Source organism: Pinus tabuliformis, chromosome 6 (assembly GCF_031772625.1).
Source record: "Pinus tabuliformis cultivar Carrire ecotype Pingquan chromosome 6, CPIR1, whole genome shotgun sequence".
NCBI classification, from domain to species: Eukaryota; Viridiplantae; Streptophyta; class Pinopsida; order Pinales; family Pinaceae; genus Pinus; species Pinus tabuliformis.
This window is the reverse complement of record NC_142292.1, coordinates 276,468,828-276,734,512: the sequence shown is the minus strand read 5'-3', so window position 1 is coordinate 276,734,512 and position 265,685 is coordinate 276,468,828. Positions and strand designations below refer to the sequence as shown.

The window sequence follows — 265,685 nt, the reverse complement described above, 5'->3', positions numbered from 1 at the left end:
GAATAAAACCTCCTGGTGTAAGGAGTGATAGACATGTTGTTTTGTGCTTCACCTGAGAACAAAGAATGGAGGATTGTTTAATCATTTGGTATATGATGCTCTTATGGGATGACATAGGGAATCCCATGAAAGAGTAGTCAAGGAGGACCAATATTCTTTTGGGGACTGGGGAGTCCAAGAAAAGAATAGTCCTTATGGAGCATATCTTGAGAGAACTCGGGTGGGGTATGTTTTGAGAGAGACAATGATGAGTATGTCTATAAATCATTGGTCTCGCCAGCATTGTGCTCTAATCTTATGGAGAGACAGCATTGTTAGTCAAGGCCTTGCTATATAAATGTTGGTTGGTATGAGATATATAAATGTTGGTTGGTATGATGCTATACAAATGAGTTACAAATCTAAATTCTTCTTATGAACGATTCTTCAGATTGAGAAAGTCCAAGGTACCATTATGAATACCTCCCTAGTTAAGAGGGGGTGTTAAAAGGTGTAACTAGGTTAGGTCTTCATAATGACATGTAAATATGATTTTATGTAAAGGGATGTAAATAATAAAATATGAAATTATTATATTCACTTGCTTCATGGGTTTCGTGAGCAAGGGATTTTGTTTTTGAGTCAAGACTCTCATTGAGAGTCTTTAGGTTTTATTTTTCATCTAGTCATAAAATATAAGGGTCATTGTCATGTAAATGAAGTCATCTTACACTTTGTAAAAGGTCATGTTGTCTATGTAAGGTATCCTCAGAAGAACTTGTCACCTAACCTCTTCAATTCGGCCTACAAATGTTGAAGAAGCTGCGAGAACAAGTCGGCCTACATCCATCTATCAAGTTGGCCTAAAGACCCAGTGAAGAGGAGTATAAATAGAGGAACTCAGCCTCCATTCTTTCATGCCATGAGATAACTCCTCAAAACAAATCATGATATTCATTCAGGTTGGTCATTATTATATACATGAGGGAGGGACTGTTCATTTCATCTCCCGGTGACTCTTCGTCTTTTCTATTATTAATTACAGTTATTCACCCAAACCCTATGATTAGGTGTCAACATTCCCCCCCTTAATCTAAAGGGATGTTGGTGAGTCCAAGCATCGTTCTGAATCTTTCAAGCTTTTCTCTTCCAAGCGCTTTGGTGAAGATGTCTGCAATTTTCTCATTTGTGGAACAATGGCGGAGATGGATTGTTTTGGCCTCAACATGATGTCGAATCAGATGATATTTAGTATTGATGTGCTTCGTTCGATCATGGAACTTTGGGTTCTTGGCCAACTTTATTTCCGAGGTATTTTCAATCATGAGTGGAGTCGATTGTACTTGTTTTACCTGCAAATCTTCAAGAATTTTCTTGAGCCACACAATTTCTTTTGTTGCCTCAACTGCTGCCACATATTTTACCTCTATTGTGGAATCTGCTAGAACTGATTGTTTGCGTGATCTCTAGGAGACAACTCCTGATCCAAGACCCATAGCATAACCTGAATTAGATACCCTAGTTTCTTTGTCTCCATATATCAGAATCAAATTTTTTTAGGAGTAAAATTTTGCAGCAAAAGTATTTTTTTTTTCCACAGTACACAGATTTTACAATGCATTCAATCATATCTATTGTGGGAATAGTTTTCACTGGCAAGGATAACTATCTTGAGTGGTCCCGAAAAATAAAACTCACCCTCATTTTCAATGAGTTGTGGAAAGGAGTGTGTGTTGGAGATGGAGACAAAGACCCAGAACAACCTACCTCAAACAAGGAGTTTTCCATTTGGGAAAATAAGAACAGCAAGGCCTATGCATTGATTGCAGCATCAGTAAGTGAAGAGGCGAGTTGCCATATTTCACCATTTTCAAATGCTTTCGAAGCCTTACAAAAACTGAAGGAACTCTATGACTCACACTCTGCATTTGAAGTTGTTCAACTCATGATTAAACTCTTCACTCTTGAATTACAAAATAATGATCCTCTTGCTCTTGCATCCGAAGTAAAATCTATAATGCATGATATCAAAGCCACTAAGGTTGAATTGGATATTCCTCTGATCACTTTTCTCAAGGCACTTTATCCTACTTACTCCAATTATCTTGAGTCATTGCAAGCAAATGGAAATCTCAAAGATATTACCTTTGACTCTCTTGTGAAAAAATTTGTTGAAAGAGAGAAAGCTTTTGGAAAGAAGACAACCCCTGAATCTTCTGAAGAGGTTGTGTGCCTTGCTCATAAAGAAAAGAATCTTGCCCAAGATTCTTCCAGAGGAAGAGGTGGTCAAAGAGGAAGAGGAAGATATTTCAGAGGCAGGGGGGCAGACACTCTCAAGGAGAAAAGTCAGATTTTCACTGCATATGCTGCAAAAGAAATGGATCACATGATGCCTCCACATGCAAGTTACCTTGGGACAAAATTGAGCAGCAAAGAAACCAACCCAAAGGTAAAAATAATGACACAGACAAAGGTAAAGCACCTGAATCCGCTCATTATATTGTGGCACAATGTAATATTGGAGTAAATGAAGACTTATTTAATGGTTCACTTGCTTCTTCGAAAAATGATTGGTTGCTTGATTCAGGAGCAACTTGCCACAGGACTCATAGAAAAGATTTTTTTGAAGAATTTACTGATTGATGGAGCAGTATACTTTGCAAACCAATCAAAACTCAAGTCATCAGGGCTTGGCACAATCAAGCTTAAATTTCCTGGTCTTCCAGACTTTCTTCTGCATCATGTTCTATATCTCCCACAGCTGAGGAGAAACTTGTTGTCCTTGGTCCACATCCACCAGCAAGGTCACTCCATTCATATGTTTGATGGCAAGCTTGAGGTGAGAAAAGCATCTGACCACTCACTTGTCATGACAGGGATAGAAGAAGAAAGGCTTCTCAAGCTGCAGGGTACCTCTGCTCGTGCACAACATTTCTCATACAATTCTCATTATGAAGAAGGTACACTTCCATCAAGTTTATTATGGCATGCTAGATTTGGACATTTGAACTATGACAACCTCCGCTTGTTGAAGAAAAATGGTGTTATTGGTTTGCCTACAATTCCTAGGAAGCTTAAGAAATGTGATGCTTGCATTTTAGGAAAGCATAGCAAACAGTCCTTTCATGATTCACACTCAAGAGCACATAGAAAACTTGAACTCATTCATTCAGATTTATGTGGTCCAATGCATGTTCCTTCTACAAATGGAAATAAATATATGATGACATTTATTGATGACTACACTAGAATGTGTTGAGTTTATTTATTAAAGAACAAATCTGATGCTTTTCAAACATTCAAGAACTTTCATACATGGATTGAAAATGATGCACAATCTCATATTGGCTCTATTCGCACTGATAATGGAAAAAAATACACTTCAAATGAATTTGAAAACTATCTTCGCCAACATGGGATCAAACATCAAACAACTGTGCCTTATAATCCCCAACAGAATGGTGTAGCTGAAAGAATGAATAGGACAATCTTAAATATGGTACGCTCCATGTTGTTCTTCAAAAATGTAAAAATGATGTTTTGGGCTGATGCAGTTCTATGTGTTGTATATATAAAGAATAGATTTCCATCGAATGCTATTAGAAACAAGACTCCCTATGAAATGTGGTATGGGCACATTCCTTCGGTAAAGCATCTTAGGGTCTTTGGTTCCACCTGTTATGCCTTGATACCAAAGGTACATAGAAACAAACTTGGTACAAGAAGTCGTAAGTGTATCTTCCTGGGGTATTCAAACACCTCCAAATCATACTGTCTCTATGATGAAGTCAATAAAAAGTTTGTTGTATCTAGAGATGTAATCTTTCTTGAATCATCCAAAACTGACAATGTTGTTGAGTGGCAACTTGATCACTTGGATAGATTCACAAATGCAAAATCATTTTATGAATTTGATAATCAGATTCCACATCTTGAAGGGGGGATTCCTATACTAGATCAACCTGTGGAATCTTCTTCTGAAACACTCTCTTCCCCGCATGAAACTACAACAATGGATAAGTGATGTGATTGATAGAATTGGGAGACTCAATCTTGATTCAATCCCAACTCAATCAACGGAGCAGCCTGGACCAGCTGAGAAAGGTCCCCCAAAGTGGCTGACAAAGACACTTGAAAGTGTTCATCCTGATGAGGTTGGAAAGACAGGAATTAGAAATTCAAACCGGCGAAATGGAGGTGATGTAGATGACTCTGATTCACCTGTTGATATGGATGTTTCTTATGATTGTGAATTGAATTTGTCTACAGATTTTGAACTAACTTCCTTCAAAGAAGCTGCTTCTCATGATGAATGGAAGGAAGCGATGCAAAAGGAGTATGATGACCTGATAAAGAATGTCACTTGGAAGCTGGTTGATCCTCCATTAGGAACCAAACCAATTGGCTGCAAGTGGGTCTACAAGAACAAGTATAAAGCTGATGGCTCACTTCATAAGCACAAAGCCAGGCTTGTCGCAAAAGGTTTTGCACAAAAGGAAGGGGTTGATTATGAGGAGACTTCTTCCCCCACAGCAAAATGGGTTACCATCTGGACACTCTTTGCCCTAGCAGCTCAGAACGGTTGGAAAGTCCATCAAATGGATGTAAAAACTGCTTTCTTGAATGGAGATCTAAAAGAGAATGTTTTTATATCTCAGCCTGAAGGATTTGCTGTGAAAGGACATGAAAATAAAGTATGCAAACTTGTGAAATCCTTGTATGGCCTCAAACAAGCACTGGGAGCTTGGTATGAAAAACTAACTGAGCATCTTCTGAAACTCAATTTCAAACATTATGATCTTGATGATGCAACTTTGTTTGTCAAGAAGGTTGGCAAAACAATTGTATATCTTGTGGTATATGTAGATGATCTTTTTATGACAGGGAACAATGAAAGCTACATTGCATCCATAAAGAAGGAATTGAGGAAAGGTTTTGAAACGACTGATTTGGGCAATGTTCATTACTATCTTGGTATTGAAGTAACTCAACATCCGAAGTCCATATTCTTTTCTCAAAAGAAGTACATTGGAGATCTATTGAACAAGTTTGGCATGACAAAATGCAATCCTCTTACTACTCCAATGGAACAAAACTTAAAGCTCACATCCATTGAAGGAAAAGAACTTGAGGATGCAACAAAGTATAGATAGCTTGTAGGAAGTCTCAGCTACCTAACCACTACCAGACCAGAAGTTTCATTTGTTGTTGGAATCCTCTCCAAGTTTATGCAAAAGCCTTGTGAGGGACATTGGTCTGCTGCAAAAAGAGTTCTAAGGTACTTGAAGGGAGCTCAAGACTTTGGAATCAAGTATACACAGGTGGGCGACTTCAGCTTGATTGGATACTCTGATTCAGACTTCGATGGAGACAAAGAAACTGGGGTATCTACTTCAGGTTATGCTATGAGTCTTGGATCAGGTTAATGCCATACACCGCAATATCATTCAACGTAATAGCATTCACCATTCACCACATACAATCTTCTAGAATTATTTGACACAATATAGACACAACATTCAATTTATCAAATGAATCCCTTCAAGAATTCCAATGTAACATAGTAGGAGTTTCCAGAAAAAATCAATGCTAAGAGTAGAGAAAAGCAGAATTTGTAGTCTTCAAATCCATGTTCACATTACCAAAAGTTGTCAGTCGACATATACAGGAAGCTAACACACAGTCCATGCTCACCACGCTTCAGCTGCTTCACGTCAAGTTCACCACGACCTTTCACATTTGAAAATATGTAACCTGTAGTAGAGTCGTTTCGTCTTCAACACAACGTGCACGGTCTACATCCCAGTAACCATACCACACTTATGCAGCAGAGTCTTAGTCCACGCTCACTGCACCATGGTTATGCAGCATTCATGGTCTTCCATAGAACTGCGTTCAACATTTAACGTAGTATTCAACGAGTTCAGTCTACCATAATCAACATTGCTCCAACGTAGAGGATTCAAATGAATGCAGAAGGTTCACGGTTTCAACATTCATAGTCATTGTATTGCATCGCACTAGAGCTCAAGCCACACATACTTCAAAAAAAATTGTAACGCACTGAGGGTAGACAATGGATGTAGTGCAAACATTTTGGACATAGGGACAATATTACAGAGATTTTACAAAGATTTGACAGAGATGACAGTCTACAAAAATGCAAAACAGAGGTAGGAAGGAGTTACATGACAGAGGAAAACTAAAAAATAGGGTTGGCTCTGATACCATGTCAGGCCAGGAGGTAACTCCTCAAAACAAATCATGATATTCATTCAGGTTGGTCATTATTATATACATGAGGGAGAGACTGTTCATTTCATCTCTTGGTGACTCTTCATCTTTTCTATTATTAATTACAGTTGTTCACCCAATCCCTATGATTAGGTGTCAACACATTCTAAGCATTAAGTTCGAACTCAATCCAGCGAAGAGAAGTGTAGAAGGAAGCGCGAAAAGGAGGCAGTGAAAAAGGGTTTTCTCTAAAGCTAAAAGGACACTCTTTAGGGTAATGAAGAAATAATCCTCTGGGGAAAACGAAACAAAATATTCTAGGATAGTGAAATAGGATCTTCTGGGAAAACAAAGAGATATCTTTTGGGGCAACAAAATCTTCTGGGGCAATGAATAAGTATCCTTTGGGGCGGCGAATAAGTATCTTTTGGGGCAATGAAGAAGGGATCCTTTGGGAGGTAGTGAATAAGACACTTCTAGGATAACGAAGGAAGAAATATTTTGGTATAGAGAAGTAGAGACCGAATTTCTCTAGAAGACCTGGAGACCAAAATTCTCTAAGGTAGTTGTGAAAGTGCAGTATAAGAAATAGAGACTGAGTTTCTCTAGAAGAAGCAGAGAAGGAGCAAGAGAAGGAAGAACTAGGAAGATCAGGTTGGTGATAAGGTTCTTGAAGAGGATACTAGAGTCAAGGGTCAGTGTCATGGTCTTGGTCTAGAGAAGAAGAATTTTGATCGGGTTTTCCTCTCAAGAGGTGAGAGGTTTTGGCCCTGGCTGAAGAAGCCTATATACTGTGTCACTTGTCATTATTTATTTTTATAATTGTCTTGATGAAAAAAACACACTAATAAGCTAACAAAGTGAAAGATCATAAGTAAAGAAGAACAAACATATCACAAGCAATTATCAAGCAGAGAAATTGCTAACATTAAAAGCCATAGATTTCTCAACATGGAATCAAAGCTAAGGTGTTAAAGACAAGAAGGGGTAGTCAAATAAAGTTGACACACAAAATCAATCTTCAAAGAAGGAATAAAAGCAAGTCAAAGGTTATCAACAAGTCCAAGATCTACATCATCGAAACCCTAGATCAAAGAAGGAAGCAAGAAGAAAGATTGGAAGCACTTTAGATCATCAAAGGATCATAAATAAAGGTCTCTCTCATCAATCACTTAAGAAGAAGGCCCGTGACTATATCCAATAATAACAAGCAGCAATCTGACAAGTCCATGACTATATCCGATAATATCAAAATGTCTTTTTGCAAGGAAACCAATAAACTGGGTGGGGCTGTAAGCTTCCTTGGAAGGGTTGACCTCAATCTTATTGAGAATGAGGTCATGGTTCACATTAAGGGATCAATAACCCAACCTCCAAAATAAGCTACTCAAGCTCATGCTAAATACATGAAGGGAGAAGTGAGAGCCCAAAGGATTCTTATAGAATCTATAAAAGATTCTAATCCCATATATATCAAAACTAGAAACTGCAAAAGCTATATATGACAAATTGGTAGAGTTGTTTTTTGTAAGTATCACAGGAGAAGTAACCTTTTTAAAGAAAGAACACCACAAACTAAAGATATCCAAGGAAGATGGAATAGCCTCATACTTCATGAGGATATCAGAAATTCGAGATCAACTACAACAACTAGGAGAAGTTGTGTCTGATAGAGAGATGACCACAGTAGTACTAAATGCACTATCGTAAGAATGGGGTAACGACACTTCAAGATTATATGGGAAGAAAGAGACTACTCCATTTCAAGATTTATGGTCACTATGTAAGATCGAAGAAACCATAATAAATGAAAAGATTGGTGTCGAACCAAGCGAACAAAATCAAACATATGCTACAATGACAAGGAGAAAGGGAAAATTTGGAACGTTTGGTCCTTCAAAGAAAGGGAAGAAAATGGATAAGATAAGATGCTTCGAGTGTAATGAACTTGGAAACTACAAAAGAGATTTTCCTAATTGTGGTAAGAATAGGAGGAATAGAGAAGGAGCACACATTACTGAAGAAGTGAAAGAGCCTGAGTCCAAGAAGCCTAAGAATGAAGAAGTAAAAGATATCTACTATTACTGAGATGATATTATTCTCAAGAAGGTACTTTTCACTTGTAAATTATGGTCTTGATGCAATTTAAATTAGATAGGATTCAGCTCATTCGAAAAAATAACATAGAAACATTAAAAAGTAAGGGCCTATGACATGGAAAGAAAGTATGTCTAGTACAAATCCTACTGATTAGGAAGCTCTTAGGAAACCTCATGAGTATTTATAAGAAGCAAAAGTCATCATCGACTGAGATCATCATAAAAGAAAACATCTGCCAGGTGAGGATATAAAACATCCTCAAGTTTCTCATTAAAATATTCACCGATAAAGAAAGGAAGCAAAAGGTTTTCATTGGGAATTCCAACTTGTGCGATTCAAGGAATAATGGTATGATGACACAATAGGGAAGCAAGTCTGAAGGATAAAGTCCTTTCGAATGAAGCTACTACAAGAAGTCTGGATGACTGAAAGAAAGATGAGGTATGTATGCTCACATAGATTATGGTAAAAATTCATGTCATATGGTTGAAGATATTATGGATCACTATTTCCATCCTGGGAAATATGATCAAGAAAAGAAAGGATCTCCTCCTCCGAAGAATTGCAGAATAGCATAAGTCACACTAGATGAAATCAACATAATATATGCAACATAAGGAAGCTGACTACAATCAAGGAACTCTGATTGGAAGCTCCTGGGAATGAAGTGTGTGAGAAAAAGAAAGGAAGAGATCGTGATAATAGATTATAGAAGGCATTCAAAATCTGAAGTCCAAGAATATTTGACTAGAATATCTCTCGGAAGGATATGAAGACTCTGATAGAAGTTGGAAAAAAATAGATACCCTTGACACTGGATATCTGGGAGATGTAGGATGTCGATACTTACAGGAAGATTTCATGGTGAAAGATCATCACAAAGGTAACTCTAATTTGAAGTGTTCATTGATTATTTTTTAACTAGCATTTAGATTGGTTTATGTAAAACTATCGAAGGGAAGATCTGTAAAAGACTTCCAAGCAGACCATATAGAAGGATGTAATGTCCTTCCGAGAATTATGGCATGAAAGCAGAATTACATGAAGCAAAGCCAGATGGAAAATAGGATAGATCATTTTCTGATGAGTTGAAGACATGACTGACTCGTGAACAAAAGTGATGAATGATATGTGCCCTATATAGAAGTTCCCAAAAGGTTGAAGACTCCTTAAAATAAATTCATGACATTGAAGAAAGGAGCTCTTCATATAGTTGATTGTTGATATAGGTCTGTGGTCAAGAGAGAGCATGAGAAGAAGTTTCTTACTTGGAAGAAACTCAGAAATTCCTAAGCCGGAAGCTTAGGTACATTCCTCTGTGATAGGAATGAGTACATTCCTTTAATGAAATAAAGCCTCCTGGTATAAGAAGGAGTGATAGACACGTTGTTTTGTGCTTCACCTGAGAACACAGAATGGAGGATTGTGTAATCATTTGGCATTTGATACTCTTGTGGGATGAGATAGGGAATCCCATGAAAGAGTAGTCGTGGAGGACCGATATTCTTTTGGGGACTGGGGAGTCCAAGAAAAGAATAGTGCTTATGGAGCATATCTTGAGAGAACCCAGGTGGGGTATGTTCTGAGAGAGACGATGATGAGTATGTTTATAGATCATTGGTCTCGCCAGCATTGTGCTATGATCTGATGGAGAGATAGAGTTGTTAGTCAAGGCCTTGCTATATAAATGCTGGTTGGTATGATGTTATACAAATGAGTTACAAATCCGAATTCTTCTTATGAGAGATTCTTTAGATTGAGAAAGTTCAAGGTACCATTAGGAATACCTACTAGTTAAGAGGGAACGTTGAAACATGTAACTAGGTTCGGTCTTCATAATGACATGAAGTTATGATTTTATGTAAAGAGATGTAAATAAGAAAAATGAAATTATTATATTGACTTGCTTCATGGGTTTCATGAGCAAGGGATTTTGTTTTTGAGTCAAGACTCCCATTGAGAGCCTTAGGTTTTATTTGTCATCTAGTCATAAAATATAAGGGTCATTGTCATGTAAATGAAGTCATGTTACACTTTGTAAAAGGTCATGTTGTCTATGTAAGGTAACCTCCAAATAACTTGTCACCTAACCTCTTCAAGTCGGCCTACAAACGTTGAAGAAGCTGACAGAACAAGTCGGCATACATCCAACTGTCAAGTTGGCCTAAAGACCCAGTGAAAAGGAGTATAAATAGAGGAAGTCGGCCTCCATTCTAAGCATCAAGTTCGAAATCAATCCAACGAAGAGAAGCGTAGAAAGAAGTGCGAAAAGGAGGCAGTGAAAAAGGGTTTTATCTAAAGCTAAAAGGACACTCTTCTAGGGTAATGAAGAAATAATCTTCTAGGGAAAACGAAGCAAAATATTCTGGGACAATGAAGTAGGATCTTTTAGGGCAGTGAAGAGATATCTTCTAGGGCAGCAATCTTTTGGGGAGCGAAGAAGTATCTTCTGGGGCAGTGAAGAAGGGATCTTATAGGAGGCAATGAATAGGACTCTTTTGGGATAGCGAAGGAAGAAATCTTTTGGGACAAAGAAGTAGAGACCGAGTTTCTCTAGAAGACCTAGAGACCAAGATTCTCTAGGGTAGTTGTGAAAGTGTAGTATAAGAAATAGAGACCAAGTTTCTCTAGAAGAAGAAGAGAAGGAGCAAGAGAAGGAAGAACTAGGAAGACCAGGTTGGTGACAAGGTTCTTGAAGAGGATACTAGAGTCAAGGGTCAATGTCATGGTCTTGGTACTTATCAATTGAATATCTAGAGAAGAAGAATTTTGATCAGGTTTTCCTCTCAAGAGGTGAGAGGTTTTGGCCCTGGATGAAGAAGCCTATATACTATGTCACTTGTCGTTATTTATTTTGATAATTGTCTTGATAAAAATAACACACTAATAAGCTAACAAAGTGAAAGATCATAAGTAAAGAAAAACAAACATATCACAAGCAATTATCAAGCAGAAAAATTTATAACATTAAAAGCCCTAGATTTCTCAACACCATATCCTCAAAGAGTATCGGAATCTTAGATGCTTACCAAATCCTCCATTCTTTCTTCATAACATGAAGATGAGAATGATGTGTCTATCTCTCCCTCTCAACTAGGGAGGATCTACTCATTCATTTAAAATGAATATACCCAAGCTCCCTCTTAACTAGGGACTTATTATCAACAATAATTATTTTCTCTTCGATGGAGATCATCATACCGTCAGTTACTTGTAGGGCTCCTTCTTTCTGGATCATCATGTCATGAATGAACTTCAACTTCATGGAGCCATCTCCTTCTAAAACTTCTTCGTAGAGCTTCATCCATCTTCTCCATCACTTTCCTTTAACGAACCATAGTGTTGAACCAATAGTCATGTCATCTTTCTCTTCATCAAAAAGTGATCTTCTAGTCATCATCTGCCTATCCTTCATATAGCTACCTCTTCTAAGTCATGATTCTTTTAGGATATTTCATGCAATCTCATGAGTACTAGTTGTAGGTGACTTTCTAACAACCCTCTTTCGGTAGCCCTGTTACAACCCAACCAGATGTTTTCTCATAACTAAAAAATGAAAATGAAATCAAAATTATCTCTTTATGATGGCTTTTCTTCATGACATCAACTTCTAGCAACATCAACATCATGCACATGTATGAATCCATCTCCAAGACATTCATTACCAAGGTTCTCATTTTCTAGCATACACATCAAGGTGTTCACACCTTCTTCATGGAGATGTCAAAACTAATCCTTCTAGTTATCAGATGTTGATCACTTATATTATCTTACGTGACTATAGATACATCCTTCACGAACTCTTCTTTCATTTTCTTTACATACTGTTTCCCTAGGATCCTTCATACATAGTTCCTTCATCATAGGAACCATAATTTCCAACCAACTCATTTTCTTCATGAGGTCATATCATGTTGATTTCATCTTGTTAATATGTAGAAGAGTTCAAGGCACATTGTATTTATACCTTCATGTATCATTCATAAGGAAGAGTCCCTTCTTCTTCAACCATGCTCATGAGATAGAGCATTCAACCATTCTATCTGCAACTATATGATGCCATGACTTTATCTACCAAATATATATATACCTCTTCCTTCTTTTGGTCATCTAGACTTCCTTTGGGCAACGTTCTTTCCTTGCTTGATGATGAAAACACTTCAACCAACTTGACATGTTTTACATCTTTGTCACCATACCATCATCTTTCTAAACTGTGGATCCCACACTGTGGAAAGTAGACTATCCATGTGACACTTGTTTTTTCTAAGTAGAGGTGAACCTTTTAACAAAGATTCCAATGGATGATCTTGATGATCCTCATTCTGTAAATTCTTCTTTCCAATGATGATGAAGTGAGACAAACTTGTATCTTCCTATTTTGCTAGATGACTTTCTCCAACCATATAAACCACTTACTTCGGTTGTCCTTCTATGCTTCCAATGAAGATGCCATGAGCTACTTCCTTTATATCGTGATGACTGCTTCAACCATATAGATTCCTACTTCAACCTAAGTCATCATGTTCAGCGAACAAAATGCTTCAGGTTCAAAGTTCACCTAACTTAAACGCATATCGAATAAATTCATTTTGGTTCGCCAAACATAAACCCGAACCCGATTCCGAAAGCGAACATAAAAAAAAAATCACTTTAAATTCGAATAAATTCGGCTTATGTTCAGGTTATGTTGTCGGTTGATAATCAAAAGAAATTAAAAATTGAAACCCTATGCACTCGATGGCACTTGCAATGTCACATTCCGACTGTCAACACTTGTCACCTGTGTCCACACTCCACTGAGCACCCTCAACTACTGCCGCCTGTAAATTGAAAAGCCATCAAAATAAATGTCAAAGGAGCATTTTACGAAGTCAATTTGACAGCACTTAATATGATATGAGAGGGTTGTCATCACTTCACCACTTCTCTATGACAGGTTACAACTCTTCGCTGTTGTAATTTCTAATAATGGACAACTACTATCTCCTAGCGTCCTGAACCCTGAGTCAACAATGACATATACCATTTTGGGCTTATTTCTTCACAATATGTGGATGTATAAGTAGACAAATCATTTATGTGTGTCTTTAAACAATGGATATAGTGGGGTTTGTTTGAACCAAAGTCACCCCTTTGTAGCGAAAATGGTTGAAGTAAAGATTTATAATTTCATAACAACATATTATTGAATTTAATTTCTGACTGGAACTATTGAAATTGCAAAACGATTCATGTCATCATGTTTTATGGAATTATATAATAGAATCTTCGGCAGAGAGAAAAGAAGCATGAAAGTAATGCATTTTTTTAATAAAAAACCATATGTTAATTAAAGGTAGGAAAGCTTATTTTGATTTAATTTCTAAACAACGCTTACAATGAATATTCATAATTATTATCTAACAAGAGGCATATTTTCACTCCTTTCGTACATATATTAAATTTATTTATATTTATAATTAATTTTAATTAATAAATCTATTTTTATAAAGTGCACATGTCCTCATTCTGATTTGGGATGCAAAAAGGCCACCCAAAGCATTTCTTCTTGTATTATTTTCATATTGAAAAACAAATATATGCTCAACCTTTCTTTATTTATTGAATAAACATTTAGTTGAATAGCACAAGTGTGAGATGTGTTTAAACTTATATAATTTTTTTAGTATTTCGAAATTAATGCTGAATTTTATTGTCAAAATTTTAAGTGTCGAACTTTATTCGAACTTCAAAGTCACCGAATTCGAACACGAACATGAACGTAGTGACTTAGATTTCAATTATCCTTCCATGTCTATATGATGATGTCATCTCAATTTTTGCTATAATGCATCCTATCATACGTGTGATGTTTTCCATCATGATTGTTATCTTCTACAAACTGAAAGGAACTAAGTATATAATGTTATCTTAGTCATAGTAGAGGTCTTTTACTTCCTGCTTCTTTGACTTATTTTCAGGTTCTTCTATTTCTTTGGTGACATGGGCTTCATTCCTTTCTTTTCTCTTCTTGTAGTCCTTCTTGAGTTTAGGACAATTCCTCTTGAAGTTCCCATATTCATTACATCCATAACATTGAATCTTTGACATGTCAATCTTCTTTGAAATCCTTTTTGAGACTTCTCTTTCTTCTTTGCCATAGCTGGAAATGCTTGAGTTTGTTCACTTGATCCAACGTCGTTCTTCACCTTTAATCTAGTTTCTTCAATCTTGCATAATGACCACAGATCGTTGAATGGAGTGGTTTCCTTCTTTCCATAGATACTTGATACAAAGTTGCCCCATTCAATAGATAGTGCATTGAGCATAATCGTGGTCATTTCACGATCAGACATTAGTTCTCCTAGTTCTTGTAGTTGATCACTTATTTGAGATACCCTCATAAGGTATGAGGCTACCACTTCTTCCTTTGATACCTTCATCTTGTATAGTTCGGTTCTCAACAATATAATTTCTCCTGCAGTGCTTACAGAGAATAATTCTACCAACTTTTCATAGATCTATTTCATTGTCTTCAACTTCGCTACATAAGGGATGAGAGAATCCTTGATTGACTCAATGAGGATCCTTTGAGCCCTTATCTCTCCTTTCATGTACTTTGATAGAGTTTGAGATTTCTCTTGTGATGGTTTGGAGATTGATCTCATGACATATTCACTAACTTCATTTTCTATGAGGATCAAATCTATTCTCTTCTTCCATTCAAGGTAACTCGATGACCCAACCAATTTGTTGTTCCTGCAGAAAGAAGTCCATTAGAGAAATTTTGAGGTCTAAAATGAGTCTCCTAAGGAATATTATAAAATAATAGTGGAAATAATAAAATAATATTAGATTACACCATCAAATTTTAGAGGGCAAAAAGAAAAAACTACTATTTCAACTCGTATTTTCAACTTATCTCCCTATGGTTTTACTCAAATTTCAAGCAAGACCGCTCGTTGGATGTGGAATTTAATTAGTCATCCAAGGAGTACCCATGTTGCATACATTTGATGGACCCTTCGACACTAAAAATGAGAAAAACATGAAAACACATTATTGCAATCACGTTTTTGTGTATTTCTCATTTTTCGTGTAGGAGGGTCCATCGAAAGAATGCAACATGGGTAATCCTTGGATGAGGAATTAAATTTTGCATCCAATGGCTGCTCCTACTCAAAATTTGAGTAAAACCACAGGGAGATAAGTTGTAAATATGAGTTGAAAAAAGTAGTTTTTTATTTTTATTTTTTTAATATTTTTTATTTTTTTACTCCAAAAATGGTGAATCATCCCCCATGTTTGACATCATCTTGAATCCTATTGGTTCTTATAAAATTGATTTTCATTGTACATTTTTGTTTTTAGACCTTAAATTTTCTCTAATGATCGTAGCTTGAGACATAAAATGTAGAATACTTACTTGTCAAGTGAAGATCCTCCTCTGATGATGATATCTTCCACTTGATGCCTTCTTGATGATGTTGACTTTTCCTTTGACAATGGAAGATGCCTCCTTGATGATGATGACTTGATGATCTTCTTCAAGGATGATTGAGATGTAATCCTTTCTTCAATGAGAGGGATATCACTTCGATTTGATAATGACGTGCTCTTCTTGCTTCATTTGATTGATGATTGTAGAATGTGTAAGCTTCCAAGAATGCTTCAAATGAAGATTCCTTTGAGTGGAGGTAGGGTTTTTGAGGTCTTCTTCTTCTTCCAAGAGTCACGCCCTTCAAGATGATGTGTAGATGATATGATCCTTGTGATGGATATTCCTCCTTGATGATCTCCCTATGCTCGTCCATTGTGTATCCTTCTTGAATTGGATGATCTACAAGTTTCCTTTCCTTGTTGTTGTCACCTTAGCTCTGATACCATGTTGAGAAATCAAAGGGGCAGCTAAATTAGGTGATTTCTCTTACTTTGATAATTTCTTGTGATGTTCTTTTACTTAACTTGATGTACATGTTATTAGCTTGTTCTTTCACTTGATTATTATTGTGTTCTTATCATCAAACAACTACCAAAATATGAAGATCAATGAGACAAGAGGACACAAACCTCTCCTCTTGAGAGGAAAACCCACAAGAATTATTCTCTTCTTATAGAATCTTCAATTGACGAATTCCAATACCTATGACCCAAGACAAAGATCCCTCCAAGACCAAGTCAACCTCTCATTTGATGATCCTTCTCTTCAACAAAGTCAACGTCAATCAAACTTGCTCCAATGCTTCAGATTTCGACCATTCTTTAGAATTTCGTCTTGTTGCTTCAGGACTGCAATTTTCAGCCTCTACTACGGAAAACCTTGCTGGAACGTGTGAGAAAATAATGGTGAATGTTGCCTCCTTTCTCCTTCGCTTGGTTAGCCTTCTCTTCCTTGACAACTTGGCTTGCAAACTTGATCTATTTGACACCTGCATTCAACTCCTTTGATCACTATAATTTGTGTCCTTGCTGCAACAAAATTATCGCCAATTCCTTCGCAGAAGTGGGATATTGCCGCACTAAAAATTAGAATTTTAGACTTTGATCTCTCTTCCTCCTGATATCGTCGCCTTCACTCTCTTTCTTCGTCCCTTTCTTATTCTTTCACGAGCTACTTGGATGTGTCACAAATGAGGTCGAGTACCTCTTATCTATATATATATATATATATATATATATATATATATATATATCTGCTTCCCATGGTGGTCGAATGGCCCTAATGAGGAAAACTTCATTGCTTTGTAGGTTGACTTGACTTTTGTAGGTTGACTAGGTCTTGTAGGGTCTTTATGACACTTTTATGACTCAAATAAATTCTCTTGACATAATACAAGATTTCCAATGGGGTCTTTTATATATGACAATGACTCAATTGAATTCTTGACTCAATGAAAAACCTTAGACCCACTCAATGGGTGTTTGACCTAAAAATAAATTGACCTTGAGCATGAAACCCATTCTACAAAAATAATAATAATAAATTTTCTTTCTTTTTACAATATACAAAAATCAAGAGTACATTTCATATTTATGAAGATTGAACCTAGTTACCTATTTCAACATAAGCCAGGGCAAAGCCCCTCCAAGGGGAAAACCCAGAAAAATTATCTTCTTATAGAATCAGTTCAAAATGAGATAACCAAGACCCATGACCATAGACAGACTGCAACCCTTTAGATGCCATGTCAAACCCTCCACGTCAAACCCTCCTCCTACATAGAAAATCCATCAATAGCAAGAGACCAGCAACAAATCTTCAACAAGAGGTGTGATGAGGTAGAATTTCCACAAATCTGAGTTCAAGAAAGCATTTCTTCAATTTCAAAATTCAACCCTCTTCTTCTTCTACGAAATGTCAAAACAGATCATACAAAATTGTGTATCCAAATGAGCTCAACTCACCCTCTATTTATATTGTCCAGAGGGGTTCAAATAGACATGTCCTTTGGGGCAAGGCCGACTTGGCATCCTGAGGAGTTTTTGACTCAAATTACAACTTTAAAATTTCCTTTTCTCGACTATAAATAAGCCTTTGACTTTGACCAATACAAATAACAATGAGCATGAAGAACATGCTTTAATAAAATAATAATTTTTGACTTGAGCATGAAACCCATGCTTGAAAAAAATAAAATTTATCTCTTCTTTCTTTTAATATAAAATATATAATGACAAATAATGATGAAGACCAAACCTAGCTACATTTTCCAACACTCCCTCTTAAGTAGGGAGTTATTCATAATTCCACAACCAGTACAAGGATACCTCTCAAATTGAAATATTCTCATAAGAAGAGTCGGATTGATAAGCCATCTTTAAGCATCATCATCAGAACCAACATTGTCAAATTGCAATATGGCAAGGCCTTGACTTTGACAAGCTCTAACTCTCCACAAGATTAGAGCACAATGTTGGGAGCCATCCATATGAACACCACCAAAGCCTCTTAAAGCGCATACCCCATCTAAATGTTCAACATGAATGTCTTTTCATAACTATTCTTATCTTGGATTCTCAATCCTCAAAGAATATCCGTTCTAAATTCAGGGTTTTGTGATCCATATTATGAATGTTGAGAGATCTTTTGGTAAAAATCACATAAAGAAACTATAAGTTGATGAGTTTCGCACCATCTAGTGTGGTTCATCTTCATGACAAGATGAACCAGATTATGGCATTAGATTATGTAGATGAAGAGAGATGTTTTCTAGCCATTAGAATATACCAACTAGTTTTGAATAAAGAATTATCATTAATTAATAAACAATTTCTTAATTAAAATGAAGTAATAGATGGAAATTAGTTGTAAATAAATAATTAAATTAATTTTATTATTATTTTAATCTAAACAAATGTGAGTAAATAATGAGGTCAAACTTAATTATTCTAAACAATAAAACTGAAAAATAGTAATAAGAAAATGGAAAAAATAAAAATAAAATAAATAAATAAACAAAATAAAAATAATAAGGTCAAATTTAACTATTCTAAACAATAAAACTAAAAATAGTAATAAGAAAATGAAAAAATAAAATAAATAAAATATAAATCAAAATAATAAATTAACTCAATTTTATTATTTAAATCCACACAAAAAAATGAATAGTAAATAAATAAGAAATAAAGGAATACCAAAAGTTTGGATTTAAATAAATAAATAAATATTATAAAAACTTAGGAATACAAAGTAGGGATCCAACACCTTCTAATACTCCAACCATCCTCTCTATTCAAATTGATAGGCCTCCTATCAATTTCCAATACCTCCCTAAACTTATGGTGATGAAAATGATCAATCCTTGCAATGACCCTTGCCTCTTCAATACAGATGTGATGGTTTGTCTTTTCTGCATGTTCTGCTAAAGCGGAGGAGCGAGACCTTCCATGTTTGATGTCAGTTGTGTGCTCAAGAATCCTCTGATTAATATCAGTCCTCTTCAACCACTCTTATCTTGGATACCCTATCCAATCCTCAAAGAGTGTCGATCCACGAGACTACTTCCTACCTTGGATTCTCATTCCTCAAGGAGTATCAGTCCTAGATGCTTATTCAATCCTCCATTCTCCCTCTCAATGCCATACACTAGATGTACAATGGTTAGTCTTGGCCTAGTGCATGACACAGAGAATACGATGTCCATCATCACTCCCTCTCAACTAGGGAGGAGATCCTTACTCCTCAAACATGAAGGAGATTTATTACTCCCTCTCAATCAGGGAGACATCATCACAATCCTTGATCTCATAATTCATCAATACAACAACTACTAGTCATTCTTGTGGAGATCTTAGTGGTAGTTGTAAGGGCTCATATCTCGCAATACATCATTATTGAGCTTCGACCTTCTTTCACATTTCATCTTCATGACAGGGTTTCTTCGTTCCTAATAGCATCACATCATATCAAATTTCGACCTCTCTAGATCTCGTCAATCATCATACAACTTTATCATCAACTGGTTCATTTGTCTTCTTCAAGGAGCCGATCTTCCTCGCAACTGCTAGCACGTCTTCTTCCTTCATAATAAGGTTCTGCCTCACAAGTCATATCAACTTTCCAATATCAATTCTACTCTCATGGTTATCCAAGCCATCAATAGTCCTATCCACGCAATCCATGTGTTCTGTGATCAAATCACGTAGTTGTGTTTACATCAATATCATGCAACAAAATATCTCCATTGTTATCTTTCTAACCTCTGCATATACTTTTCCAGGGAGCCAAATCATTTCTCAAAATCATCAAGATTGGAGTTACCAAATCACAATGGTTTCAAGTGTGAGATTCTTCATGTCAAATTTTGCTACTTGCTCACTCTGAAGTCAACATTCTTTTGCATGTTCTATCTTCATATTGCAAAAGGCCAAAGAGCCTCAAGGTATTCCTCTCATAATGTACTACACAAAATCATGATAATAATACAAACATAAATACATGAGGAAATTTGTCTCAAGATAGTGCATCTATCTTAGACACTTTGGTTGAGCAAAGATCTCAACAACACACTAATCTAGGAGCCTAACTAATTGGAGAGAATCTCTCAACCAACTAGGCCTAAACTGACTCCTAACTATGAGAAACAAACCCAATCTAGAAAAATAGGAATAAATCCTAACTTTCATGATTTTAATTAATTTAATTATTTTGAACTTAGAATTGTTTTCATCACATGAGAGTGAGCCTAACACACAATGTAAAGATTATGTGAATCATTTGAATCTACATGACTTGTATAATGCAATGTCAATGAACCAAATGTGAGCCACTCAGAGTATAGCAATTGTAATCATAAGTGCAAGCTTTAGAGCTAGTCATTGTATCGAGCCTCAATTTTCACCAAGGAAATTAGAATTATATGCAATTCTAGTCTTTCAACTTTAGAGAGGTATCATAAATTTGAACCATTGTTTATAGCAAATTCAAGCTATTGTTCAGATGAGCCATAGGTCATAAATACAATCTTTGTTCATGCTAATATCGTTACTATATACTAGGATCTCTGTCAAGTTCTTATTTTGTCACTTTTCGGGTTACTCAGAATGCGATCTTTAATTTAGTCAACAAAAGCCATAAGACGTGTAATCTTCAATACGAGTCACTGTGTGCAGATTCCAGAGAGTGTTACTGAGAATGATGCTATAGATGCCACTGATGGAGTAATATCAAAGTCATAGCGACAATATAACAAACCATAGATAGCCAAACGAGCCACAATGGAATATGGTTAAGCCACTTTGATGTGATTTGAGCGAGTCATAACAAAGTACACAGATGTGAGACATGAACGAACCATTTTGAAATAAAACAAGCCTCTACACCACATAAATGATAAATACAATCCATTGTAAAATATGAAATCGAGCCACTGCAACGATTCCACATTGATCTGAGTTACTTCGCAATAGATATCAATCTTCTCATTATTACTGAGATTAGGGTCATGGAAGTTAGGTTTTTCACATCATTTATATGCCCAGAATTTGTTCAATCCACAATGACATAAGCTCCAAAAGCCATAGGAAAAGCCACAAAGAGAGAAATACAATGGATCACACTTTAAATGCAAAGAGAGTGTGATCTTCAGGCCTCCTTCGTCAAACCTTGTTCGGATCCCATGTTGAGAAATCAAGAGGCTTGCAAATTAAATTAGATTTCTCTTTCTTTGATAATTAATTGTGAAATTTGTTGGCTTCTTATTAATCTTTATTATGTTTCTTTCATCAAACAATTATCAAAATATGATCATGAAGATCACAAGAGAACAATGAACACAAGATATAAGCTCCAAGCCAGGGAAAACCACTTCAAGGGGAAAACCCAACAAAATTCTCCTTATATAGAATTAGTTCAAAATGAGATAACCAAGACCCATGACCATAGACAGACTCCAACCCTCTAGATGCCAAGTCAAACCCTCATTCTCCACAACAAATCCATCAATAGCAAGAGACCAACGACAAATCTTCAACAAGAGGTGTGATGAGGCAGAACTTCCACAAATCTGACTTCAAGAAATCCCTTCTTCAATTTCAGACTTCGGCCCTCTTCTTCTTCTGCGAAATGTCAAAACAAATCATACGAAATTGTGTATCTAAATGAGCTCTACTTGCCCTCTATTTATATTGTCCAAAGGGGTTCAAATAGGCATGTCCTTTGGGGCAGGGCCGACTTGGCATCTTGAGTGGTTTTTGACTCAAATTACAACTTTAAAAAATATTTTTCCTGGCTTAAATAAGCCTTTCACTTTGACCAATACAAATAATAATGAGCATGAAGAACATGCTTTAATAAAATAATATTTTTTTACTTGAGCACAAAACCCATGTTTGAAAAAACAAAAAACAATTGTCTTCTTTTTCTTTTTATTTTTTTACATAAAATATATAATGACAAATAATTATGAAGACCAAACCTAGTTACATTTTCCAACATTTCAGATCTGTTATATGTTTGATAAGATTGCCCTAGAGAGCTGAAACTTATTGGCACACTTTGGTGTCTTATCTTCTGAATTGCCTAGTGAATTTTGGGGGTTAAGATTAGAAATATTTTCCACAAATGTTGTTGTTTTATCATATTTCATTACAGCCCTAAAACTGAAAATTCACGGGATTAAGATCTGGGAAACCTCTAGTTCAGAGGTGAAATTGCTGTTTTGAATTTATTGCCCTACTTCCAAAAAATTCTACTGTTGCAGTATTATATTAGGCCAATAATATGTATACTGTATCTTATATTTCATCTTCTATTTCAGTCAATCTAATATCCTACATTTCTTTATTCTCTTAAAAGGTAGGTTCAGGAATTATTAACCATTAAATCATCCTTTCCACCTAAATGCAAAAGTTCAAATAAACCTCTCCGTTTAAAGATCTCTCTATTTAACCATCCCCAACTTTAGAGATAGTGAAAACATAGTCAGAACTCTATCCAGCATTACAAATGTGATAGAATCCACTTATAAAGAATAATAAGATTACATTACCATAGAAAATCTATGCTTTTCAGATATATCGCCTTGCTTTTCTCTTCAAAGACCAAACGAAAGATAGTGTCCATCCTTGAAACACAAATCCAGGGATTCCAATTTATTGTCAAGAAAAATAATTGTTGCTGTTTAATATCAGCCCTGATTGATGGCAAAATTTTCAACTCACTTCTGATCTGAGTAAACAGCATCAACATCTTCCAGCTCAAGTAACTTGGCAATGAGCTCCTGGTTTAAGTCCATGGCTTCATCATCAGGCTGTTATCATATGAACAACGGGCAAAATTCAATTATATCATCCCACAAACAAAGCAGAAGTTGTCATAATTTGACCATAAATAAATTATTGAAAGCAAATGAAAGGTTTTTTCTTGGAAGAGTTATGATGCAAACGACTCACATGTTTACCCTTACACTTTGACCAGATTTAGCAATCAAGACTGACTGCTAGCTATGTCAGTAAAATGAAAAAGAATGGAACATCATAAAATAGTATATAAAAGACCAGAGCAATTTATAAAACTGGCATGTACATACAAGTCCAGCAGTACAACCAAGGTGGGTGGAGGCTATGATTCTAGAATCAACAAGTTTTAAACGGTCATCCAGTGCGCAGCAAAGGGAGATTTAGTTAATAGTTACTGCATCCAATGTCATTATTGGGTAGAAAGAGTAATCCCGCAATCTACTAAGCATCCCCTATGTTTGGTCTCTTCTTCCATGAATTAATATCCATATACTCGAATAGTTCAACCTTAGTCAGACCCTTCTAATGTGAAAAAACCCCAAGATAAGGTTACATGAATCTTTTAACAATGCACAATACATTTCCTATATCTGAACAATTTAGAATTTATTTATATTATCAATTCCATGATTTGTAACTTTAAAAACTTTATTGCATGAACACTTGGCCCACATTAGGACCTACTTTTGTATCATGATAACACAAACACAAAGAAAACCAAGATTGCCAATGCATTGATTAACGAAAAAACGAAAGCTTTATTATAAAGGGTTATAAGCTAGACCAGCCAATCCACTTTATGAATATGGCGTAGACCAAGAGACTCACTGAAGAGAAATAAAGCATAAAATAACCTAGAGTCAAAGTGATTTTTTTGAGGCCTATGTCTAATCTCTAAAGTCAAAGTTATTTTTTTGAGGCCTATGTCTAATCTCTAATTGACCATTAGAATCTTTCCTTTAGTTTAACACTCTCCCTTAATGGCCAATCTATTAACTACATCAAACTTATCACAAATTTTGACAATTTTCAGGACCCAAAGACTTGGTGAAAATGTTTGCAGTTTAGTCCTCTACAAGATAGTAGTACAACTCAATACATCCATCCTATACAAGTTATCTAACAAAGAAGAAATCTATCTCAACATGCTTGGTATGCTCATGGAAGACATGATTATTGGTTAGTTTGAGAACCCCCTGAATGTCACAAAATAGGTTGTGGACTCCATCTATTGCATCCTTTTGAGAGCATCCTTCTAAGCCAAACTACCTCAAACACTCCTTTCACTATTCCTCAATATTCTACCTTTGTCCATGAAAAGGATTTTGCATGTTGTTTCTTAATGGTCTATGTCACTAAACCTATGCCAAGGCTAAATACATATCCAAAAGTTGATTTTCTATCATCCGCACTGTTGTAATATTTAACTACGTTCGGCTTCATAATGTCTTATGTACTTGATTTTATGTATTTGACGCAAAGAGAGAAAATTTATTATCGTTATTTTGGCATGGGTTTCATGGTCAAAGTCAATTTGTTCTAGGTCAAAGCACCCATTGTGTACTTCTAGGGTTTGTCATAGATTCAAAGAGTCAAAAGAGTCATTTTCATATGTATTAGACCCCATTAGGCATCTTGTATCAAGTCAAAATAATTTATTTGTCATAAATTGTGTCAAAATCCCTCCAAGACCAAGTCGGCCTACAAGAGAACAAGTCGCCCTCATGAAGGATAATTCGTACCCCTTGGAAGCCTATATATAAATGCTTTTGACCTCATTTGAAGATATATCCAAGACATTCGATCAAGCAAGAGAAGAAGTTCGATCTTAAGGCGAAAGAAGTATAAAAGGCAAGCAAAGTTCAAAAGGACAAGTCGAAGTTTTGAAGGTTGTTTTTGGGCTACAATCTCTCACATGTGCGAAGGAATTAGGGCATCATTTGTTGCAGCAAGATCGAATTGTAGTCATCTCAAGGAGTTGAAGTTTCTTGTCAAGAGGATAAATTTTTGAAGGTCGAATTTCTAAGGAGAAAGAAGCACCCTAAGCAAAGGAAGAAGGAAACCTATTTTACCATCTTTTCCCACACGTGTCAATTAGGTTTTCTGTAGTACAGCCAAAAATTGCAGTCAAAGTATGCAGGTCCGAACTTGTGACCAGAAGAGTGTTGAAAAGTGTAACTAGGTTCGGTCTTCATAATGACATGTGTAATTGTGATTTTATGTAATTGATGTAAAGAAGAAAAATAAAATTATTATTGTAATACTTGTCTCATGGGTTTCATGAGCAAGGAATTTTATTTTTAGTTATGGCTCCCATTGTGAGCCCCTAGGATTGGTCATAAAGTCAAATTGAGTCAATGTCATGTATGAAGGACCCTTCTTGGGTATGTTACATATTTGTTTGAGTCAATGTGAGTCTAAAATTGTAAAGGAAACCCCTCCAAGATCAAGGATACAAACCACAAGTCAAGTCAGCCTAGAAACTTCATCAAGTCGGCCTGCCAAGAGATGTCAGCCTATTTTGGAAGCCCAACAAAGCCTATATAAAGAGAACTCGACCTCTCCCAAAGGACATGTGGAAGACAACACAATTGTTTGATCTAAGGAAAAGTTGTCTCATTCTATAGCGAAGGAACAACAAGGATAGGAAGGACGAAAAGAAAAAATGTTTGGGTTTGTTTTCCATACGTTTGATCTGCAACTAGGGCACACTTCTCGGTTGTCAAGAGGCAAAGGTTACAGTCAATATAGAAGGTTGAATTTCGGTGGAGAAGGAGTAATCTTGGAGGCCAAGAGGTTGAAGTAAAGGTATCTCATCAAGCAAAGAAGAAAGGAAGGCATTCTCCCCATTATTTTGACTACACGGATTATCTAGGGTTTCTGCAGTGCATACAAGAGGTTGCAGGTCCGAAAAGAAGGTCGAAGGAGAAGCCATCATCATTGGAAGGCTTGTAAAGGAGGTTCGCCAGATTGATTTGATCTTGGAGGGGTTGTGGTCAAGGGTCTTGGTATTCGTCAATTGAAGTCTCTATAAGAAGAAGAATTCGTTTGGGTTTTCCTCCCAAGTCAGAGAGGTTTTGAACCTAGTTGATAGCCTACATTGTGTGTCTCTTGACTCATTGTTTATGCTTTGGTAGCTATTTGATGAAGAACACTATAATAATCTAACAAAAGAGAAGATCATAATCTAATGAAGTAAAAATAATTCACAAACATTTATCAATAATAGAGAAATCACCCAAAATCTTGATGCCCTAGATTTCTCAACAAACAGAGGTTGCAACAGTTTTGGAGAAGCTTGACTTGGGTTGACTTTTTGAAAGAGAAATTCATCTACAGGGAAGTTGACTTAACCTTGGAGGGGTCTATGTATTGGGTCTAAAAGGTCTTGGAATTCGTCATTTGAAGATTCCATAAGAAGAGAAGAATTCTTGTGGGTTTTCCTCTCTAAAAGAGGTTTTGGCCCTGGCTAGCAGCCTATATTCTGTGTCTATTTGTGTTATTGATCTTCATAGTTTAGTAGTTGTTGGATGACAAGAACAATATAATAATAAATCAAGAGAAGAAGAAACTAATTATAAATACTACAAGTTGAAGTAAAAGAACATCACAAGCAGTTATCAAAAGAAAGAGAAATCACCCTAATATAGCTGCCCTAGATTTATTAACATGGTATCAAAGCAAGGTGACAAGAAGAGGTAGCTTGAAGATCACTCAATTGAAGAAGGATACATAAGGGCCAAATACAAGAAAAGCGTTAAGGAGGACTCGTCAACACACATCACAAAGACTCTATCAAGGAAGAATTCTTGGAAGAAGAAGAAGACCTCAAGGACCCTACCTCCACTCAAAGAAAGGACTCTACACATTTGAAGCATTTTGGGAAGTCTCTCACATTCTACATCCAAAGGAAGAAAGAAGAGCACTTCATCATCAAAATCAAAGTGATCTCCCTCACATTGAAGAAAGGATCACATCTCAAGCATCTTTGAAGAAGAACTTCTCCCGAAGAAGTAGCATTGCCATTCTGAAGAAGGAAGAACATCCCTCTTATAAAGCTCTCAAGAAGATCACCAAGGAAGCATCTAGTGGAAGACATCATCTTCAAGGAAGTATCTTCATTTAACAAGTAAGTACGTAATATTTCATGTCTCAATCTATAAACTGAATGACTTATTTCTGCAAGGAGAACAATAAACTTGTTGGGACATCAAACTAATTTGCAAGGAAGAAGATAATAGATTTAATTCTCATAGAAATTGAAGTTATTGAATATCTCAAGGGCTCAATCTACAAACCTCCACAAGAGCAATCTCAAGCACTATCAAAGTATATGAAAGGAGAAATAAGGGCTTAAAGAATCCTCATTGAATCGATCAAGGATTCCCTCATTCACTATGTAGCAAATTCGAAGACATCGAAAGAGACCTATGATAACGTAGTGGAATTGCTCTCTTTAAGTACAGTAGGAGAAATAATATCTTTAAGAACCAAATTATTCAAGATGAAAGTATTAAGTGAAGAATGGGTAGCCTCATATCTCATGAAGGTATCTCAAATAAGAGATCAACCACAAGAGCTAGGAGAAACAATGTCAAACCCATAGATGACCACTCTTGTAGTAAATGCATTACCAAATGAATGGGGCAACTTTGTATCAAGCATCTATGGAAAGAAGGAAACCACTACATTCAGTGATCTATGGTCATTATGTAAGATTGAAGAAATTAGATTAAGGGCAAAGAATGGAGTTGGATCAAATGAGCAAACACAAGCATATGCATCCATGACAAGGAGGAAAGGGAAGTTTGGAAAATTTGAGCCTCGAAAGAAATTTCAAAAGAAAATTGACATTTCTAAGATTCAGTGCTATGAATGTAATGTATATGGGCACTTCAAAAGGAATTGTCCTAAACACAAGAAAGGGAACAAGAAAATGAAAGAAAGAAGTGAAGCCCATGTGAGCGAAGAAGTAGAAGAGCCAAAAGAGAAGAAGTCAAAGAAGGAAGAAGGGAAAGAACTCTACTATTGAAGGTCTCACATACATTTAGATCATTTTCAAAAGAGAGCAAGTCATGGTAGGGAGCATCACAGTCATAATAGCAGATGACATCATAGAAACATGAAAGAATAGTCGAAGTAGCAATTTGTATGAATGAAGCAAGTCATCTAGCAAGATAGAATGAGAAGACTAGCATCACACCTCATCATCATTAAGAAGGATTTGCAAAATAAGGATCATCAAGATCCTCCTTCAAGATCTTTTTTAAAAGATTCACCTCTACTTAGAAGAAGTAAGTGTCACATTACACCTAGTGTGGAATCCACAATTTATAAGGAAACAAGTATGGTACAAGAGAAGTGCAGCGTGACAATTTAGTTGAAGCATTTTCATCTTCAAGCAAGGAAAGGGAAGTTGTTGAAGGAAGCCTAGATGATCACATGAAGGAAGAGGTATGCATATATTTGTTAACTTTGATAGATGGATAAAGCCATGTCATCACTTAATTGCAGATAGAATGGTTAGAATGCTCTATCTCATGAGCATGATTGAAGAAGAAGGGACTCTTCCTTATGAATGATACATGAAGGCATAAAACTCTTCTACATGATGACATGATAGAATCAACATTACATGACCTCATGAAGAATATGAGGTGGTTGGCAACAATTGTTCCTATGATGAAGGAACTATGTATTGAGATCCCGAGGAAGCAATATATGATGAAGAAAGAAGAGTTTGTAAAGATGCACCTATAGCCACTTGAGATAAGATGAGTAATCAACATCTGATAACAATTAGAAGGATTAGCTATGACATCTCCATGGAGAAGGTATGAAGACCTAATATGTATGATGAAGAAGGAGAACCTTGATAGTAAATGTCTTGGAAATGGATTTGTACAATACGCAGGATGTTGATGTTGCGAAAGCAGAAGTCATGACGAAGGCCATCATAAAGAGGTAATTAAATTTTTAGTTCACTTTTTTATTTTTGAAAGCAAGCATATGGTGGGTTGGATCAGGCTACCGAAAGAAGGTTGTAGAAGTTCACCTACAACTAGTACACATAATATTGGATGGATAACTTTGGAAGGAACATGACTTGGAAGAGGTAGCAATATGAAGGATAGCCAAATGATGACGAAGAAGGTCACCTCCAGATGAAAAGAAGATGGCATGACTAGCATTAATTGGTTCAACACTATGTTTCGTTGAAGGGAAGTGATGTAGAAGATGGCCAAAGCCCTATAAAGAAGTTATGAAGAAGACGGCTCCATGATGAAGAAGTTGAAGTTCATTCATGACATGATGAAGTAGAAAGGAGGAGCCCTACAAGCAACTAATAGTACCATGATCTCCACCAAAGAGCAGATAGTTGTTGTTGGATACAAGTCCCTAGTTAAGAGGGGGCTTGGGTATATTCCTTTTATAAGAATGAGTAGATCCTCCCTAATTGAGAGGGAGAGATAGACACATCATTCTTGTCTTCATCGTGAAGAAAGAATGGAGGATCAGGTGAGCATCTGAGACTGATACCGATACTCTTGGAGGATGAGGTAGGGCATCCAATATGCAAGAGTAGTCGAAGAGGAGATTCCATGAGGATGTGTAAATCCAAGACGGGAATGGTCCTAAAAGGACATACCTTGTGAACATCTGGATTGGGTATGTGCCTTGAGAGACAATGATGAAGGCATCTATAAGTCATTGTCTCCCCAAAATTGTGCTCTAATCTAGTGGAGAGATAGAGTTGTTAGTGAAGGCCTTGCTATATGACAATGTTGGTTGATATGATGAAATGCACTGATATAAGCTGAATAGATAGCTTATGAGATGGCTTACCAATCTGACTCTTCTTATGAGAATTCTTCAGTATGAGAATGTCCATGTACCATGTATGTATTATGAATACCTCCCTAGTTAAGAGGGAGTGTTGAAATATGTAACTAGGTTTGGTCTTCATAATGTCTTATGTACTATTGATTTTATGTATTTGACATAAAGAGAGAAAAATTATTATTGTTATTCTAGCATGGGTTTCATGCTCAAAGTCAATCTTTTCTAGGTCAAAGCTCCCATTGTGTGCTTCTAGGATTTGTAATAGAGTCAAAGAGTCAAAAGAGTCATTGTCATATGTATTAGACCCCATTGGGCATCTTGCATCAAGTCAAAATAATCTATTTGAGTCATAAATTGTGTCAAAATCCCTCCAAGACCAAGTTGGCCTAGAAGAGAACAAATCGGCCTCATGAAGGCTAATTCATACCCTTGGAAGCCTATATATAAGTGCATTCAACCTCATTTGAAGATATATCCAAGACATTCGATCAAGCAAGAGAAGAAGTTCGATCTTAAGGGGAAAGAAGTCTAAAGGGCAAGTGACGTTCAAAAGGAGAAGTTGAAGTTTTGAAGACTGTTTTTGGGCTACAACCTCTCACACATGCAAAGGAATTAGGGCATCATTTGTTGCAGCAAGATCGAATTGTAGTCATTTCAAGGAGCTGAAGTTTGTTGTCAAGAGGATCAATTTTTGAAGGCCGAAATTCTAAGGAGAAAGAATAACCCCGAGCAAAGGAAGGAAACCTATTTTATCATCTCTTCCCACACGTGCGAAATAAGGTTTTCTGCAATATGACAGAAAATTTCAGTCAAAGGTTCCAAACTTGTGATCAGAAGAGAAGTTGCAACAATTTTGGAGAAGCTTGACTTGGGTTGATTTTGTGAAAGAGAACTTCATCTACAGGAAAGTTGACTTGTTCTTGGAGGGATCTTTCTCTTGGGTCTAAAAGGTCTTGGAATTCGTCATCTGAAGATTCTATAAGAAGAGAAGAATTCTTGTGGGTTTTCCTCTCTAAAAGAGGTTTTTGGCCCTAGCTAGCAGCCTATATCCTGTGTCCATTTGTGTTATGGATCTTCATAGTTTGGTAAATGTTTGATGATAAGAACACTATAATAATCAAGAGAAGAAGAAGCTAACTATAAATACTACAAGTTGAAGTAAAAGAACATCACAAACAGTTATCAAAAGAAAAAGAATTCACCCTAATCTAGTTGCCCTAGATTTCTTAACACACACAACCTACCCAATCTGAATTTGTATACCCACACAAACTAGAGTCTTTGCTTCTATTATATAGAATAGCAAATTCAAGTGTCCCTTTCACATATCTCAGCACTTTCTTTGCTAGATCAAATGCTCCACCTTTGGTGTTGTCATGAATCTAGAAATGAATCTCACGCAAAACTCAAATCAAGCCTATGGCTCCCCACTAGTTTCCTATAGATTGACTTAGATTTGGTCTTGGCTAAAAGATTCAATGCTTTCTCCGTATGTGTAGATGAGATTTTGCAATCTGTCATTCTGAACCTATCAAGCAAACTCCTAGCATATTTTGTTTTTGAGAAACAAATGCTACCACTTATTAGCCAGACTTCTACACCTAGAAAGTAAAGTAGGAGGCCCTATATCAATCATGTCAAAATATTTACTCATATCACCACCAATTTTCATCTTAACTTGGCACTTAACACTTTATTAACCTAGGAGATTATGAATCATCATATAAAAGCACAGCTAGGTTCCTAACACAATCAGCAAAAGAAAATTACACCAATCTCAATCATAAGAGACAAAGATATTATGTGCAATCAACAATTCTTCATTAATAACTCAAAGCCTACTTGGGCTCTTGTCCTGGGATAATGGCCCAACTGAAGAAAATTACAATTACAACATACCCTAGATCTAAACCAGCTGATCAACCCATAGATCTTCCCTTAATCTCCTTGGCTGATCTAGATCTTCTATGCTACACTTTTGCACTTTCTCAGATCCATCCCAATAGAATGGAAGTCCTCCACTCACCATTGAGATGCCTCTCTCAATGTCTTTTCTTGTTGTATGGTGTGTCTTTCTCCTTTCCTTAGCCTCACTTTTCTAACTTTACATTGAGCTAAATCCCTAACCCTAATCTCCAAAGTGATTGACGACTAAGATTAGATCTTGCCTCATTTGAGATCAATAGCTGAGATTAAAACATAAACACTAAAGTAAATACTGTAGGAATTTACAGGGTAAGTTCCTCGGATAGAACACCAAAGTACATTGCTCACAAACATATCACGGATCCATACACCAGTATTCTTGACGTGGTTAAAACCCTCAAAGAGGGAAACAGTCCATGGCCTGAGCCAACGCGGCCACTTCAGGCAATTTATTAATGTAAAAGAAAGAAAATTTACATAAGCTTCTCTCATGAATGGTCACCTTACAAATGACCCTCCATGCTCTTTAAATAGAGATCATGGACCAATTGGGTGTTAAGCCACGGATCAAGTGTCGGTAATACCAAGGAGAGAATGAACCGTTGGATCACTTCATGTCTAGAACATATCGTGACCGTCGGATTGTAAGTTACAAAAGTACATAGTAAAGAAACACACTTTACCTAACTCTACACTAGACCAAGTTATACTTAACTATTTCCTATGTGTCAGAATATCCTAACATCCCCCCTTAAGAACAACTTGGGATAGGATTGAAGGATGTACAAATATGATACAATAGGAGAAGGAAGGAGACATTAGAGCTTATCCCCCCTTAGTGACAACTTCCTAAACTCCAACCATAAATCGAAGTTTAGTAAACTTCACCTCTGTGAGAGCCTTTGTAAAGATGTCTGCAACTTGATCATCAGTTGAACAATATTGCACTTCAAGAACATGGTCATGAATGAGCTTTCTGATGAAGTGCATGTGTAGTTCAATGTGTTTGCTGCACTGATGTTGGATTAGATCTTTACATAGTTGAATGTCACTTTGATTATCGCACCAAAGTGTAGTTGGATGCTGCTATTGAAGGCCAAACTCTTACAAGATCTGACGAAGCCACAGTGCTTCCTTACTAGCTTCTATGGTGCCATGATACTCTGCCTCCGCTGAAGAAAGAGAAATGGCACTTTGTTTCTTGCAAGCCCATGTAATAGGTCCAGAACCAAGAGTGAATACATAACCTGCAGTAGACTTCCGATCATCAGGGTCATTAGCCCAATCGGAATCAGTGAAACCAACCAATAAAGGAGATGCTTCTGCACTATAATGAATCCCAAACGGAACTGTACCTCGAACATAACGAAGTATTCTTTTAGTTGCTTTCCAATGACTTTCATGTGGGTTTTGCATAAACCGAGCAATAAGGCCAACAACAAAGGAAAGGTCAGGAAGAGTATGGGTCATATATAGAAGTTTTCCTACAAGCTGACGGTATAAGGTAGCATCAACTTTAGGGGAAGTACAAGTGACTGAAAGTTTGGCTCCAGACTGAAAGGGAGAAGGGGTTGGCTTACAAAGTTCCATGTGAAAGTGGCGTAGAAGATCACAGACATACTTGGACTGGGAAAGGGAAATACCTTCCTTGGATTGCAAGACTTGAGGACCAAGAAAATAATGCAAGTGTCCTAAGTCTGTCATTTCAAACTGCTTTTCAAGGCTGGACTTCATATGGTTTATAAGGTTGGGATCACTACCAGCAAGGATAAGATCATCAACATAAAGAACAAGAATGATAAGAGACTTACCCACTTTCTTGGTGTAGACAGTATTGTCAGAATGACACCTAGAAAAGGCAGTATCTAAAAGAAAGCTATCCATTTTGGCATATCAAGCCTGAGGGTCTTGCTTGAGACCATAAAGGGATTTCTTAAGCCGACATACAAGGCTGGAGTCTGTTTGTATAAAGCCAGGAGGTTGTTCAATATAGATTTCTTCATGCAAGTCCCCATGTAAGAAGGCAGATTTAATATCCATCTAATCGACTCCCCATTTGAAAGAGGCAGCAAGGGAAAGAACAAGGCGGATAGAGTTCATTTTGGCAAGAGGGAGAAGGTTTCAATATAGTCAATGCCTTCAACTTGTGAAAAACACTTAGCAACAAGACGAGCATTATGTTTATCAACTTTTCCATCTGGTCCAAACTTGGTTCTGTAAACCCATTTGCATCCAACAAGTTTTCGTCCCTTTGGAAGAGGAACAAGATTCCATGTATCATTTGCCAATAATGAACGATATTCTTCGTTCATAGTTGTGTCCCAATCTGGATGGCCTGAAGCTTCTGCAAAGGTGTCAGGATCATAATTCGCTGAAGCTTGAGCCAGTAAAGAAGAGGCTCTATCAAACTAGGAACATGTGTGAGGCTGATATGTAGGATCCCCTGCAAGAGCACCTACTGCATCCCGAGTAGCGCGGACCCATTTTGGAAGCTGAGGAGCTGAAGGAAGATCCTGAGAAGGTGGGGGAGGATTGTCATCCTCGTTGTCATCATCTGAAGAAGAAATATTTTCAGAAGTAGAAGGGATAGAGAGAGGTGGCACATCCGCCGAACTAGGCTCGTAGGCCGATATATTTTCAGCAAACTTTACATCTCTTCTAATGATAACATTTTTGGATTTAGGTGGAAGAAGTCTATATCCTTTGACATCTTCAGAATATCCAACAAAAATACATTTTTCACTCTTAGGTTCTAAGGCTTTATGTTTCTCATCTGAAATATGGGCCCATGCTTCACTTCCAAAAACACGAAAGCGACTTACATCTGGTTTAATTGATCTCCATGCTTCTTATGGAGTGATATTCTTTAAAACCATAGTAGGAGTGCGATTTACTATGTAATTTGTATAGTTAATTGCTTCTGCCCAAAAATTAAGACTAAGTCCTTTAGATTGAAGCATACAATTAACCAGTTCCTTTAAGGTGCGATTCTTCCTTTCAACTACACCATTTTGTTGTGGAGGATATGGAACAGTATGTTGCATTTGAATTCCATGCTCAATGCAAAAGTTGATGAATTTGTTGCTAACATATTCTCTGTCATTATCAGATCTTAGCTTAAGAATTTGATGTTCAGATTGTTTCTCAACAAAGGCCTTAAAGGCCAAGAACATTTTAAATACTTCACTCTTGAGTTTTAAGAAGTATACCCAAGTGCGTCTGGAGAAATCATCAATGAAGGTTAAGAAATACTTGTAGCTAGAGAATGAAACGACTGGAAGTGGACCACATAAATCACTATGCACAAGTTGTAAAGGGGTTGAGGCATGCCAAGAGGCACGTTTTTCAAAACTATCCCAATGATGTTTTTGAGTACACATCTGAAACAAACACCATCTCTGCAAGATACGATAGGAAGACCTGTTACCATATTTTCTTTACATAGATTTTGAAGGGAGCGATAGTTTAAGTGACCAAATCGCTCATGCCAAAGTTTGCTCACTTCATCATTATGAGAAATAAATATCAAGGGAAGAGTTGATGACCCAAAGTTGCTAAACTTATACAACCTTGTAGAATCATCAGCAATTCCAGTAGCTAAAATATGTCTAGGATCTGTTAGGTCCTTAATTACAACACTTTGAGGTGAAAATTCAACGGTTTTACCTTCCCTTGAATGAGTTATCTGATATACACATAGAAGGTTGCAGGATAAGGTTGGAACACATAATACATCATTAAATTGACCATCGTCTAGATGAATAATTCCAATCCCTACGACACTAAGAGATCTATCATCACCAACATATATATTTTTGGTGTTACAATCATTTAAAGAAGAAAACATGGCTTTGTTGTTGGCCATGTGATAAGAAGCTCCAGAATCAATGAGCCACTCATGAGAATGAGAAGAAGAAGATACATTGAGTGCATAACCAGACCGAGATGCTTGACAACCACATGCAGAAAGTGTTATTACTGAAGATGATGTTGAAGTTGAGGAGTGCTCCAAATGGATGTTATGCTTCTTCATTGTTGCTTCCAAGGCTTCCATCTTCTTAAAGCATTTGGATTCTAAGTGGCCATCTCGATTACAAAAGTTGCAATGTCTATGAGTCTTCTTACCTTTGTTTTTATTTGTCTTATCATTTTGTTGAATTGATTTTTCATTTTCAGACTAAAAGTTCTTAGGACCATTCTTTTTAGGATGTTGCTTCTTAGGATTCTTTGAACTTGGTTGATGTTGGGCGGCTAAGGATTTCTTAGAAGAGTTTCCAAGATTAAGAAGACCAAGATGTAGGAGTTTTTCTTGTTCTCTTATTAAAGAATCACAAGAGGCATCAAAAGAGGGGGACTTGTAGTCTTGTCCTTGAGAAATAAAGGCTTCTCTAGTAGAATGGAAGGTGGAAACAAACACATAGTAGGTTGGTCTCAACTCAGTAAGAATGGAATAGATAAGGCTACCATCTTCTTTCTTAACCTTAACACGTTCCAAGAAAAGTCCAAGGGTCTTGAACTTGGACAAAAAATCTTCAATGGAAGAAAAATTATTGGGGTCCAAGTAAGCAACTCAATTTTGAGTTGATGGGCTCTAATTTCATTTTCAATTCCAAAAACTTTATTGAGTTGTTTCATTGCTTCATCAAGGGTATCAAGTTCTACGATATAGAATCTAAGTTCTGGAGAAATAAACATCCCTATCAACCCACGTGCTTGATCTTGCCTATTTTCCCATTTGGCTTGCTTATCTTCATCTTTAGGTTTAGACTCTTGGCCTGAGGCTATTCTATAAAGACCTTTACTTCTAAGTAAATCCTCCATGTAGGACACCCATTGGAAGTAGTTGGTGCTGTTAAGAATAACTTGGCATGGACTTTCCATTTTAACAAAAAGTGAAGCTGCAGAAGCTGAAACTAAGTGTTCCAATGGAAAGATCTCGAAAAATTAGGTCGATTCCAAAAAACGGCTTCCGAATGAAGAAATTATGGCTTTTTGAAGAAAAGTTGTTGAAGATGCTGACGAAGTACGTGAATGTGCGGAAGTGAATGATAATGTTATATTTAAAAAAAAAATCCCCCCTTTCCAAACTTAATCTAATTAGCTCACTTTTAAAAAAAAATTATGTGACCCACTTTTATAAATAAGTGAAAGTCACTTTTATAATGGTACTTTATGAGCTACCCACTAAATTGTTTGTTAAATAAAAGATAAAGGGACTTTAGAATTATAAGTGACTCACTTTTTATAATGGGTGAGAACACTTTTACATAAAGTAACTTTAAAACATAAGTTACATGTGCTTTTTGAAAAAGTAACTCAACAAAAAGAAAGACTTGAACCCAAGACCTCTATTCTCATAAAGTAACTTTGGACCAAATGAGCTAGTTTAAAAGATTAGTAATTTTTGGAAAAGAGGAAGGGTTTTTTTTCTTAGTCACTGAAGCTTTGGAGTGCGTGCTTACTTGAGAAAACCCTTTTTGCCTACAAAACAAAAAACCACACAACCCAAAACAGACATGCAAAAAAACCAAACCTTACGGCTTGAAGTTAGATTTCGCCGGAAACTAAATATTTTCCTCAATGTTTCTGATTTTCCGAGATCACACTAAGGCACAGTGAAAAGAGCATACGCATGAAAAAAATCCTTCCTTTTTGTTTCTGATTTGCCCAGATCGCACAGAGTTGTGGGGCAAAGAGCATACGCAGAAATGAAAGGTATGGATCCGGTAATAAAAAACAAAGAGATAAATAAACCGAAATAAACAGAGAGATAAATAATTAAAACTGCAAATAAAGATTGTATACCTCCAGATCTTAAAAATGACGTAGCTTGGGCTATCGAAAACCTTTTCGCATGAAACGAAAGGGGTTCCTCACTGGAACAGATGCTCCTAACACAACAGAGCAATCCTCTCGGCCCGAAAGTGGTCCGAAACAGTAGATGTATGAAACAACAATCGGATGCAGTTGTATGGGCTTCGAATTTGGATCACCAATGGATGCAGCCCTCAAATAGATCTGATACCATGTAAGAATTTATAGGGTAAGTTCCTCAGATAGAACACCAAAGGACACCGCTCACAAACAGATCACGGATCAATACACTAGTATTCTTGATGTGGTTAAAACCCTCAAAGAGGGAAACAATGCACGGCCTGAGCCAACACAGCCACCTTAGGCAATTTATTAATGTAAAAGAAAGAAAATCTACATAAGCTTCTCTCATGAACGATCACCTTACAAATGAACATCCATGCTCTTTAAATAGAGATCATGGAGCAATCGAGTGTTAAGCCATGGATCAAGTGTCGGTAATACCAAGGAGAGAATGAACTGCCAAATCACTTCATGTCTAGAACATGTCGTGACCATCAAATTGTAAGTTACAAAAGTACATAGTAAAGAAACACACTTTACCTAACTCTACACTAGACCAAGTTATACTTAACTATTTCCTATGTGTCGGAATATCCTAACAAATACTTTACTTTTCCTAAGTTTATTTATCTCAATAACCAACATAATCAATTGTTTTCTTTTCCTAAGTTAGACTAAGGTTGAGTTACATTAATAACTTACACATAATTGAGCAAGCGCCCTAAGGAGAATTTGGGTGACTTTTGCATGCCCAAACACTTATGCTTGTGCACAAGTACCTACCCAAGATACGAACATCAACACTCTCTCTTGGCAAGGGAGGTACTTCCACCCCCTGGAATTGGCTCTGATCCTGGAACTGCATCCGTTGCGATGGCTACTCCCACTGAACTAGAAGCCTTACTTGCCACCTAGTTTGGAAACATCCTCAAAGACCTACTCCCTTTGGCCTTGTTCCTCAAAGCCTCTTGCTACTTGACATCCTATAAGTTCATCTCATACCAAGAGACTTTATTGATAGACATGGGGGGATTTGTTGACCACTCCTTCCCACTCGAACCTGAAGGCTGATACCCTTTGAACTATTCAATCCTCAAAGCTTCCCACTCCTTGTTCTTTGTCATTGTTCTGCTTCTTGCCGCTGCTTGAATAGGTTCGCCCTTTAGCCTATATAGGTTGCTCTCTCTAACTCCAACAACATGGCCCTTGTCAGAGTCAGATCTCATGGGTCTAATCAATGCATGTCCATCCTGGAACGCTACACAAAACCCCTTCTTCTCTATCATAGAGACTAAGAGAAAACTCCACCTAAGTTCTAGCACCCATACCACATCCTTTACTTCCAACTTGCCTCCTAAATAAAGTTAGAATATCACTATTCCAACCTCCTTCACTATATGTTTGGCATCAAAACCAAAATCCACATGCAATTATGAGTCCCATCATTTAGGCTGTCAAATAGGTTTCGTGCTCTAGTCATATGTCGTGTGGCTCCACTATCCAATAGTCACGCACCAACTAGTAAGGGTCCCAAGCAAATGTAGGAAACAAGTGTGAACTCATTTTCAAACAGACTGGCAAACTATTCCAGCTAAGCTTCTACCGACGCAACTACAGTGGAATGTGTACCCTTTCTGCCTTTCTTCCTCTGCAGACATTATGAAGCATAGTGTCCCATCTTATGATAGGAAAAACACTTGACCTTATTCAAGTCCTTCTTCAATTGTGAGGCAGACTCCTCATTCCTGCCACTCGAAACTTTTACTTTGTTCCTCATTGCCCAACTGGTGAGAACGATATTCTCATCATCACACTTGTGTTGGCCTGTTGATAGAGATTTCTCCTGAATCTCTTCTTGGATGAAATCATCCCACAATCTATCCCAATCAGGAAGTTTCTCTTGTGCCATGATGCCCTTGATGAAAGGAGCCCATGGCTTGGTGAAGCCATTCAGGGTTGTACTTACCATTTCTCCATCTGTCACTTTCTCCCCAACTATGGCCAACTCATCACGAACTTGTTTGATCTTGGTGAGATAAGTAGTCACTGTATTTGATTTGGTCATCTTGGTGTTCCTAAACTTTTCTCTCAACACCATCTTCCTATTGGAATTATTGATCTGGTATAACTTTGTCAGCCTCCCACATCTCCCTTGTTGTATTCTTCTCAAATAGGTGAGGAATCACATGATTCTCCACCACATACAAGATAATTCTTCTGGCTTTCACATACTTTTGATTGTGGGTGGCCAAATCAGTTGCATCTATAAGCGAGGTGAGTTTGGTGTTAACAAAATCCCAGATGCCATTCTCCATGAGAATAAGTGAAACTCTCCCCTTTCAAGGAATGAATTTATAGGCACCCTCCAACCTATCCTCAAACCTCAATTCAGTTGCAGCCATCTTTCCAACCTCCAAATCAAATACTCAACAGAAAGGTTCTTCCTAGTGCTTTAGGCACCCAAATATGTTGTCACACCCCTAATTCTTATGTTATACCTCTCTCCCCCTAAGGGTTGACCTCCGCCAATCACGCTAGTTGAAGCAACAAAACTGTAGATTGTTGACTTTAAATGTTAAAATACACAAAAGGTATTTTGTAATAATAATAATTTATTATATAAGCCCCAAGGGATAGCTCAATTGGTCGAATTCCTGTTGCTAAGTACCTTTCCAATCGGGAGGTCATGGGGTCAAATCTCCTCGACGCCCTTAAGGTTAGGCCCGACCAGATAAGACGACCGGTAGATCCCTTCGGGTGGATCTACCCGGATTATTACCCGTGGATGTAGCGGCCACTCAGTGACCGTGAACCACAATTGAAAAAAAATAAAAATTATTATATATAAAAATGTAGAAGTGATGTTGAATGTTACAATGAGACCCTGCTTATATACCTAGGCAAGTGGCCTTTCATGACCGGGCATGTCCTTTTCACTTAACTTAATGACTACTTAATCCTTATTTTGATTATTTAATATTTACATTTATTTTTATTTATTTGTTTGTTATGAATTATATTCATAACATTGTCTTCCTCTTCGAAAATCTTTGTCCTCAAAGTTTATTCGCTACTAATTCCTTCCTTGTCCCATGTTTTTCCGGTATGTGTATGTCATTGATACTATTGTCTTGGAATCAAGGTTTTTGATTTCTCTTTCCAATTATTTTTAATTAAATAATATATATATATATAGATATTAATTATTTTTTTATTTTTTCATTTTTTTAAATTTAAATAATTAAATTTGTTTGTATTAATTATAATGGGGGTGATTATAATTGTTTGGTATTATAAATATGACACAATTGGTGTGTTAATGTAGCCCTTCTATCTCAAATTGTCTATTCTCGACTGAGCCACTAAAGACACCCCATTGACTTTAATCGTAACTGTTGACCGAAGAGACAAACCCCTCGTCACACCTGCTGGTAGAGACTTTACCGCAAGGGAAACAACAACATGGTTTTGTGCTGGTGTGGATGCGATCGTACTCAGGGCACAACAACTGGACAAGAGGTACTATGACGGAAGGTAGGTGTCATTGTTGGGCAACATTGCGTGGAATACCCCGGAGTCTCGCTTGAGCACAAACTTATGGGCTTGCAATAGTTTGGTGTAATTGTCGAATTTCTTAGACTCCTCACGTGCATTTATAACACAGTCAAGAACCTCTTGGGCATCGGTTTGTACATCCAAGTTCAAGTAATCTGCAAAAAAAAATCAGATTTGGGGTTATTGACAGTGGCGCCTCACTTTCCACATTAGCCTCACTTAGTGGTCTCATGATCCTGCCTTCCAACAGACACATGGGGCATTCTGATTTATTATCAGATTTACTACATGTAGATAAATGTTTCCTCTGCAAACAATAATTTGCAAATGGAGTGTAAGTGAGACATTTCAAGACGTTGTTAACATAGCACGACATTGATGCATTTAATAGGCCTAGTAGTTGCTTCTTTCCATGATTTCTCAAGAGGGCCCTGATTCCTCTGTTCCAACTCAACTCCATTTTTTCCGGAAGAGGCAACCTTATCTGCACTGATCGAAATTTCGAGATGCGTCAACTAGATGTGGTACTCGCCGAATATGGAATTCTTTCGTAATGAATACCTTTCTCATGATCAACTCTAGGTATCCTTTGCTAAAAACTTTTGCCAACAACTCATAGAAAGATGAATTGAAAAAGTGACATTTTAAGAACTTCTTGGGGTTATTGAGTTCCCTTTCCCTCCACAATTGGTAGTCTACATCCACTAGATCACTAGTAAGTTGGAGGTCAGGTCCGAGACATTTCAAAAATCTTCTAGTAATATCAATGTTGGTGTGTTTTACTAGCACCTTATTCTTGTATTCCCTGTTGACAACCAATTTAACTATAAATTCTTCCTCATCAATTAGTGGATCAAGTTTACCAAATTCATTTAAGGCAACATGTTGCACAACTTCAAATGTTTCAAGGTCATCTTCATCATTATCATAATCCAAAATTGACATAACCTCTTTCTGATTTTCCGCAGAATGTGGTGATTCTTCATCAAAAGTATTTTCTTCTTTTTCTTCTTCCACATTTTCCTCTTCATCATCATCAATGTCTTCTTCAGCATCTTCCTCATTGTTATGATATTGTTCATCTTCTTGTTTCTCAAGATAGTCCTCATCCGCATCATCTTCATTTGGATCATTATCTTGATCTATATCATTCTCATCCATATCAAGACCAGCTTTATCGGAATCATCATCTTAATCATTTTCTGCAACATCTTCATCTTCAACATTATAATCATCTAATGCTTCACCTTGTTTCGCTTCACCATTGCTATCATCTTCCTTATTATCAATTTCCTTTACATGTGCTTTGACTTCTGCATATGATTTTTCCCATTGTTGAAGCTTTTCCTAAATTTTACTAAACTGCTCAATGAGTTCAAGGTGTAAACGTAATGGCATATTGTGCAGCAAACAACGTTCAAAGACTCGCATGGTTATATTGTGCGGCGGATAATGTTCAAAGTCTCGCATGGCTCTGATACCACTGAAGCAACAAAACTGTAGATTGTTGAATTTAAATGTTAAAATACACAAAAGGTATTTTGTAATAATAATTTATTATATATAAAAATGTACAAGTGATGTTGAATGTTACAATGAGGCCTTGCTTATATACCTAGGCAGGTGGCCTTTCATGACTGGGCATGTCCTTTTCACTTAACTTAATGACTACTTAACATAATCCTTATTTTGATTATTTAATAAGTGATGTTGAATGTTACAATGAGGCTCGGCTTATATACCTAGGCAGGTGGCCTTTCATGACTAGGCATGTCCTTTTCACTTAACTTAATGACTACTTAACATAATCTGTATTTTGATTATTTAATATTTACATTTATTTTTATTTATTTATTTGTTATGAATTATATTCATAACACTAGTACTATCAGTTGCCCTATGATGTGACGTACTATTATTTCTATGGCACTGTAAACTTTTCAATTAGATGTTGCAAGCTACACAACCATGTCGACATCACCTATGTGTTGACAATCATGTGGTTGTCCTTGCTAACGATCTAGACTATCCACCGCCCATCTACCTGCACCCAACCCTGCGTGACATCGCTTATGGTTGTGGCCTTCCTTGCTTGCACCACTATCTATGGTGACTCGGTTGTCACTTCTGTTGTGTTCTTTGCACACACCTGTGGCAAGTCTCCACTTATACAATTTTGCTAGCGGTTACAACCGGTGGTGGAATACTTCCTCTTGCCCTATGGCCTGAGGTTGTCTGGTGGTTGCATTGTTGTTTATCCACATTCCAACTAGTCTGTCACCTTGTGCTCACAACCCTACTCTTATAATTGTTTTCTTTGTGGGTCAGTTCCCCCACACCCTTACGCATTTCTTCCCACGCAACTATTGTGACCCTCATGTGTATCTATTATTTACCAAACCTGTGGCATGTGTTGTCATCACAGTCTAACCTCTACTCTGATCTGAGACTTGTGCCCAAACTTCCCCCAAGTAGCTACACGCTTTGGTTGCAGCCCGATGGCTTCACATATGTTTCATGCTAGAATGCCTCGACCTACGCTCAGTCCATCAACTCTTGGAAGTCAGTGTTCTTTGTCGGCTAGATTTGGTCGACCGTCTTCATGTTGTTGCGTAATAGGGCCTTTGTGACTTGTGCATTCAACTATAGAACTTGACAAGTTTGTTGTAGACCCTATTGCCAACCACCCAAAATCCTCTTTTTCTTTCAATTATTTTTACTTTAACTTAACCCAACAACTACGTCATACATTGTATGGACTCCATACAACCTTCTTGGCCTTAAAAAACTTGTACTCCTCAAATGATCACAGTTGTACCTAGAAACAATGATCCCTATATGAACCTAGCTTCCTACTATTGGAAAATGTTACTAGGTTCGGTCTTCATTATTGTACTTGAGTCAACTGTAATATATTTGTCAAAAGAAAGTGAAAAGATTTTTTATAATTGATTTGATTTGACTTATTAAAGCATGGGTTTCATGCTTGGGTCAAAGTCATTTAACTGCCAACTCCTTGGATTTCCCAACACCTACATTATTAATAGATCAATTCCTAGAGTTTTTTCCTTTGATACGATGTTAATTTTCCATTGAACCTAGCATTCAACACTTTATTAACCTAGAAAATTACAGATCTACTAAATAAAAACACAACTAGGTTCTTAACACAATTAGCGGAAGCAAAATTACACCAATCTCAATTACAAGTGATACAAATAGAATTTTCCCAATCAACAATTATTCATTAATAACTCAAAATCTATTGGAAATACTACGAGGGGGATGAATAAGTTTTTCACTTCAATTAGTTAATTTTTTTAATCTTCAAAGTATTAATTAGCATTGGCATCAGATCAAAACATAAATCAACAACACCATTCAACAATGCACAGTATCAAAGACAGTAGACACAAGATTTTAGGTGGAAACCCTTACAGGAGAAAAACCACATAATGCTTCTTAATATAGGTCTCTAATGTTTACATCAATAGGAAGCTCCAACTTCCAAGATTTTCAGCATCAACTGAAGGAGGCTCCAACCCCCTGGTTTAGAGGGTCCAATGTAAAGGAAGTTCCAATTCCTAGATTTACCAGCGCCAATTGGAAGGACACTCCAATGCCCTAATTTATTAGCTCCAACGCCCGGATTTACCAACTCCAACTAGAAGGACCCTCCAACTCCCTGTGCAAGCTCTGATCTGCCCTAGCACCACCATGTTGGCCTGAAGTGTTCTCAGGCTTTGACCTCAAGGAGACTCCATTCTCTATCTTGCACTACCCTGCCACCATGTTCAGTGAGCAGACCATGTTTCACAATTTTCAAACTAGATCCACCTGTATTTGGAAAAAATACAGAAATACAAAATTCTCTACAAATACAAACTATGTTGAACAACCAAGATTTCTCAAGATATCAACACTGTCAAACCCAAGCAACATAAACTCACTCTTCCTCTGCTCAACTAGCAACTAGCTCTGCTTAACACGATACTTGCTTAGTGCTCAATAATACAAACAAACCCTAACAATCAAAACAACTATACATAGCCTCTGCATTCTTGATTTTGGGTAGCATCGGATGTGATCTAGCTCTGACATTTTGTGGAGAGGCTAGAATACATAAGATCTCCAAGACCCAGAATCGTTTGGAGAAATTCCACCCAGTTTGTGAGTTATTAAAATAATTAATATTTTAATGGGGTTCCTAAGTCTAAACTTAGGAAAATAAAAATATTAGTGAGTATTAATAAAAATATGGGTGAGAAGCTTCTAAGAGACGAGGATCAAGTCTGTTTTAATCTTAGCTGTTGATTAGGGACTTAATCTCGACCGTTGATTCATCAACAGGAAAAGTATAAGCGGAGGCTTGAGGGTCAGTTGGAGATACACCAAAGTGTCCAAAGAAGTTCGATTTTTCTGGAGCGTGGTTTGCTGAGAAAATCGAACTAGTGATCTGAGTTGTAGCGGAGGAGTAGGTATAGTTGGGGTTGGAGGATCTTCTCCGGAACCCAAAATACACAGCAGAGAGAGGCAAAGATAAGCCTTAGGAGGCAGCGCAGACCAGGGAGGCTGACACTGGGCCAGGAGGGCCCACGCATTGCTTGACGCAGTGCCAGCACAAGGGAAGAACTGCCCTCTTGCAAAAGTCTGAATTCAGTCGCAATAAGAATGGTGGGGCACCCTACCTACCTGGGACAACCTAAGGATCCCAGGTGGCCTACCGTAAAAGATCAGGGGCCCCATGGTGTGCGTAGTTTCCCTGCTGGCACATCCGTAGGGCCTTCGTACCTCAGGTGAGGAGCGGAGCCGCTCTAAAATAGTACGCCCCCCACCCAATAAGTCTTTAGGATTCTTGTTAATAAAAATGTTACTTTGAGATGTCCAATAATCCTTCATCGGGCTTTCAAACTGGATTATAGTCACTATAAACCATACCTTTTCAGAGCGTTTCTCTCTTATCTCTAATTCACCCCGGTATCTCTACATGCTTTAATTGCATCAGCAGCTCGTAGACCTTGCCTTCTTGGTTACACCTCGTGTGAAGTTAGGTGGGTGGGTCAATAGAGAATGTTTGGTGCACCCACAAAAAGTATGTCCTGTGCATTGTGGTAGGTGAGCGACATACTTTCCCAGTACGGCAAGAGCTCTTAATAGGAGAGCTCGAAAAAGAATGCATCTGAACAAGGCTTACTCCGTTGAGGGGCTTTTAAGCCGTGAGAGTCGTTTAGACAGACTCCAATGGTTGCCTAAAGCGAAGGTGAATCGGAGCTCTTCCATCTGAGATTTCCTAAGCGCTGCTCACTCGATGGGAAGCCTTTACCTGGTTTACGGATCAGATGGATGTAGGGGCAAGGAGGTTGATGAATAGTATGCGAACTGTAGGCCCCAGGGGAGTGGTGCCAAGGAGACACACTGTGCCAGCCAATAGGGCAACACCAGCGAAAGGAGCCTGGAGATGGATGGCACGGTGAGGTCAGACCAAGTGGGCTTGCTTTAGGCGAGACACAAAGGCCAATAGAAAACCTAAGGAGGCCTTATGGTCGAGCCATTACCTGGCTCCCAGTGGGTCCTATTATGTACCTGGTACTTCTGCTGATCCTATGTGTTCTGAAGCCATCCCTTATCTTCTAATCGTGTAGCCAGGGTCCATAGTGGGAGTGGACCCAGTTAGGAAATCTCAGATGGAAGAGCTCCGATTCACCTTCGCTTTAGGCAACCATTGGAGTCTGTCTAAACGACTCTCACGGCTTAAAAGCCCCTCAACGGAGTAAGCCTTGTTCAGATGCATTCTTTTTCGAGCTCTCCTATTAAGAGCTCTTGCCGTACTGGGAAAGTATGTCGCTCACCTACCACAATGCACAGGACATACTTTCTTACCAAGGGTGCACCAAACATTCTCTATTGACCCACCCAGTGCGCTAGTGAGCCTGGTGTAACGACCTTGTTATCAGGCTTGTAAAAATAGAAATAAGGTGGAACTTTACCTTCAAGGAGGAGAGGAGGAGGAAAATCCTCTGACATTGCCTTGGCAGGATATGCCTAAGCAACCATAATCTCTTTTACCTCCATCCATGAATGTAGATTGGCCATATTCTCCAATCTACATTCATTCGCGGTGGGAACCTAAAGGATCCGTGCTCTGGCTCCTATTAGAGTGCCAAATACATTATATATGTGGCCACCTGAACAATGCATGGTGGTACCGCATGCATTGTTCATCTGTCCAAGCTAGTTGTTCTCATCCGGGAAGTACAAGCAAGGAGTTCTGGGAAGAATTGACCGAAGCCAGTATCATCCGGCCAACCTTGTTCCGGTAATCTATCCTTGCCTTGGGATAATCTATAGGAAGGAAAGGGAGAATCTGGTTGAGTCGTTTCGTTCTTCGTTCGGTATATTAGTCCCGAAGCGAAGGGCGTTGAGGTGGTATTCGTTTCGTTTAAGAAGTCCCGAAGGGCGTTGAGGTGGTTGGTCTTTATATAAGCTCCCTAAAAGGGCCATATCTATCTATTTATATAAGATATACCACCATACCTCCTCTGAAGCAAGGATACTGGACCCCCCCCATCCAGTACCCTTGCTTCAGAGCCCATTACTAAGGGTTTTGGGATTTGGCCTTTTCCTGGCTCTCTACCTGGTGGGGCATGAGAGCCAGGAAAGCATAAGAAGTTCACTTCCTTCCCATTCCATTATTTTTCATAGATTTTTTAAGGTGCGAAGCCGCCAGAGGAGAAAAAGGAGGGGCCGGGGGGCAAGGAAAATAAGAAAGCAACTCGACGGAGGAAGCAAGAAAGGCAGTCAACCTAAGAAAATAAAAGCAGGTTTTAGATACTAAAGATACTCTAGTCCGAGACTTGAAACTAGCAACCATTAGAGGCTTACCTACTTTCTAAGAAGGACAGACAGGAGGGCATTGCTTACCTGGAATGGAAGACTGAAGCGCTAAGAGCTTTCTTGTTGCCTTGCCTGCGTTAGGAGAGGAGTGAAAGCGAAGGTGAATCGGAGCTCTTCCATCTGAGATTTCCTAAGCGCTGCTCACTCGATGGGAAGCCTTTACCTGGTTTACGGATCAGATGGATGTAGGGGCAAGGAGGTTGATGAATAGTATGCGAACTGTAGGCCCCAGGGGAGTGGTGCCAAGGAGACACACTGTGCCAGCCAATAGGGCAACACCAGCGAAAGGAGCCTGGAGATGGATGGCACGGTGAGGTCAGACCAAGTGGGCTTGCTTTAGGCGAGACACAAAGGCCAATAGAAAACCTAAGGAGGCCTTATGGTCGAGCCATTACCTGGCTCCCAGTGGGTCCTATTATGTACCTGGTACTTCTGCTGATGGTGGCCTTTACAGGTTGCTTGCTGATCCTGTGGCACTTGTACATTCCAGCGGGAAGCTGTATGTGCCTTCTAGTATTGAGGAGGCATATGTAGAGGATGCATGGCGAGATGTTATGGAGACATTTGTGGAATCATTGATTGATTCCAGACTTGCAGCTGATGGGTGTGTTGTATAGTACAGGGACAGGGTGATTAGATTCTCTCGAGCATAGGGAGTTGACCATTATGTTACTCTTACTTCAAGATTCTCTCAGATAGAGGGAGTTGACTTTGCTGAGGATGTGAGATCCTCTAGTTCACAGGTATCTCCTTCAGTGATTGAAGGAAGTGAGGAGGTTGCTGTTCCAGAGTCAGATTCAGAGGGAGGCACCTGGCTCACATACCGTAAAAGATCAGGGGCCCCATGGTGGTACCCCATGCATTGTCCTCTCCTAACTCAGCAACAACATCTCACAATGCACAGGACATTACTAAGATAGAGCCATGAGAGTCAGATACCTAGGCACATGGAGGGGATGCTATATACAATATTGCATCTCTACGACCGGAGGGGCTCATACGAGGTTACGAGTGTGAGGTTGAAACTTTTCCATTTGAATGTGTAATCTATGCAATCAGCAGAATCTGAAAATGAAAAAGTGAAAGCCTTGTCCATACAGTTAGTTCTAATTAGTTGTAGTTCTTCGGCAGTTTCTCTTGTTCTCATGGTTACTACTGACGAGGTCTAAAGAAGGGACACCTTGACTTAAGTCCCCTTTCAAGCCAACATACCCAATATAGAGGTGTAGTATCCCACCATTTCCTTGCACGAAAGACACACTGAAATCGCGGCAAGGACTCCTGGCTGGTAACACTACCTACTATTTCCTGGGAATAATCGGGGAAAGGTAGAGCGGTGGCTTCAGTAAGGCCTTGTTCCCAGTCGAGTAGCCCATGTGAGTATCCCAGCGTAGGTAGACCCTTACTATATTGCACAGATATAGTAAGGCTCCCTAGTTTTTCCATCTGTGAAAACTAAGGAGGCCTTATGGTCGAGCACCCTAAAGGGACGGAGTCACTCACTATTCATATGGTGAGGGTCCTCTCCTCTCCTTATCAGTCGAGCCCCCTCTCCTCTCCTCTCCCTTGGGGTCGAGTACCTAAAGGTCCTCTCCTTAACAGTCGAGCCTGCTTACGCATCCTTATCAGTCGAGCCCCCTAAAGGGACGGAGTCACTCACTATTCATATGGTGAGGGTCCTCTCCCTTATGGTCGAGCCTGCTTACGCATCCTTATTAGTCGAGTGTGCTAACGCACCCTAAAGGGTCCTCTCCCTATGGTCGAGCGCCTCCGGTCCTTAACAGTCGAGCCTGCTTACGCATCCTTATCAGTCGAGCCCCCTAAAGGGTCCTCTCCTTAACAGTCGAGCCTGCTTACGCATCCTTGACAGTCGAGCCCCTCCGGTCCTCACCATCGGAATAGTGAGTGGCTCCGCCCCTAAGTAATATGGGGCCCTAGATGCGGCCTTACGGCTGTTTCAGTTTTGGCTAATCGCTTTCACGCAAGTCACTATCACCGTTCTTATATATGTCATTACGCTATCTCCTCCTCACCACTAGTCCCTGATTGGAACTTACCCTCACCATATGAATAGTGAGTGACTCCGTTTCAAGGGCAGGTGCAAAAGTAGATCCAGCAATTGACTAAGTTGATTGAGTTGACCGAATGAAAGCACCACCTATACTAGTAGCATACTAGTAGCTAAGATAGAGGCGGAGGCTACGAAGAAAGCAGGGGTAGATACAACAAATACAAAGGTAGGCATATCGTAGGACAAGGGCTACGGTACCTAAAGTAGGAGCAGCATTACCAGCAACATAGCCTGTTGTTTCATATCCTCTAGCAGCAGCAGCAATACTGCTCTCCCAGGTAGGTCAACCGTTGTCCTAGGTGGGAACGGTTGACCCTTAGGTTGTCTCTCATGGCTCTCATGCCCCACAAAGGCCAATAGAATTCTATTTCAAGGACTAAAAAGCATTACTTACTCCAAATATGGGGCCTTGAATAGAGGGATCTACTTGACCCAATAAGTCAATTAGGGATTTCTCGCTCATCCATCATATGGGTGAGGGACGAGATACTTGACTTTAGCAGTGAAGTGAAGGTCCCGGAGGGGCTTGCGCTTCCTAGTGCAAGGATAGCAGATCAAATATTGGTATTTTTCAACATCAATAGTGGGATTGCCCAAGTACCCCATTTGAAACCCAGTTCCAGTTTCCAAGGATACTGGGCTCTTATATATGTTAACAGATGACAGTGAGGTTGCGCTCGCATAAAGAATGGATAGGAGGGCATGCTTCTTTGGCATCGGTTGGTAATACTTGCATGATGGGCAAATAAGTAACTAAAGGGCCCTGCCGGACCTCTCCTTAACAGTCGAGTGTGCTTACGCACCCTTTGGTCGAGCGCAACCTCACTGTCATCTGTTAACATATATAAGATCAATGGTATACAGCCCCCTTTCAATCTCCTTTAGGGATAGAGATTGAAAGGGGGCTGTATACCATTGATCTTATATATGTTAACAGATGACAGTGAGGTTGCGCTCGACCAAAGGGTGCGTAAGCAACCCTTGATCATAGGGCAACGGTTGTGCGTAGGACAACCTAAGGGTCGGGGAGCAGTAGGATCAGCCGAGAAGCCTGACGTCAGAGCTCCAAGAGGCAGAGGACGTAGTGCAGAGCTGACACAAAGTCTCAGAGTGCTCCACGCAGGCCCATGCAGCGACTGCGAAGGGGCAGTGCAGTTGTAGCCAGGGATAGTCAGTCCAGTTGCCAGATCGGAGAGATTTTGCCGGGTGAAGTGAGGTAATCTCACTTAGGTTTCTGCCAGTATATTTTATCTTTGTAACTGGATAGCCGAGAGGGCATCCAGAGTTGTATTTAGAACTACTGCTTAATAATAGAAAACCCTCAAAGCTGTTGCACCGGTTTTCCTGCATTGGGTTTTTCCGGGGACGTTTGTCCAAAAACAACGGTGTCCCTTGTGTGTTTGTCTCATATCTATTTCAGTTTATGATTTGTATGTCAGTGTAGTCTACAGTAGTGTTTTCCATCAGTGTTTAAATAATTAAATAATTTTTTGAATGTAAAAACAAGTAGGAGATGATAAACCAGTGATTGCAGTAGGATTTCTGATGTATAGATTCAGAAATTTTCATATGCATTTTGTACTCAACCATATACTAGCACCAGCAGCTATACATACATCAACATGGCCTCCATATGGAAGACTAGCACAAGTTACTCTCTCTATTCTCCAAATTGTTGCTTAACAATGACACTGTCAAACCCTCCAGACTCCTATTACTGAGTACCTGAAGATGTTGATGCCTCTGCTCCTGTAGATGCAACTTCTTGCAGAAGGTCTGCTACTATGGCCAAGTATCATATGAATCTTGAATTCAAGCAACTTCTGACACAGTCCATGGATTAGTAACAAGGTCTATTGTACTTAATGAAAATCTTCATCAGACAGAAGTAGAAGACACTATGAAGGAACAAATTATGGCTGGATATATGTTTGCTAGTTTAAAATCAAAACACGCCTGCTACAGTCTGCATTAAGACTCAATGAAGAATTCTCAAGGTGTCTCAGAGATTACAGTGCCAAATAAGAAGTGCAACACAACTTTGCCATGATTCACTTGCACAGTTTAAAAGGAGACTTTCTGAATTTGTACAGTATGCAATGGTTCTTGGACCAGCCACAAGAGATGCTAAAGGGCCGAAACTTGCACAGTACCCCAACAATAAATGGCTCAGCTTAGGGCTTACAAGACTGCTTCAGATCTTCATGAAATGTCTCTATCTACAAAACTGCTACTAATGTTGCCTTGGTGATTGGGCCAAAATTCCACCTCAACATTTCCCAGGAATATGATGAGAATCCTCACAAAATTTCTCTCAGATTAGGGCTTCAATACTCAGACAATTTCTCAGAAATGAGCTCTAAAGGCTACTCACAAAGGTTCTATCCACAGAGATTATGCTAGAGATATATTTTGAAAACATTACAATAAATAGACCACTGACCACTGCTCAAAATAGGGCTCAAGTTTCAGACGTTTTTCCCACACACTTGCATCAGAAATCCAATGTTGGTTGCCTCAGAAAAACTCGCACAGGTGCCTAGAGAACAGTCTGCAAGATGGTTTGTTTAAGTCACAGATAGGCTCAGAGATATAAAACTTCTGCTCCGGACCTTGAATAGACACAAATGTGACCTCTACAGAGAAGAAAATAAGGAGACGAAACCCATAAAGTAACCTCAGTACAAGCTAAAATAACTCCTAATTTCTGTCTTTAGACAGGCCAAGAATCGCCTCAGGAACCACAGATATTTTAATGAGAAGAGGCTCAAAATAAATGCCTGGAACAGACTCAAAACTTGACAAGACCAGCATAGACTTTTGGCTTCCTTAAGTCTCAGACTTGCCTCAGAAGAATAGGCTGAATAGCCTTAGAAAGACCACTATTCCTCAGCGAATAACCAATCCCAAAAAAAAAGAAACATCCCTAACCAATTCTCCAAACTTCGACCACTCTTGAGATTTTCCGTTGCTCCACAGGGCCACAGAAGGATCATTGAATTAGATTGCTTTAGATCAGCGCATAAGTACACCCCATAGAGGGCCAAAGTGCCCTATATATATATATAGATATATATATATATATTAGCAAGGAGGCCTTTGAGAGGGAGGTCGACCTGTCTTTTGGACGGAGGATTTGAAATTCAAATTTTGAATTTTATTATGGAACCAAAAACCCCACACGATTTTAGGACCAACTTTAATTTGTTTTTAATACTTTTGCCCTTAATGAATTTCTTTTGACCTCAAAATATTTAATTAAATCATTCAATAAAAAGTCCTTCTCGACCTCATGATTTGAGCAATTTTCTAGCCAATGATGAGCTGCCAGATCATCTCATTTTGGGGACTTTGTCCACAAGAAGGGGGCTTCAATCTTTGATCGAGCATATCTCCTAAACCGAGATGAACTACGAGGCATGCCATATATCGTTGAATCAGCATGACGCGGAGAAACAAATGATGATGGTATCCCAAATGGTGTGAGGCCTAGTTGAGACTTCATATCGGGGAGACCCCCTATATGTTGGTGGCTTCCAGCACCATCAACAGAATCCTCAGAAAATTGCTCTTGGAATAGGGCTTCAATACTCAAACAATTTCTCAGAAATGGGGTCTAAAGGCTACTCACAAAGGTTCTATCCACAAAGATTATGCTAGAGATATATTTTGAAAACATTACAATAAATAAGCAATTAACCACTGCTGAAAATAGGGCTCAAGTTTCAGACGTTTTTCCCACACTTGTATCAGAAATCCAACGTTGGTTGCCTCAAAAGAACCCGCACAGGTGCCTACAGAAGAATCCTCAATATGGGTAGTTTAAGTCATGGATAGGCTCAAAGATACAAAATTTCTGCTCTAGACCTTGAATAGACACAAATGTGACCTCTACAGAGAAGAAAACAGGGAGACTTAGCAACCCCATAAAAAATATTAATTATTTTAATATCTCTTCATCTGAGTGGAATTTCTCCAAATGATTCTGGGTCCTGGAGATCTCATGTGCCTTAGCCTCTCCACCAATTTTCATGGCTAGAGCACATTCAATGCTACCAAAAATCAACACTCCCTCTTAGCGAGGAATGTGCTCTAATAATGCTTCAGCATAGAAACATCACACTGATCTTCCGCATCGGTACCTGTGGTGATGCTTGGCCTACTACCTCACATCACCTGCACTGTTGCTTCCTATACTATTGCCCATGACACTGCCATTGCCACTGCTACATCTGTACTACAGCTCCCTCTCAACATGCTTCCCATAGCACTGCCACTGCTAACTGTTGCACTGCAACTCAGTTACCAATAAGTAAGTAACTGACTTCACCCAAATACTGACATCCTAGTCAGTCTGGAAGCCTTGTGATACTGAAGCCATCTCTGCTGCTACCTTGTGCTCCCTCTGCTACCACTGCACTGCTGCAACCTTTATTGTGCCTCTCGCACTACTGTAACCTCCACTGCACTTCTATAGGCTTCTGCGCTCTAGCACTGCCTTGTCGCTCCATCACACCTTGCTCCACTCGACACCTGTCATCATGCTACTGTCTTTAAGGGCTCCCGTAGCCGGATGTGATCCAAGAGTTTGGGTACCTAGGGATCCTGCCCGTCGCATGTAGTCCTCTCGACTACAACTCTATGTCTCCCCACCTCTTCTCTAGAGGCGAATGAGCACTCATGGCACAATCGTCATCAGTCTCGACAACCTTCTCCGTCTTTGCTAGAGATGCCTTTACGTCAGAAGCTTCTCCCTTGCCTTTCTTCTTGGGGCACTGAGATGCATAATGTCCCAGCTCCCCACAATTGAAGCACTTGACCTTGGAGATGTCCTTCTTCTTCCTCTTCTAAACCCCTTGTTGTCCAGTAGATGCTAGAGCCGCATCCTCCTCTTTCTTGACTCGAACTCCCTTATTGCTACTCTCAGCCTTGGTCAACCTCCTGATCTCTTCCTGTCGAAGAGTTGCCCACATCTCCTCCCAACTGGGGAGATTCGCTCTGCCCAAAATGCTCTGGACAAATGTCTCCCAGTCCTCGGAGACTGCATTCAGAGCAGTCTTGACCATAAACTCTGAATCTGGTGTAGACCCCGCAGAAGTAAGCTGGTCGCGAATTCCTTGCAACCTAAGAAGGAAGTGATCTATCTCCTCTCCTTTCTGCATCTGATATGACCTCAGCTGGTTTTCCAATAACATTCTCCGCTGCACGGAAGAGCCCTGGTATAAGGTGGTCAGGGTCTCCCACATCTCCCTTGATGTTGACTTCTCAGCAATATGTGGTATTACATGATCCTTGACCCTGTCTAGTATCATGCATTTCGCCTTCGCAATGGGCTCCTCATACTTCTCATTTGCATCAGGGTCAACTGGGACAGCAACTGTTTTCAAGGCATAGTCCTTGATGCGATGTTTATCCAGGATTGCCAGGATCATTGCCTTCCAGATGACAAAATTGGAAGCCCCATCCAATCTATCCTAATCCCTCAATCCGTTTACTGTCGTCCTTGCTCTTCTCCGCTAGACTCCCTCTGAGTCCTGATTTCCCTCCTAGAAATCCTCCTGCCAAATGTCGAATCACTCCTCTCCAATCCCCCTTTACTGCTGTAACTCGGATATGGATCTCTTGGCTAGAAATCCGTCGAGGTAGTGCTTCCCTCTACCTTGGTTTTGTCTCCTTAGACATTGTTCTGTACAAAACCAACGTCCCACCAGCTCCTCAAATCACAATCTGCACAGCTCCCTTAGCCCCGGCAACTGAAGAATCTGAGCCCTTCAGGCTCTGCGCAATCACGGTGTAGGTTGAATCTGCTCCTCCCGACTAACTGCATCAATCCTTCCTGGCTGAGAAGGATGGTGTGGCTCTGCAAGAACCTTTCCTACCCCTCTCTGCCTCTGTGTTGACCCTTCTCCTCGCTCAGAATGCTGACGCAGGCTCTGCGTGAGTCTCTGCGTCACCCTCTTTGCACTATGTCACTCCTCTTGCCTCTTCAGCTCTGGAGCAACGCTATCTCTCAGGACAGCTACTTCTCTGCTACAAATCCTCATATTTCTTCGACCGGTGTCTTCAGTCCTCCTTGAGCTACAATCGCTCTGATACCATGCGAAAATTTCTAAATCTAACACATCAGAGACCCCTACTGCAATATCTAGTTTACTATCTCCTACTTGTTCTTTACATTAACAAGTTATTTAGTAATATAAACATCGAAGTAAACACAATTGCAGCCTTCACATATATATACATCAACAACTGAAATAAACTGGGACAACACAAGTGACACTGTTATTTTTGGACAATCGTCCCTGGAAAAACCTAATTCGGGAAAACCGGTGCAGCATATATGAGGGTTTTATTATTAAACAAATTTCTGAATACAACTAGGGTGCTAGAAATGGCTCACCTTTCAGAGAATATCCTCAGCAGTAGAACATTTATCTGGAGACAGATATTCCGGCAAATTAACAACCGGACGAACAACCCCATAGTGACTTTGATTGTTCCTTGTGCTGGACAGCGAAAGATGCTCCAAGCACTCCTCTAGCACTGCATCAACCTCTCTAGAACTGCATCACCCTCTCCCGGATAATTTGCTCTTAGTTTGCCCCACAAAACCTCCTCATCGCAACCTCTTCAGCCCAGCGTCAGCCTCTACAGCCCTTTGCAATGTCTGTGTTGTTGATTTCATGTAGCATCGGATGTGCTCTAGCCACGAAATTTGGTGGAGTGGTTGGGGCACATGAGATCTCTAATACCCAAAAAGGGATTGGGCAGATTCTAAACAGTTCAGGAGATATTAAAATAATTAATATTTTTAATGGAGTCTCTAAGTCTAAACTTAGGGAAAATAAAATATTAATGTTGATTAATATGAAACTGTATTAGAATGATCCAAAAGACATGGATCAAGCCAGATCTAATCTTAGCCGTTGATTAGGGACATAATCTCGGTCATTGATATGTCAATAGAAAAAGTATAAGAAGAGGCTTGAGGGTCACTTGGAGAACACACCAGAGTGATCAGTCATTCTATTCTCTAGAGCGGGGTTTGCTAAGAGAGATAGAATTAGTGATCCAGAGATGCAGCTAAGGGGCATTTGAGTACAGAGAGAGACAGGCAGAGATAGTGTCAGGAGAGCAGTGCAGTAGCCGGGGGGAGTGATGCAAAGCGAGCCAGGGCTCACGCAGGGCCACACAGAGGCAGTCGGGAGCTGCACAGAGCCTCAGAGAGGCCAGCGTTGCTGATGCAGAGGGCCAAAGGGCTAACGCAGAGCCTCCTGAGTCCTAAGGCTGACACAGACCCATCCCCGGAGACGCAGGGCTAGCGTTGGGCAGAGAGGGGTTGACGCAGTCCAGAGAGAGGCTAACGCTAGGGTTTTTGCGGCAGATTTGTGCTGAGTAGCTGTCGGAAGGTTTATCCGGGGTTTCAGCCAGGAGATTTGTCAGAAACTGAGAGGTATTACTGCCAAGGAAATTCTCTGTTGGGTAGGCCAATTTCGACACCCAGATTGTACTCTGATATTGCTTAATAAGAAAACCCTCAGATAGTTGCACCGGTTTTCCCACATTGGGTTTTTCCGGGGACATTAGTCCAAAAATAATGGTGTCATATGGTGTGAATTTTTTTGTTTCCTTTAGTTGTTGATCTGTAATATGTTGAGCATGCACTAGTGTTTATTTTCAGTATTTACATTGTAAATAACTTGTTAAGTCAAATAACAAGTAGTTAGGAATAAATCAGATAAAGTGCATGGAGGGTTTCTAACTAAGTAAACTTAGAAACTCCAACATGGTATCAGAGCATGATTGCAGATCACAAGAGGACTAAGGACATCAGCCGAGCAGAGTGATAGCAGCAAAAAACAGTTGTCCCGAGGTGACAGACGTTGTTTCTAACAGAGTAGCAACAAGGGAAGGGTGACACAGTGCCTGCGTCATCAAAATTGAGTCGGGAAGAGGCAGCACAGAGGCTAAGGAAGGCAGAGGGAGCCTCACGCAGAGCCACGCAATAGTTGGGAGGGCTGATGCAATAGCATGGGAACTCTCACCTTCAGGTTGTTGGGGATTAGAAGGCTGTGGAAATATTGCAGAGTGGAGCTGGTGAGGTACTGTAGTCAGAACAGTACCTGACAGAGAAAGGCCAAGAGGAGTTGCTACCAAGGGTTTCTAGCCGAGGAACCCAGATCAGTGGTGCGGTTGCACAAGACGATCAAAGTAGGGGGCATCTCGACAGCGGCAGAAGGATTTCCAAGAGGGAAATCAGGACTCAAAGGGAGTCCAGAAGAGAACTTCCAGACGGGAAGTAGAGACTCAGAGGAGTCGAACAGAGAACTTCCAGGAGGGAAGTAGAGGAGCATCATGGCACTACACAGAGTAAGAGACTAGGATAGACTGGACGAAGCATCGAACTTCACAGTCTGGAAGGCCAGAATCTTATCCGTACTTGACAGAAATTGTGTCAAGAACTTCGTCTTGAAGGTAATAGCTATCCCAGTCAACCCCAATGATAACAAGAAGTACGAGGAGGCAATGGCGAGGGCCAAGAGCATCATCCTTGACAGGATCAAGGATCATGTAGTACCACACATAGCCGAGAAGGAAACGGCATTTGAGATGTGGGAGGCTCTCAAGAAATTGTACCAGCATACTTCTGAGAATCAGTTGAGGTCATATCAGATGAAGGGAGAACTGATTGACACCTTCCTCAGAGAACTGAATGAGATCTGAGATTAGTTGACTGCTATAGAAACGACACCATATCAGGAGTTGATGGTGAGGACAGCCCTGAATGCTGTCTCAGAAGACTGGGAAGTATTTGTCCAGAGTATACTAGGCAGAGGGACTCTCCCACGTTGGGACGAGATGTGGGCAGCTCTTCGCCAGGAAGAGATCAAGCGGCAGTCAAAGACAAGTAGCAGCAGCAAGGGGATCAAAGTCAAGCAGGAGGAAAAAAAGTTGTCGTAGCATCTAAGGGAAAGCAGGAAAAGCGGAAGAAGAAGGATCTCTCCAAGATCAAGTGCTTCCACTATGGGGAGCTAGGTCATTATGCAACCCAGTGTCCAAGGAAGAAGAGTAAGGGAGAGTCTTCTGAGAATAAGGCAGCGCCAGCACGGGCAGAGAAGGAAGTTTTGACAGACGATGATTGTGCCATGAGTGCACATGCACCACTTGAGTGGAAGTGGGAAGACATCCAGCTATAGTCAAGCAGACTACAGGCGATGAGGGGCAGGATCCTCGAGGTACCCAGCCTCTTGGATTTGACCTTGCTACGGGAGCCCCGAAGAGGAGTAGTAGGACTGGCCGAGTTGGGTAGAGATGGATGCGGATGGAGCAGTAGAGAGAGCTACAATGCAGGAGTCCCGAGACAGCGCAAGGCTAGCAGGTTGCAGCAATGCGAGAGGCACGGGAGTGTTGCACCAGTGCAGGATGGCACAAAGAGGTGTGCAACGGTGCGAGATGCGGAGAGTTGTTGCAACAACGCAGAGGTCAGAGAGGGAGCACTTGTCAGCGACAAAGGGAGCTTCAACATCGGAGGGTCTCTAGCCCCATAGAGAGGTCAGAGTTGGGAGACCAGTTACTTACTTCTCAGTAACTGAGTTGCAGTGCAGCAGTGGGCAGCACGATGCAACATGATGAGAGGAGGTGCAGTGCAGATGCAGTGCTGGGAGAAAGGACCAGCAGCAGCACGGATGCAGAGGGAGCTATCGTACGGATGCAGCAGTGTCAGTGGCAGAACCATGGGCAGCAGTATAGGATATAGTAGTGCAGATGATGGTGGGCAGCAGGCCTAGCATCAGCACAGGGACCGATGTCAGATGATCAGAGTAATAATCAGTGAGGAGTATTGCTAGAGCACAGTGCTCGTTAAGAGGGAGTGTTGATTTGGGGTAGCATCCAATGTGCTCTAGCAATGAAATTTGGTGGAGAGGTTGGGGCACAAGAGATCTCCAATACCTAGAAAGGGTTTGGGCAGATTCTAAACAGTTCAGGAGATATTAAAATAATTAATATTTTTAATGGAGTCCCTAAGCCTAAACTTAGGGAAAATAAAATATTAATGTGGATTAATATGAAACTGTGTTAGAATGGTCCCAAAGAGATGGATCAAGCCATATCTAATCTTAGTCGTTGATTAGGGACTTAATCTCGGCCGTTGATATGTCAACAGGAAAAGTATAAGAGGAGGCTTGAGGGTCACTTGGAGAACACACCAGAGTGATCAGTGATTCTATTCTCTAGAGCGGGGTTTGCTAAGAGAGATAGAATTAGTGATCGGGAGATGCAGCTGAGGGGCATTTGAGTACAGAGAGACAGAGAGGCAGAGATAGTGTTGGGAGAGCAGCGTAGTAGCCGGGGAGAGTGACGCAGAGCCAGCCAAGGCTCACGCAGGGCCACGCAGAGGCAACCGGGAGCTGCGCAGAGCCTTAGAGAGGCCAGTGTTGCTGACGCAAAGGGCCAGAGCGCTGACGCAGGGCCTCCTAAGGCAAATGCAAACCCATCCGAGGTGACGCAGGACCAACGGTGGGCAGAGAGGGGCTGACGCAGTCTAGAGAGAGGTTGACGCTAGGGTTTCTGGGGCAAATTTGTGCTGAGTAGTTGCCAGAAGGTTTATCCGGGGTTTCAGCCAGGAGATTTGTTAGAAACTGAGAGGTATTACTGCCAAGGAAATTCTCTATTGGGTAGGCCAGTTTCGACAACCAGATTGTACTCTAATATTGCTTAATAAGAAAACCCTCAGATAGTTGCACCGGTTTTCCCACATTGGGTTTTTTCGGGGACATTAGTCTAAAAATAATGGTGTCATATGGTGTGATTGTTTATGTTTCCTTTAGTTGCTGATCTGTAATATGTTGAGCATGCACTAGTGTTTATTTTCAGTATTTACATTGTAAATAACTTGTTAAGTAAAATAACAAGTAGGTAGGAATAAATCAGATAAAGTGCATGGAGGGTTTCTAACTAAGTTTACTTAGAAACTTCAAAATGTGTCAGCGTCTACATCCTTTGTGTCTGCCTCTGCGACTTCTGTGTCCTCCGCGCTGGCCTCCTTAGTCTTTGCATCAACCCTCCTAGGCTATGTGCTGCATCTTCCGGCACTTTGTTGCCTCCCTAATATGTATTCTTCAGCCTTGGTTCGAAATCCCTTGTTGAACTGCCCCTCACTGCAACTGATCTCTAACTCGATTTCCTTATTGGTGTATCTCCAACTGACCCTCAAACGTCCTCTTATACTATTCCTATTGACGATTCAACAGTCGAGATTAAGTCCCTAATCAACGGCTAAGATTAGATCTGGCTTGATCCTCGTCTCTTAGAAGTTTCTCACCCATTTTTTATTAATACACATTAACATTTTAATTTTCCTAAGTTTAGACTTAGGAACCCCATTAAAAATATTAATTATTTTAATACCTCTTCATCCGAGTGGAATTCCTCCAAATGATTTCTGGGTCTTGGAGATCTCATGTGCCTTAGCCTCTCCACCAATTTTCATGGCTAGAGCACATACGATGCTACCAAAAATCAACATTCTCCATAGTTGCATTTTTCATGATCTCTTCCCTTCATAGTTACTTCAACTTTGTCAACCACCTCATATTTCATATGAGGGCATATTATGTTGATTTCTTGTAATGTGTGAACCATGTCTTCATGCATCCTTTCATAGGAGGAGATCCTTTCTTTTGGTCATGCTCTTGAGCCAGAGCACTCATTCATGATATTTGCAACCATATGACATGACTCTATTTTATCGAGTACATGCATACATACCTCATCCCTTTCTTTTTGTCATCTATACATCCTTCGATAGCTTCATTGATTGAAGGAACTTCAATCCCTTGACCTGCTTCACTTCTTTTGACATCATACCATCATCCCATGAATCCCATACAAGTTGGAATTCCCGGCGAGACACTTGCTTCTTCCAGTGGGTGAACCTTCCAATGAAGATTCCAACAAAGGATCTTGATCATCCTCATCTTGCAAAAGTTCCTTTTGAATGATGTATGATGAGCTCTACGTGACTTTTTTATCTTATAAGTGCTGCTTATGCTTCTAATGAGGTTACCAAGAGCTACATCCTTCTATAGGTGACAGCCATAGACTTTTATTTCAACTATGCTTCTTTATGATGATGTCACGAGCTCATGCTTTCAATCTTATGCTTCTATGATGCCATCTCCTAACATGATGCATCCTATCATGCTTCTAATGATTCCTACCATGATAGTTATACTTTAAAACAGAAAACTTGAAAAGAACTAGGTGAGGAAGACTATCTCAATCATAGTAGAGTTCTTTTACTTCCTCCTTCTTGGATTTCTTATTTTCGGCTTCTTCCACGTCTTCAGTGATATAGGCTTCTTCCCTTCCTCTTTTGTTGTTGTCCTTATTGAGTTTAGGACAATCTCTCTTGTAGTGCTCATATTCTTGACATCCGTAACATCGAACCTTTGCCATATTCTTCTTTCTTTTCTAAGGACCAAATTTTCCAAACTTCCCTTTTCTTTTTGCCATTGCAGCATATGCTTGTGTTTGTTCAGTTGATCCTACATCAGATTTTTCCTTCAACCTAGTTTCTTCAGTTTTACATAGTGACCATAGATCATTGAAAGGAGTAGCTTCATTCTTCCCATAAATACTTGATGTGAAGTTGCCCCATTCTATAGGCAGTGCATTGAGCACCATGGTAGTCATCTCTTTGTCAGACATTATCTCTCTCAATTCTTGTAGTTGATCTCTTATTTCAGATATCCTTATAAAGTATGAGGTTATTCCTTCATCTTTTGATATCTTCATCTTGTAGAGTTCTTGCCTTAATGAGATTACTTCTCCTGCAGTGCTTACAAAGAACAATTCTACAAGTTTTTCATATATTTATTTTGATGTTTCTAATTTTGATACATAGGGAATGAGGGGATCCTTGATGGATTCTATGAGAATCTTTTGGGCCCTCACTTCCCCTTTCATATACCTTGCAAGTGCTTCAACATCTTCCTTTGGAGGTTTAGTGATTGAGCCTGTAGCATGTTCCATGACCTCATTTTCTATGAGATTTAGATCTGTCTTTTTCTTCCATGCAAGAAAGTTTGAAGCAACACCCAGTTTGTTGCTTTCTTTGCAGAAAGACATTTTGACAGATTCAAATGCAGACATAAATATACTTACTACTGAAGATACTCCTTCAACCTACTGCCTTCTCGAATTTGATGATGATATAGATAATAGAAAACTTCTTGATGAAGATGGTTTTCTTCAAAAGTGATCCTTGACTTCAAAGAGAGGGAGATCACCTTGAGTCCTTCAATGATGCCAGCAGCTCATTTCTTCTCGCTTCCCTTGGATGAGTATACTTCAAGATGAATTGATTTGATGATTTCTTCAATTCAAGTAGAGTTAGGACCTTTTGAGGTCTCCTTTGTGATGATGATTTGAGCGAGGATCCCAAGAATGCTTTAACTGTGGACTTCTTCTTTGATCGATCTAGGGTTTTGATACTTCCTTCAAGATGATGAAGTAGCCTTTGTCTTCAAATTGCCTTGGAGATCAGAGGATCTTCTTGATTCTTTGGTGCCCTTGATATCCTTATCGAACCTTGATCTTTGAGAACTTTAGTGTCCCTTATTGAGTTGCCCTTCCTGAATTGTTACCTTAGCTCTGATCCCATGTTGAGAAATCTAGGGTAGAGAGATGAGATGATTTCTCTAGCAATGATAACTGCTTGTGAAGACTTTTTACTTTTCTTAATTAGGTTCTTCTTGACTTGATTATTATTATGTGTTCTTCTTTCATCAAACAGCTACCAAATCATAAAGAACAATGAGACAAAGGACACAAGATGTAGGCTATCAGCCAGGGCCAAAACCTCTCCAATCTTGAGAGGAAAACCCAAACGAATTCTTCTTCTTATAGAATCTTCAATTGATGAATTCCAAGACCTAGACCCTTGACCAACAACTCCTCCAAGACCAAGTCAATGCTTCCTCTAGATGATCTTCTTCTCCAGGTCAATGCTAGTCAAACCTGTGTCACAGCTTCAGATTTCGATCCTAACTCAGAATTTCGGCTAGCTATTGCAGACTTGCAATTTTTGGCTCCTTCTACAGAAACCCTAGATCACACGTGTGGCTGAAATATGGTTTGATTTGCCTCTTTCTGACTTCTCTTGGCCTCTCTCCTCTTTGTAATGTTCCAAATTGAAATTTGCAGCTAATAATAGACAGATGAACTAGGTTATAGCAAATAAAATCACAATCAAGCATGCACCATCAAAAAAACCAAGAAATTGGGCAAATAAGTTGAGCCATTTGTTAAACACACATGGGCAACAACAAATAGGAAAGATAAAACATGAGAATACATTTTTATTAACAAGTGATATACATTTATAGTACATATTGTGACCGTTGGGTTTCACATCCCAAAGTCTCTTGGACTTATTTTTGTCTATTCAGCTTCCACACTAACCCATTGAGGATTAGGTGTCCAACATTCCCCCCCTAATCCGAAGGGTTATGTATGAGTCCAAGAAGAGAGTTGTAATACAAAATGTGCAAAAATGCATGGCAGCACTAGGCTGAATGTGCTCTCTGAAATGTTGGTATAAAGGGCGGTGGTTTAAGGATGACCACCAACACTGGAATGCTTAGTGCAATTCCCGGAACTCTTCCAAAACTAGCAAGAAGCTGAAGTCTTATGTTAGAGGAAGTGATCCTATTGTTTTGAAGAGGGAAACCTTCAACCATGAAAGGGAGGCCTCACCCCGCATAAAAAGGAGAACTTCAACCTAAAAGGGAAGTCTCAACCTGTGATGGTTTAAGGATGACCAACAACTCTGGAATGCTTAATGCAATTGCTGGAACTCTTCCAAAACTGACGAGAAGATGAAGTCTTCTGCTAGAGGAAGTGTTCTCAATTTTGTTCTTGGAATTCTTCCGAAGCTGGCAAGAAGTTGAAGTCTTCTGCTAGAGGAAGTGTCCCAGATTACCAACTAAAGACATGCTCAAGGGCATCTTTGTCTCTGGCTACAACTCTGAAACTGGTGTGGCAGGTTGTGGCTCAGGCTCGCTTGATGTGACTTTGAAGCTTGTAGATGACCATCATTTCCCCCCCTGTCAAATACAAGGTGAGACGATGGAGAAAACTCAATTGCAAGACTATTCAATACTCTGGAACAAGTTCTGACATGTGATTGGAATATCTTCTTCGTTGTTGATGTCCATTGCCAAGAAGCGATCCATCCTAGATGAATCTTTGTTCTTGCAGGGGACTTGTTTCTGAAGCATCTGTGTGAAGAATGACTGGTTTTATGACAGTGCTTACATGGATGAAGATCAAAACAGTGATCTTTCAAATGGCCAACTCGATCACAGTGTTGGCATTTCACAATCTGTTGTTGTTGTTGTTGCTATGGAAGAGGGGCAGAATCTGGAACAGCGAACGGTTAACTGTCATGAATGAATCCAGCACTTTGAAATTGGATTGGTTTGGAGTAGTCTGGAATATGAAAGGACACGTCCTTGTCATATCCAAGACCAGTTCTGTGCTTGTTATGGACAAGCTCTTCCCAAGGTCTGATGACCGACTTGAGAAGTGCAAACTGAATTTCTGGATCTGCATGTACAATTGCTCCTGAGAGAGGCCCAATGACCTGATCAATTTTTGGTAGTTGATGGGAGTGTGTCTTAAACAACGAATTGTCCTGAATGGAGACAAGTTAAGAATCATGACTATACTTCTGTAACTCCTCTTGTTGTAGCTGTGATTCAAGCTGCAAAAAATCAATCTTTTCATGTACATCTTGTAAACAACAATGAATATCCGTGAGAAAATCCTTGCTGATTTTGACTGTATTATCCATAGTAGAGAGTATTAGATTGTCCAATAACTCTAAGATTGCACTAATTGGAGCCATTTTTTAGCAAGTCAATCTCAAAAAAATAGTAAAACAATGAGGAAAAGATGGACACCAATTGCTCTTTTATATAAACTTATGGAAACAACTTCAAATAAATCTTGGCAGCTTGCAATAGATTCAACGCACAAAGAATGGTGATACCCGGAAAACAAACTCCTCATGCAAAAATAAATTTTCTCCAATTCACCTTCCAACAAGCGAACAAGAAATTTAGGCCTTAAAAAGATATGTTCTTTGAGTGCCTTCCGTCTTCAAAATGTCAAAGCACCAAGGGATGCACCAGAATTAGCTCCAATACATTTTAACGCACAAAGCCAATCAATGAACTCACTTCAATAGTCGTAATAATATTCACAACTCGATCAACCTTAGTAGAACTTGATGAGCACTTCCTTTCACCAAACCATTCACCAAGGACGAAGAAAATCTTGTCCTCAATTGAAACCGAACTTTTTAAGATTGTGCCATCAATGAACTGATTGAATATTGTAGTAATGCTCTAACAGATGATCTACCATCGCATGAATTCCTTTTTGTTTCACACTAGGGTAATTCTTGCACAATTTTGATCGGAAGATTCATCAAGTTATATGGCTAAACCTTTAGACTTTCAGGGTAAATATCCCCATGTTCACTTTATTGCCACTTTTCCATCAGTTCAAAAAGTTGTGCCTAATTTTACAAGTAGTTTCCAGCAATTCATAGAGTTTTGACCAAAATTTCAGCCAACTTACTCAATTTCACAGCATCATCGAGGGCATCCAAAATGCTTTTGAAAAACCTAATAGTGTCCTGTTTCAACCATGATTATCCCTACATTTCAAATAATTTGACAGAAGTTACCACCAGAAAAATAATTCCACAAATTTCCCGGCTATCCGACGTACCAGCTGACAAAATATCCCCCAATCCCCTATGACCGTCGTTACCACCCGCCAATTCTAGAGGTTTTTATCAATTTCATAGACATTTTAAAGAACTATGGCAGAAATCTCTATCAAGCGTCCTGATTCTAACGAATTTGGCAAATCAGCAAAGTTTTGATAGAATCTACAATATAACGTCACGCTTAAGTCTGAACTCCAAACTGTTCCAAATTTATGAGCAACTAAACGCATTTATTTATTCAGATATTTCTTCAACTAATTTTCTCAGAGGTCTAACGAGCTTTTCCCTCTATTTATAAAATCGCAACCAAGAAACATGTTCCAAGTGACAATACTTTGCCCGCTTGTTAATTTGCCGATGAATCCTAGACCGAACGACACGATTTCACTGTCATCTGCCTCAGCTTTACGAAAAAATTACCAGAACCTGATTTCGTCATCATTTCCAAAGCTTCTAAAGGAGACTTGGAATATCTTGCAGATAAGGGTTTCGGGCATCAAACCTGGCACTTGGAATCTTGCGGAACGCTAGAGCGCCAAGATTTTTTCCTCTGCCGCTTCACTTTCCAGTTGCAGCGACCCGTGCGTCTCCATGAAATCCTGCAGGCAAGATGGGAAATTTATGCTCAAACCCATCGAAGTCGCCTCTCACAAATACTTGCAGGTGAATCGCCAAGATGGACGCTTGCAGCTGCATTTCTTCCTTTACGAATCCAGCAAACCAGCCTCGTAGCAACATGACGCCGATTCTATGCCAGAAAACTGCAAAGGTGCCGTCGCTTTCCCTAAGGAGACCAAGGCCATTACAGTGTCCAATATCTCGAGCTTAAGACATCATATTCTGAAATTGTCATGCAAGAATCCGTCAAAGAAACAAGTCGTTCCAGTTAATTTGAAGCCAGGAAGTCCAATCAAGGACGACGATCTGAGTCTTTTCAAGTGACTCCGACTGCTGCCAAAGATCAGTTGTTCGAATACCAGAACTATGTTAACACTCAAATGTTCAAATCAACGGACAGCGTTCAATCAATGGAGAGGCCAAGGTATAGATGGAGAGGTTGTTCGATGGATGGGGAAGCGATCAATTAAATATACGCTGCGTTCTAGTTTCTAATGGAGCAGTGGTAGAACAGTCACGCAGTCAGGATTATGAGATGGCTTTAATGGAGCAGTGGAGCATTTGAATCGCATTTCACAGAAGTTTGAGTTTAGCTTGAACAATATTGAATCTCTGGTTCGTATCCGGCAGGTCAGACCAGAGAATATAAAACGTCTATGACACTGACGCAGTGAGACAGCATTTGCAGCAGGTCTCTTGACAGAGGGCGCAGACAATATCAAAAACGTATATGACACTGCCTGGGGCAAGCAATCATAAGGTGCAACGACAGGTGAATGATTAATAGCAAGATTTAGTGGGGCAGAGAGCCCAATTTAGGTCCTGCGTTCTAACAATTGCAGATTTCAGAGAGTCTAGATAACGCTGAGGTTTAGAAACAAACTCACAAAAAATGACCACAAAAATTAGTGGCTCAAATTGGAGCAGGACCAGCAATCGCCCGCTCTGATACCATGTTAAACACACATGGGCAGCAAGAGAATCTGAAGGATAAAACATGAGAATATATTTTTATTAACAAGTGATATACATTTATAATACATATTGTGACCGTTGGGTTTCCAATCCCAAGGTCTCTTGAACTTCTTTTTGTCTATTCAGCTTCCACGCTAACCCATTGAGGATTAGGTGTCCAAATTATGAGTTGTAAGGAGTACATGTAGCAAGGAACAAGTGAACCTAGGCTTGCATAAGCAAGCTGGATCATCCCCAAGTGGAGGAGATGTCCCTAAGAGCTAGGAACCTCGGCCCAATATCCTTCTGCGCAAACCGAGAAATTGGCAACTGCTGTTGCACTAGGAACGCCAAGAATGACCCTTTATGATGCCTAGAATCACCTGAAAATGCAATTGTAGCTTCTCCCAAAAATACTCATCCAAACCCAGAAAGGAATCTGCCCCAAACCAACCATCGCAAAACCCACAAAATGGTGCAATTACCCGCTGAATAATAAAACGCACTGCTAGAAAAAAAGAGGATTTATGGCCTGAATACTGCCCGGAAAAATCTGCAAATTTAACCCCGGACTCCTCTCAACAAACCCACAAAAACCCAGAAAGGGTTTGGTTTGGTTCTGACCCCTAAAATTCAACCCCAAATACCACGTCCTCCTCCAACAGCTAGGAAATACGGCCTACCTGCAAACTCCCAGAAAAATCCCTCCAATCACTCCCAAAATGCTGAGTTATACTGCCCCAAGGTTCTCCTTATTTCTCCCGGCAAATTCCAGCTCCAAAACTCATCCCACAAACTCCCACGTGTGCCCAGTGAGTAACTTCTGTGCTGGCCCTAGATGCTCCAAATCGTGCTTCCTTCAAGCAGCAATCTCCTGCTCCCAAACTCCTCCAAAAGGTTGATATCCCACTGAAGCTCCTATGCCAAAATTCTCCTAGCAATTGCTACCCAGAAGACCACCGAAATGACCCAAGCATATCCTCTCCTGCGTCCTCCTGGAATACGCACTAGCTGAGTGAGTGGTTGAATGTTTGGCTCTGAATCCCTCCAGCTCCTCTCCAAAGTGGTACGATTTGACCTCCCTAGGGTGGCACTCGAAGTCCACCGAAAGAAGGGTGAGTTCTCCCCTTGGAGAACTCTGTGCTAAGCAACACTCGTGACCCAGCTAAACAGCTTGAGCAACAAAGGAAAATAGATGAATGAACAAAAGGCCCCAATAGCTTCTATGCTTCTTCTATTTATAATTTCTTCTTGCCTCCTCATGTGGGTCCCTCCATCCAATAATTCGACCTCCTTCCCTTAGCAATTTGATTTTCCTAAGGGGTTTGAATTCCCCTTTTGGGTGGCCCCCACATCCCACTACCAATTTAATCTTTCCTTTTTCTCTAATCTCTCCAAAAATTAAGTGGCGACTCCCTCCAATCACTTTTCCTAAGTTTACATGCTAAAATATTTCCCAACACCCAATTGCAAAAATAGAAATTCATCTTAGCCAAATTAATTTAATTGGGAAAATTACACTCTTCTTGACTATTTGGCTTGTCAAATTGACCTTCCTTGATCCAAACTTCGGCTTCTTTTGAGAGATAGTAATTTCGGCTTCTATTGCAGTAGAATGATGCCCTAATCTTTGCACGTGTGAATGAGATTTAGCCCAAAACATATCAAAAATTATCTTGCTCTTCTTCCTCTCTCCTTCGCTAGGTATTAGGCTTCTCTTCTTCTTTAGATCAAACTTCTTCAATGCTTGAGTGAGGTCGAGTTCCTCTTTATATAGTCCTTCTTGAGCCCTCAAATAGGTCGACTTCACCTTCTAGAGAGGTTGACTGCTCCTTAGTAGGCCGACTTGATCCTTTGCATTTGACAAGGTCTTGGAGGGGTATTTGACTTTTTTTTTTACTCAAATAATTTTTCTTACAATATGTAACATGCCCAAGAAGGGTTATTCATACATGACAATGACTCTTTTGACTTTATAGACTCAATGACAAATCCTAGAAGCTCTCAATGGGAGCTTGACCTAAAATAAATTTCCCTTGAGCATGAAACCCATGCCTCAAGAACAATAATAATAAATTTATTTTTCTCTTTTCATTGAATACATAAAATCAACATTACATATGCCATTATGAAGACCGAACCTAGTTACATATTTCAACATTTTGTGCATTATTTTATTAGAAGGGCAGCATTAAGCTAAATTAGGCAATTCAAACCCCTTAGAGGATTGTATAAATATAAGAGAGGTGTTCTCTCTCATTCATCATCACTTGGATTTGGCATATATATTTCTAAATATTTCAGACATGCAATTTGTGGAATGATTTGGATGACTAAATGCATTTTGATGTGTGGAATATTTTCGATATCTCTCTTTGAGCTTCTATTTGGCAAGTTTATGGATGGATATACTATTTTTGTCATGTAAGTGCACTTTTCATGCGAATTTAATAATGTTTCATCTCTAATGTGTGGAATGCTATGTCATAATTTTACTTGTGCCCTAAAAATCAATGTGAATTTATGAAACACTTGTAATCTTGGATCGTTGCATATGTTATTCATCTTGGCAAGAAGAACAATTTTTCCTAGAGGTAGGTTGTGCACCTTTTACCTTGAAACTCCATCAAATCTTGCATATCAAAGTATAAAATTCTAAAGCTGCTATCAAGTTGCATCCACAGAGAGCGTAGTTGCTTCTTTAAGCCTCCTTGAAAAGCGAAGTTCCTAAATCTTGATCATTTCGACTCCAATCTTCCCAAAAGCTAGGCACTAATCCTAGATCCTTGGAGATCACATTAACTTAACGAAATATCATTCTTTCACCTCTTTTCTTCGTCCTCTAAGGATAAGGAGATTTTCTAGGACTTGGTACGAAATTTTAGGGAGGAGGAATTCTAGGATTTTGTCCAGACAAGTTTCTTCATTTATGTCTCCTCTAGGCATCCTGCAGTTAGGAACGAATTCCAACAGCGAAATTTCAAGTAAATTGATGCCCTAGCTATCACACCAAGAGGGAACCCTTGAAGCTACTTCGAGTTGGGGATTTCTTGAACGTTTTCTCTTTGTAGTTCATCACTCAAAACCTTTCCTCTTAACTATAGGTGATCATCGGATGAGGCTTTACCACGGTATATCTCTCAACCCTTGGTCTCTTGTAGTATTTCTCTCAAGGCGTTTTTCCTAGAAAGTCACCCTAGCTTCTCCCAAAGCTCACACTTTAATTGAATCTTTCCATTGAATGAGCCATCCTTGCCTCACTTTGAATCCTAGTATAAAGTTTATACTATAAACACATCAATCACAAGTGATAGATTTTAGAAGTTCTGATCTTAGCCATTCATCATTATTGAATATTCCTAAGCCCGAGGCCATTCTTCATAGGTCTTTATTGGGGAGCCTTTCAGCTTTTCTTTAAGCACTTGAACCATTAACAGAGCCTCTCCATCGAATGGGCCTTTGAAATCACGTTATACCTTTCCATTGATCCTATCATTCAAGTGATTTCCTAGTCCTTGTCCTGTTGTTTCCATTTGGTCTAGTAGTTGTCCCTTAGGGCCCTTACTAGATTGAGCGGTAACAGGTTCAACCCAAAATTTTTATCAAGAACATAATGAGCTCGGGCTTTGTTCCACAGATTCATAGCTCGGACTGTCCCTATAGTCCTAGATCAGAGAAGGGAAACATACAAACCTTATTCCATAGATGGTTAAGAAAACGTTTTCGCTGAAATTTTCACAGAGAAAAGAAGCTTGGGTTTCTTGGGTCTCAACATAGAGTAAAAACTCGAATGCCTGCGATAAAGGAAAGAGTAATGCTCAAATCTCCTCTCCATAGCTCGGAGTACTCAAAAAGTTCGGATGAATAAAGGAAAGTTGGATGCCTCCTCAGACTTCACATAGTTCCATAGTTCATACTTGTCATTTCATAGTGTAATGCACCTTAGATTTCGCACTCTTTCTACAGGGATAAAATACCTAAACTCCGCAAGGTTTCCATAGAAAAATAGGTACCCTAGGTCCGCCATTTTCCACATAAACTAGATGACCTAGGTTTGCAAGAGGATAGTTGATTTACCCTTCTATTCGGCCTTGATCGAAAAGATAATTTTGCTCAGAGGTAACTCAAACATCACCACAGAGACAGATCTTAACCACCATAATTCGAATCATGCTTCAATTTTAGAATTTCTTTTGAACAAACCCCAGTCCAAAGAGCTCGGATGACAGACCTTCTGAAGCTCGAACTCCAGACCTGAAACTTCGAAGGACGCTTGGCTAGGAGAAAACCTCTGATCTCGGCCTAATCACAAGCCTGTAGTGTACCCAAACTCGAACCAGTGACTATGAATCATAAAATGGAAGGGTCAGAGTATCCCTATAGGACTCGACCTAGAGGCAAGCTTCAGATGGCAAGAAAAACTTAGACAAAGTTGACTCTCAATCCAAAAGCAGCTCTGTGAATCCTAGTTCGAACAAGGAGTAGCAAACCTTGGACTTGATCCATAGTCGCCCTTTTAAACGAAGCCAGCTTTAGCCCTTGTAATCATCCTCGTAGAGCTTCGCATAAGAGGATCCACAAAGTTCACATAAAGATATCACAGAGCTTGCATAACACAGATTTTTGATCCTTAGTAACTCGCATATCCATAGAGTAATGTGCCTCGGGGACTTCGGCCATAATATAAAGCCATAGGAATTTGAGCCCGAGATTTCGCATAAGCCTTGGATGATAATTCAAGGTGTCTTCTTCCCAAAACTCTCTTCAAATGCCTCTGATACCATGTTGATATTTCTAGGGAAAACAAGCTAGAATAATTTTCTTCAACAGATAACTACTTCCAATGATCAATTAGCATTAATTACATATCTAAAATCCAATATCATTAAGCAGTTATACAAAAGAAAATTTCAACCAATAAACATGAAAATGTAGTAGAAAAATAACTATGAGATCAGTGTTGAAAACATCAGCATCGGCAAAATATCGGCAAGGGTCCTGAAAACATCTTTTCGGCAAAATTGGCGAAAATATCGGCAAAATATCATAAATATCATTTTTGGGATTCAACTGCGTTAAGTAAGTCATTCAAACGTATGACCATTTCCATGAGAGGTAGTCGTAACTGACTAATTTCTCATGATTTTTGAATAGTTCACTTAGCACTCATTGCATCGGGTGATGCTCACAGGGGTGAAGAAGTGGGACTCATGAGAAATTAGTCAGTTACGACTACCTCTCATGGAAATGGTCATACGTTTGAATGACTTACTTAACGCAGTTGAATCCCAAAAATGATATCTAATATAATGCACTGCGTAAATCCCCCATACTTAAATTCAAAAAGAGTCAAGGGATCTCTACTTGAATGGTTCATGAGTCCCACTTCTTCACCCCTGTGAGCATCACCCGATGCAATGAGTGCTAAGTGAACTATTCAAAAATCATGAGAAATTAGTCAGTTACGACTACCTCTCATGGAAATGGTCATACGTTTGAATGACTTACTTAACGCAGTTGAATCCCAAAAATGATATCTAATATAATGCACTGCGTAAATCCCCCATACTTAAATTCAAAAAGAGTCAAGGGATCTCTACTTGAATGGTTCATGAGTCCCACTTCTTCACCCCTGTGAGCATCACCCGATGCAATGAGTGCTAAGTGAACTATTCAAAAATCATGAGAAATTAGTCAGTTACGACCACCTCTCATGGAAATGGTCATACGTTTGAATGACTTACTTAACGCAGTTGAATCCCAAAAATGATATCTAATATAATGCACTGCGTAAATCCCCCATACTTAAATTCAAAAAGAGTCAAGGGATCTCTACTTGAATGGTTCATGAGTCCCACTTCTTCACCCCTGTGAGCATCACCCGATGCAATGAGTGCTAAGTGAACTATTCAAAAATCATGAGAAATTAGTCAGTTACGACTACCTCTCATGGAAATGGTCATACGTTTGAATGACTTACTTAACGCAGTTGAATCCCAAAAATGATATCTAATATAATGCACTGCGTAAATCCCCCATACTTAAATTCAAAAAGAGTCAAGGGATCTCTACTTGAATGGTTCATGAGGCACAATACTTGCTAAGGTTTTGCAAATGGGGTAGCAAGCTAAGTGGGCTTGATTGTGGGGAAAAACTCCACAGTCAAGCGCGCTTGAGCCAGAGGAGTTCTGGGATGGGTGACCTCCTGGGAAGTCCTGGTTACCGGGTGCAAGCCCCGGAAGTGATGATTGATGCTATGTGATTCGTTCTCCACATTTCACTAGTTTCAATCCCACTTCTTCACCCCTGTGAGCATCACCCGATGCAATGAGTGCTAAGTGAACTATTCAAAAATCATGAGAAATTAGTCAGTTACGACTACCTCTCATGGAAATGGTCATACGTTTGAATGACTTACTTAACGCAGTTGAATCCCAAAAATGATATCTAATATAATGCACTGCGTAAATCCCCCATACTTAAATTCAAAAAGAGTCAAGGGATCTCTACTTGAATGGTTCATGAGGCACAATACTTGCTAAGGTTTTGCAAATGGGGTAGCAAGCTAAGTGGGCTTGATTGTGGGGAAAAACTCCACAGTTAAGCGCGCTTGAGCCAGAGGAGTTCTGGGATGGGTGACCTCCTGGGAAGTCCTGGTTACCGGGTGCAAGCCCCGGAAGTGATGATTGATGCTATGTGATTCGTTCTCCACATTTCACTAGTTTCAATCCCACTCCTTCACCCCTGTGAGCATCACCCGATGCAATGAGTGCTAAGTGAACTATTCAAAAATCATGAGAAATTAGTCAGTTACGACTACCTCTCATGGAAATGGTCATACGTTTGAATGACTTACTTAACGCAGTTGAATCCCAAAAATGATATCTAATATAATGCACTGCGTAAATCCCCCATACTAAAAAAAAAAATATCATAAAATATCGACAAACATTAAAAAAGCATAATATATTCAATTTTTTCGGATTTTTAAACATATAAAGCAATAACAACACGAAGTAAACACATTGGCACATAAATATGAAGAAAGCACTGATATATAAGATGTAGTGGATGAAACGTAAAAATGATACATCAAAGGCGATGTAGATACCAAATCCTATTGATCCCTGATAATTGTCCAATCAAGGACTCAAATGTGGAGAACCAATACAAAATAACATCACATATATAAAAGTATCTCATCATCATGAGTTATATGTAGCAAAACAAATAAAACTAGCAGCTAGCTATCTGAAATCAGTGCCCTATCCCCCTTTTATGGGAAAACATGACAGGTTGTTTGTCAGGCCTACCCCTAGCAGTAGAAGGCCCTGACCCTGCACCTAATGTCAAATAATGGTTGTTGGGATTGGAGTTGCGTTCTCCTATATCTATAGAAAATGGTATTGATGTTGATGCTCCCACAGTCTCCTCCTCCTCCTCCTCCTCTTCCTCCTGCTCCCCTCCCGAATCCTCCTCTTGCTACACCTATACTAATGGTTCCTCGTCTAACCATGTACGTGACTCCTCCAAGATGGGCACCTCAGACTCCACACTCCACTAAGATAATACATCAATATTGTCTAAGGAAATGGCATATGGATCCATTGGTTTCTCTATTTGCTTTACTCGAAGTCAGCGATTGTAATGCACATACACTAAATCATTGAGGCATAAGAACTCCCACCTGTAAGAGTGTAAAAAAAACTAATGAGTCTTGATTCTTGACACTTGAGGGTCATAAATTAAAATTTCAATAAAACTAATGAGTCTTGACTCTTGACACTTGAGGGTCATTAATTAAAATTACAATAAAACTAATGAGTCTTGACTCTTGACACTTGAGGGTCATTAATTAAAATTACAATAAATGTAATTGCTCAACTAAAGGTTGAAGCTCAAAGTTATACTTGTTGCGCTTTTTTGAGTGTATTTTCTCAAATACACTCCAATTGCGCTCAAACCCTAAAGAGCTACAGGTTTGACTCAGGTTTCTTATGGCCAATTTCTACAAATTTGGTGCCCTTGCACCATAGCTTCGCCACCAAATATCTACAACAAAATAAAGAAAAAACTTAAAACATAATTGAATTTAAAAAATCTAGAATTATAAATAAGTAAATTTCTAATGAGTGATGACTTGTCACTTGCGTGGCATGAAGAGGGTCTTTTCCCAAATAGCATCATCAAAGCCAAATAGGCCAACACAATCCCGATAAAACTGTATATCGCGATTGATTTTGCTACGAAGCTCAAGACCAGGTACCATCCTATGAATACAAGAATGGAGCCCTTCCATCACCTCACCATCAAAATCAAAGTCGCATTCGTATAAAAATGTGAGGTTGAGGAAGAGTGTTGCTGCATGAATGGGTCGATGAAACATCCTTGTCCACCGACTATCAATTGCATCCCATAACATTATCTGTCTACTAAGCCCAGCAAAACTGCATAAAAACACGAATGGACTCCTTGGCCCTATCCATGGCCTCATACAAATAAGCCATTAAAGGCTTCTCTGCATACCAATCTCAGAACCTTTACTATAGGTTCACTAACTGAGCACACTTCTTCTACTCCTTGCCAAAATGTGTCAGTGTACACCATTTTTGCAATGGCTCTCCCATCTTGTCTCCTATTGTATCTACAATCACGCCACTCATCAGAAACAAACATTTGCTTCAACTCAAACTGGCATTGAAGAAAAGACTGAAGAGTAATAAAGTTGGTGGCAAAACGTGTGATTGCAAGATGCTGCAACTCCTTGTTTCTAGTGTATCTCCTCATGAGGCTAAGAACAAAAGCATGGTTATATATAAACTTGGGGATGCTCCTAGCCATATCAATCACCTCCTTGATGAAGGAGAGTTTCCCCATATCCTCAAGTAGCAAATCGATACAATGTGTTGCACATGGAGTCAAAAATAATGTGTGATGCCTCTCCATAAGTATCCTGCTAGCAGCCATATAATTAGCTTCATTATTTGTTAAGACTTGCACCACATTTTGCACACCAATCTCTCGGATGAACCCATCTAACAACTCACGTATCAATGTTGCATATTTTATATGCATTGACGTATCCACTCGTTTAATAAACATGGTACCTTTGGGACAATGTACCAAGAAATTTAGAAGGGGTACCCTTCTTATCTATGCAACCATCAGACATCACTATGCATCCAAACACCTCCCATGTATGTTTCAACTCCGCCAATAGAGAGTTGACGTCCTACTTTTCTGCTTGAAGGATTGGCCCACGCAACTCCTCATATGTAGCACTTTTGTACCCTGGGCACACAATAGAAATAGCATCACATATTGGCTGCCAAAATGGATTGTTTTTGGTGATGTTGAGAGGTAAGTTGCTTCAGAAAAGACACCTCCCCATAACTCTATCTGCTTCTTGCTTCTCTTTTTTTTAACAACTGGTTTTATGGAAGGTTGTGCTCCATGTCCAGTTCGTGGAACAAAAAAGGATGACCTGCCACTCCCAGTAACATTAGCACTAGCAGGTGACACTGTGGAGCCCCTCCCACTACCCTCAGCCTCAAAATCAGAAAAGGATATCCCGAAAGATATACCTGCACATTCAGCGCTATTTCTTTATACCTCTTCTTTATTTTTGTCTTTTTCATCAATTACTTCCAGAGCATTTTGTATAAGCTTCACACTAGATTCCGTAAAAAGCCCAACATCATGTCCAGGGAGTCTAGCCAAATGCTATTTCAATCGCATAACCCCTCCTGTCATCTTGTCCCCACACAATTTGCATGTTACATATGTCTGATTTGTCCCACCATCAGGTTCCCCATACTCCCAAAATGGGTCCAAGGGCTTTGGCATATTTGTAGAGGATTAATTAAAACCTAGGGCACCAAAAAAACAAAAAATTGGCATTAAAGCCCCATACAAAAAAAAATAACATCCACCTCATTTAAAAAATAAATAAATAAATAAAATACTACATTATTTGCAATGAAAAATGGCAATAAGATAAGAAAGTTAAAAAAAAATGAAGATTACTGTCCAAATATGGAGAAAACCCTTGCATTAGCTCATGGGCATGAAAATCATAGCAAATGGGAAAAAACGAAAGAAGAAAAATGTTGGTAGGCAAAGAGGCAAGCAAGCATAACCCTAAATCTATGAAAAAAATGATTAGCATAGGGGTTTTTAAGAACATACCTATTACTAGAAGAAATGAAGTTTGACTCACTGTTCCTGAATTTGATCCACAAAAAAAAATTGGTTGGTGATGATAATGGTTGTTTGATCCTCAATCCCTCCTTGAAAACCACCACAAAGCTCTTCCCCTTCCTTCTCCAAGACTAACAAAGCAAAATGAGCAAATAAAAGTCAAAATTTTGGCTTTGTAGTCGTAGCCCAGCTTGCCCAGCGATAAATTCGATTGTTGCGTGATATTTTTCCAATATTTCGGAAATATCACAATATTTTCAAAGTGGAAAATATCATGATATTTACTCGACGATATCTTGTTTTGTCGAAAATATCGCGATATTTTCGAATATTGATGATATTATTAACACTGCATGAGAAAATGAGACAAGAGCAAGGTTACTTGGGAGCGGGAGCAGAAGCGGGGAGCGGAAGAGGGAGCAGGGAGCGACATTTTCAAAAGCTCTCGGGTTTGGAGTGAATCAGGAGCTAATTTTTATATATTTTGATGCATGTATGTCAACAAAAGCATGTAGAATGATGAATTAGATATAGAAAAGCATAGAAGCATGGATTAAACCATATAACATCAATCATCTAGAAGTTATAATCTTCTCAACCACGTCCACAAGTTACAAGTTCTCATTTATATAACATGTATGGGTGCACATAACAAAAATAGCATCGAGTACAATCCATCTTTGAACCGAAAATACATCAACAAATAGGCTCTAGAATCTAGATGGCCTCTAGTATCCAAAAACATCATGCTACAACAAATAGCTACATATCATCAAAATCATTGCCTATCTTTGGATCTTTGTCATTAATATCACCCTCTAAGCAATTAACATAAGATAGAAAAAATGTAGCATGTCAAGTCAAGATTTTGTTTGAGTGATGGGTACATTTTAGTGATAGAGGAGTTCGACAACCAATGTCACTAACATCAAGGTACATAGAGGGCTTGGTGTTCTTGATTAAATACAAGTCCCACACCCTAGTACATGACAAAATCCAACGGAAACATTGCAATCCCCCCAATCCTGAAATCCTAAAAAATTGACAAGTCTGTTGGATTTTGAGTGAGATCTAAATTCTACTTTCTCCATATAAAATCCAATGAGGTCAGAACCACTCTCAAACATCCTGAGTCATTTCATGGTAATTTTAAAAATTTAAGTAAAAGAATGAAAATGAAAGATAAAGGAGAATGTCACTTTTACTTTAAGAATTTAACATTACCATAAATTGCATATCAATACTAGGGACATAAGCTTCAATATTAGGCTGCCCTACTAAAAAACTATTGTTTCTTTGAAAAAAAATTGTGTTTGGAACATCTTTGTAACAAAAAATTGTTAAAAAACCAAGGAGTGAATTTTTTTTTTGCGGGAGCGTGCTCCCAGGTTGCTCCCAATTCGCTCCCACTCGAAGCGTGCTCTGGGAGCGATTCAAAGGGGGAGGGATCCGCTCCCCCGCAACCCTGGAAAAGAGACAGAAATTATCCCTGAGGCCAAGGAAAAACCCACAAGGGGAAAACCCATAAATCTTTCCTTATGAGAGAGAGAGAGAGAGTTCAAAGTTCATCAACACATCCAAAAACAAGACATCAAAATAACATCTAACCAAAAACAAGAGTTGCCAAGCCTTTCCTCCTTTCTTCTAAAATTTCGGCCCCCCTTTCTTCTTCTTCCTTCAATGTAACAGAGATAATCAAGTCACACGTTGATGTGCCAAATGAGAAGGAGAGGTCTCTTATTTATAGTCTTCCAAAGGGGTCAAAAGGGTGCCTCCAAGGGGCCCAGCTGACTTGAGCAATTTAGGAGGTATAATATAAATTTCTATTTCTTCACATGATGAAAATACCGACCATGGCTACTATATTTCCAACAGATTTGAAATTGAAATTTTGAATTTTATTATGGAGCCCAAAAACCCACACGATTTTAGGACCAACTTTAATTTATTTTTGAATACTTCTGTACTTAATAAAAAAAATTTTGATCTCAAAATATTTAATTAAATCCTTCAATAAAAAGTCCTTCTTGACCTCATGATTTGAGCAATTTTTTAGCCAATGATGAGCTGCCACATCATCTCATTTTGCGGACTTTGTCCACAAGAAGGGGTCTTCAATCTTTGATCGAGCATATCTCTGAAACCGAGATGAACCACAAGGCATGCCATATACCGTTGGAATCAATACGACAAGGAGAAACAAATGATGATGGTCTTGTGATCAATATCATTGTCCTCTGCATCTTTTTTCCTCAACAAGTACAGGGCTTCTTGTCATTGGGAGGTTCCAATCAATGCAAACTTAGATGAATATTATGAGAGTTCAAGGACCGACATTGACATCGATGACAATACAATTCAACAGAACCTACTTAGGCTCTCATCCTAGGATAATGGCCCAACTGAAGAAAATTACAGCCCCAGATCTCCCCTTGATCTCCTTGGCTGATTTGGATCTCTTATGTTGCACTTCTACACTTCCTCAAACCTGCACACTAGAATGGAAGTCCTTATCCACTCACCACTGAGACTCTTGATATGGCTTTGAGACTCCTAGGCTCTAATACCGTATCATGATAACACAGACATAAAGAAAATCAAGATTGTGTTGATTAAAATGAAAGCGAAAGCTTTCTTATAAAAGGTTACAAGCTATTCCAACCAATCCACCTCATGAATGTGGGATAGATTGAGAAACACACTAAGGTGAAATAAAGCATAAAAATAACCTAAAGTCAAAGTGACTTTATAATGCCTATGTTTAACATCTACATGCCCATTACAATCTGACCTTTTACCATTTGGTAACGCCTACTTCTAGTCACTTTAATCTACACGTATCTAAGCTGTCAGAAATCTACAAATAAGTATGCACTTCCAGATGACATGAGGTAGTTGAAGGTGGACATGTATGGATTCTACAAACCTAATTAGGGGCATCATTAAAGTAAGAAAAGGGCATAAAAGGACCTAACATCACAAATTCCAGTGTCATTTAAGTTAACCTTCCAAGGTGTGATTTTTCTCCAAGACTATTTCACTTCCTTTAGAATGTGAAAGCCCACTACTCAAGAAAACCAGCCTTTGTTTGTTTTATCTAGGGGGACAATAATCCTAACATATAGTGTTAATTTTTTCTTGAAACTAGGCAAGGTCATATTTGATTATTCGATGCGAGAATATGCACCCATCATCAGACTACTTGTTCATGAGGCTAAGTTAGCAGATAAAGTTGAAACATAAAAATGGGGTTCAATAAAGCAACTCTGAATTTCCAGAAACAAAGAGCTTAATTGCTTGACACCATTAAGCACTGCATTCCAACAGAACATCTACTGATATTACCAAACAAGCAATATCTGTGGAAATAAAACTGTCTCATCTCTAATTTGACAAGTTAGTTTTTTGCTCATATGGAAAAGTCTTCACTCTAGTTTATAAAATTTTGAAGTAGACCGTAGACGTAAAATCTGGACAAAAAGGTTGAAGCAATAATAAAACTGGATCAAAAAACGGTAAACAGAAAAATACCTCGACAGTTGTAATGGGTAAATATTCAAACCCACCATCTGTTTCAAAAGGAATTCCTTCCTCACGGAACTTGGACATCACATGGCTGTAGTTTTCTGTTGTAGTAACCACCTTGAAGTATCTGTCATAATATGAAGATATGAGCATCTCTGAAGCTCACTTCAAAATCAAAAACAGGTTAACTGATTAAATGATACTTTAAAGTTTAAACCAAGGATAAAATACGCTACGCACTGTAACTACAACGTATATGATAAAAACAACCCTACAAAATGAGAAAAATAAATTTGCCATAGATACTCCTAAGATATATGCAGCCTATGTTGAAGGCAGCTTAACCATATTAATTGTCGCTTTTAAATCAATCAAAACCTGTTAGGAACAAAATAGCAATTCACAGCTATACTAGTAAGGAAGCAATGCTTTCCTAAACAAATTCCCACAATCGTTTTCCTCCTTTGCCCCATTGATTTTCTCATTAATTTGAAATTTTAATCTACTATCAATGACATTGGTCATACAATCTAACATTTCTCTAAGAGTGGATAAAAGTATGTTGAAATCATCTAAAAATCTAGGAAAAGCATCACTGCTCCTAGATAGCAACAAATTCACTGAGTTTACTCCCTGGAAGTAAGATGGTTCAACACTTCATCTTTGGACAGTCCACATACTATGGGATTGAAGACAGATATTACTGCTTATGAACTAAGCTGCACAATGGGGTATTACCCCCTTGAAAATGCATGGTTCATGTTACTATTCAAACTAGCACTTGAGATCCAAAGTCCGAGATCAGTGCTAGACAATGGGCAACTAAAGAAGGATGCCAATGTCACCACAAAAACCTTCATCTTGCCTTAGACTGGCTCTCCTTTAGTAAAAGGGGTGTGCAGCTAGAATAGGATTACTGAGACATAGACAACAAAGGCTAAATGTGATATGTTGTCTGAGTAAAACGTATGTTGTGACAGAGGAAAGTAATGTGATGGAGGATTGAGACTAGAGTTTATCCAGATTGGGCAAATGAAGTCAAAAAGGGATTCAAAAGGGTCAAAATCAAGTGAATGGGGCTAGTGAAATGTGTCACCTTTGCATGCAAAATCTCACCCATGGATTATTGTTGGAAATCAAGGTTTGTAAGCCCTTACAAAGGTGCTGTAGTCATGCACATGCTAGCAAATAAACAGTGATTTCATTCAAGAAACTCTTCCATGAATTACAAATCAAAATACTTACTGTTGATCCCTACTGGTCAACTACCCATGCAGTGCACCCCGTTTTTCTTGACAGAAAGAAGCAGCACCTGATCAGCATGTCCGTGCCATCCTGCCATCATCAGCAGCTTGATCTTTTTGATTTTAAACCCAGTCTGCATGTATTAAATGTAAATAATCTTAGCAGACATGAGTCATGTATGTAATTTGCCTAGGTGGACCTAACTTTCTGATGATAATCTACGTCCCGGAAGGTTTTTTGTCTCACCGATCCACGGATCGGCAGAGTTTTCCTTCAAACCTGACCCCAAAGCCGGGATTGATTTTGTCATTAGAACTTTAGGAGAATCCTAGTGTGTTGATCTGCTAGATTATCGTTGTGTCGCAGAACTGGGTGTTTTTGTGAGGGTCTGTATTAAATGGGTTTGTCCCTTAAGATGTATTTTTGTAAAAGTCATGATGTAATGTGTCCTGAGGGTCGAGAAATGTTTTAAATCCCCTCATGAGTCCTAAGTTCTAGGTCCTAGGTGATGTTTCCGAAGGCTTAGTTCAGTGATCCATGTTAAAATGAATTAAAAAATTAAAAAATGAATAAAAATAATAAAATAATAAAAAATTAATAAATGAAGCAAAAACCCTAACTAATAAAATAATAATATTTTAAGTGAATAAATCGACGGATGAGATCAAGAGATGTCTTGATCCTCATCAACGGTCGAGATCATTTCTACATGGATCACTCGAACTAGCCGTTAGGATCATTTCCTTTATATAGGGTCTTAGGGGGTCATTTCAAGGCATCTGATCTGTGAGTCTGTACTGAGAAAGCTCTCTTGTAATCTGATTTTCTGGTTAATAAAAAGACTTTGGGGTCCAAATCGTGCTGGTGTTACTCTCTGGGATTGCTGAAAACCTTTCTGAAGGAAATTGTGGGCGTTTGGGGAAGTTCTAGGCTGAACCAGCTGACTCCCACAGGCTTTTCTGTGCAGAGCCCAGCTGATCGTTCCCTGGGTTAATCATTCAAAGTTTCTTTTCTGTTTTACATTGAGAGATTCTTTTTATGTTCACAGTGAAGTTCAAAATTTCTGATATATTGAAAATATTTCTGCTCTTATTGTTAAATCTGGCTGTGTAGGGGCCGAAATCTGTACATTAATTAACTGTTCTAGGGTTTTTAGTTTCTTTCTGGCATACTTCATTAGGGTTTTGTATTTTTGTGTTTTCAGATACAGGGTTTTCATCAAGAGAAATTTTGAGTCAGCTGTAGAAGAGCATTTCTGGAACCAGATCGTCAATATTTACATGAGATCAAAAAACGGTGGAAAGCCCTCAGCAATCGAAGCCGTAGCATGCATCATTCCGAAACCGAAAGCATACGCTATGGTTTTTCTGGGCAAATCGCTTCATCAGCTGAGGTTTATCGTTCCAGTTACTGCGTGAACAGATCCTTTGAAAACGACTGTGCAAGAAAAACGTCGATGTGTTTGGCATGAAATAGTATTGAAGAATCCAGTTGTGAATTTGGAGGCATAGGTTAAATCAGAAGCACGTGCTGGGGTTTTCTGAGCCGCCATCAATCATTCCACGCTTCTAAAACTCATCATAAGCCGCATATGAACCTGCAAAAGCACACAAAACCCTCAGAAAAATCAAATGCGTATTGGAGTTCTGTGGTTATTTACGTCGGCAGCCAGGTAAAGAGCCCGTGGTCCTTAACTCGCTTTCGTTTTCTGCTGACGGATATCGTAATGATCAGCAAACGCGTGTTGATAAAATGGTAATGCGTTTTCTGTTTTCCGACGGCTAGGTTTCCTTGGCTCCCTTTCCGATCAGCTGCATCGTTTTCCTTTTCTGTCTGCGTGAGTTTAATGTGCAGACCAGTGAACTCAAATATTTTGGTTTACGCTGTGGTTATTTGATATATATGCATAGGATATATGTTTACGTTTTTATATTTTTTGTTTTTTTCGGATTTGGCTTGGTTAGTCATAGTTAGCGTAGATTTATTTGTATTAGATTTTAATTTATTTTTAGTTTAGTTAAAGTTTTGTATAGTTTTGATTTATGATTTACAATAGATTTTAATATTTAGGTTTATGTTTGTATAGTTAATTGTTTAGATTTAGTTTTACTTTAGTTTATTTCTGTAGATTATAAATTTTGTTTTATTTTTTAATTAATGTTTATGTATATACCTTTAGGATTTAGATTTTAGATTTAGGCTTTCATATGAATGTTTAGTTTAGCTTTAATTAGATTTTAATTTTTGTTTTAGTTTTTTTGATTTTTGAATAAAAAAAAAAAAAATGAAAAAATATATTTTTAGTTTTATTTTTAATGATTAGAATTTAGTTTTTAGAAATTTTATTTTTATTTTTTTTTAGATTTTTTAATTTCCATAATATCGAAAATCACCAAAAAAAAAAAAAAAAAATTGAAAAAATATTAAAATTTTGGAAAATTATTTTTGCTAGATTTCAGTTGCTTTCACGTTATATCTTTATTGCTGAGATCTAAAGTTTTCAAGCCGAGATGCGAAATTGATATCTGGTTGATGGTTTATGATTCTCGTGGTGATTTAAAGCATTCATCTTTTCAAATTTTTAGCTGCTGGATATCGTTTTTTTTCTCATTCTAAGAGCATTGTGTTTTTAGCTGATGATAGATGATTACTGGTTCATGGTCCATCTTTTTATATCATCTAACAAGTAATTGTTTTAATAACAATCTCTTAAGGCACTGGTCTGTTAAATTAATCAAATCCATCGAGTGCTTTTATTATCGTATCTCGTGTCTCCCAACCAACTGGTCGACAGTTGGTCTCATCACCTCACAGGGTCTACCCCCCTTAGCCGCGGGAGACAGGCTTAAACGGAGGGATCGGGGATCAGAGTGACAGCCCCCGGTCCGAGCGTTGTCGTGCCAATTCGCGCGACAACATTTTCTGGCGCCGTTGCCGGGGACAGAGTTTTTCTGTTCCTGGAGTTTCATCGACATTCATCTTCTCATCTTCTCATCTCTCATTTGAGCTGGCAGATTCAATATTTTGGCATCTTTTCATCACATATCAACAGCATCTCTTCGGTGTGTTTCTTGTTTGGGTGGCGACTCCATTTTTTATTTTTTCCCAGACAAGAAGCCTCCCGCATATCTGTTTGTTGGTTACTTCTTGGATCTTAGAATCAGTTTTATTGTTCAAGTGGCGACTCCACTTCTTTCATCTTTTGATTTTCTTGAGCAAGGAGCTAGTTCTATCATCCATCTGATCCCTTATTGTTCATCATGGATTATTCATTTAAACCATGTCATTTTACTGATAATCTCCATGATCTTCCGAAAGAGGCCATTGGTAAATTACTTAAGTTCTCGGGTGATGATTCGGTCGCTGTTAAAAGGCATTTAAACATGTTTACTTGTGTAATGATCTTATACTGTAGATTTCCTCAATATAATAATGAAGATTTCAAGATGCGTCTATTTGTCCGTTCTTTAGAGGGTGATGCCTTGAATTGGTTTAATAACTTTCCTAATGATTTTTTCACTTCTTTACAAGACATTCTCAATGCTTTTAAAGATAGATATGATAGTCCAAACAGCTTGCCTTCTACTTCTAAAATTGTTGAACAGAAAGAAAGTAATTCAGCTGTTGAAGAAAGATTTCAAGGTCAGAATGTGTCATCCACCGGAAATATTGCAGATCATCATAGTGAAAAATCAGGGATAAATGACAATGAAAAGGAGGAGCAAAAGCAAATAATACAAGATTTAAAGATGCTGGTGAAAAATCTGGAAAGCAACCAAACTAATCTTATCAATGATGTTAAAACTTTACACACCCATCTGGAAAAATGTAATAAGGAGATTGAGGACACGCAAAATCAGCATGCTAAGGAAATTGAGGCCATGAAAACTAAACATGAAACGGAAATTGGAAACATGCAAGCGAATCATGAAGAAGAAATAAATTCCATGCAGCATTGCTTGATGAACATAAAGGAAGAAAATGTTAAAGTAATAAAAGACATGGAAGAACATCATGCCAGACAAATTAGTGCTATAAAGGTTGAACACTCTAGACAGATGGATGCCATTAGAATACAGGTTCAAAAATTTCAGCAATTGGAAAATGAAAGAAAACAGATAACATCAATAGATCAGGAGCCTTCTAATTTGTTGCAACAAGATCCATCTTATTATGAGGAGGTTATTAGTTCAGTTGAAAGATGGTTGATCGAGGATGGACTTAAGAATGATAAAGATCAGATGCAGGCTAAAGAGAGACATATCACGCGTACTTCATCTAATAGTTTCGAGACAGAAAGTTCCAGCTCATCAGTAATTCATCCTGCCAGAAAGAAAAAGCGCAAGAGGAAGAAAACGAGAAGAAGATTTGACGCATCAGACGGCCGCGAGCAGCTTGATTTTCGGATAGGAAAGAGTCCTACCATATGCAAAATGGGACATGGCACATCCGACAAGCAGCCGACAGATTTGCCTGAAAGCAGGCAAATGCTCAGTATACACTATATTGAAAACATATGATGCCGTAGGGCATCCTTTGTATCGTATTTCTAACCATACTCCTTGTTTTTTCCGCATTTTCATTTCTGTTTTAGATAGTTAATAAATGAAGAGCTTTAATCTTTATTGTGCTTAACGTATATGCTGATTTTTGGATGGACGCTACTTATTTTTGTGTTGTATGGATGCAGATTCTGGATTCTCACATTCCTGCAAGCAGCAACGTGTCCCCAAGTAGAGCCAGATGTTGATCCCTACTGGTCAACTACCCATGCAGTGCACCCCGTTTTTCTTGACAGAAAGAAGCAGCACCTGATCAGCATGTCCGTGCCATCCTGCCATCATCAGCAGCTTGATCTTTTTGATTTTAAACCCAGTCTGCATGTATTAAATGTAAATAATCTTAGCAGACATGAGTCATGTATGTAATTTGCCTAGGTGGACCTAACTTTCTGATGATAATCTACGTCCCGGAAGGTTTTTTGTCTCACCGATCCACGGATCGGCAGAGTTTTCCTTCAAACCTGACCCCAAAGCCGGGATTGATTTTGTCATTAGAACTTTAGGAGAATCCTAGTGTGTTGATCTGCTAGATTATCGTTGTGTCGCAGAACTGGGTGTTTTTGTGAGGGTCTGTATTAAATGGGTTTGTCCCTTAAGATGTATTTTTGTAAAAGTCATGATGTAATGTGTCCTGAGGGTCGAGAAATGTTTTAAATCCCCTCATGAGTCCTAAGTTCTAGGTCCTAGGTGATGTTTCCGAAGGCTTAGTTCAGTGATCCATGTTAAAATGAATTAAAAAATTAAAAAATGAATAAAAATAATAAAATAATAAAAAATTAATAAATGAAGCAAAAACCCTAACTAATAAAATAATAATATTTTAAGTGAATAAATCGACGGATGAGATCAAGAGATGTCTTGATCCTCATCAACGGTCGAGATCATTTCTACATGGATCACTCGAACTAGCCGTTAGGATCATTTCCTTTATATAGGGTCTTAGGGGGTCATTTCAAGGCATCTGATCTGTGAGTCTGTACTGAGAAAGCTCTCTTGTAATCTGATTTTCTGGTTAATAAAAAGACTTTGGGGTCCAAATCATGCTGGTGTTACTCTCTGGGATTGCTGAAAACCTTTCTGAAGGAAATTGTGGGCGTTTGGGGAAGTTCTAGGCTGAACCAGCCGACTCCCACAGGCTTTTCTGTGCAGAGCCCAGCTGATCGTTCCCTGGGTTAATCATTCAAAGTTTCTTTTCTGTTTTACATTGAGAGATTCTTTTTCTGTTCACAGTGAAGTTCAAAATTTCTGATATATTGAAAATATTTCTGCTCTTATTGTTAAATCTGGCTGTGTAGGGGCTGAAATCTGTACATTAATTAACTGTTCTAGGGTTTTTAGTTTCTTTCTGGCATACTTCATTAGGGTTTTGTATTTTTGTGTTTTCAGATACAGGGTTTTCATCAAGAGCAATTTTGATTCAGCTGTAGAAGAGCATTTCTGGAACCAGATCGTCAATATTTACATGAGATCAAAAAACGGTGGAAAGCCCTCAGCAATCGAAGCCGTAGCATGCATCATTCCGAAACCGAAAGCATACGCTGTGGTTTTTCTGGGCAAATCGCTTCATCAGCTGAGGTTTATCGTTCCAGTTACTGCGTGAACAGATCCTTTGAAAACGACTGTGCAAGAAAAACGTCGATGTGTTTGGCATGAAATAGTATTGAAGAATCCAGTTGTGAATTTGGAGGCATAGGTTAAATCAGAAGCACGTGCTGGGGTTTTCTGAGCCGCCATCAATCATTCCACGCATCTGAAACTCATCATAAGCCGCATATGAACCTGCAAAAGCACACAAAACCCTCATAAAAATCAAATGCGTATTGGAGTTCTGTGGTTATTTACGTCGGCAGCCAGGTAAAGAGCCCGTGGTCCTTAACTCGCTTTCGTTTTCTGCTGACGGATATCGTAATGATCAGCAAACGCGTGTTGATAAAATGGTAATGCGTTTTCTGTTTTCCGACGGCTAGGTTTCCTTGGCTCCCTTTCCGATCAGCTGCGTCGTTTTCCTTTTCTGTCTGCGTGAGTTTAATGTGCAGACCAGTGAACTCAAATATTTTGGTTTACGCTGTGGTTATTTGATATATATGCATAGGATATATGTTTACGTTTTTATATTTTTTGTTTTTTTCGGATTTGGCTTGGTTAGTCATAGTTAGCGTAGATTTATTTGTATTAGATTTTAATTTATTTTTAGTTTAGTTAAAGTTTTGTATAGTTTTGATTTATGATTTACAATAGATTTTAATATTTAGGTTTATGTTTGTATAGTTAATTGTTTAGATTTAGTTTTACTTTAGTTTATTTCTGTAGATTATAAATTTTGTTTTATTTTTTAATTAATGTTTATGTATATACCTTTAGGATTTAGATTTTAGATTTAGGCTTTCATATGAATGTTTAGTTTAGCTTTAATTAGATTTTAATTTTTGTTTTAGTTTTTTTGATTTTTGAATAAAAAAATAAAAAATGAAAAAATATATTTTTAGTTTTATTTTTAATGATTAGAATTTAGTTTTTAGAAATTTTATTTTTTTTTTTTTTTAGATCTTTTAATTTCCATAATATCGAAAATCACCAAAAAAAAAAATATATATATATATATATTTGAAAAAATATTAAAATTTTGGAAAATTATTTTTGCCAGATTTCAGTTGCTTTCACGTTATATCTTTATTGCTGAGATCTAAAGTTTTCAAGCCGAGATGCGAAATTGATATCTGGTTAATGGTTTATGATTCTCGTGGTGATTTAAAGCATTCATCTTTTCAAATTTTTAGCTGCTGGATATCGTTTTTTTTGTCATTCTAAGAGCATTGTGTTTTTAGCTGATGATAGATGATTACTGGTTCATGGTCCATCTTTTTATATCATCTAACAAGTAATTGTTTTAATAACAATCTCTTAAGGCACTGGTCTGTTAAATTAATCAAATCCATCGAGTGCTTTTATTATCGTATCTCGTGTCTCCCAACCAACTGGTCGACAGTTGGTCTCATCACCTCACAGGGTCTACCCCCCTTAGCCGCGGGAGACAGGCTTAAACGGAGGGATCGGGGATCAGAGTGACAGCCCCCGGTCCGAGCGTTGTCGTGCCAATTCGCGCGACAACACTTACAATCTGGAAATGAAAACAGCAAGAAGCAAAAAGACAACCTTGTTTAAGCCTTCTTCCTTAACAGCTGGCTTTCCAACTTAAAGTCCATATTGCAGCAGAATCATTAGATGTTTCCAGCAAATAAAGTTAGCAATATGAAATTTGAATGAATGGAAATCGAACCCACACATGTATAGAAACCCTTAACTTTCCAATAACCCTCAAAATATATTCAATCAAGCTTAAAAGAGGAGTTCTCCCACAAATCCAACCATGACTACAAATGGAGAGAGATACTCTTTAAATAGGGTCTTAGCTCCTCATTTTACAATAAAATATTAATCATTTTCCTAGATCCACTAATCTCTACAAGAATAATAATGGTATAAAACAATAAGCTTGAAGTCTTCTAGATCCATACTTTTCTCCAAAAGAAACAATACAATAACAATATCTCATAAATGACTCATATGACAAGTCAACAAATGCATAAAATAAATGATGGCTTTGCCATATGTCTCCTCATCAAGCTAGATGTCTCTCTCATATGATCAAGGTAATATATCCCAAAATACGTATCCAATCAATGCATGAAAGAGTGTGCAATAAGGCCTCCAAGAACAGGACACCCTTTTTCATCTATGGTTTAAAAGCCTTCGGATATGTAAGACAAACCCAAAAGAGTGAATTCTTCAAGGGTGTCCTCGTAAATGTGTAATAAACTCGTCCTCCAAGGTGTAACAACCCTCAAAACATGTACACATGCATATATCCATGAAATAAGGAACTAATCTAGCATAAATCCATGTTGCAAGTCATCATAGCATTCCACTAGATCCATGAAGAAAGGGGCTAGCCTTTCAAACAAGCAATATGAAGTAAGGGGATGGCCCCATCAAGCAAACAATGCCTCAACATGTGTGCACGTAAGAGGAGAACTCCACTCAGAATAGTCCAACTCCTCGACACATGCTAGATCACCAAAATAAGCTCTATATCCCAAAAGTTGTTGGAATATGAGTAGCCATGGTCGGCATTTTCATTGTATGAAGAAATAGAAAATTTGTATTTGTATTATGCCTCCTCACTTGACATATTGACTTGTGTCTTGATTATCTTTGTTCAAGCAAAAGAAAAAGAGGTAAGGAGCATTGAAATTTCAAAAGGATCGAGGAGAGGCTTGGAAGTTTTTGTTTCTAGTCAGATGTTAGCTTAATGTCTTGTTTTTGGATGTATTGATGAACTTTGAACTCTCTCTCTCATAAGGAAATCTTTCTAGGTTTCCCCTTTGTTGATTTTGCCCTAGCCTGAAGCCTAATTTCTAGGTCCCTTGTCTCATTGTCTCATAGTTATTTTTCTACTGCTCTTTCATGATTATTGGTTGAAATTTTCATCTATAGAACTGGTTAATGATATTAGATGTTATATATGTAATTGATGCTAACTAATCATTAGAAGTAGTTATCTATTGAAGAAAATTGTTCTAGCTTGTTTGCCCTAGAAAGATCAACATGTTATCAAAGTTGGATTGAAGAGCAATATTGTAAGCTCTGGAAAGTCGAGTTAGCAAAGAAAGAAGGCCGTGTTGACTAAGGTTTGTTCATGGCATACGTCCTATGACAAATCTGACATGATCAAAGTGAAAAACAAAGTGCTAAGAATATGATACAAGGCTGAATTGTCTCAAAAGGCAGCAAGGGTAATTTCAGAGGGTTTCTCTATGCACCGAGTCCAGTGGTGGTTCATGTGAGCTACCTATTCTCTTAATATTGCCCTCACTCAAGAAGACCTGGAAAGATGAGAAACAAAACGAAGTCACCTATTCTCTTGCGGCCAGTGGCATCTAATCATGATCTGAAAATGGGGCACTTAGGCTTCTTGTCTAACTTACAAGAACCTCTCTCACTTCCAAAGCTTTAAATACTTCCAAAGCTTTAAATATTCCCAAGTCTTATTGATTAACCAATGCGGAAATAATAAGTGCTTGATATTAAGGTGTACGTTGGTATTTGTTTTAAACTGTTCAGGTGTTGTAAATTAATGTGTTGAAACTAATATATAAATACATACAACAGTAAATAATGCAGCAGTAAAACAAGCACATAAGACAGCAATTTAATTTGGAGTTCACCCAAAACTCTTGGGCTACGTCTCCTTGAGCTCTAGTCAACTTGACTAGGCTCTCTAGGATTATGGCAGGTCCTTTTACAAGCTCTTGGCTCAACTCCACTGTTTTACACAGGAACAATGGGCTCAAAACACCATCTCTCCCTGGCTCTTGAAGCTCTCGGCTCTCACTCTAGCTCTTGGCTCTGGCTCTTGGCTCTAGCTCTTGGCTCTGGCTCTGGCTTTGGCTCTTCATCTCTGGCTTCTTTGGCTCTCTGCAATTTACAGCTCTCTGGCTTTTCACTTGAACTCCAAGTGACTCCCTTGGCTGCTCTGCGCTTCAGCTTTTGCTTTCTGCGTTGCTTGTTTTCGTTCCCTCTGCTCAATTGAGCTCTCTCTGCTCTCAATTGCCCTAGCTTCCTGCTTTGGCTTAGCTTTTTCGCGCTCCTATCTCAGCGCTGCTTATTATTTTCTTTTTCTGTCATTCTGTGGCTTTTAGCCAATCAGTGTTGTCTGTTCATTTTCCCTCTCAGGCTCTCTGGCTCCTGGTCGCTGCCCCTTCATCTTCCTTCTGGAGCATTTAACAATCATTGCTAACGTCCCAAGGTATGATGGCCACCTGTTTTGCAACGAAAAAGGCCACTGGCGCATCAAAATCCCAAAGATATCATTTCTCTGCTTACATAGGAAAATACACAGAAAGCCTGTAAAAATCCGCCCAAACGCGTCTATCGGACTTCAAAAATTATGAACTCCGCCTTATTTTCCATCGGGTTCGCCTGAAATCGCTATTGCAAGTCGCAATGCCCATGTTTCATGGTTTCCCCTTTGTATTTTAAAAATACATTAAACATTGCAAAATCCCGTCAAAATGGCTTTAGCCGGATTTGAAAGATTATATGTTTTCATTCGCAAACCCTTTCGGGTCCGTTTTCATCGCATCGCATATATCGCGTGTACCCGGGTCGACGCGATCCGCCGACGCCGATATCGACGATCGCGGTATTGCTTGGCCCAGGGTCCCGCCTTTGCCTCGTGGCATCGTCGATTGCAATCTGTCGATTTCGGCGATCACGGTATCGCTCGACGCAGGGTCCCGCCTCAAGCCCCATGCCACCGTCAATGTCGATCTGCCGATTTCGGCAATCGCACCATCGCATCAGCGCGGGACATTTGCCTTGGGTATACACTGCCTACCTCTGATCCAACCCGTCGATCTGATCATCGGAGGTCGCTGATCGGGGGTGCCTTCCGCCCAACCTTAAGTCCTCCTCTTTGCCTCATGCAATGCGATTTTCCCTTATAAGGGTTTTTTTGCCATTTTTAGGGGTTTTTGCCTCTTTTTTTCAAAGAAACTAGGCATCTTCTGCATGTGATAACTTCTGCATCCTAAGTCCCTTTTAGCCCATTCAAGTTGCAGTAGATTCAGAAGGAAAATATCTTTGCAATGGGGCTATTTCCAGGAACTCCCTTGGACTTTCATTTTTCCTCTATGAGGACCACTAGACTTAGGAGTCTATCCAAAATGAATTTTGGATCACGCCTTCCCACTAAAAGAACTTTTGGTCTCCAAAAGACTGATATACTGATCTGAACAGTAAATGAGAGTGACTCACCATCTTCTTCCAACCTCCCTACACTTGCCTTGCATAGTGCCTCTAAACCAAAGTTTCTGACCATTTCCCTTCTGGACGGGTTGGTCTTCCTGGGAAGAGTTGCCTTCTTCTTTGCCTTTCTGCAGAACTCCTGCTTAGATGATCACAAAAGGTAGTTTGAACTTCTCTGCCTTGATCATTGATCCAAGGTGGCTCAAACAAATGTGAAGTACACCTGCTCCATAAAACTTTCATTTGTACCTGTTTGAAAAGCTGCCAACAACAACAGGTATACAGACAACAACTGGATGGACTAAATGTTGAAATTTGGTACCGGAGGACAGGTGGTTCCCTAAGGCTTTGATCTTTGGCCTAGGGAAAAGTGTCCAAAAGAATTTAATTTTTCTCCTAAAGTAACTTTATAATTTTTATAAAGTTAAATCTAATTTGAAAGTGACTTTAAGTGATAAAGTTACTAAGTCTAATTTTAAAGTGACTTTATAAAGTCAATGAAAAATTAGAAAGGAAAAGTGACTTTGGAAATAAATGACTAAGTGGGTCTTTATTAAAGTGGGGTGAATTAAAAAATAGAAAGTGAGATTTAAATGAGCATTTAATCTCAGCCATTGATCTAAATCTATTTCAGCCATTGGATTTAGGGATCACCCAAAAGTCATTTAGGGTTGGGTTAAGGGAGGAAAAGGAGGAAAAGATCATTCATTCTTTCATGAGCAGATTGGGAGAAGGAGAGCAAGAGAGCAAGGGAGATTTCTGGACAAGGAGGAGAAAGAGGCAGCAGTTTGGCACACACACCAAGGCAGCATTTCAGCAAATCTGAACAGCATAAAGAACAAGCAGAAAAAGGCAGATTTAGTGAGCAAAACAGTGAAAAAATTATTTTTCAGCACGAATATCGAGGAGGCGATTTTCTGCACTTTTCCCGAGGGCTGTCCGTACAAGTCCGTACAGTCCGTACAGTCCGTACATCCGTACGGTCCGTACAGCTCTTCCAGCAGTTTTCAGATTGTCGTTTGGGCTGAAAACAGATAAGTTTTGCTTGCTGGAAAAATTTCTGTTTTGCTGATATTTTTGCTGAAAATATTTTCTCTGTAAAAGGCATTTTCCAGAAATAAAGAAGAGCTCTCAAACTGGTTTTCCCCAAGAGTTGTAGGGGGTTTTTCCAGGGTCAAGTTGACCAAAAATCACTGAGTTTAAATGTGTTTTTATGGCTGTTTTAATTGCTGATTTTTTATTTCTGCAATTTCCAGCACTCTGAAAAATTTCCAGAATTTGTGTTTTCAGCAATATTTATTTTTTCAGTCTGTTAAATGTATGGCTATGGGAATGGGCATTTAACTATATGGGAGAAATAAGGTGAAACTGAAAACCGGGGTGGGAAACAGAAAATTTTACATGGTATCGGAGCTTGAGCGCTGAAGGGCAGTTTGGGACAGCAAAAGGAAAAAAAATACAGCTGCTGATTTTTTCACTCAGAAAATTCCAGCAAGCTGATTTTTCATAAACAGCAGTTTTATCTTTACCACAGCAGTGCTATTTTTCAGTTTTAGGACAGCAAGATGTCATTGGGATTGAGGGTGGAGGATAGGTTGGATGGGCATACAAATTACAGCGTTTGGAAGGAGAGAATGCAGAGTATCTTTGAGGAGGCAGAAGTCTGGGATATCATGGTGCATACAGCACAGCACCCTGTTGTTGTGCCTACTGATGTTACTCAGTTGGCAGCTTATAATAGAAAGAACAACAAGGGTAAGAGGCTGATTCTAGACGGAATCAAAGACCATTGCATTCCTCATGTGAGAGGAAAGAGCAATGCCCATGAGATGTGGACAGCATTGTCCAATCTCTACCAGAGTACCAATGAGAACCGGAAGATGGTCCTGAAGGAGAAGCTGAAGAACATTAAGATGGGGAATGATAGTGCAGCTGGATATCTCACAAAGATTACCAATGTGAGAGATGAGTTGGCAGCGATTGGAGAGGCCATTCCATCCACTGAGTTGGTGCGTATTGCAGTGAATGGCCTCCCCCGTTCATGGTTGAACTTTGCTGATGGGGTTTGTGCACGTGAGACCCTTCCCACATGGGAGAGGTTTTGGGATGATTGTATACAGACAGAGATCAGGAAAGGACAGCTTGGGGCAGCCAAGCCAGTTGAGCAGGATGAGGACGTAGCACTGGTGGCAGGAGGCAAGAAAGGCAAAGGGAAGAAGCAGGCTTCCACAAGCGGTGGTGGAGGCAAAGGCAAAGGTAAAGGTAAACAGGGTAACTCACAAAAGGACTATTCCAAAGTGAAGTGTTGGAATTGTCAGAAGATGGGACACTATGCAGTTGTGTGTCCGGAGAAGAAGAAGAAGAAGGGGAAGACCCAGGATGTGGCAGCGTCAGCTGAGATTGAGGACTTTGCAGGTCGTTTTGACCGGGAGTTTGCGTTCACTACATGTGAGTCCTCTAGTGCAGGATCACCTGCCACACAGGTTCAGAGGGAGCATGCTTTTCCCTCGATTAGCGGAGCATCTACAGGTATCTGGTATGTGGACAGTGGGGCTTCACGTCACATGACAGGAGTCCGGGAGTACTTCTCAGAGCTTTCAGAGAGTGGCACTGATATTGAGGTAGTACTCGGTGATGACAGAGTTGTTAGAGCAGTCGGGGTGGGGACAGTGACATTTCAGAGGGAGTCCAAACCTCCCTTGAAGGTGTCAGAGGTTCTTTATGTGCCAGGGATGAGGAAGAACCTCATATCCGTCTCAGCGTTGGAGGACAGAGGATATGAGGTACTGTTCAGGGAAGGACAGGTGTTGATGTATCCCAGGGGCTCTCCAGCTGATTCAGCTAGAGTGATAGGTGTACGCCATGCAAAGGTGTACAAGTTTGCATTCCAGCCCCCTTTGGCATTGAGCTGTAGTACCGACAGCAGAGCTAGCAGTTCTGAGCTATGTGAGATTTGGCACCGCAGGATGGGGCACATGTCTCATGGAGCCTTGAGGACATTGCGGGAGATCACTACAGGTGTGCCAGATTTCAGTACTGATCACCATGATACTTGCAGAGGTTGTGCGATGGGCAAGTTTGCCAAATCCCCTTTTCCCAGCAATGACAGCAGAGCGACGGGGATACTTGATTTGATTCATTCCGATGTGAGCGGTCGGATGTCTCATGTTTCCTTGAGTGGATATGAGTACTATGTCTTATTCATTGATGATCACTCCAGGAGGACCTGGATTTATTTCTTGAAGACCAAGAGTGAGGTCTTCAAGCGGTTTCAGGAGTTCAGAGCTCTTGTGGAGACTCAGACAGGTCGAAAGATCAAGTCCCTGAGGTCGGACAATGGAGGAGAGTACACCCTTGGAGAGTTTGTTGACTATTGTGCAGAGGCAGGCATTAGGAGGGAGTTCACTGTTCCTTACAACCCCCAGCAGAACGGGGTTGCGGAGAGGAAGAACAGATCCATCATAGGGGCTGCCAAAGCCATGTTATATGATCAGGGGTTGCCATTGTTCTTGTGGGCAGAGGCCTGCAACACAGCTGTTTACTTGCAGAACAGGAGTCCGCATCGTGCCTTGGGGCACATGACTCCGGAGGAGGCTTTCTTTGGGAAGAAGCCTGATCTTGGTCATCTTCATATCCTTGGATGCATTACATACTCCTATATACCCAAGGAGGAGAGGACCAAACTAGAGCCCACCGCAGAGAAGGGTATCTTTGTGGGCTACAGTGAGACCTCAAAGGCCTTTCGGATTTACATTCCTGCACAGAGGAAAGTTGTTGTCAGACGGGATGTGAAGTTCGAGGAGGACAGGGCCTTTAGGAGGTCACGGGAGTTAGAGTATCTGGATCAGCCAGACCCTCAGCAGCAGTTGAGTCAGTCGCAGGGATCCAGTGGGCAGGGATCAGGAGGATCCGGAGGTACATCTATGAGGATGTCAGGTCCATCAGTGAGCAGTGGCTCGCCGAGCCAGAGGGGTGGTGCTCCGGGCAGCATACAGAGCAGTTCACAGAGCAGTTCACTAGGGAGTCCACTGATGGACAGTTCACACGGTACCTCAGCTTCTACAGGTTCAGGTGCAGGCAGGAGGACAGCAGACAGACAGTCAGGAGTTCAGGCTACTGATGGGGATGAGGAGGAGGAGTTTCATTCTCCTATGGGAGAAGCATGCTCAGGGAAGAGGAAGCCCAAGTGGCTTCAGGACACCTTGAGAGATGCCACATCTGTTGCTGAGCCGAAGAGGCCGGTCAGAGAGAGTAGACCACCTGAGAGATTTTGTAGCTATATGGCGATGGTTACCAGCATCCTTGACTCTGAGCCTTCTAGCTATGAGGAGGCAGCTAGCCAGCAGGTCTGGAGAGAGGCCATGCAGGAGGAGTATTCTTCTATCATGAAGAATGATGTTTGGGAGGTGGTGCCGAGGCCTGAGGGCAAATCCGTGGTTACTTCCAGATGGCTTTACAAGGTAAAGCATGCTGCAGATGGCAGCATTGAGAAATTCAAAGCAAGGTTTGTGGCTAGAGGGTTCTCACAGGTAGAGGGAGTTGATTATGAGGAGACCTTCGCTCCCGTGGCTCGATATACTTCGATCCGCTCCATTATATCGATAGCAGCAGAGATGGGTTGGAAGATCCACCAGATGGATGTGAAGACCGCATTTCTCAATGGCTTCATACAGGAGGAGGTGTACATTGAGCAGCCACAGGGCTTTGAGGTGCATGGGAAGGAGTCCCATGTGTGCAGATTGAAGAAGGCCCTTTATGGCCTGAAGCAAGCTCCCAGAGCTTGGTACTCCAGGATAGATGCATACTTGCAGGGGATGGGTTTCACAAAGAGTGAGGCAGATCCGAACCTTTACTTTATTGTGATTGGTGAGGAGCCTCTCATTCTGGTGCTGTATGTGGATGACTTGATCATTACAGGTGCAGAGAGACTCATAGAGCACTGCAAGAGAGATCTTGCAGCGGAGTTTGAGATGAAGGACATCGGCTTGATGCATTACTTTTTGGGTTTGGAGGTGTGGCAGGAGGAGGGGCATTTCTTCCTGGGGCAGGGGAAGTATATTGTGGACATCCTTAGCAGATTCCACATGGAGGATTGTAGACCCATGTCGACACCGATGATCACCAACTGGAAGAAGCTTCATGCTTCGGATTCCGAGTTGGTGGATCCCACATTGTACAGGCAGCTGATTGGTTCCTTGATGTATTTGGTCAACACCAGACCAGATATCTGTTTTGCAGTCAACACGATGAGTCAGTTTATGTGTGAGCCTAGGAAGGTTCACTGGGTGGCTGCAAAACACATTTTGCGGTACTTGCAGGGGACAGTGGATTATGGTCTGGACTACAGGCAGGGAGATGGAGTGAGATTGGCAGGATACACTGATTCTGATTGGGCAGGTTGTGCTTCTGATAGGAAGAGCACTTCAGGGTGTTGTTTTGGGTTGGGTTCAGCAGTAGTGTCATGGTTCAGCCGGAAGCAGCAGTCAGTAGCACTGAGTTCAGCGGAAGCAGAGTATATGGCAGCCAGTCTAGCTAGTTGTGAGGCCATCTGGCTTCGCAAGATGTTGTTTGGCTTATTTGGTCAGCCGTTGAGACCTTCAGTGATTTACTGTGATAATCAGAGTTGCATTAAACTCACGGAGAATCCAGTATTTCATGACAGGTCAAAGCATATCGGGATCAGATATCATTTCATCAGAGACCATGTTCAGAAGGGAGCTGTAAAGCTTGAGTATATTTCCACTGATGAGCAGGTTGCAGATATTCTTACCAAAGCCTTACCACGGGGCAAGCATGTCTACTTCAGAGACAAGATGGGTGTGGTGAGGAACACCTTCCTCGGTAAGAGGGAGTGTTGAAATTTGGTACCAGAGGACAGGTGGTTCCCTAAGGCTTTGATCTTTGGCCTAGGGAAAAGTGTCCAAAAGAATTTAATTTTTCTCCTAAAGTAACTTTATAATTTTTATAAAGTTAAATCTAATTTGAAAGTGACTTTAAGTGATAAAGTTACTAAGTCTAATTTTAAAGTGACTTTATAAAGTCAATGAAAAATTAGAAAGGAAAAGTGACTTTGGAAATAAATGACTAAGTGGGTCTTTATTAAAGTGGGGTGAATTAAAAAATAGAAAGTGAGATTTAAATGAGCATTTAATCTCAGCCATTGATCTAAATCTATTTCAACCATTGGATTTAGGGATCACCCAAAAGTCATTTAGGGTTGGGTTAAGGGAGGAAAAGGAGGAAAAGATCATTCATTCTTTCATGAGCAGATTGGGAGAAGGAGAGCAAGAGAGCAAGGGAGATTTCTGGACAAGGAGGAGAAAGAGGCAGCAGTTTGGCACACACACCAAGGCAGCATTTCAGCAAATCTGAACAGCATAAAGAACAAGCAGAAAAAGGCAGATTTAGTGAGCAAAACAGTGAAAAAATTATTTTTCAGCACGAATATCGAGGAGGCGATTTTCTGCACTTTTCCCGAGGGCTGTCCGTACAAGTCCGTACGGTCGTCCGTACAGTCCGTACAGTCCGTACGGTCCGTACATCCGTACGTCCGTACAGTCCGTACAGCTCTTCCAGCAGTTTTCAGATTGTCGTTTGGGCTGAAAACAGATAAGTTTTGCTTGCTGGAAAAATTTCTGTTTTGCTGATATTTTTGCTGAAAATATTTTCTCTGTAAAAGGCATTTTCCAGAAATAAAGAAGAGCTCTCAAACTGGTTTTCCCCAAGAGTTGTAGGGGGTTTTTCCAGGGTCAAGTTGACCAAAAATCACTGAGTTTAAATGTGTTTTTATGGCTGTTTTAATTGCTGATTTTTTATTTCTGCAATTTCCAGCACTCTGAAAAATTTCCAGAATTTGTGTTTTCAGCAATATTTATTTTTTCAGTCTGTTAAATGTATGGCTATGGGAATGGGCATTTAACTATATGGGAGAAATAAGGTGAAACTGAAAACCGGGGTGGGAAACAGAAAATTTTACACTAAACTCCTGCTTCAACAAAAGAAACAGATTTCACATCTTATGAACACCTCCTGTCTTACCTCTGCATACAAATGATGGACTAGAAAACAAGCCCTCAAAACATGCCTTTAAAACGAATGACCCTTCAAGTCAAGCATGTAGGAAAAGACCATTAGGACTCTTTTCAAAAGATGAAACATTTCATCACTATTCTCCATCTTGGAGACCAAGTCAACTTTTCCCAAGTCAACATTACATGTATGTTTAAAACAATCAGCCCTTCAAGTTAATTACACATACATGTTCAAATACAAGGAAAACATCAACATCCCTGTGTTCATGCACATCATACTTATGCATGCATTTTGTCCTTCAACTTTCACTTAAGCACATTGTACTTTTGAAGCTAAAATGAAATATAATGTTGCAGCAACAAAGTGAGTCTCCCACTCAATCTTTTCCATTCACCATCTTGGTAGAAACCTGCAACTTGCATCTCATCAACAAGAAATGCAAATAGATGCATCAATAGACATGCAATCCTTAATTGGAAAAGAACTCTAACCATTTCTTACCAATCCATTTCAAAGGACTTGCCTTTGTCTGCACATCAGCATCAACATGTGAATCATTTTGAAACACGTTACTTATGGAAACTTCTTTTCAATTTCTGCCATCTTCTCTTTCCACTTTCTTCAGCTTTTGTGGAAGCATTGTTGGATTCAGAGTCCAACACCTTTCAGCAAGATGCCCTTGCTTATGGAAGTAAGTGCAACACATGTGCATCCTCTTGACAGCATGATTTGCTTTGTCCAATGGACCTTTGGCTCTTTGCTTCTTTTCCTTCAAAAGTTTCATGTATGTGGCCATTCTCTTCCAACATCTAGAAACATGATGGTTATCCAAACCACAAAAGGAACATGCAACTCTTTTCCCATGCTTATGTGGAAATTTACCATGCTTTACAAAATCAAAAGGAATATGATTAGAACCAGATTTATACCTGCCTCTTTCACCTTTATTTCCTTCATGAGGAGGTGAAGCAAATGAAGAAGTGGCTCCCTTTGGAACACCATCAATCTCTTCAAGGCTGTTAGAGTTTCCACAACTCTCTGGTTCAAGTGTGTGCTTTTGAACACCTGCGTCCCGCAAGTGATGTTTCAAGCTATTGCATTCCTCTTGAACACAATCCTCACACTCTGCAATGCAACCCCTTCTTGGAGCTGTTTCAATGGCCTTCATGGCAGCTTTGGAACTCTCTCCATAAGACTGTCCATAGCCAAGACCCAAATACTTAGGCCTTTCCTCAACCATTATTGGTTCAACAATACCTTGTGCATGTTTTCCCAAGCCCTTTCCTTCATAGCCCATCTTGGACATTAGCTTGGAACTTATGCCTCTAGTATGTTTTTCAAAAGAACCAATATAAGCATTCTTAGAAGAATTTGAAGACAAACTGGAATGGTTTACCTCTTCTTCAAGTTGATACTTGACCAAGGCTTCTTGGGCAGCAAAGAGTTGTGACTCCAACTCATGCATCCTCTTCAGGTTCATATTTGCAATATGAAGTTGCCTCTCCATTTCCTACAGTCTGTCAAAAAGCAACTGCTTATCTTCCTTCATGGAATTCAACTGCTTTCTAAGTATGCTGCTCTTTCTCCCATCCTCATACATTTCTCTCACCTTGTTCATCATGATAGACAAGTCTTGCTTCAAGTCCCCATCAAAGAGTCTTGTGATGAAGAGGGAAGAATTCGAGGATACACTTGAGGAAGTTGTCATTATGCCAATGAACAAAGAACTTCAAACAAGATTAATAAAGAGCTTATTTCAGCAACCTTTTGCAACAAACCTCTTGTGCTCCAAGGATTGCCTTGAGGTCCTTTGGGATAGAAGAATGCCTTCAACCCTTCTTCCTATTTGTCCTTTCTGGACTAAGCTATCAATAGTTTTCCTTTATCCCCTGCAAACTCAGACAATAGTCAGTGTGCAAAGCAAGCATACAGTCAGCGTCTTGTTGTTCAAACACCTTTCAGACAAGCAGTCTTTGCTTTGTCAATCAAGCATTCTGATATAATCTTCTTAAAGGTGTGGTTAACCAAACTTAAGCTCTAATACCACCTGAACTGAAAATGAGGCACTTAGGCTTCTTGTCTAACTTACAAGAACCTCGCCCACTTCCAAAGCTTTAAATATTCCCAAGTCTTATTGATTAACCAATGCGGAATTAATAAGTGCTTGATATTAAGGTGTATGTTGGTATTTGTTTTAAACTATTCAGGTGTTGTAAATTAATGTGTTGAAACTGATATATAAATACATACAACAGTAAATAATGCAACAGTAAAACAAGCACATAAAACAGCAATATAATTTGGAGTTCACCCAAAACTCTTGAGCTACGTCTCCTTGAGCTCTAGTCAACTTGACTAGGCTCTCTGGGATTATGGCAAGTCCTTTTACAAGCTCTTGGCTCAACTCCACTGTTTTACACAAGAACAATGGGCTCAGAACACCATCTCTCCCTGGCTCTTGAAGCTCTCGGCTCTTACTCTGGCTCTCACTTTGGCTCTTGGCTCTGCCTCTTGGTTCTGCCTTTTGGCTCTGCCTCTTCGACTCTGGCTTCTTTGGCTCTCTGCAATTTACAACTCTCTAGCTTTTCACTTGAACTCCAAGTGACTCCGTTGGCTGCTCTGCACTTCAGCTTTCGCTTTCTGCGCTACTTGTTTTCGTTCCCTCTGCTCAATTGAGCTCTCTCCGCTCTCAATTGCCCTAACTTCCTGCTTTGGCTTAGCTTTTCCGCGCTCCTGTCTCAGCACTGCTTGTTATTTTCTTTTTCTGTCATTCTATGGCTTTTAGCCAATCGGCGCTGTCTGTTTATTTTCCCTTTCGGGCTCTCTGGCTCTCGGTCGCTACCCCTTCATCTTCCTTCTAGAGCGTTTAACAATCATTGCTAACGTCCCAAGGTATGATGGCCACCTGTTTTGCAACGGAAAAGGCCACTGGCACGTCAAAATCCCAAAGATATCATTTCTCTGCTTACACAAGAAAATACACAGAAACCCTGTAAAAATCCGCCCAAACGCATCTATCAGACTTCAAAAATTATGAACTCCGCCTTATTTTCCATCAGGTCCGCCTGAAATCGCTATCACAAGTCGCAATGCCCATGTTTCATGGTTTCCCCTTTGTATTTTAAAAATACATTAAACATTGCAAAATCCCGTCAAAATGGCTTTAGCCGGATTTGAAAGATTATATGTTTTCATTCGCAAACCCTTTCGGGTCCGTTTTCATCGCATCGCATATATCGCGTGGACCCGGGGTAAGTCATATGGCGTGGCCTATGCCGACGCGATCCACCGATGCCGATATCGGCGATCACAATATCGCTTGGCCCGGGGTCCCACCTCTGCCTCGTGGCATCGCCGATTTCGGCGATCGCGGTATTGCTCGGTGCGGGGTCCCGCCTCAAGCCCCATGCCACCGCCGATGTCAATCTGCCGATTTTGGCGATCGCACCATCGCATCGGCCTGGGACCTTTGCCTTGGGTATACACTGCCTGCCTCTGATCCAACCCGTCGATCCGATCATTGGAGGTCGCTGATCGGGGGTGCCTTCCGCCCGACCTTAAGTCCTCCTCTTTGCCTCATGCGATGCGATTTTCCCTTATAAGGGTTTTTTTGCCATTTTTAAGGGTTTTTGCCTCTTTTTTTCAAAGAAATTGGGCATCTTCTGCATGCAATAACTTCTGCACCTTAAGTCCCTTTTAGCCCATTCAAGTTGCAGTAGATTCAGAAGGAAAAGATCTCTACAATGGGGCTATTTCCAGGGACTCCATTCGACTTTCATTTTTCCTCTACGAGGACCACTAGACTTAGGAGTCTATCCAAAATCCATTTTGGATCAAATCACTGTGGAAATTTGCAAACCTAGAAAGTCCTATGAGGTACCTAATTCTCTGTGGAAACCATGCGAACCTAAAACATGAAGTTTGAGGCCATGCGAATTATCTTTGTGGTTAAAGCCAAGTCTATGTGACATCCGAGCTTCTTCTATGATTTGTGATTTGTGCACTGTGGATATGCGAGGTTCTGATATATATATATATATATATATATATATATATATATATATATATATGAAGTCTGAACTCATCTTTGTGGCACCTCTTATGCAAGTCCTGTGGCATCATTTAAGCAAATTTCATAATCCGAGTTCTATGTTGGAGTATGATAATCTGAGTTCTTTGATGATCTAAACAATATTTGTTACTCTTGCTCTAACATATCTATCTATTTGATCTCTAAAGCCATGGAGTAGTAATGCATATTTGAAGTTTGAAAGGTTCATATAAGGCAAAGGTTGATCTAAGGCTAAACGCTAATTAGAGGACACCTGAGGCAGTGCATTGCTTGATCAATGGCTTAAATTGCACTATTCTGGAATGATTGGTTGATCATATTTTTGTTATGGTTTTAGTTCTGGATCGAATTTGAGATTCAATCCTTGCAGTGTAATCCGTCATTCTTTTATTTCTAATCGAGGGTGGAACTACGTTTGTTGGCATACAATTCTAATTAAATATTTTATGAAGTTTTATCATAGCGGAACTTATGTTTAACAATGGTTCGGATATAAAAAGGGTGCATTGAAAATTTACCATGAGATATTTTGTAAACAAGTCAAACTAGTAATCCAAACCCTACTTCTGGCGTAAGGTGATCATTGTAGACATGGGGCAACGTAAGCAGAGATATAAAGCGCATACGGATTATAGTCAGTGAATTGATACGTTGGCGGGTTGGTACGTCGAACTGGTCAATAGTAAACAAACCTTGTCATTCGTTGGACATTGAATTGAAGAGATAATAGATCGTTGGCTAATTGGAAAAACCCTTGACTTGGTCTCAATTGATTCAGTCCAGTTGTAGCATGGATCGACCGTCAATTTAGAGGGTCTGTGAATTAAAGTTTGTACCATATTTTTGTTAGGAAACCCAAAGTCTTCTTTGTGACAAGATCTAAACCACCTCTATTAAGAGGTTCGAATCATCTCAGTTATGACACCGAATCACTTTTGTAGTAACATCCTAGTTATGCATCATTATGACAACGAAAGCCCGAGACTCTGTAAAGAAAGTCTCATGTTATATATTATCATTATCTTGTTTGCACCGACAATTCTAAGCTGACTAGGTCATTTTTGTTGATCAAGATAAAATTTAAAGGCTTGAAACCAAAGTATCATATTCAGTCCAACAAAAGCTATAAATTCCAAGATTATCAATACAAGTGATGAATGGCTCAATATCGTCAAGTTGCAAGTTTGTTGAACATGGTCTGGAAGTTTTTTTTAAAGGGTCTATTATGTCTCTTCAAGCCTAAATGACCAAAGGAGTAAAATCTTACATGAATATTTAAGACCAGTATGATATTACTAGAAGAAATCTTATGTTGAGAAAAAAAAATTGAGACATCAAAAAGAAATTGAATCTCCTATTCAAAATCCTGAAGGTTGATCACAATATGAGTAGAATACATTTTCTAATATCTTGTTGATGAGATTGCATCAACTAGCGTTTGGAAGAATGGATGTCTAAAGAATATTTTTGGATTTGTAAAACCTGCCAAGGGAGCCCTAAGGTTTGTGGGCTAAACCCTAGGACTGATCTTTCATTATTTAAAATCAAGAATGATTTTGGAAAAGAATGCAAGGATGAGTAAAACCATAGATTAAGCTTGAAGAAATTTTAGGGTTTAGAGTCAAAACCCTAATTGCAAACCCTATCTAGACAAATAGGGTTGTAAATGAAAGCCTAGGTCATATGAATTAATTGCTTCTGCTTGAAAGAAGAAATCCTAGCTCCTAGAAGATTGATCTTGATGATGAGGTTGATTTGTAAGTTGGATGCAAGAAGGCTAAAGATTAAGTGGGCGCTGACGTTCTCAAAAGATAAGTATCTTGTATTTCTTTTTATTTTTAATCATTAATGATGTTGTTTTTCTTCTTGTCCTTGTAGATCTCATTTGGTTGTATTCGTTCTTCCATGGCCTCCTAGTACGGATTGCAAGTACATGATGAAGCTTGTCAAGGTTGTGGTATAGATGAAAAGATTGGAAGAAGAAAGCTTGGGACAAAAAGACTTGGATTGGATGAAGGCCTGGACTCAGAGGGCACAAACAAGATCAGTGTGATTGAAGCATGTTTTGATCTATGATGAAAAGAAGTCAATTGTGACTTCCAAGATGAAGTTGGTCAGATGTTTGGAAGAATGGTGTTGATCCAAATCTGTTGAAGATGAGCCTGTGATTTTTTTGCTATGTATTGATGATATGTTTCTGACAAGGGCTGAGCACTTCTCCGTCCAGTGTAAGAGGGAGTTGATTAAAGAAGTGTAAGATTAAAAGTGTGGCACGAGCATGGTAAAATCCTTGCTGAGGTTGTGGCATAATGGAGCGTGAGTCCATGGACACTTACTTGAGGAAAATTTGAAGAGGTTGCGAGACTCTATTGTTGATTTGATGAATCCCTCTTATTTGTTGGTTGAACAAAGAAAGAGCACTGCTAGGTGCTCTGTTGGTCTGAATGACATGAATATTTTTGTTGCACATGTAGTTGATTTGTGAAGCAGTTTGGCTTTAGAAGATGTTTGTTGATCTATGTGATCAAGTGATGGAATCGACCATGGTATACTCTTTTCTTGTTGAGCAGGTTGCTGATATTTTTTACAAAGCCTAGTGTGGTTGAGATTACCTCTCTTAGAGAGAGGAAGCTTTGATTGATAGCATCATAGCAATCTTCCTTAAGCACTGGATGGGAGACCTTGGTTATGGTCGGGAAGATTGTCCCGGGTACTCCCTTAAGTCTAGGACTAAGGAACCTGTGTGGTCAAGGAGTTTGGTTCAGAGGCCTGAAGTGATCCCTTAGATTTTTACCAGGTGCACAATGAGTTTGGTCGTGGACACTGATTTTGTGATCTCTCCGTTAGGTTATGACCAAGAGACCAATGGATTGGTTAGGAAGATTGATCTTGAGTTCCCTTCCTTAATTCGTTGACTGGGACACCAATGAGCATGGTGGGGAAGGTCGAGTGTTGTTTTCCCGTCCTTAAGTTGTTGACTGGGAGACCTATGAGTTTGGTCGGGGAGGTTGAGGATTGACTCATCTCTCTTATGTCATAGGGTATGACTGGGAGACCAGTGAGGTGGTCGAAGAGATGGACTGTGATTACTCTCTTATGTCATGTTGACTGAGAGACCACTGCATATGGTCGAAGAGTATGGCCTCATAACAATGTTGATTGATTCAATGGTATCAGTTTTCCTTATGATAAGACTTGTGATCTCTCCCCTGGGCAGTTGTTGAGAGACCTACGGTTTAGTTGGGTAGATTGATCTCGATAGAAAGAGACACTTGTACTTGTGATCTCTCTCTTGGGTTGTCGCTAAGAGACCAATGGATTGGTCGGGAAGATTGATCTTAAGAGAGAATGAAAAGTACCTCCCTGTCTAAGAGGGAGTCTTGGAATTTGAGAAGCCATGGTTGGTATTTTCATCATGTGAAGAAAGAGAAAATTTGAATTTGTATTATGCCTCCTAAATTGCTCAAGTCGGCCCCCTATTGTTCAAGTCAACGGGGTTCCTTGGAGGCACTTTTTGACCACTCTATCTCAACTACCCTATAGCAGTACACATTTTCGCAAAGGGATTCCATCATGCTCGAGCATTTAGATTATCCTGGATTCATCATCATCAGTCATCAGTCTGTCATAGTTGTAAACCCATTCTACAAAATGTTAATGCAAATGATGCTAATAAAACCATATATGTATGTAACAACCTAGGTAAGCCTATTATTTTGGTGACAAGTTTCATCCTAGGAGGTTTTTCATCTCACTGATTTATTTGAGTTTCTAAACACAGATGATCGAAAGAGTTTTTGCCTCTAGCCTCACCCCAAAGCTAGAGTGGAATTTATCGACAAGGTCTTAGGTCAGTCCTAGTGTTTTAGTTGAATCTTTTGTAAAAGTGATTTGAGAATAATTTAAGCTAATTGCCTAAATTATTTTTTTACAAATCACTTGGTCTACTAGATCATATTGAATGACAGAATTGGGTAATAAATTGAGGGTCTACCCTATCCATGATAATTCTATTCTTTTTTTTGGCTACACCATTTTGTTTTGGGTTATATGGTTCATTGGTCTCTTTCTTGATTCCAGCTTCTTTGCAGAAGTAAATGAGATCATTGGAAGTGAACTATCCTCCATGGTATGATTTGAAGATTTTGATCTACTTTCCAATTTGTTTTTCTACCAGAGCTTTATAGTCTTTGAACGTGTTAAATGCTTGACTTTTATTTTTCAATAAATAAATCCATGTCTTGCGAGAAAAATCATCCACCAAGATTATATAATAGAAGTAGCCACCAAGAGAAGTTACAGGCATGGGTCCAAATTAATCAGAATGTATAAGATCAAGTACCTAACTGGTTCGGCTTTTGCTCAAAGGGATTGGTCCCTTTACTTGCTTTCCAGTTGTGCACCCTTGGCAAAATCCCTCATGATCTGCTCTAATCTTCGACATTCCAGAAACCATCTTTCTCACATGTGCCAGTGCTTTATAGTGCAGATGAGCGAACCTTCGGTGCCAAAGTTCACTTTGATAATTGTTGTCATGGATCAGCACATGGATTCGTCTCCCATTGACTTTATACAGATCTTCACATCTTGATCCCAGAGTGAAGGCATCTCTCATGCTAGATCTCATCGGCCAAGTGAGAATTTTACCATTTATGAAAGCAACTTTCATTCCTTTATCTTCTAAAGCAGATATAGACACAAAATTCTTTTCAAACAAGGTACAAAAAAAATTAAGTGATATAGTTTTACCTTGATTCAAATGGAAAGAAACAAAATCAGATCCATTTATAAGATATGTAGAGTTATCTCCAAGAATGATTTTCAAATTTGACTCCCTTTCAACCGAACTCTAGAGTACTTCTCTATAACCAGTAAAGTACCTTGAAGCATCACTATCAACCAACTAGCTATCACAAGAATCTGCCACAGAGGAACAAGAAAGAGCATAAACGAGAAAGTATTCTAATTGTGTTTCGGTTGCATTGTTATCATACCTTGGGTTCCTTGAAGAACGGTAGCTTTCTTTACGAGCAGAAGGAGCTTCTCTTCTTCTTCTATAATCAGATTTGTTGGTACGATTGTTGTAGTTGGATCTTGGTGCTCTTCTGCTTTTTGGACAGTCACAGGCATAGTGGCCATGCTTAAGGCAATGGAAGCATTGAACTTTTGATAAGTATTTGTTCCATTTAAAGGAATTGTTGGATCTGGGAGCAGGCTTTCTCGAACAGTGATAGCCTCTTCTTCCTTTCTACTTCTTGCCTTGGACAGCAAAGGTAGTAGGTTCTCCCTCCTCATGCTTGGGAATTCTTCCTCCGGAAATCATTCGGTCCTCTTCTTGACTACACTTTTCTAGGAGCTCATCAAAAGTAGGAAACTTGTCATTGTTGTTGATGGTAGTAATAAAAGTTTCCCAAGTTGGAGAAAGACCTCCAAACATAATCAGCACAAGATCTTTATCAGATACAATTTCACCAACTATTTACAGTTGATCTTTGAATTTAGATATCCTCATGAAGTATGCTTGAATGGTCTCTCCTCTGTTCATCTTAATATCCTTGAGAAAATTCTTCAAAGCAAGAATTTACCTCAAGTTGTTTTACTTAATACATTTCAATCAGCGTATCATACATTTCTTTGGAATTCTTCAAGTTGGAGGCATTGGTGATGAGATGGTCTCCAAGGGAATCAGGGATAATCTTTTTAGCCTTGACTTCTCCTTTCTTGTTGTTGAAGAATGTAACTAGGTTCGGTCTTCGTAATTGTATTTGAGTCATAATGAAATGTATTCATCAAAAGAAAGAAAAAGAAATTTTTACTATTATTATTATGACTTATTAAGGCATGGGTTTCATGCTTGGGTCATCATGTTTTGGGCCAAAGTCCCCATTGAGGACTTCAAGGCTTTATACTAAGTCATTAGAGTCATTGCCCATTTAATGAGACCCTTCTTGGGCCTTTGAATCATGTAAAAAGAATTATTATTGAGTAAAATAAGTCATTTGTCACCTCCACACCAAGTCGGCCCTTACCTGATCAAGTCGGCCTACATGAAGGTGATTCAACCCACGAAAGAGCCTATAAATAAGGCAGTTCGATTCATTGGGAGGATCACTCACACAAGTTCAATATATAAGCATAAGAAGCAGAAGCGTACGAAATTGCGGGAGAAGGATAAGGATTGCTAGATCAGATTTTTTTTGGATCATCTCTCTCGCAAGTGTGAATTTACTGGGTTATTTGCTAGAAGGTCGAAGTTCTACTATTGCTAATAGGTCGAAGTTGTTGCCGCTACTAGGTCGAAGTTGTTGCTACATCAAGGTCGAAGTTTTTGCTATTTCCAGGTTGAAGTTTTGTTGCTACAAGGTTGAAGTTCTAGGTCGAAGTTGTTGCTGGAAGGACATTATCTGTAGAAGAAGGGAAGGGCTGACTTGGTGATTGGAGGAAGTCTGTGTCTAGGTAAAGGAGTTTTGGATCATCTCGTGAAACTATTAAAGGAAGAGTTGTTGACTGGGTTTTCCCCTAGATAGGGGTTTTTGCCCTAGTTGTTTGCCTACATTTGGTGTCTTTGATCTTCGTGTTATGGTTTTGGTAATTGTTTGATGAACTAAGATAAAAAGAAGACCACAAGAAAGTTAATAAGAACATAAGAATATCACAAGTAATTATCAATACAAAGAAAATCTTTCAGTGTTTCTGATTCTCCAACATGGTATCAGAGCTCAGGTGAAGAAGAAGGAAAAAGGCAGCTTGAAGATCTTTTGATAAGGAGTTTTAAGAAGTTTGAATAAGGGCCATCAAGGAAAAGGATCATATAAGAAGTCAAGCCTACTATCTTCAAGAACAATGTCTAACTCAATGAAGGGAGAAAACAAATTAGAAGGAGCATCCAATTACAGGGCATGGAAAAAGAGGATAGATCTCATCCTCGAGAAGAACAAAGTCTTGGATCTAGTCAAAGGAAAAGTAAAGACGCGTATAAATGAATCAAGTGATGTAGAAAAGGCAAAATTCAGAGAAACAGAGATATTGGCCATGACCCTAATGGTGGATGGAATAAAGGACAACCTCATCCCATATATATCCAACATAGATTCCACTCAAGAGATGTATGAGGCCTTATCCAAATTATTCACAATCAAGAATCTTGGTCAAATTGCAAGTCTTAAGAATGAACTAAGAACTATAAAGATGACAAAGGAAGACATTGTGGCATCCTTCTTTGTAAGAATAGCTAGAATTAGAGATGAACTCTAGGCAATAGATGAGATGGTACCTAAAAAAATGCTTGTAATCACCGCACTTCTAGGATTACCAACATCTTGGAGTGCCTTTCATCAGGTCTCAACAGTTGGAAGGAACTCCTACATTCGAACAATTATGGAATGCATGTAGTCAAGAAGAAGTCAGAATTTCATTAGTAAGCAACAAAGAGAATGAAGAGGAGAAAATTTCAAATGCCTATTCCGCTCATCACAAGAACAAAGGAACCTTCAAGAAGTCTAAAGGGCCTAGAAGGAAGGTAGACCTATCCAAGATAGAATGCTACAATTGTCACAAGATGGGTCACTATAGAAGCGATTGTCCTAAGAATCCGAGAAATAAGAAGAGAGAAAGGGAACATGCAAATGTTGTTGATGAAGGACCACCAAAGAAGAACAAGATGGAAGAATCCAAAGTCAAAGACTTATTTGCTAAGGACTCTTAGGGACTCTATCCCCTATATATCCTTCTACTCTAAAGTTTTTAATTGTTTTTTTATTTTTAGTACTTATAGGTTTAACATGCTTTGGAAAAACCTTTTTTTTGTTAAAGTTATAGGGATCCCTTGAGATTGGATTAAGAGGGAGCCCTCACCATTTTTCCAAAGATAAGTATCTTATTCCTTGTATTATCCTTTTTTATTTGGTTTCCTTCTCATGAGGTTGTACTAGATGCTAATAACTTTTCTTTTATATTTTCCTTGTTTAGGAAAAGCTCGCTGATATGATCAAGGGCTATGGAGAAGATCTTACAAGACAGAGCATGATAGAAGTTATATTGGAACTGATGTCCTATAAAGTTTGTCTATAAAACAACTTAAAGGTATGTTTTAGACCATAAGCCCTGTTCTCTTCGTGATAAAGGTATATTCATTCATTCTAATATATTTGCTTTACATTACTAACAAGTGTTATGTCTAGGACTTTTGAATCATAAAGATTGTTATTTGGGAGATTAATCACTAGATTGAATCTACCCTCATTAAAATTATCATGTTTGTGGAACCCTAAAGGTTCTTTGTAAAACCCTAACCTAAGGGCATGTCAATGTGAAAAACTCTAGTCTACTTAGGGTTACTGATGAAAGCTAGAAAATACTATTCTTTTGATGTTTGGGGTTTTGATGGTAATGTCATGTTTAAGGTTTTGGTATTGTTATGGAAACCCTAGTCCTTTAAGGTTGGATAGTAATGTATTCCTAAATCTTGAGGACTTGGTAAATTAGGGTTTATGAGTAAAACACGTATGTATCGAGAGTAAGCTCCTAGGAATGAAACCCTAGGTATATCTTCGTCTGATCAAAACCCTAGCCTAATCAAGATTGTTATATGTCTGACTTTAAGTGTATTGATATTTGTGTCTTGGGCTTACATTATGGATACTGATATGCTTGTGCATGAAATCCTAAATATGTATATGTGCTAACCTAATTGTTGATGCTCATAGTGTGTAAATTCTAGGGTTTGTAACTAAGCCCTAGTAGAAGTTTGATATTCTAGGATATGGTGATATTGTTTCCATTATGATGATAAAATATAGGGTTTACAACAAACCCTAGTAGAAGTTGATCATATTAGATTGTGTTGTGATTGGTTTTATTTATTGTCATCTAAGGCTGAGTGTCCCAAAGATGGAATCTAGGGTTTGCATTAAATCCTAGTAGAGGTCTAACATATGAATTCTAAAGTGGTTGGATACATTGTAGAACTATACTTGTTTGAATTGCTTCTAGCGTTTGCATTATATTATAGTAGAGTATGTCATATCTCTAGAAGAAATATTGAGACCCTAAATATAATGACACTGATATCTTGATTGAGTTACTGATGTGATCTAGGGTTTGTAACAAAACCCGAGCAAGAAATTGAAAAGTATGTGTCTCTTGCTAATTATGAAACCTAACTAAGTTTAGGTATTTGTGTTGAGAAATTTAGGGCATAGCAATTAAGTGATTTCGATTAGTAACTGCTTGTGAATGCTTTTTCACTTCTTTAGATTAGGATCTTCTTTTACTTACGTTGTTAGCGTTATTCTTCATCAAACAGCTACTAATGCATAAACCATAAAGAGTCAAGATACACAGAATATAAGCTATCAATCAGGGCCAAAACCTCTCCCACTTGAGAGTGTTATAGCACCATTTACCACCCTTGGTATTTGTGATAATTGGTTTATGGCCAAGGGCAACCCCTCCTTCCAGACTTAGTCCAAATATATTAAAAACAATGTTTTATTCCTTGTACGCTACTTTTCCCTGAGATAAAAGCGTGTACACACGGGTTAGTCAATACCCAACCCACGTATATGTGTTAAAACACTTAAAAAATTAAATTTCCTTAATTATGGGAGGAGTTCACGAGTTTTATCTGTTGATTACCTCCTATTGCCCATAGCCCAACTGTTTCCCAACTAAAAAACTGATTGGGAGAAGTATAAATAGACTTCTATGGTAAGGCCTAAAAGAGGAGAAGAGATAGAGTTATTATACTAAGATTATCCCTAACTAAGTTTGATGAATCCCTGTGCCTCATGCACTTCCCCAAGCTTCAGGAAACCCTTGTTTCCTTCATTATAGATATTCTCCCTCTTGCTTGAGATATCATGGTGTTGGTTATGGAAGAAGATTGTTGAAGGCTGGGATAGGACGAATCCGGAGGACGGTTCCACTTGGAGTCGGAAGAAGAAGACTCAGGTGAATTCTCTCCATGTTATTTATAGCTTACTGCAATAAAAGAAATGTTGTCTTGTTTCCAAAATTAACTTTGTTTATGCATCAAATTATGTTATAATTCATATATGAATGTTGTTTTGATATACGATCAATCATTTGTTTTATATGATATAAAGTCAAATTTCGTGAATATGCTTTACATCTATACTGCTATGTATGTTCGAATTGAATGATTTTCAGGTTTGAAGAACATCGGGAGTTGCAGAGGGTCTGAACCCTGCGGGACCTACTCAAATGAAGGAAATCTGGGTACGGTCGCTCTTACATAGTTTGATTATATAAGCATTTTGCCTGAGTTGTATGAGTGTTTCTTGTTGTAGTTTGCTTCTGCTCTGTTGGGGTTCTAACCCAAAGCCCTAGGGTACTTATTCCTGAAACAGAATTGGCGACTCCGCTGGGGATAACAATCTTGTTATTCCTAGTTTGGGTTGTTCAGTGTCAATCAGGGCTCAGTCTTTGGTTTGCTTGCTGTTACAGTCTTATTTGGTCTACTAGAGTCTCAGACCTTAAGTCTGATCTTTTTGATCTGGCTTTGTTTTTTACTTTTCTTGCAAAGCTTTGTATACGCCTTTTACTCTGTTTACAGTAGCGTACACACGCTTGTTTCTGTGAAGTGAACCCGTGTATACGCGAGTTTCCTATATCAGAAGCGCATGTACACGCCTTTGTGCTTGAACACAGTCGCGTATACCAATTTTTGCATTGTTTTTTCAAATCTCTCTGCCCAAAAGATTTGTTGCCTGGTCTGTTTAGTCTCTGTGTGGTCAATTTCTATCTAAAGAATTTCATTATTCTGCAAGCTTACTGTTTCAAAGTCTCTTCCTCATTGAAAATATTTGGCCTAGGTTTGCTTTTTGAGCAAGTTTGTAATTGGTGTTTTGGCACACAAGACTTCGTTCAGAAGTTCTTGATTGTTCTGGTCCTCTAGAACAGGAGATTGTTTTCAGTCTCAGTGTCAAGCTCGGTTTTTTATCTACTTGCTTTGCTTTCCTTCATTTTGTGGCCTTATATCTTTTCTTGTTTTGGAAGTCTTTTTGACGAATTTGAAAGTATTTCTTCCCTGGCTTCTTGGTCAGTTTGTCAAGCTCTTTGTTGCCGTTGGGGTCATTTAGTACAAGTTGAAGCCTTTTCTACTCAAGTTTTCGTTCATTTTCGAGTTTGTAACTTGCAAAGACTCCTTGTACTCTTTTTTCGGTCTTTGAGTTTTAGTAGCATTTTGAGTGATTTCACAAAGTTGTTTTGGTTGTTTCTTGAAAAAGAAAAGATCTCAAAAAACATTGTTTTTGTTTTCTTTTGCCAAGTTTGATTTTGGTTTTTGAAAGTGAATTGCGATCTTTTACGATTTGTCCTTCTTGTCTGGAGAGAATTTTGTATTCAAAATTTGTATCCTCTTCAATGCTTAAGTTGGCTCATTGATAGTTATAAATAATTGCTTTAGCTTTTTTAGAGTGATTTAAGATCTTGCATCATCATTATACCTTGCGTTAGGGTAGTTTGCATTGTTAAAGCATTCATAGTCTTTTTAGTTTTTGGGTGTGTGAAGTGTATTTCAAGAAAAGAAAAGAAAAAGTATTTTGCTTTATAAAAGTTTCCTAGAACACACGTAGAGATCTCTTTTTATCCAAGAACAAATGATTGCACTCATGTAATTAGTTTTTCATTGATTTCTTTTGTATCATACAAACACCACTGGTTTCACTTCCATCTATACCCTTGACTTAAAAGAACAGCCATTAAAATCAAGCGCCTAATTAAAATAAACTAGAACTTTTGTATTGTCATCAGAATACACCAACAAGTTTAGGTTTATTAGGGCCTTGGATTAGGCGAGAGGAGAGTTAACTCTCCAAGGCCGCTCTAAATTACAAAACATAGAAGTTTGATTAATGAGCGAAATCCAATAGCGTTAGGGAGACCGAGAAAGCTCTGTAACTAGGAGTAAAGCACAAGGGTTAGTGAAGATAAGGACGAGAGATACCCCCTCTCTTACTTGTCAGATCCTACCTCACGACTGTTCCGCCCAGCTTCTGATACGAGTTGGTGACCATAGTTGCCTATCCTAGGAACCACACAGGTGGCTGCGGAGGGGAATCCCGTGGCACCTAAGGTTGACGTTGTATCACATTCAGCAGTACTTCTAGAGGGCACCCTTGCAAAGCTTGGGGGCTTGCACCGACAAAGGCTGTTGTCTGGAGGTCAGCGTAACTACCTCTGATACCTTCGCTAGTAGGCCTGGGGCGTAATTACCCCAGTCTATTTTCAGAAGGCCCTTGTTATTAACTTTCTTGTATTTTGGTGTCCGGTCCTAATCACCCAGAGCGGAAATACTTGAGAGTTGTTTGATTGCTGATATCTTTAGGGACATTTTAGTGAGTGTTCTTTGCTCCTAGTCAACCTAGCTTTATAATTTTTTGAGTCTTTAAGTAGATCTTTTAAATAATTCAAAGTGGCTGACTGACCATCTTGATGGTCTAGGAGACTTCGTGGGCTATCACCTACGAGTCCGGAGCCTTCTCCTAGAAGGCGTAGGAGCGATTCTGCTAGTGGTTTTCAACCAGTGGCAGCAGGCGCATTGAAGATTGATCCTCCGCTTGGGGGCATTAGTTCACAAGATAGACCTAGTACCAGTACAAAGTTAGAGAGGAACACACCAGTTCTTTCTCGAGTACTCTTCCAGTCGGAAGATAATATCGAAGTAGAAGAGCTTTCAGAGTCGGTTGCGGCTCCGAATTCTCCTCTTCCTCCTGACCATCCAGACGTTTTGTTATACGTTGGAACTCCGACTCATAGGCCTTCGAGCCCAAGTTTACATACATCTATTCCTTCGATGACCACTACTGGAAGCATGGCATCTATGACGAGTGTTGCGAGCATGCAGACTCCCATATCTGTACAAGGGGGAGGAACTATTTCCATCCCTTCTATTACTCCCAGCACGACTATATTTGGGTCTACTTCCATTCCGTCAATGAGTGGAAGTTCTCAAGCTACTGCATCCAGTTTTGGATTTTTCCCTTTTGGAATGCCGTCTCAAGGGATTCCTTCAGTTCCTTTGATCGTACCATCGACTGCCTCTACATCCATCATTAGTGGATCGGCTTCTTTTCAGGGTTTCCCATTTGGAAGTGGTCATATACCACATTCCAATCCGATAGTAGGGTCAATGCCTTTTCCTTTTACAAGTCAAGGTAGTAACCCCTTCCAAAGTTGGACAAACCCTGCGGTTAGTGGGATAGGAGCTGGGAATCAATTTTTCGGCCAACAAGGGAATGTGTCGTATTCTTCGGTTAATTCGTTTTAGAGTTTTCCACCCTTTGCTAACACATGGAATCCTTATCAGGGGCTGTCAGCTCCTTTCAATACTTCGTTAGGGGGTAACTTCACTAGTTATGGAGGATTTTCAGCAGGAGTTGGTCAAACTCCAAATTTTGTTGGACCACAAGGACCGCCTTTTGGTTCAGCAGGCTCTACGAGTTACTTCGAGCAACCTGGTGCCTTTCAAAATCCAGGTCATTCTTTTCAGACCTTTGGGAACCCCGCCTGCTCTGGATGGAATTCCCAAGGTCCCCCACGACTTCCTTTTCTGGCCACGCTTAACTTGCCAGACTTAACTAAATTAACGAATGATCTAATTAGGTACAATCTGGCTTGGCCTCCGGTCCCAACTAAGCTTCCCTCGGATGTTCCAAAGTTCAAAGGAAAGAGTGGTGAAGACTCGGGAGACCATGTGACCACGTTTCACTTATGGTGCTCATCCAACTCCCTGATAGATGATTCGATCAGGTTGAGGTTATTTCAGCGCACCCTAACCGGAAATGCAGCCAAATGGTATATAGAGTTGCCAAGGGGCACCTATACTTCCTTCGCTGTTTTGGCTAATATCTTCTTGAACCATTTCTAGTTGCCTGTCTGCTATGAAGCCGGAACTGAACTTCTGGCTAACTTTCAGCAAGACACCGCAACTCACATTTCGGATTACATCCAGGAATGGAGAAGGAGAAAAAGGCTTATCAAAGCCGAAATTCCACCAGAGTTCCTTCTCGAATGGTTTCTCAAATCATTATAACCAGAGATCTCAAAGGATGTTTCTCTTTCCGGCGTTTATTCAGAAAAGCGGGCTATTTTTCGAGCCCAGCAATTAGCACTGATATATTCTCAGTCTGGGACTCTTAAGAAAATCCTACCTGATGCTCCTAGATCTAAGGTCGATTTGAATTTTTTGAACCAATTGCAGCAATTGTCTCTACAAACTACTTCTTCTAACCAAGCAGCACCGTCTACACCTACACCTTCCCAACCTACCTCTATAAACGTCATCCAGGCCTCTAACCCCAAAGGAAATCAACAATCTGATGGGAAGAGGAAGGGACAAGGTAAGAAGAAGAACCAGGAAGGGAAAGGCAATGCAAACAAACCCGGAAACGGTGCCGGTGAGGGTAGAAAAGAGTCCAAGAAAAAGGTTAAGTTTCCATGCAAGTTATGTAATGGAGATCATTTGACTCACCTCTGCCCTAAGATACAAGATGCTCAGCGCTTATTAGTGCAGCAAGGGTCCTCTAGCTCCCAAGTTGTTCTGACTAACCCTTTTCCCCAAGGGCAACAATTACTTGCTAGCGCGAATTCGAACACTAGTACCTCCGCAGGGGGCAACTAGGAAGGGGAAAATTCCTCAAATGTTTATATGATGAACTCTCATGTCGACGTTGCTACGCGAGCACGCGATTATGGTGAAACGGAAACATCTAAGGCTAAATCTGTTCCTGAAACCACAGACCCACTTCATATTGAGCAACCCTCTGCTAAGTCTATACCTCGGATACCGAAAGGTTCCGCAAAGCGCTCAACTATTAACCCTAATGCTAGGGAAGCCCAGAACTACTCGATTGTGGAAGATTTGGCTCACAGTCCTTGTGTTATGTCTGCTTTGGAGGTACTCCAGTCATGTCCTGCTCAAAGAAGTGCTTTGCTTTCGGTAATCGGTGCAGTAGATCCAAAGAATTCTTTAGTGCTCACTTTTGATATGATGAATGTCAAAAAGAGACTACCTCACCATATGGCTTTCCAGATAATGTCCAGTTACCGAAAAACCAATATTTTTCAGATAGTTATAGATGAGGGAGCTTCCACATGTGTAATGTCTATGTCATGTTGGAAGGCCATTGGATCACCTTCCGTTGTTCCTTCACCGACTCTCTTGACAGCATTTGGACATTCTCATAGGCCACACGGAATTATCCCGGCCTTTCCTATATGTGTTGGAGGAAAGGTCGTAAACTTTGAGGTAGAAATCGTTGATGCCAACCTGGATTATAACATCCTCTTAGGTAGGAATTGGATTTACGAGATGGATGCCATAGTTTCATCTTTATTCTGCATCCTCTATTTTCCTCATGAGGAGAGGATTGTTTAAATTGATCAGTTGGATTATTCTCCAGGTGACTCCCACGCAACTTCGGATTCTACTGTTCCATTGGTGGATAATCCCCGTGTTGACCACTACGTGTCAATGACCTATAGTAGTACACCCCCTTTTTTCGCAAAAGGGATAGCGCTTGATCAATGTGTCTGTGCCATTCGACTATCATCATCAGCCTGATCATGTTATATTGTAAACCCATTCTACATGTGTAAATTGTAAATAATCTCAGCAGATCTGTGTCATGTATGTAATTGCCTAGGTAAACCTAATTTTCTGGTGATGATCTACATTCCAGAAGGTTTTTTGTCTCACCGATCCATGATCGGCAGAGTTTTCCTTCAGCCTTACCCCAAAGTCGGAATGGATTTTGTCATTAGAATCTTAGGGGAATTCTAGTGTGTTAGATCAAGTCTATGTAAAAGCGATTTGGGAATAATTCTGACTATTTGGTTAGGTTATTTTATTACAAATTGCTTGATCTGCTAGATTATGTTTGTGTCGCAGAACTGGGTAGTCTATGAGGGTCTATATCAAATGGGTTTTCCCCCTTGAGATGTAAAAATGTAAAAATCATAACGTAAAATGTCTTGAGGGTTAGAAAAATAATTTATCCCCTCATAAGTCTTAGGTCCTAGGTAATTTTAAATTTTCCAAAGGCTAAATTCGAGGGTCCTTTAAAAAAATAAATTTTAAAAGGTCCAGGGACTAAGATTAATTGATTATTTTGCTAAAATTTTATGCCCTTGGTCCCTAGGGTTAAGTCAAAGTCAAAATTTTGAGGAAATTAATTCAAAATTTTAATTTTTGAATTAATTAAAATGCATTTAATTGATAATTTCGAATTTCCTCAATATTTAAAATTTCGACGGATGAGATTAAAAGAAATTTTGATCCTCATCAACGGTCAAGATCGATTTGACAAGGATCACTCGAACTAGCCATTGGAAGATTTGTCTTTAAATAGGAGGTCAGTTGTCAATTGAAATCATTCGACCTTGGAGTCGTGTGCTAAGTGAAAGCTCTCTTGTAATTGTTTTTCATGTACAATAAAGAAAGACTTTGGGGTTAATTTCTGCTAGTGTTACTCTTCGTGGAAATGTTGTAAGATGTTTTATTTTCATGCATAGATTTACTTTCAGCCATTAATGATAGTTTTATGAAGAGTGATTTAAGCACAAGTATCTTGTTTTGTCACTGGGGTTTGAATGGCAGTTTAAATTCTAAATATAATGGCAGGTATCTCCGTTAGATCTGAATTTGATTGTCGTTTTCTCTCTCATGTTAATGGTTGAATTAAGTTGTGCAGGAAAATCTTGATTTTGAGATCATCGGGCGTTCGGGGAAGTTTTCAGTTGGACCAGCCAACTCCCAAATAGCATTTTATGAAGAGCATAGCCGATTTTGATCCCGGGCTTATCATTACAGCTTCCGTTGTCGATGCATGAAGGGTTTTCTGAAGCACCTCATTTTAAATCATAAATTTTAAAAATATGTGTGGCATAATGACAAATCTGGCTATTTAGAGCTTTCAACTTGTAATTACTGTAATTATTTAGCTAGGGTTTTTAAGGTTTCATCATTGTATATTTTGTTTTTGGGCGTTTTCTTTTTGCCATTTGCAGGTTGCAGATCTGAAGAGGAGATTTTGTGTGAAGCCAAATCTAGGCCCTGAAGTGTAAGATCTGGCTTCAGAATCAGCTCTTGCAGGGGTTTCTCAAGAAATTTGAGGGTTTTCCAGGCCATCTGTCTACTGCTGCCTGGGGTTTCATTTTCACAGAAAAATTTTGAAATTTTTTTTTTAAGGCGTACGTTGTCCAAACCTCCAGATCTGCGTCCTTCTCGTTGCCATACTTCCTTACAGTAGCATTCTCCTTCAATTATTGTCATATTTCCTTCAAACCGCACCCATACTTCTCCTGTCGCTGCGTTCATCTCCTCTCCCACGCAGTTTCCTCTCCATGCAATTGCATCCCCCTAAACCTACGTGCTACCCCCATTCTGCGACCCTCAGACCTGCATTCCTCCCTCCATCGTCACAGTTGACCGTCGAAGCACCCTTCCGCCCCACACTGCCCACGTCCCTCATCCCATAGCTCTGTCGGCCCTCATTTCCTCAAGCCCTCACGCAGTTCTACATGCCATCCTTAGCTCCATCCTCTAACCACGCAGTGTCTTTTTTTTTTTGAGCTTTGTCGTCGTCTTACTCTTGCCTTCCCCATCTTCATAACCTGCAAGCATTCTGCTCCTTCTCCCTGCGTAACTCCATTTCACCTCGCTATAGTCATTCAAACCCTCCTTTCGCTACCATTTCCACTACCCATCACTTCATCTGCGTATTTCCTTTTTTCTTCACGTGAATCCCTCATCATAGAACCCCAAACTCCCTTGTGCTGCCACTTGAACTCGTTTTCCTCCCTAACCTGCAAAACGCTTCCATCGTTCTTGTCAACCCTCGCTCCTTCTCCATCGCACCTGCCCTCTTCCCTCTTGCCAAGACCGTCACGCCTTTCAAGCAGACGTTGCTCCACCATCGAGCTCCTCACGCCTTCCTCCCGCCGTCACAAACCTGCACCAGCAAGCAACTACCCACGCCTCTCCTAAACCCCTCACGCAGTCCCCATCCACCAAATCACCACGCAGCTGTCCCATTTCCTCACGCAAGCTTCATCCTTGTCACACCGACCCTCCAATCGACCTCCAAACATATCCATTAAACCTTCATCGTAGCCTCCATTCAGGCTGTCGACTCCTCCACGCAGTCTTTGTCGTCGAACTCTTCAAACCTGCAGATACACTTTCGAAGTTTCATTTGCGTTTATGATACTTAGGGTTAGACTTTTAATTCGATTTCCTTTTCTCATTCAATTTTTATTTTTTTTTAGTTTATAAGGTTAGTGCATGTATATATTTCTTTTAGTTTCATTTAAGTTTTAACTTGGGATCTCGCTGCGGAAGAATCAACCATCTGTATGGTTCTAGTTCAGGAGGATGATGCTCTCAGTGAGCATGTAATCTACTACTTGTGTCAAGGCTTAGTAGGACCTGAGCTACGCTATTCTCCCATCGAGAAATTGGCCTTGGCCATTATCCATGCTATCCAGCGGCTTCGTCATTACATTCTGTTGCGCAAAACGTTCGTCTTAGCGGCTGTCAATCCTTTTTAGTTTGTCCTCAGTAGGCGAGTGATTGGGGGCAAATATAATCGATGGATTGTTATTTTGCAAGAATTCGATCTCGAGTTCTTTTCAGCCAAATCTAAGAAGTCATTGGTTTTTGCAGAATTAATTTCAGAGTTGCCTTGTGAGGAAGCCATTGTTTATGAGGAAAATTTCCCCGACGAACATTTATTCCTCATTTCTTCACAAGATCCCTTGTACGGAAATATCATTATATATCTCCAAACTTCGATGTTCCCGAATCCCACCTGTTTTCTCCAAAGATGAGCATCAAAAGTTACGTCACCTTGCCAAAAACTATGTTATCATTGGTGATACATTATATCGCAGAGGGGTTGACTCAATCCTTAGGCATTGCTTAACTTTGGAAGAAGCGGAGTCTGTACTTAATGATTGCCACAGTGGAGCTTGTGGCGGTCATCTATCAGGGCTTGCGACAGCCCAGAAAATTTTGCGTGCAGGCTACTTTTGGCCTTCAATTTTCAAAGACTATATTGAAGCAGTCAAACGTTGCCACCCTTGTCAAATCTATACTCGGAAAATGCGCACGCATCCAGCTCCACTTTTTCCTGTTATCACTGTCGATCCATTTACGAAGTGGGGCATTGATTTTACTACTTGTAATCCGCCTTCGGTGGCAAATCACAAGTACATCATTGTGGCCGTAGACTACTTTACGAAGTGGGCTGAGGCCATGCCTACTTACAAAAACGATAGTGAAACAGCAGCCTTGTTTCTCTTCAACCAGGTTATTTCACGATTTGGTATCCCAAGAGAGATTGTCACTGACCATGGCAGTCACTTCCAAAATCAATTGATGACCGAATTAGCTCTCAAGTTGGGCTTCCGGCAAGAGCATTTGTCTCCATATTATCCTCAGGCCAATGGGCAAGTCGAAGCTGTGAATAAGTCCCTTAAGACTATCCTGCAAAGGACAATTGACAAAAATCGATCCAATTGGCACATCATGTTGTACCCGGCACTCTGGGCATACTGAACCTCAGTGAAGACTGCCACCGGTTTTACTCCTTTTCAATTAGTTTACGAGCTGGAATCTATTTTTCCTATTGAATGTGAAATTTCGTCTCTTAAGTTGGCTGTAGAACTTCTTCCAGAGATAGTCTAGTCTCGAAGAACGCCTCGTTCATTTGGAACATCTTGATGAGCAGCGTCGAGATGCCGCCATAATAAACGAAGCCCGTAAGAAGAGGGTTGAAACTCAATATGATAAAGCTATCCGTCCTCGGGTTTTTTCTGAAGGTGACCTTGTCTTAAGTCTATGACCAAGACAAAGACACCCTGGGGGCAGGCAAATTCAAGTCTATGTGGTATGGTCCCTTTGTAGTGAAGCGAGTTTTGGGAAAAAGGGCCTATGAATTAATTGATTTTTAAGGGAACAACTAGCAGAGCCTCCAAATGGGCTCTACCTTAAGAAGTATATTGCTTAGGTTTCGATCGAGCAATTGCTTGTTTGTATATATTGTATTTTTGTACATATTTGTCTAGCATTTTGTGATATCGACTTTTTTTTATCTGCTTTGGCAGGTGTTGATGGATGATTCGATATATTTCGGATTCGCCGATGGTGCTAGTCGGCACACTCGGAATCTTGCTTCCGCGGCTTGGGTGATTTATTATCCATCTAGCCAGTTGATGGTGTCAAGGGGAGTATGTATTGGCCCTGCTTCGAATAACATTGCCGAATATACTGCTGTTATTAATTTACTATCCGAAGCAATTTCTTATGGGATTGATTCGTTGATAGTTTATCTAGACTCACAACTGGTGGTGTCGCAGTTAAATAACATTTATCGAGTTCGTGATCCTTATTTATATCGCCAATTTTTGAGAGTGAGAATGTTGCAACAATCATTTATTTATATTACATATGTTCACATTCCACGATCTGAGAATTCATTAGTAGACTCTATTGCTAATCAAGCATTAGATTGGCACATTAATCATTCATCAAATTAAACAATATCAAAAAAATTGAATCTGTATATATATCATAAAATCGCCTGTATATAGATAAAGTGTTCAAAAAATAATATACAAAATTGGGACAAGATGCCCTCAAAATTTGGGTTCATGCCCATAATCATGTCCAGTCATACATCGGTCTGTCTATCGACCCGGCTCAAGATGAGCGGCTAAAAAGTTAACTACTGCATTGGCTACACGCCGAAGTATGCAGACCCAGTCCCATGGTACCCTTACCACGCAGCGTTGCATCTCCTCAGGTAGATCCTCTATGGCTATCATAGGTACCTAGTGAGTCAGTCTCACCAAGTTTCTCTGAACTGCATATAGGACTCTCTTTGTCTCAGCTGCTGCCTCTTTGGCTCCTCTTCCGCGACGCCTGTGCCTCAGAAATCCATCTGGTCTCATTGGACCCACATCTGGAACATGGTCATTTTGTCAATATTTTGTCTCATCAAAAATATTTCTAAGTTCATTTCATATTAAAAAATCCAAAAAATCTTAAAAATTTACAAAAACTTAAAAAATTGTTACCTATGTCTCCCCATGCTGCGTTTGGTGGCAACACTAAGTCTGGATCTCCTCGGAAATCCATACCAGCATACGGGTAGTCGTCGACTACGATGATCTGTTGGTCCCACCAGGCGAAAAACTCATCATCAAAAGTCGTCCTAGGCACGTCCCCGCCTCCAAGGCGTTTCATCAAGTCTGCCCATCTGCCCATCCGTGGATCTCTAGGGCTGCTGATGGAGACAAATACTTTGGGACGTAGCCTAGGTACCTTCTCGAAGAAGAATGAGCATAAGATAGTCCCATATCCAAAGTTCTTTGTCTGACCCTTCTGAATAGAGGTCAATTGGCTCTTCATGTTGGTCAGAAGAGGCGTGCACCAGTCAAAAACCGTGGTAAGGCATTCCACTGCCAGGCTCATGGACACTCGTGATGCCTGATGCAGTGAAGCTGATCCATTTACCCTTGCAATGGTAAATAGCAAAATCCTCAGAGATAAACTTTCCACGTGTTTGATTGGAATCTGACTTCCAATCTTCTCTGGGTGTCCAGGACAGTATATATGTATATAGTCTTCTACTGAAAGACTACTTGTCCTACCAGTCGAATGCACGACCTCCTCGCTTCGGGAGAGACCTGTGATAAAGTAAATGTCTTCAACCTCAATCCATAGAGGCATCTGGTCTATCATGAAGGCATCGTCCTCTACACTCCAGTAATGGACCAGTAGTTCGAGCAGGGGTGTGTTGGCTTTCATGTTTGCCATTTTGAAGAATTTCAATAAGCCACAGCCTCTCAAAGCGTCTAGTGCATTTTGGTCATTCATTACCTCATTGTCAATTGTGGTATGCTCTCTTTCTCTCCATGTGATGGTCATCCTGCAAAAAAATTGAGTTTCAACCATTAGTTTTTATGTTTAAACTTTAACTCGCGTACATGCGGGTTCCCTTTACACACAGTCACGTGTAGGGTCGTCGTATACGCAGGTTGATCACATCCAACCCGCGTGTACGTAGAGTTGGATTTTTGGGCATAAATTCCCACAGTCAAAACTTTAAGAAAACTTATAAAAACTATCACAAAACATTACAAGCATGATTTGAGGGTTACCTGATAACTTTGGTGCGATTTGAACGGTCCAATTGTTCAAAGGAAAGCTTGCTCCTTTTTGCTCCACAGCTCTTTGCTCCAAACAGAAATGAAAAAACTGTGAGTCCAAAAGTCATTATATAACTTTGAAATTGCAAAATATTTTTTCAAAAATGGATTTTTGTCTCATGGATTTTTTGACCTGTGGGCTTGGATTGTCGAGAATGGGTTGTTGTTTCAGGATATTTTGGAGACCTTCTTCAAGATGTCATTTCGGTCCCATGACCGCTGACCCATCATGGCAGGTATCGTTCACTCACTGGCATTTAGGTTAGGGAAAACCATTTTTCCGCTGCATCTTGCATTCTAGCCTCCATTCAGCGATACGTTAGCCATAGGGTCAACCCCATCATATCTTGGTTAGCAAACCATTTTCACTCGTCGATTTTGAAATCATGATACGATGGTAGAGCCATCCTTTACATGGGCATCTTAGTTAGAACCTCGCTGACATTGGTTGCCCATGTTGCTATATTGAGTAGGCTTGGGAGTCCTCTTTAGTCCCGCCATGACTTATGCGTTGAAGACACATTCTCTTTTCTTTCGTGCTAATTTCTGGCCTTATACCCTAGAGGCTCTTTTGTGTTGAGTTGTATTGTTGCATTGCATTCTGACTATTTGCACCTTTTTGGCCTTGAGCCGGCTTCACTTGGACTCGTGTTTAAGCCACTTATTTGACCATGCCTTCTGTAAAATCAACCATGCAATCACTTAGCTTCTGCAACTTGACGCATCCTTTTACCCATGGAAAGAACATCCCTTTGAGTGTTCTTGACCAGTTTTGCCTCCCTGCATTGAGCATAGGAATGTTTCCCTCCTAGGAACTAGATCATCTATTTCTCTGACACTCGTTCTTTCCACTGTACTATAGCATTCTTTTATTTTTTTTCCAGCGTAAAGAAAAAGACAAAATATATATATATATCCAAAAAGAGCAGGGACAGGACAACATTTCCATATTTTGTTGGCAGCTAGAGTCAGTCATGTCGCCCTTGAACAAAGCACTCAAAAGAAAGTCTCTCCTCCATTTTGGGCGGGATTTAGTTTGACTTAGGTATGCCTTAACCTTGTTATTGAGTCAGTACTCCTCCGATTGGTTACCTCTTCCAATCATATGGAGAGTTTTCTCATGCCTCCTACATGACGAACTTATACAGAGTTATCATATGCTGCCATATAGTCATCATTGAGTCGTGCTTTTGTTCAAGAGAAGTAAGCCTGAGTTGGCCTCTCTATGGTGTCTTTTGACCTATTTTTCAGTCGACCATCCTTGGTTGTCAGTGCCATGTTTGTCATCACATCAGTTATATTGGTCCTTTGCTCGTGCCGGTTTGAGAAGGTCTCCATTGACTTCTTGCTGGCAGGTCTTGTCCTTATCGACGACAACATATTGCTCTGAGGGTAGGCCTAGAGCCGCACCTTGGCCCTATTTTCATTAGTGATAGGTCACCTTGTGCTCAGTGTCGACCAGTATCATGGGCCTTTGACTGAGTGGTTTCTCTTGTGTTCGACATCATCTTTCATTATCACACATTGGGATTCGTGCAGTGCCTTGGTTTCCATTTGACCCTATTGGTGGATTCCTCGCCTCTGTGTTAGCTTTCATTATTGGTTGGTTCAGAGGGTTTCTATCGTGCGCTAGCTACATCTTGTGTACGTCGGAAACGTGCTTCGGTTGGGTTACTACATCTTTTTCGTCCGATTCCTTCCACATTATTGGCCTACGAGTTACACTCGTGCTAGATTGATGAAGGATGCCTTAATGCCTTCCTTCTAGTGGATCTTTTCCTATCGACTATAGCTCATTTGCTCTGGGACAAAGATCTAGAGTCCATTTGGCAGTACCTTGGGGTTTGCAGTCATCAGTGGCAGATTCCTTCGCTATTGATAGTGGGAAACCATCATTGTCCCCTGATTGATAGATTCTTCCAAGTGTTCGACTTTAGCTCATCTATTCGCACTTGTTAGATTGTACTAGGTACCTTAACTCTCATTTTTATTATCGGTGAGTAGTCTCGCGTTTGTTAACGGTATACATCAATGACTGATAATCAAACGATTTCTCACGTGGTCGACCTCAGATCATTTATTCCCATTGTGTAGAAATGTACCACGGTGATCGGTGAAGACCTCGGGTTGCATCAGCATGTTTTGGTTCACTTGTCAATTTCTCCTGTTGCTGCTAGTTGACACCGTCCCCGTATATGTTGCAGTTCTTCACAACAACATCTTATATGCTGGCATCTGAGTTGCGATGTAGTATCATTTTATTCCATCATGTTCATTTGGTACTATTGGGATCAGTTTTTGACATTAGTGATCAGCTTCATCCTTCAGCATCATTGATCGTCTTCTTATATGTGATATTTAGACATGTACTTTTTCGATCACGATCAGATGATCCATTATGTACTTTCAGTTCTTTATACTTGTATACATATTGGATCTGCTTGTACTTGATATGCGGACATGCTTTACTTTCTCTGAGCATGGGTATGCCCGCCTCAGACAACATTTTCTTTCTGATCTCTTTTGATGGCTTGGCAGGCTAAATTTTGGTGAAGTCCTTCTCAGTCTCGACAAGATTCTTTCCATACACTTAATACATTTCGGCCATCATGTACCCCTTCTAACCTCATATATTAGGGGGCATCTGTTATAGCACCATTTACCACCCTTGGTATTTGTGATGCTTGGTTTATGGCCTAGGGCAACCCCTCCTTCCAGACTTGGTCCAAATATATTAAAAACAGTGTTTTATTCCCTGTACGCTACTTTGCTCTAAGATAAAAGCATGTACACGCGAGTTAGTCAATACCCAACCCGCGTATATGTGTTTAAACACTTAAAAAATTAAATTTCCTTAATTATGGGCGGAGTTCACGGTTTTACCTGTTGATTACCTCCTATTGCCTGTGGCCCAACTGTTTCCCAACTAAAAAAATAATTGGGAGAAGTATAAATAGACTTCTATGGGAAGGCCTAAAAGAGGAGAAGAGATAGAGTTATTATACTGAGATTATCCCTCACTGAGTCTGATGAATCCTTATGCCTCATGCACTTCCCCAATCTTCAGGAAACCCTTGTTTCCTTGATTATAGATATTCTCCCTCTTGCTTGAGATATCATGGTGTTCGTTATGGAAGAAAATTGTTGAAGGCTAGGATAGGACGAATCCGGAGGATGGTTCCGCTTGGAGCCAGAAGAAGAAGACTTAGGTGAATTCTCTCCATGTTATTTATAGCTTACTGCAATAAAAGAAATGTTGTCTTGTTTCCGAAATTAACTTTGTTTATGCATCAAATTATGTTATAATTCATATATGAATGTTGTTTTGATGTACGATCAATCATTTGTTTATATGATATAAAGTCAAATTTCGTGAATATGCTTTACGTCTATACTGCTATGTATGTTCGAATTGAATGATTTTCAGGTTTGAAGAACATCGGGAGTTGCAGAGGGTCTGAACCCTGCGGGACCTACTTGAATGAAGGAAATCTGGGTACGGTCGCTCTTACGTAGTTTGATTATATAAGCATTTTGCCTGAGTTGTATGAGTGTTTGTTGTTGTAGTTTGCTCCTACTCTGTTGGGGTTCTAACTTCTAACCCAAAGCCCTAGGGTACTTATTCCCGAAACAGAGAGGAAAACCCAAACAAATTCTTCTTCTTATAGATATTCCAATTGACGAATACCAAGACCAGGACCCTTGACCTATTTTCCACACCAAGACCAAGACCCTTGACCTATTTGCCACTCCAAGACCAAGACACAAGATCCTTAGTCAATGATAGTCAACCTTCAGCGCATTCCTTCTTGGCTTCTTCAATTTTGGCTTTCTTCTGCTTTAAACCTTCTTTACTAGTCCTTCTTCCACTTCGGCTCCTTAGGAGGACTACACTTCTCAATTTCCACCACTGCAACGGACTTCTCCTTGGCCTTTACTACTGCAACAAACTTACCTTTAGCCTTTACTGCTGCAACAGACTTCTCCTTCACTGTTGCAACAGACTTACCTTTGGCCTTTACTGCTGCAATAGAATTCTCCCTCACTGTTGCAACAAACTTCTTGTATAAAGGTTTTCCGCCCTTAAAACAGTCCCAAAATACCCTTAAGAACTTCGCTCTTCCCTTTTGTTACTTCGCTGGTCTTTAGGCTTCCTCGTTGTACTTCGCACTTCAGACTATATGATGACTGAATCTCTGAAATTCTGCTCTGAAATGAATACGAACAGCCCTATTTATAGTTGTTTCCCATCAAAATAAGTTGACATGACATGATAGTGAGCCGACATGTCTATTTGAGAGATTTATATTATTCTTTTGAAGCCGACTTGAAGGAGGTGACTTTGTCTTGGTCTTGGAGGGCTTTCTAACTTATTTAAGGACTTATATAAATATATAACATGCCCAAGAAGGGTCCTTCATACATGACATAGACTCAAATTGACTTTTATGACTAGATGACAAATCCTAAAGGCTCACAATGGGAGCCATCACTAAAATAAAATTCCTTGCTCATGAAACCCATGAGATAAGTATTACAATGATAATTTTGTTGTTCTTCTTTCCATCAATTACATAAAATCACAATTACACATGTCATTATAAAGACCGAGCCTCGTTACACTTTTCAACAATTTGAAGTCTAATGCGTCCATGACTCTGATATAGTTAAATTCATGCTTCTATATATGTATTTGGTTGTACTTGCTATTTAAGTTGTGCAGGTGCATAATGTTTAAGAGGTTGAAGATATTCGTAAGTAAAGTTGATTTGATTGATAAGCCTGATGAAGAAAGTTATATGAATGATGATGATCAAGATGACTTTGGTAAGAAGGATAGAAGCCATAAAAGATTCTTCGATGTCATAAGAAGTTGATCTCCCTAAGTTAAGAGGGAGCCTGGATAAAGGAAAGAGTATATCTCCCAAGTTGAAAGGGAGGGCATATTATAGTCATAATGGATACCTTGAAGAAGAAATTGGAGAATATATATTGAGGTGTCATTGAAAGAAGGAAAGCAGGATCCGATTGTAGAATATGTTGTTGCATGTGAAGTAGGAAAGGAAGCTATATGATTGAGGAATCTTCTGTCAAGATTTGTTTGGAAAGCCTCTAAGTCCTACTATGATAAATTGTGAAGCAGCATCAAGATGATTGAAAATCCTGAAGGTATGTGTTTACTTATGTATATTTGAAAGTTTGTTACTGATTGGGGTTGTGATTGTTCAGGTAAATCTCTCGAAGTTTTGGAAGCATGCTCAATGTTACCAATCTATTTGATTAGGAGAGATTTGATGTGTTGAGGCATTATGTATGCCTGGGAGGACATTTGGTCAGCCTATGTGTTGATGTCTAGTTCCCGAAGTAGGGAGGGTGGCATTGGTCATAGAGCTCTAACCTTGCATTACGCACCTAGTTCCTTGGGTTGATGGTTAGCAAGTAACCCGGATGGTACCTAGAGAGGTTGAAAGCTTTAGTCCATCTTAGTCCCACACATCTATCACTCCCTTTTAATCAGGAGTGACTCAGTCAAGGCTCCCTCTTAATTAGGGATCTGTCAGAGCTCCCTCTTAGCTAGGGACTCTTCTATCAACAACTTCTTCTTTGTGGGTCCTTCGGCTGCTTGATCAACTTCTCTCCTTGATGTCATGAAAATCAGTTGAGCTTCTTCCTTGTAGGGAAACAACCATTGATCACTTTCCTCCTTAGTTCATCATCTCATTCCTTCCTTCCTGGAAAATGGCCTTTTTCATATCTAGAAACTTCGTTACATGACTACTTCTTTCTCATCATGCTTCTTCCATCTACCACATGAATGCTAGTTGTACTTGTATTTACAACTCTTGTTTGAGTAGCCCTGCATTATCTAGATATTATTCAAGAAATCAAAACATCATATTAAATCAAATCATACCTTACGAGATGGCTCTTCATCATGACATCTTCTTGTAGGTATGAGCATCCTGCACACATATTGACTCATCTTCCAGATATATCAATTATCAAGGGTCTTCCTCTTTCTCAGACTTTCATCAGAGTCTTCATATCTTTCCGGAAGATTTCCTAGTCAAATCTTCTTGGTCTTTTGGATGTTGATTGCATATCTCACAATATCTTCCTTCCTCACACACTCCATTCCTAGGAACTTTCAATAAAAGTTTCTTAATTGTAGTCAACCCCCTCATACTTCATATGAGGACATATTGTGTTGATTTCATCTAGTGTGACTTATGCCTTCCTGCATCCTTTCATAGGAGGAAATCTTTTTCTCATGATTGTGCTTCTCAAGATAGGAGCAACGATCCATGTTACCTGCAACCATATGACATGACATTATAATATCAAACATAAGCATTCATACCTTATTTTACCTTCAGGTCATCGAGGCTTCTTCCAGCAGCTTTCTTGATTGAAAAGATTTTCAATCCCTTGATCTGCTTCATGTCATCATATCATCATCTCATGGATTCCATAAGTTGGGCACTTGGCCAATTTCTCCATATGGCTAAAGCATGACCCATTCCTCCGCAATAATCATCACGTTCCTCCCTTGTCACGGGCATTTGCACCTTCTGCCATAAGGTCACAAACAGCCCCAACAAGCTCTGCAATAATCAATGGTCCTTGCCTCTCCATACAAGGTCTCATCGTAGACATCCATGGTAAGATCTCCCATCGCATTGGCAAACTGATTTTGCCCTTTCTTGCATATGGCCCATCTACCAAAAGCTCCAATGAAACACAAGTAAAAATAAGAATACTTACTTCGTCATGAGGCTCCTCCATGTGAGTATTTGCATTCACCAATGTCTGCAAACTGCACGATCCTGGTCCAACTTGAACAATCTCAGGTTCCTCCACCATCGTTGTCATATCTGCAACATCCTCCAAATTTGCTTCCGTTATGGTAGGTTCCATCCCACCAAGCTCCTCTTTGTCATATCTTGCAACTTTCTCTTTGTCATGAATGAAAGCTATGAACCGCTCTTTCTCAAGAGTTAGCCATTCTTGAAGCCTCTCCTACTTCTTCGAAAGCAAGTTCTTCATTATTCTCAACTCCTTGAGTTCTGCATCAAATAAGTCTACTTTCCCTGCAAGTCGATAGGCTTCACCTCTATTCATGTCAGAGATCCCTTCCTTGGCCAAAGCACGAAGAGCATCCCTTGTTTCGAACAAGTCCTTGCTCAATTCTGCAATTCTTTGTTCAACATCACTTGATTCTTCAAAACTTCGTTCAGATTGACTTGGCCCTGAAGTGTGCCCCTGCCATTCTTCAAAGCTCATAATTCCTACAAAGCCCATTTTCTGCAAAATTGACATACTCCTCGATTCTTTGAATCAAGTCTCTGGTCCTTGTCACAAAATGCAACAAGATCAACTTCAACTCGTTCTCTGAATCAACCTCTGATACCAACTGTCACGAAGTGATAGTGGGATCAACTTCTCTTCAGATCTTCAGCGAAGCCCTGCGGAAAATCAAGGGCTCTGATACCAACTGTCACGACCCTACCCTACCGGTACTCTTCCCACTGCACGAAGGGGGGTGCGGCACCACCACCCGTTTTCTTTTTAACAATACTCACAAGTGTGGACTACGCCTAACTTTCTATACTTAGTTTATTTTTCACTTTTGTAAGTATAACATTCACATACACAGCGGAAACATTCAATTAGTCATCTTCATCATTATTACCATTTACACATATGCACAGCGGATAATTAACGGGAGGGGCAACTCCCTGAATATGAGTCTGCTTGTATGATAATAACAATCTTTCATAAAATACAATTACAATCTTTGTGAGAGAACTCCAACTTCTCTTCAGCGATTTCTGTCAAAATGTACAACTTGGCCTGCACCATGTAGCCTTGCCCGAACCACCTTTTGGAACGTCACCAGTTCTATCGCCCGTCGCACCGTTCAGCAAAACGCGTTCACGAACCCGTTCAGAAGCCCATCGTTCAAGACTATCGTTCAGCACAGTCATTCAAAACCCGTCGTTCAGGACTGTCGTTCAGCACAGTCGTTCAAAACTTCGTTCAGGGCTGTCATTCAGCATAGTCGTTCAGAACTTCGTTCAGGACTATCGTTCGAACTTTGTTCAGAAAGTCATTCGAAAACCCGTTCAGCCGGTCGTTCGCCCGACCGTTCAGCCGCTCGTTTTTCTGCAACTTTGTTTCCTTCGTTCGGTGTTGCGCTCAAGAGCCGCCTGCACCTTCTCCACATCCACCCTTGGCTCGCCCTCCTCTTGAGCTCGCACTTATGAACTTGAGAACTTGTTGTTTTGTCCATCCAAACGTCTGCCTATATATATGCCCCGTCGTGGATAGTTCATGGGTCCACCTGCCCAGGCCGATCTCCCAGTTCAGCGAAACGTGCCCCCAACTTACGTCGGCTCGCCCATGTCGTCGCCCCGCCGGGTCCACATGTGCGATATAAGTTCGCACACTTCGCCGAATTTCGGGTTTTCGACCTTCGTTGGCTCGTCGCGCTCGTGCCCCGGGCACCTTTAACCGACCGCCCCAGCTCGTCGCACTTCACCAACTCGTCCCATCGTCGCAACTTTTCATCGCAACCGACTCGTCGCAATCGACTCGCCCGCTCACCGACTCGTCACATGCCCAGCTCGTCACACATAACCGGGAGCGCACCCACCCAACTCGTCGCACGCCAACTCGTGGGCTTGACATACTCCCCCACTCTAAACGGTTGTCGTCCTCGACAACACCATCATACAACATCGCAAAGTGTCACTAGCTCCAACATCCAAAATGTCCATGCTGCCCACCTCTGCTCCGTCATCGCACAAACCATAAAGGCTCATGTCTCCATGAATCGGAAAGTCTCCTCAATCCATGACCATCAACCACCTCTGTCGCAATCCCCACATGTTGCCCCACTATGGAAGGCTGGCCCCTCCAACTCAAGCTACATGCTCACTGCAACATATCGTGTCAACCCCATCATGTATCGTCATCGTGTGAACTACTGCCATGATACTCCAACACAATGCTAACACATCTCAGTACACTTCCGGACCCCATGATTCGAACTAGTTGGGTGATCAGTCCAACTGTCACGCTCAAACCATAAGAATGCACCTCCTCATGCCATCATCAGTCGCTTCTCTCAGCATCCTGTAATAACAGCTCTCGATTAAGAATCCATCTCCATCTCCATCAAAGTGTAAATAATCCATGCCCAGGTCCATGTAGTAGCCCCCATCTCGTTTGCAACATGTTGTCCATGATGTTGGTGCAAATGTGCTGCAAATCAGTCACATCTATCCCAACATCATCATCCATATATGTGTAAGATCCATCTCCTTAAAGTGAAGAGATCCTCTCCTCAAAGTGAAGAGATCCTCCCCTCAAACCGACTCTCAATGTGCCACATCCAGGTCCATGAAGCAACCTCCATCATATCTGTAATGTGTCATCCCTCAAGTCTACCAAAGAAACAAGTATGCGCCTGTCTCATCATCCATGTGCTGCCCATGGTTAGAAACCAATCAGCCCCCATGTATCAAAAGTGGTTAAGTCTCGGCTCAACCCATGCCCAAGTGTTGCCACCAAGGCATCATCATCGTTGCAACTCCATCACTCCAAAGTGTCTCATATCGATCCTCCACATCAAGTCACTCTCTCAAGTACACCCATAAATGTGCTCAAGAGTATGCACCCCATACTGCATCAAAGTCTCTGACCTCAACTCCTCAATGCATCAGATCCTCCAAGTCCACTATCATATGTAGTCCCCAAAAACTACAACCTCATGTCATCATGAGCTCCATGAGTCACTTCCAACCAACACCCTAGCAAGCATACATGTCTCTGCCCCAAGGTCTCTACAAGATGCCTCAGCTCTCCATGTAGTAGGAATGCTCCATAGTTTTCTCATAACTCCACCAAATCCATGGCCTTGTTGTACAAGAGTGCACAACATCCCATCGGCTCATAAGTAAAATATCTCCATGTCACATCAGCAAATCCATCTGCACAACATCCCTACCTTGGCACTCCTCATTGGATGCCCATAAGTGACACCTCTACAAGTGCTCCTGCATAATGTCCCTGCATAAGACTGCCATGCTCCATCTCTCCAACTCAATGTCCATGACTCAAGTTGCCCATGTTGTCCAACTAAGTAGACCCATCACAACATCGGTCATCCTCATCCAAGTCTGCAATCCGGTCTAGTGAACTCGGTCACCCAAACCATATATATCATCAAGTCATATGAGTCCCTTCCATCATAGCTCCCCCACTAAAGGTTCCACCAAGACTTCCTCTTGGTCTCGGCCATGAGAAGTCCACCCAAGTATCATCAAGTGTGTGCCCTTCTCCAATCTGTCCATGAGTCATGCCGGGCACTTAGCCAATTTCTCCATATGGCTAAAGCATGACCCATTCCTCCACAATGATCATCACGTTCCTCCCTTGTCACGGGCATTTGCACCTTCTGCCATAAGGTCACAAACAGCCCCAACAAGCTCTGCAACAGTCAATGGTCCTTGCCTCTCCATACAAGGTCTCATCGTAGACATCCATGGTAAGATCTCCCATCGCATTGGCAAACTGATTTTTCCCTTTCCTGCATATGGCCCATCTACCAAAAGCTCCAATGAAACACAAGTATAAGTAGTACTTACTTCATCATGAGGCTCCTCCATGTGAGTATCCTCATCCACCAATGTCTGCAAACTGCACGATCCTGGTCCAACTTGATCAATTTCAAGTTCCTCCTCCATTGTTGTCATATCTGCAACATCCTCAAACATCACGACTTCCTCTTCTTCATCATCGCAATCTGCAGCTACATCCTGCTCCATTGCCCAACCAAGTTGAAGAAGTTCGTCTTCAACATTCCTTTCCAAGACTTCAAGTTCATCTCGAATCTATGGGTTCTCTTCTTTCATCCGCTTCAACCTGTATAAGGTTAGCAAGAGCCTCCCTTGGCATTCTTCCAAACCTGCCATGTCTTGTCGTTCAGCTTGGCCCAAGCACAAGGCTTCACCCCTGCTAAACCTATCATAAAATGTAACACTTCAATTGGTACGCCTGGTTCGACTCAGCAGAGGCGTGATAAGTGGTTTATATGGCGGAAAAACCCCAGCAACATTTTCTAAGAGAATTTGTCCATTTCAACAAGATACCACTTGTCACAGTAGCTCTGATACCACTTGACACACCCCTACCCTACCTGCGACGCCTTCGTGTCTTCCCCTCCAGTAACAAATCCTAGGTCAACCCTGGTCGAACAACCCTCAATAGCCTTAGAAATTCGTCCATCTCAGAAATTTGGCCTTCTTTGGTCTAAGAAAATATTTGTCCTGCTGCTTAGACATGCCCAAAAATTAGCCTCAAATTTTGTCCTTCTTGTGGTCCGAAATAAGCCTTAGAATTTGCCCTCATTATGCCTCAGATTAGTTTGAATTGGATGCTCAGAAGTGATTCGATTGGATGCCCAAAAGTGAAGGACGAATTGGCAATATATAGAGGTTAAATGATCTGAATGGGTGTGACCCTTGGCTACAGCCAACCTGACTTAATGTTGCGCTGACTTAACAAATTTTGGAGGCAAAATTCATATTATAAAATTCAAATTTCATTTCTTTTAAAGCGAACATGAAGCCAATTCATATTTGTCAATTTTGGAGGGCTAATACAAATTATCAAGACCGATCGAACCTACAAAATCCCAACATTCCCTCTTAGCTAGAGAGGTACTCATAATGACTTTTGTTGATTTGGGGTAGCATCGGAAGTGCTCTAGCCACAAAAATTAGTGGAGAGACTATAGCACATAAGATCTCCAAAAGACCCAGAAATGGTTTGGGCAGATTCTAAACAGTTTGGGAAATATTAAAATAATTAATATTTTTAATGGAGTTCCTAAGTCTAAACTTAGGAAAAATAAAATATTAATGGGTATTAATATAAAACTGTGTTAGAAGGGTCCAAAAGTCATGGATCAAGCCAAATCTAATCTTAGCCGTTGATTAGAGATTTAATCTCGGCCATTGATGGACCAACGAGAAAAGTATAAAAGGACGCTTGAGTGTCAGTTGGAGAACACACCAAGAGAGATCAAGAACTCGATTTTCTAGGACAAGGTTTGCTGAAAAAAATTGAGTTAAGTGATTTGAGTTGCAGCTGAGGGGCAGTGAATACATAGCAGAGAGGCAGAATTAGTAACGGGAGGATCAGCACGGAAGCCGAGAGAGGTTGATGCAGAGCCAGCTAGAGGCCATGCAGAGGCAGCCAGAGGTCACACAAAGGCAGCCAGGAGTTGCGCAGAGCCAGCGTGTGAGACGCAGAGGCTCCAGAGGTTGACACAGAGCCCCGAGAGGCTGACGTTGGGCCAGATAGGCTGATGCTAGGCCAGAGAGGCTGACGCGGGCCTTAGAGGCAGTGTTGGGATATTTTCATGGGACAGATTGGAGCTGGAGAGCTGGATAGGGTGACGCAGTCCCTATCAGGGTGACGCAGAGCAACAAAAGCTGTATTGTTGATGTGGGATCATTCATCCAGTGATTTAGCCAGAATATCTATCTCCAACTGAGAGGTACTACTGCCAAGCGCATTCTCTGTTGGGTGAGCCATTTCTGGCACCCTGGTTGTATTCTGAAACTGAATAATAATAAAACCCTTTGAATAGTTGCACCGATTTTCCCGCATTGGGTTTTTTCGGGGACATTAGTCCAAAAACAACGGTGTCACTTGTGTGCTTGTTTCTTTCAGTTGATGATCTGTATGTGTTGATACTGTACTTGTATTTATTTTCAGTATTTACATGGTAAATAACTTGTTAAGTAACTAAACAAGTAGGAAGAAATAAATCAAATAGTACAGGAAGAATTTCTAACGGATAGACTTAGAAATTCCAACATGGTATCAGAGCGTGGTTGCAGATCACAGGATAACTGAAGGCATCAGCCGAGCAGAGCAGCAGTAGCAGAAACAGCTGTCCCGAGTGACAGAAGTTGTTCCTAGTAGAAAGCAGCAAGGAAGGGGTGACGCAGAGAGCCTGCGTCATCAGTTCAAGCCAGGAGGAGGATCAGCGCTGAGGCAGAGAGGAGCAGACCTGACCTACACAGTGCCCAATCATCTTTCTCAGTCAGGAAGGATCGACGTTGTGGCCAGGAGTCGCAGATTCTGTCGGTGTCGGGATTGCGCAGAGCCTAGAGGCTCAGACCTTTAGACTATTGAGGCATAGGAGGCTGTGGGTAAGTTGCAAAGCGAAGCTGGTGGGGTACTATGGTCAGAACAATACCTAACAGGGCAAGACCAAGGAGGAGGGAGTTGTTGCCGAGGATTTCTAGCCAAGGAATCTGGATCAGTGGTGCAGCTGCACAAACGATCAAAGTGGGCATCTCGACATTGGCAGAAGGATTTCCCGAAGGGAAATCGAGGCTCAAAGGGATTCAAACCGAGAACTTCCAGACAGGAAGTTGAGAGACTCAGCAGGATTCGATCAGAGGACTTCCAGGAGGGAAGTAGAGAGACTCGAAAGAGTCGAAAGAGGAGCAGCGAAATGGCAGTGAATGGGCTGAGAGATCAGGATAGATTGGACGGAGCTTCGAACTTCATAGTCTGGAAGGCCAAGATCTTGTCCATTCTAGACAAGCATCACATCAAACACTTCGCCTTGAAAACGATAGCGATCCCAGTTGACCCGGCTGAAAATGAGACGTACGATGAGGCAATGGCCAGGGCTAAGTGCATCATTCTTGACGAGGTCAAGGATCATGTGGTACCACATATTGCCGAGAAGGATACGGCAACTGAGATGTGGGATGCCCTGAAGAAGTTGTATCAGCATACTTCCGTGCGCAGGAAGATGCTTCTAGAAAATCAGCTGTGGTCATACCACATGCAGAGGGGAGAGCAGATAGATATCTTCCTCGGGCGACTGACAGAGATCCGGGACTAGCTGACTTCCATAGGGGCCACGCCAGATGAGGAGATGTTGGTGAGGACCGCATTGAACGCAATCTCAAAGGAATGGGAGGTATTTCAGAGCTTACTGGGCAGGGCGAGCCTTCCAGATTGGGAGGAACTGTGGGCAGCTCTTCGTCAAGAAGAAATCAGACGGCAGACCAAGGCGGGAAGCAGTGGCAAGGGGGTTAGTATCATGAAGGAGGAAGAGGAGGATGTTGCCCTAGCATCTACCAGAAAGTAGGAGAAATGAAAGAAGAAGGACCTCTCCAAGGTCAAATGCTTCCACTGTGGGGAACTGGGTCACTATGCGAACCAATGTCCAAGGAAGAAGAGCAAGGGAGAGGCTTCTAAATCCAAGGCAGCACCAGCGAGGCGAAGAAAGAAGTGGAGACAGATGACGACTGCACCATGAGTGCTCATGTGCCACTTGAGAAGAAGTGGGGAGACATCGAGCTGTAGTTAGACGGACTACAGGCGATGAAGGGCAAGATCCGTGAGGTACCCAACCTCTTGGATTATACCTTGCTATGAGAGCCCTGAAGAGGAGTAGCAGGACTGGTGGATGTCGGTAGAGACGGATGCAGATGGAGCGACAGAGAGTGCTACAATGCAGGAGTCCCGGGACAGCGTGAGGCAGCAGTGCTTGGAGTTGTTGCAGCAGTGCAGAGGTCAGTAGAGGGAGCACTTGTCAGTGACAGCGGGAGCTTCAGCATCGGGAGTGTCTCTAGCCTAACAAGGATGTTAGAGTTGGGAGGACCAGTTACTTACTTCTTAGTAAGTGAGTTGCAATGCAGCAGTTAGCCATGGCAGTGCTATGGGCAGCACAATGCAGCATGATGAGGGGATGCAGCGCAGATGCAGCAGTGGCAGTGGAAGGGCCATGGGCAGCAGCACGAACGCAGAGGGATCTGTCATACGGATGCAGCAGTGGCAGTGGCAAGGCCATGGGTAGCAGTACATGATGCAGCGGTGCAGAGGATGTTGGGCAGGGAGGCCTAGCATCAACACAGGGACCGATGCTACATGATCTGGGTGATACTCAGTGACGAGTATAACTAAAGGACAATCCTTGCTAAGAGGGAGTGTTGATTTGGGGTAGCATCAGATGTGCTCTAGCCACGAAAATTGGTGGAGAGGCTATAACACATGAGATCTCCAAGACCCAGAAATGGTTTGGGCAGATTCTAAACAGTTTGGGAGATATTAAAATAATTAATATTTTTAATGGAGTTCCTAAGTCTAAACTTAGGAAAAATAAAATATTAATGGGCATTAATATAAAACTGCGTTAGAAGGGTCCAAAAGTCATGGATCAAGCCAAATCTAATCTTGGCTGTTGATTAGAGATTTAATCTCGACTGTTGATGGACCAACAAGAAAAGTATAAGAGGAGGCTTAAGGGTCAGTTGGAGAACACCAAGAGAGATCAAGAACTCGATTTTTTGGGACAGGGTTTGCTGAGGAAATTGAGTGAAGTGATCTGAGTTGCAGCTGAGGGGCAGTGAATACATAGCAGAGAGGCAGAGTTAGTACCAGGAGGATCAGCGCAGAAGCTAGGAGAGGTTGACGCAGAGCCAGCTAGAGGCCACGCAAAGGCAGCCAGAGGCCACGCAGAGGCAGCCAGGAGTTGTGCAGAGCCAGTGAGGGCCAACGTGTGAGACGCAGAGGCTCCAGAGGCTGACGCAGAGCCCCGAGAGGTTGACGCTGGGCCAGATAGGCTAACGTTGGGCCAGAGAGGCTGACGCAGGCCTTAGAGGCAATGCTGGGAGATTTCTGTGGGACAGATTGGAGCTGGGGAGCTGGATAGGGTGACGCAGTCCCTATCAAGGTGACGCAGAGCAGCAAAAGTTGTATTGTTGTTGTGGGATCGTTCATCCGGTGATTTAGCCAGAATATCTGTCTCCAACTGAGAGGTACTACTGCCAAGGGCATTCTCTATTGGGTGAGCCATTTCTGGCACCCTGGTTGTATTATGAAACTGCATAATAATAAAACCCTCTGAATAGCTGCACCGGTTTTCCCACATTGGGTTTTTCCGAGGACATTAGTCCAAAAACAACAGTGTCACTTGTGTGCTTGTTTCTTTCAGTTGATGATTTGTATGTGTTGAAATTGTACTTGTATTTATTTTCAGTATTTACATGGTAAATAACTTCTTAAGTAACTGAACAAGTAGGAAGAAATAAATCAAATAGTACAGGAAGAATTTCTAACGGATAGACTTGGAAATTCCAACAACTTCCAGTGTTCCACAGATGTTCTCTTGTTGAAAAAAAAATCTCTATTCCAAGAAAAGGTTGACTGAATCCATCCACCACATGTTCAACAACAAAATCATGAGGAAAGCATCCCGCATTAGTATCAAGCACAAGCTCAACCCACTAGCCAAACCCCATGGCAATAAGGTCAGATCTCCACTAACCGGGGGAGCATTTTATGTATGTTTATGAGGCAAATCTCTCCAACCACAAGTAATGGTTGTTGGAGAATCTAGTATGGCAGCTATTTAAACAATTCTCCTATCCTTAATAACTGCTTGTGGACTTATGTTAGCTTCTTCTTATTCTTTATTGGATTATTTTCATCAAGCAATCATCAAGATCATAAACCATGAAGATCATAAAAGACAATGGACACAAAATATAGGCTCCAAGACAGGGCAAAACCCTTCCAAAGGGGAAATCCCAAAAAAAATCTCTTCCCTTCTTATCACATCAAATGAGAAATCGAAGACCCAAAAACAAGGACCAAGACCTCCTTTAAGCACCAAGTCAACCCTCCAACAATACCTTCCTCAAACAAGCTCAAGTCAACAAGGTCAACAAAAGTCAAACTTCAAAATTTCTGGTCAAATCAGAGTTTTGGTCCTCTATTTCAGGTTTGCAGTTCGGACCTGCAATTTTTGTCTTGCTACAATTACCCAGAAACCCTAATCTAGCACATGTGAGAGAATTCATGCATAAAAATCAAATCTTCTTCTTTCCTTTAACTTTTTCTTGTTTTCTTGACCTTCGCTCCTCTTGCTTCTTCTTTCTTGTTTTAGATCGAACTTGAAGTGTGTGCAAATGAGTCGAGCCCTCTTCCCTTATATACCCTTCTCAAGAGGTCGAATAGGCCTCTTTTAGGCCGACTTTTCACCAAAAGGGCTGACTTGGTCTTAGGGGTCATTTTGACTTTCTAGACTCAAAAATATTTTTTCTCTCTTGTTACAAATTGCCCAAATGTGTCTTATACATATGACAAAGACTTTCTTGACTAGACACACCCTAGAAGCATGAAGAACATGATTGACCTAGAAGAAAAATTAATTTGAGCACAAAACCAATGCTTAAAATAATAATTATTTTTCTTCTTTTTAAAAATATACAATGTCATAAGTAGAAAGGTAATTATGAAAATTGAATCTAGTTACATTCTCCAACAATGGTTTCATAGTCAAACTCCATGACCTAAGAGAGTAATCAGAGTCAATCTCCCCAACCATAACCAATGGTCTCCCAATCAAACTCCATGACCTAAAGGAGTAATCAGCATCAATCTCTTCGACTATAACAATGGTCTCCCAATCAAACCCCATGTGACCTAAGAGAGTACCCAAGGAAAATCTCCCTGACCATAAACAATGGTAATCTGGTCAAACTCCATGACTTAAGGGAGGAATCCCAATCTCCAAGTCAATCTCCCTAACCATATGGTCTCTTAGTCAAACTCCATGACCTAAGGGAGGAATATTGATCCTGATGTCAATATAGTCAATCTCCCCGACCATAACCAATGGTCTCCCAGTCAAACCCCATGACCTAAGCGAGTACTCTGGGCCTCGATACTCATACAGCCAATCCAAGCTTGATGCTTATAGAGCCAATCTCCTAGCCAAATTCCATGGCAATAAGGTCAAACCCCATGACCAAGGGAGCAATCCAGGCTCATGGATGTTGCAACATCACTACTTCCTTTTACCAAGGAAAGCATTATTAATTTCTCCAAGCTTGTCCCAGAAGTACACCAACTTCATCTAGGGATAGAGGTGTTCACCAACTTGACCATAGAAATACATAGGAGTCTCACTACTCTTGTCAAACAATCCTGAAGCTACCCCGGTTCACAACTTGCCAAACCAACTACAATATATACTCAATTTGATTTTGTTACATCTAGCAATTGTACTTTATCATATGAAACATATCTCAATCAATAGTACCATATTGGTACCTCAACACATGTTGTGCCACATGCCTTGGCTCAATCATAAACTAACCAACTTGAATTCATCACCACAACTGCTTTCCAATTATTCTAATGCTGAAACAAATGTTGCTAGGACAATCTAGGCAGCTCCCTCTGCCACTCAACTTCATCAATATGGATACCATGGGAATGGCCATGGACTTGTTGTCTATCATAACAATATTCCATCCTTTTTTACTAAGGAGGATTTCATCAACTCCCTCTGTCATGACTGCTCCCTCTATCACGGAAGCAAATCTTCCTGCCACTGCTACTCCCTCTGTCACGTGAGTCCTACTTTCATCAAAAATAAACCATATAATAACAAGATCAACCAAGACTCATCAGATATCCATCAATGTTATGCCCAAGGTTCGTACAAAGTCTTCTTTGGTCTAGAGCAAATTTCTTCTCATAGCTCTCTCTCCCTCTTCCTGGGAGAATCCTCTTCCCACAAACTTTGCTTTGTTCTTCCAATGCTTCCATCTATTGCCAAAGCCTTGGCAGGTCTTCACAATGTTCCTGCAATCCTCACTAGGAGGTCATGGAAGAACAATTATAACACAACAAAGAGAAACTAAGACAAGAGGATAGCTAATAGTAAACCAACAACAATAATGATCAAGGAAGAGAGATATAAGATACTTATCTTTGAGGAATGAAGGGAATTTGGCAACTCCCTCTTGATCCTTGCTTTCTTGCAACTTCATCATCCTAGTCTTCATCATCATGTTGTCATTCCTTCCATGATCAAAGGTTTCTTCTTTCAGTGGAAGCATCAACCTTCAAATACTTAAGGTCTAGCACTAGGAAATCATTGTTAAATCAACAACAAGATGGGTCACTATGCATCTCAATGTTGTAAGAGGGAGAGAGCCAATCAAAAACAAAAGCAGTTTGCAAGGAGTACAAAAGCTTCCGCCAAAGCAGATGAGTTGATCCGGATTTAAACAGGAACGCAACAAATTACAAAGATAACCATAAACACAAAGATGCAGCGGAAATAATACTTCATTTCATTAATGTAAAATACTGAAATATGCTTACAACCAGAAATGGAAATAAACCAGCGAGGGCGATGGTAGCTTATCTCTGAGAAGAGATGTGGCGGCTACATGCCTCTAAACTGTGTTACAATGAGGCTCGAAGGCCTATTTATTGTTGAGAAACAACGAAAAACCCTTAATATCCCAAAACCTAACCCTAGAAGATGAAACGCCAAATTGTGGGCCCCATTTTGGGTAAGTTGGTACATCAACTTCTCGGGGTCGTAACTTTGGCACCCGATCTTCATTTGGCACGTACAATAGCTCATTAGAAAGATCTATCCGAGCATTACAACTTTGGGAAGAGCAACATCGATCCATGGACCCACGTTGCTCCCAGATTTCCCAAAAGATGTCGCTTAGGGCGTCAAAACAGCTCCGGAATTTCAGGACCCGAAAAACTGCTAAAGATAGTAAATTGTGCTACAATTACAGAAACTGAAAAACTGAAAGAGATAATTGCGGGGGTCCAAGTGGGATAGGTGGGTGGCCACCAACATCCACCCGGATCATTCCTCCCCCCTTAGGAAGCAATGGTCCCCATTGCGTTGAGTTCCCCCCTGAGATGAGGAAGCTTCTGCTGAGTTGGGTCCCTGGTGAGTTGTTCTGCAACCTCTGATGTGTCCAGTAATGGTGGGAAGCATGGTAGAGGGCGTTCCACATTGAACTCTCGGTGCAAATGAAGGAATGGAGGAATGTTGTGCTTCAAAGCATTGTTTCCCACAGCCTTGGTAATGCTGTAAGGACCATGTCGGAGTGGTCTGAGCTTTTGATAGGCTATTGTAAGGCGTTCTTTCTGCATATGTAACCAAACTTTGTTGCCCACCTGAAACTTGTGTGGTGACCCTGTGGGTGAGGAGTTGTTCTTGTGTTCTTTCATGACCGTACCCCTCTGTTGTTGTTGCTGCGTGGAGGAACCCTTCGCGGGGGTCATGGATGTGGCGACGATCTTCCCCTTACTTTGGGAACAAACCAGACATAAAATGAATTTCCTAGTCTGGGAGATGAGCTTGATGCCTTTCTTAGCAGCGATCAAAGAGGTGGCAGTAGGTGGGGCTACCTCTGGTATCCTATATAATGAATTACCCAAAGAAATAATAACAGCACGAGGCCTTGACTCATACACAGCATGTCGCCTCCACAAGCATGGCTAGCCTAATAATACATCACAGACATCCAGAGGTGTAACATCACACAATACCTCGTCTGTGAAGGGTTTGATGTTGTAGGGAAGGCGACACTACTGGCGAACTCGAAGATCTCGTCTTTGGTGAAGCCACCCGATACTATACGACTGTGGGTGTGGTGTAGTTAGTAGGCCCAACCGCTTCACAACCTCTGCTGAAATGAGGTTCTTTTGGCTGCCACTGTCGACAATGAATTGCAGCGGCGAACCCTTCACCCACATCTGTGAATGGAAAAGACGCTCCCCCTCCTCTGGATCTTCGGGCTCATTCTTCTGGATCTTGGCGGTGGCAACAGTGGCGCTGGGCTCCGCATTAACGATCTGCTTCCCTTTGTCATTCCCCTTTTCGGGTTCTGACTCAGGGTCGGAACATGAATCTGATTCAGAAGCCTTCAACTCGGCCACCAACGACTGCTTGGTCCAACACTCACTTGTGTTATGAGTGGGACTCTTGTGGAACTCACACCACTTTCCTATGTCCTTCTTCGACTTTGTGGTGTTGTTCTTTTCTTGTGGCTTCGACGGGTTGTCTTGGGTCACCCCGCCTTGGCTTTGTCCTTTGGTCTTCGGATTTGCAGATCCAAAGTCTCACTTCTTCTGTTTAAACTTCTACTTGATTTTGACAGCGTATCGGTACACCGTGCCGAGAGAGCAGATGTTCAGGAACTCCATCTCTTCCTGGATGTATCTGTGTACGCAGCCATGGCATTTGAGTACCAAATGTAGCTCAGAGTCTTTGATACCCAACTGTGTGCGAAGGGTGTCAAAAATGTTTGTGAACTCTGGCACATCTTGGTCCCTTCCCTGCCGCAGCGTGGTCCACTTTATGTATTTGTCCTCATAGCTTTTGACAGGGTAGTATTTCTCCTTGATGGCGTCCCGGAAGGAATTCCAGTGGGTGCGGCTGAAAATAATGAGCCCGTACTTTCATCCTTCTGCTCGCAGTAGGTTTCCCACCAGTACTTGACGTGGGGCGCTACTTTGAGAAGAGCGAAAATAATCTTTTCCTGACTGGAAAAATCATGAACAGAAAAATAACTCTCTAGCAGATTTAACCATTTATCTATGGCATCTGCGTCTATTTGACCCTTGAAGATGGGGATTTCAAAATTAACTTGTACCTTAAAGGGTGTGGCGTTTCCAGAGTAGCTGTTGGAAGCCAATGCATCGCCTCTGGGTAGCCGCTGAAGGATCTGGGCAAAGTTGTCCATCATCGTGTTCCTTTGTCGCTCGAGGGCTTCTTCGAGCAAGATTTTGATAGGATCTCCTGCCCCCTCGTCTTTCTTTTCATCCGCCATGGGAGGTCGTCGGGATTTGCGAGGCTGGTCTTGCAAAGGTTCGACCAGTTCAAGCCCTAACTCCTTATATCCCGACCTCATTGGGGACATGCAAAGAAAAACAGAGAAAAAGCAGACCACTCTGATACCACTGATCCGGATTTAAACAGGAACGCAACAAATTACAGAAATAACCATAAACACAAAAATGCAGCGGAAATAATACTTCATTTCATTAATGTAAAACACTGAAATATGCCTACAACCAGAAATGGAAATAAACCAACTAGGGCGATAGTAGCTTATCTCTGAGAAGAGATGTGGCGGCTACATGCCTTTGAACTATGTTACAATGAGGCTCGAAGGCCTATTTATTGTTGAAACAACGGAAAACCCTTAATATCCCAAAACCTAACCCTAGAAGATGAAATGCCAAATTGTGGGCCCCGTTTTGGGTAAGTTGGTACATCAACTTCCCAGGGTCGTAACTTTGGCACCCGATCTTCGTTTGACGCATACAATAGCTCGTTAGAAAGATCTATCCGAGCACTACAACTTTGGGAAGAGCAACATCGGTCCATGGACCCATGTTGCTCCCAAATTTCCCAAAAGACATTGTTTAGGGCCTCAAAATGGCTCCAGATGTTCAGGTCCCGAAAAACTGTTAAAAATAGTAAATTGTGCTATAATTACGGAAACTGAAAAACTGAAAGAGACAGTTGTGAGGGTCCAAGTGGGATAGGTGGGTGGCCACCAACATCCACCTAGATCATGAGTTAGCATCCAAACTTGACACAGCTTTCTCCATGGTATCTTGCCTTTCCACTAATACTGTTTGATTTTCCAGAGAAGTGCATCAAAGTGACCTTTACTACTGCTATTAGAACCAAAGAAGCATGATTCTTTGGTGCATGAAATGACAACCTATGTGAGTTATGGCACAAGTGGTTTTGTCACGTGCAGTATGGAGCACTTCTGCTCCTGTAGGACATAATGCAAGGACTCTCAGACACTGGAGTGTGCAAGGTGTATGCAAATGGCCAGCATACCAAGATTGCTTTTTCAAGGCCTCCCACCACAATATCATTTACTTTGGAGCTACCAGGTAAAGAAAACAATGGTGACTTTTCATGTATTGCTTTTTACAATTCTAATGAGGTCTCAACATTTATTTTGTAAGTCTCAAATATTCAATGAGGCATCCAATATTCTTCTTAACAAACCAACAAAACTTTTTTCATTTTCAGTCTCCAACAAGTACGGTCTTTCTTTTGGTATCCATCTTCACAAGATCCAAGGTGTCAGAATGGCTCTGATAACAGGATAAAATTTAAATTATAGCAATTATAACAAGGAGAGAATAAGTGATACATCACACACAATATGAATCATTATGAAATAAGTAATAAATACACCATTCAGACAAGATGGGTTGAAGTCCCTAAAGGCACATGATTCTGTCTAAATCTCTGACTACAAAATTACCTTTTAAGTTTTTAACATGACTTGAGCCTAATTTTTTCCTTTTACTATTGACTTCGTCTTATTTATATGAAGTTTGCAATAGTCGTTATAGCTCACAGTCCTATCTACTCTCTCTAAGATAAAAAGAATGAACTTTTAAGCTAATTCATTTTACAGCTTACTGATCAAAAAATTCAACTCACTTCATGCTGGTTACTGTTCTTTTGAATATGTGCTTTTTTCTATTTTCTTTGAAAAAATCAGCTGAAACAAATACAAGTGATGTATAACAAGGAAGAAGATTTAAAAATATGAACACAATCATGCTCAAAAATAATCAATCTGAATAGGCTAAAAATCTGCATTGATCCTATCAGGGAAATTTTTAGAAAGTCATGCATTTAACATGGTGCTTACAAGCACCAATAAATAAAGAAGAGACTGAAGTGTGAAACAACACCAACCTCTCAGATTGGTCATCTCCACCATCATCATCGTACATTGGAGGTTCAATAACATCCTCAGCACCACAATCCAAGGCTGCACCAAGTAGTTTGTCTTTGTCAACCTGTTTATCTTTCACATTGACAACTCTAGCACGCCTGAATTTAAACAATATTGATCCTGGATCCGCCATCTTCCCCCCTCCTTTTTTAACGGCATCCCTTACCATTTGTGCTGATCGATGTAAATTGTCCGTGAGAACTTCCACTATCAACCCAACTCCTCCAAATCCATATACCTGAAATGTAAAAGAAAGGACTCTAGAGGACATTGACTTGTTTGATATGAAGATAATCACCCAAGCAAAAGCTAGGCTTGTCAAATAAGTTATTTAGTTTACTTGTTTGAGAGAACAATCAGTTGCTGACTGTGTTGTATTCTACATAGGATTATTCAAGTCTCAAAGCCCGCAAAAAGATGTTATTTTCCCAAAACATAGAAAAGAATGTGAATTGTTCAACTGATAGAGGCCAACAAGTACCTCATAGAACTTCTCAATGAAAGCTTCTTGTCCTTTCTCTGATGCCTTTTTAATATTCCTCTCCAAAATCTCTTTCGGTATATCAAGCTCTTTTGCTTTCTCCAATATATCTGCCAGCCAAGAATTTGAAGCTGGATTTGGTCCACCCCTTTTGAGACTGCATATTCATGCACAAGAATCAGTTCACAAGATACAAAATATCATATTTTATATAAATCAAAATTAACTACAACACAACTGACATGGAAAAGAAGTTTTGCCAATAGTTGCCAGCTTCTGTTAGACAAAATAAGCTACCATTATTCAAGTCCACAGGGGCCAAAAGAATTGGTCAATGGGACTATAAACAATTAGTCACAAACATAATGTGGGAGCACCAAGGCTACTCGTGAAAGCTAAAATATAAAGACATACAAGTGAACATCGAAAACAACAGAAAAGAGAGTAAAAGATAGTGGCCCAAAGCCAAAGGGTTAGCTCAACTGGTTGTCACCAATGTCACTGGGTATTTGGCTCAGTGTTTGCACGAAATGCCCCCCTGCCCTCCAGGATCAAAACCCCGAAACGCGATCTATACGGATCCGTGGGAGCACCAAGGCTCAGTGTTTGCATAATGTGGGAGCACCAAGGCTACTCGTGAAAGCTAAAATATAAAGACATACAAGTGAACATCGAAAACAACAGAAAAGAGAGTAAAAGATAGTGGCCCAAAGCCAAAGGGTTAGCTCAACTGGTTGTCACCAATGTCACTGGGTATTTGGCTCAGTGTTTGCACGAAATGCCCCCCCACCCTCCAGGATCAAAACCCCGAAACGCGATCTATACGGATCCGTGGGTGATCCGTCAGCCGAAACGCGTTTCGGAAATTCCAAAACATGGATCGGGCCGGAAAATATGGTTCTTGCCCTGTTGGAACCGTCCGGCCCGATCCATGTTTCGAAATTTCCGAAACGCGTTTCAGCCGGCGGATCGCCCAACTGAAACATAGCGTTTCGGGGCCGGATCCGTACAGATCGCAACCATTTCCATGGGCAGCTGGCTGGTTTCGCCATGCGGCCCCACAAACAGGGAAAATTTTAGGGGCTAATATTCGCAGGTGGGCTAATATTCCATGGTTTTTCCAAAAAAAAAAATCGCCAATTTCCATTTTTTTCTAAAGAGATTCTCCCAAATTTTATAGTATAAAATTTTGTTATCCTGAAAATCGTCAAAATTTTATAAAGACTATATAAAGTCAATTGAAATTTGGATATCTTTAAAAAAATATTACCAAACATTTTACATTCTGCATATATTAGGGACTTGTAAGATTCACCAAGGTTTCTAAACTTTAAGATAAATTTTCATCCTAAAAATTTTCCCTGCCCACAAATGTGACTTTTTTTTTTTTTTTTTCTATTGCTTGGGGGTGGGTCCAAGATGGCTTAGGGTAAGGAATGAAGGGATTAAAAGGCCCTTTCACCTCTCATTTTCTCAATTGTATTTTTTGAGAGCTTGGAGAAGAGAGTTTGGTGAAGAGAGGAGAGAGAGGAGAGACTTGAGGAAATCTTGGAAGAGTGAAGAAGGAGGAGGAGCTTGGAGGAGTAAAGAAGGGCTTCCATCTACAAGAGCTAAAGAGGTAAGTGCAAACCCCAAACTCCCTCATTTTTTTGTCATTGTTTTTTGTATTTTTCTCCTCCCTCTCCTACTCTTTCCCATTCTTTCTTCTTGCTCATTTAATTGCAGGTTGTCCACCACCTATATTCATATTCCAAGATGGTGTTCTTTTGGCTTCTATGTATCATTCCACTTTTGGTTTTAATGATGGCAAGGGGGAGTAGGAATAGAAGGGAAGAAGAACAAGAGGATAGTGGTCCCCATATGAGTGACCCAATGTATGATGAGGAGGAAGGGGATGAACTTGAAGGGAACATTGAAACACTAGAGGGGAAAGCTACATTGACACCCTTGTGGAACTATGTGACCAAACTTGAAGGGGGAAAAGGTGGTGGAAGCTACAATTTTTTGTGCCCTCGTGGTTGTCATGGAGGAAAACCATTTAGTGGTTCATATACCTGTATGAGGAGGCATCTTTGTGGGGTGATGGACAATGATGATAAAAAGGGTGTTGTGGGGATACAAATTTGCCCAAACATTTCAGCTGAACAAAGAAGAAAATACATCCAAATAGAGGAGGTTGCACAACAAAAAAGCAAGAAACAAAAAACTCAGTCTGAATCAAGTGCAACCTCTAGATTTGGTAGCTCATCTCCTCATGGTACTTCTGCAAGCTTTGGAGGTAAAAGAACAATAGGGGATTTCTTGAATGTTGTTGGGAGGGATGATGTGGATGGAAAGATAGTCTGATTTCTTTGTGCTTGTGGTGTACCATTCAATGTGCTTCGCTCTCCCTATTGGCATGAAATGGTAAAGGCCATCAATGAAGCCCCAAAAGGATACAAGTTCCCCAACTATGAGAAAGCTAGAACAATGTTATTAGAAAGAGAAAAAGCAAAGGTTCAAAGAGCTTTGACACATTTTACAAATGAGTGGGTGGATTGTGGGGTATCCATTGTATCAGATGGGTGGACAAATATTAGAAACTAACATTTGATAAATGTTCTTGATGTTTCTACTAGTGGTGCAGTGTTTATTACATGTCATGACTCCTCCATCAGTGCAAGTTCCCAAAACATTGTAGATCTCCTATTGCAATCAATCAGAGATGTTGGTCCAAATAATGTGGTTCAAGTGATCACATATAACGCAGCAAATTGTAAGGCAGCAGGAAAGTTATTGAGTGTACTCATCCACACATCTTTTGGTTTGGGTGCTTGGTGCACACATTGAACCTTTTGATGCATGATATTGTGAAGCATAAAGAATGTGGATGGATTAATGAGCTTTACATGAAAGGGAAGCAACTCATTAAATTTATCACAAGGCATACAAGGGTAAGCTACTTCTATAGCACCTACTCCAAATTGCAGTTGCTTAAAATTGCAAAAAGAAGATTTGCAAGTTATTACCTCACCTTTAGGCAACTAATGAAGGTGAGACAAGCATTAACTAATATGGTGACCTCTGAATCATGGGAGGAAATTAACATTGATAAATATGGTGCTAATGTAGCCAAGGACACTATTCTTGACATGTTCTTTTGGTCACAGGTTAAATATGTTTTGCAAATCACCAAACCAATTTATTACATGATCAAGTTTGTAGATTCAGATCAGCCAATAATTGGGGAGGTGTATGAGCAAATGGATAACACGTTTGGGCAAATTAAAGACATTGTTGAGCCTAGAGATATCACCTTCTACAATTATATTCGTGCAGAGGTGGAAAACCGATAGGAAATGTTAAATGTTCCATTGCATGCATTAGCATATGTTTTGACACCTAAATACTATCATCCATCATGGCTTTCAACACCAGCACCTGGGGGGGGAGCAAGAGAAAACCACACCTAAATCCAGAGGTTCTAGAAAAATATATGATTGCATTGGGTAAATTAGTCCCTAATGAGGAGGAGGCTGCCGTGGTACGGAAATAGTTGGGCAACTATACGCTTAGCACTGGTCCATTTGGGAGCATGCATGCAATTAGAGATCAAGAGAGTTTTTCGTCTCTTGAGTGGTGGAAAATGCATGAAGGTGCTACTCCACTTCTACAGACTTTGGCATTGCGGGTGCTATCACAAGTTGTAAACACTTCTTCTGCAGAGAGGTGTGGGAGCTCTTATTCTTTCATCCACAGTGTTAAAAGGAACAGGTTGAGTTTAGACCGAGCAAAGAGATTGGTTCATGTTCATTACAACTTGTGATGTTGTTACATTACTGTGATGATGCAAAGAATAATAAAGACCTTAGGGTTTGGGACAGGAATCTAGAGGAGCCCAATTTGGAGGATGGAGTGCTGCGATTAGAGCAATTAGAGGATGCTCTTCTCCAGGTATGTCCATTGTGGTATGAATTTTGCCTATAAATCATTTTTCTAAATCCTGTTTTTAATTTTTTCTATTAACTAGTGGTTTTTTTTTGTATGAATTTTTTGAGCGATTCCAGGATGATGATAATCGAATTGAGTTGCCACCCCCATCTGGTCCCTTGGTTCCCAAGTTCCATGGTTCAACACCAACAGCAGGGGCTTTGTCTTCATCAATTTCAGTCCCGCTCCCACAACTTCCACAAGCACCTTCTTCATTGCCACCACGTGGAGGCCCACTGCCACGTTCTCTTCGAGGTGGAAGGAGGAGAGATTAGTAGATATATTCACAATTTACTACTTTTGTCATAGATTAATCATTAGACTTGTAGGCTTGTCGTGAATTTGAACCTTTTTGTCTTGGCGGTGACCAAGTGGCCTATTTTGTAAACATTATTATTTGAATTTTGGACATGACTAATGTTGACAGTTGCTCACTTGCTAGATAATATGCTTTATGTTTTATGTTTTATGTTTTATAATATGCCTAAAAATTTGATGTATGTTTGTAATTGCTAGAATATAGATGGTTGATGCTCAAATAATTAATCATTGATGTACAATGGAATCATGGATGCCATATCTTCATTTATGTAAAAATATGCATGTTTTCATGTCTTCTACAACTAATTTGGTATTTGGGATATTTGTTTTGAATATAAATGCAAAAAAAATATAAATATATATATATATAGTAGACGCTTTGCTTCCTATATTTTTGGAAAATAACTCTTCCGCATCCCCGCTTCCAAAAAACATCGCCATTTCGTCCCCGCTTCCAAAAAACATCACCATTTCGTCCCCACTTCCTGCAACGTTGATTTGGCTAGCATGTGCCCAATTTGAATCCCCTTGGTGAGGCACACTAATCTATGCTAATTACCAATGTTGCACGACTCGTACTCGTATAAGACTCCTCTGGACTCTGGCTATTGACTCGGCGACTTGTATAAGACTCGGGAATGACCCGTATAAGACTCGGCAAAATACAAAAAAAAAACTTGAAAAAAATATTATCTCCAAAAAATTAAAAAATATGAATTTTGAGTGGGTCCACGAGTCTTATGCGAGTCTTCACGGGTTCAATACGAGTAGATAGGTTCTATGTGGGTTTGGACAAGCACAGGTAGAGACCGCGGGTCCTATGCGAGTAGCCCGTCTCTCTATAGAACTTGTCAAGGGCCGCGGGTACTCGCGGACCTTATAATAGTGCTACACTACTAATTACTATCGATGCGATCAATAGATGTGGGGAAGCATCCTGTTACCGCTTAAACTAGCATGGGTCAGAGGAGGGGATCCTACGGAGCAACTACTAGGTCAAGGGCAACAATGCAGCGATAGCCCACTGTCACCGATGGGAGGAGACTCGGTATGAGAGGAATCACGATAATGGACATGTCAATAAAATGATGAAAGGTGATTCCCAAGGCCTATTCACAAGAGAGACTTAATTGTATAGCTTGATTGCTTTGGAAATAAGGTGATGGGCTCTCTAGGAAGTGCCAAGAAGATCCTCAGGGCTAGGTTTTGACAGTATGCTTTGTCACGATGATTCCTAGAACTAGTGGTCTTTATGAAGACTTGGCTTTTATGTGATCTTTGTGAAATTGGAATCAACAAGTTGCGAGACCACATAAAGCCAAGTGAACCCGAAGTTAGGTCAAGGATATGGAGTTGATCATCCAAGGATATAATTGACCTAATTGGGGAAGGAAAGAGGATAAAAGAAAGAATCTTCTTTTGATAATTTCATGCTATGATCCTAATGAGGTTACTAGCCAATGGGAAACCAAGGGCAAGAATTGATCTTCGAGCTAGGGCTTGAAATATCTCAAGATCCCACCGTCGAATTTTGTGAAATTTGGAGGGCTTCTAGAGGACACACCAGCACAGTTGTGGGCAAGAGATCAAATTATTTTGTGGCTAAATCGTGAGAAAAGTGATTACCTAGGTGACCTATGGAGGCTAAGCTTAGAAAAAGAGGAGAAGGTGAGAAAAATAAGCTTTGAAAGTGATCACCTAAGGAGGATTAGTGCCTTGTTCTTTGGGAGAGATGGAGTCAAAGAGAATTTATTCTCTGGGAAAAATTCACCCAATCAAGGAGGCCTTAAAACAATTTTGCATGGCATTAGGGCATGAGAGCAATTACTTCAAGGACTTTATACTTCGATTTCCAATAATTGATGACTTATCTAGATGTCTTTATCACAAATTATTTCTAGGAACATTCACCCATTCATACATGGCCCATGACATGATGCAATGCTATAAAAGATCACAATTTCCACTAATTCGTATAGAAAAGCAGTAAATTTCATATTTGTATAGCAAAAAATCCCAACAACCATAGTTGCGGGGGAGCGCCCCCCCCCCCCGAACGCGCTCCCGAATCGCGCTCCGGGCGGGAGCGGCTCAGGAGCGCGCTCCCGAAAAAAAATTGCGCTCCCTACCATTTTCGGGAACGCTGTAGTGAGCGGTCGCTCCGGGAGCGTTTCGAGCGGCGCCAGGAGCGATCCGGCGAAAAAATAAATAAATAATATATATATATTTTAAAAAAAAAAAAAAAATTGTTTTAAAAGCCCAATGGGCCTAAAAAAATTTCATTATCACTTCATTGAGTTGAGTTTGTTGGAGAGCAAGAGCAAAGGAGCAAGGAGAAGCGAGGAGCAAGTGCTGAGGAGCGAGGAGCAAGTGCCGAGGAGCGAGGAGCAAGCCTGCAGAGGTAAGTAACTTAGTAATTTAGTTAGTTTAGTTAGTTTAATTTAGTTAAATAGTAATTTAGTTAATTTAATTTAGTTTATTGAGTTTAAAATTCATGAATTTAAATTAAATTAATTAATCCCAATACATTAAATTAATTTAATTTGCAGCTTCAAGAATCAAAACCCTACAAACATCAAACACCATGGACCTGGCTATATTTCTTGGCATTTTCCTCTTCCTGGTCCCTTTTATGGTTATTATGGTGCTGGAGAGTAGAAAACGGAGGGGCCAAACTGAAGAGGGGGATGAAGAAGCTGGAGAAAGTCAAATTGGTTAAAACCCCGATGAGGAGGAGATGGAGGAGGGTGAACATGACCCTCAAAAAACTAAACAAGACCAAACCCCATTGTGGAAATATGTTAACAGGGCTGAAACAGGGAGAGGGGGTGGAACCACTAAATTTCATTGCCCCCATTGCAACACTGATTACACAGGTTCATACACCCGTGCTAGAAGACACCTCTGCGGGAAAAGGCCATGGGATGGAGACAAAAAAATAGGAATCAAAACTTGTATAGCAGTGTCAGCAGCGGATAGAGCCAAATACATAAAGGAAGAGGAGGAAGCCCAATACAAATCAAAAAAATCAAGGGGTTTCTTTGAACCAAGCTCACAATCACAAAGAACTCCTTCAGCATCCTCCCAAGGCAATGGATATGGAGGCACAAGGTCATCATCTTTAAGGCATAGAACCATATCAGATTTCCTTGATGAGGGGTGTAGGAATGATGTGGATTCAAAGGTTTACAGGTTTCTCTATGCATGTGGAATACCATTCAATGTTCTTCGCTCACCTTGTTGGCACGAAATGGTTTCTGCCATAAATGATGCCCCTAAAGGATACAAGAGCCCTGGGTATGACAAGGCAAGAACCGTTGGCCTTGATCATGAAAAAGCAAAAATATCACATTCTTTGAATAGAATGACAAGTTCTTGGACTGACTATGGGGTGTCCATTGTATCTGATGGATGGACAAATGTAAAAGGCAAGCCATTGATAAGTGTTCTTGCTGTGTCTGTTAGTGGTCCCATCTTTCTAACTGCACATGATTACTCAGACAAGTTCAAGACCGCCATCAACATTGCAAAAGCATTACTTGAAACAATTGAGCGTATTGGGCCATACAATGTCATCCAAGTCATCACTGATAATGCTCCTAATTGTAAGGCAGCGGGAGCAATTATTGAGGATAAATACCCCAACATATTTTGGTGTAGATGTTTGGTTCACACATTGAACCTTCTGTTGCATGATATTGTCAAGAACAAAAATGAACAATACCAATGGATTGGTGATTTATACAAGAAAGGCAAACAAATGATAAAATTTATTACAGATCATAGCAATACCCATGGCCTTTTCCGCAGTCACTCGAGATTGGAGTTGTTGAAGATTGCGAAGACCAGATTTGGTAGCTATTACCTCACCTTCAGGCGCCTTTTGAAGGTAAGAGAGGCATTGGCTAGCATGGTATCAAGTCCACATTGGCAAGTATTAAAGGAAAGGGCTAAAAATGCAGCTAACAGGGGAGGTTTTGAAATGGTGGAGGAGGCCGCTCTTGATGGTCAGTTTTGGACAAGTGTGAGGCAAGTATTGGATTTCACCAAGCCCATTTATCACATGATTCGGTTTGCAGATACAGAGAAACCAGTGATTGGCGAGGTGTATGAGCAAATGGATACCATGTTGGGGGAAATAAAAGATATTGTTCATAACAGAGATCCCAACTTGTACAAACTGATTCACGATTGTGTGTGTGAATGGTGGAATAGACTTAATCTTCCACTACATTGCTTGGCGTATATCCTTACGCCAAAATACTACTCTACATCTTGGTTGGGCCAACCTGCAGCAGGGGGTGGGGTTAGGACCAAACCCCATTTAGATCCAGAGGTAACTAGAGGATATTTGGAAGCATTAGAAAAGTTGGTACCTGACAGGGAGGAATGTGCAGCTGTGCGCTTTGAAATAGGCAGATACTTCAGTGGCACTAGTTTGTATGGTAACTTCCATGCAATGGACGACAGAGATAGATTTGATACTCTCACATGGTGGGAAACATATGGCGAGCATGGACTTTTGCCAAAATTGGCAAAAAAAGTTCTTTCACAGGTTGTAAATACTTCTTCTGCAGAGAGGTGTTGGAGCACCTACAGCTACATACATAATGTGAAAAGGAACAGACTCAATGAAAACCGAGCAGAAAGCTTGGTTTATGTGCACTACAACTTGAGGTTGTTGAGTCATTACTGTGATCGGGCTTATGAGGATCCCACATATAAAATTTGGGACAATCACCCAGAGGATGACAATTTGGAGGATGGCATTGTACATATTGAAGAACTGGAAGAGGAACTTGTAAGGGATGAAGATGAAGCAGCTGTAGCAGCCATGCCACCTCCACCTCCACCTCCACCATCCAGTAGCAGTGCTCGAGGTCAGAGTCTTGTTCCTTTGCTGTCGCCACCTCCACCTCCACCATCCAGTAGCAGTGCTCGAAGTCCGAGTCTTGTTCCTTTGCTGTCGCCACCTCCATCTACACCCTCACGTGGAGGTTCTAGTTCTGGTCGTCGGTCTGTGCAGGAGACTCCTAGAAGACCACCACGACCTACTTATACTCCTGGAGACTCTCGTGGCAAGGGCCACATGTAGATTTACAGTTTACTTGTCTTTTTTAGTTTCTATTAGACTTTAGTTTTCATAACTATTGAGTTTTGAGTCCTTGACTCTTGACTCTTAACTCTTTCATATCATAATGATATTTTTTGTAAACAATATGTCACTGTGACAATGAAAATTTGAAGTTTGAAGTTGGGCCTTGGCAATTATAACTCATTGGTAATGATTGTGAATTATGAATATGATGCTTCGTGAAAGACTAAAGTTGTTTCATTTCATTTCATTATTCATGTTTCATTTTATAAATTTATAACATTTCATATCATGTTAACAGTTAGAAGTTAGGACTTAGAAATATCTTAGATATTACTTCTTGTAATGGTTAAACGTAGTTTACAAGTACAACTTTGGTGATCAATGATGATAAATGTTATTGAATTTTCAATTTTGAAAGCTTGAAGTTGAAACTTTAAGATTGAATTTGATGAATCATGATTCATGAGACTCAATATGTTGCAGTTGTAATATGTATTTTACTAACTTGTGGACATGGTTGATGACGATTATAATTTCTAGATGATTGATGTGATATGGTTCAATGATCAATCTATGTTTTTTTATGTTTTTTATGTCTAATTCATCATTCTACATGTTTTTGTTGACATATATGTATCAAAAATTAAAAAATATAAAATATATATATATATATATATATATATATATATATATATATATTTTTAAAAATCGCTCCCGGATTCGCTCCCAAACCGGGAGCTTCTGAAAATGGTCGCTCCCGCTCCCGTTTTCGCTCCCGCTCCCAAGCAACATGGCCAACAACATTCATGTGACAAAGTAAATAACAAGAATAAGCATGAAAATAGCACTTACATGTACAAAAGAGTATATCCAATCATCAAATTATGCCAATAATGAAGCTCCAAGACAAGAGAGAGATATCCAAACATCAAAATTCATCCATAACATCCAAACTCGTCCTCCAAAAGGGATAGCGAAAATCTCACAAGAGCAAATAACCCAATCCAAGTGATGATGAATGAGAGAGAATGCCTCTCTTCTATTTATACAATCCTCTAAGGGATTCAAATGGCCTAATTTGGACTAATAATGCCCCTAAAATAAAATAATGTGCATAATAACAATACTTTTGGTGACAAGCCCACCAAATAGCTCAATAATGTAAAGATAAGCCTCTCAAGAGGGCAGAATGATCAACATAGTGAGTCGTTGGGCCTTTGAGGAGGCCTAATGAAGCCCCAGGGGCGCCATGACGAAGAACTTGACTCCAAACGTAATAAACAAGGAGTTGGCCTCTTGTTTTCCAAGAAAGAACCTATGGTGCTCCCAAGTGGGTGTGGGGGCACAAAGACATCCTCATGGGTCTCCAAGTGGATCGACAATGCCTGTAGACCATCTGTAAGGGCTAGGATGATGACATAAGCCCTCCCTCTGTAGCAGGAGACATCCTTTGGATCCTGGAACATCTGCCAAGTGTATGGTACATATGTGGAGCCGACTGGGAATGGTGAACCAAGTGCATCATCCTCATCCAATAGGTGGAACACAAGCAATCAACGAGTGGTGTTGGGGATCCATGAAGTACACTCTGCTATGGTGGAGTCCCATGGCTCTCCACGCTCACCCTACAAGTGCTAATGTGGCCATCTAGAGGGCTAGGACCCAGTATACGGAGACCAAGCCCTAAATGGAGACCCACCTACAATCTTGCATAAGATCCAATGTGTACCCTTGCCTTCTAATACAACAAATCATTAGAATAATCAAGTAAAAGTGCTTACAAGTCATGGAATCAATGGGGCACTTCATGGTGGCATGCCCTTCCATAGTGGGCTTTGGCATGTACAAGTGTCTCCAAGCTCAATAAGGGGTTAATCAAGGACCCTATTAGGTGGTTTCAACCTTTAAAGGGGGTGACATGTCCATGGTACATCCCTCAAGTGGCAGGTGGCAAATGATATAGTAATGGAACGGAGTGGGGATCAGGGGAAACATCCAGACCACATGTCATGGCACAAGGGTAGCTATAATAGGGGAAGCCCACACCTGGGTATATGAGCGTAGGAGGGAGCAAATCGTGGTACATGAGTTACCCCAGTCTTTGTTTTTTTCCACCCTTCTTCATAGGCCTTTTTCCTTTGATTAATTTATCTTCATAACTGCTCGGGGCTCCAGGGGATGAGAGCATGATGTGTAATATATAGCAGTGGATACCCCCTTAAAGTGGGGCAATTCATCACCCACCATAGGTTGGGACAATCATGGGTTCCTTAATGATGGAGGGAGCTCATCTAGGGCCCATAGGAACCAGGGTGATGGCCATGGATAAGGGGTAGAGCTCATGTTTGGCTTTTGCCCACGTGCTAAATTTGTATATCCCAGGCATCTTTTGCATTTTGTGGTACATTTCCTATTGAGAGTGGCCAAATTATGCTTTTTGTTTTCTTTTTAGCTGCATCAACCTCTGGGGCATGTAGGGGAAGGGGAGGCTAACCCTATGTGAACCCAATGGACACGTGGACTTGGATGGGAAAAATGATGATTGGGGTTAAAATGAGTGGAAGGGGGGTGATGCATATGGAGTCGGGAAGCGGGACCATGCAACCAAAATCGAGATTTCCCATGTAGTGTCAGCCCTAAAGCTAATGGTCAGTAAAGGAGATCCCACGGGACTAGGATACAAGGGTAACCACGAAATCAGGCAATGGAGACAAGAATACAGACCTAACCCACTCTTTCTGTCGAATCCCCCAACCAATCCATGCCCAAAAGTGCCCATGAAAAGTAAACAAAATTACTCAACCAAACCAATGAAAATCCATACCTTTGGGGTCGGGAGGCCCACCTTCAAACATACATTCAGAACAGATGGGCGAAGGACCACATGGTTGGCTCAAGTGGAGTAAATGGCACATCGAGCTATCTGGGGGCTGCAAGGGGTTGTTGGTTTTTGGTTGAGGACCATTTAGGAAAAAAAAATTCTCCTATGCATGCTACCCACAAGTGGTGGGTAACACATCCCATGGGTTTTCCAGTGTGGTTTTCATTGGAGAAGAAAGAAATGATATTACAAGAGGGTAAACCCTAGAAAAGAGGATGGAGAAAATCTTAGATGAAGCACAATGATACGTTAGTGCTATCATTTTTATAATCCTCCAGTTGCACACCTTGGCATTTTAGTGTATGAGATTCGCACTTGAGTAATCACATACACCTACCCACCTTGAGGTACAATGAGCAACTCACTAATGTTCCTTTTAAATGCCTGACCCACACAATCATCACATAGTATCTCTCTACATTGTCATTCCTTGGCAAGAGACTTCCATGAGTTCCCCCTACCTTAGCCTACATGTATGATCTCTTAGCAATGTCTTATGCATTGGTAGGATACTTGGCTACCATCTCTAACCCCTTGCCATTGCTTTGGTTCATTTTGACCTTCGAGACACTTTCTTGGTGTATTTCCTAACTTTCTAGGCTTAGTCGGGGGTGCAAAATCCCAGCTGAGTCCATAATCACTTAGGATGCCTCACAACGGATCCACAATGGCCAAAATCCATTTTGGGTTGCTATTTCTGGGCTCAAATGAGTTAAACCTCCTTAACCCTTCCTAATCTCTTAGTGAAGAGAGTACCCCGAATTCCTAAAGAGGGATAGAAGTTCTTTGTTTCAAAGCAAACAAAACACAAGGGCATTTTGCACCTAAAAACCTACAGCATGGTGTCGTAAAAACCCACAATATGAAGTCAAACCATGGGATACAACTTTGTTGTAGAACTCAAGCCCTTGAATGATTATAACCTACCATACACCTACACCTTGTTGATTTTGGGTAGCATCGGATGTGCTCTAGCCATGAAAATTGGTGGAGAGGCTAAAGCACATGAGATCTCCAAGACCTAGAAATGGTTTGGGCAGATTCTACCCAATTTAAGAGATATTAAAATAATTAATATTTTTAATGGAGTTCCTAAGTCTAAACTTAGGAAAAATAAAATATTAATGGGTATTAATATAAAACTAGGTTAGAAGGTTCCAAAAGACATGGATCAAGCCAAATCCAACCTTAGCTGTTGATTAGAGATGTAATCTCGGTCGTTGAAGGACCAACAGGAAAAGTATAAGAGGAGGCTTGAGGGTTAGTTGGAGAATACACCAAAGTGATCAATTATTCGATTTACTAGAGCAAAGTTTGCAAAGTAAAGTCGAATCAGTGATCAATTTGCAGCGAGGGGCAGTGAGTACTGGAAAGAGAGGCAGAGATAGTGCCAAGAGACCAGCGCAGAGGCAGAGAGGCAGACACAAAAGCCAGAGTAGGCCACACAGAACCTAGCAAAGACAGCACAGAGCTAAAAGGGCTTGCGTCATCCACACATAGGACAGCAGGAGTGACGCAGAAGGTCATAGAGGCTGCGCAGTGCCTCAAAGGGCTGACGCAAAAGGGTTTGAGGCTGACGTAGAGGCCAGGAGGGTTGACGTAGTGCTTCAGTGATACTGGAGAGGGTTTCGTGGGGCAAATTTTCTGAATATCTACTTCCGAATAGAGAGGTATTACTGCCGGTTATTTTTCTCTGTCGGGTGAGCCAGTTTGGCACCCAGTTGTACTCAAGGATAGACTACATAATAAATAAACCCTCAGAATTGTTGCACCGGTTTTCCCAAGTTGGGTTTTTCCGGGGACGAGTTGTCCAAAAATAACGGTGTCACTTGTGTGTTTGTTATTCTTTCGGTTGTTGATCTGTATACGGTTGAGACTGTATTGTGTTTATTTTGATGTTTATATGCTTAAATAACTTGTTTGTAATTAACAAGTAGGAGAAATAAACCAGAAGAATACAGATAAAATTTCTAACAGTCAGACTTAGAAATTTCAACATGGTTTCAAAGCGTGGTTGCAGATCACAGGAGAGCTGAAGGCACCAGCTGAAGTAGAGCATTTGCAGCAGAGACAGTTGTCCCGAGTGACAGAAGTTGTTTCTAGCAGAAAGTAGCAGGGAAGGGTTGACACAAAGAGACTGCGTCATCAATCCGGGCCAAAGAGAGGCCAGCGCAGAGGTTGAGGAGGGCAAAAAGAGGCTCATGCAGAGCCACGCACAGAGAAGGAGGGTTGACGTAGTTGGCTAGGGGTGCATTTCAACCAGTGTCGAGATTGCACAGAGCCTAGAGGCTCAGTCCTTCAGTTGTTGGGGCTTAGGAAGTTGTGGGTAGAGTGCGAGGAGTGAATTTGGTGGGGTGTTGTGGGCAAAACAGTACCTAACAGGGCAAAACCAAGGTAGAGGGAGTCACTACCGAGGCGGATTTCTAGCCAAGGAATTTGGATCAGTGTTGCAGGTGCACAGGAGATTGGAGAGGTGCAACTCGACTATTGGCAGGCGGATTTCCAGGAGGGAAATCAAGACTTAGAGGGAGTCTAGCAGAGAACTTCCAGACGGGAAGTAGCGACTCAGAGGGAGTCGAAGAGATAACTTCCAGAGGGAAGTAGAGACTCGAAGGAGTAGAACGAGAAGAGCAGAGAGATGGCCATGAATGGACTAAGGGATCAAGGCAAGTTGGACGGGGCATCCAACTTTGTGATCTGGAAGGCCAGGATCCTGTCCATTCTAGATAGACATGGCATCAAGGCCTTCGCCTTGAGAACAGTGGTTATCCCAGTTGACCCGGCTAATAATGAGAAGTACGAGAAGGCAATGGCCAAGGAAAAATGCATCATCCTTGATGGGGTCAAGGATCATGTGGTCCAACATATTGCCGAGAAGGAGACGGCAAAGGAAATGTGGGACACCTTGAAGGCGTACCAACATACTTCCGTGCAGAGGAAGATGTTACTTGAGAATCAGCTGCGGTCATACCAGATGCAGAAGGGGGAGCAGATAGATCACTTCCTCAGTCGGTTGAAGGAGATCCGAGACCAACTGACTTCCATAGGGGCCACACTAGATCAGGAGTTGATGGTGAGGACCACACTAAACGCAGTCTCCAAGGAGTGGGAGACATTTGTCCAGAGCATACTGGGCAGGGCGAATCTTCCAGATTGGGAAGAATTGTGGGCAGCTCTTCACCAAGAAGAGATCAAACGGCTAAGCAAGATGGGAAGTAGCAGCAAAGGAGTCTGGATCAAGAAGGAAGAGGAAGAGGATGCAACTCTGGCATCTGTGGGGAAGCAGGAGAAGAGGAAGAAAAATGACCTCTCCAAGGTCAAGTGCTTCAACTGTGGGGAACTAGGTCATTATGCGAACCAGTGTCCGAGGAAGAAGAACAAAGGAGAGGTGTTTGACTCCAAGGCAGCGCCAGCGAAGGCGGAAAAGGAGGTAGAGAAAGATGACAATTGTGCCATGATTGCTCACATACCTCTAGAGAAGAGGTGGGGAGACATCGAGCTGTAGTCCTGAAGACTTCAGGCAATGAGGGGAAGGATCCTTGAGGTACCCAACCTCTTGGATTTTACCTTGCTACAGGAGCCCCGAAGAGACAGTAGCAGGACTGGCGGATGTCGGTAGAAATGGATGCGAATGAAGCGACAAAGAGTGCTACAATGTAGGAGTCCCCGAGCAGCGCAAGGCTAGCAGGTTGCAACAGTGCGAGAGGCACAGAGAGGGTTGCAACAGTGGAGGATGGCACAGAGAGGTTTGCAGCGGTGTGAGATGCAGGTAGTTGTTGCAGGAGCGCAGAGACAGTAGAGGGAGCACTTGATAGCGGCAGAGAGAGCTTCAGCATCAGGAGTGTTTCTAGCCTGACAGGGATGTCAGTAGTTCAGTGGATCAGTTACTTACTTCTCATTAACTGAGTTGCAATGCAGTAGCAGTATGCAACATGATGGGAGGGGGTTGCAGTGCAGATGCAGTGTTGGGAGAAAGGACCAGCAGCAGCACAAATGCAGAGGGAGTTGCCGTACAGATGTAGCAGTGGCAGTGGCAGAGCCATGGGCAGCAGTACAGGATGCAGCAGTGTAGAGGATGTTGGGCAGGGAGGCCTAGCATCAGCACAGGTACCGGTGCCGTATAATCAGAGTGATGCTCAGTGTGGAGTATTACTAGAGCACAGTCCTCGCTAAGAGGGAGTGTTGATTTGGGGTAGCATCGGATGTGCTCTAGCCATGAAAATTGGTGGAGAGGCTAAAGCACATGAGATCTCCAAGACCCAGAAATGGTTTGGGCAGATTCTACCCGGTTTAGGAGATATTAAAATAATTAATATTTTTAATGGAGTTCCTAAGTCTAAACTTAGGAAAAAAGAAATATTAATTTGCATTAATATAAAACTTGGTTAGAAGGTTCCAAAAGACACGAATCAAGCCAAATCTAATCTTAGTCGTTGATTAGAGATGTAATCTCGGTCGTTGAAGGACCAACAGGAAAAGTATAAGAGGAAGCTTGAGAGTCAGTTGGAGAATACACCAGAGTGATCAATCATTCGATATACTAGAGCAAGGTTTGCTAAGTAAAGTCGAATCAGTAATCAGTTTACAGCGAGGGGCAGTGAGTACTAGACAAAGAGGCAGAGATAGTGTCGAGAGACCAGCGCAGAGGCAAAGAGGCAGACGCAAAAGCCAGAGCAGGGCATGCAGAGCCCAGCAGAGACAACATAGAGCCAGAAGGGCCTGTGTCATCCACGCAGAGGGCAGCAGGAGTGACGCAGAAGGCCGTAGAGGCTGCGCAGTGCCTCAGAGGGCTGACACAGAGGGGTTTGAGGCTGACGCAGAGGCTAGGAGGGCTGACGCAGTGCTTCAGTGGTGTTGGAGAGGGTTTCGTGGGGCAGATTTTCTGAATATCTGCTTCCGAATAGAGAGGTATTACTACCGGTTATTTTTCTCTGTCGGGTGAGCCAGTTTGGCACCCAGTTGTACTCAAGGATAGACTGCATAATAAATAAACCCTCAAAATTGCTACACCAGTTTTCCCAAGTTGGGTTTTTCTGAATATCTGCTTCCGAATAGAGAGGCATTACTGCTGGTTATTTTTCTCTGTCGGGTGAGCCAATTTGGCACCCAGTTGTACTCAAGGATAGACTGCATAATAAATAAACCCTCAAAATTGCTACACCAGTTTTCCCAAGTTGGGTTTTTCCGAGTACGAGTTGTCCAAAAATAACGGTGTCACTTGTGTGTTTGTTATTCTTTCGGTTGTTGATCTGTATACGGTTGAGACTGTATTGTGTTTATTTCGATGTTTATATGCTTAAATAACTTGTTTGTAATTAACAAGTAGGAGAAATAAACCAAAAGAATACAGATAAAATTTCTAACAGTTAGACTTAGAAATTTCAACACACCTTAAGGTCATTCCTTTCCTATTTATACTATTTAATTTGTTAATTTTCCACTGTTTTATGCTTAGTACAATCACTTAGCCCAATTATTTCTTCAATTAGCAATCACTTTCAAATTAGCAGCAATTGCAGATAGAATAGTAAATGCAATATACAATAGAAGACAATCAATAACAATGAAAAGAGACACAAGATTTGGTCAAAGACCAGGGAAAAACCCCACAAGGGGAAAAACCCTTTCAAATTCTTCTTCTATTAGATTGTCATCAAATGTTCAACGAAAAGATACAATGTTCCAATTCAACAATAATGAGTCAAAGGTCAACAGCTTTCACTAACCAATATCCAAGTGATGAGCTCAAAATTCAAATCTGATCCAAAGTCAAAGTTTGCACTTTTTGGTCAACGGCAGTCAAAGATGCTCTAACCAATCCTCAAGTCAATCGTCAAATAGCCCCCAAATCAGCTCGGTCAAAGGACAAAATATTTGGCCTTCCAAGCTGGTCAAATCTCAGTGAAAACAATGCCAAACAACTTGGTCAAACTCAGTCAAAGGAGAGAGACGAACCTTGTGGTCAACTTCGGATTTCAAAGGTCAAAGTCAACAATCAGCAATAGTCAAAGTAGCCCAGAAAATCTCAGTTCATCTACAGAAAAACTTGGCCTCCAAAGATCAAACTTTTGCAAGTCAAAGAGAGTCAAAATACCAAGTCAAACTTGGTCAATGGTTGCCCAACAAAAAGTCAATGCAGATATTTCAGAACCATCCCTTGAACCTTTGCACGTGTGAACTCGGTTGCCTTGCTGCAAACCTATATGAACCAAACACAAGAGAGAGAAGAAGATGTGTGTGGATGTGATGTCCAAATGAGGTTGCCTTGATGTGTATTTATATGCTTCTTTGGAGACCCAATTTGTCTTTTAGGCTGACCTGTACTTTTGTGTACTTGTGGGTTTTCCATTAAAAATAATATTTTTCCTTGACCAAATTAAATTCTTCCAAGGGCAAAGAGGGTCTTCTCTGGATGAGGAAGGTTGTCCAAAGGAGGGAATTTGTCCCTGAGTTGCCAAATTAACACTCCCTCTCAGCTAGGGAGAAATTTCCAATTGCATCATGAATCTCATCTTTTCATTGACATCACTGAATCAAGTCATATCTCATCTCTGCTCATCTCTGCTCATTTGTTGAACATTCTTGAATCTAACGAAGAAAAATTTGACATCATAGGGGAGCTCAAGCTACCACCCTTTATCCAAGGACACTAGGAAGGATACTACTTACCGCGAGGTAAGGATCACAACTATCCTATTGCCTGTTGATCTTCCCAACTTGACCCTCAAGAATCAATGGAAGAACACCTACATCCACTACCTTGGGAGGAGATGCACACTTACCATGAGTCAAGGAGTAGACAAAACCCAAGGCACTTGGGGGAGATACACACTTACGATGGGGTAAGGATCAGACACGCCCAAGTTTCCTCACCCATTGGCCAAATAGGTGGCAATCCCAACAAGCCCAGCTTGTGGGTAGCATGCATACTGCGGTATACTCGGTAGAGGGAGATACACACTTACATTGAGGGAAATATCAGACACAACCCTGTAATGACAATAGGGGAGACACACACTTACAATGAGTTAAGGAGCAAACACACCTATTGCCCACGAGTTCCCTCAACCCCAAGAGCTTCCTGACTCAATTCCTCTCCCTGTGAGGTCAAACAAGGGGGAAGAGCATAGCTCAGTGTTCTCGATCAGCCTTGACCCTTACCCAGGAGGGTCGCCTCGATCAACCCAAGTTGCTCTCTGACGACCAAGAACTTCCCTTTTGGCAAAGCCTTGGTGAGTATGTTTGCTATCTGCGCATCAGTTGAAATATGATGGAATCTCACAGCTCCTCTCTGTGAAAATTTCTGAATCTAACACATCAGAAACCCCTACTACAATATCTGGTTTACTATCTCCTACTTGTTCTCTACATTAACAAGTTATTTATTAACATAAACATCGAAGTAAACACAATTGTAGCCTTCACAAATATACAGATCAACAACTGAAATAAATTGGGACAACACAAGGGACACCGTTATTTTTGGACAATAATCCCTGGAAAAACCCAATTCGGGAAAACCGATGCAGCTTATATGAGGGTTTGTATTATTAAGCAGATTTATGAATACAACTAGCGTGCCAGAAATGGCTCACCCTTCAGAGAATATCCTTGGCAGTAGTACCTCTCTTCGCAGACAGATATTACGACAATTCAGCAACCGAATGATCAACCCCACAATGACTCTAACTGTTCCTTGTGATGGACAGCGAAAGCTGCTCCAAGCGCTCCTCTGGAACTGCATCACCCTGTCTGGAACTACGTCACCCTCTCCCGACTAATCTTCTCTATCTGCCCCACAGAACCTCCTCAGTGCAGCCTCTTCAGCCCAGCGTCAACCTCTACAGCCCTCTGCGATGTCTGTGTCAACCTTTGCGGCTTTCTGCGTCAGACTCTACGGCTTTTGCGTCCTTTGCGCTGGCCTCCTTAGCCTATGCATCAGCCCTCCTAGGCTCTGCACTGCCTCTTCTGGCACTTTGTTGCCTCTCTAATATGTATTCTTCAACCTTGGATCGAAATCCCTTGTTGAACTGCCCCTCACTGCAACTGATCTCTAACTCGATTTCCTCAACAAACCCAGCCCCAGAAAATTGAATTCTTGATCTCTCTTGGTGTGTCTCCAACTGACCCTCAAGCCTCCTCTTATACTTTTCCTGTTGACGATTCAATGGCCGAGATTAAGTCCCTAATCAACGGCTAAGATTAGATCTGGCTTGATCCTCATTATTTAGAACTTTCTCACCCATATTATATTAAAACACATTAATATTTTAATTTTCCTAAGTTTAGACTTCAAAACTCATTAAAAATATTAATTAATTTAATATCTCTTTATCCGGGTGGAATTTCTCCAAACGATTTCTGGGTCTTGGAGATCTCATGTGCCTTAGCCTCTCCACCAGATTTCATGGCTAGAGCACTTCCGATGCTACCAAAAATCAACACTCTCTGCGCCATGTCTCAAATATAGTGATACCTGATCTCAATATGCTTGGACTTGTCATGAAACAACGGGATTCTTTGCTAATCATATCCCTCTCTTGTTGTCGCAATATATCACCATCGTATCCAGGACCTGATCGAGGACCTGCTCAAACAGCTCTCCAAAGAGCTTCCTCAACCATACAGGCTCACAACTAGCCATGCTAGAAGTAATATACTTTGCCTCGGTCGTGCTCAAAGCTACGGACTTCTGCTTCTGCCTCATCCAAGATATCATTGTAGAACCCAAACTAAAGCAACACCTTGATGTGCTCTTCCTGTCAATTTCCAGCCCAATCAGCATCAATGTACCCATGAAGTCTCATGTCTCCGACAGTATATCTCATACCAAGATTAATCGTCCCATGCAAATATCTTAGCACATGCTTGGCAGCAACCCAGTGTGCATGAAGAGGCTTAGTCATGAATTGACTCAAAGTGTTAACTGCAAAACATATGTCCAGACGGGTGTTCACAAGGAACATCAGTGCCCCAATCAACTATCGATACTCAAAGGAGTTCGGCAAGTCTGGTCCAGCAGCATCTCCACATAACTTCTTAAAGTTCATTTCCATCGTTGTGGTCAAGAACTTGCATTCTACCATTCCAAATCTTTCCAATAGTGTCACGACATATATTCCTTGAGAAAGGAGAATCTCACTCGATCTTTGCCACACTTCTAATCCCAGGAAGTAATGCATCAAACCAAGTTCCTTCATTTCAAACTCAAAGGCAACTCCCTCTTACGTTCGAGCATAAGAGGCTCACTACCTGTCAAGAATAAATCATCAACATATAAAACCAAGATCAAAGGCATACCTTGGACCACTTTGTAGTAGAGGTTCGAGTCAGCATTGTCTCTCGTGAATCCAAGCTTCACTAGGTAACTATCAATGCGGGCATACCAGGCTCTAGGGGCTTAATTCACCCCATCAAGTGCCTTCTTCAATCTGCAAACGTGAGTCTTCCTGTCTTTCTCTTCAAACCCTTGTGGTTGCTCAACGAATACTTCTTCATGTAGTATGCCAAGAAGAAATGCAAAGTTCACATCCATCTAGTGAAGGTTCCATCCTTGTCTAGCTGCAAGGGCAACAATAGATCTAATAGTGGTATAGTGGGAAACAGGTACAAATATATCATCATAGTCTTCTCCCTCTTTCTGGGAAGAAGCTCTAGCCACAAACCTTGTTTTATATTTCTCAATGATTCTATCAGCACCATGCTTGCTCTTGTACAGCCACTTCAAGGTCAAGATAGACTTTCCTTCGGGTCTGGAAACAACATCCAACACCACATTCTTCATAATAGACTCATACTCTTCAACCATGGCATCCTTCCAAACCTGCTCCTGCACTTCTTCTTCAAAAGTGGGAGGCTCGGCCTAGATGATAGTGCTCATAGCTGCAACATATCCCTGGTACTAGCATGGCTTCTTGCTTTCTCTAAATGTTCCTCTAGTAGCAGCATGTCTTTCAGCATCCTATAAAGTATCACGAAGCCAAAGGGGACTCTTCCTAGCAGGGGGATCACTTGGAGGAGAATTCAAGGGGTCCATGGGATCATCAACAATATCCTTCTCAAATTCTGACACAGAAGGACCTTCTAGAAGATCTATGTCATCGTCCTTCTTCTCAACAGGAGGAGGTGGAGGAAGGTTCCTTGCTTTTCCAAGGGCAGCATCTTCATCAAAAGTTACATCCCTGCTAAACTCGATTTTCCTTTGACCAAACAATATATTCTAAAGGCTTTAGAATTTTCACAATATCCAACAAATGTACCTTTTTTTCCAATGGCTTCCAGCGTGCTCCTCTTGTCCTTCAGCAAATGAAAGTACATGGGGCAACCAAATATCCTTAGATGACCAACATCGGGCTTCACACTTGTAAACACTTCTTCGGGAGTTTTGTTACCCAAGGCTTGATGAGGAACCCTATTTTGAACATAGATCGTTGTATTTGTGGCTTCTCCCCAAAGGAACTTCAACAGCTTTTGATCATGCAACATGGCTCGGGCAACTTCCATGATAGACCTGTTCTTTCTTTCAGCCACACCATTCTGCTCGAGATTATATGGTACAATAGTTTCTTTCTTGATTCCAACCTCCTTGCAAAAGTCAACGAACTCATTTGAGGTATATTCTCCACCATTGTCGGACCTGAAAACTTTGATTCTCTTCCCTGTTTGATTCTCTATCAGCACCTTGAAGTCCTTGAACATGTCAAATGCTTCGTCCTTATGCTTCAAATAGAATATCCATGTTTTCCTGGAGAAGTCATCAATAAAGATTATATAATAGAGGTAGCCACCAAGGGAGTGCATAGGCATGGGTCCACATAGGTCAGAGTGGATGCGTTGTAGAATATCATTAGTCCTGCTTTTGCTAGAGGGGAATGGTCCCCTTATCTTCTTTTGACTAGCACACCCCGGATATACACCATCATGACTAGATTGAACACTAGGCATCCCAGAAACCAATCTTCTAAATTTAGGCAAGGCTTCATAGTGGAGGTGTGCCAGTCTTTAGTGCCATAGCTCACTTTGATGATTGATATCGTGAACCAATGCTCGCAGTGGTCTTCCATTGATTCTATAGAGTCCTTCAATTATAGATCCCAAGGTGAAAGCATCCCTCATGCGAGACTCCATAGGCCAGGTGAGGACCTTTCCTCTTATGAAGGCAACTCTCATCCCTTTGTCTTCCAAGAAAGATATAGATACCAAGTTCTTCTTTAATCCCGAAACATACATTACATCATGAAGAAGAACGAATTCCCCAGAGTCCAAATGAAATTTAACAAAACCAAAGCCCTTCACAGAACATGTAGAGTTGTCCCTAAGGATGATCATTAGATTAGACCCTCTCTCAACCAAATTTGAGAGGACTTCCTGGCATCTAGAGAAGTGTCTAGAAGCCCCACTATCTACCAACCAATTATCACATGAATCCGGAGGAGAAGAACTAGAAAGAGCAGAAATAAGAATATATTCAAATTGAGTGGCAACAACATTATTTCCATACCTTGAGTTTCTTAATCTCTTTTGTGGATGATAGCCTTCTTCACGATCATCAGAAGCATCTCTTCTTCTATCATCTCTCCTTCTATCATCGCCTCTTCTTCTACCATTGAACATGTTGTTGTTGAAGCCATAGTAGTTGTTGTAATTGGATCTTGGAGCATTTCACTTTTTTGGGTAGCCTCGAGCATAGTGATCATGCTTGTGGTAGTTGAAGCATTCAACTTGAGGTCTGTCTTTTCTATACCTTCCCTTGAGGTCCTTGGATTCGGGAGAAGACTTTCTTGGATTAGATGGTCTACCTCTACCTTTCATTTTCTTGTCTTGAGCAACAAATGCAAAGGGCTCTCCTTTTTCATCTTTTTGAATCCTCCCTCTGGAGATCATCCTGGATTCTTCTCGAGTACATTTGCCAACGATCTCATCAAATGTCGGGTACTTATCATTGTTGCTTATAGTAGTGACGAAGGTTTCCCAAATAGGAGGAAGACTTTGAAGAGTGATCAACACTAGTTGTCTGTCAGATATAGGCTCTCCAACAGTCTACAATTGATCCCTTAGTTGGGATATCCTCATAACATAGGATTGCACAGATTCCCCCTTGTTCATCTTCATGTCCTTGAGTTGATTCTTCAAGGAGAGGATATGATTCAAATTGTTGACCTCATACATCCCAACCAGCTTATCAAAGATGTCCTTAGACTTCTTCAATTTTCCAACATAAGTAAGCAAATGATCTTTCAAGGAATCAACAAGAATTTTCTTGGCTTTTATCTCACCTTTCCTATACTTAGACTTGGCAACAGCGGGAGCATTTTCCAATGGCTCGGGTACTTTTCCTTCGACATATTCCAAGACATCATTTTTATCCAATATCACTTCCAACCTAATCTTCCAAGCAACAAAGTTAGATGAATCACCTAGCTTCTCTGTGTCCTTGAAATAAGAGGTAGACATCTTGACCAAGTCAAATAGTCTCCTTTAGCTTCTTCCAAAGATGATTGCTTTAGTCTCTAGTTTCCTTGGGTTTGTCTTCACCTTAGCTTTGATACCATGTTAATTTTCCAATGTTTTTAGCCCAATCCTGTTCAAATTCTGATGTTCTATGTTGTATCTAATATCTATCACTTATTGCAAAACTTCTTGCAATATTAGATAAGCAATTGTAAATAGAACTTAAATCAAATGCACAATAGAAGACAACCAAGAACAAAATCAGACACAGAGAATTTAGGTTCAATGACCAAGGAAAAACCCATAAGGGGAAAACCCAACCAGATTCTTCCTCTATTAGAAATCAATTATTCAACAGAGATACAGAGTACAATGAAAGATCAAGAGAACGAGTAAGTTCACCCAAATATGAACAAGTTGTAGCATGAATATCACTTGTAAATTCTGAGAACGGAGAAAAGAAATGAACTAAGCTTGGATTCTAAAATAGACTCTGATACCATGTAATCAAAGAGAGTCACAGGCGAGAAAATTTAGAAAGTTTTATTAAATGTAGGAAGAAATTCACCATCTTCACAGGGCTGCATACATGTATAAACTCACAATAGTCCAGTGGGCTAGCTCGAGTGCTTGAGTACTTTGACCTGTTGAAAAGTGTAACTAGGTTCATTCTTCATAATGACATTAAATTATGACTTTTGTAATTGATGTAATAAGGGAAATAATATTATTTTTGTAAGCCTTGCTTCATGGGTTTCATGAGCATGTGATTTTATTTTAGGTGGCTCCCATTGAGAGCCTTAGGATTTGTCATTAAGGTCAAAGAATCTATGTCATGTATGAAGAGCCCTTCTTGGGCATGTAACAAATGTATTTGAGTTAATAGGACTGTCTAGAAGCTCTCCAACGACAAGCACTAGCTCTCTTCCTCATGTCGGCTTCAAGTTAAACAAAGATCATGTCGACCTTACCTTATGGAGTCACAACAATTCACATGGCTCATGTTGACTCATTTATGTAGACCAACCACTATATATACCAGGTAAAGGCACCTCGTAGAAACACAGTTCAGAACTCAGGTACCTCTGAGATTTTCGGTGATAGTTACAGTCAACAAGTTCAGATATTTTCGATGAAGAGTACAGTGTTTGGATCTCTGTGTTAACGAACATTTTCGAGTGTCATATCACAGTATGCAGTTCGGACAAAAGAGAAGAGACAGCGAAGTTTTATCAAGGATATAGTTCGGATCTCCACAGTAAAGAAGTTCGAATACGTCTCTTTGAAATCTCGAACAGTATAAAGTTTGGATATTTGGGTAAAAGGTCACATTGCTACAGCAGAAAGATGGAGTTTGAATGAAGGTATCTATACCACAGCTAAATGATGTATAGAAGCCACGGTTTGGTGATGTGAAGGAGCTTCCATTAAGAGAAGTATTATAGTGTCTTACTAAGGTTGTAGTAAGGACAGTTTGGTTACAAAACAGTGATATGGTACAGTGCCATCTCAAGTGTGTTATGCTCAGAAAGGAGATGATCTCAATATGTAAGAGGAACCGAAAGGAGGAAGGAAAAGACAGTCAAGAGAGCTAGTGCCTTGATCTTGGAAGCGACTAATAGGTCAAGGGTCTCGGTCTTGGTATTCGTCAATTGGAATCTCTAGAAGAAGAATTTGTGTGGGTTTTCCTCTCAAAGAGTGAGAGGTTTTGGCCCTGGCTCAAAGCCTACATGCAATGTCTCTTGTATATTTATGTTCATGCATTGGTTACTGTTTGATGAAGAAGAACACTAAGAATCTAACGTAAAGAAGATCCTAATCTAAATAAGTAAAAGGCATTCACAAACAGTCACTAATGGAAGAGAAATCAACTAATACTCATCCCCCAGATTTCTCAACATGGTATTGGAGCTAAGGTAATAAAATCAAAGGAAGGGCATCAAAGAGACACTCAAGGATCGAGTTTCAAGAAAGGTATCTAAGCAAGTCAAAGGTTATCAAAGCAAAAGATCAAGATCTACATTGAAAAATAAAACCCTAGATCAAAGAAGCAATCTACAACAACAAAAAAATTTGGATCCTCTAGTCATCATCAAGTTATCTACAAAGCAAGGTAGCTCGAAGGACTTTAAAGATGAAGATCACATCATCTTGGAGAAATTTGAAACCCTGGAAGCAACTATGATCTGCACTCATTCACGACCAAAGTAGTTGAAGTATCTTGAAAGCAAGAAGGCATTATCATCATCTTCAAAGCTATGGGGCAAGTTCCCACTCATTGAAGCAAGGATCCTATCCTTGCCCTTGAAGAAGATCATCCAAGGAAGCAGCAAATACATCTTCTTCAACCATCATCAAAGTGATCAAGTAGAAGATTTCATCTTCACTTTTCAAGTAAGTATCTTTCATTCTTTAATCAATTTGGTAAAATGACTTCATGTTTGCAAGGAGATCTATAAGTTGGATGGGTCATCGAAATTCCTTGCATGGAAAAGGAGGATAGATATAGTCCTCGAAGAAAGTGAAGTCATTGAACATATCAATGGATAGGTCTCCTCTGAATTCATGGCAAGGGATTCTTATAAAAGGTCCCCTCATATAGCAAATTGGAGACATCAAAGAGATGTATATGATAAACTTGTAAGAATGCTCTCTGAAGATACGGTAAAGAAGGTCACATGACTTAGATCTGATCTACACAAAAATTAAAGGTATCAAAGGATGAAGGATATCTTCATAAGTTCTCATCTACGAGATCTGGGAGAGATGATAAGAAGGTAATCACCATTGATCTAAAATACACTAACTGATGATCAAGGTAACAGATATCCATGAAGATAAGAAAGTTAACCTCATTCGACAACGTGTGGTTTCTATGCAACATAGAAGAAGACAAGTTGAGGGCAAAAGTGTTGAAGGTTAAAGGACTCAAACATTTGCTAGAAGGAAAGGAAGTTTGGAAAATTCTAGTCCTCAGAAAAGAAAGAAGAGCATAGTTGAGATTCAATGTTATGGAAGTAAAGACTATGGACTTTACAAGAAAGATTGTCCTAAATGGACAATATCAAAAGAAAGGAAAGAAGACCACATCACCTAAAAGGTGGAGGAAGTTGAAGAAAAGAAGTCTAAGATAAGAGGAAGTAAGAGATCTCAAATGAGATAGTCTCCCTCACAAAAGTTCTTGTCATAGCTCCTAAACCTTATAGGATATGGCTATAATAAATAATAAGATGCATCGTGGCATCATGGAAGCATTAGAAACAAGAGCTCATGACATCACCATAGGAAACATGAAGGATGTCTGATAGTCAACTTTGAAGGATATAGCTCTTGGTGACCTCATTGAAAGATCAAAGGAAGAAGTCATCCAGGACAAGTCTCATCATACATCTGTTTAAAAGGGAAACATCTACTGAATAAGGATATGCGAGATGGAATCCTCATTGGAGGATTCACCGATCTAGAGAGAAAGCAAGTGTTTCATCAGAAACTCCAATTTGTGGAGTTCATGGGATGATGGTATGATGACATAAGAGATGAAGCAGATCAAGGGGTTGAAGATCTTTTCAATCAAGGAAGTTGCTGAAAGAAACCTAGATGACCTAAAGGTAAATAAGGTATGTATGCTTGTATTTAATATTATAAAGTCATGTCGTATGGTTGCAGGTAACAAGGATCACTACTTCTATTTTGAAGCATGATCAAAGGAAAGGAATCTCCTCCTATGAAAGAATGTCGAAAGGCATGAGTCACACTAGATGAAATCAACATAATATGTCCTCATATGAAGTATGAGGTGGTTAACTACGATTGAGGAACTCTGATTGGAAGCTCCTGAGAATGAAGTGTGTGAAGAGACAGGAAGAGATCGTGATAATATGCAACAATGGTAGAAGGCATTCAACATCCGAAGTCCAAGAAGATGTGACTAGAATATCTCCCGGAAAGATGTGAAGGCTCTGATGGAAGTCGGAAAAATATAGAGACCCTTGACACTGAATACCTGTGGGCTAGGTTGCACGAAGCATCGAAACTTTTCGGAGTTTCCAAAACGGGTACGTTTAGAAGCATCACCTCCCAGAAATGGAAACGTCAGCCGAAACGCCGTCCAAAACGTAATATATGTTTATATATATAAAAAGAAATTTATAAATAAGTGAAAACACATTATCTTGCAAGAGAAAAGGGAATAAGACCCATATATGACAATTAAGAAGGAAAACCAAGTCTATATTAACTCTCATAGATGGTTGCATGATGGTCGAGTTTTGATAGAGTTTCGGCCGAGTTTCATAATTTTAGATACGAGTACGTTCCGAAAAGTCGTGTTCCAAAAAGTTTCATGCAACATAGCATGTGGAAGATGAGTCAATCTGCTTGCAGGATGGTGATACTTATAGGAAGACGTCATGGTGAAAGATCATCACAAAAGTAATTTTAATTTGAAGTGTTCATTGATTATTTTTGAACTAACATCTGGTTGGGCTTATGTAGGACTGTCAAAGGGAAGATTTGTGAATGACTTCCAAGCAGACCATATAGTAGGATAAAGCATGAAAGCAGAATGACATGAAGCAAAGCCAGATGGTGAATCTGAATGATCACTTTCTGATGCGTTAAGGACATGACTAACTCATGGATAATAGTGATGGATAATCTGTGCCCTATATAAAAGTTCCCAAAGATGAAGACTCCTTAACGAAGAAGAAATTCATGACATCGAAGGAAGGAGCTCTTCAACCAGCTGGTTGTTTCAGGATCTCCACATGAAGCGTTGCGATAGGTCCATGGTTAAGAAGCAGCCTTGGAAAGAAGTTTCTTACACGGAAGAAACTTGGAAAATTCCTAACCAGGGAGCTTAGGTACATTCCTTTGTGATAGGAATGAGTACATTCCTTTAATGGAATATGTCCTCCTGGTTTGAAAAGGAGAGATAGACACGTCATTTTGTTCTTCACCTGGGAAGATAGAATGGAGGATTATGTAATCATTTGGCACCCGATGCTCTTTGAAGATGAGATAGGGCATCCAACAATAAGAGTAGTCGTGGAGGACCGATATTCTTTGTGAGATTGGGGAGTCCAAGAAAAGAATAGTCCTTATGGAGCATATCCTGAGCGAACCCGGGTGGGGTATGTTCCTAGAGAGACAATGATGAGTATGCCTATAAATCATTGGTCTCCCCAGCATTGTGATTTGATCTTGTGGAGAGTTAGAGTTGTTAGTCAAGACCTTGCTATATAACAATGCTGGTTGATATGATGTTATACAAATGAGTTACAAATCCAAATTCTTCTTATGAGAAATTCTTCGGATTGAGAATGACCAAGTAACATTATGAATACCTCCCTAGTTAAGAGGGAGTGTTGAAAAGTGTAACTAGGTTCAGTCTTCATAATGACATGTAATTGACGTAATAAAGGAAATAAAATTATTTTTGGAAGCCTTGCTTCATGGGTTTCATGAGCAAAAGATTTTATTCTAGGTGGCTCCCATTGAGAGCCTTAGGATTTGTCATTAAGGTCAAAGAGTCTATGTCATGTATGAAGAGACCTTCTTGGGCATGTAACAAATGTATTTGAGTTAATAGGACTGTATAGAAGCTCTCCGACGACAAGCACTAGCTCTCTTCCTCTTGTCGGCTTCAAGTTAAACAAAGATCATGTCGGCCTTACCTTATGGAGTCACAACGATTCACATGGCTCGAGTCGGCTCATTTATGTAGACCAACCACTATATATACCAGGTAAAGGCACCTCGCAGAAACACAGTTCAGAACTCGGGTACCTCTGAGATTTTCGGTGATAGTTACAGTCTACAAGTTCGGATATTTTCAATGAAGAGTACAGTGTTCGGATCTGTGTGTTGACGAACATTTTTGGGTGTCATATCACAGTGTGCAGTTCGGACAAAAGAGAAGAGACAGCGAAGGTTTGTCAAGGATACAGTTCGGATCTCCACAGTAAAGAAGCTCGGATATGTCTCTTTGTAATCTCGGACAGTATGAAGTTCAAATCTTTGGGTAAAAGGTCTCATTGCTACAGCAGAAAGATGGAGTTTGAATGAAGGTATCTATACCACAGCTAAATGATGTATAGAAGCCACGGTTTGGTGATGTGAAGGAGCTTCCATTAAGAGAAGTATTACAGCGTCTTGCTAAAGCTGTAGTAAGGACAGTTTGGTGACAAAACAGTGATATGGTACAGTGCCATCTCAAGTGTGTTATGCTCAGAAAGGAGATGATCTCAATATGTAAGAGGAACCGAAAGGAGGAAGGAGAAGACAGTCAAGAGAGCTAGTGTCTTGATCTTGGAAGCGGCTAATAGGTCAAGGGTCTCGGTCTTGGTATTCGTCAATTGGAATCTCTAGAAGAAGAATTTGCGTGGGTTTTCCTCTCAAAGAGTGAGAGGTTTTGGCCCTGGCTCATAGCCTACATGCTGTGTCTCTTGTCTATTTATGTTCATGCATTGGTTACTGTTTGATGAAGAAGAACACTAAGAATCTAACATAAAGAAGATCCTAATCTAAATAAGTAAAAAGCATTCACAAGCAGTCACTAATGGAAGAGAAATCAACTAATACTAATGCCCTAGATTTCTCAACATGACCTTCATGTAAAAAGTGTCAAGGTCAACCCCACAGGTTGGCTACCTCTGTTGCATACCTCAATCAATGTCCCTGCCCAGTCAAATGCCGTAATCAGTGCCAACAGATATACACTAGGTACCAACTACGAGCAGCAGGGAAATGCCCAGAGGTTGCCCCACAAGGTTTCCAAAGAAAAAATATATAAACTCACACCCTGCTATTTAAATACCCTATGACTGTTCATTCCCAATTACTTGTAACACCTTGCCTACCTATGTGTCACATTATTATACAAAAAAACATGTATTTGTGTGTTGAGATGATACCAATAAATACAACAATCTGATGAGCAACCCCAAAAGATGTGAACTAAAAGGCTTAGGTACTAGGAATGGCCACAATAATTACCCAACCAATAGTTGACAGCATCCTCTTTCACTTTAATAATTGTCATATTGGGTAACAAATCCATGTTAAAATTGATGTTGCACATTGTCTCTGGCCTTTAATTGAAGATCAATTAAATTAATGGAATTGTTATCTTTGTCAGTATAATAGCTAGAAAGGAAGTAGTGACTTCCAACTTGTGAAGGTTAGCTGGGACCACTAATGCAATAATGAACCAACCCTTATTCAACATTTACTGTGAATGCAGACAATAGTAGAGTTTTTCATAATTAACGCACTAGTATACTGCTTGGAAAAACTGGGGGTTGGTAAGAACAGAAGAAAAGATGTAAGTCATCTGAGTCTAATTTCTTCCATGATTTAGAATATAGATTCATCGGGGACATTCAGCCTCCAGTCAGGTTCTTAGAAGACTGGTCACTTCAGCTACAAAGGTTAATAGAAAGGATAATCAACGCAAGAGAAATGGCTATAAGCTTATGGGCAAGAATTAAAGCAGTCATGCAAGGAGACTAGAAGAATGGATTCATGTAGAATGGTACTCAAGAAGTTCTAATTATCCGTGTTCAGGCCACCTTCAGTTTTATTTCATGTAAATAGTGTAACATTAACTTGGTAGGGACATGATTTGTATTAAATAAAGTCCCTGCAGTGTGGCAGAACCTTTGTGCCAAGATTTTTTAGTAACAGCTTTAGCCTTTATCTAACCATCTTTTTATGGAAAAAAAATCTGTAAATCTAGGTTAAAATCAGATACAAATATACTGTCCAACATTTTCTTCCAAAAGGGAGAGAATCACAAATTGATGCCTCCCATTTCAAGCAATCTGAATCTCATTGGTTCAGCCAATGCATTACCGTGGCATTTCATTTATACTTAGCAAACTCAATGTCATATCACTTAATTCTGTAATGATCTCTTAAACTATCTCTGTGTTTCATTAAGTGAACACTGCATGTAGATCAAGTTTCTTGACTCTTCAATGTTAGCCGCTGAGTTCAATAAACATCCAAGACATATAATTCAATTCATGCAATTTCTGGTTATGAATAATTTGTGAAGTTGTATAACTTTGGTGACGCAATTACAAAAAATTAAGCATTACATACATAATAAGAGTTTTGACACTGCAATCAAGTGCCCAGAAAACATTGAACTTAAAACAAAGGAAAAGCACAAGAGATACCTGATGTATTAAAGTTCTAAACAAATGGAGACACTGAAAGTTATAGGGCGTACAAGGATATATAAGACCACCTTCGAATAAAAGTTTTGAACAAAACTAGACAGTGGAAGTTGTAAAATAAACATAGAGAAACAAGGCCACCTTTAGAAAAATAGAAGAGATTAAATAATGGTGTTACATGTTAGGAGTTTTGTGGAAAATGAAATATCACTGTCCAAAAGCTGATAATGAGAGAAAAATTACACACGCTGTCACAAGTTCCTTGCCAATCTTTCCATAGAGCTTTGACTTCTTTGCGTCTTGTGCCCCCTGCAACCAATGTACACTGCATGACTTGAACAGCCTAGATTTTTATAGACTTGTTTCCCCTCACACATCCCCACCTAAACACAAAAATGAAAAGCTACTCAAATGAACATTATCTAGCCCAATCAAAAGATATGTCATAATTACTGTAAAGACAGTCAAATGGAAAATGCATGTAACCCCTTTGTAAATGGAATCAAGAATTATTCTGACAGTACTATTTCCAATACCCTTTGCAGCAATTTAAATAATAGATAATGAAGAATTCAAATTCTTATTGAATATGACTATCCACTAATGTAGATCCTTTCCATTGCACAAGAATAAGCAGGGGTAATGTTAATGTGTTGGAAATACTGAGAGGGGGGTGAATCATTATTTCCCTTAATTTTCACAATTGGTTAGTTTCCTTAAACATTCAGAGCATTAAAACAAACATACGAATCATCATCACATCAATGAACCGTACACAAAAATTTCGTCTCAATCAAATTCTATGTTATGTATGATGTACATACAAATTTACCAAATAAATCTGGAAGGAAGTACAAGACTCCCCAAGGGTTTTACCAGCAAGCTGCAAGGAAGCAAATGCTCCCTGAATGGTTTGGGCTCTCGTACCAGTGATAATGGCCCAACTACAATCAAGCTACAGCCTCTGCTGCTGCACTTCACTGCCACTGCTTTCCACTGCTCGCACTGATGCCCACTGCTGTCCACTCTCTCTGCTATTGTTGCTACTACCATCCACTGTTACTCCCACTGCCTCTGCTGTCGGTACTGCTATTGCACTTTTACTCAATACTTGCTGCTCATGCCACTGCTGCACTACAACACTCAGTCATTCAGTCTCAGTGCTCTGCACCCACCATGAGCATCACAATCTTTGCCACTAGGTCAATATCATTAGGAAGCTGCTTAGGAAGTCTGTTGCTCTACCTCAGAAGATCAAATCACACAATGTTGTTATACACATTACCATTACTGTAACATCCATTCACTGCAGTATCAAGGGTTACTGCCATACAAGGGTTCTGTCATACATCAGGACTTATTCCCATCAACTTCACTGCCATCATCAAGGTATCGGAAGCAATGTCACTGCCATCATGTGTCATAAAGATTACTATTCTCATGGGTCATTAAAGATCACTGTCACAATAGAAGATCACTATCATGGAAACGCTGCCATACAACACAGTGTCACTGCCATGCTAAGGTCATTGTAACTGTCATAAAGATCAATGTCTCACTGTAAACTAGGTCACTGTCTTACTGTCAATCAGGGTCACTGTCTTACATGAATCATGGTCATTTTCATACCAAGGGTCACTGTTGTTATCAACAAAAAGTCATCAAATCACTACCACAACAAAAGTCACTAGCCCTACCATCACTGCTCCAGGTTTAGCCTCCATTCATGCTACAGACCTTGAATGATTTTAAACACCATTCCAACCACAGAATCCACGAACTAGGTCAAGATTACTGTCAGATACATTAATTGCTACCACAACATAAGATCACAGGCTCATGACTTTTATCAGTCCTTCAAATGCAGTCATTAAAATCAGATAGAATACACGAAAAGTTGTGTTCTCATAATCCACTGGTTGTTCATAAACCATGTCTCTCCATTTGAGGAGGATTTTTGCTGGCAGGCCTTTGCTAAGGTCCACTTCCGCACATATACGGACAAAAGTCATGATTCCTTTTTAAATCCACTCAGCGTCGATTTTGATGAAACGCCCAAGCAGATTGCCTATATCCTCCAAAACAGTTGGGTGAGCCATATGGATGGGAAAATTAGGAAGCCAAACCCATACTGGGGTTGCCAAAGATGACATAGAGAGAGGGTTAAAGTCCAGGAACCAAGGTTGAAAGGAAAGACTAGCCCGACCCCAAAACCAGGGAACCTGGTCAGAAATCTTATGCCTGTCATCTTCTGAAAGCCCACAACAAAAAAACCTTTAGAACAAAAAAGAATCTCTACATCCTGAGACCAGTTCTAATAAACCCATTCTTGAAGAACTGATGATAACGGCCGAAAGCCATTAAAGCGACAGATAATCCCTTGTCGCTCATAATCATTGGCAACGAAGTTGCATGCAATAGTATTAACCTCAAGAGAAGGATTTTCAGCCTTCTGATCCACCACAAATGTAGGACCATCAAGATCTTTGGGGTTTGGCGAGGAAAACCCAGGATTCAAAACGTCCTTAAAATATCTCGACGAGGTTGAGGAAGATGCACCCCCCCCCCTTGGCTCCACCTCTAATTCTAGCAACAATGTGAATCCAGGCATCCTTGGAAATGACATAATCCATGAGGGATTTTTCTTCCTGAAGCTGGCGGCCTTCATGAATAAGTCGGAAGCATTCATAAGGGATTTGCACCTTCTCTTGAATTTGCAATGCCAAAGAGGAAACCAAATCTGTGTTTGAGACCTGCAAACCAAATGAACCCCCAAAAATCGGGTGTATCAAGACTAAGAAAATCACTGGATCCGGAGAAGAAAATGCATCACTGGTGCAAAGCCCACCTGATCCATACATTGAGTTGGAGATCTAAGGGTTTCTACTCAAATCTGAGGAGAAAGCTCACAGATCTATGATTGCATGGAGTAGATTTGTCCCTGGAGCAGAGATAGATCTATCCTTCAAACCCTTACTAGGGTGAGGAGCTCGTGCAGCTGCATTTCATTCAAAAGCTGGGGTTGCAGAGTTCACAGCCATGGTTCTTTGCTACTTAGAAAAATATTAATTTATTTAACCGTTTCCTAATGTTGGACTTGGGAAAATTAAAAATTCCTAAAGGCAACATATGAATTAATCTCAGCCATTGAGAATGATGGTGGGGCCCAGGTCGAATTATAAGAGGGAATAGGTGTTGATTTTTGGGTAGCTGCAGGAGGTATTCCCTAGCTACAAAAGTTAAAAGAAAGAAAAATTAAATTAAATTTTAAATTAAAAGAAAGAAAATTTAATTTGCAAAAAGATGTGCCTCTTGGGCACCCTAAAATCACTACAAAAAGACACTTGAACTTCTCATTTTCATACACACTCATCACTCACATTTTTCTCTCTCATGCATGGGAAGAAATCTAAGGAAGAGGCCGAAGTTTCTAAGGAGAATTTCTGAGACAGTGAATGTTTGACCAGTTGATTTTTCCGTGTAATTACTTGATGATGTTTTGGGGTGTGTTAAAGTAAAATTATAGATCATTGGAAGTAATTACAAGATATAGAAAATTGTGCTTGTCTAATTAGCACTAGAAAATCAACATGGTATCAAAGCATAAATTATGGTGGGCAGTGTTAAATTTTTGGGGTTGTTAGAATCTTTATGTACAACATATTTACTTTTAATCCTATCTAAATTTATGCAAAGAATTGCATAAATTATGATGGGCAGTAATTCCTAGTAAATATGTTTAATTACCGAAATATAACAAATGTAATGCATATTTACTTTTTACTGGTACCTAAATTTATGCAAAGAATCTCATAAATTATGGAGGAACAATTTAACAAAGTCAAACACTATGTGGGTGGATTATAGCCTAATTCCAATGGAGTAAAATACAAATTTTAATATGAGGAGAGATTTAACCTCATAGCACCAATGAGTAAATGGTTAGAGAATATGTGTTGGGTGAATAGTGACATAGATCCACTAGTGTTCATAAGAAATTAACCTAGGAGATTTAAAGGGAATCTTAGAGGATTCTCCCAGGATTGAGCATAAACTCAACAAGAGTGATTAATGTTCGAGAGGGGGAAATTGTACAGAAATCTAGAACCATGCCAGATGATTGGAAGAGCTTCTAGTTCAAAGGGAGAGGGCAGTCAAGTAGAATGGAAGGGTGCAGCCTACTGGAGATCCAAAGGGTCTCTCATGATGATGAGGAGCAAGAGGCTCCCAACGATGTGGGTCTAGGTCCTTTTGTACTTGTGGGACATCCTTTAGATCATCATGAAGACCCAGAAGGGCCCATTACGCCAGTAGACCCAATTAGGGTCGTTGTTCTAGAATCCAAGAAGTGGTCGTCATGGCTTCAAAGTACATTGAAGGATGGAGAGGGGCATGCAACTCCCCATGGCACCTTCAAAGAAAGCAAACGTCCTAAGAAGTACTCAAGATTTGCGGCACTGATGAGTCACATCATAGATTCCGAGCCATCCAACTATAAGGAGCCAACAAGTTTGGAAGGATGCCATGATGGAGGTATATTAGTCAATAATGAAGAATGTTGTGTGGGGAAATGAATCGAGACCTGAGGGGAAGTCAGTGGTGACTTCCAATTGGATCTACAAGATCAAGCATGCGGTAGATGATAGTGTAGAGAAGTACAAAGCGAGATTCGTGGCAAGAGGGTTCTCCCAAAAAGAGGGAGAGGAATATGAAGAGACATTTGCTCTAGTTGCTAGATACACTTCTATTAGAACTATTATTTCTATTGCTTCTATTATGGGTTGGAAATTGCATCAGATGGATGTGAAAACCACTTTCCTCAATGGAGTGATTGAGGAAGAAGTGTACATATAAAGCAACCTCAGGGCTTTGAGGTACATGAGAAGGAGTCTCATGTTGCAGACTGAAGAAGGCTTTGTATGGACTCATGTAGGAACCTCGGTCATGGTATTCTCCGATTGATGGATATTTCACAAGTCTTGGTTTCACCAAGAGTGATGTCGATCCCAATATATACAACAAGTTTGTTAAAGGTGAGCTTGTGATCTTGTTGTTATACGTTGATGACTTGCTTTTGACAAGGGAAGAAAATCTCATTGATCAGTGTTAGAGGGAGTTGACCTGTGAGTTAGAGATGAAGGATCTAGGTTTGATGCATTACTTCTTGGAATTAGAAATGTGGCAGAAATCTAGTGAAATCGTCCCTAGTCAAGGGAAGTATATTATTATTAAGATCCTTCATTGATTTGGGATGATGGACTGCAAGTTGAGAGGCTCTGACTTAGATTTAATGGATCCCTCTATGTATCGACAGTTGATCGGATCCTTGATGTATCTGGTTAATACCAAACCTGATATTTTCTTTGCAGTGAACATTCTGAGCCAGTTCATGGTGGAACCTAGGCATGTACATTGGATTGTGGCAAAGCATGTGTTGAGATATTTGCGTGGTATAGTCAGTTATGGATTAAGATATGTCTCAAATGGTGAAGTACAACTACAAGGATGCTCAGATTCTGGTTGGGCAAGAAATGTCGAAGACAAGAAGAGCACATCAAGATGTTGCTTCAGTTTGGGTTCTGCTATGATATCCTGGATGAGCAGGAAGCAAACATTTGTCGCACTCAACACTGCAAAGGCTGAGTATATTACAGCTAGTTTGGCAAGTTGTGAAGTAGTGTGGCTTTGGAAGTTGCTCATAGGATTGTTTGATCAGGCGTTGGAGACGACCGTGATGACAAGTCGAAGCACATCCAGATCGAGTACCACTACATTCGAGACTCGATACAAAAGGGATCAATGAAGATCCAATATATTTCTATGAACGAGCATGTTGCTGACATTCTCACAAAGCCTCTGTACCGGGTGAAGTTTGTATACTTCAAGGACAAGCTTGGAGTGGTTGAGAATTCCTCCCTCGTTGAAAGGGAGTGTTGATGTTGTAGTATCAGGGCATACATTCTATTTCTCCCTAAGTCAAGGGTATTGATCAGGTGCCATGTAATGTGGCTAGGGAGAATGGCCCAAATAGCATCAAGGCTCGTAGTGCCCCCCTAGTCAGAAGGTTCTAACCATATTTCCAAGGGTTACTTGGCTAGTGGGTAGAGTGAGTGCCTCAAACAATGGGCAAGTATTTTTACCATTCAAGTGCCATGTGACGACATCGGGGAATGGTAAATTGGCCTAGGGTTTCACCATTGGTCACGGAGAATTGATCTAGTTCCAAGTGATGACTTGGTTAGTTGGTGAACCAAGACTAGTTTTGTTTTTACCCCGATCAATGGGTACCTGACCATATCGCCAAAGGGTATTTGGCTAGCAGGTGACTAGATACTTTGCATGATGCTAATGCAGGATGCTTTCCACGTGGTTCTTGAATGGAACATGAAGTGGATGGATACATTAATATAGCGAACTCATTCATCTTTTACTGGGATGGAGAAATTTTTCAGCCAAGTGGACATCTTGAGGAAGTCAAGGTGAATACCTCCTTAGCTAAGAGGGGGCATTGATTTTTGGGTAGCTACAGGAGGTATTCCCCAACTACACAAGTTAAAAGAAAGAAAAAATAAATTTTAAATTAAAAGAAAGAAAATGTATTTTAATTTTAAATTTAATTTGCAAAGAGACGTGCCTCTTGGGCACCCTAAAATCACTATAAAAAGACACTTGAATTTTTCATTTTCATACACTCATAACTCGCATTTTTCTCTCTCTTTCTCACACATGTGGGAAGAAATCTAAGGAAGAGGCTGAAGTTTCTAAGGAGACAAATTTCTGAGACAGTCAATGTTTGACCAGTTGAATTTTCTTAGTGTAATTACTTAATGATGTTTTGGGGTGTGTTAAAATAAAATCATATATCATTGGAAGTAATTACCAGATACAGAAAATTGCACTTGTCTAATTAGCACTAGAAAATCAACAATAGGGCACGGAAGTGGATAGTTCGACTTTGCATAGAGTGTGTGACTTAGCTCCTCAACAAGGAGACTAGGGTTTCCAACAGTCTGCAGAAGATCAAGGACCAAGAGGGGGAGAAAGAGGGTCAAACAACTCTTACACGTCCCAGTTTCAACGCAGTCATACAATGCGTAGCAATGCGCAAAGGAAGAGCGCACTGCACATGCGTATAGTTCATATAGTGCGCAAAGAGGCCTTACTACGCAGTTGTACACCAGCACAAGTGCACAGGCACTGATTCGATTTTGCTTTGTTTAGTTGTTTAGAGGATTTCACTGTAAAAGAGAAGTACTCCCTTGCTGTAAAAATTCTGAAGATTATTATTTTGCTAAAGATAATTGAAAAGACACACAATTTCAGATTTTCCTTGGAGTTAGGGTTTCCTGGGTACATCTTTTTCTTATCTGTTGAATGTGTTTTTTTGTCTTCATCTTTATTTATTTTCGTTGTGCATGCTATGTGATCCAAAATGGATCTAACATAGACTTCTAAGTCTAGAATTTTCCTCACAGAGGAAAAATGAAAGTCAAAGGATGCTCTTGGGAATAGTCTCATTGTGTAGATCTTTTCAATCTGAATCTACTGCAATTTGAATGGGCGAAAATGGACTCCGGATGAAGGAGTTATCGCAAAAAGAAGTTTGCCCATTATCCTTAGAAAAAGGAGGCAAATCCTTATTAAAAGGGGCTTAAGGCTTTATATGCAAATATCGCATCGCAATGTTAAAGGGCGGAGCAGCAGTCCTTAAGGATCCCCGATTAGCGATCTCCGACATATCGCAATCGGAGAAAGGCTTACATATGATATCGGAACCCCTGGGTAGGCCGATTGGCGATATGTCGATGTTGCGACGTGCGACAAAGCGATCGACGATGGAGCGATGTGGAGGCGGACCCGAAATATTATATTCCGCAGCCTAAACCCTTATCGGATCTGTAAGATGTATCGGATCAGAGCATTGAAGGGATAAAGGCCTGGCAGGAGGACAATGCAACATGCGATTATGCGACTGTGCGATATGCGATAACGCCGATCGGTGAATCGCATCGCAACAATGCAAAGGGCTGTTGACATATGCGACATGCGATTAGCGATCAAGGCACAGACCCGATGAGTTTATGAATGCGATTTCATATAATTTGAAATCCGGGTTATGCGGATTTCTTTGTATTTCGATGTATTTGGGTTTTTCGACCTCCCGCCTGTGCGATTGCGATTTGCGATGACAGGACGGACCCGACGGGTTTATAAACGCGATTTTATAAATTTTGAAATCCGGATTTTCGGATTTTCAATGTATTTTCGCGTTATCTCTGTGTATTGGAATTTTGTTCCGTTTTCGGGAATTTGTCCGAAGAAAGGCCGCCTGTTTCTTTTCATTGTGAAACGGTCCCTATTCCTACAGCATTTGGTTCCACGTTGTAATGGGGCGTTTCTGTAACAATGATGCGTTATGTAATACGCAGAGCCACAGAGCCAGCGAGCCAGATGGCCAGTCGCAGAGCCACAGAGCCAGAGAGCCAGAGGGCCAGTCGAAGAAAAGAGGCAGAGGAATGATTACACAGAGAAACGGACAGGAAGTCGCAGAGCCAGAAGGATGCCTCACAAAAGCTAGAGAGCACAATTGACAGGGGGAAGCTTGGAGTCGCTTGGAGGTCGAGCGAAACCAGAGAGCTCAATTGATGGAGAGTCGCTTGGAGGTCGAGCGAACCCAGAAGCTCATGAGAGCCAGAGCCAAGAGCCAAAGCCGAGAGCAAAAGCAGAGGCCGCCAGAGGTTGGAGGCAATTGCAGAGAATAGAGCCAGCGTTCATTCTCAAGGTTCCAATAGTCGAGGTGACTGTAGGGGACCGCTGAATCCATTGAGATGGATTTCAGAAAATCCTGAAGACTTCTAAGAGCCATGGAGCGGTAACAAACTTTCAAAACAGCAAAGAGATCAAATGATCAAGCTATAGCTGATGTCCAAATTGTGTTGAAGATAGAAGAAGGAGTTCCAGAGACAGTGAAAGAATTCTGAGGGAGTTGGTGCAAGCTAGAGCTCAAGATAGCTTAGAGCACTAATTGAAGGAGTCTAGTCCAGAGAAGCCGAGATCTATCTGCAAAGTAAGGACAGCTAGGGGTAAGATGGCATTTTAAACCCATAGGTACAGTTGTAAACCTATGGAGTTAAGTGTGGAACTTGTAGAGAAGCATTACCATAATCCCAAAAAGCCTAGTCGAGTTGATTAGAGCTCAAGGAGACGTAGCCCAAGATATCAGGGTTAACTCCATATTATATTGTTCGCTCATGTGTTTGCTTATTTGTTGCATTATATTTACTGCTATGTGTGTTTTACATCAGCATAAGCAAATGTACATAAGCACTTGAACAGTCTAAAAACAAACACAAACATACACCTATTTCAAGCACTTTTAATTCCGCAAATTATCAATCATAAGCATAGATCTTGGGAATATATAAGCTTTGGAGTGGGAGATGTTCTTGTGAAGCATGACAAGAAGCCTTTAGTGCCCCATTTCAGATCACTGTGTTAGAAAATTCATTGTATTTGTAATTTAAGTTTCAAAACTGCAGTTATTTGTATTTTCGGTTGCATGCTTAGAGAATTACAAATCAATTGCTAGGTTTTAAGGGAAACTAACATGTTATCAAAGCATAGCCTTTGATCGACGACCAAGCACGTTTTTATCTTCAGGAGCAAGTTATGCATTTAGAGGGAGCGCGTTCACCAATTTGACTTGGCAGCTAGGGTTTCAAGGTAGTGTGAATTGGCAATTGGCAATATGGCTTATCAAACTTCTGCTCATGGCATGAGAGGATTGGCGTGGTGCTAGAGGAGCAAGGGGTGTGGGAGTTTATGGATAATGTCCCAGCCGCCCCTAATGACCCTTAGCAGTTGGCTCAACATAACAGAAGAGATGCCAAGGCGAGGAGAATCATCTTGGAAGGAGTCAAAGACCACATGACCACTCACTTGACCAGAAAGAAGTCAGCCAAAACTATGTGGATGGCCATTATTGGCCTTTATCAAGGTTTAAGTGAGGCCAGAAAGTTAGTGTTGAAGGATAAATTGACAACCATCAGAGTGACCAAGTCAGATTTTGTGGTGTCTTCCCTTACCAAGTTTACCCAAGTTAGGGACGAGCTAGATGCTGTGAGCGAGACAGTTCCAGATAGATAACTAGTCAGTTTTTCCCTGATGGGTTTCATCGAGGCTTGGGAAACCTTTACCATTAGAATATGTGTTAGGGAGAAGCTTCCAAACTGGGAGCGATTATGGGGTGATTGTGTCCAAGAAAAACTTTGTTGACATGCTCAGTCAGTGTCTCGCACCAAGACCAAAGATGAAGAGAACTTTTCCCTAGCCAGTAAAGAGGGCAAGTCAAACGGCAAGAAGAATAATGGTGGTATTGAGCCAAGCTCCAACGGCAAAAAGAAGAAAGGTCCAAGCAAGATCAGGTGTTTTTCGTGCCACCAATTTGGGCACTATAGTATGTAACGAATAAAGTTCGTATACACAGCAATAATCTTCAGAATCCTTCAAAGACAAGTACATCCATTGTAGGACAAGTAATGTATATTAAATAGTGTATAAAAGAATTGATAAGATGATTGTTTACAACTGAGGGTCCTGTATATATACCTAGGCAAATACCTTTTCATGAGCAGTCATGTCCTTAGAGACATGCTTCTTCATTATTAACTACTAGTTAATTAATTATTATTTATGTTTATTATTGTTTACATTTTTATTATTTTTAATATAAATTTTATTCATAACATTGCCTTCCTCTTCAAAAAGCTTTGTCCTCAAAGCTTACTGATGAAAGGGCTTGATCTCTTTTCCTGTTTTGAATATCTTCTCGTCTCAAAACTTTCATCTTCGTTGATACAAGACGATATGATCCTCTGAGTGATAAACAAAATTGTCGGACTAAGAATGGATCTAACCATCCTAGATTAATCTTCTATGGAATCTTCTGGTCACTGGAAATTTGTAATGAATTGTTATCATAGGACTGGATTCTGCAAACTTCAGTATTCCTTGGAACATAAATCTGTTGCTTCTGTTCTGAATGGTTCAAATATGTAGACTGACTTAGTTGTCTGCTCTTGTGATTCAGATGTCGATAAGGAGTTCTTCTGGTTGGACTTTCCCTTATCTTGTGTGTGGTAGTTTCTTGATTTACTTCAGGTACTGTTGTTGTTGAGTTGACTACTAAATCATCACTTGGAATTTCCATTGTTTGAACTGCAACATCTGAATATGTTTTAACTTCTATTGGTCTCTCATCTTCTTGAGTTGTGATATTGACTAGATCGGATTTGTTCCTTTATCTTCTACCTGGACTGTTACAACTAGAGACTTCAATACTTCTTCTTGAGTAAGTTGTTCTAACTTGTCATTTAATGGCTTCTTGTCACTTTTAAGCTTTTTTATTTGTGTAAGAAGGTTTTGGTTATGATTCGTTAGACGTAAAAGTTTGTCATTTTCTTAATCATTGCGTTTGTCCTTAATATCTTTCTCTTTATCTTTTATACTTTTGATTTGTTCTAATAACCTTTGATTCATGTATTTTAAGCACAAATTTTCTTCTTCCTTTGCTCATGGATTCTTGTTGAATTTCTTTTTGAGACATTCATTTTCTTCTTCTAATTTTTTTCTTATATCTTTGGATTTCTTGACCTTCTCAAGTAATTTTTATTATAGTCCCTTAGACGCAAAATTTCCTCATCCTTTTTTTTGACTTACTGTAAAACATGTCTTTGAGATCTTTCTATTTCTTTTCTGATGCATTCTTTTTTTGCTCAAGCTTTGCGAATTCTGTTTTTATTTGTGTTCGTGTATTACCTTGATGCTCTTCGGTACTAAATAATCTTCCACGCGTTGGACAACATAATTTGCAATTTTTTTGAATATATATATATATATATATATCCAATTTAGTTTTTAGACAAAATGCACATTTAGTCCAAAATGTTGACTTGGTTATAGGACTCATCTTTCCTTCTTTCATTTGCTGATTATAATCCATTCTTTTTAGTTCAAAAATTGACCCTACTTCTATTTTTAATCAAAATACTGTAATTATTTATTTATTTTTAATTGAGTTTTTTCTTTAACTCTTCCCTCTTTTTTTTAAACTAATATACTCTTTTTTTATTTCTTTATTTCTTTATTTTTAACTTCTCTATAAAGATAGAGATGTATAACTCTTTTATTTTCGAATTATGATATTACCTACTTAAACACAAAAATGTGATAACCCTTTAATAACTATTGACTTTTCTTTCCATTCAAGTAGTGCAACCATACAGATCGATACCAGAAAATAATTTAATTTTTTATTTGTATTGAGCAAATAGTTCGGAATACCAGGGGCTTCAAATAATCGATATGTTAGTAGCTTTATACAGCGTTGTAGCGATGGAGACTACTGCTTTGTACAACTTAAAAAAGCTCGAACAAGGAATTTTAGTGGTTGAGAATGCGGTGGCTAGGGTTGAAAGAGACGACAACGAAATTCGATGTAGGCAAAGGTGGTGGCAGTTGCCAAGTGCTACAGCGGCAACAATTATATTCAACAGCTGGATCGTATATTGTCACAGCAATTGAAGAGGCGGTGGTCCATCGGCAGTAGATTTTTTAGCGAACTACGCAGAATGGTCGAGTAGTGGTGGTACGACACTAGAGCAGGTATGGTCGATCACTATGATTGTTGGTCTACGGAGGTAGCGACGTCATCTTGTGGATAGGGAGTAGTGACAGGGTGTGGCAAGAAGACAGGGATCATGCTATTGTGGCAGGGCACACAGCAAGTGGGAAATCACTTGGTAGCAACAGCCGTAGGCACGGTTGGTTTGAACATAGTCACTGCTTTGGCGGCGTGTGAGAGGATGGCGTGCAGTAACGCGGAAAATGGGGCTGCAGCTGGCCCGAGGGCGGAAGGTGGCCCGAGGGTGGAAGGTGGCTCGAGGGGTGTCAGTTGGTCAATCATGGCAACGTGCGGTGGAATGCCTAGCAGTAGTGGTTGTATCGATGAGTTCTGTGGGCGGAAGTTGTGCGACCTATTCGACGGAATTTTCAACGGTGATCACTGAACTCGATGGAGCCTATGGACGACAGAGCTACGGCCAGGTAAGTTGTCCCTTCCTTTTTTTATATATAATTTTTTTTTAATATATATATATATATATATATATATATCGTTTTTTTGTTTATAACTTTTTTTAATATATAATTCCCCTTTTTTATATATAACTTTTATTTTATTTTATTTTTCCTCTTTATTTATATCTTGATTTTTTTAACCCTTTTTTTATTTTTTATTTTTAAATGGACAAAGGCCTGACAGCAAAACTAGCAGAATGGAGAAACTCCAAAGTTATGCATCAAAATGCTTTGATTGTGACGACAACAAGGTTTACGAATAGTTGATGGCTAAAGGCCAGTGATCTCAGAACGTGACTCTGACACCAATGTAATGAACAAAGTTCGTATACGCAGCAATAATCTTCAGAATACTTCGAAGACAAGAACATCCATTGTAGGAAAAGTAATGTATATTAAATAGTGTATAAAAGAATTGACAAGATAATTGTTTACAACTTGGGGTCCTGTATATATACCTAGGCAAGTACCCTTTCATGAGCAGTCATATCCTTAGAGACATGCTTCTTCATTATTAACTACTAGTTAATAAATATTATTTATGTTTATCATTGTTTACATTTTTTTAATGTTTAATAGAAATTATATTCATAACATGCTACTAAGTTCCATAACCAGAAGAAAGGACCAAGTAGCAGCCTCTGCAAAGATAGACGAATTCTCTTCTCATTTTTATAATGAGTTCTCACTTATTGCTTGTACGACAAGCTTAGTGGCTACCAGCTTATGGTATGTAGACAACATTGCATCCTATCATATGATGGGGAACAAGAACTACTTCAGCAAACTGATAGAGAAGGACATGTAGTTCCATGTTGAGATGGGAGATAATGGGAAGTACTAAGTCGAGGGCATTAGTACAGTCAGATTTGAGAGGGAGTTGGGAAACTCACTATTTTTCAGAGATGTCCTTTATGTTCCAGGGCTCAAGAAGAAACTAATTTCAACTTCAGCATTGGAGGATAAGGGGTGCGAGATGACCTTCGGACAGCATAGGGTTTTCCTAAAACCCTCAGACTCCAAGGTGGTGAAGTAGAATGGGGTCAGACATAAGAGCCTGTACAGATTGCAATTTGAGATACCCACAGCATTGACCAGCAAAGGGAACCGTGACTCAGTCAGGGAGATTAGGGAGTTATTGCGTAGGTGCATGAGGCATCTACACCATGCTGCGCTGAAAATTCTCAAGGAGATAGCAATAGAGTTGCCATAGTGCAGCGTGGACCAACATGAGGTGTGCAAGGATTGCACAATTGATAAGTACACCAAAACCTCTTTTCCTAGCAAAGATAACAGGGCCAAGGGCATCTTGGACCTTTTTCATTCATATGTTTGTGGTCCCTTCTCTTCAATATCCCTTTTGGGGTACAAGTATTGTGTCACCTTCATAGATGATCACTCGAGAAATACCTGAATATTCTTCATGAAGAAGGTCAAAGTCTTCTCAAAGTTTCAAGAGTTTATGGCCTTGGTTGAGAACCAGTCTAGCAAGAAAATCCAGGCATCGAGACTAGATAATGGTGGGAAGTACACCTTGTTGACCATTAAGAGTGGCACCTAAAAATTTTTAAGACTCCATGCCCGAGGATATGTCAAAGGCTTCATGTATCATAAGAGTTTTTTAACTCTAACTTCTTCTTCTCATCTTCTTCTATGTTGTACTCAGATTCCGCAAGCCCTAAGCGGATGATGTAAAGTGATGCTAGTGTGATGAATTGAGTCATGTAACAGGCCTAGGTAATTTGGTACGTTGTCATCAAGTGAGTTTACTCTAGGAGGTTTTTTTTACTTGGCTAATTATTAGGTACTTTTGAGGACTTAATAATTAATTAAGTTTTTTCCTCCAAGCATAAACCCAAAGTCGGAGTGCGGCTTGATGGCGAGGGCTTGGGTGAGTCCCAGTGTCTAGACTCATTGTATATTACCATACTAGATCACTCGTAAAATTTCGCGAAATTTGATTAGCTCTAGGGGTCATTTTTTATTTTTTTTAATTCAATTTTTAATAAATTCTAATTGTAAAATGTAATAAGTGATGTTTAGAGAAATTGTATGGGGTATGTGTGCTCAAAGTTACACACCTCTCACCCTCAACTTTCTACTAAGACGCACTTTGAGAGATAAAAAATAAGTTCTAGACCCTCAAAACCCACTTTTTCTAAGTTTATTGGAAAATATGGCAATAAATTAATCCAAAAAATAAATAAATATAGAAAAATAAAAGACTCCATGTGACAAAATGACATGGAAATGACTTAGAAATTATCTCAAGTCAAGAGTTAAGTCAAAGCACAAGTGGAAGATAATTTGGCACATGACATCTTAAAAGCAATGAACACATGGGGAAATCGAATTCCCAAATACAATTGGGGAAATTGATTTGGTGATTTGGCAAATCGAATTTTTTGGAGATAATTGCATATCGGAGAATATCTTAAAGAATATTTGGATGGAGAAATTAGTGGAGCTTTGTCTCCACTCTCACCACACTTGAGATAGGACCTACGCATTCCCCAAGGAGGACCACGCATTGCTTGATGGAGCTCAACACATGGCATGGGGAGATGTGTCATTCATTTGGCTTGGTAGTTGAGATTACGTGAGAGATGACTCTCTCTTGTTCCACACTTGGCATTCCTTGTCTTCACACATGAAGAGTTCTATTTTCTTGAGGAGATACATTGGGCCAGCTAGAGGAATTCAATTTGGTTGAAGAGCACGTGTCAAAGCTTCTCTCCACTTGGAATTCGACTTCTCTTCTTGGTATCTTCTCCAACACCACTTGTCACTTAGTTTCTCATTGGGATTTCCTCCCAAATTTGTATAAAGAGACCCATTGGGCTCTCATTATGTATTCATGTTATGAGTTTTTGGGCTTGAGGAAACACTGCCAATTTGTAAACTTGCTTTTGCTAATAATACAAAGACTTTGGGGTATCATTGGTGGTGTTATCTTTCTATCTTGAGGTGATCTCTTTCCAATTATTTTTTGTGCTTCAATTTCTTATGCATGTGGATTGTATTAGCTTATATTGCCATTCATTGTGGATATATATGTGCAAATTATCTTGCATGTATCATTGATTTAGAGTAGTATTCTAGGAGTGAAAATTATTAATTGATTTTTTGAAGAATTTTTAGTCTTTCACTCATTGTATTGCTCTATTTCTTTTATGTACATTAATATTTGTTTCCAAGTGTGTAGAAAATATTTTGGAATTGTGTGAAAGATTCTTTTGGGCATGGGAGAAGTCTCACATAGATCAACTCATTCTCGGATTCAAGATGTGAAAGACCCATTGATCTCAACCTCAAGGACTTCATCCAAAGAAAAGCAAAGAAGAGAGTTCCCTTTTTCCTATACTCTATTTGAATCTCATATAATTTAACTTTCATATTTCGTTTTATCTAAATCTAGAGCTTTCAATGATTATATGAGTTAATTAGAGCATTTTCCTAGACTAGACAAGTATGGAGTTTCACTCCCATGACTTGGTTTAGTTCTTTTATACTAGTTGTGTATTATTATTTGTCTTTCTTTCATGCTCTCTCCACTAATTTCCTAATTTGTTTTGCAGTCTTTTGAGCAGCAACTCAAGTTCACTTTGGTTTCAAGTTTGGAGGGACTCTTCTGAAAACTACTAATTCATCCTTTGCATGACCCCTTGCATTTGGTGGGCAGCTTTGTAGCAAGGTTGTGAGCCATTTTGAGGCCCAACCTTGGAAAGGATGAGTTCTTTAAAGGGCTGCATTTTTTTCTCTCTAGGTCGTGGGCCTTAGGAGAGGCTTAATCTCTTTTTTTCATGTTATTTCCTCCTCATTTCAAGTCTGAAATTTGTATGTAATTTTCAGATTTCAAAAGGCTTTCTTAAGCCTCATTTGTGTTGAGTTCTCATCAAGGAAAGTCTATAGTTGAAGTATCTTATTGTAAAGACTTCCTTGAGGTTCTTTGAGGCCTAGAGAGAGACTCGCATTCTCTTGTAACACACCTAATAAAAAGTTCATTTTTCTTGTGGGAGCTTGGGAATTTTCCCATGGCATCCCACCTCCTTATTTAGAAGGAGGACTTCTCTTTTGGGTGGATTGATTCTCTTAATAGTTTCTAACTTAGTTGCATGTTTTGCTCTTGTTAATCTATCTTAACTTATGCATGGTTTAACTCATAATTTCAACATATAGCACTCACAATTTCTCAACTTTGCAGTCAAGTTTGCTATTTCATTTGTTAGATCCCTTGTGTTGGGCAAATTTATTTTCATGGTTGTTTAAGCTACAACATTTTCAAATCTTTTGGGCAACTTATTTTATTTGCTACAACATATCTCAAGCAAGCATTTCACTTTTGGCTATATTTGATTGGTCTAGTTTCATTCACTTAGCATTTGCTTCACATGATTTGTTGATACATGCTTCACTATCTTTATGTCAACTTGTGCTCAATGTTATCTTAATTATATTGTTCATTGATATACCTTTGGAAGCATTTTTCATTTACTTGGAGCAAACTTATAAATTTTGGGCCACTTGTGAAATTTTTGTGCAATTTACCTTTACAAAGTTTGTGAGTTGATGATAATTTCCATTTATTGCTCCCATTAAGATACATTGGATACTTAAAGAATTTTATCTCATTACACTCTATTTGGAAACAATAGCATCCACATGCATCTCATTTAGGCATCCTTAGCACTAATTTGCATTTCTAATTAATTCATCTCCAAGCATAAGCTTGGTTGAAAGACTCTTTTAGGGACCCCTTTATTTCATCAATTTGAGGAACATAGATCCTCTTTTGTGGTTAACATGGTGACCTTGCAGTCATCAAAGCCACAGTCTCTGCAGCGCCGGAGGCATCGGGAATGTTGGATATTCCAGGGGAGGGATCGTTAATACATCCTTAGTTGTCTTTCCCTGGGTGTCCCTCCACAACTCACATTAGAGACCTGTGTCAAAATAGTCGAAATAAAGGCTATATCTAGATAAGCATCTAGTTTTAAAATTTACCAAGATAACTGCATCTCACATTAAATAGATTTGCATATCATTCTAATTTACTCACTTTAGAGCATTTCAAATTTACTTGCAAATTTTGTTTATCTCGTGTGCTTGTCACAAAGAATGATCTCATTATCTCTTGTTGTTGATTTTTCCCTTTAGCAAGTGCATATCTACTTATATTTTGCAAGTAATACTTGGCATCAATTGAATTTCATTTGCGAGTTCAAGTTGTTCTTTTAAAGTAGCATCTAGCAAGTAGTGTGGATTTTCATCTTACCATCTTTACTTTACTTGCCAAATTGCTATTACATATTGATGTTTATGTTTATGATCACTAAATAACATCATCTTTTACTTGAGCATTTATTTACAAGTACAATTTGTATCTTGCAAGTGATATTTTATATTTTATCTAACATTTGCCAATTTGCAGGATTACTTGTCATCATCTTTTGAGTTTCCATCTTGATCAAGTATTTGTCATTTATCTTGAGCAACTATTTGTTTAAAGCACTGGTCTATGTTCTTTATCTTTAAGTGAATCTTTGAATATTGCTCATGTACGTTTATTTACTTGCTCATATCTTTGGAATCAAGTTATCTTTGATAAGCCTTCCTTTCACCTTAGTCTCCTAGAAAATTCACATTTCATTAATTAACCTTCATTTAGGGACCACCCCCCTTAGCTTTAACTAGGAGAGAGTTGGGAATAGGTGATAGCTCCATCTCTTAGTTTGCCACCAAGTCACACCTTGTGGGGTTGAGGATTTTTCCCATGCTAACCTAGGTGTGCAAGCGAGGCGGCAACACACCTCAAATGCATTCAAGGAGTTTTTTGTTGAAGTTTCACTTACACCCTAGATCTAGTATGAGGCTAGACTTAGCACACAAACACACTAGCAATGTTCAACCAAAACAACTTTGCACAGCGGAATTATAACAGCAGTGAAAACTGTGAAAATTTCATCTATTGCAGCAATTCGAAATTATTGTCCTAACTGAAAATTTAATTATGCAATTTATTTTCTACAACAAACAATGAATAAAATCACGACTGCAATTTCCACCATAAATTTTGACACCGTTATTTTGGACAATTGTCCCCGGAAAAACCCAACTTCGCAAAACCGGTGCATCAGATGAGGGTTTTATTATTATTCTTCAACAGAAAATATGAGTACAATAATTTGGATGTCAAACTGGCAATCTGATTTGAGAGTCACTGGCAAAATTACTCTGAGGATTTTTCGTCACCCCACCACTGATTTCAGCACTCGAGACTGGCCCCTCAGCAATTCAAACTACCTTTTGTGTCAACCTCTGTTCAGGCCTTACTTCTTCTGCCTCTAGAAACTTCTTAAATCTACATCTTTGCTTCTCTCTGGCTCTAAAATTGATTCACTGGTCCTCTTGATCAAAATCCTGACCACCAACTACTGAATCGACTACTCCTCCAACTAATTCGAACTACTCTGTTGCTGCTGCCTGCACAGTCCCTCTGGGCAAATTCGCGCTTCCTGAATCTGACTCTCCCGGCACTGAGAACCTCCACCGGAATACTGCTTCACTCCTCTGCCACCTGCTACTCAATCTCTGGCTCGAATCCTCCTGCTTAATTACTCTGCTACTGGAAAATCAATCTGCCAAGATCACTGAGTGTTTGCGTTGGTGTACTCTCCATCTACCCATCGACTTCTTCTTATAATCCTCTGTTGGAGCACCAACGGCAAATATTATATCTTAATCAAGGGCCCAAATTAATCTTCTACCGATCTGTGTGAGTTTCTAGAGAATTCTCACCTTGACTTAATTAATTCTAATTAATTAACTAGTTTTCCTAAGTTTAGACTTAGGAAACATCAAAAAATAGGTTAATAATCTAATTAAGTCATCTCTAGTCGAAGTTTCTAGAAACGATTTCTGGGTTTTGGAGATCTTCTGTATTCTAGCCTCCACCAAATTTTGTGGCTAGTACACATCCGATGCTACAAAAACTAACACTCCCTCTTAGCGACGACTATGTTCTAGTGTTGCACATCTTGCCACAACACTGTGTCTCTGTATCATCCTCTATCACGTTGTTGATGTCTGGCTATTGCTGCCAACCAGCTACTGCGCAACTCTGATGCTACATCTGTGCTGCTACTGACACTACCATGTTGTTGCCAACCATGCATCTACATTGCAACTCCCTCTCATATGTTGTTGCTATAACTGCAACTGCAACTGAGAAGCATCTAGAATAATCTGTCTCTGCTACTGAAACGGGTTCTCCACCATACCCATTTGTTCTCTAAAATAGACGAACTTATCTCTCCCTAGAGCTTTCGCGAGTATATCTGCAACCTGCTCTTCTGTGGGAACATACTGTAGCTGGACTGCTCCACGTTGCACACAATCTCTGATGAAATGACACCTGATATTTATGTGTTTAGGCCTTTCATGAAACACTAGATTCTCAGAGAGCTTGACGCAACTCTGATTATCACAATAGACACTTGTCACCTCCATCATATGCGTGAACAAGATTACAAACAACTTCCGAAGCCATATAGCTTCACACATAGTTGTGTTTGCTGCCATATACTCTGCTTCTGCAGAGCTCAGTGCTACTCACTTCTACTTCCTGCTACACCAAGAAACCATCCCTGATCCAACACTGAAGCAATACCGAAAGGTACTTTTCCTGTCTACTGAACTGCCTACCCAATCTACATCTGTGAATCCACACAGTCTGACGTCATCTCCTCAGGTATATCTCAACCCATACTCGATTGTACCGCACACATGCCTCAAAATATGCCTTGTTGTTACCCAATGTACCCCCTTTGATTCTCATTCTACCATAAACTAACTAAGGGTATTGACTGCGAAGTAAATATCTGACCTAGTGTTGACCAAATACATGAGAGAACCGATAAGTTGTCTATACAAGGTGAGGTCAAAATCCTTGTCGTCTGATGCATCTATCTTCTTCCATTTGGTGATCATGGGCGTAGACATGGGTATACAATCCTGTATTCTGAACCTCTTCAAAATATCTGTAGCGTATCTTCCCTGCCCAAGGAAGATCTCCCCGTCCTTCTACCACACTTCCAATCCTAGGAAATAGTGCATCAACCCCAAATCCTTCATATCAAACTCTGCTGCCAGGTTCCTCTTGTAGTCCTCTATGAGCCCTGATGATCCTGTCAAGAAGAGATCATCCACATACAATACTAGGATGAGTGGCTCACCCTCTACCATCAAATAATAAAGGTTGGGATCTGTGTCACTCTTGACGAATCCCATCTACTGCAAGTAGTTGTTAATCCGACCATACCATGCCCTGGTAGCCTGCTTAAGTCCGTATAGAGCTTTCTTCAGTCTACACACATGAGTGCACCTCTCATGAGTCTCGAAGCCCTATGGTTGTTCTATGTACACCTCTTCCTCTATCACCCCATTCAAGAATGTTGTCTTGATGTCCATCTGGTGAATCTGCCACCCCATCTGAGTTGTTAGGGATATAACTGACCAAATAGAAGTGTATCTGGCAACTGGGGTGAAGGTCTCCTCATAATCTATCCCTTCTTTTTGTGCATACCCCTTTGCCACGAACCTAGCCTTGTACTTTTCCACACTACCATCTACAACATACTTGATCTTGTAGATCCATCTAGAACCTACAATTGATTTGTCTTCAGTCCTCGGCCCCACCTCCCAAACATCATTTGTCATCATAGAGCTATACTCTTCTACCATGGCATCCACCCACACATGATGTTGTGCGGCTTCCTGAAAGCTTGAAGGTTCTGCAACCTGAGCCACCAATGCTTGATATCTGTCAGGTTGTCTGCGTTGTCTCTTGTTCATCCTAGGAGTTCCAATAAACTCCTATGCATCTCTCAATGTTTGACGAACCTCTTTGTTGGCTCGACCACCAGTGGTGGGAAGTTCAACGAGCGCCTCATCCTGCCTCTGTTGCTCCGTCTAATGTGAACTCCCCAAATCTCCTGCACCTGAGGAAATACTGGTACTAGTCATTGTACTCGATCCCTGTGACTGTCCTATTACTAGTCCCATTGGTTGCCCTTGTGGCTGGACCAAAGGAGCTCCTGCTCGCTGATTTGATCACCTGCAGGCATCTCACGAGATCTCCTGAAAGCTCGGTCCTCCATGAACTTCACATCTCGTCTCACCACAATCTTCCTACTGCTAGAAATGTAGATCTTGTATGCCTTTGAGGTTTCGCTATACCCAACAAGAAACCCCTTCTTTGCAGTCTGATCCAATTTGGTGCGCTTTTCATCTGGCACATAGCAATAAGCAACGCTGCCAAAGATCCTGAAGTGACTAACTTTTGGCTTCTTCCCTATGAAGACCGATTCTAGTGTTTTCTTCCCCAATGCTCTATGAGGAGTCTTGTTTTGAATATACATTGTCGTGTTACATGCATCCGCCCATAAAAACCTAGGTAAATCCTGGTCATATAACATAGTTTTTGCAGCCCCAACTATGGTCCTCTTTTTCTGCTCTGCTACCCCATTCTGATGTGGATTATATGGAATTGCCCATTCTCTTTTGATGCCTTCCTTTGCGCAAAAATCTATGAAGTCTTTATCAATATATTCTCCACCATTATCTGAGCGAAGCACCTTGATCTTCTTCCCTGCCATATTCTCCACAAGAGCTTTAAACTCTCTGAAACGATTGAAGGCCTCATCTTTGGCCTTCAAGAAGTAGATCCAGGTTTTCCTGGAATGGCCATCAATAAGGTGACAAAGTATTCGGCACCACTGAGAGCTCTAGTGGACATCGAGCCACAAATATCTGAATGTATAAGTCCTAACACGTCATCTACTCTATTGTCACTTCTTGGGAATGTTGCCTTCGCATATTTCCCAAGTACGCATCCTCTACACACATCATCATGTTCCGTACCAAGTTTTGGAACCCCTGTCACTGTTTCCCTGGGCATCTTGAGTGTTCCATGGTGGAGATGTCCCATTCTCCTATGCCATAACTCATTCAGTTCCTTCCCACTGCTATTGTCACTGCCTATTAGTGCCATTGGAGAGTCAAACTGCAACCTATACAATTTGTTGCTTCGAACTCCAATCTGTCTTACCCTCTTCCAGCTTGAGTGTTTGACAAACACTTTCTTCCCTCTGAAATGGATATCATATCCTTTATCCTGTAACTAGGATACTAAAATCAAGTTCATACCTAATCCTGGCACATGAAATACATTTGTAGCATTGGTGCTTGCTCCTGACTCCCTCTGAAAATCGATGGTACCTCTCCTTATTGGAGTACACTTTGTTATGTTTCCCATCGTAATATAGAAGTCCATTTGCTCCTCCTTGTAGCTAGATAAATATTCTCTAACCCCTGTCATATGATTTGATGCTCCACTATCTATATACCAAACACCTTGTGAAGTTGATCCTGTCAAGCAAGCAAATTCGTCCTCCAACCTAGAAGACAAATTTGAAGCCTCCTGAATGTCAATTTTTTCCATGGTCATACTAAAGAATTTACAGTGTGCTAGTTTTTTCTACCCAACAGTAATTTTGCAGCTGCAAAACCCTCTGTGTCCAACCAGAATTCTGCTCAGCGGAAATCAAAGTTGTAGTTTCTCCCTCTGACTGCTGGAATCACAATCCCGGACAATTCGACTTTCCTGCAACTGAAAATCGAATTCTTGCCCCAACAACTCGACCTGTCTATCAACGAACTGCATTGCCTCAAGGATTTCGGCCTGTTGCTCCCACTGAGCAGTGAAATTCTCTTCTTGCTTTTGAGCTCCTCGGTTGATCACTCACACTCTGATACCATGTGAAAATTTCATCTATTGCAGCAACTGGAAATTATTCTCCTAACTGAAAATTTAATTATGCAGTTTATTTGCTACAACAAACAATGAATAAAATCACAACTACAATTTTCACCATAAAATTACTGCGGAAAACAAAATACTGGAAACTGAGAAATTCTAGCACACAAATTTTGACACTATTATTTTTGGACAATTGTCCCCAGAAAAACCCAACTTGGGAAAACCAGTGCAGCAAATGAAGGTTTTATTATTATTCTTCAGCAGCAAATCTGAGTACAATAATCTAGATGCCAAACTGGCAATCCGATCTGAGAGAGTCACTGGCAAAATTATTTTGAGAATTTTTCCTCACCCCAAAGCTAATTTCAACTCCCGAGACTAGCCCCTCAGCAATTCGTACTTCCTTCTGCGTCAACCTCTACGCAGTGCTTGTGAAAGCCTTGTTGCTTCTGCCTCTGGAAACTTCTGAAATCTACAACTCTGCTTCTCTTTGGCTCTAGAACTGATTCACTGGTCCTCCTGATCAAAATCTCGACCACCAGCTACTGAATCAACTTCTCCTCCAACTAGATCGAACTGCTCTGTTGCTGCTACTACTGCCTGCGCAATCCCTCTGGGCAAACTCGCACTCCCTCAATATGACTCTTCTGGCACTGAGAACCTCCACCGGAATACTGCTTCACTCCTCTGCCACATGCTACTCGATCTCTAGCTCGAATCCTCCTGCTTAATTACTTTGCGACTAGAAAATCTATCTACCTAGATCAATGAGTGTTTACGCTGGTGTATTCCCCATCTACCTATAGACTTCTTCTTATAATCCTCTGTTGGAGCACCAACGGCCAAGATTATATCTTAATCAAGGGCCTAGGTTAATCTTCTGTCAATTCGTGTGAGTTTCTTGAGAATTCTCACCTTGACTTAATTAATTCTGATTAATTAACCAATTTTCCTAAGTTTAGACTTAGGAAACATTAAAAAATAGTTTAATAATCTAATTAAGTCATCTCTAGGTGGAATTTTCAGAAATGATTTCTGGGTTTTGGAGATCTCATGTATTCCAGCCTCCACCAAATTTTGTGGCTAGAACACATCCGATGCTACAAAAACTAACAAAAACAATAAAGTACACATAATATAGATGGCCCAAAACTTGTTTTATTAGTCCTTTAATAAACAATCATAGGGCTCATGTACCACAGATCATGGCCCTTTATGAAACCTAATACAAGACTAATATACAATGGTATACAACTAGGCTTTGAGATCTGCTCCCTTAAACCCTCAATCTGCCCAGCAAAATTAAAGACAAAACACTCAACTTACTTGCTAGTTGAGTTCCTTTTTCCAGCCCTTTCAGTTTTGTTGTCCACAAAGAATCTACTCCATTAGTCCTCTATCCTAGCAGTCCATTGCCACCTTTTCGCACAGGGAAATAGCTCCTTTTATTAGCCCTGCACTAAAGTGGCTTACAGTGGGCTCTTCCTTTAGTCAATGTACTTATCATCCTTCAAAACTTTGTTGTTTGGTCCTCCTTTACCAAACAAATTCCAACAATATGCTCAACACCCTTCCAACACAAAACAACAGCCTTCTACACACTCTTCCACAGACATTGTCTTCTTTTGCTCATTGTTCTAAGCCTTTTAAAGGGTTTCAGCCTTCCTGCACTTGGCCTGAGGCCCTCTCGTCCCACTTTGAGACAGACTGAGGTCTCGGCCTCTTCCTCAAGGCTTCAGCCTCCCTAAACAGAACAAACACGACCAGCGCCTGCTATAACTCGGCTTGCTCAGAAAACACACAGAATTGCTCACTCGACTTTCTTCTAGAGATCTCTGTAATATTCCTAATTAGCCATGGCTAATTGGAATATTCGATTTTGCTCAATTTTGCCTTCTATAGTTATGAATAAATTAAAAAAAAAGTGAGGAAAGGGAGACATAACTCACTTTACGAATAAAGTCACTCCCTAGTAGCACAACGTTGTAACTTAAAAGGGGAGCCAAGGGGCCTAGATAGACACTTGGAGGGACTGCGCAGATGTGAAGGAACACATGGCAAGAGAGAGGCTACGTTAGAGGAGGTGGCCTTAGGGTTTTGAGAAAGGCCAACACTATAAAGGAGAGAGGAGGCTCCTCATTTTGATCATTCGATTATGTTGCATTTGATCTAGTCACTTCGACTTAGAGCACACTGGCTGTTTAGCCTGTCTGCAGCGTTGTTTAGTGCATCGAGTGTCTTCGATCAGAGATCTCACCCTTAGCCCCGGGGGACTTTGAGTGCCTGCTCGGGCAAGGTAGTTCCATCAGAATTTTGCAGGAGGAGCGATTTCTAGAGGGGAGGACGCAGTTCTTTTGGGTAGGAGCTTGGGTTTTGTGGAGGATTTGAGCTGGGAGATTGAGCAAGGGATCAGCCATTGTATATTGGAGGATTTTGGCAGAGTTTTGGAGATTTCTCTTCATGAGCAGCGCAGAGCCTTGAGGGATTGCGTAGATCCCTAAGAGGGTGATTTTCGGGGGTCAGCAATTTTAGAAAAGCTTTCTGGGCTTTTCTAGGTTTATTGAGCAGAGGCTAATTCCAGAGTTTCAACATTTTCTGAGGAGGGGAACAGCCCCAAATCTTCATTTGATTCCAGCAGTAGCAGCAGCACAGCAGTTCTCCGGCAGTTTGGACGCAGTTCAGAGAGAGGCCATTTCCTTACCATTCTGAGTGTATTCCTTCACTTGCCTTGTGCAAGTCGAGGTGCTATCCTTCTGATCACCTCTTGTACTCTTTCTATTACTCAGTATAATAAAATGGCTTAGCATTTCTCTCTGCATTTCTCGAGTATCTGCTTATTTTCTATGTATACATTATTGTATGTTGCACTATTGTTATTTCTCTGGTTGGAGTTTGCTTGTATTTGAGGGATATCTCTGGTAAGGGATATTACAGTGGTATCAGAGCATAGATCTAGCTCAGCCTGTGGAGCTAGCAGTCTATGACACCGAGGGAGAAGCCCTACATTTGTTACAGAGGTAGGAAATACAAAGATATTGAGCGTAGGTTGGAGAACACCTACGGAGAGGGAGACTATGTTCGGGTGGTGGACACAGAACAGGAGGAGCCTGTGGTGAACACAGAACAGGAGGAGCCTGTGGTGGACGCAGAGCAGGAGGATCCGATGGCAGATGATGACGGGAAGAAATTTGCGGACATGCTCCTCAAATCAGTGCAGGATCTGTCAAGGCAGATCGAGGTGATGGGGCAGAGGTTCACGGCAGTGGAGGCTATACAGCGTGAGAGCCCACGGGTTTTCCAAGTTGGAGAGGGATCGGGTGCATCTCACCATTTGTCAAAGAAGGGTGCCACTCAACGTGATACTACTCAGCAGGTGGCCTCACATGCCCCTATACGCTCTACCATGCCCACTTTCCTAGGAGCAAACATGGGGGCCGGAGCACAGCAGGAGGCAAAGTCCGGTCATATGGGCGATTATTTTGCGGAGTACCAGGCCTATGGGCAGGAGTTCATGGATGCTCTCTCATTCAGAGACTTTGTTCAACTCCAGCGGGATAGTAGACCCCACAACCATCACAGAGGATACCAGCGTTATCATGATGGAGACACCCACCGCACAGCTAGTAGATTTCACTTGCCTACGTTTGATAGCTCATCAAACAGTTCGGCAAAGTCTTGGGTGGAGAAGCTGGACATTTATTTCTAGCTTAACCAGATGTCGGAGACAGAAGCCATCAAGGTGGCGACATTACATTTGGATGGTGAGGCCCAGGACTGGTGGTTCCATGGGTTGGTTACACTCGGACACTCCACAGTGATGACATATGCTGAGTTCACCAGGAGATTGATGGAGAGGTTTGACCAGAGGGATCCGAAACAGCGTTTTGTTGAGCTGACGAGGCTCAAACAGATCGGGAACCCAGAGACTTACATTGCAGACTTCTTGAGGATTTCAGTGATGGTGCCAGATCTATCCACGGCACGGAGGATCTACATGTTTGTTGAGGGATTAGCAAAGCCACTTCGGGGTCTAGTCATATCCACTAGACCAGTCACACTCCAGGATGTTATTAGCAGGACCCAGGATTTACAGGATGCCTTACCCAGGACCCGAACACCTTACCCCCAGAGACAGGCTTTCCAGCCTAAGGGGAAGGATGTGAGGATTTCGCCTCCAAAGGGGAATCCAGGATGAGCACAGATTGATGATGATGCCAGGAGGGAGTTGAAGAAGAAGCGGTTGTGCTTTACCTGTCAGGAGCCGTGGGCACCGGGACATAGATGTGCTGCTGGCAAAGCACATTTTATTGAGGTCTTCTCCGAGAGCAACGGGGAAGAGGATGAGGAGGATGATGTGGAGGTAGGAGATAGTCATGCCGCGCAGGATCCTTTGCCACCTCCACCACCAGCAGCAGGTGGTGCAGCCTTTGCACCTACCAGAGGGGCCCTTGCAGCATTGCGAGGAGTTCCCAAGTATCTGACGCTACGCATACGAGGGACAGTACGTGGCTAGCGAGTATCAGTTTTGGTTGACAATGGGGCAACCCACAACTTCATCGATGCACAGATGGTTGAGCGGAGAGGTATACAGACAGAGGGCTTCGATGGCTTTTCAGTTTTGGTCCCAGGAGATCAGACCATGGTGTGTGCTCATTATGTTCAAGATTTATCAGTGACGATGGGCACCTACACACTGACTAACCGCTTTTTCATGGTCGATATTCCGGACACCAACATGATACTGGGTGTTCAGTGACTTGTCACTCTAGGGAAAGTCACGACAGATTGGAAGACCCTAGAGATGGAGTGGGATGATGAGAAGACAGGGAGGCATGAGAAGATACGGGGACAGCACACATATCCGCCTCAGATTGTTTCGGCTCATCGGATGGAGGCAGTCTTCCGGAAGGGAGACGTAGAGTGGGTAGTGGAGCTGCGTGCATCAGAGGCAAGGACTACAGGGCAGACGGTGCACCCAGAGATACAATCCATCCTTGACCAGTATGCCACAGTGTTTGGGGAGATTCCGCCGGGACAGCCACCGGACCGGGGGTTTGAGCACACCATTGAGCTTGAGCAGGGCATACAGGCAGTGATTACTACCCCCTATAGGCATCCCAAGGCCTATCGGGATGAGATTGAGCAGGCCATTCAGGAGTTGTTGGCTCTTGGGCACATTCGGCCGAGCACGAGTCCTTTTGCTTCTTCCATGGTGTTGGTGAAGAAGAAGGATGACACATTGAGGATGTGCATTGACTACAGGGCCCTGAACAAGAAGACCCTGAAGAACAGGTACCCCATACCCAGGATCGATGAGTTGATGGATGAGTTGAGAGGAGCACGGTTCTTCTCAAAGATTGATTTGAGATCTGGGTACCATCAGATTCGCGTGAGGGAGCAGGATATTCCCAAGACCGCCTTCAGGTGTCACTATGGGCACTTTGAGTTTTTGGTGATGCCCTTCGAGCTAACCAACGCCCCAGCTACATTCCAGTCTTGCATGAACCACATCTTCCGCAGTCACTTAAGGAAGTTTGTGTTGTTCTTTGATGACATTCTCATTTACAGCAGGACTTGGGAGGAGCATCTCCAGCACATTGAGACAGTGTTGCGCATCTTGGAGAAGTAGCAGTTCTATGCCAAGCTCTCCAAGTGTGATTTTGGGTTGATGGAGATGTTGTACTTGGGACACATCATAGGGGTGGACGGAGTGAGAGTCCACGAGGAGAAGATCAAGGCCATCAGAGATTGGTTGGAGCTGAGGAACGTGACAGAACTCCGGGGATTCATTGGTATCTGTACTTACTACCGGAAGTTCATCAAGAGTTTCTCACAGCTTGCTGCACCCCTGATAGATTTGACGAGGAAGGGGGCATTCAGTTGGTCGGATACAGCGTAGCGAGCCTTTGACAGGCTCAAGGAGGTTATGAGCAGCTGCCCAGTGCTTGTATTGTCGGATTTTTTGCAGCCATTTGTTTTGGAGTGTGATGCTCGGGAGAGGGGATCGGCGCAGTGTTGATGCAGGGAGGTCACCCTATAGCCTTTGAGAGTCGGAAGCTCCTTCCGCATGAGAGGTTGTATTCTATATACGACAAGGAGCTGCTAGCCATTATGCATGCATTGGCCAAATTCCGGCAGTATTTAGTGGGTAACAAGTTCAGCGTGAGGACTGATCACAACAGCCTCAGGTTCTTTTTGGAGCAGAAACAGCGACAGGAGAGGCAGCAGAAGTGGATCAATAAGATCCAAGCGTATGACTTTGACATTGAGTATGTCAAGGCTAAGAACAACGTGGTAGCAGATGCCCTTTCACGTAGACCAGCCACGTTGTCTCTTATGAGCTTGGACACAGACTGGAGGGCTCGGCTCTTAGTAGAGTACTCCAAGGAAAAATTTGCATGCGAGATTCTGGATGGGCAGGTGGCGGATGACAAGTACAGGGTGATCGATGAGATCATCTACTATAGGGACCGAATCTTCTTGACTGAGGGATCTCAGCTCAAGAAGAAGATACTTCAGGCATCACATGATTCACCATTGGTCGGCCATCAGGGGTTTACCAAAACCTACAGGGCCATTCGAGAGAGGTTCTCATGGAAGGGCCTCAAGGAGGACGTACTCCAGCATATCCAGGAGTGCGATGTTTGCTAGAAGAACAAGGGGGAGATGAGCCATCCCGCAGGATTATTGTAGCCTCTTCCCATTCCGAAGGGGAAATGGGAGAGTATTTCGATGGACTTTATCACAGGGTTGCCCATGGTGCAGGGCAAGGATTATATCTTTGTCGTCGTTGATCAACTCACAAAGTACGCACATTTTTCCGCCATATCCGCACACTACACAGCAGCACAAGTGGTCGAGTTGTTCTTCAGAGAGGTCTTCAGGCTACATGGTCTTCCTAAGACCATCATCAGTGACAGGGACAGCCGTTTCATGGGCGGGTTTTGGCAGGAGCTTTTCGGTTGCTGGGGACGGAGTTGACACCGAGTACCAATTATCACCCACATACGGACGGGCAGACGAAAATAGTTAACAAGTGGCTGGAGGGCTACTTGCGTAACTATGTCAGTGGGCAACAGCGAGCATGGCTGAAGTGGCTGCATCTGGGGGAGTACTGCTACAACACTACACATCACATGTCCATTGGTATGTCACCATTCTATGCCTTGTATGGATATCATCCTTTATCTTTTGCTGACGTGATGTTTGGTGCTAGCAAGGCTCTGAGAGCCAAGATTTGGATCCAAGAGAGTCAGGATATCCTCCAAGCTCTCAAGGATAATATGGCTACAGCGCAAACCAGCAGAAGCTGTATGCTAACAGGGGTCGGGTGGAGAGATAGTTTGAGGTAGGGGACTTGATCTACCTACGATTACAGCCCTACTGACAGTCATCACTGAAGCAGAAGGGAGATGATAAGCTCAAGCCCCGCTTTTATGGGCCATACAGGGTGATACGCAGGATTGGACAGGTTGCGTATGAACTGGAGCTGCCCCAAGGCAGCAAGATTCATAACATTTTTCATGTATCATGCATGAAGAAGGCATTGGGGCAGCAGGTGACAGTGACAGATGAGCTACCACCCACGGATGATGAGGGGCATTTGGTGTTGCAACCAGAGGCTATTATTGATACCAAGGAGAGGCAGCTACGGAGCAGGACGGTTCGGGAATTCTTGGTGAGGTGGAAGAATTTACCAGATGAGGATGCCACTTGGGAGAGTGAGAAAATTTTGCAGCATCCATCACTTCAGTTGCTTGAGGACAAGCAACATTTTGTCGGGGGAGACTGTAATATTCCTAATTAGCCATGGCTAATTGGAATATTCGATTTTGCTCAATTTTTCCTTCTATAGTTATTAATAAATAATAATAATAAAAAATGAGGAAAGGGGGACATAACTCACTTTATGAATAAAGTCACTCCCTAGTAGCACAACGTTGTAACTTAAAAGGGGAGCCAAGGGGGCCCAAGGACCACGTAGAGAAGGGGCCCACGTAGACACTTGAAGGGACTGCGCAGATGTGAAGGAACACATGGCAAGAGAGAGGCTACGTTGGAGGAGGTGGCCTTAGGGTTGTGAGAAAGGCCAACGCTATAAAAGAGAGAGTAGCCTCCTCATTTTGATCATTCGATTATGTTGCATTTGAGCTAGTCACTTCGACTTAGAGCACGCTGGTTGTTTAGCCTGTCTGCAGCGCTGTTTAGTGCATCGAGTGTCTCCGGTCGGAGATCTCACCCTTAGCCCCAGGGGACTTCGAGTGCCTGCTCGGGCAAGGCAGTTCCATCAGAATTTTGCAGGAGCGATTTTTGGAGTTGAGGAGGAGCTGAGTATTTTTTATGACTGCACAGTCTTGAGAGGGAAGGACGCAGCTTTTTTGGGTAGGAGCTCCGGATTGGGTTTTGTGGAGGATTTGAGCTGGGAGATTGAGCAAGGGATCAGCCCTTGCATATTGAAGGATTTTGGTAGAGTTTCGGGCAGAGTTTTGGAGGTTTCTCTTCAGGAGCAGCGCAAAGCCTTGAGGGATTGCATAGATCCCCAAGAGGGTGATTTTCGGGGGTCAGCAATTTTAGAAAAGCTTTCTGGGCTTTCTGGGTTTATTGAGCAGAGGCTGATTCCAGAGTTTCAGCGTTTTCTGAGGAGGGAAACAGCCCCAAATCTTCATTTGATTCCAGCAGTAGCAGCAGCACAGCAGTTCTCCAGCAGTTTGACGCAGTTCAAAGAGAGGCCATTTGCTTACCATTCTGAATGTATTTCTTCACTTGCCTTGTGCAAGTCAAGGTGCTATCCTTCTAATCACCTCTTGTACTCTTTCTATTACTCAGTATAATAAAATGGCTTAGCATTTCTCTCTGCATTTCTCAAGTATCTACTTATTTTCTATGTATACATTATTGTATGTTGCACTATTGTTATTTCTCTGGTTGGAGTTTGCTTGTATTTGAGGGATATCTCTGATAAGGGATATTACAATCTCCAAGTCCTTAGATTTACTCCATCTCAACTCCTTTTGAAGTGCTACGGCTCACTCTTGGCTTACTATTCACACAAGGATGAGATCCTATGATGTGGTGAAATGACCTCCAAGGTTTCACATATTTATAGTGTTCATGGGGTGACTAATTAACCCCAAGGGTCATGTCTCTTGACACCCAACCGACCTGAGCCTACATGCTCAAACACCAAAATATTATAAATAAAATTCATTTTCTTGTTCTAAACCCACTGCTTTGGGTTCAAAACCCTAGGCTTGGGTACTTTTCCCACAAACATCCATTTTTGTGGGTTTTCTCCACACAAACCTAATACCCAAGGCTTGTGGGAGTACCTCCCAAGCTACACTATTTTCAACACTTTATGTCAAGGAGGGAATTAGAAGGGCGCTAACCACACCATATAGCTCTCAGCAAAACGGGGTGGCGAAGTGCAAAAACAAGGCCATAGTTGGAGTAGCCAAAGCCATGTTGCATGACCAATGGCTGCCCAAGTTTCTTTGGGTTGAGGCATGCAATACAACAATTTTCTTGCAAAATTAGAGCCAACATAGAGTGTTGGGGCAAGTTACACACGAGGAGGCCTTTTCAAGCAAGAGATCGGATTATGTCACATTTATGGATATTTGGCAGACTAGTGTACTGCCATGTACCAGCCAAGAAGAGGTCGAAGTTGGAGCCCACAGCAGGGAAGGGAATCTTTGTGGGTTACAGCGAGAAAGAAGAGGCGTACAAGGTATATGTACCAGCATTCAGGAAGACAATCATTAGGGGAGAGGTGAAGTTTGAGAAAGAAAGCACTTTGAGGAAGTCCTTAGAGCGTGAGCAAGCAATAGTGCAGGAGGAGCAGCAGCAAGCTCCCAAGCAGGAGGCTAATCCAACACCTCAGACTATAGTTGTACACATTGATGGGCAGCTTGAGTAACACGAGGACGAGGGGGAAACGCAGGTGCAGGAGAGAATGGAGCCCATTCAAGGCATGTCCCCCAGCACAAGGAGGAGAGCGAGATGGGCAGAGCAGTTGAACCAAGAGGCGCAAGAGTGAGTTAATGCTCCTAGTACATCAATTCGACAAAGTAGACAGCCACAGAGGTACACAGGGTATATGGCACTCATGAAAAAGTTATTGGATGTCGAGCCTGTTGGAAATACTGAGAGGGGGGGTGAATCAATATTCCTTTTCAATTGTTACTTTTACCAGTTAGATCACTTATATTTAGAACACAAAATGAACAATAAGAATAAATACTTTTATTAATTTCTTCAGTATATCAAGTACAATATATGTAGGGCTCCAACCCTAGATGAAGGCACAGATCTTCAATCTCCCAGGTTCCAACCTGTATTTGCCAAGCACCGACTTGGACTTCCAAGGCTCCAACCTTGTCAATTTTGAGGCACGAACCTCAAGGGCTCCAACCTAATATCTGGTTCGGGTTTCTTGAGGACTTTGATCCTCTAGGGTTCCAGCCCTGTCCTTCAAGGCACCAACCTTGTCTTTTCAAGGCTCCAACCCTCAGCTTCACTTCGTCAATATGTATTTGGTTATAATTCATGGCTCCCAATGTCTTCTTCAACGAGCCTTGTCAATCTTTGCTTAGTCTTCACTTTGGTCTCGACTCTCCACGTTATATCATCAATGACAACCTTGTTCTCTTAGAAGGTGTCACCACTGCTCTTCATCGTACCCAAGCAATTTCTCCGAGTCAACTCATGATGTCATCAGTGATGCATCATGGTCTTCAATGTTATCTTCAAGACTACAATGTGTCTACAATGAACTGCACTAAGCTCTGCACCTACTCTAAGCCTCTTCAAAGGCTTCTTCAAGAACTTCTCAAGGGAGACTTCACAATGCTTTGCCCAACAAGAGATTTCTCCACAAGTTTTTCAATAGATACTCCAAGATGTCTCACTGCACCAAGCCTGCTCCAGAGATTGCTTCAAGGTATGTCTTCACAAAGCTCCAAATGCTCTTCGAAACTTTCTTCAAGGATGCTTCAAGGTCTTCAAGGCTGCTTCAAGGTGACTTCAACAAGTTTCTAGGCCTGCTCAAAATATATGGGAGTATGCTTCACAGTAGATGCCCAAACTCCCTTAAGTGTCACCTATCCAAAATACTAGAAGTCTGTTGCTACCTACAAAAATTGTTCCAAAATTCTGCTCCAAAGGTGTCACAAAGGATAGCCCAAACTTGGTTTCAAAGAGGTCTGAAGTATATTAGTCTTGTGATTCGAGCTCACAGTTCAAGCCTCTAATTTAGAACTTTCAATAAGGTTTATCCACCAAGTCTGAAGGTTAAATGCCACCACAAATCTACAATACAAGTGTGCTTACCACAGGTTTGTTGTCCACTGTCCGAGCCTTTGTAGACAGTCCTGAGCCCTCCACAGAGTGAGGTGCAGATCAACCGAGCTCCTTCAAGATGCTAAAACTCAAGGGATATTACAGGTCTGTGTTCCTTTTTTTTTATGTTGCAGGTCCGAAATGGATGGCACAGGACCAAATTACAGTTACAGGTCCAAGTTGCAGAGTTGCAGGATCGAGTTGCAGAGCTACAGGTCCGAATTCTTCAGAGTAAGCTCTGTAATGAACTCCAGAAAATAGGTGCAGCTACAGGACCAAGATTTTATGCCCAAACAAAGTTTTCCTCGGTGTTATTCCTGTCCTTCTTCCACTGCTGAAATCTTCACCGAGCTGAATGGTAGAAATGACAAGGTTAAACGTCATATATATACACATTTCTGTCCTTTAACAAATAGACACGACTTTAGGACTGAGGCCGACTTGAATCCTTGAGCATAGGTCGGCTCAATATCAGAAATATATTTTTTTAACTTGAAAATTCGATATCTCACAAACTACTAGGAGTTTCGGGACAAATAAGGGCTCATTGGAAAGAGGAAAAAATCCTCTTTCAGATGGTTTAGGTCCCATGATGAAAGGTTGCTTCTAAGGTGTCAAAAAATATTTTTCTTTGTGACTGTTTTTGAATTTTTTGTAGTGCAGACCATGGGATGATTGTTTTTGAATTTTTAGTGAAGAATATAGGGACTAGAATTTAAGGGCTTTTTCATTGTCATGACTCCAACTATGTCATTATATTATTTCCATGTCATCATGTGGTCCTCCATGTCATCATATGTCACCAAGTGCTTTAAGTGAGGTCTCCACTTGTCATGTCTTCAATTATGTCATCATATGTCATCAAGTGATCTCCAAGTCCTTCATGTCATATCTTCAACCATTTTCCATGTCATCAAATGTAATGTGTTGTCATTGTTCTTCAATAGAGCTAGTTAGGGCAAGGGCTTGTATATAAGGATTAGGGCTCCATACTTTGTCATTAGGATTAGGCATCCTTATCAATCAAGAAGAGTTTGTCATCATGAGCAAGGACATCATGGTTTTAGGGCTTTATCATCAAGAGCAAGGATATCATAATATGCATGAGGTTATGGCATTTTCATGGTTAGTTCAAGGACATCTAGGACACTATGATCAAAGGGAATCTAGGGCAACATCATAGCTCACAAGAATTTTCCATCACGAACAATGCCATATTGACATCAATGACAACCTTGATTAACAGAGCCTTGCAAGTACCAGGAGACAGCCACTCAGCAGGTGTGGAGAGATGCCATGGTGGAGTATGCCTCCATCATGAAAAATGATGTCTAGGAGGTGGCAGCAATGAGGGCAAAGCAGTGGTGGGCTTTGACTGGGTCTGCAAGATCAAGCATGGGGTTGATGGGAGCATCGAGCAATACAAGGCAAGATTTGTGGCCAAGGGATTCTCACAAGTAGAGGGCATTGACTATGATGAGACATTTGCCCTGGTCGCTAAATATCTGTCTATTAGGGCCATTACAACCATTGCAGCTCAGTTGGGGTGGAATATCCACCAGATGGACATTAAAAAAGCGTTCCTCAATGGAGTTGTTGAGGAGGAGATTTATATTGAGCAGCTGGAGGGGTTTGAGACATCTGACAGGGAGACTCATGTGTGCAAACTTAAAAGAGCCTTGTATGGGCTCAAACAGGTTCCATGGGCATGGTATGCTCATATTGACAGCTACCTTCAGGGATTGAGCTTCACTAAGAGTGAAGTATATCCCAACCTCTACTACAAGGGATTGGGCTTCACTGAGAGCGAAGCGGACCCGAACCTCTACTACATTGTTGTTGAAGTTGAGTTGCTCATTCTGGTATTATATGTAGACAATTTGATTCTAATAGGGGCAGATAAGATCATCTAGGAGTGCAAGAGAGTTCTTGCAAGAGAATTTGAGATGAAGGATATGGGGTTGATGCATTATTTCCTTGGATTGGAGGTTTGGCAGGGAGATGGGGAGATCTTCTTGGGGCAGGGCAAGTACGCTTTGAAGATTCTAAGGAGATTCCATATGCAAGGTCGCAAGACACATCCAGATCAGAGCAAGTAGACCCCACACTTTACCGACAATTGATTAGGTCACTTATGTATTTGGTGAATACATAGCCAAATTTGTGTTTTGCAGTTAACTCCTTGAGCCAGTTCATGGTCAAGCCTACCAGGGTGCATTGGGTTTCTACCAAGCACGTATTGAGGTATCTCAGGAGGGCAGTAAAGTATGGATTGTGGTATAGACAAGTTGATGGAGCAAGGCTTAAGGGCTTCACTGATGCAGATTGGACAGGGAGTTCCACAGACAGGAAAAGCACATCAAGTTGCACCTTCAATGTTGGATCAGTAGTTGTTTCCTAGTTCAGCCCGAAGTAGTAATCAGTTGCGTTGAGTTCTGCAGAGGTCAAGTACATGGTTACCAGTTTGGCAGCATGCTAAGCCATTTGGTTGAGGAAGTTGCTCGTGGGATTATTTGGACAAGAGCTAGAGCGCATCGTGATCCACTGTGACAATCGGAGTTACATCAAGCTCTCTGAGAATCTAATGTTTCACGATCCCTCAAAGCACATCGGAAAATATTATCATCACATCAGCGACATTGTTCAGACAAGTACAGTTATACTCCAATGCATACCAATAGAGGAAGAGACATTAGATATTCTTCCCAAGGCCTTGCCAACGAGCAGATTTGTTTTACCTCAAAGATAGGTTGAATGTAGTGTAGAACACCTTCCTCTCTTAGAGGGAGTGTTGAATGGAGTAGACAAGCAAGGATTCCGCTTGCCTAGGCACCAAGGATAGCAGAGGGACCCATAAGCCAGCCACTTAGCAAAATATTAATTTATTAAACTATTTCCTAATGTTGGACTTAGGAAAATTTAAATTTCCTAAAGTCAACATATGATTTAATCTTGCCCTTCAACAAGTTTTAATCTCAGCCATTGAGAATGATGGTGGGGCCTAGGTCAAATTATAAGGGGGAAGAGGGGGCAGAAGTGGCAAGTTCGACTTTGGCATAGCGTGTGTGTGTTAGCTCAGCAAGAAGACTAGGGTTTTCAGCAGTCATCAATGTTGGAAAATGTAACTAGGTTCGATCTTCATAATTGTACTTGAAGTCAAAATGGAATATACTTGTCAAAAGAAAAGCAAAAGGAATTTTATTATTATTGAAATTGACTTATTAAAGCATGGGTTTCATGCTTGGGTCATGTATACGTCAAAGCCTCCATTGTAGGCTTTAGGGTATTGTCAAAGTCAATGTGTTTATTGGTTAAAGACTCCTCCATCATCAAGTCAACCTCCTCAACGACTCCTTCAAGTCGGCCTCAAAGAAACTGTCATAAAATGAACTCATGTCGACCTATAAGAAAGAAGCAACTCTTCATGAACATATGTCGGCCTATTTACATGTGGCAACCACTATATATACAAGCCTGGGATCTTCGCATTACACCAACTCAGAACTCGCAATTTCAGAGATATATTTCGGTGATCACAGAGAGGAAGTTTCGGTGCAATCTCAGAGGAAGTTTTAAGTGCAATCTCAGAGATAAGTTTCGGTACCATTACAGAATGGAAGCTCGGACTTCACAGAATTTTTTGGTGATCCCAGAAATAAAGTTTCAATGTTTACAGTAGACAGTTTCAATGCTATCTCAGTTTCGGACTATTATGGTGACCATGTTTTCGGGCTATTACAGAGATCACAATCTCGGTATTATCACAGTTTCAGTGCTATCTTATTTCGATGCAAAAACAGTGATGAAGTCTCACCACAGTGCCACAGTCTCAGAGAAATCTCAGTGAATGATTTCGGTGTTAGTACCAACACAATGATGTAGTGTCAGTACAAACACAGTGATAAGGATTTGATGCAAGCACAGTGATGAGGTTGACTTGATGGATGGAGGTGCTATTAAGTCTAGATTGTAAGGGTCTTGGTCGTCTCATCATTTGAATCTACTGAAGGAAGAATTTGTGACTGGGTTTTACCCTCGAGGGGGGTTTTGCCCTGACAACGTGCCTGTATCTTGTGTTCTATTCTATTTGTTACTTGGCATTAGTCTTGATGATAAGAAAGATAATTAATAAGAACTAATAATAATGATGAAAAACATCACAAGTTAATGTCATAATAAGGGAAATCGTTTTAACTGCCAACTCTATGGATTTTCCAACATGGTATTAGAGTTATGGTCAAAAGGCAGTTTGAAGATCACTTGGGTGCATTTGTATCAAGCATCTTGAAAGGCATAGTGAGAGTTCGGTCACTTCAGAAAAATGAGTAACCATGTTCAGTGCAATTTCAGTGATACGAGATTTAGTGAGAAAAGGTCTTGGTGATGAAGAAGGCCTCGATACTATCACAGGCAGAAGAATAAGGGTCTCGGCACAGTCTTGGTGCTTCCACAATATTATGATCTCGTGACCTCAACTCGGTGCTATTTCAGTGATGCTAATATAGCGTATAAGACTTGGTTCTATCACAGTGGTGATATCACAATCAGAAAGGCTCAATGCCATTACAGTGAGAAGGTCTTGATGCATAACAATACTCTCACAAGGGTGAGGACTTCGTATTACTTACTCAGAAATTCGAAAAGGCACTTCAGAGTTTCAGTGGCACTACAAGGATAAACTAACCACAATCCAATACCTTCACAGTAACGACAATTTCGGTGATATTGCAAGGTGATTTGGTGCTACTTCAGTATCATAGCTTGGGTGCCATTCCAGTTCAGTGCCACTACAAGGACCTCAGTTTAGAGCCATCACAATGACTTCAGTTTGATGGTATCACAGTGACATCAGTTTAATGCTCTTAATAAGATATATCAAGGATTTGAATACAAGCACAAGGGACCCACTTAAGGTAAATCAAGTAGGTATTGTCAAAATTGCACATAAGGTGTCAAATCATAGGGTATGCAATTCACAAGGTACATATGTTCATAAGCATTTAAATTCCTATTATCTCTAATGGTTAATATGATCCTTGTTTATAACTAGACTAGGATAAAGATAGTACTCCCTAGATTAGAACCTTAATACTTGTCTTTCTAGAGTTTACAAATAATCTAGGATGTCAAATAAAAGGTCCTACTGTTGATTGAAAGAATGAACAACTTATCATAGGATTCCATCCTCCATGATTATGTAAAAGATCTAACTTAAGAAGTTAAATCATGTCCTTGGTATCACATGTTGTGCTTGTAAGTATATACTACAGGTATAAAGGATGATGGCTTAATACAAAGAGAACACTTCAAGAAATCCTTACCAGGTTTGCCAAGAACATCTCCAGGTATGTTTCAAACTATACACATTACAAGATTCTCTTAAAGGTATGATCATCTTATTTTTGAAGTTTGCATTACATTACTAACATTGTTATGTCTAGCTATCTTGAATCACAAAGATTCTTGTTTTGGGTGATTCATCACTTGATAAATCTACCCCACTCCTATTCTTTACTGATTTTATAGAACCCTAGACAAGTTCTTTGGAAAACTCTAACCTAAGGGTATGCTAATGTGAATATCTGAAACCCTAAATTGCTTAGGGTTATTAGGAAATATTATTTGAAGTTTTGTTGATGATGTCATGTTTGGGATTTTGGTATGATCATAAACATAACTTGTTAGGGTTGAATGACGTTTGTCTGAGATCTCGAACATTTGAAAGTTTGGAATAGTAGGGTTTTCTTTGTTGTGTTATGAAACCCTAGATCCTTAGGGTTTGGTTGATAAGCAAAACCTTTATTATGTATTTAGAGTCCTAGGAATGAAACCCTAGGTATGTGTTTATCTTGTTGAAACCCTAGCTTGGTCTAGATCGATACATGTCTAATATGCTAATATTGCCCGACATGTGTTATGCTTAATTCCTAGATGTATGAGTTGACCTGTTTATCGTGAATCCTAGGGTTTGGAACTAAGCCCTAGCCAAAGTTTGTTTCTCTAGGATGGTAGTATTTGTGAAATGCTAGGGTTTTGGAGTTAAACCTTAGTAGAAATGAAAATCTTTGATGTATGATGACAATGTGATAATTTGAGATTTGTGAAAAACTTAGTTTTAGTTGTGATTAATGTTTGATTGAAAAATCTAGGGTTTGCAACTAACCTAGTGAAAGTTGGTCATGTTGATGACTAAGCTGTGATTGGTTTTGATTGATTAATTCTCGTGTATGAAATCTAGGATTTGTATGAAACCCTAGAGGGAAGTCTAACATATGAATTCTGAAAGTTGTTAGATTCATTGATTTGATTTGTTTCTAAGGTTTGCTATATGAAGGAACTTGTTGGAAAAAAAAAATATTGGAACCCTAGAATAATGAATTTGAAATCTTGATGAGCTATGAATGTGATTTAGGGTTTGTAGCTAAACCTGGGCAAGAAGCTAAAGTATTGAAATCTTGATGAGCTATGAATGTGAATTAGGGTTTGTAGCTAAACCTGGGCAAGAAGCTAAAGTATTGAAGTATAGTCTCTTGATGATTATGTTTGTAAAGTCTAAATGCTTCCATTGTTATAAGTTTTTTGATATGGCTAACTCCATGCTTCTATAAGTTTGGTTGTACTTGCTATCTAAGTTGTGCAAGTACATCATCTTCAAGTTGGTGAAGATGATCGTAAGTAAAGTTGATGTGATAAGCATGATATATGAATGACTCTGATAAGAAGGATGGAAGCCATAAAAGATTCTCCGATGTCGTAAAGAAGAAGTAGAACTCCCTAAGTTAAGAGGGAGTATGGATGAAATCGCCTTAGGTTAAGAGGGAGCTTGAATGAACGAAATCTCCCTACGATAAGAGGATGGTTGAGAATATTCCTTGTATAGGAATAATTAGATCCTCTCTGAATAAGAGGGAGTGACAGATATGGTTATCTACTTCATGTGTCATGCATTAAACCAGGACTAGCAGTCGTAAGTTTAGTGACGACCATGAGTGAGAGAAGGAAATTGGAGAATGCATCTTGAGGTGCTGCTAAAAGAAGAAAAGCAGGATCCGATTGAAGAATATGTTGCTACATATGAAGTAGGAAAAGGAAAGTGCATGATTGATGAATCTTCTGTCAAAGATTCGGTTGAGAGTCCTACTATGAAAAGTTGAGAAGCAACATCAAGTTGTCTGGAAGACCCGGAGGTTTGTATTTGATTATGTACATGTGAAAGTATATCATTAATTGGGGTTGTGTTTGTACAGGGAAATCTCTCGAAGGTTTTGATAGCATGTTGGTTTTCGAATTTAAGCTTCTTTGATCCATATTCTAAATAATAGAAACATTTTCGGAATAAACCACATCAGAAGAATAAGGTCAACGCATTTCGAACCAACCAGTGTGGTTCGAAACGCATCGACCTTATTCTTCTGATGTGATTTCTTCCGAAAATGTTTCTATTATTTAGCATGTTGGTTACCGATCAGTTTGATCAGGAGAGATTTGTTGTCCTTGATCTGCTGGATCAAGGAGTGTTGAGGCTTTGTGAGTGAAGCATTGTCTAGGAGGACATCTGGTTGGCACTTTGTGTTGATGTCTAGGTCCCGAAGTTGGAAGGGTGGCGTTGGTCATTGAGCTCTGACATGCACCTGGATTTCTGGGTTGATGGTTAGCAAGTAACCCTGATGGTACCTAGAGAGGTTGAAAGCTTGAGTCCATCTTAGTCCCACCTGGATAGATTGCCCTGGTCAAGAATCTAGTTCGTGGCATTGCGGTGCCTAAATTGCTGAGAAACCAATGGATAGATTGCCCTAGTCAAGAATCTAGTTCGTGGCATTGCGGTGCCTAAATTGCTGAGAAACCAATGGATAGATTGCCCTGGTCAGGAATCTAGTCCATGGCATTACGGTGCCTAAATTTCTTCATAGATGATGTGTTGAGATCTTCCATGTACCTCTTTGATTATATGTAAATATGAATACCCACCTAGTTAAGAGGGAGTGTTGGAAAATTTAACTAGGTTTGGTCTTCATAATTGTACTTAAAGTCAAAATGTAATATACTTGTCAAAAGAAAAGCAAAAAGAATTTTATTATTATTGAAATTGACTTATTAAAGCATGGGTTTCATGCTTGGATCATGTATACGTCAAAGCCTCCATTGTAGGCTTTAGGGTATTGTCAAAGTCAATGTGTTTATTCATATTGGTTAAAGACTCCTCCATCATCAAGTCAGCCTCCTCAACGACTCCTTCAAGTTGGCCTCAAAGAAATTGTCATAAAATGAACATATGTCGGCCTATAACAAAGACGCAACTCTTCATGAACATATGTCGGCCTATTTACATGTGGCAACCACTATATATACAAGTCTGGGATCTTCACATTACACCATCTCAGAACTCGCAATTTTAGAGATAAATTTTGGTGATCACAGAGAGGAAGTTTCGGTGCAATCTCAGAGGAATTTTTCAGTGCAATATCAGAGATAAGTTTCGGTACCATTATAGAATGGAAGCTTGGACTTCACAGAGGTTTTCGGTGATTCCAAAAATAAAGTTTCAGAGTTTACAGTGGACAGTTTCAATGCTATCTCAATTTCGGACTATTATGGTGACCATGTTTTCGGGCTATTACAGAGATCGGAGTCTCGGTATTATAACAATTTCAGTGCTATCTTATTTCGGTGCAAAAACAGTGATGAAGTCTCACCACAGTGCCACAGTCTCAGAGAAATCTCAGTGAACGATTTCGGTGTTAGTACCAACACAGTGATGTAGTCTCAGTGCAAACACAGTGATAAGGATTTGATGCAAGCACAGTGATGAGGTTGACTTGATGGATGGATGTGGTCTTGAGCCTAGATTGTGAGGGTCTTGGTCGTCTCATATTTTGAATCTATTGAAGGAATAATTTGTGACTGGGTTTTCCCCTCGAGGGGGATTTTGCCCTGGCAGCGTGCCTATATCTTGAGTTCTCTTCTATTTGTTACTTGGTATTAGTCTTGATGATAAGAAAGATAATTAATAATAACTAATAATAATGATGAAAAACATCACAAGTTAATGCCATAATAAGGGAAATTGTTTTAACTGCCAACTCTATGGATTTTCCAACAATTAGAAGATCAGTGACCAAGAGGTAGAGAAAGAAGAGGGTTGAACAGCTCTTACACAGACCAGCTTCAGTACGGTTGTATAGTACGTAGCAGTGCACAGAGGAAGAGCGCATTGTGCGTTCGTACAGTGCGTAGGGAGTCTGTACTAAGCAGTCGTACACTAACACAAGTGCACAAGGGTTGATTTGGTTCTGCTTAGTTCAGCAGAGGATTTCGTTGTAAAAGGGAAGTGCTCCCTTGTTGTAAAATTCTGAAGATTATTATTTTCTTGAAGCTAATAGAAAACACACACAATTACAGGTTTTCCTCGAAGTTGTGATTTCCTGGGTACATCTTGTTCTTATTTGTTGAATGTGTTTTATTGCCTTCAGCTTTATTTATTTATGTTGTGCATGCTATGTTAGAAAACTCAATGTATTTGTAATTTAAGTTTCAGAACTGTAGTTATTTGTATTTCTGGTTGCGTGCTTAGAGAATTACAAATCAGTTGTTGGGTTTTAAGGGAAACTAGCATTGTCATCATCTCAACATTCATATTTATTCCTAGATCTTGTGGCTAGACTTGACAAAGCTCTACAGTACTATATTTCCCAAACTAAATCTGGGTGTGTTATGTTCCTCTTTCGCCACCACTTACTAGATGCTCGACTGGGTCAAGGTTTCAAGGTGTATGGAAGAAAAAGGAAAATTTGTCAAGCCATCAGAAAAGGAAGTCTCAAATAGTGTCAATGAATGGGTATGAGTATATGGCACTGCCACAACTGTGTGGATTTGGCAACAACTTAGGGTATTGTTGGTGTAATGATTTCGAACTTGTTAGGATATTCCGACACATAGGAACTAGTTAAGTACAACTTGGTCTAGTATAGAGTTAGGTATAGAGTTAGGTAAAGTGTGTTTCTTTATTATGTACATTTTGTAACTTACAATCCGACGGTCACGATATGTAGTGATCCGACGGTTCATTCTCTCCTCGATATTACCGACACTTGATCCATGGCTTAACACCCGATTGGTCCATGATCTCTATTTAAAGAGCATGGAGGGTCATTTGTAGGGTAATCCGTCTATGAGAGAAGCATATGTAAATTTTCATTCTTTTATTAATAAATTGCCTGAAGTGGCCGCATTGGCTCAGGCCGTGGACTGTTTCCCTCTTTGAGGGTTTTAACCATGTCAAAAGTACTGGTGTATTGATCTGTGATCTGTTTGTGAGCGGTGTCCTTTGGTGTTCTGTGTGAGGAACTTACCCTGTAAATTCCTACATGGTATCAGAGCTATTTGAGGGCCGCGTCCGTTGGTGATCCAAATCTGAAGCCGGTAGAATTGCATCCGACTGTCGTTTCCTAGATCTACTGTTTCTGACTGCTTTCGGGCTGAGAGGACTGCTCTGTTGTGTTGGGAGCATCTGTTCCAGTGAGGAACCCCTTTCGTTTCACGCGAAAAGGTTTCCGGTAACCCTAGCTGCGTCATTTTTAAGATCTGGAGGTATACAGTGTTTATTTGCAGTTTACAGTTATTTTCTCTCTGTTTATTTCGGTTTCGGTTTATTTAGCTTTTTTTATTACCGAATCTATACCTTTCATTTCTGCGTATGCTCTTTGCCCCGCGACTCTGTGCGATCTGGGCAAATCAGAAACAGAAAGGAAGGATTTTTTTTCTCATGCGTATGCTCTTTTTCACTGCACCTTAGTGTGATCTCGGAAAATCAGAAACATCGAGGAAAATATTTAGTTTCCGGCTAAAGCTAACTTTGAACCGCAAGGTTCGTTTTTGAAAATATCTAGTTTCCGGCTAAAGCTAACTTCGGGCCGCAAGGTTCATTTTTTTTGTATGTCCGTGTTGGGTTTTGTGTTTTTTGTTGTAGGGAAAAAGTGCTTTCTCAAAACAAGCACGCAACCCAAAGCATCAACCCCCCCTCTCTCTCTCTCTCTCTCTCTCTCAAACTTTTTGTATAGCTCACTTGGTGCAAAGCTAATTTATGAGAGTAGAGGTCTTGGGTTCAAGTCTCCATTTTGTGGGGGCGGATTTTTTCATTTCCGCACATTCCCGCACTTCATCGGCGACTTCGTTAATTTTTTTTCAAAAAGCCATAACTTCTTCATCCGGAAGCCGTTTTCAGAACCGTTTTTTTTGAAACGGCCTAATTTTTCGAGATCTTTCCAGTGGTACACTTAGTTTCAGAATCTACAGCTTCAGTTTCTGTTAAAAATGGAAAGTCCATGCCAAGTCATTCTTGATAGCACTAACTACTTCCAATGGTGGTCCTACATTGTGGATTTACGTAGAAGTAAAGGTCTTTACAGAATAGCCACAGGCCAAGAGACCAAACCGAAAGATGAAGATAAGGCAGCTAAATGGGAAAATAGACAAGACCAAGCACGTGGGTTGACAGGGATGTCTATTTCTCCAGATCTTAGATTCCATATTGCAAAACTTGATACTCCTGATGAAGCACTGCAACAAATTACTAAAGTCTTTGGAATTAAAAATGAACTTAAAGCCCATCAACTTGAAAATAATTGCTTACATTGGACCCCAATAATTTTTCTTGCATTGAAGATTTTTTGTCCAAGTTCAAGACCCTTAGACTTCTCTTGGAAGGTGTTAAGGTTAAGAAAGAAGATAGTAGCCTTATCTACTCCATTCTTACGAAGTTGGGACCAGCCTATTCTGTGTTTGTTTCCACCTTCCATTCTACAAGAGAAGCTTTCATTTCTCAAGGACAAACCTACAAGTCCCCTTCCTTTGATTCCTTTTGTGATTCTTTAATAAGAGAACAAGAAAAACTCTTACACCTTGGTCTTCTTCATCTTGGAAACTCTTCTAAGAAAGCGTTAGCCGCCCAGCAGCAACCAAATCCAAAGAATCCTAAGAAGTTGTATCCTAAAAAGAATGGTCCTAAACCAAACAAGGGTCCTAAGCAATTTCAGCCTCAAAATTAAAAATCATTTCAACAAAATGATAAGACAAATAAAAACAAAGGGAAGAAGACTGATAGACATTGCAACTTTTGTAATCGAGATGGCCACTTAGAATCCAAATGCTTTAAGAAGATGGAAGCCTTGGAAGCAGCAATGAAGAAGCATAACATCCATTTGGAGCAATCTTCAACTTTAACTTCATCTTCAGGAATGGCACTTTCTACATGTGGTTGTCAAGCATCTCGGTCCAGCTATGCACTAAATGTATCTTCTTCTTCTCATTCTCATGAGTGGCTCATTGATTCTGGAGCTTCTTATCACATGGCCAAAAACAAAGCCATGTTTTCTTCTTTAAATGATTGTAACACCAAAAATATATATGTTGGTGATGATAGATCTCTTAGTGTTGTAGGGACTGGAACTGTTCATCTAGACAATGGTCAGTTTAATGATGTATTATGTGTTCCAACCTTATCCTGCAACCTTCTATCTGTATATCAGATAACCCATTCAGGTGAAGGTAAAATCGTTGAATTTTCACCTCACGATATTGTAATTAAGGACCTAAGAGATCCTAGACAGATTTTAGCTACTAGCATTGCTGATGATTCTACAAGGTTGTATAAGTTATACAACTTTGGGTCATCAAATCTTCCCTCAGTATTTGTTGCTCATAATGATGAAGTGAGCAAACTTTGGCATGAGCGATTTGGTCACTTAAACTATCGCTCTCTTCAGAATCTATGTAAAGAAAATATGGTGACAGGTCTTCCAATGGTATCTTGCAGAGATGGTGTTTGTTCCGGATGTGTACTCGGAAAACATCATCGGGACAGTTTTGAAAAACGTGCCTCTTGGCACGCCTCAGCCCCTTTACAGCTCGTGCATAGTGATTTATGTGGTCCACTTCCAGTTGCTTCATTCTCTGGCTACAAGTATTTCTTAACTTTCATTGATGATTTCTCCAGACGCACTTGGGTATACTTCTTAAAACTCAAGAGTGAAGTATTTAACACGTTCTTGGCCTTTAAGGCCTTTGTTGAAAAACAATCTGGACATCAAGTTCTTAAGCTAAGATCTGATAATGGCGGAGAATATGTTAAAAACACATTCATCAACTTTTGCACTGAGAATGGAATTCAAATGCAACATACTGTTCCATATACTCCACAACAAAATGGTGTAGCTGAAAGGAAGAATCGCACCTTAAAGGAAATGTCTAATTGTATGCTTCAATCTAAAGGACTTAGTCTTAATTATTGGGCAGAAGCAACTAACTGTGCAAATTACATAATAAATCGCACTCCTACTAAGGTTTTAAAGAATATCACTCCATAAGAAGCATGGAGCTCAAACAAACCAGATGTAAGTCACTTTCGTGTTTTTGGAAGTGAAGCATGGGCCCATATTCCAAATGAGAAACATAAAGCTTTAGAACCAAAGAGTGAAAAATGTATTTTTGTTGGATATTCTGAAGATGTCAAAGGATATAGACTTATTCCACTTAAGTCCAAAAATGTTATCATTAGAAGAGATGTAAAGTTTGATGAAAATATATCGGCCTGCAAGCCTAGTTCGGCGGATGTGCCACCTCTCCCTATCTCTTCTACTTTTGAAAATATTTCTTCTTCAGATGATGAAAGCGAGGATGAAAATCCTCCCCCACCTTCTCAGGATCCTCCTTCAGCTCCTCAGCTTCCAAAATGGGTCTGTGCTACTCGGGATGCAGCAGGTGATCTTGCCGGTGATCCTACAGATCAGCGACGTACACGTTCTCAGTTCGAGAGAGCCTCTTCTTTACTGGCTCAAGCTTCAGTGAATTATGATCCTGACACCTTTGCAGAAGCTTCAGGCCATCCAGATTGGGAAGCAGCTATGAATGAAGAATATCATTCATTATTGGCAAATGATACATGGGATCTTGTTCCTCTACCAAAGGGACGAAAACTTGTTAGATGCAAATGGGTTTACAGAACCAAGTATGGACCAGATGGGAAAGTTGATAAACATAAAGCTCGTCTTGTTGCTAAGGGTTTTTCACAAGTTGAAGGCATTGACTATACTGAAACCTTCTCCCCTGTTGCCAAAATGAACTCTATCCGCCTTGTTCTTTCCCTTGCTGCCTCTTTCAAATGGGAAGTCCATCAGATGGATGTTAAATCTGCCTTCTTGCATGGGGACTTGCATGAAGAAATCTATATGGAACAACCTATTGGCTTTATACAAACAGACTCCAGCCTTATATGTCGGCTTAAGAAATCCCTTTATGGTCTCAAGCAAGCTCCTCGAGCTTGGTATGCCAAAATGGATAACTTTCTTTTAGAATCTGGCTTCTCTAGGTGTCATTCTGACAATACTGTCTACACCAAGAAAGTGGGCAAGTCTCTTATCATTCTTGTTCTTTATGTTGATGATCTTATCCTGACTGGTAGTGATCCCAACCTTATAAACCATGTGAAGTCTAGCCTTAAAAGGAAGTTTGAAATGACAGACTTAGGACACTTACATTATTTTCTCGGTCTTCAAGTCTTGCAATCCAAGGAAGGTATTTCCCTTTCTCAGTCCAAGTATGCATGTGATATTCTACGCCACTTTCACATGGAAGACTGTAAGCCAGCCCCTTCTCCCTTTCAGTCTGGAGTCAAACTTTCAGTCACTTGTACTTCTCCTGAAGTTGATGCTACCTTATACCGTCAACTTGTAGGAAAAGTTTTGTATCTAACCCATACTCGTCCTGACCTTTCCTTTGCTGTTGGCCTTGTTGCTCGGTTTATGCAAAACCCACGTGAAAGTCATTGGAAAGCAGCTAAAAGAATACTTCGTTATGTTCGAGGTACAGTTCAGTTTGGGATTCATTACAGTGCCGAAGCATCTCCTCTATTGGTTGGTTTCACTGATTTCGATTTCGCTGGTGACCCTGATGATCGGAAGTCTACTGCAGGTTATGTATTCACTCTTGGTTCAGGACCTATTATATGGGCTAGCAAGAAACAAGGTGCCATTTCTCTTTCTTCAGCAGAAGCAGAATATCGTGGTGCCGTAGAAGCTAGTAAGGAAGCCTCGTGGCTTCGTCAGATCCTGTCAGAGTTTGGCTTTCAGCAGCAGCATCCGACTACACTTGGTGTGATAATCAAAGTGCCATTCAGCTATGCAAAGATCCAGTCCAACATCAGCGCAGCAAACACATTGAACTGCACATGCACTTCATCAGAAAGCTCATTCACGACCATGTTCTTGAAGTGCAATATTGTTCAACAGATGATCAAGTTGCAGACATCTTTACAAAGGCTCTCACAAAGGCGAAGTTCACTAAACTTCGATTTATGGTTGGAGTTCAGGAAGTTGTCACTAGGGGGGATAGGCTCTAGTGCCTCCTTCCTTCTCCTATTGTGTCATATTTGTAAATCCTTCAATCCTATCCCAAGTTGTTCTTAAGGGGGGATGTTAGGATATTTCGACACATAGGAACTAGTTAAGTACAACTTGGTCTAGTATAGAGTTAGGTATAGAGTTAGGTAAAGTGTGTTTCTTTACTATGTACATTTTGTAACTTACAATCCGACGGTCACGATATGTAGTGATCCGACGGTTCATTCTCTCGGTATTACCGACACTTGATCCGTGGCTTAACACCCGATTGGTCCATGATCTCTATTTAAAGAGCATGGAGGGTCATTTGTAGGGTAATCCATCTATGAGAGAAGCATATGTAAATTTTCATTCTTTTATTAATAAATTGCCTGAAGTGGCCGCGTTGGCTCAAGCCGTGGACTGTTTCCCTCTTTGAGGGTTTTAACCACGTCAAAAGTACTGGTGTATTGATCTGTGATCTGTTTGTGAGCGGTGTCCTTTGGTGTTCTGTCTGAGGAACTTACCCTGTAAATTCCTACAGAACTCCAGCAATTCACTTATTGCTACAGCGAATGCTAAAATCAATCTTATAAGGACATTATCAAATGAGGCCCTTGATTATGAGACGTTCTTGTCAACCTTAGGCAATGAAAATCAAAATATTGAAGGCCTTCTTCTGCTCCTTTATCAATGTCAGGTGACTTAAGAATTGCAGTTGAAAAATTACCTCCTAAAAGTTACTTGAAGCTTATATTACATCTTTACAAGGTTCGTCCTCTCCTCAAGAGAATTCCTATGGCAACAAAGTGTGAAGTTAAAATGGTCGTGAACACTGCTCATGATAGGGATTCTTCACGAGCATTGTTTCTGAACACTCAGCTGGAATATTCTCATGGTAATCATCGAAATGCTATTAAACTTCTGACAACATGCAATAACAGATCAGAGCAGGGGGGGCCATGTACGCTCTAGAACAATCTTCGTTGTATACATCATCAATTGAGAAAAGACCACTTAGCAGCTTTATATTTCAAGAAGGCCTATCATAATAGTATGTCACTTTGTGCAGAGCAGCCACTTAAGCTAACAAAATTGTTAATTGAAGTTATAGATGGAAGGGTTATGCTAAATTTAGAAGTGCGCTAAATTTGGCAGTGGAACCCATAAGTGAAGCTATGGCACAGTTGTACTTTCACTTAATTTTGACTTACGAAAATTTCTAATTTTCCTATAGTCAAAAATAGTAAATCGAGCTCAGCAGTTCAACTTGAGTTAATGGCTTTAGTTAATAGGCCAGTTCAACTTCAATTGACCGGCCAGTGCGAGTTTATAAAAAGGGAAGGGCACAAACTTGGCTATCATCATTACACACTAGAGACTTGTGTGTTTTAGGTCAGCAAGAAGAGATTTTAGTTCAGCATGCTAGGGCAGAGAGAAAGAGGTCGAATAGCCTCAACAATTTCTTCAGCAGCATGCTCACTTACCAAGGCCGAGTCAGCCTACACAGAAGGGCTGAATAGCTTGTACAAATCCATACAATTGCACATGCAGAGGCCAGGTTGGTTATAGAGATGCAAAACAGTGTGTTGAGGGACAACAAATTGAAGGGGAATTTTTCCCAGTGTTTGTAATCAATTTTTTGAGATTTTTGCTGAGCAGAATAATAATAAAACACACAAGTTGGCAGGTTTTCCCCAGTTGGGGTTTCCTGGGTAAATTCTGGTGTATTATTTATTGTGTGCTTGTGTCTTCGTGATTTTATTTTCCGTTGCTATTATTTGTTAGAATACTCAGCATATTTAGTAAAAGAGTTTGGAGTTCAGTTTTCATTTTCCTCATCTCAGAATTTTTATTAAATTAACAGTTGGGTATTAGAAAGTTAACATGGTATCAGAGCGGGTCTCCGATTGAAGACCAAAAATCATGTTATTTTCCTCATGAGCAAGTGAAAGACGCAAGAAAGGGGGCGCAGTTCACTTCAGGGTTGCGCAAGGGTTTTTTGGCTGCGCGACTAAGGAATAATCTGCACATGGGTTTCTCAAGCAGGCTCTGCGCAAGGGTTGCACATTTGGCAAGTATGCCAAGCCATCTTTTTCTAGCAGAGATAGCAAGGCCAAGAGTATCTTGGAGCTGGTACATTCAAATGTATGTGGACCATTTTCCTCTCCATTCCTAATGGGATACAGATATTATGTCACCTTTACTGATGACCACTTGGGAAAGACATGGATCTTCTTCATGAAGAAGAGAGATCAGGTCTTCTCGAAGTTCGTGGAGTTCAACGCCTTGGTGGGGAACCCGACTGGTAGAAGGATCAAGGTGTTGAGGTCAGACAATGGTGGGGACTACATCTCCAATTCTTTCAGGGACTTGTGTGCCAAGGAGGGCATTAGAAGAGAGCTCATCACACCTCATAACCCTCAGCATATTGGGGTGGTTGAGCACAAGAATCGGAGCATTGTTGGAGCATCAAAGGCTATGTTGCATGACTAGGGCTACCTATGTTTCTTTAGGCAGAGGCATGCAACACTGCAGTATTTTTGCAGAACAGGGGTCAACACAGGGTGTTAGGCAAAGTTACACCAAAGGAGGCTTTCACAGGCAAGAAGCATAATGTGTCTCACTTCTGGATCTTTGGCAATCTTGTTTACTGCCCTGTGTCTTCATATCAGTGTTGTGAAAATCGCGATATTATTGCGATTTTATAATTTTATCGCGAGTTTTTCATCAGAACGAGAATATCGCGAGTAGTACTCGGAAATTATTATTTTTTTGCTCGATTTTTTCGAAAAAATTGCGATTTATTTGGAAAAAATCGTGGGGAAAAAATTCGCAATTTATTGGGAAAAATCGTGGGAAAAAAAATAAAATTAAATAAATAAATAAATATATTTTTTTTTTTTTAGGAGGAGGAGGTGACCCAAGCTACCCCTGCCACATGTAGAGGACGTGGTCTACCTCCTGTAGCTGTTCTTCAGCTTCTAGAGCACAGCAGACTCCATAGTCTACTATGGCCTGCCAACTCCACTGACATCTACATCTAGAGGGGCAAAGGAAATCAGTAGTATTAGACTTTAGTTATTTGGTTCACTTCATTGTATATGACATTATGACCCATGATATGAGATACATTATTATATTTTTTGTTGATATTTTGAGGTTGAGTTGGGACTCAGGAGTCAGAACTTACTATTCAAGACATGATTCACTGTTATGTGTGATTTTAGCACTAGAAATGATATTAAACATCTTATATATTAGTTCTTTTATCATATTTATGTGTCAATGTATTTATTTTATGTTGTAGATGGTTTAGATATTAAAAAAAAAAAAAAATTGTACCAAACGATTTTTTCCCGATTATTTCCGATTTTTTCCTCGCTCCGATATTATCCCGATAACGATTAATGCAACATTGCTTCAGATAGCAAGAGAAAGCTAGAGCCCACAACAGAGAAGGGCATTTTTGTGGGTTGCAGTGAGACATATAAGGCATACGGGGTGTATATTTCAACACTTACGGAGATAATGATCAGACGTGATGTGAAGTTCGAGGAAGAGAGGGCTCTCAGGAAGTCCTTAAAGAGCGAGCAGGGTGCAACACAGGAGGAGGAGCAACGGGAAGCTCAACCAGTTTCTCAGGCTTCATCACAGCTAGTTGTTAGGCAGGCCAACCAGTATGTAGTTGAGGAAAAAGCGTAGGAACAGGAGGAGAGAGTAGAGCTAGAGGGGCCAACTCAACCAGTGACACCCAGTGCAGGGAGAGGACCACCCAAGTGGGCAGATTAGTTGATTAGGGAAGCTCGGGAAAAAGTTGGAGCCCCCAACTCCACATTCAAATAGAGTAAACAGCCACAGAGATATATGGGGTACATGGCACTTACGACTAAGGTGATAGACTCAGAGCCTTCCTGTTATAAGGAGGTAGCTTCTCAGCAGGTATGATGCGATGCCATGGTGGAGGAGTATTCCTCTATCATGCAGAACGATGTCTGGGAGATTGTGCCAAGACCAGCTGGCAAGTCAAAAAAAAAACCCAAAATTGTGAAAATCCGCATGAATGCTCTGGAAGCATGCTCTTGAGAACACTTCCCATAGAGGGAAGGAACACAATTTTAAGCCTATAGGGCACTCTCAAAAAAAACTCCCGAGTAAGTTGCATGAATTTCTTTTATCCGTTTACTAAGGCCTTGGACATTATTAAAGTCCAAATTTTTGTGAAGTATGTCATAATTAATAAATTATGCAATAAGGTTTAAGGAATTAATGAAGCCAACCTTGCTTTAATTAGGGTTAGGTGTGTCCCAGTTATGAAATAAGGCCAAAGATATTCATGGTGTCGTTTTGTGGGATTAGGCATGTCATAGTTATGAAATAAGGCCTAACACATTAATGAGGGCCATCCTTGTGTTAATTTGGGTTAAGGGACCAGGGTAGCTTGTGCTGCAAGGTTCATAAGCCTATAATAAAGTGAGGAGCTTCAACATAAGGCATCAATGTATTTTGTGGCAATCAGATACCTTGTATCTATCAGGTTCCCAGGGCACATCTTGTCTTCATTGTATCCAAGGTGAGCATATTTCTTCTTATGTAGCTTTTCTCTTATAATCTCCAATAATTTGAGTGTTATGCTTGTAATATCATAAGCAATCAGTGCATAATGGAGTATAAGCTTACTATATTTGTCATAGCATTCAAAATATTGTAACAAACAATCCAATGGAACATTCAAGGCAGTTAACAGATCAAACAAACCCCTCCAATGCTTACTATAGAAAATTATTATACTTCTCTGTTTTTAGAAAATATCTAATCATAAATTGATTAATTAAAGAAAGAAAGAAGAAGAAAAAATCACTAACGGGAAATGTTCGTCTTGTTAGCAGTTAAAACCTGCAGGAGTCATAAGATGGGAGTGCCCAAAAAGGTAAGAAAGCTCTATTTTCATCTTTTATGCCCTAGGTGTTTTACCCTTCACATCAATTGGAGCTGTCTTTTTTAGGGGGTGGTAGAGGGGACCATCCCAGTGTGTTAGCATATATCTTATTCAAACAAGAAGCAACGAGATAATAGCAGAGATCCGAGACTAGATGAACTTGAGTCACGAGTGACGGTTAGAAAAGATAATGTAAGAAGGCTTGCTCTCAATACAACTCATCATTTCCAAAGTCACAATGAGTGCTGCACTTCATTGGCTTCAAAAAATAATATTACTCCTTAGAAGATTGACATCTGACCATCAATTCTCAAGGATTGAAATCCAACTTAATTTTTATTTGCCGGGCACTTAGTATGCAACCCAACGCCATTAGTTTGGGCATGTAGTATACAATGCAGCAGCATTAGCTTCGACTTGTGTTTAATAGCTAGAGAGTGGCAATTGCGAAACAGAGAATAACATCATGGATTATGATTATACTAAAATGGTTGGTTTAGTTCAAATCCCTAGAATACCTTTCTGGCAGCGATTTTGGAAGAACGCCTCCCCATATTAAGTGGCACATAGACTGATATCCTCCGGATGCCTGGCACTGCAGAATCTTCATCGTTATTGATCCTGAAACCCGCCAATCCAAGATCCCATTTATAATTACAGAAGCTGGTTGCACCTCTCTTGACATGCAGCTGAGCTGCTAAGTAATTCCAATGCTGTGGGCAACTGCCTGTAAGTGCCATCATACAATGTTAGTTCCTCCGACCCTGATACACATAAGAGGTGAAAATAAAAAAAGGAATAGTACGGCTATAAGCAGTTGAAGAACGAATATAGAAGGCATAGGGAAGTAAGTCACATGGATATATGCTCTTGGACACTAAAGAAGACTTTGAAAGAAATCCTAAAACCCTTGCTGAACTGCACATTTTCTCGAACTTCCTTAGATAAAATAACCAGAAGATTGCTGGGATACTAATAATCATGCAACAGCAGGTATGTGTTCGGTCTCAGCAGCATTATATGAGGATAAGCTGTGTTTTGTTTACGCTTGGAAAATGCTCTTCTATGACATTACTGTTGCACGGGATGTTTGGTTTCCTTATGATTTTAAACCCATCAAGCAACAATAGATTTAGATGAACTGAAATTTAATCTTTCAGACGAGTGTTCTGACTACCCGTTCAAGGGGTTCATAACCATTCTGGTCGTTGAATTTTTAATAAAAAGCTTAACAGTGCAAAGTCTTATTTTTTTTGTTGGCCGAACTCTGTGGAAATTCGGCAAAACGGGTTTAGCCCATTTCATGTGTGTGATAATTTTAAAGTTGAAGACGCACATTTCCCATTAATTTAACGAGTTTTTAATATTTTTATCGACTTACATCACAAACTTGTATCGTTATGTTAGTTCAATTTATGCGGCTCGGAAGATTTTTTGTTGAATTTTTATTTATATTTATGCGGCTCGGAAGATCTTTTTGTTGAATTTTTATTTATACTTTATATTGTTTTATATTGTTTTGTATTTTCACTTTTAATAAGGCTAATAATTTAGGGTTATGTATTTACAATTTCTTTGTGGTAATAATTTAGGGTGATGTATTTGTAGTGATAATTGACGATTTTTGTGGTCATAATTTACGATCTTTCTGTGGAATAATTCACGATCTCTCTACGGTAATAGAAAAACAATATGGGGAATGTGCGTCTGCGGTCCGAGTTGCTGGTATCAGGTGCACACATTCCTTATATTTTTCTAATACATATGTGCTCATATATTTTCAAGTATGAATAATTCACCACAATTACCAAAGATTACCAAAGGTAGACCTAGCACAGTTACTCTACAGAGCCTCTATGAGTATATAGAGTTTTTAGAGAAACATAGAGAAGAAAGATAAGTCAAGCTACAAACAGAGTTAGTAGCCATGCTGGAAAATAAATTCACATCTCTTGAAGACAAGATCCAAAAACAAATATAAAATAAAATAAAACTATTAGAGAATAAGATGGAGGCAATGGAAACTAGGTTGTAGGTTATAGAAAAGCAAAACCAAGATATGAACCAAACATCCCAGCAAGTAGATGCTGATACTTTAGAGAGTCTTAAAATGAAGGACATGATTAAAGAGCTAGAAGAAAAAATTAATAGCTGCCTCACCCTAAATAGTGTAGCAGATAAATTAGATATCAAACCAATTAAAGATGAAATGAAAAAATTGATAGAATTAGACCATAAGCGTAACAAAAAGGCCTTGAACCTTATAATCTTTAGTTTGAAAAAAGAGGTAGACAATGATACTTTAACCATAGCCCAAACAGAATTACATAACAGATTACAAATTGAAACAACGTGTCTCATAGAAGCAACAAGGTTGGGGAAACTAACTGAAAATAAAGGAAGGTTGATCTGAATAAAGGTGAGCTCTACTGACCATAAGTATGACATACTTAGTAAAACCTCAAGTCTAAAAGGAACGGGAATATTTATAAATGAAGATCTCATTCCAAAAGATCAAGCAAAATTGAGAAAGGAGGTTCAAAAGGTAAAGGAAGCTAGGAAGGAAGGAAAATGGGCAATAATTAGAAATGGAAAAGCCGTTATTTGAGATAGAAACCAAAAAGATAATAATAGATAGCAATTCAACATGCTCCATATTCTTTCTTGGAACTGTCGGGGCTTTTCATGGAACAAAGGCCCTAAACTAAGTTGGATCTCAAATGATGTTGATATTATTTTGTTTGTTGAAACTTGGGAGCACAAAGAATCTAAGATCCCTAACATAGATTGCTTTACATTATGGTCTACCTAAAATAAGCGATCCTCCCATAGAGGCATTGGGGGTATAGCTTGTTACATTAAAAATAACATCTCTCCCCATGCTAGGATTTATAAAAATGACCCTTACAACCAATATAGTTGGATAGAAATTACTGACATTTATGATAAAAAGACCTACATAGCAATCTGTTATGTCCCCCCATCAATTCTAACTTCTATAAGAAAAATAATCTAGATAAAAATAGTCCTTACAATGGTTTAGAGAATGATATTTCTAGCCTAAGGAATGAAGGCAATATCATTTTAATGGGTGACTTTAATGCTCGAACTTCAAGCAACCAAGTTATTCTTTTAAGCAATCATTCCAACCCTAATCCTCTTTGGTTAGACGAAGACCTTTCTCTGACTAGCTAGTACAAAAGAAGCTCTGAAGACCTCAGGGAGAATTTATTTGGGTCGGAGCTAGTCAAGCTCTATAGTGCTCAGGATCTCATAATTTGCAACGGTCTAAAGAAGTGGCCCAATTCTAGCCAAATGACCTGCATCAATGGGCTTGGTAGCGGCGTGGTAAACTATGTTATCTCCGATCTCCCTCTATACAACAAAATAACAAATTTTGACATCTTAAACGACCACGAGCCTGACTCTGATCATAGGCCTTTACTTATAACCCTCAATTTTGTCATGCATAGAGATCCCATGGAAGATAATCCTTATAGCCAAAAGAAGTTAAGCTTTGATAGAAATAAATAAGATCTCTTTCTAAATAAATTAAAAACTAATTTGCTTCATTTATCTAGTATAGACAGCATAGAAGACCTCTATCATAATTTCACTACAACCCTCTCATATTCTATTAACAAGTTCTCAATTGAAGTTTCAAGTAATAAAATAAATAGCAAAACCAACCCATGGTATGACAAAGATTGTAAAAGTGCTAGGAGAGTAATTAAGGAAGTTGTTGATGAATCTCTTAAAATTGGCAAGATAAAAATATAGAAAGCCCTAACTAAAAGGAAAAAAGGCAGTATATTCGTAAAAGACAAGAGAATCTCTTACACCTCTCTAAGGTAGCTCCTAAGAAATTCTAGAGGCAAATTCTAACTAGGAAAACTAAAGATAATAATAAAATTGCTTTACACGACTGGAATTCCTATCTTAAAAAGCTTTATGAATCTCCAAATGTCATGGATAACTTTGAAACCCTGCTCACAACGAAAGAAGTTTTCTCATTAGAAGACATTGATTTTGGGGTTAATCGCTTGGCTAATGGGAAAGCTAAGGACATTGAAGGTTACCAGGCGAAAATCTTAAAAATTGGAGGTCATGTCCTCATCCCCCACATTCACAAGCTTTTCAATCAAGCGGTCAAGCAAGGGTTCCCTAAACCATGGACTCAAAGCCTCATTATCCCTATTTTTAAAAGTGGGGATACAAATAACCCCTCTAATTATCGGACAATTATGATCAGCCCTCTCCTAGCCAAGTTATATGGTATTATTTTGGAAAGGAAGTTGAGCATATGGCTTGAAAGTGAAGGTAAGTGGGCTAAGGCCAAGTGGGTTTAGAAAGTAGCACTCAACAATAGACCACCTCGTTACACTTAGGATCATTGTGGAGGAATGCCGCAATGATAAATCCAATCTCTTTTGTTGCTTTGTGGACTTTAGAAAGGCTTTCGATACAGTTCCTAAAAAAAACCTTTAGAACAGATTAGAAGAGCTAACGGTTACTTTTGAGTTGAGAGTTGTTGCTATAAGGTTATACGAGAGTGTAATTGCCAAGTTAAAGAGCAATGAGGGGTGGTCAAAAGATATTAAGTGTAATATCAGAGTTAAACAAGGTTGCCCCCTCTCCCCTACCCTATTTGGCATTTACATCGACAAGCTAGAAGGTTGTTTAAAGGAAGCAGGATGTGCTGGCACGATCTTAGCTGGGATAATCATCATCCTTCTTCTCTACGCTGATGATATTGTTCTTCTCGCAAGGTGCCCATCTGATCTTGATAAGCAACTTATACTTCTTAAGGATTTCTGCTCTACCATGGGTATGATTGTTAACACTGACAAAACAAAAATTATGATTATCAAATCCAAGAAGGACACTTACGCTAATTTTATGGATGACAATGGTAACTTGGAGGAAGTGTCTTCGTACAAGTACCTAGGAATTGATATTCATCACAAGCTCAACTGGAACTATAACATTGAGAAAAGGGTTAATGGGGGATGGAAAGCCTATTTTGGTCTTGAAAATAATTGTAAAACGACAAACCTCGTAATGTGGGATAGAAAAAAGTTCCTCTTTGAAACTTTAGTCACTCTGGTTATCTTATATGGATGTGAAGTTTGGGGTTGTAGCATCTCTAGAGAATCCTGGAGAAAGATTGAGCAAATCCAAAAGCATTTTATAACGTATAACCTCAAAATTAAAAGCAACACACCCTATCCTATTCTCCTTATAGAAGTGGGTCTTTCCCCTATCGAGAACCTAGCTATGACTAGGCTTTTGTTGTACAAACACAATATCAATAACATAGGAGACCATAGACTTCCTAAGCTAGCTTTAAATTCCAGCCAAAACCACCTAAGGCTCAAACGAGGTTGGTATAAAGACACCAGGGCCTGGTTAAACCATTGGGAGATCAACGAGAATGTTGCATTGCAAAACATTAATAACATTAAAAATATTGTTACTTCTAAGTTCAAAGAAAAAATGTGGTGTGAGAAAGATTTAGCAGCTAAAAGAAAATTAAGATATTATAAGGAGGTCATCAACCCCACCCTAGAAGATCAAAAGTATCTCTTTGTTTTAACTAGCTCAAAGAAGAAAATTAATATAGCCAAGATTATAATGAACTCTCATGAGCTCCATAGTGAAACGGGTCATTGGGCAGTTCCTAAAACACCATGGATGGAAAGGTTCTGCCATCTCTGTGAGAATACGAACATCGAGGATGAAAATCACTTCCTCTTAGAGTGCCCTGCGTACAACCACATTAGATCTCAGCTTCAAAATCTTTGTTGCAATACTGACCTTCCTAGCCTTTCACGTTGTCAAAATTACAGGAAGCTCGAGAGGCTTCTCTCCAAGCTTTTTGAGCATAGGAATAAAACCTTAAATCAAACTAAATAATTCGTTTCTTTAGGTTCGATAAATCAAAGTTTGGTCTCAGTGGACGTTAACCACCATCATCATCATAAAGTATATTAAAATTTTGAAAAAAATAAATATTAAATTTAATATTTTGAAAATTAAAAAATAGTGTTTTTATTTTTTTAAATATAAGCTATTTTTTATAATTGAATTATTTTTTTTAAATATAAATTATTTTTGTATGATTGAAATTTTTCAATAAATTGTATAAAATATATTAAAATTTTGAAAAAAATAAATATTAAATTTAATATTTTGAAAAATAAAAAATATTTTTTAAATATAAATTATTTTTTTATAATTGATTGATGGTTAATTTTACGTGGTTTTAAATTAAATTGTATATTAACTATAAAATAAAATAAAAAATTGTAGTCAAATGTCATAATAATTTAGTGTTTTGTTATAATATCATGGCAAATCAATACCACACTCAAAAACCATAACCAGAATTCATTTCAAACTCAAAATATTATATAAATATTTTATTGCGATAGCCAAGAAGTGTAAATGTAGTGTAAGAAAGTTTGTCAACATTTTTACATATAGATTCAATATATTGAATCTATATTAATATTAAAATATTCAATTTTTAAGACATAAAAGATGTGTAAACATTTACATGTCCGCTCAATTAAATAAATAAACCAGCTACAATTTACATTTAGATATTTTAATGTGATAGAGAGTTTAGATATATCTCAAACGTAATTATAATTTTTTTGTTTTTAAATTTAATATAGAAAAAATGTTATAAAATTAAATTCAAATAAAATATTGATAAAATATTTTGATTGTGAAAGGAGAAATGGTTTTTGGATATGTGGTATTGATGAACCATGGCACTGGCCCATGGCATTCTAACAAAGTCTATCTACAAGTTAATAATATCGTGAATATCCATGGTAAAGTAGGTGTGAATATCTATGGTTAAAAATATTGTTATATTATAAGTTTATTGTAAGTATTAATATTTTTATGTATTTATTAATTAAATTTAAATATTGTTATGAGTCATTATTTTAATTTATAAGGTAAAATGGATTAACTTATACCTATCGCTTATATGTTACATATTTTAATGTGATAGGTATATAATGATTTTCTTTTATGTAAAAAGTTATTTGTAATTTTATTAATAAAAACAAAATTACAATATAACAAATTGAATTTTATTATTTTTATTACTTTTAACTTTTTACGGACAATACAACATCTTCCCCGTGCTAGGTTCTATACTAGCTTAGATCCATTTTAAGTATGATCCATCTTAACTCTGAATCTACCACGTACCGAGAGGGATCAAATTTTTTTTCACTTTAGAAGAGGTTTGCATTTCAAGAGATTTGATCTCTTACCATGCTTGGTAGATTCGGAGTATAGGGAAGATGTATAAGTGTAATATAAGAAAGTTTGTTGAGATATCATTCAGCGAAAATCACATAAGAAATTTTTAGTCTACATGTTTTGAACCATCTAAAAAGAAAGAAAGAAATTATTTTAACATCCACGAGGTTAAAGATAGCCTATGGGGCAAATTGCTTCTTCATCTGCTTGATGTATTCGACCCTTTTCTGTGAAGCTTCAAAATAAATGCTCCAAGCTTCTCGACAAACCCCTCGCTAAATAGATTATCTCAAGAGCTGGCTGCCAGCATATCTGCATAACTTTCCATGTTGTCTTTGAAGGCCTCACGTTCTAAAATGAAATGTTTTTCTGTTTCCACTTTTCCAAAGAACAAAAAATGCATACTCTTTCCTCCCACACTTCCTTTGGCCTTTTCTAGCGCCCTATTTCACAACGGAGTTGATGAGAATTAGTCCTTAACTAAGCAATAAGAATTTTGGCTCTCCAAGAGATATTAGCCTCTATGTATGCTTTTGGTTGATGACTATGAGTGGGATTAAACACTTCAATATAGTAATTTTTCTTTCTTCCTAGTTCCTTATCCCAAGTACGCTTGTCGAACTTTTCCGTAACAAAAGATTTTATCTCTTTGTTGTTAATGGGACACGTGTTCAAGCAAATACCCCATTTACTAAACCATTTGTTATTTTGTTGCATCCAAGTTTTTTTGCTCTTGCACAATCTATCATTAAAGGCAACCTTATGCCATCTACCCTCTTCCATTTGCTCAATTTTTTTTAAATACCTTATGACTCGCACCATAACAATTGCTTCAATAAGAGCAGTCCCTGTTTCACTTAACAAGATATCATAAAGAACTGCACTTTTAATCTTAAATTTGTTTGTAATCAAATGCTTCTAAATTTTCTCAATTTGTCTGCACTGCATGTCAGATGTACTACTGGCCCACAGTTCACAACCATAGAGAATCACCGAAATCACTAGAAGCCAAAAAAAGAGTTTAAGTGGTTTTCCAGTCCCATAACTCTACCTCTCTACACCTATTTTGAAAAGCATAAAATGCTTTCCAACCCCCCAAAGTTCTTTTCTTTCTACAACCATTCCAGCTTAGATTTTTGTTGAAGTCAATTCCGATGTATTTGTAATCGGCAACTTCTTCCAGAATGTTGCCTTCAAAGTAGAACTTATGTTGGTTATGTTTTCTTTTCTTAGAGGAGACCACTACTTTCGTTTTGCTGAAATTGACTTGCATCCCCACACTTATACAAAAATTCTCAAGGGATAGTAAGTTCTCTTGCAAACCAAGAGCGATTTAGGAATCAGAATAAGGTCATCTGCATACAAAAGAAGCCTTATAACAAACTTGCCCAAATAGATACCATCACCCCCTTGCGCATTTAACTACTCCTCAAGCTTGTTGATATATAAACCAAAAAGGGTAGGAGACAATGGGAAAGCTTACTTGACCCGATATCACTTCTAAAACTTTCAGAAATGCCTGCCGAAGTTCTAATTTTGACTTTCACCTCTTCATACAACCTATGCACAACTACTCTCAAATTTTTAGGAACCCCGAGTTCCTCCATTCTATGCCAAATCTTATCCCTAGGAATCGAGTCAAACACATTTCTGAAATCAACAAAGCAACAAAAGACTTCTTCCTTTTTCTCCCAAACTTTTTCAATGATGTGCCTTAAAGTTATACAATGATAAACTATGGAATGTTTAGGTCTAAAACCTGCTTGCCCTTTAGCACGTTTATCTCTTTCTTCTGCCCACTTGCTAATTTTGTTTTCTAGCATGCTTCCAAATAGCTTTGCAAACAAAGGGTTTATCATGATGGTCCTATAATTGGAGGGATTATTGACGTCACCGCTCTTGAAAAGATGTATTTCTAGACTAGTTGTCCAATGTGTGGGGAGCCCTTGTTGTATGATGTTATTGAAGATTTTTGTAATGTGAGGTGCAAGAATCTTTGAGCCCCACTTTAGATATTTTGCTTGGAGTTAAGCTAAGTCTTTTGCTTTTCCAACACCCAACTTCTTGATACCCATCTCTACCTCTTGTACCTTGAAGAGTTCAATATCAGTGTTGACCAAGGGGGGAAGCTCAACCTTGGGAACCTGCTCATAGAGTTGTCTTGCATAGTCAAACCATTTAGAAGTTGTAATATTATTTCCAATTTGTATCTTTTTCGGTTGGAGCTCCTTCCAAAATAATTTGGGATTATTTTTCCCAAGGAAGATTAGTTCTTCCCTCCTTGAAACCATGAAATCGACCTTTTTTCTTGCTTAATAACTACTTGTAAGCTTTGAGCTTTATGTTATCCTTGTTTGACTCTTTCCACATTCTCCTTGCCTTTTTGCATTCCTCGTCAAACCAAGCATTAACCGGAAAGCAATTTGTTTCAGACTTCTTAATTTTTGCTCTTTTGCACTTTGCAAGTGCGCATTGAATTAAATGTGTTAATTCATGACTATGAAGGTTGTGAATTGTAATTTTCTCCTTCTCGAAGAGCCTCTCTAGCGTCATTTTGAAGGTATTACAATTTTATGGGGTCAAAAGAATTTTGCCCTGTGGGAGGATTTGTTGGACATGCTAAATGTTTTACTCTAATTGTTTCTTTCCAATCCAAGAGAAACATAAATAACTTGGCTTGTGATTTGATTTCAAGTCGCACAACTAATCTCCAATCAAAACTTCCTCCATTTTCTCACACAAACCATGCGAGCAAATTACATAATCTACCACACTTGCTCCATTGTAAGTATTGCAAGTGAAATTACCGGACTTTTCCCATCTAGTCAAGCCATTACAAATGACTAAATCAAAGGCCCCACATAGAGTAAGAAATTTTTCATCAAAGATATTGCAGCCCTTGTCCTCTGAAATTCTTTCCCACTGATGATTACTTTATTCTGTAAGCCAAATAGGGTCACAATCATCTTTACAACAAAGAATGCTAGCTTGCTCACTTGCAGTCCTAGCATTGAAATCACCCAGTATAAGGACTTCACCTAGCTGCGAATATGTTGCAATATCCGCTTTTAAGGCTGCAAATGGATCTTTGTGGTCAGGCCCTCTACCTTTGTAGATTTTTGAAACCTGCAGTGCAAAATAGCATGCTGCACTTCTGATGTGGTTTCCATTTTCTGATATTTTAAACCAAATGAATTCCTTCTTTGAGTCTTCTTTTCCTAACTGAATGAGACGACCTTCTTTCTCCCTTACTAAAACCACGACCCTCACGCCCTTTGCCATTCCCTACTGCCTTGTTCCACACTGCCATATTCTGGTATCCTTCAAACAGAGGTGTCTTACCACCTTAATGCTCATGTGTTTCTATGAGGCAAATTATGTCTCTATCTTCCGCAATAGGCCCTAACCCAGGTCCTCGTCTCCATGGGTAACCTCTACAATTCCAACAAACTAATCTTAAGGAAACCTGGGTATGAATTGATTTCTATTTATTTTGACATGCAAGACTCACATTTTAGTCTTTGTCCCTGCTTTCCCATACTAACCTTGCTTTCTAATTTCCTGTTGAAGAGTTTGTAGCCTCTTCTTTATTACCATCTTGCTGCTCTATTTTGGAAGGAGGTCCAAATCTCCCTATCACAACTTTACCTTTATAAATCCATGCTCTCTTGCCTTCATCTCTTGCTGCCCTAACCTTTAAAATTTCCTCCCTTCTTTCCTCTTGTTGTTTTACAGTTAAATCTTCTTCTAGGACAAAACGAGAACCCCTCAAGAGATATTTCTTTGCTTAGAATGATATATTTATTATGCAAGCTAGGCATAATGACTTTTATGGGCTTGGTTCTCTCCCCGTTAAACTTACCCACCCTCCATGCTTGGTATATTTGTCCTTGCCATAGCAACTTGTCTTTCAAGAAGTCTCTTGCAAGGTCAAGAGTGCATTCATTTTTCCCATAGTCTTTCACCCCTTTAATAATTATGTTTGCTGCCCTATTTTGTCTTTCCTTGCCTTCACTATCTTGCATGTTGTCAACCTGAATATTTGTTTCTCCTTCCTTATTAGCATAATTGCAAATAACTTGAGCCCAAGTTTTGGAAACTTTGGTGGAACCTCCTTTAGTTTCTTCTCTTGCGTTCTCTTCATGGTTGTTTATTTGGGCAATCATTCTCCCTTTATCCTGGGATGATTTCACATTCACCACCTCTGTACTTTCCACTACAAATTTCTTTATGTTTCGCACATACGCCTTCATGTGTTGCCATTATGTCTTCCCTATCAGGAGAGCTTCCTGTAGCAATGCCACTTGTTCTTTTAAAACTTTATTGCTTTCTGATAAAGCCTTGTTCTCAGCTATTATTATATGAATTTTATGACCTCTTTCCTGCCCTTTAGCTTCTAAAACCTCCAACCTTTGTTTTGCATTTAACAATTCTTTCACATAAAGATCAGATGACCAAATGAGAGGTGTGGATGTGGGACTATATAAGGAAGAATCATCAATGACTTTTCCTTTGGACTTCTTGTTGCCACGTGCTTGTAGAGGAGACTTGTTTGAGTGTTTTTTGTGAAGGGCTCCAGTACTTTTACTTTTAGACCGTTTCTTCCTTGTTTGCTCCCATTTTAGATGGGCTATTCTTCATTTTAAAATGCCCCGATATTGTTTGGCATTGACCCAAACCCACTTCCCAGCTTTGGCGGATGAGGCAATTTTCACTTGTCCTAAATCATTTGTCTCCACATGTTTTGAAATTTCTTGTTCCTTTGTCATGTTTGAATGCATTTGTCGTCCAACCTGTTTCGAGAAATATGTAGGTCTATAAAATGCAAGATTACTTCGCATTGCTCCCTGTTGTTCAGGTTATCGTTGCTCCTTGCTCACTGCTCGATACTTCTGCTGCATAAAAACTCCATGTTCTCACACTGCTCACTGTTCACTGCTCGTTGTTACTTAAAAATGATTTACAGGTCAAAAGCCATTCCAATCCATTCCATGATCATTGCGAGAGCATTAATCGCCAGCCAGTGAGAAATTCATTTTATTTTAAGATCCACTCAGTATGGTCGAGGGTTTGAAGCTGCCACTGTGGATTCATCATCCAACAACATAAAATTATACAATAGTCGGACTGGACTGCTTCTTCACTATGTCTTAAAATTGTTACAGAATCCACTAAGGCAAAACTTTGCGAACAAGGCCATGGTGATCTTCGCCCGCTAACCTCAAGTCTTGTGAAAGCACAATATGTCGACGCCTTTGGCTACCAAAACAACAAGATCTGCTCAATTGCAACCAAATATATACATTTTCTGCGAAAATATTCAGCCGTAACCACTGGTCTTCAACCGTAACCCCATAGCCGTAACGAGGTTGAAGTGGCGTGTTTAAATTTGATTTTATCTGATGATGAATGCGAATTTAATAGAAATGTCTGCTTTTGCGTGCTTTTCAGCACAGTTGTCTTTAGTGAGACTTTTTGGAAGCTTTTCCGGTGGGTTTTTCCGGTCAAATTTCTCTAAAATCCGGCAGCAATTTATTGAAATTGCAAGGTTGATAGGTAATTTCTGCACAATAAAAGCGTCCTAGGGGTTTTTCAGGGTGCTGAATCCAAATATGCAGTTAAAAACCCATTTTAAATAATACAAATCAAGATTTAGCCTCATTTTTTTCCGCCGGATTCCGTCACCCGAATCTCCAAAAAGTCGCACTAAAGACAACTCCCTTTTCAGCCCCCGCCCTTTTGGTAGCCTCTTTGGCATTCGACGCTTTATATTAGTGAGGTGAAGGGAATTAGAATTTTACCAAAAAGGGTAAATTTCCAAGGCAATCTCCCTCGAACAAGATGAAGAACCAAATTTTAGCATTAAATTAAATAGATGCAGAGATGTTTTCTGACCATTAGAATATAACAAGAAGTTTTGACTAAATAATTATTATTTATTAATAAACAAATTTTTAATATAAATAAAGTAGTTGTAAACAATGAATCAAATTAATTCTATTATTATTATTTTAATAAAAAAGAAGGTCATATAATAATAGGGTCTAATTTAATTATTCCAAACAATAAAACTAATAAATAAAATAAATAATAATGAGAAAATAAATAAAATAAAAATATAAACAAATAAAAATATAAATAATGAATTAAATTAATGTTATTATTTAAATCAAAAGGAAGTTCCTATAGAAATAACTAAAATAAAATAATATAGCCCCAAGGGATAGTTTCCCATTGCTAAGTACCTCGTAGGTCACTCGGTCAAATCTCGTGACACCCTTGGCGTTAGGCCTTGCTAGTTTGGTCGGCGGGTAGATCCCTTTGGGTTGATCTACGTGGATTTTCCCGTGGATGTAGCAGTGACACAGTGTCCGTGAACAACCCATAAAATATATATGTGTGTGTGTGTGTGTCAAATTTAATTATTCCAAACAATAAAATAAATAATAATATGAAAATAAATTTTATACATATACATATACATATACATATACATATATATATACACATATATATATATATATATATATATATATATATATATATATATATATATACGCTAAAAATTGTTAATGGAAAAATATAAAAATAAAATTTATATATATTAGGAAGGTAAGGCAGGGATCCAACACCTGCTAATGCTTCGACCATCGTCTCTATTCAGATTGATAGGCTTCCTTTCAATTTCCAAGGTTTCCCTAAACTTACACTGATGAAAATGATCAATCCTTGCAACGGGTCTGGCCTCTTCAATGCAGATGTGATGTTTTGTCTTTTCTGCATGTTCTGCTCAATTAAATAATAATAAAATGTTAAAAGTAACTGCGCTGAGAGACACTCTCCATCTCATAATGGAAGAGATGTCTTGTCTTTTCCACATGTTCTGCTAAATTAAATAATAATAAAAGGCTAAAAGTAATTGCGTTGGCTCTCCATCCCATAATGGAAGAGATGTTCTAATGTTTTGTCTCGTCCTTTCCACTCGCTCAAATTGCATAAAAATTAAAATAAAAATAAAAATAAAATAAAATTAGTAACGTGAAAACATTTTTACTTCGTCAAAATAAAATAAAAGTAATAAAATAAACTTTAAAATAAAAATAACTTCATCGTATTCACCTATGGTATTCATGTCGAATATAGTCTATTTAAAGGTGAGAATTAAACCAGCCTAGATCCAAACCTCTTTTAAAATGAAAAGATATTTGATCCCTCTCGGAGCTTGGTAGATTGAAATTAAGATGGATCTAGGTTGAAGTAAAGATGGATCTAGGTTAGCATAGACTTCGGTATGAGGAAGAAGTTGTATTGTCCATAAAAAGTAATAAAAATAATAAAATTCAATTTCTTATATTGTAATTTTGTTTTTATTAATAAAATTACAAATAACTTCTTAGATAAGATAAAATCATTATATACATATCACATTAAAATATATAACATATAAGTAGTAGTTATAAGTTAAGATCTATTTTACCTTATAAATTATAATAATGATTATATATATATATATATATAAGCTTGGCGGGACCTTTTTCATTCATTTTCAACAAAAATGGGTAGGTTACATCCATATTCAGGTGGTTGGGTGGCCTCAATCTGCCCATTGGGAAACCGGGTTTGTTGGTCATCTACCCGCATTATAAGCCATCCAAAAACAAAAGAGTTTGAGATTGTCTATCATAACTATATATGTTTGATTATCCTTAATTCTCCTAGCGACTAGATAAATAAGAAATAATATCAAAGTTTGCAAGGCCTTCATCTATACAGAGCAAAAATAAAAATTCAAACTTATGCAAACCATGTTGCTAGTCATCGAACAAGTCCATGAGTGTTGGATCTTTCGCACTAGAACCAAGCAATTCCATTAGAGGGAGAAATGGAATGTGCTTCTATGTGCGGCTAAGGTGGGCATTCTATTGTTGAATCTAGAATTGAATGAGTTGAAATTCCTTATGAATTTCCTAGAGGTCGGGATCAGCCTTGGAGGGGCTAGCTGAAGGAGTCACCAAGGCTCTAGCCACAATATTCTTCATCAACCAATATATATAAACAATCTGTTTATATTGAGAGGATCAACCTCTGGAATGTCCAGAGTCCAACACCAAGTCTCGCCATTCCTCCACGTCCATATCCATGCTTGTTGCCTGTTGGTTTAAATCTGCTTCCTGCTCAGAGATTAACTAGCAGATATGAGGTTGTGTATTGGCCTGATAGACCTAAACAAATTCCCGAATAAGTTTAGAGGTGGATTTATGGCCTCGTCCCCTCGCTGGACGTGGTTGGGGTTGGTTGCCTCCCTATCGTTGACGAACACTTTGAATCTTGCCCCGACCTCCCCTTGCCGAGGTGTTTCTTCTAGAGGATTGATGTGTCATGTTGCAACTCTTCCAACCACAAAGGTGATATGATAACCTAAAATCAAATGCCAATACCTCTAGCTCGAGGTGACATACTAGTGTAGGGTCTTGGTGCACACACTGAGAATTCAAACTTGTATAATTGCCACAACATAATACCACATAATTGTAAGCGTTAAGGCTATAAAATGAATTCTCTCCCATGATTATGAGATGGGTATGTTGAGACAGACCGAACACAACAACCCATGGCTCCCTGAGCCTTCTTGAAGCAAAACCCAAAATCCATTTAGCGTATCCTTTCTCAGGAGACTACTTCTCTTAAAGGTCAACAGGTACATCACAAAGACAAGATAATGGACAAAATCACCCATGCAGGAAATGCAGACTGAATTCCAATACTCAGACCCCAAATGCATGCACATCCTAGAAAGTAAAATTCCATAACAGACAAAGACAATTCTATTATATTTAGACATCCCATCAAAAAAAAAAAAAAATTCCTCCCAAATTTCATGGAAGATTTCCTTTCTAACCCAAGACATCATCTCGGAGACTCTTCTCCAGTGAAGCATCAAATAGAAGTGAATCGCAGGGATAAGGGCATGAGAGAAGCACACTGAGTTGACATACCTGCAATCGTTGTCCACAGGGAAGAGGGTAAGGTCGTTTGCACCTGGATGGCAGACCTCGTGTGGTACCTTCTCGTGCGACCCAAAGTTTGTGAGCAGGCCTATAACAATGCCAAGAACAATACCTCCAAATCGACCTAAGCTCATAGCATAAAACCCAGGCAAGGAGATGTCTCGTCTACCTCTCCAGTTTCCATTAATATCCTTCATGCGCATTGCCACCTTGTGGCTGAAAGCAAGTGTGTGAGGGCCATAAAACGTCTGTCCACCATCCTTTCTTATTCAACCTCTGTCCATGGCACGGATCTCGGCAATGCCCAACTATCTTCTCCACCCCGATCGAGGATCGATTATGTAACTATATTTAAATTTAATTACATAAAAACTTTAATACTTACAATAAACTTACAATATAACAATATTTTTAACCATGGATATTCACACCTACTTTATCATAGATATTATTAACATGTAAATAGACTTTGTTACAATACCATGGGCCAATACCATGATTCATCAATATCACATACCTAAAAACCATCTCTAATTTCACAATCAAAATATGTTATCAATATTTTATTTGAATTTTATTTTATAAAAAAAATTAAATTAAATTAAATGTAAAAGCCAAAAGATTATAATTATTTTTGATCTAAACCCTCTGCCACATTAAAATATATAAGATATAAATTGTAGCTAGTTTAATTATTCAATCCTTTACATCTTATAAATTTAACATGTTAATATTAATATAAATTTAACATATTGAACTCACATGTAAAAATGTTGACAAACTGTCTTATATTACACTTACACATCTCCCCTATATTGGGTTGTAGAGCGCCTCTCAGCGCAATGAGTGATTAGATTTTTTTTAATTTAAAATAAAATTCGACATGTATAAACTTAAATCTAAAATAAAGTTTGATATATACAAATTCTTAATCCACTTGTAGATAAAAATTGATCTCACAAAAGATTATGAAAAAACTCTTGTTATCTTAAACTTTTATATTAATTTTTAATATTATATTAATTTAAAATTATATATATATATATATATATATATATATATATATACCAGAGATGGTTGTCCTCATTGTTGGTTTGACACCTGAGTTGATAGGTTTTGCCACCTTCGAAAAAAAAAAATAAAAAAAAAATTATATATATATATATATATATAAGAGGTGAGTACTAAGCAACAACACTACATATTACACTTGTTTTGTTATGTTTGTTCAATTTATATTGTTGTCTGAATCTTTTGTTGAATTTTTTAAATGAAATATTTTATTAAGATTTTATATGTAGGAAAAGGTTAAATACTATATCTTGTTTTTAAAGAGGTGATTAATGAAATTGAAGAGGAACACTTAATATTATTATTATTATTATTATTTTAATCCTAAATTAATCTAAAATATGTTATGCAAGGGTTTATACACACACACACACACGATGTGTCATTATTTAAAATTGGTTAGGTCATCATAATTGTAATTGTTTTTTTTTGTCAGTCAAACTTCATCAATTATATTCTCATAAAACCGGGCAGTACAAAATGTTTCTCTACAGCCCCCCAAGCCTCATTTCGACTAGACTTGATGGCAAGGGGAGCCAAAGTTTGCCAAAGATAAACCCATACAGTCATTATTCGTGCAGGGCTAAAGAGCCTTACAACACAAAAAGGAGACAACAAGATACCACATACAGACAACAACATATCAAGGAGGAGGATGGGGAGGAACTACAGGAGGTGCAACAAGAAATCCAACCTGTTCATGCATGTGGAAGTCGATGTGTTCAACTTGAGCTTCCACATCATGAAGACGTTCATTGGTTCGACATTGGATCAAGCGAAGATTGTCCAGTTGTTCCAGAATCTCGTTTTGGTTGAACTGAATGTCATTCATGTAAGCTACCAATTCGTTACAATAATCATACATGTGTTCTTTGATAATGTTTGTGTTTGCTTGAATTCTTCTAAGTTGATATGCGATGGACTCCAAGGAAGATGGAACATCCACTTGTCCTGGAGAACGATCTGGAGCATGTGCCACCTCACCTTCACGATCCTTCCCTTCTAAATTAATTGAAGATGAACTTTGATTGATGGTCGGATGACCTGCAAAGACATGATGGCCACCCCCACAATGCGGCCTCCCTCATTAGCATGACATTTCCACCAGACAAGAGTAGTTTATGAACTTGAGCTAAAAAGGAGTCCCAAGTAGCCTATCTGAACAGAGGCAAGAACACCAACCTGAGGCACAACAGGCCAACCTCGCCTCAGAGTGTTATACCCCCAAGAGGAAGAAACCCTTAACAGAGACACAAAGGTTGTAGACCAAACTAATCCACTAACAAAGATACCTTCCGCAATAAAATGATGAACTTCCAAGTTCTTGTGTCTATCACCCATCTAGCCAAAGCTCCTACCCATGAGGAACTGACCCTGGGCCAACGATAACATGGATTAAACAGGGGGTGAGAGAGAAAATTAAGCACATACAAACCCAGAACAATGAAAGAGGTGGTCACGAGATCTAGACCAAGACAAAGAAGAAAAAAATGCTAGGGCAAAGACAAAATCAAACTAGAAACCAAGACACCGTCTAAGGCTTGAGAAATTGTGACCCCATGACCCATACACCTTAAAACCCCTTTAGTTGAATATCCAATGCCACCCACCTAGGCCCAATTCCACATTGCGTATCACAAACTAAACATATCCCAGAATCCAACCGCTTCACAAATTAAGAACTAATCGGGGACCCGAAAATAAGACAGAGAGGTTACCTTTAGTAGACAAAGGTCAAGGCCAGCTTGAAACCCACGGTCAAGATTGACTGTAATGCAACTAAATTCTCATCCAGGCTTATCGCAATGAAGAAGCTCATCTCTCAAATTTTTGTTAGGGTCCCAAGTGTTGATCTGAAAGGCGATGTTGAGCCACACTACTGCAAGATGGTCGTCCACTGCGCTTCGCCAGCTGAGCCAACACCTAGGCGAGCCCACATGGTTCCCTTCGATGGCCTTATTGCTTTCCCTATGACCAACACTCATTAGCCAAGTTCCAACAATTAATTCCTTACCCATAACAACATTTAACTTCCGATAACTTACTTCTAGAGAAGTCGAACGGTAATGGTACCGTCACCTTAACCCACACTTAAATCCCTGCATCTCAACCATGTGTGATGAGGGGACAACCCCAAAAGCACGATTTCCCTCCGTTTGCCCACCCCCATTGGGGGATCATGATTGTAATTGTAATTTTAAATTAACAAAGCTACTTTTTAATGTAAAAATGATTTCAATACTCTCAAATATTATAATAGATTATGCAATGTTAATATATGATATCTTTCAATTCCATCAATTCAAAAAAATTATGAAATTCTAAATCAAGTTATACTCACCTTCTTGATTGGTTGGGTTTGAAATTTGTTGTGCTTAACATTGGACCTCCTTCCTTAGATTATCTTGAACCTTGCTTTAGGGCCCCTAGAATCAATGCAAATATCAAGAATCAGGTAAGAGTCATTCATATGTCTTGGTTGTTGCAAAGGATTTTCAGTTTTTGCATTGTTGTTCTTTGGTTTCTCCAAGGCTCAATTATCTAACTATGGATTTCAATTTTCATTTCATTTTGTGTCTACTTTCAAGTGTTGGATTTAGGGAAATTCTACCCTCAACCTCTATTTCTTTAGTCTAATTAAGTGGGCCCTTTTAGTCTAAGTTTTAGTAATTTTTGTGTTAGAGGAGAAGTATGGTGGACTTCAAAATTCTCCATGGGTGTAATTTTTCATCCAAAGCAATTGAATCTATACTCGATCCTTATTCTTAGAAGCATAATTTAGGAGGGAATCAAACTCGTGGATTTCGAGGATTTGTAGGAGGTGGGAAGAATATTTCATCATCATGTAGAGACTCTTCAAGGACACCAAAAAAACCCTTCATTCAATTTCCATTAAGGTCCATGATAACGAGCAACACTATATTTCTCATATTGTAAATGTAATTACCCTTCTTGTTTAACAAAAGCAAAATTGGATGAGCTTGAATACGAATGCAATATGCTTAGAATATGGTATAAACCTACATAAGAACTCTCTTTCTATAGCCTCCAACAACTGGATATTTATCAAGTTAGGCCAAGGAAAACCCAAAGAGGAGATTATGTAGCGATATAAAGAGGCCATGAAAGTGGGCCAATAAATCTCTCTCCATTTCATGGTTGGTCAGGAGGAAGCCACCAGCCAACTTGTGTTTTTTTAGGTCTTGTATTTTTTAAAGTTGTTCAATTTATGTGCTTTTAGTAGTATACCAACATTAATATTTGGAAGCCAAAAGAAATTGCAAACTCTCTTTTGTTATCTATGAGAGTTACGAGTTTTATCTAAAACTCCATAACAACTCCATTTTTATGCTTACTAATAGCTCTACTATTATTGTTATTAAATAATAACTTCCAATTATGCTAGTTAGAGTGTGTTTGTGTGTACATGCATGCACACATATGTATGTGTGTGTGTGTGTGTGCACACATCAATGTAAAGTGCATTTTACAATTAAGCATGAGGGAGGTGTGTGATATTTTTGCCTTTGTTGAGCAACAATATTATAATTCCATAATCATGCCATCAACCAATCACTTTTCACATCCTCCCACCTCTAGACTTTGGGTTGCTTCCATTAAACTTAGTCCTCTCTATCTTCAGATCCCCAAAGGTGCGAAGATTATTTAAGAAGAGTGGGGGGGATGTGTCATAGCTTACTCACTTTCATTTGGGAATAGAAACCAAAATCTATAAAAATTGCCCTCGTGGAGTGGGAAAAACTCTCATACATCTCTCTTGACAAAGAAAAATTATAAATCTAACTTTAGCTTGAAGCCCTTCAGGTAAGAATAAAAGTGGAAGACATTTTGAATCAACATCAGAAGAAGAAAGAGCCTTATGTAAAAAACTCCATAAAGCACTCAAATCAAAAAAAGAAATGTGTAGTGTTCAATATTAGAGCTTGTGGCCATAGTTTGGGGATAGATATACCTCATTCTTTCATCAATAAACCAAAGGCAAATTTTAGAAAATTTATGTGAAAGATATATCCTTATAAGATGGCTCAAATTTGAGAGATTATTCAATGCACTGAGATAGCCCTTCATATAGTTTCCATTAAGGTCCATTATAATGAATAACAATACGTTTCTCATAATGTAAATGCAATGAGCCTTCTTGTTCAACAAAAGCAAAAGTTGGATTAGCTCAAATTAGAATGTAATATGCTCAGAATATGGTATTAAATTACACAAGAACTCTCTTTCTATATCCTCTAGCCATTGTATATCTATCAACTTAGCCCAAGCAAATCCTAAAGAAGAGAAGATTGTGCATCATCATAAAGAGGCCAGAGAAGTGGACCAATAAACCTCTCTCCATTCCATGGTTGGTCAGGAGCAAGCAATCAACCAACATGTGTTATTTAGGTCTCATATTTTCTAAATTTGTTTGATTTTAGGTGTTTTCATTAAGCAATATACCTACATTAATAGTTGGAATGTAATAGTGAGAAGAAATTACATACTCTCTTTTTTTGTCTATAAGAGTTACAAATTTTATTTCAAACTCCATAACAACTCTATTTTGTATGCTTGAATAACTTTGCTACAATATTTATTAAAATATAATATTCCAATTCTACTACTAGTGGTGGTGGGGCGTGTGTGTGTGCACGTATCTTCCATTCAAACTTAGTCCTCTTTGTCTTCATGTCCCTAAATTTTTGAAGATTATCTTAGAAGAGTGGTGGGGATAGGTCAAATTCTTGCCCATTTCCATTTGGGAATAGAAAATGAAATCTATAAAATTCGGCCCCATAGAGTGAGTAAAGCTCTCAGACATCTCCTCATAAAAAGAACAATTACTAATATAGTCTCATATTGAAGCCCTTCGTGAAATAATGGAAGTGGAAAACATTTTAAATCAACATTAGGAAGAAGAAAGAGCCTTAAATAACAAACTCTGCAAAGCATTCAAATTAAATAAATCTCAGAGCTTATGGCTGTAATTTGGGGATGGGAATGCCTCATTCTTTCATCAACAAGATAAAGGTAAAGTTTATAAAAATAATGTGAAATATATATCCTTATGAGATGGCTCAATTTTGAGAGGCTTCCTTGTTGAGAGACTTCCTAATAATCAAGGAGGCAACTAGAAAACACCTTGAGACATTGTACATGAATGGGAGGAGGCAAAACCTAACTCCATTGCTAGAGAACATCCCCATTTGATTTCCAAAGATGAAAATGTTGACTTGAACAAAAAATACAGGAAGAAGAAAACATTAAATCTATTTGGGGCTTTACCCCTAACAAATACCTAAGTCATGGTGATTTCTCCATTCCTTTACTTTGGGTCTATTGGGATATAATTAGATTTGACTTAAAGCACATGTTTCAGTAGGTCTAGAAGAACCATAAAATTGGAGGCAACATGAATTCATTCTTTCCTACATTGATCTTAAGAGTAAATCCATCTTCTTTCTCTGGACTTTTTCCAATATGATTATGTAATTCTTCCTACAAAACCATGCAAAATGAGTTAAAGGAGATTATCCCCAAAATGATCCTTGACAATCAAGTTGTAGTCATGTAAAAATGACAAATCATTGTAACAACATCACGGTCCAAGAGACAATATACACAAGTAAGGAGAATGAAGATAAGTGAATGATTATTAAATTAGATATGGCCGGCATAATTGATTGAATAAGGTACTCTCTCTTCCTTTTGATGTTCTAAGAAAATTTAGTTTTAATAATAATTGTGTTCCCTGGATTTTTGATTATGTTAGAGGATCATGGATTGCACCCTTGGTAAATGGGAAACCCACTAACCTTTTCTAAAATAGTTGGGGATTGATAGGAATGCCCCATTTGCTCACTATTGTATATTATAATGGCAGAGGCATTGAGCATAAAGTTGGAATTAGAAAGGGTTGTTGATAGTCTACTAGGAATAGGGTTAAACAACGAAGTCAAAAGTTTGAACCATTCAAAATTTGTAGATAATAAACTTCAACTTGGAGGGGCTTCGATCATTATTGTTGAGTGTTTCAAATGTGTTTTAAATCATTTTATTAGTGATTTGGGAGGTAAAGTAAATAATGGTAAAATACAAATCTATGGATGGAATATAAAAAGGTAAAGTAAATAATGGTAAAATACAAATCTATGGATGGAATATAAAAAGGTAAAGTAAATAATGGTAAAATACAAATCTATGGGTGGAATATAAAATCACAAATCATTCGTGCTTCCAAAATATTATTGTTTCCTCCCAAAGATACTTGATCCTCCTTCAAGTTTATTGGAATGTTAATCTCACTTGGCAACCCCTTTGCTCAAGCTTGGAAATGTATAATTAGTAGTATTATGTCCAAATTCTAGTAGTGGAGGTCTCATTGGTTGGACCCATCATATAAGGTGGTTCTCATCAAATCTCGGTTGAATGCACTTTCAATCTATTAATGTTTGGCTATGCTTTCCCCGGTCATAATTATGCAACAAGTATTAAAAGAAAATTGTAAATTCCTTTGGTTAGGAGGGAAATCAAATAAAAAAACTTCCATATAGTCAATTGAAGCATTGCTCAAGCTCCCAAAGAAAGAAATGGCATAGGCATCAAAGATTATATGATCATAAATATGGTTGTGGGAACAAAGCTTGAATGGAGACTAATTTGTTGTAAGCTAGAATGGTGGAAAAAAGGTCATCCTCAAAAAATATTTTCAATGAAATCATAAGAGATTCCTAGATAGCTCACTGGTGAGCAAGAAAAGGTCCCATGTTTGGAAATTGCTCAGAGTTGTAGTGTTACTAATCTAATCCAAACTTACTTAGGTGCCATACATTGGACTATTGATCAACATTTGGAAGGGTAACATCATAGGGAACCAACCTCTAGAACATAGGCATGAACTTCTCCCTTTGAAATACTATATAGAAAGCCAAAGTCTTATCACTATGTTTTCTATATGGCCCTAGGTTGAAGAAGATGACCAATGGCCAAGTTATTCCTCCATCTCATTTTTTTCTCATTTATCCCCTTTAGTTTTAGTCACAATCCTCTCTCATTCCATTTCATCCTTGTGTTTTGGATCATAGAGGTTGGGGAAATCAAACTATCCCATCATAGCTAGATACTAAGACCAAATTATGTCTATATTTGTTCCATAGTGACCCATCTTATTAAATCAAGTTTGATACAATGATGGATCCTAACAATGGAGAACCTATAGGGAAAGGGGAATTCAAACACCATATTGATGTACATTATGTGATGTGGATATTTGAAGCCATTGTTGCCTTTCCTTGATTACACAGATATGAAGTAAGTTTGGCAATTAGCATTTGGAGGGATTGAGCACAGTATGAGAACCTTGAAGTCATGGTGAGACATGCTCACTCTTTGGTTTGAACACTACAATGGAACATTCATAAACAAAC

The 265,685-nt window shown here is 39.9% G+C and overlaps 1 protein-coding gene across 1 annotated transcript; it reads right to left on the bottom strand.

Moving 5' to 3' along the window:
* Positions 1-22,645: 22,645 nt before the first annotated feature.
* Positions 22,646-242,226, bottom strand: LOC149258432 (YebC-like protein). Its single transcript, XM_089415357.1, has 7 exons — positions 241,749-242,226; positions 241,411-241,619; positions 185,534-185,595; positions 152,385-152,541; positions 151,864-152,141; positions 82,308-82,428; positions 22,646-23,045 (listed from the first exon to the last, which is right to left on the bottom strand). Exons 1-7 carry the CDS (start codon positions 241,873-241,875, stop codon positions 22,953-22,955), a joined length of 1,047 nt encoding a protein of 348 aa, XP_089271483.1. The 5' UTR covers positions 241,876-242,226; the 3' UTR covers positions 22,646-22,952.
* Between the last annotated feature and the right edge of the window lie 23,459 nt (positions 242,227-265,685).

Bases quoted from the DNA above. Each gene is read 5' to 3' on its own strand.
- LOC149258432 (XM_089415357.1), bottom strand. From the start codon at position 241,875: ATGATTATTAGTATCCCAGCAATCTTCTGGTTATTTTATCTAAGGAAG. The intron at 185,596-241,410 runs GTATTCTAGGGA...CATTGGTTGCAG, and splicing joins CCAAAATCGCTGCCAGAAAG to GGGGCACAAGACGCAAAGAA. The intron at 152,142-152,384 runs GTACTTGTTGGC...TTTACATTTCAG, and splicing joins TCATTGAGAAGTTCTATGAG to GTATATGGATTTGGAGGAGT.